Below are 288,358 nucleotides of genomic sequence, written 5' to 3' on the forward strand. Positions count from 1 at the left end.
AAATATCCTTTTTTCACTTGGAAAATTATTCAGGAATCCCAACTGATTCAAATGTTCAAAGGCTGGGTGTTCAGTTAGCTTCAGCTTGTAATTGTTGCAAATATAGATCAGTGGAAAATACATACCATGATGTTCAGTTAGCATCAACATCATTATTCAGCTCAGTCAAAGACTCCTACACTGGCTTCATAGAAGTAGGGAATCTGGATCTAACTCTCTCAAATTAGGTTCCACAGCTCTGCTAATTATCTGGGAGGTTTGGAAGGAAAGATGTAGGAGATAAACGGAAAATATTTCACGCCCTACTTCCTCCATCATAATTATTATTAACTTTTGGCTGAAAAATCTGATTTGGTCCCCTCCCTTGAAACCCCTTCTGTGCTAGACATCTCCATTCTTGAAGTTCTGAATGTGCCAGTTATCTATCCTAAGTTGAAGAGGCACCGTTGGGTGCTATGAATGACAAAATCAAAATAAACGTAGGTGGTGCTTCCTGTGGCAATCCAGGTGAAAGTGCGGGTGGAGGAGTTTTTTAGGAACCACAAGGGCTCCTTTATTTTTGGATTTTCACGTTATTATGGAAATGGTTTTAACATGGAGGCAAAGCTACAAGCGATCTTGCATGGAGTAAATTATGCTAAATCCATGGATTACCTTACCCTTGATATTGAGAGTGACTAAAACAAATTGCCATGCCAATGCAATTGTCTGTGGAATTTGATGCGAATCATTGATGCCATCAGTACTGAATGTCTGAATTTTCAAATTACCTTCACTCACACACTGAGAAAGGGGAACATAGTGGCTGATGCCCTAGCTTATCTCGATTGTGAGAATAAGGTCAACCAAATTTTTCACTCAAGGCACATTAGTCTTGCTGTTTTTGATGATTCTCCTTTGCTCCAAGACTTAGGAATAGCTAGTTTTTTTTGTTCGGCATTAGGTAGATGGAATTATAAGCTGCCTATATGCATTGTATAGCTTTTTAGAGGGGTAAGGTTTTTATGTCCCCCTCAATAGGGTTATTTTCACATTTAATAGAATTTACTGCGTCCCCCTTCACCAGGAGTAAAGTTTGGGGTTAAAAAAAAAAGGAAAGATCAAAGTAGGTATTTTGGTAATTTAATGCATTCTATCATTGACTTAATGACCAGGGGTATTTGTCAAAAAGTAAAAGTTCAAGGGGTCTTTGTCGAAAGTTCAGAGAGTAATGGTTACTACCCCCTAGTACAGGGGGAGTCTTTACAATTTCCCTTTTTTAAAAGGCGAAGAAGAAAACAACCAAGGAGGAAAATTGATTGGTTAAGAAAACTCTTAACAATGTTTTTCCCCAAGATTCCCCTTAGCAAATGTAGAGGAGGTCTATCAGGGAATGGTTTGACGCGACCCCACCCACGTGACCTTTATGAGCTAGCCAATCTACCGATTGGTTGCCTTCTCTCCACACATGGGAGTACTTCACTTCTAAATCACAAGCTAGGCGTCTACAATCTTCTAGAAGTAATTCACACGTCCAAAAAGGGTCTCCATTTCCTAGTAAGCAAAAAAGCACAAGTTTTGAATCACCTCGAGCGATGACCTTCCTCCTCTCTGAATTTCTACTTGATGAGTCATCCTAGCTACCATAAATTCTACCATGTTGATTTTTGATCCACCAATTGAATTGGAGAAGATACTATGGATTTTTCCTTGAGAATCCCTTGCTATACACCCAGTGGCGCAATTTCCATTACCTAGTTTCGAGTCATCAAATTTCACTTCCACCCACCCATCATCAAGTGGTTCCCATCTAACCAACAAATAGTTCTTTTCCTTGTTTTTCTTTTTTCACATATCTACTCATTCACCTCTAAGAGCCTGTTTGGTTCGCAGGATGAGGGTTTAGAATCGAAATTGGATTGATCCATTCTAATTCTAGCTATTTGGTTGGATGAAGTCAAAATCCCATTCTCATTCATGCAAGATTCCAACTCCATCTATTTGGTTGGGTGAAATCGGAATCCCATTCCCATCCCTACAATAATGACATTCCCCCATTTGAATGGCCATTCCCTTCCCCTCCCTTGTGAATGAGATCCCATTTTAGTTGATTCCAGTTCTGACTCTAATTCCCATTTCAACCAAAGAGGCTATGGGAATAGACGATTCAAATTTTAATGCCGAAAGACTTTGATTCCGATTCTAACTACAAATCAAACAAATCGTAAGTATTCCTTGAACATCTTACCTTCCCTTTAGAGTATACTACTAGGGTTTCCATTCTTATTTGCGAACACTTTTTTTTCATTCATTTGTTTCTAGATACTCCAAAGCAAAGCAAGAAGATAATTCTTCCCCATCCTAAGTTTGGGGAGTTCTCTAGATCTTTCATTTTCCTTATAAACCACTATATGTTTTCTGTGTCAACTATAGGACCAAAAACGTGGTCCTTTATATTACCCCACACCTGATTTTCTAGAATACATGGGATGAAAATATGGCTTCATCTTCTAATTCCCCACAATGGGTGTAAACTAGATCTATTTGAATTATGTTAACAATCAAGGCATCTTTTTGTTGGGAGTTTATTTTTAATTAATATCTAAAGAAAAAATTTGGGTGATGTTTGGCATCAACGTCGTTTTCTGATAAAACAATGCCACATCAATGCTACATAAAAAAAATAGTGCTTCAAAAAATGACCTCTTATTTGGCATCGTTTTCTAGAAAAAAATGTTACTCCAAACCACGCCTTGGAAAGAAGGAAAATGTAGTATGAAGAAACTCCAAATTCAATGTTTTCTCATAAAATAGTTTGTTGCTGCCAGGAGTGCAATGGTGTGGCATCAATGTAGCATCATCTTGGGCGTTGGATAATGTAGACCAATGCTGAAAACGGTTATACAGCACCAGTGCCAAACAAAACCAGTTTTGTTTTCCTTGAAAACAACCTATGTGGCATTATCGATGCCAAACAAAAAAAGGAGCCATTTTCTGAGAAAATGGTGCAACGGACCCTCATGCATACAACACCATTTTCTCATAAAACATCTATGGAGCAACGGCATCGATGCCAAACACCTACTTGATTTTTCAAGGGTAGTGAAATATCTTATTTTGCTCCACATTTTTTTATAAAGGGAGTGTTTTTCCTTTAGGGGAACAAATTGTACAGTGATGTAACTAAGAACATTCCATTAGGATTCCCACCCCACTTTATTTAATTTGTCCAATGATTGTAGTAAGAGGGGCTGAATTAGGCAGAGCTCTAAAAATTCTGATTATCTATGAATTCAATTCAAATTTTTACACTTTTAATAGTCAAGCTCAAGGCCCTTTACCTTAAATTGAACCTAAGCCTTCTAATAGTTAGTTGTAGTGGAAGTCTAAGGCTTGGTCAATTAAGTTCAGTAGTTTATCAAGATAAAACACTTGAAACAATCAAATTGTTGAACTAATAAAAACATGCAACAACAAAGGCAAATGAGCAAATATAGTAACATGAGTGATGGAGGATGATTTGTCCCAACCCCATGGCCTAAGAACATGCGCGCATGACCTGTCTTGGTGAACAGTTCAGCCTGACATCATGATCTCAACTCGACGGGAAGGAAACGCCAAGTTGAAGACTGACAAGTCGCCGAGGACTAACACCTTGGTGAGTTAGTCTCCCGCCTAGCTCGGAGAGCCCGGGCTCCCCCCTAAGGAACCCCAAGCTCCCCCCCTGGGAGGGAGCACCTCGGTGCTTCGAGGCAGGGACCGATCTGCCTTGAAGCAGCCTGATATGTGGCAGCTCAGCAAGCTGCATGAAGGAGGGCAAGAGGATCTCCTGCCCGACCACCGTACCCGACAAGTCTGGGGACAGCAGCCATGTCCCTCATACGGCAGCATCATGCCTGTCACATTTAGAAGGTGTCTTACACCTGACAGGCACGTACCCAGTAGTGACAGCACCGTGCGTGCCACCTCAGCCCTGCCAATAACGGTTGCGGCAGGTTGGTAGTGGCGGTTATACCTGCCCTATCAGAGGCCAATGGGCCAGAGGTAACAAATTTATGCTATAAGGAGCTTAGTATCAAGGAGAACAAGTATGATGATTATCTTCTTCTATTACACGCGCTATCTACATTCTTAGCCTTTGCCTTCTCCTTGCTTCTCCTACAGAGTACTAACTTAAGCATCGGAGTGTTCCTGCCAGGTTAGCCCACGGGGATTCTTCTATTTCTTCATCTCAGGTACCTTTTGGGAGCCACGTGAGTGCCAACTAGGAGTGACTGGAATGCGCTACATCAATGAGCTTCGGGGATTATTAGTCAACAATTAAGCACAATAATTGCAGGCTGCTATCTTGGTTAGTGGTTCTACAGTTAATAAAGAATAAGAACAATAAATGTAATTGATTGTTGATGTGGCGTAATCCGGCTGCTCCCTGCTAGATGCTGATGTGGCTGCCAGCAACGGCGAGGACTAGGTTCCTAGAAAAGAAGATTTAGAGATCCCGGAGTGGCTCACCCAGCGCGGATACTCCGATGGCTAAGTTAGAACACAGTGATAGTAGAGAAATTGAAGATGATAATAGTGAGAGAGGTAGAGAGCAAAGATTACACACAATCAATAGATAATAGAATGTACCTTCGCCCCGGGTGAGAGCGGGGTTTTTATACACTAGCTCAGGTGGGTAGGTGGAACGGTCACTAAACCCCTGTTACGATGGGACCTGTCGCATGTTAGGTGGTTGAAGCGCCGCCAAATGGTAATACTGTAACTTCCCGTTAGAACGGGGAGTTGGTGAATGATGGCTTTGTCGAAGCCTTCAAAATTAGTACTAGTCCTACAATAAGATATTTGCAATAAAAGTGGTACTAGGTCAAATACCACAGGGAGCTAACAATAATCTCTTAGCCGAATGGATAATTGAGTGGGAAAATTTAATAACTAAAATTAAAAGAATAAAAAAAGCAATAGCAAACTAAACAAACAGGAGAAAATCAATCTTACCGAATTCTGGTTCAAGGGTTCGGGTTGAATCGATTGGCTATCGATCCTAAGTACATTTCAGCATTCTTGCAATTCAAGCATTTAACCTTAGATTTATTAGGATAGCCATAATAAATCTTGTGTTTTCCTAATTCAGTTGACCAAACCCAACATTCGATTCAACAATTATCACCACTCAATTGGGTATGATAGCGTTCCATGTTAAACAATGATAGCATTAAGATTTGTGAAAACAGTTAAACCAAAATAACAATAATTGAGATTCCTTTTAGGTTGAACCATGTTAAAACATTGGTCAAAGGCTATCACGAACAATTGACCCAAAAAGATATTAACCTAATTGCTACTTGTACCATTATTCGTGACAATTACGGATCACCGAAATCATGGATAGCAGTAGAAAAATCAATGAACACTTGATTTGCAAAACCTCCATGCTCTACTTCTCCATGGACGAACTACTCTCTTGAGTTTCTTGAGTTGCTTAATGATCTCTTGGATCTTGGAGTGAGTGATGCTAGAGCTGGTCCGCCCCCCTCGTTATATAGCCAAAGGAGATGGCTGTTTTCCAACTCCTTCTAGGAGATCATCTTATCTTATGGGAGTCCTGATCTTCTTTGAACTAATCCTATCATATCTCTTATCTAATGATCTAATCTCAATCTTCTTATCTCTCTAGGATTACATTCAAGACTTTAGATTTGATAAGACTCTCTCCTTGGAGATTACATTCGAAATTGGGACTCTTGACTCTTGATTTTGAGTTGGGCTGCTTTGATAACTTGGGTTGTTTCAATGTACTTCTGCGAGTTGGGATTTAATTGTGAAATGGTCCTGGCTGCAAACTTTCGTACTCGATGCGGGCCGAATCTGTCAAAACCCAAAACATAAAAGTTGTGGGCATTCCTTTCATCTTTCTAATGCTTCTTGAATTGTCTAATTCGGAGTCCGAAATTGAGAGTTAGCCCAGATTACTGACTGTCATCGAAACTATGCAAAATCACCCGATTTGCCATGTTTTCTTCCAAGTGCCTTCTTTATTGCCCTGAATCAAAATACAAGAGTAATGAGTCCATTTAAGTGCTAAAGTAATATAAAAAGATGAAAATTAGGGGGCAAAAATAGGGTTCTTTTCAGTCTCATCAGTGAACTAATGTTACCGTTATAAGTACGGTCCCGCAGGGTTCAGGGATGGGGGTGTATTTCCCAAGGTTGCCATGTGAAGATCTGTACGGTAGGTGAGCTACTTGTAGGATACCGGGCTGCTCGGTAGTGAGCTAATTGGTAGTGAGCTTCTCGAGCTCGCGTTTTGGTCTGCCCTTGTCGTAAATGCTGAAGTGCCCTCTGGCCAAGGTGATCCCAATGAAATCTTGTGCGATGTGCTCGTCCCGAATTGACTTCAGTTTGGGGTACTAACGTACCCGAGCTTGCTTTGTACGGAGCTGACTTATGCTGAGTTTTCACTTGTGTTGAGTCACGTCCATGTGCCGATCTGGTTACGTCGAGTTGTCGCTTACACAGAGTCAAGTCCACGTGTCTTCCTACCAGGAGGTCGGGCCAAATCCTCCTTCATCAATTGTGGAAACAAAAGTATAGTTGAAAGTAAATAGGCCCAAATATAAATGGAAGTTACACTTGGTGGTGTGTGCCTTAGTAGTTGGAGAAGGGACCAACCACTAGCAAGTAGCAAATAAATGGACCTACTACATAGATAGTTGAGATATGGACCATCTATCAAATCAACAAAGCTAACTACAAAAAAGTAATGTTGTTGAAATATAAATGAACAATAAACGTAAATAACAATTGTAATATATGTAAGGCAATTAGTATTGCCAGTGCAATTAGTAGAAATTAAATCAAGTTAGAGCTTAAACTACACTAGTTATCCTTGCATCTTGCAGATGTAAAATAAAAGAAACAAATTAAGGGCAGATTTGCAAAGATCTCAAGGGTTAAAGTATTGTAGTATTGATGAAGTCGCCACAAAGAAAAACAGACTATAAACTTCAAAAGAAAAGAAACAAAATACAAGAGGCACACAAGATTTTTATAGAGGTTTGGCCAACCTTGATGGATTGTTTAAAAGTTTGATTAAACATGGCTGAACTTGTTATAGTTGCTGGTAGAAGTTTGAAAAATTTTATCTTAACTCAAGAACCAGTTTCTCGGTATTTTGAAATTTGAAATTTTCAGATCGATCTTACACTAAACTTGGACTAGATTTGAAACCATATATTTTAATAGATCATACTTGATATCAGTTCCACATAATGCAACTCCTAAAATGGTGATTCATGCCCAATATCAGACCCAAATCTTCCTCCAACTAAAAATGGCACAACTGTATGTGTGAAGCCAATTTAGCAACACCGTTTCAACAAAACCGAACCCCCACTTGCTTGGAACGATGCAACTATGTGAACCTAGTATCCTTTGATTTTTTTTTTCTTTAAAAACATAATAGCGGACTGATGTAAATTAGTCCCCACCATAGTTGGTTTGAACTAGCATTTTTTTTTGTACAAAGGGAGAAGAGAAAGAGAGCAAGAGAGTAGAGAGAAAAGGATAGATCGCCCCCTCCCTTTTACCCCCTTATATGTAAAACTCTCCTAATCTTATTAGGAACTTATCCAAATCAGATTTGGATCAAGACTTATCCAAATTAGATTAGTACATTAACAAAGAGGTTGATCCTATCACTATGATCACCCACTCAAGTAATTTCCTAAATTACTCCAACATGCCAAGTTATTTTGGCCATTGATGGATCTCGCTAGTTAACATATCAAAATTAGTTCAATCCAAAACCTAGTGTAGTATCATAATTAAGTATGGGGTTATGCACAACTTTCCAATTTTGCCCATTTGTCTCTAATGTCTAGGTTATAACTAAAAATTGATCCAAGTTCAATGCTTGTTCTAAACATTCATTAACTGTGCTTGGGGTCTACCCTAACAGTTGATACAAGTTATTCCACCAATTCAACAACACATTAATATCAACCTTGTTAGGATAAACTCTCCAAGGGTATCTAATGGTTGATAATATTCCAAACTAACACAAGTCTTATAAGTGTTCAGTTTAAGAGTAATTCACAAAAACATACCAATCAAAACATAAAACAATAATATAGTTATATTATTCATATACAAATGTTAGCAAATGCTATTCTTTAAAAACTAAATCACACAAACCATTTAAAGCACAAATGTTAGCAAATGCTATACTTATATCATTCATGTCATAAGTCATACCAATTGAAAAGATTATCATTTGAATAATAATATAAAATATTAAGCTCAAATGAGAAGCAAATCACATATCATATGTCAAATATAAATTGAACCAATCAGACATTCTTCTAGGGTCCATTTTACCTATTCTATCAAAGAGGGAGTGCTTTGACTTTCTCGACCATTCATATGCTTTAGGGGTTTAAGTTTTGAAGTTCCCCCTTTCATAGATGCCTTTTTTAAACCATGGCATCATTCCCTCTTTCTCTTTCTCTCTCTCTCCCCTTTTCATCAAAACACATAGGTATAATACCATGATGAGAGGATACACATCAGATTAGTTAGAAAGTGCCCAAGTCATATTTGCCAATTGATTTTGGAAATATGTTTTCGTAGCTCAACTCTAACAAGCATCTCTTGGCTTGTTTGTGAATTAACTTCCTTTTTTTGCCCTTGATCTCATGGGATGAATTCCCTATTTTTCTCATAGATAGTAATCAATAATATTTGGGTAACTTCAAATACAAAGAGAGGTAATCAAAAAGCATAGATTCATAATTATTCATATGTAAGCAAGTCTATTAAATCTAGTTTGTTTGACCAAAACAAGCTTCCTTTGCTTGTTCATCTTGGGATATATAACGTTTAACTTTACTCCTCTTATGCCCTTGATGTGTTATTGGACAACTCATGACTCTCTCCATTTCTTTCATAAAGAAGTTTCACATAATATTTTTAAGTACAATGAGAAAACTATGCTAGTTGGATTACATTTGTAACTAACTACAACTAAATAAGTGAGAGTCAAGGTTCAAAGTATTTGAAACACAAAGTGTATTTGAAAAAACAATTTTAAGAGATGTATTGGGGCACATGTGGATATGGACGAAAAATAAAGATATGCATAAACTTGATAAGAAACTCAAATAAATCCTAAAAATATATTAATAACAATAATTACACATTTTATTTAATTATAAATAAGTTGTTTAAATGTGAAAACCATAATTTAATGGATTATATAAAGTGGGAGTTATCAAGACACAATTAGTTACCATTGAAAATGATTGAATAACTAAAATGCGAAAAAGCAAAAGTTTGTATTGCTAAAGAGAAAAGCATATAACCATAGTAAACAAATGGGTGTGGCCTAATGGTGAACTTAAGATCGTCAAAACCAAATGGAAAAACTTGTTGTTGCTAAAGTTTGTATTTTTTATACTACTAAAATGAAGTTAATGAGAGAGGATTATTAATTAACGAAATTAATGAGATAAAATTCAAATTCAAATTTAAAATTATAACTTAAATTATAGGAGTAATTAACTAATTTATGAGAGAGAAATTAGACTTAAATATGGGAGTAGTTAGCGGAATTAATGAGAGAATTTGGCCTTGTATGAATCAACAAAATTAATAAGAGAGAAGGCGCCCAAAACAAATTAATTGTATTGTATTAATGCCTATATCAGTCTATATAGACCTAAAACAGCTCGATATGGGCTTGCATCTGTTCGATAAAAACAAAAAGAAATACAACAGATGGTTTCTACATGTTATCAAGCTTGTGTTGGAACAATATGTATCAGTCAATGCAACCCAATACATTGCGAAATTTTAAATCTTGGTGAGAGCCAAGAATACTTTCACAACTAAAGACTTTTCTAATCTTTTTGGATACTTACATGGGGGACATACATGGTCAATAATTAGCGTAATGAGAACTTCCTAGATTTGTCGGATTCTCTAGTGGATGATTTTAATTGTAGAGAAGTCCTTTTTGCTTTCTCCCCTTAGGTTTTCTTGAGAATGCAAAAGAGTTAGGCTACATATATAATATAACATTATAGAAAATATTATATATAATATTTTTATTTTATATATAATAATAACTAATTTTTATAATTCTTAATTTTTAAATATCAAATAAAAGTAAATTTTTATATATAATTTTTTATTTTTAGAATACATTTTTTCTCAAATCGAGCTCAAGCTTACGAGTTTTATACTCGAGTCAAGCTCGAGCTCAAGGTTCCAACTCGAACTGAGCTCAAGCTCAAGCTCGAGCCTTGTACTACCTTGGCAAGCTAAGCTCGAGCCTCATACTATTCGGCTCGGATCGAATCCACCCCTAGACAAGGTTGCACAATAATTTCAGACCTTTTTTATTCAATCTTGTAGGCATAGGTAAGCATTCAAAGAATGTGCACCCTTGGTCCCACTTGGGTTTAGAAAACTCTCTTTTACTTATCTTTTCTCTTTCTGATAAAATGTTGAATTGTGAGAATGTACTTGCTCCCCTAATAGTGGTTGAACCGCTACTAAGATATGTTCCCTCCATTTATCAAAGGTTTCCCCATAATGTAGCATTAATTTTTATGTCCAATGAAAATAGCAAGCATCACTCCACCATGAAGAATTTTACTAGAAAAGCCTTTCCTCGGGTTGTACATCCAGTTAATCTTATTGGCTTTATCCTTTAGCATAGAATGAACCTAAAGATCTCTTAGACTTCCCATATTTACCACCCATTGTATACAACCACTACATCTCTCTCAGTCTCTCTCTCTCTCTCCTGTCACTTTTAAAATTCAAATATCCCACTCTATAACTTAGTGAGGAATCCATCCATTTAATACCATTCATGCCTTTTGAATTGGTGGTTATAATTTCCTATTCTTCTCATACCTCTTGACATCTACCATACCTAAACCACTTCATTTTAAATCATAATTGATTATCATGACATCTATTTTCTTTACTATCCATTATGTTGTCTTTTCTAGATTTTTTAATGATCTTGGGCACAATATAGGTGTAGGTTTGTGGGATTTGGCACTAAGGTGGTCTAGCTCCAAAGGTTTGAGGAGAACGACAATTTAAAGCATGGGAAGGAAGAAAGGGGGAAAGGAGTTGTTAGGACCCTTGGAAGGGGTACCTACATACCCTCTAGTAAGGGGTCAAAACCACTATAGTTCACTAGTTCTAAAATTCCAACGAGAGAGAGAGAGAGAGGTTTGAAGGAGGTTTTTGCAAGTTAAGGGATGAATATAGGCTCACCCTAATGAGAAAGGCTAAAAATGTTCAAATCTCCTTCGCAAGACCTCTATTTATAAGTTCCCAAGTAGGGCTTCCCTTTTCGGAAAGTTCCTTTTTGGGTTTGTTATGTAGTTGACCAATTTGTGATACTTAGATTAATTTAGCTAAGAACCAATTGGTATGCAACTTATCCATCAAATCAACAAGCTACCAATTTTATATATTTCCTTTTAGAACCACATAGAAAAATATTTATGAGAATACACAATATTTTGAACACATCCAAAAGTGGAACTCATTAAATCACTTCAAATTTAGCACAAGATACACTCTATGTAGGAGTAGGACCAATAAAAGCACCGTGTCTAACTACATCTTAAACACAATATATGTGTGTGTGTGTGTGTGCATGTGTTCAAAACAAAAAAGTCCTAAGATTTTGTTTAATATAAGATAAATCTAAACTTTGAGCCTAATACAAATGGAACAACAAAAAGAGGAATAATAACCAATGGATAATGTATAGTAGAGAGAGAGAGAGACCTGACCCACAAGACAACCAACAAAATCTTTGATATTAACGCATGCACTAAACGTATCAATTCATAAGCATTTTACATTTCTATTGAGTCTTGATGTTAACGCATGCACTGAACATCTCAAATCTATGGAACCAATATTAGGTTTCCCATGCATGATCCACAATAGTCTTTAAATAGCTAAAAATAAAAGGGTAAAATATAAATTAGTTCTCAAGCCCCAAAGTCATGGGCATAAGGGAAAATTGACTGCTTATTATATTATCTCTCAAGCCCCACTTCTTGCATAATAAGCTATTGTCACAAAAAAAAAACTCATTAATTTTTATTTTTTACCACTTTACTTTTTCATTGCACTTCATTTTCCAAGAAAACTACTTTTGTGAAACTTAAAAAAAGAGGAATCAATTCATAATTTCATAAAAGTTGCATTTTGGGTTCAAGCTTATCAATACCATGAGATTGGATATCAAGTTGTAAGTACAACAATATGTCAAGAAAATGATGTTAGAACAGTCTTACCTAAAATTTGGGATTGGATTTTTTGTGATTCCCAATTTTGTATTGTAGGAAGCTTCTATGGCACCAATTGTTGTGCAGCTAGCCTAATCCGAGAGGAGTGAATTAGGTATAAACTATTTCATCCAAACCTAGGTCTACATCCTCTTCTTAGGCAACCTCCTAGAATTTCACTAAAACTGACTTAGCTTCAGGGTGTTAGTGAAACCTAACAACCAATAAGGCTTCTAGGTGCTCACAAGACATTGGATAGATTTCTAGTATCAACTACATCTACAATGGTGTTCCCTTCTTGAACACCTCAAGTACAAAAGATATAACAATATAATCTCAAATACAACAGAAGTGCTTCTTTAATATATAGAAAATAATAGATATGAAACAAACTATATCACAACAAGAGAATGCACATACTAATATAGGCTCAACTCTTGAAGAGATTCACAAATCTCAATGATAAATAAATAAGCCAATAAGACTATTCAATCTTTCTTATTGACCATATGTACTTTGATGATAATAAACTCATTGAGAGTATTAATGGTGTAATTAAGAATGCAAGAAATCCTTAGTAAGCTTCTCTATCTTGAAAGTGTATTAAAGCTATAATGCTACCAAAGATGAAGTGGAAGCTTTTCTGAGTTGGTTGCATGTGCTTCAAAGATCTCTACACCATCATCATCTCTCTTAGTTAAGGAAGCTCTAAGCAATTCAAGCATCAAGGCTACTGAAGAAATACTCTACAAGTTGTTCTCAACTTGTATTTATATTTTTAGGATCATGATGTAATCAATTATATAATGCACTCATTATATACTCTACAAGACTTAACTTAGTATAATTGACCTTAGAAACCATAAACTTGAATGGCTTTGATTCCTAGGCTTTCTTGAGCTTAAACAAGATATTACAATTAGGAAAATACATGTTAAAGTCAATGGAAATGTTTTCAAACTTTTAGTCCAATGTTTTTAAGTGTTGGATTATCTCTTAGACAATATTAAGTTGATCGAGACATAATCAACTACCCCAAACAACATAGTTAACTAGTTGCTATAACCAAAGTATGAAATGCCAGACTACCTAGGGGTGTATAATTTATTGGTTCGGTTTGGTTTAGTTAGAATCAAGGACCAAATTGACTATTTTGGGTTGACTATATTCTCCAACCGAATTGAACCAAACTAAAGTTTAGAATCAAATGGACCCTTACCAATTCAGTTCGCTTTGGTTTGGTTTTCAAATGGGCCTTGATTCCACATAAATGGTAAACATTCAACAATTAATGAATAATTAATAATGAATGTGTTATTAATTAAAAGTTAGGATGACCCCAAAGCCCAATGGTTTTAATTAATTAACTAGTATTAATTAAAAGTTAGAATAAGCCCAAAGCCTAATGCTAATGTGGAATTGCCAAATTGGTCATTGGGAAAGGTGAACATTTAATATTTAATATACTTAATTAAATAAAGCACTAATTTGATTTTTTATTTGATTCAATTGAAAATCTCAACAAAACCAAACTAAAACCAATAACCTATTAAAAAATAATAACTAAACTGAATCAGTACCCCGAATTAACTGGCCAAACTAGCTTATTCAGCTTGTTTCAGTTTAGTTTTCGATTTATCATCCAAATTTGAACATCCCTATTAAGACTACCCCAAAAAGTATAGTCAACTAATTGTGATGGTCGAGGCATAGAATATGCCCTATTTGAGAAAATTTGTCGATTACCAAAAAAAAAAAAATGATAGTCAAGTAATCCAAAAAGACTAAGTTTAAGTAATACCAATTGACTAACATGGAGAAACCAATTAAAGAGGAGAGAAAAAAGATTTCTCCTTTAGTCAAGTAGCCAAATAACAAAAATAGCAATCATCTATTCCAAAAAAATTTGACCGTTTAAAGGCTTTAGTAGCTACTAAAATTTATGGAAAACCTTTTAACATATTGAAGGAAATTTCACTCATTACTAAAGAAGGAAAAAATCCTTCCAATGGATACAAAACAATTAATTGCTCTCAAATCCTCTATAAATAGAGGAGTTTTACTTAATCCAAAAAAAAGGAAAAGAATGAGGAAGAGATTGAATCAAAGCATATGAAAAATATCTTATGCAATCCTTGTATATATTGTATATAGTTGTTTTTTCGGAGAGAAAACATAGGCTAGAGTAATTTTTGTCGAATAAATCTATGAGTTTCAATAGTATTGAGCTCAATAAAGTTGAGGAATTTTCAAGCTTGTACAATCTCACCCATGTATCGAGAGTTTCTTCAAGCATTTGTTGAGAACTCTAACAACTAAGTTAATTTGAGCTTGTATTGTAATATCTACTTGTTGAAAAGTTTATCTTGCTTGTAAGCCTACTCTTTAAGTTAAAGAAAGTAATATCATTGAGTAGGTAGCTAGGTGTTCAACTTGTTGAACTCCATTAAGGTCTTACTGGCACCTTTGTTAAGCCCAACTACAAGGTCTTGTAGGCACCTGAAAGCCCTGTTGGTTCAAGTTAGGTTGGCACCCATGAATTTTAATGAGTTTCAGGTATTAAAGGCACCCATGAAGTCCTACTCGTTATACTGGCTAGGATGGTGTGTGGGAAGTCCATTTGGTTAGTGGAAAAGTCTTGTGTGCCTTATGTGTTTGTTTATTTTCTTTAAAGTCTAGTTTAATTTCTTTGTTTGCCAACCTCATCTCATAATCACAATAACTTGAGTTCTTGAGATCCTGTAGTCATTTGTTTTTCTTCTTATAGATTTGCAAGATATAAGATCATTTAGTGCAATTAATGAGTTACTAACATCACTAACCCTACTAACTACACTAACTTTACATTAACTACTTTGCATTTAATTCTTTACACTTGTTACTTTTAATTCACATTTATTATTCAACTGCATTACTTTCGATATTAACATGCCATTGAGATTCTAGTAGTAGAAAACAACTATGTTAATCTTAAGTTGATTATATACTGTTAGACAGTCTTGTATGCCCTTAGCTTCAATCAGATTTGATGTATTTTTATTATTTAGTGGAAATAAATTAAAGTGCATGTTTGATTCATGTTGTTTGGTATAATTCTGTGTAAGACCCTAAAACTGGACACTTATAGAAACTTGTGTTAGTTTTAAATGTTCACAGCCATTGGATAAGTCTGGGGAGATTTATCCTGCCAAGGCTGATACTGATGTACCACCAAGTGTTGGGATGACTTGTTTCAGCCATCAGGGTAAGACCCAAGGCACATGCAGTATGGGATTGCTTGAACCCTTGAACCGGACCAGATTTCCAGTATTGCCCTAGACCTTGGAGACAGATGGGCAAAACTGGAAAGTTACACCTGACCCCTAGACTCGATTATGACACATCACTAGGTGTTGGATCGGGCTGTCTTTGATGTTCAATCAGTGAGATCCTTAGTGGGGGTCAAAACCTGGACATGTTGGGGCAGTCTGAGAATTCTCTGATGGAAACCAAACTGCCGGCAGTTGATTTCAATCGTTGGAATTTTGTTTTGCAAAATTAATATATATATATATATATATATATATATATATATATATATATGTACGGTTTCAAAAGATTTGTAAAGGGAGAGGTCTTCTCTTGTCGGGCAGTGCTTGATCATTAAGGGCTGAGAGGTTAAGTGTAAGACCATTTAGGATAATACCTGATGGGCTAATTTTGTACCTACCCACAGTCCCTGGGTTTTTATAAGATGACTTGGCACAGGGACCACTTAATGTAAGTGTTAGGCCCATAGGGTCCATGTGATGGGTTCAAGGGGGTCACTGAGTCTTTCAGTGAATTCGGCTGGGCCGAACCCATGTTGCTGGTGTGTACATCAATGCTTGGGTCCCACGCCATACAAAGAAGCCCAACTGAGTAGCAGATTGGAAATTGGTTAAACACTAAACACTTAATGGGCCAAAAGCCCATTTTGAACTGGGCTGATATGATCACCTGTTCATGGGGCGAATCTGAGATTAATGTTAGTAAAATGATTGTGTCTTTAACCTTATCCACTCTAAGAGACCAAATTCAAATTAGATTTGAATCTGGTAATCTGCAAATAGAATTAAGATTAATCCCTATCCAAATACTGATTTGGATTGGGATAACTCCCAAAATATTGGAAGGTTTCTTAATCAAGAAGAAAGAGGAGAAAATCCTAGCAGAAATATCAGATTTCGAACTAGGGGGTTTGAGTGAGGAAGAAACACATCCTGCAATTTGAGATCAGATCTCTCACAGACTCCAAAGAGAAGAGGCAGTTTTGCCCTCTTCGTCCTTGGACTTCTCCTCCTTCAGCCGCCGCCACTCCCTGTTGGAAGATATGATCTTTGCAGCAACAGGAAGTCAAGAAATCAGTTTTTGACAACAATCTTGCAAGAAAGACAAAAGGATTTGGTGTTCAAGTTTTTAAGAGGGTTCTTGTGAAGAATCTAGTGTGTAGGACGCACCCTGCTGGTTCCGTTCCATCCACAGCTGTGTCATCTTCAGCAGGAGCGGATCTTGGTTTCTTCTTTGGGCGTGAACACCAACTTTGGGAGATATTGTTTCTCTGGATCAGGTATAATCCATCATGTTTCCTTTTGGTTCAGATCTGGTTTGATTATGGTTCAAGTACAATCATTGAATAATATATTCTAAATTTAGGGAATATGATTCCCCACTGGAAGAAGATAGAAAAATTTTTGAAATTCGCCCACCAATTCCACACCCTTCATGGCATCCATTTGATGGATCCTACCATTCTTTCATATATTTGGATAATTGGTCTTAATCTTAGCTAGCATTTTGTATCTAGTCTTTCTTTCTACTACCTTTAGTGGTTGGTCCTCTCTCTCCAATTGTTGTTCAAGAACACTTGCCTATTTACTTTCAATTACTTTTAATTTCTATAGTTACTTGCATTATGAGTTTATATTTATTTGTTTAGCTATAGAACCACTAACCAAATAGCAAGTTGCAAATTTAAATTGTTACATTTATTAAATCATATTGTTAGTTTGTAGTTACAGGTTTCTTGTTCGGTAGTTGTGTTAATGAGAGAGTAACATCTTGATTAATTGTGTGGTTAAGTGCCTAGGGGGACTTTGTAAAATGATCTATAATGTGTTAAATGAATTTTTCTTAGCATGAGTGCCCAAGGGGATATTGTGAAACTTTCCTTTTGTGAATGAAAATTATGACAAGTGAAATCTAGGTAATCGGAAACCTTCCTTTTGTGATAGTGATGAATGATTGATAATTTCCCTTTTGTGCTTGAAAATACGTAATGCATATCTTAATCCCCCACTTGAGAGTGCTTATTGGACAGGTATTTTAAAACTTACGTGGCCAAAATTGAATAAGCACTTATTAAAAACATGCTTAAATTAAAAAAGTAGGGATTTTCTACCAATAGAATGCTCCCAAACAATTGTGCATTATCTCCTTTGTCATTGCAAGGTGCCAACCAGCTAGTTGGTGAGGTTTCTTGATAGTTGTAGTGGAGACTTGGGATAAAATCCTGCATGCACCTAGGTTGAGGGATGGGCTACCCCTATTGTGTAGCCCTTCATCAAAAGATATATAAAAATATATTTTTTGTCGTTCATGAAGAGATGTTCCCAATGGGGTAGGAATCTGCTATCGGCCAATAATATGCTCCCAATTATGTCCCAACAAATCATTACAATTGCACATTAGGAACATCCCAATGTATTTGCCAATTGGGACATTTTGGCAATGTATTGTTGGTAGCAAATCCGATCTCCTTCCAACGTGTGACTGTAATGACTTATTAGGATGGTGTTGGTAGCATATCTGAAGTCAAATTCAAACGGGCTTATTTTATGGAATAAGCATTTATTCAACCTTTCTCACAAATGCAATGCTCAATGGACTTTGTGGTTCTAACCTAAAAAAGTGTCTAATCAAATAAGTGCTTTAGGCTACGTTTGTAAACGTTGTAAATGTCCCCCAAATATACATGCACGCAACCCGCCATGCGCTCGCACACACAAGTGCAACTTGTGCAGTCAGCCACACACATCCATTTGCACCATGGCGCACCATAGGGGGAACCATATGCAGTTGTCCATGCACATCCACTCACAGCATGGCACGCCATAGGGGCACCATGTGCAGTCGGCCATGCGATGTAATCCAAATGGTGATTTCACCATAAGTCAGCCTATTTGCTAAAGTGCTCATCTACATTAGGTCAAAATGATTCCTTTAATTGGATTTCAAGGGTATGGAACCTAAAATGTCCCCCAAAGCTAAAAACTTTTGTTTATTCGATGTTAAACAATGAACTTCCTACAAAATCTCAATTAAGGAAAGGGGATGTAATATTGATGGATCTTGTAACTTTTATGGTGAAGAGGAAGATGTTTGTCATATTTTCAAAGACTGCCCTCATACAAAAAAAATTTGGTTGATAATCAATACCACCTTAGAGGGTCCAATGATAAATGACCACTCTCTTATTGATTGGTGGACAAGGTTAGGGAATAGAAGGGGAGATAATCTGCAATTAGTGAGAGAAAAATTTGCCTTTATTTTGTGGCTTGTTTGGAGGAATAGGAACCTAAAGATGTTCAATAATGTAATAGTACCTCCACAAATTCTTTTGGAAAAGGCGCTTAGTATGTTTTTGGAACATTTGAAGGGTCGAAGAACCCAGTGGTGGAGCTTAATGAGAAGACTTGGAAACCTATTATGTGGAAATATCCAAAATTTGGCATCGTTAAAATCAATTTTGACACGTCTTGCAATAGTGTTTGGTTGAAAACATAGCTCATGATCATATGGGTTGAGTTCTTGACTTATAAGCTTGGCTATTGCACTATTAACCAGGTGGGATACTTGGACAGCCCATATTATGACTTTAAATTTTAGGAATCAACTAATCATCATTGAGGGCAATTCGAAGTTGGTCATATCATGTCTCAAGTACAAGATGAGGACTCCATAGAAGCTAAGGAATGTAATTTCCAGTTGCGTTCAAGTGTGAGATTTGTTTGAGAGGGGATAGCATACTATCATGTGCTTCGAGAGGCAAATTTGGCAACTGACTGGCTTGCCTATGAGGTTCAAGCTTCTTCTTTGACTTTTTTTAATTTTAAATTCTTTGTCTCATCCTCCTTCCTTCCTTATTTGATTTGTTGACTTTTGGACACTACTCCCCATTTTGTGTAGTGCTCGTATATGCTTTATATCAAAAAAGGAAAAAAAAATGTAAATGCATATACACACACTACAAATCATGATACAATTAGATCAGGTGCGTGTAAAGTGGGACTGGGTTTTCACTATTTTTTTACACTCTTCTCGTTTGGCAACTAATGATGCGAAACATGGATGCTTCTCTAAATGGAAGAAGGGCATGGATTTACTTTGTTAAAATCGAAATAGTTTTTTACCCCAAGATCAAAGTAAACTTTGACAAGTTTGCAAGTTTACTTTGATCTCAAGGCTAAGTTTGGAAGGAGTACAAATGCAAATATATATAGTGCAAAACTTTATATTTTATATTATTTTCTATGTATTTGCATTTGTACTATTTCTAAACCGAGTCTAACACGGGAAATGATACAAATGGAGTATAAATCCTGGTTTAGGATAAATTTGTACTCTGGTTCATTTTTGTCTGTGTTTGACAATATTACATTTATGTATTAACAAATGACAGAACATAAATTTTCTAATATATATTTATATAAAGAAGTAAATTTGCATTCAAATGGGCTTTTGATAAAAAAAAACATGATTTATTGGAAATTGTGTTTGCATTGCTAAAACCTAAAAGTCTATTTGATAAAAAAGATAAATTTGTGGGTGCAAAACTATGTTAACTTTACAATTTATATACACCATTTTGCACTCTACGTATTTGCATAATTTTCAAACGCAGCCTAAGAGTATTTTTACATCCTTTCCAAGCGCATGTAAATCAGGACCGGGGTGCACCGAACCGGCATTTACACCGTACGCAGTCTTAACTCAGATGGTGAATAAAATGCCTTCACTCTGATGCTAAAAATGTCTCACTCCCCATTCGTTCGGACAACGGGGGAACCCAAGGAGAGAGAATGACGGAAGGTGAACTGAGGTGGAACCCATCTTCCCCTTCTATTTTCTGACTTGAAGGCCTTGCATTCGACGAAACCGGAATCCAGTTCACGTCACTTGCAAGCTGAAGCGATTCACCCGCTAGCAGAAACCAGTTCGTTGTTCCATCGATCTAGTCGGTTCATCTTCAGCATATTCCAGTGATTATTCAGGAAATCGTCCAAATCGAGGAACGGTTAAATCTTCAGCAGCATCGATTCCATCGTTCGAACGCTACAAGCGGTAGACCTCCTATCTCATCCCAATGGTTGGTCTGCTCGTGTCTTACCTCGTATGTATTTACCTCGTGATAATTCATCTGTCTTTTTCAATGATATTTTAAATTGCATTTCAGTCTGTTTTGATTCAGAGCAGTTTCGAGTTTGTTTTCCTTTGTCTTAGTTCTTTGCGTTTTAATGTGTTGAGTGTTTAGTTCTTGGGCGCCGAAAGGTGGTTCACACCCTGCCTTAACCGAGAAGTGGGAGCTCACTCTTCCTTCTGGCTTTGCCTAGTAACAGTGTGAAGGTTCTGATCAAAAGGGGCGGGAGTGTATTCTCTCACCCTTTTGCTCAGATCCCTGCACCAGAATGGAGATGAAGGAAGGGGCGGAGTTCCCTCAACCGTGGTTTACTCAATCTCTAACTACTGGCAGACATTAGCTTCTCCGTGACCGCTGTGGCTCTTCTTTTATCTGGGTTAAGGAAGGGAAATGGATACCTATGCTGACCCCTTTCCTTTGTTTTGATCAGTAACAGAAAACTAACCCCTTTACTTTCTCTCCCTCAACTTACCCAGACCTGCCTTCGTACACCTTTGTAGTCACCATGATTCAAAAATGGTTTTCAAATTCAAAATCTGTGAGGCCTATCGCTCCCAATTTGCAGCATATGATGGGTGGCGACTCCAACTATCCAGCCATGAAGTGAAGGGAAACAAAACTCATCATTGGAGTCACCATTATGTGCATCATCGTGGGTGTTATGATGGGCAAGCAATCAGCTTGCAACAGGTGTGTATGAAACAAACTCAACGTATCCTTCCATGAAGTTTCTGTTTGTAAGCCTGTGGGATGTGCCATTGAAAGGTGCCAAGGCAAAGCTAGGTGTTGCCCGTCTAGGCGATGGATGAAGTCTGCAGTGGTTTGAGTTGATTAAGGAAGGTGGAAAAGATGGACGGGAGGTTGAGAGTCCTTCAAGCGGGTTTAGTTGGTAGGTTCGCAGGGAGAGTTGGATGCAGAGAGGGTTGAACTGTCGAAGCCTGGGTGGTACTGGAGTGGGGAAAAGAAAGGGTGGTGGGTGTGAGAAGACTTAATGGTGGACTTTTTCTGTTCATGTTTCACAAGAAAGAAGAAGCGGATTGGGTTTTAGAGCAGAAAAGACAAAGTCGAGAGAGGTTGACCTTCGTTCGGGGCAGTGGTTCCTGACGGCAAGGTTAATCTGTGATTTGGGGAAAAGAAGTGTAGTTTGGTTAGGGGTGGTGGGCATTCCCTTGCATGTGGAATCTTCTTACTTTTCAGGAGATTGGGAAGTGCCTTGGGAAATTCATTGCTTTTGACAACTAAAACAGAACATGGGATAAATTGGATGTGGTGAGAACCCTGGTGGAGGTGAAAGATGTTCCTCAGATTCCAAAATCCAAGAAGGCTGAGGCTTCAGTTTGTAGGGGAATGGTATGACCTCATAGTAGTTGTGGAAGGGGAAGATAGGACAATTTTGAAGTCCAGCGCGACTGTTGTAAGCATCCAAGGCAAGGAGGCCAATTGGCAGACCTAAGAGTAGTGAGCAAGTTCTAAAAGTTGTAGCAGAAGAGGTCGAGAAAATGAAACTTCGTCTAGAGGAGGAAGGTGAAGGGGTGACTTCTTAGAAGGGAGAAGAAGTAATTTTGGAAGGATGGGTGGGGGTAAAAGAGTCTAGAGAGACACATGGAGGGTGATTTAGGGAGTGGAAAAGCCCAAAAGTTGAGTATTGGGCCACTGATGAGAGAAGGGGAACAACCTTCTATAGGTAAGGGGCAATAGAGAGATTCGTGTGGCACCACTTTAATACTAGAAGTATAAGTGAGATTAAAAGGGGCAACTGGAAGAAGTTTGAGATTTTAAAGGGGAGGGGTAAAGTAGGAAAGGAGAAGAAAAAAGAAAGAGGGTGAGGATTATGGCTACTTGAATTGGGTTGGGGAAGGAGAACATATTAGAGGTCAATTGGGTTTGGATTATCACAAGATTAGAAGATGGAAAAAAGACAACAATGGTGAAAAGGTGGGGGAGAAGAAGAAAGGGTGGTTGTGATCAGTGAAAAGAGTTATGTGTTGTTTAGGAGGATAAGGACAATGGAGTTCGCAAAGCTGATTCTGGGTCTAGTGAAGGCAAGCTTCAACAGCAGGAGGTGGCCATTCTAACCATAGGAACAGTTCAAGTAGAGGAGCAATTGCTGTCCTCCATATGCCTTTGGGTTTCTGGGAATGTGCCTATTGATGCTCTAGCAAGGGAGATTGTTGAGAAAGAAGCAGCGGTACTAGTGAGTGCTGATCTTGTAGATGCAAAAACAGAGATGAGGGGTTGGTTGGTCTTGATGAGGTAAGTTGTGTTCCTAATTCTCCTTTGTTTGTCTTGGCTGAGAATAGGAAGGAGTTAGAGGGGTAGAAGCTAGGGGGAGTTTGTGGTAACTGGTAAGGGGCTGATCATTTAGACGCAACAGCGGAGATAAGGCATCAGTTGGTCTTGATGAGGTAAGTTGTGTTCCTAATTCTCCTTTGTCTTGGCTGAGCATAGGAAGGAGTTAGAGGGGTGGAATCTAGGGGGAATTTGTGGTAAGGAGGATGGGGCTCGAGTAAAAAGGAAGAATATGGGGGATAGTGAAGGGGTTGGTAGGGTGGGCAGGGTCTATATTAGGAAAAGGAGATTTGTAATTGTAAGTGAAAAAGAAAATGATGAAGGGGTGACGAGTGAGGAGGGGGAGAGGTCAGAGAAACTATGAGTAGAGAAAGGGTTGAGGAGGAAGCGAATGGAAGGATAGAGTCTATAGAAGGTGGGAACCCTGATAGGAGAAGGGTCGATATTAACAGTTTAGTGGAGAGGGAATGGGCATTGAGTAAGACACTTGGTCTCTTCGTCTAGGGCAGAGAAGGTTTTGCAAGGAAAGCATTGAAACACTTTGAAAAAAATAGAAGAGAAGAAAGAGAACAAAAGAATTTGGTGGAAGGGGGTGAAGTTTGGGATGAAGGGGGGATCCAAGAAAGCCTTTTGAAGGGGTGGCATGTTGAAGAGGTGGGAATGAGGTGCGTGAAAAGAGAAGGGGGTGAAAGATGGAAGTTTTTCGATGGAATGTTTGAGGTTTGAGGGAAGAAAGGAGAAGGGTGGCAGTAAGGAATTTGATCAGAAATTATTAGGCAGAGGTGGTATTGTTGCAAGAGACAAATACAGAGTATTTTGATTTGGGAGCAAAAAAACGAAACTTGGAGTTTGAAGATGGGAGTGGTTGGGACATCCTAAAGAGAAGACAAAGTTGATGGGGGGTGGGGGGGGAGGAGGATTTGTAGCCCAGTTAAATATTCTTGTAGGGTGGATGATGGCTGTGGAGAAGGGCTTCAGAGTTATTGGAAAATGGTGTTGTGAGGTGACGGTGGAAGCCAAGTCTTTCAAGCTGGAAGAGGAATGGACCAAAGGAAGGTGTGTTCTGAAAATCAGAGAGAACAATAAGGCGACTATACTGGTACCAGAGGAGGTTGATGTATGGTTGAAAGGCTTCGTGGATGGTGCTATCAACTCATGTAAGGAGGAAGGTTGGAAAAATACTATAACAGTTTCAGGAAAGACTTTTGTAATTGAAGTGAGGAGGAACACTAAGGGGTGGTTCATTACTATGACTGAGCTTTTTGGCATAAGTGGAAAACAAATGGTATGTCTGCTGGAAGGTAAGAGGCAGAAGGGGTGGTTGGTCTTTGTGGAGGAGTTGCAGTCATTTCTTGTGGCTGTGGAAAGGAAGAAGACGGAAGGTGAGAAGGCAGTTGGTCAGAATTCAAAAGACCATGGCCAAAAGGTCCAGGAGAAGGTGGGTGTGATTGGAACAAGTGGGAGTACAGAGGTGAAAGGTCCTACAGTTCTTGGTGTGGTGGTTGCCTGTTCCTCTGTTCATCGGAGAATATTGGTGGGTGATGGAATGGATAAATGGAGAAAATGAATCGTGTTAATGGCTGATAGGAGTGTGAAGGACTGACAGAAGGTACTGACTGCAGTAGCTAAGGAAATAGACTTGAAGGATGAAGCTGGTTTATTTCCATTTGCAGAAACGAAGGCGGTTCTAGATGTAGGTGACTAGGAGCTAAGCTTCAACACGGTGGTTGTGGATGGAAGCCTCATTCAGATTCAGAACCGGAGTCCTATCTGTAACGAAGTGGAGGTGAAAGATGGATGCACACGGCTGAAATTGTTAGGCCTCCCCTTCAATTTGTGGAGGGACTCTGTTTTTGAGCAGATTATTTGAAGCCTTGGTGGGGTGTTGATGGCAGCTAACAAAAGAAATCTGGGGGTAGTTGAGCTGCAAGTCACCGGAATGAAGCATGAGAACTTACCAAGATTCTTCGAAGTTTGCTCAGATGGAGCATGGTACAGGGTGTGGGTGGCGTCTGAAGTCGAATAGGCGTGGTGGGGAAGAATTCCAAAGGTTGAAGATGAAGACGAGTTGGCAGGGTGGTGGACACGTGGAGGAAGGAGAGTGGGCAAAGAAGAAAAGTTTCTGGGGAAAGCCAAAATAGAATTAAATCAGTCGGCTTGGGCAGACCAGGCGTCAAGTCAGCCATTATGAGAAATTAATTCAAATCTTTTTGAAAAGAGTAAATTTGGGGCGGACGATTTAACCTTTGCTGATGTGTCATTTAAAACAAATGAACCAAGCCATAAATACCGAATGGCTTGGTCCGAACTGGTGGGGGTTAAGGAAGGTTCAAATGCTAAATCGAGTTCCAGGTTAAGTGACCCACGTGATAACTTAAAATGTCATGTGGGTCGGGGTAAGAGGGCGAAAGTAGGGCCGACAATGGCTCGTCCCTTCGGTCTATCATCGTCTACAAGGGGGGAGGTCTGTTGGGGACAAGACGCAACGACAGAAAAATGGTGGATAGGGTGACTCGAAGTGGTTGCACCGTCAAGATCGGGCAACTCCAACCTTCTTGAGGCGCTCTGCAAAGAGACCAAACCCTATATTTGAAAGAGAGAGATGTGAAGAAGAGATTAGGGTGGACGAATGATGGGTTCAATGTAGGGAGAATAGTGAAGACTTGGATGATATCTCAGTCGTTGGTACTGGTATTGGTAGTGTGAAGGATGATGGAGGTTACGATGAAGGTGATATGGACTTAGTGAGCATTGCGGGCTTATTTCAGGGGGATACAGAAGAGGAGAGGAGAAGCATTCTAGACGGCCAAGAAGGCTCGATGGGTGATGAGAGGAGTCCTGGGATTTATGAAGCAAGTGGGGCTGCTGAACATTACCAAAATAACCTATCTCAAAGGCTTCAGATTGTGCAAGGCGCAAATAGAGTGGCAAATCAGGGGAACTTGAAGCAGAGCAGGAATACATCAACAAGGGGTAAATAACAGGGAGAGGGGACAGATTGCCGGATTAGCTAAAGGATAGAAATGCTTCCCAACCAACTTAGGGGGACAGATAATTGCCAACTCTCGGAATTAGTAAGGGAGGTTGAGAACTTTTGCCTGGATTCAACTCCACCCCTCCAGACAAACCCAAGTAATCGAGTTAAATTCAGTTTTTGCTACTGATGAGTTTTCTATGCCCTTTGTTCTAGATTCCAATCCCATTCCAAGTTCTGCAGCCCTAGTTTGTGAAGCCAGCAAAGGAGGTGGGTGCCCTAAGATTGTGGAGAGGTTGATGAAGGACCAAAAGGGGGAGTTGATAGGGAGATATAGGAATGAGAAGGTGTGGGAAATTATTGAAGGAGTATTTAGTGAGGTGGAACAAAATGTGTTGTGGAGGGAGGGTATGATTAAGATTAGAGGGGAGGGGTCAATTGAGAGGAGAATAGGAAAGGAGAGGAGAAAAGAAGGGGAAATGGCAGAAAAAATATTTGTGGAGGGAGACAAGAGAGAGGATTTTATAGCAGAATTTGTGGGGAAACTGGGATGTAGAATGGAGAACTTGAATGTCTTGAAAGGTGGCTTACAAAAGAAAAAGGAGGAGATCAAAGTGAAGAAAAGGAAACTGAGTGAAGTTGAGAGGTTGAAAGGGGATGCAGAAGGTGATAAGAAGTTCGGGGTGAAAAGAGATAGAAGGAAAGGGGGGAAGTAGTGGGTGGGTGAAGAAGGGAATTAAGAAAGAGATGAGAATGAAGATACTTAGCTGGAATGTGAGGGGTATAGGAAGTGCAAGGAAACGATCAACAATTAAAGAGGTGTTAAAATGATTTGATCCAGGCATTGTATTGATACAAGAGTCTAAAAGAATGGAGTTTGACGGTAGATGGGCAAAGAGTATATGGAAAGCTAAGGGGATTAACTGGGTGGTTGCCCCATCATGAGGAGCCTTAGGGGGGCTGGTAACAATGTGGAAGAAGGATGTGGTTGAAGGTGTAGAGGAACTAATTGGGAAATATTCAGTTTCATTGAAGTTCAAGCAGCAAGAGGATGGTTATGTGTGGGTACTAACTAATGTTTTTGGACTAAATGATTATAGAGAGAGGAAGGAATTGTGGTAGGAATTGGCTGATATCAGAGGACTTTGGGATGGGATTTGGTGTGTGTGTGGGGACTTCAATGTGATTAGATTTACGGAGGAAACTGATATTATTATTCAGAGGGTGATAACCAGTATGAGGAAGTTTAATCGATTTGTGGATGCCTTTGAACTTAAAGAGATACCTTTAGCCCACAAGACTTTCACTTGGTCCAATCTACAGTCGAGTCCTATCGGTTCTAAGTTGGATAAGTTCCTATTTTCATTGGATTGGGAAGACCATTGAGGGAACCTAGCCTCTAGAACCCTTCCTAGATTGACCTCGGATCATTGGCCAATTGTGAGGAGCGGAGGACCTGCCCCTTTTAGGTTTGAGAATATGTGGTTGCTCCATCCTGGGTTTACTACAAGAGTTAAGGAGTGGTGGAATGAGTGTAACCTAGCTGTGGATTGGGAAGGCATGAGATTTCATAAGAAACTCCAATTTCTGAAAGCCAAAGTTCAAGAAGTGGAATCAATTGGAATTCGGGAGGTTAGAAGAAAGGAAGAGCACCTTGATGGATCAAATTGAGCTCCTTGATTTGAAAGAAGAAAGGGGAGAATTTGGAGAGGTAGATAAGGAACAAAGAAGAGGTTTGAGAAGGTAGTTAGAGGATTGTCTACATAAGGAGGAAATAAATTGGAGGCAAAAATCTTGGTGCAGATGGCTGCAAGAGGGAGATAGAAATACCATATTTTTTCATTCTGTGGCAAATGGGAGGGGAAGGAAAAACTTCATCTCAAGACTGGAAGTGGAGGGTGTTGCTCTAACACAACAAGATGAAATAGCAGGGGCATTTGTTGAACACTCTAAGTCCATATTAAGAAGGCCATTAATTAAGGGAGGACAATAGGCAGAGATTGGAAAGAAGGTTTGAGTTGGAGGAGATAAAAGAGGTTGTGTTTTCTATGGATAAAACAAAAGCTCCAGGCCCAAATGGTTTTACAATGGCTTTCTATCAAGATTGTTGGGATATCGTGAAAGGTGATATTTTGCTAGTGTTTGAGGAATTTTATAGAAGAGGTGTGGTTAACCCGGGTCTGAACTCTACTTTCTTAGCATTGGTTCCAAAAAAGAAAGATTCATTCCACCCAAAGGACTTTAGGCCAATCAGTCTGGTATATAGCTTGTATAAGATCATAGCAAAGGTTTTGTCTCTGAGAATGAAGGAAGTACTACCAACAATAATCTCTCCAAATCAAGGAGCTTTTGTGAGTGGAAGACAAATTACTGATCAAATCCTGATTGCTAATGAAAGTGTGGAGAATTTTAGGAAGAACAGGAAGAAGGGAGTGGTTTGTATGCTGAATTTAGAAAAGGCTTATGACTTGGTGGAATGGTCGTTTTTTTTTATAGATAATGATAATGAAAATTTTGTTAAATAAAGAACTAAGTATTCATCATACAATTCCCCACAAAGAGGCGCGAGGTGCAGCCTCCAAACTACATCATGAAGCTTACAATTGAGCCCAAAAGAGCTGATTCCTATGTACTCCTTGTTTAGCTAGAAGGTCTGTGAGCCCATTTGCCGATCTTCTTTCCCATTGAACTGTGACTGAAATATTTGAAGTCAGCCACTTAAATCTTCTCAAAGCCTCCCTGTACGGCCATGCTTCCACCTCTGGTTCTTTTAGCCATCTAATAACCAGTTTGGAGTCACCTTCAATCATTAAATGCTCCACTGCCAACTCTCTTACATATTCTGCTCCTTGTAACACAGCTTGAAGTTCTGCATTTACAGAGTCTCCCCACCCTATAGGACCAGAAAATAGAGCTACAATCTGACCCTCATCATTTCTGAAGACTCCCCCTATTCCAGATGGCCCCGAGTTGCCCAAACTACTGCCATCAAAATTTAGTTTAATGACGCCTGCATCGAGAGGCTTCCAATCCACCGCCGGCTTGCTTTTGATTGCAGAAAATTTAGCTAGTTGTTCCCAATTTCTCCTTATGTCATCAAAAGTGTAGGTGGAAAACAGATCCAAGGATTTTACCCAACTTATGACCCTACATAAGATACTTTCTAATACACATGTTTGATCCCTCTCCTTGTCGTTAAAGATTCTAGCATTTCGTTTCTCCCACACAGTCCACACCAAAGCAGTTCTAACACACTTCTACCAAACACTTCCTCTTCTCTTTGGCCACCTGAAAGTTGTAGGATCAAAAAGATTGCAAATCTGCACCGGTTTTGTCAACCTGCACCCAAAAAGATCAAAAAGCTTTTCCCAAAGGTCTACAACAAAAGGGCAAGTGATTGGTATATGGTTGCAACTTTCCTTTTTAGCTTTGCATAGGGTGCACCGGTTAGGAGAGGTACAAAGTCTAGGTCTTCTCTTTTGCAAAACTTCCAAAGTGTTGATTTTCCCGAGGGAAGATTTCCCAACAAAGGGCTCCAACTTTAGGAGGAACAGCTTTGAACCAAACTTCCTTATTATGAAAAGGTTGAGGCAATGGAGAGGAGCACAAGGAAGCAAAGAAGGAGGCACAACAGGAGTCTACAGAAGGAGGGTTCAAGCAAACAGAATCAATAGTTTTGAGGAGCAAAGTAGCCTGGTCAAGCTCATAATCTCTCAAACCTCTTCTAAAACCAGATTCTAGTTTATGCCAGAAGAAAAGGATGATGATACAAACCATTGAGTTGGCTCTTTTTTAAAACACGAGAAGGAATACAAGGAGGGAAAGAGGTCCTTGAGGGCACAATCACCAATCCAAACATTCTCACAGGACAAAACCCTATCTCCAGTACTAACATCATATCTGATCAGGTTCAGGAAAACGGGAAGAATACTATGAATAGCCTTCCATAGGGATTTTAGTGTAGCACGCCGAGATACACCAGCATCCCATCCATTGTTTACAACATCATGCACACTCCTTACCACTTTATGCCAAAGTCTCTCCCTTTCTAGAGGCCACCTCCATAGCCATTTACCTAATAATGCTGTATTTTTCTTCCTTAGATTGCCTAATCTCAATCCCCCCTGCTCCTTCCTCCTACACACTATTTCCCACCTAACCACATGATCCTTGCTTCCTTCCCCTGACTCCCACAAGAAATCCCTTGTGACTTTCTCTACCTTCAAAATCACCTTTTGTGGCATTCTAAAGACAGATAGAAGGTAAGTTTGCAAGTTCGCAAGAATATCTCTAATTAAAGTGATCCGACTCCCAAGGGACGTAGTTTCTCTTCCAAACTGCCAACTTCTTTGTGCATTTTTCTATGATCGAATTCCAAAATCTTCCTTCTCTTGGATTATCTCCTAGAGGCATACCCAAGTACTTCAAGGGCCAGGTAGATGTAAAGCAACCTAAGGACTCTGCTACCTCACTCAATTCCTCCATCTCCAAATTTACCCCCACTACACAACTCTTTTCAAAATTGACCTCCATCTTTGACACACACTCAAACAACTTAATGACTCCTTTCAAGTTTCTAGCCTTTGAGGGATCTCCAGACTCACAAAAATTGATTGTGTCATACGCAAATTGCAAGTGTGACACCACAATACCCTCTCTTCCTACCCTCCATCCTCTAAAACATATCCAACCCATCAGCTCTCGACATGAGCCTACTAAATACATCAGCTACCAAGGTGAAAAGGAAAGGAGAAAGAGAATCCCCTTGTCTCAATCCTTTAGAGGCTGGAAAGAAGTCTCTAACCACTCCGTTAACTAAAACTGAAAAATGGCAAGTTTTTAAACAAGCCTCAATCCAGCCACACCATTTCTCTCCAAACCCAAAATTCCTTAGGGCTTCCAACAGAAAAGACCAATCGACCATGTCATACGCTTTCTCCAAGTCCAGTTTACATACAAACCTTTCTTCCCCCTTTTCTTGAAGTCCTCCACACATTCATTTGCTATCAAGATTTGATCCATGATCTGTCTACCTTGAATAAAGGTCCCTTGTGATTGGCTTATTAAAGTTGGCAGGGCTGATTTTAACCTTAACGACAACACTTTGGCCAAAATTTTATAAATGCTAGTCACTAGACTAATGGGTCTAAAGTCTTTCGGTTGAACAACCTCTCCTTTTTTAGGGATCAAAGCCAGGAAGGTGGAGTTGATCCCTGGACTTATAAAGCGAGTCTCCGCAAGCTCCTTAAATACTGCCAATAGATCTAACTTGATGATATCCCAACAATCCGGAAAGAAAGCCATAGTGAGATTGTCAGGTCTAGGAGCTTTAGATCTATCCATTGAAAACATGACTCCCTTTATTTCTTCCAATTCAAACTCCTTTTCCAACTTATTTGCCACCTTTGAGTCCAAACTAGGCCACTCTAACCAATCGACTCTAAGCCTTACATCCCCCTGTCTTCTGTAAACTGCCTTGAAATGATTTGTGAAAACATTAGCAATCTCCTCTTGATCATCCACTACTTCGCCATTAATCTCTAACTTTTCCACGAAGTTTTTTCTCCTTCTTCCATTAGCGATTGCGTGGAAAAATTTAGTATTACCATCCCCTTCCTTAATCCATTGATGCCTTGATTTTTGTCTCCAACACATCTCTTTCCTTAGCACTATCTCTTCCAATTCCTTTTTCAGATTCCATCTTAAGGTCCTTTCTTCTTCTGAGAGAGAGTTGTGTCCTTTTTCATCCAAAAGTTCAATATGGGAAATAACACTTAATTTCTTCTCCTCCACTCTCCCGAAATGCTCCCTATTCCACTCTTTAATTTTACATTTTAGCCTTTGAATTTTCCTGTGAAATTTGACACCCTTCCCAAGGGTACCCACCACTTCTTCACTCCACCACTCTTTGGCCTTTTGGGTAAAGTCTGGATATGGTAATCACATATTTTCAAATCAGAAAGGTTTAGGCCCACTCAGGAAATTCCTAGTTCCAATGCTTATTGGCCAATAGTCTGAAATGAGTCTTGGCAAGGCCCTAGTTGACAGATCTCCACACACTTCTTACCCATTTCCTATCCCAAACTGCCACTTTTGTTTCTTGAAGCAAGACTATATCCGGGTTTTCCTTTCTAATGAAATCCTTTATTACCCTCATTTTCCTAGCACTACCCAACCCTCTGACATTCCAGCTCAGTATCTTCATTGGGTTACTTAAATTTCCACCCTAAACACCACCATCCCTTACTTGGTTCCTTTCCTTCTTTCCCCCCTTGTACTGAACTCTAAGTCTGCTGCCACATCTGATTTTAATCTTTCTACCTCTTAAAGCTTCCACTTTCTTGGACGATCTTTTTCCTTCTTCCCCTTCTTTTTGGAATACGCTATGACACTCACTACTTCTTTCGGTTTCAGTCTATCTCTTTAGTCACTTGATTCATTGGTTGCTTCTCCATTCCCTTATGCTCATTCCTTTCCTTCCCTTTTTTCTGGCTAGCCTCCTGTAGATTCAAGTCTTTCTCAATGTATCCAACTTCTGCATCCCTCCTAGTCAGCTCCTCAAAGGAATCACAGACTAAATCCCAGATTTTATCACCTTGTGCCTTCCATTCAGCTTCCATACTCCCTACATTAAACCCTTCTTCCTTATCCCTAACCGGAACCTGCTGGATTGTGGCAGACAATGGAAGGGTCTGGATGAAATTTGTTGCACTCATAGAAGGCTCATTTATATTCTTAAAATCAAATACTAACATACCTGGAGAGGATGGTTTTGTTGAAGGACTTCCAAAGAAAGTTTTTGTCTTGGGACTAAGCCTACAAGAACCGGTTTTCGGAGGTTCATTGTTAGACTGAAGTTGAATGGGCGGCTGAACTTGAGAAATCAGTGCCTCCTTTACTGGTTGGTCGTTCTTGATGAAAGTTATGCCCAAATTTGGGTTTGGGCCTAGATGGTGTAAATGGATCATGGGGTGTGTTCGGAACTATCATTATTTTGTGGTAGTGAATGGGACAATGGTGGGTTTCTTTCCAGCTGTAAGGGGAACAAGACTGGGGGACCTCTATCTCCCTTCCTATTCACTCTGGTCACTGATGTCCTAGGGAGATTGATTCATAGAGCAGATTCTAGGGACCTGTTAAGAGGCTGGAGACTTGGGAGGGAGGAAATCCCCCTCACCCACTTACAGTTTGCAGATGACACAATTCTGTTCTGTGAAGGTGGGAATCTGAGGTACATTAGGAACATAAAGTTGGTGATACGACTTTTTGAACAAATGTCCAACCTAAAGGTGAATTTTGAGAAAAGTTGTGTAGTGGGTGTGAATTTGGAGTAGGGTGAGATCAGGGAAAGTGCAGAAATGTTGGGTTGTGAAGTTTCAGGATGGCCATTGAATTACCTAGGGATGCCTTTGGGTGATAACCCAAAGAAAGAGAGTTTCTGGAACCCGGTGGTGGAAAGATTTGAAAAGAGACTTGCCTCTTGGAGGAAGAATTACCTTTCCCTTGGAGGGAGGATTACACTGATTAAGGCTACTTTATCTAACTTACCTATTTATTTCCTTTCGGTATTCAAAATCCCAGCAAAGGTATCTAACAGAATGGAGAAGATGATGAGAGATTTCCTATGGGAGCTAGGGGAGGATAAAAGGGACCATAGGGTGAGTTGGGAGGTGGTGATCAGAAGCAAAAATCTGGTGGATTGGGGCTTGGGAACATTAGTAAAAGGAATTTGGCTCTTTTGTGGAAATGGCTGTGGAGACTCCCAATAGAAAATGAGAGACTATGGGCTAAAGTAGTGGTAAGCATACATGGGCTGGAGCAAAATGGATGGGATGTTGGGATCCGAGCTAGGACCACAAGTGTATCACCTTGGAAAGCCATTACGATCTGCTTCGGACTTTCTTCCCTCTCATTAGGTATGATTTGAACTCAGGTAACGCCATAAAATTCTGGGAACAAATTTGGGTGGGGAATGCCCCTCTTAAGGACTTGTTTCCTTCTTTGTATGCCCTTTCTAAATTAAAAAATGAGACAGTTCCTTCTTTCATTACCCCTTCATCTTCATCTTTTTGGTTTGAGTGGAATTTGGGTTTGAGAAGGTCAGAAGGGCTGTTAGAGATACAGACTTGGATAATATCTTGATCCTTCTTGGTATCCTTGATAATGTTTTCTTGGACCCTATTAAGCTGGACTCTAGAATATGGACCCCCACCTCCACTGGCTCATATTCTTGTGCCTCTTTTTACAAAGTATTAAGTCAACCCCTTAGTCCTTTTTCCCCTCACTTCCTGGTTTATGAGGTTTGGTGCAGACTAATTCTCCCTAGAGTTGGTAGTTTTTGCTGGGAAGCTTTTCTGGAAAGAACCAATACTGGTGATATGCTCCAAAAGAAGAGACCCAAGACATGTTTATCCCCTCACTGGTGTGTTCTCTGTAAAGTGGATGGGGAGTTAAGATCAGCTGGGTGAAAAGATCAACCAACTCTTTTGCTGATGGGCTAGCTAAGCAAGGAGTGGAGAGGGAGTCGATATTTTGGGCACAAGTGTAATTTTTTCCTTTTTCTGTTCTTGGGAGCTCAAGCTCCAGTTGGAAGATAAGAAAGTTTATCTTCCTCGTAATTATTTTTGTGATTAATTAATAAATGTGGTTATTGATAAAAAAAAGATGGGACTGGTTGTAAAGAGGGAGAGAGAGGAACAGAAATGTGTTTTGAAGACAAGCGTTGGAAGTAGGGGTGATCATGGGCTTTGCTGAGTTTAGTACCAATGATAAGGGCTTTAAGCTAGGCTTGAGCCTGACTTGGTCCGCACCTTGGGCCTAGACTGCAAACCCAAGCCCGGCCCTAAATGGGCTTGGGCCAGGCTTATAGACAATAAAAATATAATAATTTTAAATTTTAAATTTTAAATTAAATAACAATACACAAGCCAAAGTTAAATTGGGCTTGACTAGTCTTTAGGCCTGTGGCACAAAAGATAAGGCATGGGCCTCATTGAATTGCTAGGCTTGATTTGGCTTGGCTTACCTATCCTTTTATAGATGAAGGTAAGGCCTTCATTCCCATTCTTGAGCAATGTGGGGCTTGAAACAACACTAAATAGTTGGTATCCTTTTATAGATGAAGGTAAGGCCTTCATTCCCATTCTTGAGCAATGTGGGGCTTGAAACAACACTAAATAGTTGGTGCAACTATTGAGTGTTTTCCAAGTCCCATATTGCTTGGGGATTGAGAATTCTTATAAAATAGTTGCTTGGGCCTTCATCTATTATAAGGCCTTGCTTAGGAGGAGAATTCTTATACTTGAATTGAATCAAGTGCTGACATGTGTCAATTGATAAATATTTATTTATATGTTAAAATAAAACTCAAAACTTTTATATTATATATATAATAATACATTTAATATGAAATAAAATATACATTTTTTGATAAGAAACGGTAACTTTCATTAATGATATTAAAAAGAGAGTACAGTTGTCACCACCCAAAGGATGGGTGGAAAATCAGAACAAAATTCTTACCAACAAGCCCAAAATAAAGTCTCCCTAATAACACCTTGCTTAGCTAATGTTTCAGCCCTGCCATTTGCTGACCTTCTTACCCAATTAAATTGCACCCCAAGCTCCCTTGCTAAGCTAATTATCTCTTAGAGGCTGTCTAAGTGACCATACTCCCAAGTTTCTAGATTACATCCACCCTATTACCAGCTTGGAGTCTCCTTCCTCTTCTAAGTGCTGTATACCCCATTGTTTCGCCAATTTCAGTCCTTGAAGTAAGGCCATGACTTCTGCCCTCAAAAAATCTCCCACCCCAATTGAGCATGAGCAAGGCCATGACATCTACCCCCAACTCTCAACAGGCCTGGATTACCTAAGGAGCTTCCATCAAAGTTTAATTTCGCTTTGAACTGAGATGGCAGTGACCAAACCTCTTGAATTACAAGGGAAAAGGAAGAGGATACAACTATAGAGCTCCAATTTCTAACTAAGTCAGTTGAGGAGAAGTCCTTGAAAAGTTTCTGCACTTTCAACTAATGAAGAATCTTGATGGTAATGACCTCTACAAGTGCTTCTTTGGGTTTTTCTTCTCCATGGAAAATCCTATTGTTTATTTCTTCCCAAATTGAAAGGACAACTGCTCTTGTTATTCTCCACATTACCCTACCTCTTTTCTTTGGTTGCCAGAAGAAGCTAGAGTCAAAGAGATTCAACACACACGAGGGGTGATTCCATCTACAACCAAAAAGAGAAGATAACCAATCCCACAAATAAGAAGCAAAAGGACAAGAAGTCAAAAGATGAGTCACTGTCTCACTATTTCTTAAGCAAAGGCATCATACATGTAGGAAAAGGCACCAATTTGGCCTTTTTCTTTGAAGTACATTGATGGTGTTGATCTTTTCGAGAGCCACTTTCCAACAAAAAGCCTTAATCTTTTGTGGAATAGGTGCACACCACACTTCTTTAGCAGGAAAGGAGATATGCACAATAGAAGGCTGAATTAGGGCATTGAAAAGAGAGGAGCAAGAGAAAACCCTTGAAGAGGATTCTGTCCAAGTTCTACTGTCTGGGCAAGAATGATCTAGGAAAACTGCATTCAACACAGAGAACAATTCATCTGCACAAGCCAATTCTGAATCCCTCAATCATCTTCTCAAACCCAAGTCCCAGGTCCCCTCAGATACACAAAAAGAGGAAATGACTTTGAATTTATTTAGGGAAAGAGAAAACATTATCGGGAATCTGTCTTTAAGGGGGGTGTTCCCAAACCAAAGATCCTCCCAAAACAGAATTTTATTACTTGAGCACAGATCAAATCTGATGAAAGGGCGAAAGTAAGGCAAGACTCCAGCAATGGCTTTCCAAGGGGAGGAGTGAGTAGCCCTAGGGCCGACACCAGCATCCCATCTATTAGCTGCCATCTTGTGAATACTTTCCACCACCAAGTGCCACAAATTGTTCTGCTCTAGGGGAAACCTCCACAACCACTTTCCTAACAATGCTACATTTCTTAATCTAATATTGCTAATGCCTAGGCCCCCCGAAATCATTTTTCCTAGAAACTACTTCCCACTTCACTAGATGGTCCTTTTATGAGTCTCCCGGTTCCCAAAAAAATCTCTCATGATCTTCTCTTAGTGGCAACTTTGACAAGTAACTTGAAGGTAGACAAAAAATACACCAGAAAGTTGGTCAAAGTGGGACTTGATTAAAGTGATTCTACCCCCTAGTGAGATAATTTCTCTTCCACCTTGGTAGCTTCTTAGTAAACCTTTCTAAAACTGGGTTCCAAAAACTTTTAGTTCTAGGATTTCCCCCTAGGGGCAAACCTAAATATAACATAGGCCAACCACTAACCTCGCAGCCCAAAGACCTAGCCACCAATTGCACCTCATCTTCTCGTAAATTTACTCCTGCTACACAACTCTTATTCCAATTGTGTATATATAACATATAAAATATAATACATATATTTTAATCTATAAAATATTATATATATATATATATATATATATATATATATATAATACAGATATCCTGGGCTGGGCCTGCACACAGAAACTTGGGCCCGGAAATTTATGGGCCGAGCCGAGATGGGTTTCTGGGCTGGGCCAAGAATGATCACCCGTAGTTGGAAGTTGAAAAGTTTGTGGCAGTCAATGACAAGTTGTTACTGATTGGGTTTTTATTCCTCCTGAAACTGCACAGGTCTGCTGTTCAGATTTAGGAGTTAATTTTAGGGTTCTTGAAATGCAAATGTTGATTTATCCTTCCTTGGTGTTGTCTTAACACCTGAGCAGATTATGATTTTCTTTTTACTATAAAAAAAGAAGTGAAGCATCAAATTCTGATATTCTCTATTACATAATTCAATTTTGATTTTAGGTAATCAGAATCTCAATTTCTTTGTCAGAATTGTATTTACATTCTCAACAATTCCCCCTTTTCACTTTTCTCCTTAAAGTAATTCTCACTATTTGTTGTTTTTTGGCATAATTCTTTTGCTTTCTTCATATGCTGTGATGTAGGTTACTTTTATTTGAACATTTGAGTATATAAAGAAGAAAACTGCTTCTTAGCAAATGAAGATTCAAGGAGACATAAGTGTTTATCATCTTATCAACAAGCTCCAGGGTGGGCATCAGATATTCTATCATGTGAAGGGGTGGTTGTCACTTTCTCAGTTTCGCATTTCTGTGGCTGGTATTTTGGGTGTGGCTGGTTTATTTTTGGTTATTCGAGATGGTAAGTTGGGAAACTTCCGTAGCTTGCCATGGTTGTCTGAGGGAAAAGATGGTTCGGAGAAGTTGTATTTTGTAGCTGGATTACAAAATCTTGGCAACAATTGCTTTCTAAATGTAGTGTTACAGGTAAAATCCATCCAAAGAATTGGTTTATCTTATTTAATCCTTACATTGGGTTTTATCATTGTTCATGGTGTCAAAAGATGTCTTTCTTTTTTGCACAGGCTCTTGCTAGTTGTTCTTGCTTTCTTCCTTTTCTCCAGAAAATAATTGAGGAAGAAGATTTGTTGGCTAAGAACATGCCCCTTACTGTTGCTTTGGTTGCTTTATTAGAAGGTACCATTAGTTGTTGTGAATTAAGTGAATATTTGAAATTGTAAAACTTATGTTGATTGAAGTTTTTTTTGTACCTACGTTTTACTAAAGCAATGTCAATATAAGAATTAAATTCTGAGTATACCATATTCAGTTATGCCCCTTTCTGTAGTGGAATGGTGGAATGGGGTTTTTTCGGTACCTATATACAAACTTCAATTTGTCTAGCAGCCAAATACAATTGCCTAACAAAGGATAATCTAAATAGGAGGGGCATGGGCCCTTTATATGGTGAGATGCCTGAAGAGTCTAGTTACCTCTTCCTACTTTGTAACTGCATGGGAAAGATATGGCATCTTTGTCAGCAAGTGATTTCCTTTAAATGGTGCATGCTGGGTTCTGTTTTCCAGTTTCTTTCCCAATGGCAAGCAATGGGAATGACAAAGAAGGGCAGGTCATTTGGGCAACTATGAATTTAGCTTGAGAGGGACTGTCACATTTTTGAATCTAAGATGCACTCCGAAAAAGCTGTCGTAAATCAAGCTTTTCATTTCCTTCATTCTTGGCTCTTCACCTCTTCCCAACTTTTCTTATTATTCTCGAAGATTCTTCTATTTCTTTCCTTCCAAACTTCCCAACACACTGCAAATGGAATGCAGCTCCACATCAGCTTGACCTTAGGACCACCCTGAACTCTTGGCCAAAGTCCAAAAGGGGGTTTAGATTCTTCTCTTGTTTTCTAACCCTTTTTTTGGAGATTTTTCTCATGAAGTCTAATATACAAAATCTCATCATGCATGGAGGTTTTGTATAGAATTTCTTTATATATCATACAATCATACTTTACCTTTCTGAGAAAAAACACATATAATATAATTTGGATAAGGCTTTGTTAAGTTAAGTTGAGCATATTGCTATCTTATTCTAATTGTTTTTTCTATTTAGGGGTGCCTCTGTAAGTTGTGGATGGTTTATATAATGGGACTTGATATTATTCACCTGTATGATGGCTGTTTCTTGGTCATTTAAGATGTGGTGGCTTCTTTGACACATTATTTCATCAAATGATAAAAACAAAATACAAGGCAATATTATTTAATTAAGTTCTCCAGAGTTATTCTTGAACATAGGGAGCTGCTAAAGAAAGGCCAAGATGGAAAATTGGTATTAAGGAATCAATCCAGTTTTGGTTTGATAACTAGATAGGTAATGAGCCTCTAAACCAAGTGGTTAACATTCAATTGATAGTCAAGAATGCAAACTTAGTGAATTTATATCGAAGGAGAGTCTAGGATGAAACAAAGAGGAACTTCTAGAAAAAACCCTAGCTCCCTTATGGGAAAAGATTGTCATCCCCATCCCATCTACTCCAAAAGAGAATGAATTAATTTGGAACCCCGATTTGAAAGGAAAGTATACTACCAAATCAGCCTACACCCTAATGACTGGATTTTTAGAAAGGGAGTGGAGAAGCAATTTCCTAGAAAATTGGAAACTAATATGTCCCCCAACACTTAGTGTCTTAATGTATTTGCTTTTTAATAAAAGATTGTTGGATAGAACAAGACTTAGAAGATGGGACAAAGATTGGATGTAGACTGCCCTTTTTGTGGAAATGAAGAGGATACTAATAATTTGTTCCTTCATTGTCGAGAGGTTTAACACATATGGATGTAGACTGTTGTATGTATTTTTGGCTCTCACAAGATTGCCAAGGACTTGAAAGCAACGACCAACTTACTCAACAGATAAAGGAACTAAACCAAAACCCGAATGGAAGAGATGTTGTTAGACAGTGTATGCTCTTAGCTCCAATCGAATTGATGTACAGATGCATTTATTGTAAATTAATAAAAGTACATTATTGTTTCATGTTGATATTGATATGTTTCTGTATAGTTACCCCTTAAATTGGACACTTATGAGACTCGTGTTAGTTTAAAATTTTCAATAGTTGGATACACTTGGGGAGTTTATCCTGCCAAGGCTGACATTGATGTGCTACTAAAGAAGTTGGGGCAGCTTGTCTCAGTTGCTAGGGTTAGACTTGAAGCTTATGCAATGTGTGTTTAGATGAAACAATGAACTTTGACCATTTTTCAGTTATGCCTTGGATCTTGGAGATTGATGGGCAAAACTGGAAAGTTACACATAACTGCTAAACTTGATTATGGTATTGCACTAGGTATTGGATTTGACTGTCTTTGATATGCCAATCAGTGAGATTCATTAAGCGTCAAAACCTGGGTATGATGGGGCATTTTGAGAATTCATTTGAGCGGGTGATCATAGTGATAGGATTGGCTTCTTTGTCGTACAAAGTGAATGATAGGGCTTACACTCTCTCTGGTGGAAACTTAAACTGCTGGTAGTGGATTTCAATTGTGTTTAAGATTTGGTTTTGCAAAACATATTTATATGATATATTATTAATGTTTTATGAAAAATGTTAGCAAAATGTTTTTATTCCTAGGATCCCTTTGAGTAGAGAGTGCGACATTGCACCTTGTAGCCAGGGGAGAGGTATTTCTTCGTCGGGAAGTGTTGTGATCATTATGGGTCGAGAGGTTAAGTGTAAGAGACCATTACATGGCTGATTACCTGATGAGCTTTATCTTAAATCCATTATCCTTGGATCTTCATAGGATGGCTGAACTCAAGGTTCATGTAAGTGTAAATGTTGGGTCCATATTGAGCCCATATTGATGTGCTCAGGGGTTCATTACATTTAGCAATGAATTTGGCCAGGCCTTTTTCGTAGAGGTTGAGCCGAACCCATGTGGACTTATGTGAGGTCATTGTGGGATCCCACACCATACAAATCAGGCCTAAGTTGGCCATGCAACACCCTTGGGTCGTGAGCCTTATAGTTGATGGGCCTAAGGCCCATAATTAATATGCTTAATTAAGTTGGCACATGACAATTCAATGGGGCGAATTTGGGTATGGAGCACCTAATCTTATAAGAAGATAAGGTATGTATCTAATTAGAGTTCAGATCTAATTTAGATCTGGATTATCTCCTAATCTAGCTCTATAAGAGATTATAAGAGAGGAGGGGGTGGACTAGTCTAGGACAACTTCATATTTTGTAGTTTCTAGTTCTCTCTACATCCTTGTCTCCTAGTTTTTCCCAATTCAACACTTCAACATCAGCTATCTGGGACTAATATAGATAAGTTTTGCTTTTGATTTTTGCAAGAAAAATTCAGGGGATATCAGGCTCATCATTGGATCATCCTCATTTTGATTTAAGCAGTTGGATCTCATTTTTCCAGAATTGTGTTTTTGAATCGGCTTTAGGAATACACTGCGCCATCTTCAGTGGAGTCTGGTTGTAGGACTGATTTGGGCGTGAACTTCCACCTTGGGATAAGCGTTTGTGGTATCCATACAGGTTTACACCTCCTTCTTTATTTGGTTTCAAATCTGGTCTAGTTCAGTGCAAGATTGATCTTGAAAGATGAAGTTTTTCAAAACATAAGGTATTCGATTCTTAGAAGGATTAGGAAATTTTTGAAATTTCGCCCAACCATCTAACATGGTTCGGCCATCCATATGATGGATCCTAACCCTTCCAACAGGTATATGCCCCCGAAATTACCTTCCTATTGAACTGTGATGTGTTTCTGGAATTGTGGCCAGAACTAATTACTAAATCCTTTGAGTTGGTGACCTCTAGATTTTCTGGATTCAACTATAATGGTGCATGATCTAGAGCTCCTAGCTAGATGACAGCTCGGACGTTGGTTGCTTGGCTGACGAGTTGAGTTGCAAGGAGAGAAAGCACAGAGAACTCAGGGTGGTTAACCTGACGTGGTCACTCCGATGCTTTAAGTCAATATCGTACTTTGGTTGCGAGCTGAAAGATTGAATGCAAGTAGGCTAGTGAGCAAGTAGACCTATTCATGGGTCGGGTGGCCCGACGGGCCGGCCCGGCCCGACCCCCGGACGGGCTTGAACATGCTTATAGGCTTGCGGGATTAAATTCAGGCCAAAAAGCCTGGCCCACAATAAATTCGAACCGGGCTCGGGTTTTGTCAAAATAGCCCGGCCCAGCCCGACCTAATATTAAACTTAAAATTAGTTATGTGATTATGTCCATTTGAATAAATTTTTTGATTTAAGAATGTAAAATTGTGTTTTAAAATATAAAAGAAAGGGAAAAATACCATCTTGTAGGCCCATTCATTTAAATAGAAAAAAAATACTATTTGAATTTTTAATTCTAATTTGAATAGGGAAAATTGTTTTTTTCTTTTTCAATTGGGTCGGGCTTCGGGCTCGGGCTCGGGCTCGGGCCTAGTATATTTTCATTAGTGAAAAGTGAAAGACCGGCCCGAGCCCGGCCCGGCTCGGCCCATGAACAGGTCTATGAGCAAGTAATCACATGTAACTGATTCTTGGGGGTTGATGCCCTTATATAGTTGGGCTGTCGTGGGTCTCGCGAAATGCTCCCAGAATCCTCATCCCGCGACGTAGGTCCGATCGAAGAGTTGATGCCCTTATAAACGGCGTGGTGTCTGCACGTACCCGGTACGCCGTTTGGGGTATTCCCTAGTTGAGCCAAACAGGTCATGAAGGTCTGACCGAAGAGTTGCCCTTCGAACCGCCTGGAAGTTGTGCCAAATCCACCTGGTCTCGCCATGAACTCCTTGCATCGGATCAGGACCCCTGGCACGGGGAGTGGGGGGCAATTGATGAGGGGTGATTTGGCCTAACCTAACAAGTAAAAGACACGTGGATGCGGCTTGCCAGCCAGACGACAAATCAGCATGTGGTGCCACGTCAACAGATCGGGGGACCTCGGCTGCTTGGTCACTTCGGATCCGGAGCACCTTGGTACCCACGTACACCAAGGTGCCACATAACCGAACCTAGAAGCTTGCCAGTTGTGAACTTCTTGGGATCACGCCGTGTAACTGTAGGCCTTATCTTCACCCCGCTCGAATCGGAGGGAAACGGTAAGCCTTATTAACTAATACGTTACTCTCCTTCCAAAGCAGAATGGATCCCTACGTCGCGGGTCGAGGATTTTGGGAGCGTCTCGCGAGACCCACGGCAGCCCAGCTATATAAGGGCATCAACCCCCAAGACACAGGTACACGCGATTACTTGCTTACTAGCCTACTTGCATTCAAGCTTTCAGCTCGCAACCAGAGTACTTGCTCATTAGCCACCCCGGGTTCTTTGATCCTTTGTCTTGCAGCTTAGTCCAGCTTGCTGCTTGACTAGTGTCCCGGTAATCTTCCAGCTAGGAGCTTCGACATCACGCACTATCAAGCTACAACAAGCAATTTTTTGGGTCTCGTGATGATTATGTGCTGTTGGTGAGTAGCAGTTTCCACGATGAAGGCCTTTTTATGTTGTTTAATTTAGTTGCAGGAAATGAAGACAACTTCCCAACAGTCTGCAGTTGTGTTTCTAACCCAAGAAGTGGTTGTTTCATCTGCCACTGCATTATGTTCTTTAGTTTGAATTAGCGGCTGGTTCAGGTTATAAGGTTGGGTTACTGGTGTGGAACAGAAAAATAGGGAAGAGATTAAGAGAATAAAGAGAGAACTTGAGGAGAATGAGAGGTTAAGGAGTAGAGAAGAGAAGAGAAGAGAAGAGAAGGGAAAGAAAGAGAAAGACAATGAAGGGGATGGGGGCAGTGCTGACTGTAACATGTCTGGCTGCAACAGCAGGAAAGAGAAAAGTAAGAAAGAGAGAAGGAAGGAAGAATAAGGTGAAGGAAAAGAAGGGAGAGTTAGAGAAAAAAGAGGCGGTGGGAGAAAAGAGAGGGGAACAACGATAGAGGAAAAGAAATTGGGGTGAGACAGCTTCTGTTAAGGTTCTGTTGCTGAAAACAGAATTTGGGGAAGAAGGAACAAGGAGAAAGAAAGAGAAGAGAAGGAAAGAAGAAAAGAGACTGAGAGAGAGAGAGAGAGAGAGAGAGAGAGAGAGAGAGAGAGAGAGAGAGATGGTGAATGTTGTAAGGTTGGGTTGCAGATTGGAGATAAGAGAGAAAGGAGGAGAAGAAGGTAGACCGAGGAGGAGGCTAACGACTGACCTTTGTTCAGTTGGTGGATAGAGACAAAGATAGGAGCCAGTTGAGCTGCAGCTACTTTGGTACAATGATTGAATTGGGCAGAGGCGTGGGACTTAGCCTTGGCTCTGTTACCAAATTGATGCAGCACCACGGCACCACCTATTAGAAGAAAAGAGGAAGACGAGAAGCAGCAGAGAGAGAAGACCAGTCAAAGAAGAGAAGAATTTGAAAATTTTTATTTCTCAAAACATAATGTTAGGCTTTATAAGAAATTTAAAATTGAGAATTACAAGTAAACTCGTACTAAATATAAAAATAACAAATAACCCCTTACTAAAATGAAATATTGCAAATGAATCCAACAAAAAAACTTTATAAATGAACCCAAATCCTACATTAAGGAAAATAAATCCTAAACTAATGTCACCTGTGCCTAATGTAAGTGCAAAACATGTGGGGCACATCAATCTCAATGTGGTCTCTATCATGAACCTTACTGATCAAAAAAATAAAAAAAGACTCCATCATGAACCTTTTGTTCTCCCAAGGCAACCTGGGGTGTTTGCAAAGCTTCAAGTGAGAAATTGGAGAAAGGATTTCTAATTGTCCTTTTCTCCCTTCTTACTTTTTTCTCTTTCATTTTATGTGCATAAAGGGTCTGTACCTGGCTTATCTAATCTAGCAAACTCCCTTTTACTTATCTTCTCTTGTGGGTTAAATGTTGAATTGTGAGAGTGTACTACTTGCCCCCCTGATAGTGGTTGAATTACTACTATGATGTAATTGATTTCCCCAATTTCTCAGGGTTTTCCCATTGCATAGCCTCTAAATTTTTACACCCAATGAAAAAGCAATGGGCATCACTTGACCTTGAAGCATATTACTGGAAAAGCCTTTTCTCAGTTTGTGCATCTGGTTAATCTTTATTGGCTTCATGTTCTAGCATAGAGCTGCATCAAAAGATCTCTTGGACTTCCTATCTTTACCACTACTTATTACTCCCTTGACATCCTGCGGTAAAAATTGCTTTCTCCTGTCACTTTACCTTCGAAATTGAAAGTTCTCACTCCGTAGTTCTTGTGAGGAATCCATCCCCCTAATACTATGTAAGCCCTTTCAATTGGTGGTTATAATTTCCTATTCTCCTCATGCCTCTTGACATCCTCCATACTTGAACCATTGGAGCATAATTGTTTTTAATGACATCTGTCTTCTTTAGTGTCCTTTATGTTGTCTTTGCTAGACTGTTTGAGGATTTTGGGCATAATATAGGTCAATCCTTGTTGCAACCTATTGATAAAAGAATCGTTTCAATCTCTCAAGTCAGGAAGGCTGTGCTGAAATAATTTAGTTGTTGGTGTTAGGGTCTGTTTGGCTAGTTAAAGTGTTTTTATTTCTATTTTTTCAATTCTGTTATGTCTGTTATTGTACTCACTTATAGCAGGGGCACAAGGGTCTTTTCCCTTCTTATTTCTGCCACCCTATATATATATTATAATAAAGCTGGCGCCGCCAGCACTGTTACATTGCAAATCCCTTCTCTTCTCTTCTCCCTTCTCTCTTCTTCTTTCTTCTCTTCTCTTCCTCATATTTCTGGCTGGCCATACTGTCAAGAGGCTGATTTAGAGCAGGAGATCCTCCTTTGTTAAATCTATCAAATGGTGGGACCTGGGCTATTGCACCCATGACACATGGGGAGCTCAATCTTGGGTTAGGCTTCTTACATTTCACCATATATTGGTGGTGCCTTTTGGTACATTATTTTCTTTATAGATGATGAATTTCTTAAATTGTTATGCATGTTCCCTCAGAAACCTTATTTTTGAATTCTTATTGTATTTAATAAGATGAGATTCTTCCTTGGTGGATTGTTGCTGATTTAATAATGCTTGTCTAATTGTTTACTAGTTTTTTCAACAGATTTGACAGCATAGGAGTCACCCAATTAACAGAAGTCATATTTTCTGCAGAGTTGTGTATTGTCCGGGATGGAAGAATGGTATTGAGTCCACGGAGAGTGATGTTTGCCATGAACCAATATATTCCTAATTTTAATTTAACAAGTCAGCAGGTGTGTTCATCTGGTAATTTAGCATCTCTTATGACAATTCTTTTTTCAACACTATATCAATGTCTTAATCTGCCATTCAATTTCAAATGTAGGATGCAGCAGAGGCATTCCTTCATCTCTTATCCTCTTTAAGGGAGGAATTCTTAGAAGGCTATGTTCCACATTACAGTTCACTAGCAGATGTCTTGGCTTTTCCTCTTGATAGAATTTCTGTGATAATGACAGGGGAAGACCAGAATGAAAAGAAAAGGTGGCAACAATGCTACCTCGGACCATTTGATGGAATTCTTGGCAGTATTTTAACTTGTAAAAGTTGTTCGTTTCAGGTAGACTGTCTACTTAGCTTGCAAATTGTCTTGTGGCAAAAAGTCTAAAGTGCTTGTTGAGTTTAGGGGTGCCTTAGCTAAAGTGAAGGGGCAATTATAGTTGAACACTTGGAGTTCTTAATAAAGAAAAAATGGCCTGATAATTCAATGCTAACTGCTGAATTCATCACATTCTTTTTAATAATCTAGAAGGAAGAATGGCAGATGAACTTAAAAAGTACTGATTTGATGGTTACTATTCGAGTGGGATTCAAAGAATAATGTTCTATCCAATTTTATTTACACCATCTTTACCTATATTCTTCCTATGATATTCTAAATTTCTTTTCTTGTTTGCATTCTAGATGTGCATCATTTATCCCTTTTCATGTATTTGCAGCTCTCGATGGATTTTGAGTTTTTCCACAGCTTGAATCTCTTGCCAGTACTGGCTGGTAGTGCAACCATTGTATGTCCACTGGAGGTTTCACCATTTTAAGGATTTCTGTATGTTTTAATCCCCTGCTCGTTTTTCTGTTGTTATCTTGAAAGTTTGTGCATAATGAGTTTGTTATTGTGTCTTGCCTTTTGCAATTATTCTCAGATGGCTGGATGTAGTGTTGAGGATTGCCTGAAGCAGTTCACCATTGCCGAGCTCATAGAAAACTATCATTGCAACCGCTGTTGGCATATTTCTGCACAGAAATATTTATCTTCAACAGCTGGAAATGAGGTATTTATACCTTATGTTATGGAATGTGCACTTTGCATTAAGAGATATCTAAGGTGCCAATTTATTTTAAATAAGTAAACCTCTACTTTCCCTAAATTTCTTAAATTAAAAGTGGCAATTGCTTGCTTCTTTCATTGGAATTCTCTTCCACCACTATACTGTTATAATGCAATGATTGCCCCTATCTAAAATGTTGCAACACAGCCATCAGTTCTCCCCTTGCTAAGACTCCATATCCAACCTGACTAGAGAATAAAGCAAATACTATGGATGATGATGGTGAATGAAGTCTCTTTGTTATTTCTATTATTTTAACAGATTGAAATGAAAGGCTCAAAATATGTTCAGGTGAAGATATCATGGATGGAGAGTCAATTAGTTTGTCTGCCCGAAGGAAGAAAAGGTGCAATCTAGAAGGAGATTAGTAGTATCTTGCAGGAGTTCTTGAACTTGCAGAAGGAAGAGAATTCTCCAGAGAAATCTACAGAAGAAGCAGTGAGTTATGCTCTGGAGAAGGAAGTGGGTGTAGGTCTGATAGTGAATGGTATGGGTGTTGGGAAGATAACTTCGTGTGGATAAGGAAGAAAGGGAAAAGAAATTAGTAGCTGTTGTGAAGAAGAAACCAGGGGACTGCAGGAGAATAGCAGAAGACCTAATTAAAATATTTGAAATTGAAGGGTCCAGTATTGATTACTCCTTTTGAAGATTGCAAAGCTTTGATTGATGTGCTGGAGGATAAAGTGGAAGTAAGGGCACTTAACTTTCAGTCAGCAGAGGAAATGCTTACAATCATGAAGTGGTCCCCTGTGTCAAACACGAAGGGCTTGGAGGTGATGGATGGGATCACTAATAGGATTGCTGGTTTGCCTTTCCATTTGTGGGCCCCACTTTGACAAGTGGGGCCCACTATTGCTGGTTGTGCACTTGGATATTTAAATAATGGGCCCCACTGTTATATGCAGTTTAAATAGTGAACATGGCCCACTTTAAACTTAAATGTTCCAGTTATGGTGGGTGGGACCCACTGAATCAGAATTACTGTTATAACAGTAGATCTACTTGAATTTGGTGGGTAGGATCCACCGATTGCGACACTGTAATTTGCTGTTGCAAGTAGGGGGTGCTCACAGTCAGGTTAATCAAACCGTGGGGCTTTTTCTTGGACCGAACTGGTACTACCGGTTTTTAGAAAATCGGTAACCGAAACCGAACCGAAACCAGTCAGTTAAGTGGTTGACCGGTTCGGTTAACCGTCAGCAGAGGAAATGCTTACAATCATGAAGTGGTCCCCTGTGTGAAACACGAAGGGCTTGGAGGTGATGGATGGGATCACTAATAGGATTGCTGGTTTGCCTTTCCATTTGTGGAAGAAAAAGGTTTTTGAGTCCATTGTTTCTTTGTGTAAGGCCTGGCTTGATGGTGTTTCCATATTAGACCTTCGATCAATAGCCATCAGACTGAGTGGAGTTAAACCAGAAGAAATCTCAAGGAGGATTGAAGTCTTTGCTAATAATTGCTTCTACTCAGCCTGACTTCTATCATTGTTTTGATCATAATTCACAAAAAAAAAGGAACTTGAGTAGAATTAGGATTTCCCTGTTCTGGGTGTATAAGTATGCACTATGTCTGCTAAAACCCCTTAATTATATTCCTTAGAGGAAATACCCTTTGATTTTGATTTTATGTGAAAGAGCTACTTTGTAAGGATTAAACCCAATAACAAGTATAAGCAGTTCCATCAACTTGGACTCTTGGTGGGTTATACCCATGAGTGGGCCCCATAATTGGAAGATAGGTCATGGGACCCATACACCATTGGGTACTTGTGCATTTTAAACACACATCTTAACAGTGAGTCCCGTTAATCGATAAAAAGTGGGATCCACTATACTGATTTGGTAGTGGGTATGGCCCACTTTAATGTCTTAACAGTGGGCCCCACAAATAAATGGGACCCACTATACTAATCTGATAGTGAACGTGACCCAATTTGATATTTTAAATTTAATTATTTTAACGATGGGTCCCACTGATGGGTGGGACTCACTATGATGACTTGCTGGTGGGTGTGGCCCACCTTAATGTTTTAAAGTTGAATATTTTAATAGTGGGCCTCGCTGATGGGTGGGGCCACTATGATGACTTGATAGTGGGTGTAGCCCACTTTGACATTTTATACTTGAATATTTTAATAGTGGGCCCGTTGACAGGTGGGACCCACTAGGCTGATTTGATAGTGGGTGTGGTCCACTTTAATGTTTTATACTAAATATTTTAATAGTGGGCCCTGCTGAAAGGTGGGACCCACTAGGTTGATTTGGTAGTAGGCGTGACCCACTTTGATGTTTTATACTGAATGTTTTAACAGTGGGCCCATTGACAGGTGGGACCCACTAGGTTGATTTGATAGAGGGTGTGGCCCATTTTAATGTTTTATATTAAATATTTAACAGTGGGCCCCGCTGAAAGGTGGGACCCACTAGGTTGATTTGGTAGTAGGCGTGACTTTGATGTTTTATACTAAATATTTTAACAGTGGGCCCACTGACAGGTGGGACCCACTGACAGGTGGGACCCACTAGGTTGATTTGATAGAGGGCGTGGTCCACTTTAATGTTTTATATTGAATATGTTAACATTGGGCCCCACTGACAGGTGGGACCCACTAGGTTGATTTGGTAGTGGTGTAGCACACTTTAATGTTTTAAACTTGAATATTTTTATAGTGGACCCCACTGACAAGTGGGGCCCACTATTTGCTGGTTGTGCACTTGGATATTTAAATAGTTTGCCCCACTGTTATATGCAGTTTAAATAGTGAACATGGCCCACTTTAAACTTAAATGTTCCAGTTATGGTGGGTGGGACCCACTGAATCAGAATTACTGTTATAACAGTAGATCTACTTGAATTTGGTGGGTAGGATCCACCGATTGCGACACTGTAATTTGCTGTTGCAAGTAGGGGGTGCTCACAGTCAGGTTAATCAAACCGTGGGGCTTTTTCTTGGACCGAACTGGTACTACCGGTTTTTAGAAAATCGGTAACCGAAACCGAACCGAAACCAGTCAGTTAAGCGGTTGACCGGTTCGGTTAACCGTCAGTTCGGTTCGTTGGTTTTTCAATTTTTTAATTTTAATAATATATATTATAAAAAAAATATATATAAATATATATATATATATAATATTATATTTTAATTAATAAATAATATGTCATATATTATAAATATATATTTATAGAATGCATATTTATTAATTTATAATATATAAAAAATATAAAAATATATATAAAATATATATAATATACATAAATATATATAAAATGTATAGAAATATATGTATAGCGGTCGGTTCGGTTAACTGTTGGTTTTCTATATCGGTTAACTAAAACCAAATCGTTACCTTCGGTTTTTTAAAAACACCAAACCGAAACCGAACTAATCGGTTTGGTTTCGGTCGGTTTTTCGGTTTTTTTTGCTCACCCCTAGTTGCAAGATAAGATGGGGAACCACCAACTCATGACAATTCACGGCTGTCAATGGTGGAGTCAAATTTTATATTTCTTAATGACTAAGGTGGATATGATCCACCAAATGAGTTTTAACTTGTACTGTGATTTGGTGTTGCAAGGTAAGATGAGGACCCACCAACTCATGACAGTTCACAGCTGTCAATGGTGGAGTCAAATTATATATTTCTTTATGACTGAGGTAGATAGGATCCACCGAATGAATTTTTAACTTATATTGTGATTTGGTGTTGCAAAGTAAGATGGGGACCCACCAACTCATGGCAGTTCACAACTGTCAATGGTGGGGTCAAATTATATATTTCTTTATGACTGAAGTGGATAGGACCCGGCGAATGAATTTTTAACTTATATTGTAATTTGTTTACAGGTGGCAAGCCAACATCTCTGTCCCATTTTCAGGTGTATTGATAGTGCACTGGTTAGCCTACTGAAAGTTCTTTGGGGTGGATAGAATCCACCGATCATCTCCCCAGTATTAATTAATTTTTTTTGTGTGGTGGATAGGATCCACTGGATGCATAAGAAAACAGTTGATATAAGACTTGGAGTTTAATAGGACTCTAGAGAGAGAGAGAGAGAGAGAAAGAGAGAGATAAGATAAGATAAAGATTAAAACTGGAAAGTATTGGAAGGGAGAGAGGAAGAGATCAGAAGGAAAGGAAGAAAATATTACCTGTCTTTATCCTCCTCTTCTTCAATCAAAATCATAGCTCCTATTTTATCTCCTTTCTCTTCTCTCCTTTCTTTCTTCTCTCCTTGTCCTCTTATCTTCTGGCCCTTTTTTTTGCATTTTCTTCTCCTCTCTCCCTTATATAGAGGACACAATTATGGGTAGAGAGGTTAGAGCAACCTCCCCACTCTTCATACGTGGGGTGGTTGCTTAACTCCCCCCATAACCAGAATAAATTAAATTTTAATTTATGTGAAGTGGGCCGGCTGTCAAATCTGGCCCCTCAAGCCTTATATTTTTTTTTACGTCATATATATTATAATTTTTAATCCTAAACAATCATCAATTGAAGGTAGCATGTGGAAGGAGTCCGGAAGGGACGAGGAAGAGAGGGTAGAGGAAGAATACCTAGGTGGAGATCATCAATTGGCTAAATTCAAATTGGCTGAGACTTACACATTTTTGGAAGGTCTGAAAAAGAAGGATGTAAAAAGGTATGCTAGTAGGGGAAAGTCTTGAGCTTGTAAGACAAGGCAAAGGAGGTGGGAGTAAGACCTATGCCAAAGTTCTGACAAATGGAGTAAATACAAAGGCAGTTGCTCAAGAGATACCTGGGTCGGTGGATACCGTGACTAATGTTGGGCCAAATGTTGAGCCATCCAAGCCAATGAGGGATGAATTGGGGATAACACATGGTGCAGGGGATTATTTTAGAAAAACTGTCATAGTTGGGCTGGTGTTATTAAAGGCCGAAACCGATTTACAGCCTTTCCATGCCTTGTTCAACCTTATGCACATGAGTTGAGGTAAGTGATGGCGTACTAAGAAGTCTTTTTATCAACAACGAAGTGGTTCGAAGAAGGAAAAAATAGGCGGACATTAAAAGTCAGAGAAGAAAAAAGAGCCACCCTTCATGTAGTTGAGGGGGTGACTGGATGGCTGAAGGGTTTATGGATGGGGTCACACTCTCAACTAAAAAACAAGGTTGGAAGAGTTCAGTGGGAGCAGATGGTAAAAGATTTGAAGTTGAGATGAGGAGAAATGTGAAGGGTTGGTTTGTTGTGGTCATTGAAATATTTGGTGACAACAGAAAACAGATGCTATGCATTCCAGAGGGTAGAAAGAGAACAGGGTGGAGATTCTTTGCGGATTTACTACAGGAGTTTCTGTTGAAAGTGGTAGAGAGACGAACTCCAAAACATTGCAATGGATGAGAGGTTTGCAACAAGGAGAATGGCAACGAGAATTCAAAGGAAGAAAAATAAAGAAAAGGGAGAGACAGAGGCTTTAATGTGTAGCGAGACTGTAAAACAAAAGGTGCTTTTAGATGGGGAAAAAGGAGTTTGGGAAAAGAAAGTAATCATAAAAACAGACAAAAAAGTTAAAGATTGGGGGAGAATCCTGGAGGCAATCATGAAGAAATTGAACTTAAAAGTTTCTGTGGATATTAAGCCTCTTGATTGATAAAAAAAATATTAAGCGTTTTGATTATTTGAAGCCCGTGCTATTTGGAGTCGATGAAGAAGTCAAGCTCCCTTTCCCAAATTGGTGGAGTTTTCAGTTGGCAGGATTAGGGTGGAGTGCTGGCATATGTCTTGTAATCAGAATCCGATCCCTGAAGGAATTCTTAGGCTTCAGCTTGTGAGACTCCCTTTTAATCTCTGGAATGAGGAATTTCTTTAAAAGATGATCCAAAGTTATGGGTGGAAATCTGATAGCATTTTTTTTGATAAATGCGGAAATCTGATAGCATTTAATCTCCATGACCTTCATGCTGTGAGAATCAAAATCGTGGGGTTGAAACCTGAAAAGTCCCTAGATGCCTGGTTCTGCTTGCTGGAGGTCTCTGGCTCAAGGTTTGGGTCCTGTTGGAAGCTGAAGAGTCACTGTGGGTGAAGATTACCAAGGAAGAAGACTATGGTACTTTTGAGGGTTGGGTGGCACGTGGTATGAAAATGTAAGGCCAAAGGTCAAGGGCTGTTGGCCAAACGTTGGAGGTTAATGAAGAGGTTTCGCATGGGTTATCTGGGGAGCCAAAGTTTCTTCAAAGTGGTGAACTAGGAACAAGTGAAAAGTGTTTAATGGAGGTTGATAAGTGTGGGGACAGATCATCTAAGACGTCGGGTTCAACAGATAAATCAAAATTGAGCCAGAGATTGCCCAAACTGGATCGAGTTACAGAGGTGGGACTGGCTTTAAGACTTGGACGGGTAAATGAAGGATGGCCAGGTGACCTCTTAAATCATCACGTGACTCAAGTAGAGAGATTAGTTCTACCTTTGTTCAACATGATTGATTGACTGAAGCATTCGGCTCGTCCAAAAAGACTTTCAGTCGGAGCTCAAGATCTCAGCGCTGGTGGGCACAGTGGAAGACAGGAAAACAAAGCTAGGAAATCTGGTAAAGGAAAGCTTCTAGGGCTCAAAACACCAGGTTTTAAAGAAGTGGAACTGTAGGTAAGAGCACCTTGACGGAGTTTAGAGATAGAAAGGGAGAAAGATGAATATGAGTGATTGCAAAGTTTGATAAAAGTGGCAAGAAGAAGATTATTGGCAGTCAAGAAGTGAGTTTCAACAACTGCACGCCTTCTTTGGCGATTGGAGGTTCCAGAGACGAAGTGCAAGAAAGTAGTATGGATGGGACTTGTGCCTCCTCTAAGCCCGAGGTTTCAGCTACAGTCAGTTGTGGCAGTGAAAAATCAGGGTTTTTGACTTGACAAGGATGTTTTAGTTGGTTCAGAGAGACTGGAGAGGGGGGGGGGGGAGACGGAAAAAGGAGTAGCTGTGACGATGTTGAGGTTGCGAGTAAAGATGAGATTGTAGGCAAGGAAGCTTCAGGTGTTAGGAAAGCTACTGGTGAACAGGTTGACAACTACACAGGGAATGCTTTGCATTTTGAAGAGGTGAGGATTTGAAGGTTGGATGTTGACTTGGGCTGAAAGAGCAATATTGAAGAGAAAGAAGGGGAATAGACTATCGGGACAGTCAGTAGGAAATCATGTAGCTCTAGATATCATAATATTGTGCATGTCACAAAGATTTTCTCTAGGCTAAAACTTGGCTTGACGGGGGTAGGACCTATAAAAAATTACAACTGGGTCTATAGGAGGAAAAGATTGAGAGGAAACGGGACACCTGTCTCTGATCGTAGGGGGACATTGATGTAAGTTCAGCCTTTGATTTCCCTTCCAGAGAAAGAACAACAGGAAAACAAATTAAGTGGTGCGGATTCCGAGTCTGATATGAACTGGTTGCAGCAAAATAATGATGAAAATAACGAGGATTTAGAAACTCTCGAATCCAGTTGGGTTTTGAGCAAGCCCATTCCTCCTTGGGTTGGGTTTTTTTGTTGGGAAATTTTCCTGGAAAGAATAAATACAAATGATCTACTTCAGAAAAAGAGACCCAATTCTTGTTTACTTCCTAATAGATGTTCTCTCTGTAAAGATGATGGGGAATCCGGTTACCACCTTTTGGTCTCTTGTAAGGTTATTAAAACTGTTTGGGAGTGGGTACTCTCTTGATTTGGGTGTACTTGGAACCCTCCTTAGAGTGTCCAAGGTTTGTTCTCCCCTTCGTTTTTCAGATGGCCTAAGAAGCGAGGGAAGATGATGTAGAGGAGCATTAGGGCAGCTGTGTGTTGGTCACTATGGGAGGAAAGAAACTCTCGAATATTTTCAGAAAAGGAAAGATCCCTGGAAGAACTATTAGACCTAATACTTTTAAGGGCTTCCCACTGGCTAAAAACTATGTAACTGTTCTCAGACTTTCCTATAGCTGACCTGTTAAGAAACTGGAAAGAGATAGCAACCTCTACTCTGTGTAAGAGGACTCTTAGTCCCTTGTGGTCCCCTCCTCCCTTCGGATTTATAAAAGTGAATTTTGATGGCAGTAGCATAAGGTATCTAGGGCCCTCTGGGATTGGGGGAGTTTTCAGGAATGAGGAAGGGATTGTATTGCTCTGTTCTCAGGCCCTATTGGAGAAGGAGACTCTATTCTGGCTTAGATCCTTGCAGCTTTGGAAGGGGTTCAAAGAGCAAGGGAACTAAATATCAGTCGGCTGATTTTGGAAGGTGATTAGCTGGTTGAAGAAAGAGGACAGTGGCTTGTGGAGTTGCAATAATGAAAAGAAAAAATTCTTATGGCTTTGTAGGGGCATTGAGATACAATACAGCTGGGTCAAAAGGACTGCTAATTCTTTTGCAGATGGGTTGGCCAAGTAAGGGGTGAATAGGGAGGCTATTTTTTGGGCTACTTTTTAATCTTCTTTCATTGTAATTTACTGATGGGGAGATAAGACTCTTTATCTCCCCCTTATTGTACCTAAAGCTTCATAAATCTTAATAAAGTTTCTGTTATTGATAAAAAAATAAAAAAATAACGAGGATTCAGGTGGAGTGAATATCCAGAAAATAGTGGAAAGAGAGGCTACCATTGGTAAAAGCCTGGGTCTGTTCTTTTGGGGTGGTGAGGAGTTTGCTGGAAGGGCTTTTGAGGAATTCGAAAGAAAAAGAAAGGAAGAGAAGTTGAATAAAGCTTGTCAGGAAGGAGCAAAGTCATGGAATGAGGAATTTTCAACCCAGGTAGATTCACTCACAGATGAAGACTAAAGTTTTGGTTGGGCTGCAACCTCAAGGAGGGGTTTTTGATTCAGGTCAGATGTTGGGTTGAGGGCCTTTGTATTCTTGGTATTTTCATGGGGTGGGGTGCTTTACTTTGATCTTTGCTTAGAATGGGTGGGGTAACCTCATGTTTATAAATGTGAGGTTAGCAGGTTTGTTTGGGGGCCTTGAGGCTGTTATTCTTCTCCTGGTGATGCCTTATCACCTTTATGATGCATTTCTTTTCTTTTCTCTTTAATAATTTTTTTTTTATTTATCCTTCAAAAAGAAAGTTATTAAAGGCCCCTATGGGTGGGCCAATAGGTGGGCCTATTTCAGTTAAAGGGCCTAAGGTTGGGAGTGCTATTAACCAAACTGGGCTGGCCTTAACTGAACCAGTTATATCAAAGGGTCCTGCGAATGGGCTTGTGAGTGGGCCCAAATCTGATAAAGGTTCAAAGGTGGGGAGGTGTTATGGGCAAGGTGGGCTGGATCAAAATGAGAGACCACGTGAGAGTTTAAGCGGTCATGTGACAAAGGGAAGGGTAAAAATGATAGACCGTCCTTTAGTTCTATCATCTTCCAAATCTAGTAATGTCTCAAAAAAGGCTGGTTCAAATGGGTCAACAGCAGTGAACTTTCTTTGGAGACTAAGGTTTTGCTCTTACTCTATAACACCTAAGCACACTAATCCAAAGTTTGATTGATAGAGGGAAGATGAAGAGATCTTCGATTCCGATTGGGTAAATTGCGAAGAAGAAAAGGATGAAGATGAGGTGTTATCTAGGGATTCCATTCTAGGTAGCGTGAAGAGTAGATCATAGTTTTTCTTCCTAGCTTAGGCAGATCGGAACAGAGCTTCTTTTTGGAGAAGATTTGTTTTCCAAAGTTGAGAAATCTTTGGATCTTGGTAGGAGTGGGGAAATGGAAGGGCACCCCACGAACAAGGTAAAGGCTTCAATTAAGGTTGGAGGAGAACCTATCTTGGGTCTAGAGCAAGGTATCTGTTGTCTGAGATTAACTGCTTCCAATTTAAATGGCAAAGAAACAGACTATCCCTGTTCCCCTGTTAATGTGACACAAGTTGACTTGGAAGAGATTGCCCCTAGCAAAAGCCCTCTCCCTTACAAGTTGGGTGGGATTGGAAATCTCTTGGTTCTTGGTACCTCTAGTTTGGTGGGTCAAACTTTTGTTTTTCATCAGTTTATTGTACTAATCTGCCCCTCCCTAGTTGTTGCTCTTGTCCAGCCTACACCTTGTCCAGTACAAATGCTGCCTGTCCCAGTGAACTGGAAGTAGCAGAAGTGATAGGGGATGCAAAAGACTAACAACTCTCTGTGGAGGAAGGGGAAAGGATTTGGGGATTAATAATCCAGACCTTCTGGAATTTTGATAGAGGAGGAATTAGGTGCCAACCTTGAAGAGGAAGAGGAGGGCAATACTCCAATTCCTGATGCGTGGGTAAAGGAGAAGGAGCGCAATGAGGAAACTTCAAATGCTAAAAAATCAATTAGGAAGAGTCGGAGGAAGGGCCAGAAGAAAGAGAGAGTTACAAGCAAAGACAAAAGTAAGAATAAGCTCGTAGGAGAGACACCCAAGAGGAGAAAGAAGTTGAGTGAGGTGAAGAAGCTTAGATGTGAAGTGAATTATGAGAAAGGTTTCTTGGGGAGGAAGGGAAGCAATTGCTGGTCCAAGACCTTTCAAATTTGAAAACATGTGGTTATGCCATCCAGATTTTCAAGGATGGGCAAAGGAAAAATGGGAGGGCTTTCAGGTAGAGGGATTGATGGGCTTCAAATTGGCCAAAAAATTTCAGCTACTAAAAGAAGAGATCAAGAAGTGAATGATTCAGTGTTTGGCAGGTTAGCAATAAGGAAGAAAGAGATTATGGATAAACTGGGGAGGTTGGACAGGTTGGGGGAAGACAGGCTTTTATTGAGGGAGGAGAGGGTGGAAAGAGAAAGGTTGGAATCGGAGTTGAAAAGCAGAGAAGAGGAGAGCTGGAGAAAAGTCCTGAATGATTTGGCTAAAAGCAGGGGATAAAAATACAACCTTCTTTCACACCTATGCCAATGCAAGGAGGAGATATTTCGTCTCAAGAATTCAGGTGGAAGGGGAATTGATAGAACCTTGGGTAGAAATTCAGGAGAAGGTGTTGTCTTTTACGAGGCACTGTACACATCTTGATTTAGGAGAGGGTTGACACTTGGAGAGCTAGTACCAAAAAAAATTTGCGAAATTCAGCAAACTGGATTGAGAGGGAGTTTGGTTTGTAGGAAATTAAAGAAGCTCTAAAAGGCATCATGGGGACAAAGCCCCGGGCCTGGATGGATTTAATTTTACTTTCATCAATGGTGGTTGGGATTGGCTTGAGAAAGACTTTGAGAATATGTTCAAGGAGTTCCATAGAGAGAAAAATTTGGAGAAGATGGTGAATGCTACCTTCATTTCCCTAATTCCTAAGAAGGAAGGAGCAGTATAGTTGAAGGACTTTAGGCCTATAAGCTTAATCAGCATCCCGTACAAGTTGTTGGATAAGGTTCTATCCGAGAGACTGAGATATGTGTTGCATGAGGTGGTTGGGGAATGTCAAATGGCTTTCGTAGAAGGGAGGCAAATGCTAGATGGGGTCCTAGTAGCTAGTGAATGCATTGATTCCCATCTAAGGAGTGGAAGACCATGTCTGATTTGTAAGATTGATTTTGAGAAGGCCTATGACCATGTGGAGTGGGGTTTCCTAGAAGAAATACAAAGTTTGATGGGGTTCGGGGAGAAGTGGAGGGCTTGGATGTTTGCATGCATTGATTCCCATCTCATCAGATTTCTTTCAGGCTTCCGGGGGGTTGAGGCAAGGAGACACTGCGTCTTCTTTGCTGTTTGTTATGGTGATGGAGATTTTGAACCTAATACTAGAAGGAAGCGGACAAGTGAGGGCTTTAAGGAAGCGGACAAGTGAGGTGAACCTTGCATTACTCATCTGCAGTATGCAGATGATACTCAGGTGGAACAGATGCTGAATTTGAGGTCAGTCTTGGAAAGTTTTGAGTTGCTATCAGGGCTGAAGATAAACCTATCTAAAAGCACAGTAATAGCAGTTGGAGAGATTAGGAGGGAAGTGTTGATGGAGTGTGCTTATGTCATGGAATGCAGAATTGGTGAGCTCCCTTTTACATATTTGGGAATGCTGATTGGTGGTGCAGTGAAGTCAGTGAATTTATGGAAACCACTCCTGGAAAGAATTGAAAGGAGGTTAGATGGGTGGAAAGCTACGTATTTATCTCTTGGGGGGAGAGTGACACTAATTCGAACTGTTCTATCAAGTCTTCCAACCTATTACCTATCTCTGCTGAAAATTCCACCTAAAGTGGCTGGAAGGATTGAGAAGTTCCAAAGGGATTTTCTTTGGGAGGGGGTGGGTGGGGGGACGAGGGGGCAAGAAATGTCATTTGGTGAGCTGGGACAAGGTGTGTAGACCGAAGGAGAGGGGAGGGCTGGGGATAAGTAGAGTGAAATTTTTAATAGGGCCCTACTGGGGAAATGGCTTTGGAGGTTTAGCTTAGGGAGAGAGGAGAACTCATTGTGGAGGAGGGTTGTGGTTGGGAAATATGGAGTGGTAAGATTCGGCTTGGAATCAAAGGAGGTGAGGGCTTCCTTTGGGGTGAGTGTGTGGAAGGGGATCATGACCTTTAAAGAGGAATTCATAGACATAACTAGCTTTGTAGTAGGGGTGGATCTAAAGTCAGGTTTTGGGAGGATGATTGGTGTGGGGTGGGTAAGCTTTGCGAGTTACGTCCAAGGCTGTATAGGTTAGCAAAGGCTGAAATTGCTAGCAGTGACTGTTATGAAAGAAGGGGAGACCAGTTGATTTGGACTCCGAAATTCAGGAGGCCTCTGCTGAATAGGGAAGATGAAGAGTGCATCTCTCTCTTAGAGAAACTAGAGGGTGTAAAACCTGCAATTCAGATGAGAGATGATCTCTGGTGGAAAGAGTGCAAGAATGGTAAATTCAGTCAAGTCATGTTATATTGGCTCTCAGCAGGTCTAACTCAGTTTCAAGTCATATTAAGGGTGTAGAGAACACTGATGTGGACCCCACTGCTGTGGTCCCCACTGTGTTTGTATGGCATCATAGCATATGTTTTGTTAGTTATGTCAGTGTTAATTGGTAGTTATTGGTAGTTATTTCAGTTTGTTGTTACAGCTTGTTATTTCAGCTTTATTATTAGTTTATTTGCCATGTAAGCAATAAGGGCAATTCAGCCCTTTTACAATTAGTCAACATATATAAATATTAGGAGTGGGTCGGCAGATCAATTGATCAACCCTCTCTCTCTTTTCTAAATCCCTTCGTGTGCTTCTTCTTTTCTTCTGAAATGTCTCATTTTTCTTTCGAATTCAAGACTGATTTAGTCTTGATCGACTAATTTGTATTAGAGCAAGGATTAGGGCTTCTCATGTGAGTCTGATCTAGCCAACCACATGAGAGTTGCCTAGGGCTGGAAGATTAAGAGGATCCTTTTTCGGCTGATTCTTGGAGGTTATCAGAGACTGTAGCAGCTGTCCAAAGAGTGGATTGTGTTCTTGATAATCAGGAAGAATCAGAGAAAGATAAAGAGTCCAAGATCAATTTCTTTATCAAGACTGAAGGTGGCAATCAGAATTTCTATTCAAAACCTAAAACTGGTTGCAGAGAAGGAGGTCTTATGTTAGTTTAATTAGATTGACTACATGACAATTTCCTGGGTTTAGAAGTTTTTCAACAAAGGAGGATCGACTGATTCTTGAAGGCTACTGGTAGTGTGTGGCTAGTACTAAAAAGATTGTAGAAGGCTGGGAGAGTTCCAATAGTCAGGAAGAATTAGAAAAGGCTTCGGATCCCCAAGATTAGGGTTCTGCATCAGACAGAAGGTAGCGGCTGGAGATTTTCTTTCATAAAGCAAGTTTTTTTTTTTTTTTTCTTGAGAATAACCTTGAAAGAATCATCTTGGTCTATTTTGAGAGGTGCGGCTGGAAAGCCTTTTTTTTTTTTTTTTCTTTCTAGGGTTTTGAGAGAAAACCCTAAAATTCAGAACTGTTGTTGGTTTTAGATCAGATTTTGAACTAGTTTCATATATAATTCTGTTTTTCTTTATTCTTTGGAAGACCTAGGCCGGCTGTTATCATTTATTTAGGTGTTGTTTTCTATTACAGTAGCTTCAAAAGTTTTTTCATTGTTAATTCTTGACCAAGAATGGAGTTCAAGAATCAGGGGGAAGGTGTTTTTGGGACTAGCAATTCTGGTAACATGTCTAAGAATGCCTTCCAGATTACAATTGTGAAGTTTGATGGATCCAACTACTTAGAATGGGCTCAATCGACCATGATGGCCATTGGGGGTTGAGGAAAACTCAGCTACTTGTTGGGAAATGTGAAAGAACCAACTAAGGAGGACCAAACATATACCAAATGGGTTCAGGAGAACTATTTGGTTATGACATGGCTGTGCAACTCTATGCAGCCACATATCAGCCGTAACTATTTGTGGGCAAAAACAACCAAGGAAATCTGGGATGTCATGAAAGAGACTTACTTCCAACCCCTCAATGTTGCTAGGGCCTATGAATTGAAGTGTGAGGTTAATAACCTTAAGCAAGGAGAGAAACCAGTCTCGGTTTACTTCTCTACTTAATTGATCACCTAGAAACACTTGAGTGTCCATTGCTGATGGTTCCCTTGTTCCCATTTCTGGCAAGGGAGACATCAAGTTGTCTAATACCATTTCCTTATCTTCAGTTCTGCATGTTTCTAAGTTTGATACTAACTTGCTTTCAGTCAGTAGTATTACAAAACATCAGAATTGTTCAGTAACTTTTTTCCCTGACCGTTGTATTTATCAGGACTTGAAGACAAGGAAGGTGATTGGGACTGGTCGTGAGACGAATGGGATCTATCTGCTTGGAGAGAGTTCTCATTGGGAAGATCGTGAAGATAGAAAGACTTTTGTTTCTCAGTCTGTTAGTCAGGTTATGCTTTGGCATAATCGGTTAGGTCATTTATCCTTTCAGTCTTCGAAGAGTTTGTTTCCAAATATGTTTGAGTCTGTTCAGATGTCAGATTTGAGATGTGAGAGTTGTGAGCTTGCAAAGCATTGTAGAACATCTTATTCCTTGAGTAATAAAAGAAGTAGTAATTCTTTTGATGTTGTGCACATCGATGTTTGGGGCCCGTATCACATCCCTTCTATGGGGGGATACAGATATTTGTTGTTGTTTGTTGATGACTATACCCGTTTTTCTTGGGTTTATCTTATGCGTTCTCGAGATGAGGTTCCTGCTCTGACCTATATCTTTCATCAGATGATTTTAACCCAGTTTGGGGTCAAAATCAAAATCTTTAGATTTGATAATGCAAAAGAATACTTTACCAAGCCATTAGCCTCTTATCTGTTTGATCATGGGATTATTCACCTGAGTACTTGTCCTTATACACCACAGCAGAATGGGGTTGTTGAGAGGAAGAATAGGCACATATTGGAGGTGGCTAGAAGCATTATGTTTAACTCCAATGTGCCTATCTTTTTCTGGGGCGATGCTATTTTTACAACAGTGTATCTCATTAATTGAGTTCCTTCACGGGTTCTTGACATGAAGCCTTCCTTTGTCCTTCTATAGCCCGATAAAGAATTGTTTACTGTTCCCCTTAAAACCTTTGGTTGCACTTGATTCGTTTAGATTCTTGGACCTCATTGTTCCAAATTTGATCCTAAGGCCTCCAAATGCATTTTTCTCAGTTATGCACAAACTCAAAAGGGTTATTGTTGCTATGAACCTACTTCTAGGAGGAGATTTGTCTCGATGGATGTTACTTTCTTTGAGGAGGTACCCTATTACCCTAGGGTTTCTCCTTAGGGGGAGAGTAGTGAGAGTGGGGTTAACTCATCAGAAGTTCTTTTACCTATTCCATTGAGTGATGAGGTATGTAATGGGGAGGGTTGTCAGAGGTGTCAGGATTTGAGAGTCTATCACATGCGGTGGAGGTAGGTTGATTTCGGTCATCAATAGTCTAGGCCAGCCCCAGTTCCTTCTGCGGATCCAGATCCAGGTACCACAGTCCCTTTATCAGATCCAAGTCCCCCTGAGATACCTTCCACAGTTGCTACTTTACCTCCTTTGGATGACCTTGACCTCCCCATTGCACTCTGTAAAGGTAAATGACGTTGCACCACATCCACAACTCACTGCATTTTCCAGTTTCTGTCTTATGATCGCCTGTCCCCCTCTTATAGGTCCTTTCTCACATCCATTGCTGATATTCCTATTCCCAGAACAGTGCAGGAAGCCTTGTCAGTTCTTGAGTGGAAAGATGCAATGAAGGTTGAAATGGATGCCCTTCTGAGGAATAATATTTGGGAGCTAGTTGACCAGCCTAAAGGAAAGAAACCGGTTGGATGTAGATGGGTATTTACTGTAAAACATAATGCTGATGGTGAAAGAAGGGTAGGATCCATCTAATGGACGCCATAAAGGTTGCGGAATGGGTGGGCGAATTTCAAAAATTTCCTACCTTCTCTCAACTGGGAATCATATTCCCTGAATTTAGAATACAATAATCAAGGATCCTACTTGAACCATAATCAAACCAGATCTGTACCAAAAGATAAATGGGAGGATATACCTGATCCGGAGAAGCAGTATCTCCCAAAGTTGGTGTTCACGCCCAAAGAATGCTCCAAGATCCGTTCCTGCTGAAGATGACACAGCTGTGAATGGAACAGAACCAGCAGGGTGCGTCCTACACACTGGATCCTTCACAAGAATCCTCTGGAAGTACTAAACACTGAATCCTTTTCAGTCTTTCTTGCAAGACTGATGTCAAGAACATATTTCTTGACTTTCTTTTCTGCAAAGATCTAATCTTGCAATGGCAGATGGCGGCGGCAGGAGGAGATCTCCAAAACAAAAGGCTGAACTGTTTTCTATTTTTCTGGAAAGTATGAATCAGATCAGATCTTAATTCGCAGGAGGTATCCTATACCTCTTCAAGGTGGTTCGAAATTTCCTCCTTTCTTCTTGATTAAGAAACCTCCTTTTTAGGAGTTATCCCAATCCAAATCAGTATTTGGATAGGGGATAATCTTAATCCTTTTGCAGATAGAGTTAGCTTACTCCTGATCTTATCAGGAGGTTACCAGATTCAAATCTAATTTGAATTTGGTCTCTAAGAGTGGATAAGGCTAAAGGCCCAATCCTTTTACTAACTTTAATCTCAAATTCGCCCCATGGATGGGTGATTATATCAGCCCACCTCGAAATGGGCTTTTGGCCCATTAAGTGTTCAGTGTCTAATTACTTTCCAATCTGCTGCCCAGTTGGGCTTCTTTGTATGGCGTGGGACCCAAGCATTGATCTACACACCAGCCACATGGGTTCGGCCCAGCCTTTAATACAAGGCCCAGCCGAATTCACTGAAAAACTCAATGAACCCCTTGAGTCCATCATATGGACCCTATGGGCCCAACACTTATATTAAGTGGTCCCTGGGCCAAGCCATCTTATAAAAACCCAGGGACTGTGGGCAAGTGCAAGATTAGCCCATCAGGTATTATCCTCAATGGTCTTACACTTAACCTCTCAGCCCTTAATGATCAAGCATTGCCCGACAAGAGAGGACCTCTCCCTCGGCTGCAAGGAACAGTGCCGCACTCTCCTCTCACATGGATCCCGGGAATTAAAACCATTTGCAAACAATTCGAAACCGTACATATATATATAAATATATTAATTTTGCAAAACAAAATTCCAACGATTGAAATCAACTGCCGGCAATTTGGTTTCCATCAGAGAGAGTGCATTCCCGATCATTACCCTTTGTCCGACAAAGTGGCTGATTCTGTCACTATGATCACCCACTCAGATGAATTCTCAAACTGCCCCAACATACCCAGGTTTTGATCCCCGCTAAGGATCTCATTGAATGGCATATCAAAGGCAGCCTGATCCAACACCTAGTGAAATGTCATAATCGAGTCTAGGGGTCAGGTGTAACTTTCCAGTTTTGCCCATCTATCTCCAAGGTCCAGGGCAATACTGGAAATCTGGTCCGGTTCAAGGATTCAAGTAATCCCATACTGCATGTGCCTCGGGTCTTACCCTGATGGCTGAGACAGGCCATCCCAACACTTGGTGGCACACCAGTATCAGCCTTGGCAGGATAAATCTCCCCAGACTTATCCAACGGCTGTGAACATTTAAAACTAACATGAGTCTCTATAAATGTCCAGTTTTAGGGTTTTACACAGAATTAAACCAAACAACATGAATCAAACATGCACTTTATTTATTTTTACTAAATAACAAAAGTACATCAAATCAGATTGAAGCTAAGGGCATACAAAACTGTCTAACAGATGGTTCCATTGAAAGGTATAAGGCTTGGTTAGTTGCAAAGGGATTTACTCGGACTTATGGTATAGACTACTTGGAGACTTTTGTTTTAATAGCAAAGGTGACCATTATTCGAGTTCTGCTATCCCTTGCAGCCAGTTATTCTTGGCCCTTGTTCCAGATGGATGTTAAAAATTCCCTCCTCAATGGAGACTTACAGGAAGAAGTCTACATGCAGCTACCTCCTGGATTTTATGATGCAGAGACAGGTAAGAAGGTTTGCCGGTTGAATAAAGCCTTGTATGGACTAAAGCAGTCCCCCAGAGCTTGGTTTGATAGATTCAGACAAGCCCTTGAAAAATTCGGCTATGTACAGGTTCAGTCAGACCATATATTGTTCATTAAAAGAGTGGACTCTTCCTTGACTTTGCTTGCTGTATATGTGGATGATATTGTAGTGACGGGGAATGATAACAGTGAGATTGAGTCTCTTAAACAACTCCTTCATCAAGAGTTTGAGGTGAAAAATCTGGGAGAGCTACAATACTTATTGGGTATTGAGGTTGCTAAATCTAAACATGGGATTTTTATTTCTCAAAAGAAGTATGTTCTAGATCTATTAGAAGAAACTGGAAAGTTGGGTGTTAAGCTTGCAGATACACCTATTGAACAGAATCACAAGATCAGTGCAGAGGGTGGAGAGCCTCTTGAAGACAAAGCTATGTTCCAACAGTTGGTTGGAAAACTCCTCTATCTTTGTCTCACATGACCGGACATCAGTTATACAGTCAGGGTTGTCAGTCAATTTATGAACTCTCCTAGAACTACTCACCTCCTTGCAGTTGAGAGAATATTAGCATACTTGAAGATATGTCCAGGTAGAGGTATATTATTCAAGAATAATGATCACGTGAAGATAGAGGTCTATACAGATGCTGATTGGGCTGGGAGTGTTGATGACAGAAGGTCTACCTCTGGATATTGTGCCTTTGTAGGAGGTAACCTTGTCTCCTGGAGGAGTAAGAAACAAAAGTGTTGTTTCTCGTTCTAGTGCTGAAGCTGAATATAGATTTATGGATAATGGTGGGGCTGAAATCCTATGGCTGAAGTCATTATTTGAGGAGTTGGGTATTGCTTATGAGAAGCCCTTAATGTTGTATTGTGATAATCAGGCTGCTACTAATATAGCTCATAATCCGATATAGCATGACAGAACTAAGCATATCGAAGTCAACCGACATTTTGTCAGAGAAAGGGTTTCGTCTCAAGAAGTGTGTCTCCCGTATATCAGCTCCAGCATGTAGCTCGTAGATCTTCTCACCAAGGCTGTTCCAAGGAAGAAATTAGAGGCAGACCTATGCAAGTTGGGAATGACAAATATCTATTCCCAACTTGAGGGGGAGTGTAGAGAACACTGATGTGGACCCCACTGCTGTGGTCCCCACTGTGTTCATATGGCAGCATAGCATATGTTTTGTTAGTTATGTCGGTGTTAGCTGCTAGTTATTGGTAGTTATTTCAGTTTATTGTTACAGCTTGTTATTTAAGCTTTATTATTAGTTTATTTGCCATGTAAGCAATAAGGGCAATTCAGCCCTTTTACAATTAGTCAACATATATAAATATTAAGAGTGGGTCAGCAGATCAATTGATCAACCCTCTCTCTCTTTTCTAAATCCCTTCGTGCGCTTCTTCTTTTCTCCCTCTTTTCTTCTGAAATCTCTCCTTTTTCTTTTGAATTCAAGACTGATTGTAGTCTTGATCAACTACTAAGGGCATCTGGGGAAACCCAATTCCTCCAAGAGTTGAGGCTCTGGCTTGGTTGGTAGCAATGGATAGCATCTTGACAGCTGATAACTTGAAATCCAGAAGTTTTAATATGGCTAGCAGATGCTGTCTTTGCGAGGAGCAGGAAGAGAATGCTATTCACTTATTCATATCTTCCTGTGGAAAGTGTTTACATCTATGTTGGGGTCTTCGGTTTTCATCCAAATTCAACAGCAGAGATTTTCTCTACCTGGCCCAGGCTGAGGAGTAAATAGGTGAAGATGTTATGGAGCTGTATCCCATTTGCAGTTTGCTGGAACATCTGGAAGGAGAGGAGCAGAAGGACTTTCAAAGACAAAGCTTGCAGCATGGAGAAGATGGTTGCGGCTGTGGGCAGATCAGTGATAGAATGGGTGCTGATTCTTCCAGAATTCGATCAGTTAGAAAAGGAGGGTTTTGCAAATAGGTTAGGAGAGGTCCTGGGTTATCAGAAATGTAATGTGGAGCTTGTTATTTAATCTAAAAGTTGGTTTTGCACTTGGGTGATGACTTATCACCCTCATTTGTAACTTCTTTTCTCTTCAATAAAAAAATTTTTATTTACTTATAAAAAAAAAAGATCTAAGGAAGCACTTGTTGAGGGCATTACCATCAAGTTTATACATTGGCTGAAAGCTTTGGAACTTTTCAAGGACTTTTCTTTTACTGATTTCGTTAGAGGGTGGAGTGCTATAGTTGGTTCCTCATCCTCTTCTACTACAGTTCAGTAGAGTTGGTCCCCACTGCCTTACTTTAGAGTGAAACTGAACCTTGATGGAAGCTCTCTAGGTAACCCTGGCCCCTCAGGAATTAGGGGTGTCTTCAGAAATGTGGAGGGTAGAGTGCTGGGCCGCTGGCCCTTTACTCAGGTCCTTTAGGGGTGGGAGACTGGTAGAAGTATTTGCTTTACTCCAAGGTCTCAGACTGGCAAAGCAATGGAGAATGCAATAGGTAGAAGTGGAGGGAGATTCCAAGCTGGTAATAGGTTGGATGCAAGCAAGAAGTTTCGGCATGTGGCCTTTTAGACAACAACTAATAGAAATGTTGAGCTTCACAAGGGAGCTTGAGGTGCAGTTTAGATGGGCAAGAACAGCAAATGGAATGGCTGATGGTCTAGCTAAACAAGGAGTAAATAGGCAGGATTTGTTTTGGGCCTGCTTGTAAGACTGACTTTGTTTAAGGGCTTTCTATCTGGCCTATGGATGGTGATAGTTGTAATTATCAATAAAAGTTCCTGTTTCCTATAAAAAAATTGCTTGCTTCTTGATTTCTTCTGGATGGATTATCTCATTCCATTCAATAACATCATAGTTGATTAGGTCCTATATTTTGTATTGCTCTTTTGCCATATTACATTCTGTTATCATTAAATTTAATGATTTTACAATTGATCATAGTTTTCAAGGTGCCAAGGCAAGGCTAGGTGACAGGGGGGCGCCTTGTCACCTAGTCGTCTAGCGGGCACCTAGGTGACGGATTTTTTAAGTAAAAGACATATCTTAGGGTAGTTCCCTAGGTACCATAACCATATATTTTTTTTATCAATAACAGAATTTCATTAGAAAAATTAAGAATTACAAAATAGGGAGAGGTAAACTATCTTAACTCTCCCCACAAACAAAAGCACTGTTACAGTTGAGCCCAAAACAACTGGTTCCTCCCCACCCCTTGTTTTGCTAAAACATCAGCAAAACCGTTTGCTGCCCTTTTAACCCAACTGAACTGCACTTCCAAATCTTGAATCAACCCAACTGAACTGCACTTCCAAATCTTGAATCATCCACTTGAATCTCTGTTTTTTGTTATTGAAGATCCAATTATCCAAGAGTGTTTATCTTCCTTTTGAAACCATTCCAAAACCAGCTTTGAATCTCCTACAATCAGCTTTCTGTCGTTCAGATCTTTTGCCTTTTGCAGTCCTTCCATAACCGCCATAACCTCAGCCCTTAGGGAGTCACCTATTCCAATCGGGCCTGAATATAGACCAATAATCTTGCCTTCACTGTCCCTAAACACCCCTCCAATACCAGATGGGCCTAGATTCCCAGCACTACTCCCATCAAAGTTCAACTTGATGTAGTCAAACATTGGAGGAGACCAAACAGACTTTTTATTAGAAATTTAGAATTGTGGCAATCAGAACTAGCCAATTCCTTCCATTCATTCATGATAACCTGTTGAGAAATCAACACAAATCTTCATAGATTTTACCCAATGAACCACTCTCACCATAATGATTTCAATGATAGCTTCTCTACTTCTTTCCTTGTCTAGGAAATAATCTTTCATTTCTTTCTTCCCATAAAGTCCAGCTCACAGCCACCCTTACAAATCTCCATATTACTCGTCCCCTTTTCTTTGGCCATCTCAAGAAAGTAGAAGCAAATAAGCTTTGCACATTAGTTGGAGGAGACCACCTGCACCCAAACAACGAAAAAAACCATTCCCAAATAAAGGTTGCAAAAGGGTAGGAAATTAATAAATGAAAGTAAGTTTCTCCATTAGCCTTATACAAAACACACCAGTGTGGGGATAAACACCAATTAATCATTTTCCTTTGGAGCAAGTTGCAAGTATTATTTCTTTCCAAAAAGACTTCCCAACAAAAACCTCCAATTCTTGGAGGAATGAGATTACCCCAAACCTCCTTAACCAGGAGAGATATCCCCAAAGGGTCGAAAGATTGGATCAGGGCCTTAAGGACTTAAGGAAAGGAGCACAGGAAAATACACCAGAGAAGGATAGGGTCCAAATATGACTATCAGGTTTTGAGGAATCCAAATAAATCCCGTAAGGATATGAATCAAGTTCAAAACATCATCAATTTCTGAATCTCTCACACCCCTGCTCAACCCCAAATCCTAATCTATACCATTCTTTGAGTTAGAATGAACCAGAAAAGAGGACACAGGTTTATCTTTATATCTTGACAGGGAAAAAACAGAAGGGAATTTTTCTTTCAAAGAGATGTTACCCACCCACACCTGTTCCCAAAATTTTACAAGGTTACAAGAATAGATGGGGGGATAGCATGGATAGCCTTCCAAGGAGGGGCTCTAGTAGCCCCGGTCAGTAATCCAACATCCCAACTGTCAGTTGCAAGCCCATGGATACCAATCACTATCTTAGCCCAAAGCTTGTCCTTACCCATAGGAAGCCTCCATAGCCATATTCCTCTCTTGTAAATTGCCTATACCCAACCCGCCAAACTTCTTGCTTCTACTCACCATTTCCCAGTTAACTTTATGGTCCTTTTTCTCCTCCCCTAATTCCAATAAGAAGTCTCTCATCAACTTTTCCATTTTTTTGCTCACATTCACTGGCATCTTAAAGATAGACATGAAATGCAAAGGCAGATTGGCTAGAATAAATCTTATTAGAATGATCCTTCCCCCTAGAGACAAATAACTTTTCTTCCAAGAACAAGTTTCTTAATAAACCTTTCAACTATTGGGCCCTGGAAACTGCTCTTTTTTGAATTGTCCCCCAAAGGAAGTCCTAAATACTTCAACAACCACTGTGCCACTTCACATCCCATGATATTTGCATACTCCATCTCCCCTTCTTCCATACTAACTCCCACAATACAACTCTTGTTGAAATTCACCTTGAGATTGGAGATTAGCTTAAAGAGTTGTACTGTCAACTTTAGATTTCTAACCCAGTTCTGATTACCACCTTCACAAAACAACAAAGTATCGTTTGCAAATTGCAAATGAGTAATTGGAACACTGCCCCGACCAACCTTTCCAACCCCTCTACAACTCAAGTGAGTTTGCTCTAGCAATAAGCATTTCGAGGACCTCAACAATTAGAGTGAAAAGAAAGGAAATAGGGGTTCACCTTGTCTAATCCCTCTTAAGGCTGGGAAAAAATCCACCATAGTTCCATTCACCGACAAGGAGTGATGATAGGTCTTAACACATCCTCTTATCCATCTACACCATCTCTCCCCAAATCCAAAATTCCTCAAACTTCCACCAAGAATGACCAATCCACCATATCATAAGCTTTTCCCAAGTCCAACTTACAAACAAATCCTTTTTTCCCAACTCTTTTGTAATCCTCCACACATTCATTTGCAATTAGGACCTTCACTATAATTTTATAAAGATTAGTCACCTAGCTAATGGGTCTAAACTCATGAGGATGAGCTGCATCACTTTTCTTTGGCACTAAAGCAGTGAAGGTCAAATTAAGGCTTGGGTTAATTACTCCTCTTTCATATAATTCCTCAAACACTGCTAACATATATTCTTCCAGAATGTCCCAACAATCTTAGTAGAATGCCATTGTGAATCCATCAGGTCCTGGGGCTTTGCATCTATCCATGGAAAAGGCAGCCTCCCTTATTTCCCCCTAATCAAATCTGCTTTCCAACCAGTTCTTCATTTCCCCTGGGATCTTCAACCAATCAAGGCTCTCAATAAAACTCTTTCATGCAAAGGTATTTTGTGGATCGGTCTAAAATATTCTTTAAACGCCCCTGTTATCTCATCCTAATGAGTTAAGGGCACTCCATTAACTACTAATCTGGAGCTCTTCCTTCCAACAGCCAAAGCATGGAAAAATTTTGTATTGGTATCCCCCTCCTTAATCCATTTGTGTCTTGACTCTGTCTCCAACTTATATCCTCTTTGTGTAGAACATCTTCTAATTTCTTCCTTAAGGACCACCCTGTTTCTCTATCTCTTTCCTCAAAGGCACCCCTCACCTCCTTTTTATCTAATTCCTTAATTTGGTGGATCAAAGATTGCTTCCATTCTTCAATCCTCCCAAACTCTAAAGTATCCACTCCTTGATTCTGGATTTTAATTCTTGCAACTTCTTGTGAAATCTCATCCCTTTCCATTCAGCTCTTGGGCTGCTCTCCCCCCACCACCCTCTGATCTTTTGAATAAAGCTTGGACGACAACCACATGTTCTCAAACCTAAAGGGAGCTGGTCCTTTTCCAACAAGATCCTCCTTGCAAATGGAGATAGGCCAATGGTCCGAGGTAAGCCTGGGCAAAATACTTCAAATAAAGTATCTAGGGAGAGAGAATGAGACTTAATAGCTTAGTGTGAGGAAATTTAATGAAGTGGAAAATAATAATACTTTAAATTACATTTTTTGCCTGCTTAGTTAAAGAGGGATTAAATTAATAATTAGGGGTGTTTTAGTCAAGATCCACAAAGCCCATTTATTTAATGTGCCTTAAATATAAGTTCTTAAAAGTTATTCATAATTTTCATAAGAAAAGTACAACCTTCATATTAAAGTATAGGAAATCAACATGTTCATAAGAAGAAAAAGAAGAAAGAAAAGAAAATTCAAAAAATATAGGGGCTGATTTCAGGGTTCGATACAGCATTTAGCTATGACTGTGTTGATTAAAACAAATAAGAAAATAATAAAATGAGATTAGTATATAAACACACAAAATGAATATTTTAGTTTAATGATGTCTATTATAACTATAATCTCAAAAATCAAGAATATAAAAGTATTTTATAATACAGTGTACAAAACAGCTTGGTGATTGGGCAAGGTGAGCCTCCAAGGGCACCTTGTTGCCTAGGCATTGCCTTGACAACTATGCAATTGATTCCCCTCATAAATTTTGTATTACAAATTTTCCATTTAAATAACTAGCATATTGAAGATTTGTTATAACCTTTTTCTGGTTTTCCTCAGTTTGGTAAAAGGTACTCCATTTTTCTCCTTCCATTAGCTAGTTATTTGTAACAAGATTTTGTTATTAACAATGGAATATAAGAAACTAGTGGAGATGTACAGTAGAGGAGTATCTTTATACAATGAGTCCCCTTTGCAACAAAATCTCCACTCACCTGCATGATGAGCCTCAAATTCTTGAAGGGTGATAAGTTGCCTTATCTCGAAAAAAAAAAAAACAAAAAGAAAAAAGAAAATTCTACTTGGTATCCTGAGCTCCCAGCAAAGTAATCAATACTAGGAATTTCACCAACCACAAACACTTATTGAAAAAATTGTTCTCAGTTCTGAAATTTCTCCAAATTAAAGTCAAGGATAGTGCTCTGTGAATGGGTCAGGTATGGTCTGAGCCAGGGCAGACCTGATTCTGACCTTGATAAATAAATGTCCAGAACCAGTTCAAAACCAAACCCTATAGGTTCTGTAATAACAGACTTAGTTATTAATCGGGACTATTATGTCTGACATAAGATCCAATTATACAGCTGTACTTTTAACTGTAATTTGGCAACACACCTACTTATTTGTTAAATTGATACATTTGAACATCACAATGCGATAATATTATGAGTATATCACAGGAAAATAGGTATTAGAATGGGGGTATCATTGTAATATACACATGCATAATTATATATACAATTTATATATAGTTGTTTTGGGTTTTAATGAGTTCCGAACACCGAAAACTGTTATTGACCCAATTATAATTGGGACATGTAATGCATACCCAGACACTAAACAAAATGGAATGGGAAAACATTATTCATGTCCCATATAGTTGGAACAAAGCTTAGATAATGATGATGAATGTAGACCCATGTCTATAATTGGGTTAGTTTGGTTTGGTTCTGTTGGGTCTGCCCAACCCATTTGACTGTCCTAGTCAAAGATGCCTTTAGTAAGATAGCTGCTCATGATGAACATCAGAGAAAAAGAACAGATCACAAATCACTCTTTCTATTTCATGACATCCTTCTTTTGTGAGTATTGGGGGGTGGTGGTAACTGCCACCTTTTGTTGGACCTTCTAAAAGAATGCCTAGCTTAGTGGTAGAGAGGGCAAATTTCAAACTGACTTCTTAGTGATTTCCTATAAGGTTTTGATAGAAACAGATTTATTCTTATGTGCTTTACCTGCTATTTTTCTCAGGAAAAAATTGAAAAACTTAGATGCTGTGTAGAACAAGATTCTTGTGGCTGTAGAAATATCTTTGGTAAGGAAGCATTATCATGGTCAGATATATTTTCACGCACTCTCAAACAATCAAGTATTGCTCGTTGCCCAAAGGTATGGAGTTTAAAACTTTTTCTTACATGTAAAGTTATACAATACCATTACCAACCAGACCGTGAGAATTCTTACAGGCATGCAAACCCATGAACCTTTTCTGGGGTAATTTGTGCCTCTCAAATATTTTACAAATTTGTAATAGCTCAGGTGGTTATGATCGTCCAGTCATATCAACTTTTGTTCCAGTTGGGTTATTAGTGGACTATTGGTCTTACTCTTTGTATGTGTGCCAATGTGAGTGCAGGTTTAGCTTTAATTACTGTTCTCAACCCAGAAACTGATGAAGAGAGAGAGAGAGAGAGAGAGAGAGAGAGGTTTGAGTGCCAAAAGAGAATCATCTTGGCGGCACCTTCGTGTTATTATTTATAGTGGCACAACACAAACAATAAAAATTAAAGGGAAAATACAACTATACCCCTGTGGCATTAAACTATAAAAAAAGAGAATCTATCAGCATTGAAAAAGCTAAACAGCAGCAAATTAAAGCTAACAACAGTCCCCCTCAAACAGTGGAGTTCCTTGGTAAGAACATTTGCAAGTTGATCCTTGGTGTTGGCATAGGGTTAGTTGCAATATTAATGGCTGCCTCTATATGGTGTTGACATAGAGTTGCTTGGTAAGAACATTTGCAAGAACATTTCTCAAGCTTCTCTCTTCTAAAATGCTTGTCTACTTCTATTTGCTTTGTTCTATCATGAAGGACAAGGTTAGTTGCAATGTTAATGGCTGCCTTATTGTCACTGTATAGAGACATAGGGTTGTCAACACTAAGCCTGAACACTCCCAATAGATTCTTTATCCAAAGTAATTCAGCAACTCCATGTGCCATGGCCCTGTATTCGACTTCAGCACTTGACCTTGCAACTACGCTTTACTTCTTACTCCTCCATGTTACCATATTTCCACCCACAAAGGTTCAATACCCACTGGTGGACTTCCTATCATCTACTGCACTTACCCAATCAGCATCTGTATACACCTCCACCTTCAAGTGATCGTGCTTCTTAAACAACAACCCAATTCTTGGCTACTTCTCCAAGTATCTAGAACCTTCTCAGCAGCTTCCATGTGCGACACTTTGGGTGAATGCATGAACCAACTCAAAACTCCTACAACATAGGCAATATTAGGGTGTGTTATAGACAAGTACAACAATCTCCCTATTAACTATTGGAACTATTTCACATCCTTCAGTGGTTCACAATTACAATCACCCATCTTGTGATTGATATCAATGGGGGGTATCAGCTAACTTGGCACCTAACTTGCCAGTATCCTATAAGAGGTCTAGGATTTATTTCCTTTGAGAAACGAAGATGCCCTTTTGTGAACGGGCAACCTCACTTCCAAGGAAATACCGTAGGGGTCTTAGATCCCTCACTTCAAATTGGGTAACCAAAATCTCTTTCAACTTCTGTATATCAAAACTTCAATTTCCCATTACAATGATATCATCCACATAAACTATCAACACTACCATCTTCTCTTGACAAAGTGTGATCAAATTGACATTGCTTGAACCCTACTTGCTGAACCGACCTCACTCCCTCAACCATGTACACTTCCTCTTCCAGATCTCCATTCAAGAATACATTTTTGATATCAAGTTGGTGTAATTCCCAATCCAAGTTAGCAGCCAATGGAAGAAGGACCTGAATGAAGTTCATCTTTGCTACCATAGTTGTCAAGGTGACGCCTAGGAAACAAGGCGCCCTTAGAGTCTCACCTCACCTAATTGCCAAGTAGTTTTATATATTGAGTTATAAAATACTTTCATACTCATTTCGTGTGCTTATATACTAATTTCTTTTTATTATTTTCTTATTTGTTAGGGTTTAATCAACACAAACATTGTTAACTGCTATATTGAACCTTGAAATACTTCAAAGCCTGAACCAATAAGTAACGAAGTACTTAAAATTTTGTCTAATCAACACATTTTATTCTTCCACATCTTCTTCTTCTTGCACCTTTTCTTTTCTTCTTTTACTATAACAAAGATAGGTGGTTCCACCCGTATATTCTACTGTTCCATCTGTCTTGTGCTTCACTAAAAATTCTGTTCCATTTGTCTAATCAACTTAACTTATTGGTTCAGGCTTTGAAGTATTTTGTCTTGTGCTTATGCAGTTATTGGTTCAGGCTTTGAACCAATAAAATGTTCCATCTGTCTTGTGCTTATGCAGTTAACAACACATTTTAACTTAAAATTTTGTCTAATCAATAACATATACTCGAGTGTACCCTTTTGCCACCAACATTGCCTTATGCCTTTCTACTGTTCCATCTGTCTTGTGCTTCACTAAAAACACCCATTTACATTCTACTGGATCTTTCCCTTCCAGAAGACCCACTAACTCCCAAGTGTTATTTTTATGGAGGGCATTGATCTCCTTCATCCATTTAGAAAATGTCAAAGCCTCTGCAACACTTTTGGGTGCAGGGATATTGTCAACAACAGACAAAAAGGCACAATAAGAGGGGGAAAGGTGCTCATAAGATATATAATGGTAATGGGGAGTTTTGTGGTGCATGACTTGACACCCTTCCTATGAGCAATAGGAATGTCGAGGTCATTCACATAATCAACAATAGAAATAGTAACAGATGAATCAACTGGAATGTAAGTATCTGGCTGAGATGGACTTTCCTCTTGGGAGTCTGGCGGTATCAATTGTGCAGTATCTAGGAGCTCCACATCCTTAAAACATTGCTGATCTTTGCGATGCTTACGTAGGAAGACACGAAAAGGTACAAGATCCAGAATGGAAGGATGGTGGGCTTGATGAACCTGTTTCTCCACACCACTCTCCCCTTGAGGAGAAACATGGTAGAAAGGTTCGAACTCAGAAAGAGCCATCCATAGAAACGAGGTACTTGTGGGTGACCGAATCAAAGCAATGGTAACCTTTCTGAGTAGAGGGATACCCAAGGAAGATGCGTGAAATGGGCGTAGGGTCTAGCTTACCACAAGGAGACAAATCTTGAACAAATGACCAACTCCTAAATACTTGCATACGGATAGAGAACAATGAAGATTAAGGAAAGAAAGAAAATTTTGATGGGGAGAACAATTGGGAAAATTAGGGAGTGGTGGGGGCAATTTAGTCCTTCAATTAATTGGGTGGGTATGAGATTTCACAAGAAGCTTCAATACCTAAAAGCATATTAAAGAGTGGAACCTTTTGGAGTTTGGAAGATTGGAGAAAAGAAAGCAAATTTTGATGGAGCAGATTGAGGATTTGGATTCGAAGGAAGAAAGGGGACCTTTCAGAGAGGCAGACAGAGAGAATAGATGGAGTTTGAGGAAGCAACTGGAGGATCTTTTACATAAAGAGGAAATAAGCTAGAAACAAAAATCTAGTTGTAAATGGTTGAAGGAGGGAGATAGAAAGACTAGATTCTTCTATTCTGTGGCAAATGGTAGGAGAAAAAAGAATTTCATCTCGAAATTGGAAATTGATGGAACAGTCAAATCCAACCCGGCGGAGATAGTAGAGGCCTTTGTAAATCATTTCAAATCTATATTTAGAAGGCCTTTAAACGAGAGGGTTTGGTTGGAGGGATTGGAGTGGCCGAATTTGGGAGAAGAGAACAGGGAGTGGATAGAAAGACTATTCTTGGGAGATTGGTTCATAGAGCTGATTCAAGGAATTTACTAAGAGGACGGAGAGTAGGAAGGGAGGAAGTTCCACTTACACACTTGAAATTTATAGTTGATATAATTCTGTTTTGTGAAGGTGGGGACATAAATTGGATTAGGAACTTAAAATTGGCAATACAACTCTTCGAGCAAATGTCTAATCTCAAGGTGAACTTTGACAAAGAGTTGTATTGCGGGGGTAAACATGGAGGAGAGGGAAATAAGAGTTTATGCAAGTGTGTTAGGGTGTGCAATTTCAGATTGGCCATTAAATTACTTAGGCCTCCCCCTAGGAGATAATCCCAAGAAAGAAAGTTTTTGGAACTCGGTGGTGGAAAAATTTGAGAGAAGACTTGCTTCTTGGAGGAAGAATTATTTATCCTTGGGGGGGAGGATCACTTTGATTAGGTCTACCTTAGCTAACTTACCTATTTACTTCCTATTGATGTTTAAGATTCCAACCTAAGTCTCAAACGTGTTGGAGAAATTAATGAGGGATTTCTTGTGGGAGCTAGCAGAGGAGAGAAGAATCATAGGGTGGGTTGGGAAGTGGTAACTAGAAGTAAAAGCCTAGGAGGTCTTGGAATAGGGAATATTAGGAAAAGAAACATGGCCTTGCTAGGGAAGTGGTTGTGGAGATTTCCTTTGGAAAGGGACAAATTGTGGATGAAGATAGTGGCTAGCATTCATGGGCTAGAGGACAATGGCTGGGATCCTGAAATTCTGGCAAGAGCTACAACTGCATCTCTGTGGAAAGCCATCCATTGTATACTTCTAGCATTCTCTCCTTGGATTAGGTATGGCTTGAACTCAGGTAACCTAATAAAATTTTGGGAACAAACTTGGGTTGGGGATTCCCCTTTGATGGAACAGTTCCCCTCTTTGTTTGCTCTGTCAGACCTAAAGAATAAACCTATTTCTTCCTTCTTAGTTCCTTTAGACTCAACTTTTGGCTTTGGGTGGAACCTAGGCCTGAGAAGGGCCATTAGGGATATGGATTTGGACTGCATTTTGACTTTGTTAAACATCCTTGATAATGTTTTCCTGGACCCCACTAAGGAAGATATTAGAATTTGAACCCCCTCCTCCTCGGGTGCCTTCTCTTGTGCCTCTTCTTTTGAAACCTTAACTGATCCTCCTACTCCTCTTGGGTTGTCCTTCCCTGTTAAAGAGGCTTGGAGTAAGCCCATTCCTGCTCAGGTTGGTAGGTTTTGCTGGGAAACTTTCTTGGAAAGAATCAACACAAGTGACCTACTTCAAAGAAAGAAACCTAATTCTTGTTTATCCCCAAATCGGTGTTATCTCTGCAAGGTTGATGGGGAAACTGGCTACCACCTTATGGTTACTTGCCTATTTGCTAAATCTTTTTGGGAGTGGGCTTTCTCCCTTTTTGGGTGTAATTGGAACCTCCCTTTGAATGTGCAAAGTCTATTCTCTTCGTCCTTTTTCAGTTGGCCTAAGAAAAGCGGAAGGATTATGTGGAGATGCATCAGGGCAACAGTTTTTTGGTCCTTATGGGAAGAAAGGAACTCTCGTATATTTTCAAACTGTTAGCGTAGGGGTATTTCTGTCTTTATACCTTGATTGATGTTGCTGATCTGTAATGTTGTGTTGAAATATGTGCTCTTAACTTAAGTAAGGGCACATAGGTCTTTTTAGTTATGTTTTAATATTAATATAAATTCTTACTGGCCGAATGGGAGATGTCATGTTGACTCTTTCAGTTCGAACAAGAATTCTCTCTTCTCTCTTTCTCTCTTTCTCTATCACTCTTTCTTCTTCTACATAACTGAACTCAGTCAGGCCGAACTCTAAGGCAAACTTGAATTCTAACATGGTATCAGAGTAGGTTAAATCTGCCTAGATTTATGCTTGCCTAGGGTTCATTCTCTGCGCACCCTATCTAGGGTTTTCCTCTTTTTTTTTTTCTATGTTCGATTGGAGATAAGGGAAAGGGCTGAAAAGGAGTGATTGGTTGCTGTGATTTCTGAGATCGCCCTCTCCTAGTCGAGGAGGAATAGAGGGCCGAACTGTGCGTGGCTGTTGTGTGTGGACTGCTCTCCTGCTCGCATGGGTGTTACTTCAGCGATAAGGTAAGAGATTTCAGTTCTTGATATCAGTTATGGATTAAATAGGTGTGTTTCAGATCATTTGCTAGTGTTTCGTCCAGTAAGTGCTAGGGTTTATGCTGGTTTCTTTGTGCATGTTGAAGGAAGAGATGATCATATAGTGGTGAGATTTCAGGTAGTTGTAGGAGCAGGGTTTGTGGCGTAAAGAGCACACATTCTCGCAACAATTAGTGCTGCAATCAGTGTGACAGGTGTGACCTAGTGGTGTGTAGTGTGTAGATCTCAGTGATAATAGAATTCAGCAAGTGTGCAGAATTGGTGATAACATAATGGGAGACAGTAATGATTATAAACCTAGTGTGATGGTGCCTACAGACTACCTGAATGTTCAGATGACCTCCATTAAGTTAAATGGAGAGAATTATGTGCCTTGGGGTAAATCCGTTGAAGTCTTTCTAAAGGCAAAGAAGAAGGTAAAACATATCAGAGAGGAGAAACCCTCCTCTGACTCTCACGAGTATGAAGATTGGGAACAAGAGGACGCTCAGATCATCACATGGTTGTGGAACAGTATGGAACCCAGGATTAGTGTGAACTTCATGTTCCTTGATACTGCCAAAGACGTGTGGGACCATGCGAAAAAATTGTATTCGGGACAGGACAATACAACCAAAGTTTATCAGCTTTATCAAGAGTACTTTAATCTGCAACAGGGCAATCAGAGTCTTGAGGAGTACTATGCCAACATGAGGAACATACGTAATGAGTTGAAATCATCCTCTCACTTCTGATGTCAAGATTCAGCAACAACAGAGAGAGCAACTTGATGTGACTAGATTTTTGGTGGGACTAAAGTCTGAATATGAACCAGTACGGGCTCAGATATTAGGGGGATCAGCTCTCCCGTCCCTAGAAGAGGTATTTGCTCAACTTCGGAGGATTTCTATCGGATCTACTGAGAACTCTAATATCTCAGATAGATCGGCCTTTGCTGCATCGAGAGGCCATTGTGGTAGAGGTGGAGCTCGGGGAGCTCAGTCTGGCCGTGGTGTTGGTAGTGGTTCTGCATATGGCCGAAGTGGCAATGGTGGGTCTACTTATAATCATGGTGGTGGTCATACTGGGAGCAGAGATTCAGGGGGAGCCCATGGTAGAAGACGTAGCTCAGGCCCGAGGAAGTGCACTCATTATGGTATGGATGGACATACCATCAACTATTGTTATGATTTAGATGGTCCCCCTCATCCTGGGCCAATCATGCCGCGACCGATGACTCAAGTTCCAGCTTTAAACAGGAGAATCATTCATCTGACCAATTGCCTCCTACATCCACAGATGGTCTCATGAAGGAGATGGTGAGTGTTCCCCGTGATGAATATGAGAGGTTTATTCAATCACAGCAGAACACGACAACTTTTGCTCACTCAGGTATGGCTTGTCTGGCATCTACACCCAATCCCTGGATCATTGACTCTGGAGCCTCCGATCACATGACAGGAACTCCAGGTGTGTTTTCCTCCTTATCTCATTGCTCAACATCACAATCTGTCACCCCTGCTAATGGTTCCACATCCTCAATTTGTGGTGTTGGTAATGTTGACCTAGATCCTGTATCCCTCTCATCAGTTCTGTATGTTCCTAAATTGCCTTTTAACCTTATGTCTGTTAGTAAGCTAACCAAATCACTTAACTACTCCATTACCTTTTATCCTTCTATGTGTGTCTTTCAGGATCTCAAGACGGGGATGAAGATTGGTGGAGGGCATGAAGCAGGTGGACTGTATTATCTTGACGGTGGTGGTGGTAGAACTTCAACAGCTCTCCAGTCATCTCTTTCTCCTCTCCAGTGGCACTACCGGTTTGGTCATTCGTCGCTCAAAGTCTTGAAGTCCTTGGTTCCATCCTTGAATCAGCTTTCTGTTTTGGATTGTGAGTCGTGTCAGTTTGGGAAACACCATCGTGTTCCCTTTAGTTCTAGGGTTGATAACCGTGTGTCGAGTCCTTTTTCTTTAGTTCATTCAGATGTTTGGGGTCGTTATAAAGTAATGTCATATAATGAATACAGATATTTTGTCATTTTTGTGGATGATTTTTCAAGGATGACGTGGCTCTATTTAATGAAAGAAAGAAGTGAATTGTTTACCATTTTCCAAAAATTTTATGCTGAAATTCGCAACCAATTTGGTACCCATATCAAAGTTTTTCGTTCTGATAATGGTCGCAAATATTTATCCTCATCATTTCAGGAATACCTGGACCAACACGGCATTATACATCAGACCTCGCGTACCTACACCCCACAACAAAACGGGGTGGCTGAGAGAAAGAATCACCATCTCCTTGAAACAGCAAGATCCCTAATCCATCACATGCATGTTCCCAAACCTTTTTGGAGTGATGCAATGCTTACCTCTTGTTTTCTGATTAATCGGATGCCCACATTCATCCTTGATGGTCAGTCTCCGTTTCAAGTCTTGTTTCCCTCTTTGTCTCCGTTCCCTCTTACGCCGAGAGTTTTTGGGTGTGTCTATTTTGTCCATCATTTGGGTCCTGGGAACGACAAGTTTGATGCCCGTTCTCTCAAGTGCATCTTCCTTGGCTATTCTCGGACCCAGAAAGGGTATAGGTGTTACCATCCTAGTTCTCGACGGTCCTTTGTGTGTGCTGATGTCAGTTTCTTTGAGTCTACTCCGTTCTTTTTGGGGTCTGGTGATGCTTCTTCCTTCTCATCACCTCCTCCCCTTCCACTTCCCGTTGTCGATCCTCAGTTTGTTCCAGTTGTGACCAAATCCTTGCCTCCGGTGCCACCACCTATTGAACACCCACCTATCCGTCATGTGTATACACATCGCCCACGTGCACCGGCTACTACTACGACCACATCTCCATCGACGGATCCGGCACCAGAACCCCACTTGGCATCTGAGATTGATCTACCCATTGCTTTGCGGAAAGGTAAATGTACTTGCACCCTTCATCCCATTTCTAATTATGTTTTTCTTACTCACCTTTCCGCTTCCCATCGCCAGTTTGTTACCTTGTTATCATCAGTTATTGCTCCTAAAGATGTCCAGGAAGCCCTTGCCTCTCCAGGATGGTGCCGTGCCATGGAAGAACTCTCAGCCCTTCACCATAATCATACTTGGGACTTCGCTGCTCTTTCTCCTGGGAAGCAAACTGTTGGTTGTAAGTGGGTTTATACGGTTAAGTACCTGCCTGATGGTAGTGTTGAACGCCTGAAAGCGCGATTAGTTGCAAAAGGGTACTCCCAAACCTATGGCATTGACTACACAGAGACCTTCTCACCAGTTGCTACGATAGGGTCAGTTCGTGTTGTGATCTCTCTTGCAGCCATGTATGAGTGGCCACTATATCAGCTTGATATCAAGAATGTCTTTTTGCATGGTGACTTATTCGAGGAGGTCTACATGGAGCAACCTCCAGGTTTGTTGCTCAGGGGGAGGATGGTAAGGTGTGCAGACTAAGGAAGGCTATATATGGGCTTAAACAATCTCCTCGAGCATGGTTTGGTAGGTTTAGTGAGGTGGTAAAGAAGTTTGGCATGAAACAGTGCAAGGTTGACCATTCTGTATTTAGTCATGACTCTCTGGGAGGAAAAATACTGTTGGTGGTTTATGTAGATGATATTGTTATTACTGGGAATGATAACATTGGTATTGATAGGCTGAAGACTTATCTGCAGGATCACTTTCAGACAAAGGATCTGGGTAAACTAAAATACTTCTTGGGGATAGAGGTAGCGAGATCCAAGTATGGGATTAACCTGTGCCAGAGGAAGTATGTGCTTGATTTGCTGGAAGAAACAGGCTTGTTGGGTGCCAAACCAGCTGAAACACCCATGGACACAAATACCAAGCTAAGCAGTGATATGGGTGAAGTGTTTGAAGACCCTGGCAGATACCGACGACTTGTGGGCAAACTGAACTACCTAACCATTACCAGACCAGACATCTCATTTGCAGTTAGTGTGGTAAGCCAGTTCAAACAAAAATCTCTGACTCCTCACTGGAATGCGGTTCTGAGAATTGTGAAGTATCTAAAAGGGGCCCCGGGTCGCGGTCTGATATACAAGAGTGGGGGAAAACTTGAAATAGAAGGGTATTCTGATGTTGATTGGGCCAGTTCTATGTCTGATAGGCGGTCTACTACAGGCTATTGCACGTTTCTGGGAGGTAACCTAGTGACATGGAAAAGTAAGAAGCATACGGTTGTGGCAAGAAGCAGTGCAGAGGCAGAATATAGGGCTATGGCGCATACCGCTTGTGAATTAGTGTGGCTAAGAACCTTCTACAGGAAGTAGGGTACAACATAAACACTCCAATGAAGCTCTATTGTGATAATCAGGCTGCAGTTCATATCTCCTCGAATCCAGTGTTTCATGAAAGAACCAAGCATACTGAGGTTGACTGTCACTTTGTGAGGGAGAATGTGCTGAATGGAGAGCTAGACACTACACATGTTAATACAGGAAATCAGTGGGCTGACTTATTTACAAAAGGCTTGAGTCGGGGAAGAGTAGACTACATATGTAACAAGTTGGGAGTATATGATATATATTCACCAGCTTGAGGGGAGGTGATAGCGTAGGGGTATTTCTGTCTTTATACCTTGATTGATGTTGCTGATCTGTAATGTTGTGTTGAAATATGTGCTCTTAACTTAAGTAAGGGCACATAGGTCTTTTCAGTTATGTTTTAATATTAATATAAATTCTTACTGGCCGAATGGGAGATGTCATGTTGACTCTTTCAGTTCGAACCAGAATTCTCTCTTCTCTCTTTCTCTCTTTCTCTCTTTCTCTCTTTCTCTATCACTCTTTCTTCTTCTACATAACTGAACTCAGTCAGGCCGAACTCTAAGGCAGACCTGAATTCTAACACAAACAAAGAAAGAATAGCTGAGAGCCTAACAGATTTGGTACAACTAAGGGTGGTTCACCAGATGAATTCATTGGACCTTTTTACAAACTTTTCCATGATTGACTAACTTAGAAATTGGAAAGAGGTAGCAAACTATGCTCAAGTTAAGAGGATTTCTAGCCCCATTTGGACTTCCCCACCCTCTGGATTCATAAAACTGAACTTTGATGAGAGTAGTTTTGGAAATGCAGGGCCATCTAGGATTGGGGGTGTCTTTAGGAATGAGGAAGGGAACTCCCTTAGGGCTGAGATCTTTGCAGTTTTGGAAGGAATCTGATGAGTTACCGCTCATCTCGGAAGCCCCTTCGAGGGTGGCTTAACCTCCTGAAACAGAAGATGAAGGGAAATAAGAGAAGGAAAGGTAGGAAGAGGATGGACTTAGAGAGAGAAAACGAAGGGATATTCATTCACACCATTTATTATATGATTATGGCCTTATATAGCTAGCCTACAGGTGTAATCATAGAGGGAATATCCTCTGATTGCAGGGTAACTAACTCTGGAAGATATCATGGAGGGAATATCCTCTGGCTACAGAGTAACCAACTCTGATTGTAACTAACTTTGGGGCTCTATCGCGTGTCCTTTCTGTCTCCTCTTGAACTGCTGATGGGTGGTGGTTTGCTCCACTCCCATAGTTGGGTTCGGGGGGAGTGTTTGGGTCCCAACAATTCCTACCTCCTTAGCATTGACCTTGCCCTCAAGGTTTAGGTTTGGAAACCTCTTGTTCAGCCTTAGATAAGGTTCCCAAGTGGCGTCTTCTGGAGGCAGCCTGACCCATTCTATCTTGGCTTCTGGCACAACCTGCCCACCTCGTCGAACCCAACGAAAATCCACAATTTTGATAGGCTTCGTGTAAATGTCCCTTCCTCAATGAATTGGGGTAAGTTGGATGAGATAGGAGTATGATTTCCCACAACTTTCTTCAGAAGTGAGATGTGAAACACCGGATGAAGCTTTGAGGTAGCAGGGAGGTCCAATCTGTAAGCAACAAGGCCCACTCTCTCTAGCACCTTATAGGGCCCATAATATCTGGGAGCTAGTTTGTGCCAAGCCCGTCTTACCATTGAGACCTGGCTGTAAGGTTGGAGCTTAAGGTAGACAAAATCACCCACCTGAAACTCTAATGGGCAGTAGTGAGAGTCATAGCGGACCTTCATTCGTTGTTGGGCTTTTGTCAAATTGGTCTTAAGCAGTTTAAGGATCTCATCTCTTGCCAGTAGGTGGGTCTCTACTTCTGCCACCTTGGACGACCCATATTCATAAGGTAATATGGGAGGGGGTTCTCTGCCATATAGAGCCTTGAAGGGTGTCATTCCTGCAGCCGACTGATAAGTCGAGTTGTACTAGTATTCTGCCCACGGGAGCCAGTGGGCCCAGTGTCTAGGCTTCTCCCCTATGAAGCATCTAAGGTAGGCTTCTAAGCATCGATTAAGAACTTCAGTCTATCCATCAATCTGCAGGTGATAACTTGTGGATGGGTGCAGTTGGGTTCCTTGCAATCGGAAGTATTCCTTCTAGAATGAACTCAGGAAGGCAAGGTCACGATCCGAGACTATGGATCTTGGTGTTTCATGCAGTTTTGCGACGTCCCGTATGAAGATGTCAGTCACCATTGCTGCGGTGTAAGGGTGAGGCAATGCAGAGAAATGGATGTACTTGGTGAGACGGTCAACCACTACCATGATAACTTCCTTCCCTGCAAAATGGGGAAGTTTTGTGATGAAGTCCATGGAGAGGTCTTCCCACACTTGCTCTGGAATCTTGAGGGGTTGTAGAAGGCCCGCGGGAGACTGTGAGGAGTATTTCTGCTATTGGCAGGTTTGGCATTCGGATACATAGTGCAACACATCCTTGCGCATTCCTACCTAATGGTAGTGGCTACTGAGCCTCTTTAGGGTCTGTAGCATCCCTGAATGTCCCCCCAACGCGGAATCATGAAACAACCTTAGCAATTCAATTTTGTGGATGGAATTTGGAGCAACCACAAACCTGCCCCTAAAGAAAATATCAGGTCCTACAATTTGGTAACCCGCAACCTGGGAAGGGTCACGTCTCCACTTATCCTTAATGTCCTGTAGCAGTTCAATTTTGTGGATGGAATTTGGAGCAACCACAAACCTGCCCCTAAAGAAAAGATCAGGTCCTACAATTTGGTAACCCGCAACCTGGGAAGGGTCACGTCTCCACTTATCCTTAATATCCTGTAGCTGTGGATCAGACCTGGCTTCTTGCTGTATAGCTTCAAACAAGGGAAAACTGGGTTGAGAGCAGGTCAGTTGGGCTTAGCTCTTCTACCCGTGATGAGGCATCAACTACTCTGTTTGCGGGCCCAGGCTTATACTCTGTGTGGTAGTCAAATCCCATCAGTTTGCCAAGCCATTTTTGCTGCTCTGGGGTGTGCACCCTTTCTTCTGCTATGTACTTCAAACCTTGTTGGTATGTCCTTATAATAAATTGGCGTCCCAATAGGCATGTACGCCATTTTTGTACTGCCATTACCACAACCATCATTTCCTTGACATAAGTGGACTGGTTTTGGTGAGCTGCTGAGAGAGCCTTGCTGAAATAAGCAATGGGCTGCCCTTTCTGCATCAGGATGGCCCCTACCCCTACACTCGATGCATCACACTCTATTTCAAAGGGCTGAGAGAAGTCCGGAAGAGTGAGGACTGGAGGACTAGAAACTGCTATCTTCAAGTCTTCAAAGGCCTGTTGGGCATCATCAACCCAACTGAAAGAATCCTTCTTTAACAGACGCGTTAGAGGGGTGGCCATAAACCCATACCCTTGAACAAAGCGCTTGTAATAACCGGTAAGCCCAAGAAAACCCCTGAGAGCCTTTACAGTAGTGGGCTTGGGCCACTTTTGGATGGCATCTATCTTTTTTGGGTCTGCATGACCTGTCTTGTTGCAACCACATCCCCTAAGTACTGAATCTTTTTTTGTCCAAAGGAACACTTTGTCATTTTGGCATGTAACTGGTGCTCCCTTAGAGTTGTGAGGGTAAGTTTCAGATGTTCCATATGGGTGACCCAATCCCTGCTGTAAACCAAAATGTCATCGAAAAACACCAAAATAAATCGCCTTAGGAATGGCCTGAAGATGTCATTCATGAGGGCCTGAAAGGTGGAGGGGGCGTTGGTGAGTCCAAACGGCATAACCAGAAACTCATAATGGCCATCGTGGGTTCTAAAGGTTGTCTTATGGATGTTAGCCTGGTGAACCCGGATCTAATGATACCCGGACTGCAGATCTAGTTTGGAGAACACTTGTGCTTCTCCTAACTCGTCCAACAATTCATCAATGAGGGGTATCGGAAACTTGTCCTTCACTGTAATCTGATTCAGGGCCCGGTAATTTACGCAAAAACGCCAACTACCATCCTTCTTAACTAGGAGTATAGGGGAAGAGAAAGGGCTGGTGCTGGTCTGTATGTGCCCTTTGTCCAATAGCTCTCTTACTGCCTTCTCAATTTCCAGCTTCTGGAAATAAGGGTATCTATATGGCCTCACATTGGTCAGTTTGGAATCTAGTAAGAGGGGTATCTGATGGTCATGGGCCCGGGGTGGAGGTAATTGGTTTGGTTCCTTGAATATGTCACCAAACCGATCGAGTATCGATCGTAAGGCCTCATGTTGGGCTTCCGAGGGTTGGTTACAGCCTTGATTGTTTCAAATTGGGACTGTGGGCCGAATGCCTAAGTGCATAAATAAGGGCTGTCCAGCATCCTTGGAAGCCCGTATCATGGAAGCTAAAGTATCACCTTGGGGACTAGGGGGCCGCACCCCTTGTAAATGACAAGTCTGACCATCCTGGTAAAAATCCATTGTCATTTTGGCCCAATCACAAAGTGCAGGACCTAGGCCACGTAACCAATGAATTCCCAAAATAATATCAGCCCCCGAGAATTCCAATTGGTGGAGATCCACCATGAAATTATGGCCTTGTATGCGGATCTTTTCCTTCTTACATACACCATCACATAACATTTGACTCCCATTAGCCACATGGATCGAAAAAAGAGGAGTGGGTTGTATAGTCATACCTAGTTGCTTTGCCAAACGGCAAGTGATGAAATTCAGGGTAGAGCCACTGTCAATCAAGATCATCACAGACCGGCCAACCAATCTTCCTTCTACTCGCATGGACTGAAGAGGGTTGAGGCCCATGAGAGCATGTAAGGACATCTCGGCTCCGATAGGTTCTGGTTCGTCTGATATCAGTTCACAGTCTTCTATGTGCTCTGGTTCTGTCCCTTCCGGCTCTTCCTCTGTCTGAAGCAGAAACACTCGCTGGACTCGACACCTATGGCTTGGCCCAAACTTGTCATCACAGTTGTAACAGAGGCCCTTCTCGCATCGGGCTTGCATCTCAGCCCATGAGAGGCGTTTGAAGGGCATAGTGGGCTTGGAAAAAATGGGCTTCTGAGAATTCCCAACTTGTTCCATGGGTTGCTGATTGGCCTGTTGGGTAACCCTCACATTTGGGTAGGACAGCTTGCTGGCTCTGCGCAGGTTGTCAATTTTCTCTTCTTGCAGGCGAGCCAAACCCACCGCAGCCATGACTGTCGCCGGACGGAGAGCCCTCACCTCCAGGCGGATATCCTCTCTGAAGCCTCCCACAAAACACCCCACTAAGGCCTTCTCCGGCCATCCATGTACCCTGGTCGCCATTCTCTCGAACTCGAGCCGGTAGTCTGCTACCGTCCCAATCTGCTTTAACCGAGTGAGAAGTTCGTTATAATCCACGAATGCCGTCGGCCCAAAACGGATGCACAGAGCTTCAGTGAACTCCGCCCAAGATACCTGGGGATGGTTTTGACGATACCACTAGAGCCATAGAATCACGTCTCCTTCTAGGTGAATGGCAGCGATGGGGACGCACTGGTGTGCAGGGGTTTCATGGTACTCGAAAAATCTTTCTGCTCTGAAGATCCAAGCAATGGGATCTCCACCGGAATAGTTGGGAAAGTTGATCTTAGTGACTTTTCTGGTGGGGTAACACCTAGTTCTTTGGCTGCTGGAAGCAGAGGCTTCCGCCTCTGCTGGGTGACTAGTCTCGCCGGATTGTTGCTGAGAGGCGATGTTGGAGACGACCACTTTGAGTTCCCTGAGTTAGTTCAGCACCTGGTGGAACCCAATCTGAAGCTGGTCGACTCTATCATCCATGGTAGAGGAATGTGTCTGCGGCATAGTTGGCCTGTGATCTAGATAGCCTGGCTCTGATACCAACTTGATGAGTTACCGCTCACCTAGGAAGCCCTTTTGAGGGTGGCTTAACCTCCTGAAACAGAAGATGAAGGGAAAGAAGAGAAGGGAAGGTAGGAAGAGGATGGACTCAGAGAGAGAAAACGAAGGGATATTCATTCACACCTTCTATTATATGATTATGGCCTTATATAGCTGGCCTACAGGTGTAATCGTAGAGGGAATATCCTCTGATTGCAGGGTAACTAACTCTGGAAGATATCATGGAGGGAATATCCTCTGGCTACAAAGTAACCAACTCTGAGTGTAACTAACTCTAGGGCTCTGTCGCGTGTCCTTTCTGTCTCCTTGTGAACTGCTGATGGGTGGTGGTCTGCTCCACTCCCATAGTTGGGTTCGGGGGGAGCGTTTGAGTCCCAACAGAATCCAAAGAGCAAGACAATTGAACATCAGAAGATTGGTCCTTGAAGGTGATTCGGAGGTGGTGGTTAGATGGCTAAAGGAAGACAACCCATATGGAGCTATAGCAATGAAAGGAAAGTGTTCAAATGGTTTGCTAGGGACGTTGACGTGAAGTACAGCTGAGTGAAAAGAAATGCCAACTCATTTGCCGATGGGTTAGCTAAGCAAGGGGTGAATAGGGTGTCTTTATTTTGGGCTAATTTCTAATTTATCTCTTTTTTGTAATTTGTTGATGGAGAGTTAAGTCATTTTACCTCCCCTCTATCTTGTAATTGCTTCTATCTATTTTAATAAAGCTGATTGTTATTGATAAAAAATAATGGAGATTAAGGAAACAAGAGTTGGGGGGCTTTATAATCTAATGATCTAGAGGGCATATTGGTTGATCACATACGTAACAGTAAGAACAACATCCATCCAAAACCACTTTGGTTATACATTCATCTACAACATCATCCCACAAGCTACTTCAAGAAGATGTCCATTTTTCCTTTCTGCAACATTATTTTGTTGTGGTGTTTTAGCACATGAACTACGGTGGATAGATCCATGGGATGCAAAGAAATCATTGAAGTCACCATGGAAGTATTCCTTGGCATTATCCGACTAAAATATTTGCACCTCTACATGGAACTGAGTGAACTCCATTTGCTGAAGTCCTTTACAACTTTATGAACTTCATCTCTAGTGTGCATGGGAAATATCCAAGTGTAGCAAGTATAATCATCAATCAAGCTTATAAAATATTTGCAACCACCCTCATATGTTATAGTGGTAGGTCCCCAAATATCAGAATACACAATGTAAAAAGGGAAATCTGATCTTTTATTTCTTGAAGGAAAAGATTGTTTACATTGTTTGCTTAGCTGACACATTTGACATTGGAAATTAGATTCTGGACAAGGTGAATAAAAACAGAAATAAAAACCTCAGTAACTCAAAGGATACATTTTTTTTTATCAATAACAGTAACTTTCCATTAATAATAAACAGAATTAACTACAAGGGGAGATAAACTTTCTTAACTCCCTGGGTTGGGCAAGAGCCCCCATAAAAGCAAAAAATGAAATTACAACTTTGCCCAAAATAAAGAATCCTGAGCCACCCCTTCACTAAGCTGTACTTCACTTCCATCTCCTTTGTTAGCCACGTGTAGTTTTTCTTTTCATTGCTGAAGTTCCACAACCTCGCCTTATCCTCTTGTAGCCATCCTACTATCACCTGCGAGTCACCGTCAACTACAAGTTTCCTTATATTCAACTCCTTTGCCTTTCTTATTCCCTCCAGAACCGAAAAACTCTGAGCCCTGAGGAAGTCACCTACCCCTATAGGGCCTGGAAACATAGCTGAAATAACCCCTTTCTCATCCCTGAAGACTCCCCCAATACCAGATTGTCCTGGGTTCCCTCTACTGCTGCCATCAAAGTTCAATTTTACAAAACCATTAGGGGGAGGGGTCCAAGAAGTACTAGTCCCTGTTCTAATCTGAGCAGCATTAGCAATCTCCTTCCAGTTTCTCATCAAGTCATCCAGAGTAAAGTCAGTAAAAAGATCTGAAGTCTTTAACCACTGTGCTGCCCTTAAGTGAATCACCTCTATTATAGTTCCAATGGTCCTCTCCTTATCTGAGAAGATCCTTGAATTCCTTTCTTCCCACAATGTCCAACACACAACAGCCCTTATGCATCTCCACATGACCCTTTCTATTCTCAAATGCCACCTAAAGAAGGATGAAGAAAACAGAGGTTGCACAGACAAGGGGGTTCCATCTCCTCCCAAAAAGAGAGTAAACCCATTCCCATATTGTTTTGGCAAAAAAGCAAGCAACTAAAAGGTGATAACCAATCTCCCCATCAGCTTTGGGTCTTTTTCTTTGAAGCAAACCAATAGTGTTGAATCTTTCCAGTAAGGCTTCTCAACAAAAACTCCCAACCCTTGGGGAAATAGGCTTACACCAGACCTCTTTCACAGGGGAGGAAGAGCCAATGGAACCGAAAGGCTGAGTTAAGCTTTGGAGAAAGGAGGCACAAGAAAAATAGCCCAAAGAGGAAGGAATCCATATTCTAGCATCCTCCCTAGAAGGTCCAAGAAAACATTTTCAAGGATACCCAATAAGGTTATGGTACAATCCAAATCTGTATCCCTTGGAGCCCTTCTCAGGCCTAAATTCCACTCAAACCCATAACTAGAGGTAGAGGGGACAATGAAGGAGGAAATGGGCTCATTTTTTAGATCAGATAGGGCATAGAAAGAGGGGAATTGGTCCTTTAGAGGGATATCCCCCACCTAAGTTTGTTCCCAAAACTTTACAAGATTGCCTGAATTTAGACCATACCTGATTAGAGGGGAGAAAAGTAGAAGCAGGTCATGAGTGACTTTCCATGGTGAAGTGCTTGTGGTCCTTGTCAGAATTCCAGGATCCTAGCCATTGTCTTCGAGCCCATGAATGCTAGCCACTATCCTTGCCCATAGCTTCTCCTTCTCTAAGGCTATGTTTGGTTTGAAGGAAAAGGTAGGGAAATGAAGGAAAAGGTAGAGAAATCCATGCAAGCTTTGTAAAAGTTTCCCTACCTTTATTTTCCTTTCCCTACTTTTTCCTTCAAACCAAACACAGCCTAAAGGGAACCTCCATACCACTTTCCCAGCAAAGCCATATTCCTTAACCTAATAATCCCTATCCCAAGACCTCCTGACTTCTTGCTTCTAGTTACCACCTCCCAACTCAGTCTTTCATCCCTTCTCTCCTCTCCTGGTTCCTAGAGAAAGTCTCTCATCAACTTTTCCAACCTATTGGACGCCTCTACTGAAACCTTGAACACAGACAGAAGTAAACTGGCAAATTGGCTTGGGTAGCCCTAATAAGGGTGATCCTACCCCCAAGAGATAAATAATTCTTTTTCCAAGAGGCAAATCTTTTCTCAAATCTTTCCACCACTGGATTCCAAAAGCTGCTTTTCTTAGGACTATCTCCTAGGGGTAAGCCTAGGTAATTAAGGGGCCACCTCGAGACAGAGCAACCGAGCAAATCTGCACACTCCCTAACCTCCCTTTCCTCCAAGTTCACACCCACTATGCAACTCTTCTCAAAATTCACCTTAAGGTTGGACATCCTTTCAAAGAGTTGTATCACCAATTTCAAATTTCTAATCCATCTTGAGTCCCCTCCCTCACAAAAAAGGATTGTATCATCTGCAAATTGTAGATGGATAAGTGGAACCCCTTCCCTTTCCAATCTCCATCCTCTTATCAATTCCCTCGAGTCTGCTTTCTGTATCAATCTTTCTAGCACATCTACCACCAGGGTAAACAGGAAGGGGGGAGAGAGGGTCTTCTTATCTTATTCCCCTTAAAGATGGAAAGAAGTCCACCACTATCCCATTTACTAACATAGAGTGGTGGTAATTCCTAGGACATCCCATGACCCACTTGCACCGTTTTCCCCCGAACCCAAAATTTACCATCACTTCCTTTAGAAAAGCCCAACCAAGTCATAGGCCTTTTCTAAGTCCAACTTACAAACCACTCCCTTCTTCCTACCCTTCTTAAAATTCTCCACACTTTCATTTGCAATGAGAATCTAATCGGTTATTTGTCTCCCCTTCACAAAGGCTCCTTGGTTTGGTGCAATAATGGTAGGCAGTACTAGCTTTAGTCTTAGAGACAACACCTTTGCAGTTATCTTATACAAACTATTAACCAAGCTGATAGGTTTGAAATCTTTTGGGTGTAAGCCATCCTTCTTCTTTGGGATCAGAGCAATGAAAGTGGAGTTCAACCCAGGATTAATCACTCCTTCCTATAAAACTCGTCAAACACTAGCATTAAATCGTTTTCCAATATTTCCCAGCAATCTCGATAGAATGCCATTGTGAATCCATCTAGGCCCGGAGCTTTTGTTCTCTCCATGGAGAAAACAACTTCCTTTACCTCCTCCACTTTGAACCTCCTTTCCAGCTTTTCTCTGTTCTCAACCCCAATACTTTGTCAATCCAAACCTTCTAGCCAAACCCTCTTACCGGAAGGTCTCCTAAAGATGGACTTAAAGTGATCTATAGATGCCCCAGCTATCTCCTCTGGGTGAGTCAGGATTGAGCCCTCAACTTCCAACCTAGAAATAGAATTCTTCCTCCTCCCATTTGCTACCGCATGAAAAAAGCTTGTATTTCTGTCTCCCCCCTTCAACCATTTACAACGAGATTTCTGTCTTCAACTAATCTCCTCCTTAAGCACACAATCCGCTAGCTTCCTCCTTAGTCTCCCTCATTGTTCCTTGTCTTCTTCTCCAAAATCTCCTCTTTCTTCTTTCAAATCTAGGGCCTCCATCTGATCCATCAATGTACTCTTTCTTTCCTCAATTCTGCCAAACTCCAGTAGATTCCATTCTTTTATCTTTGCTTTCAAGAGCTGGAGCTTTTTGTGAAACCTCATACCTTCCCATTCCGCTGAAGGGCATAGTTGTCAAGGCGACGCCTAAGCGGGTGCCTAGGCGACAAGGCGCCCTTGGAGGTTCGCCTTGCCCAATCGCCTACCAGTTTTGTATACTGTTATAAAATACTTTTAAATTGTTACTTTTTTGAGATTGTAATTATAAAATAGACATTATTAAACAAAAATATTCATAAAATATTCATTTTTTTGTGCTTTATAAACTAATTTCTTTTTATTATTATTTTTATTTGTTAGGGTTCCTCAAAGACTTCAGAATTTGAATCAATAAGGGAAAAACTTAAAGTTTTGTCTAATCAACATATTTCTTCCTCCACATCTTCTTCTCCTCCTTCTTCTTCTTCTTCTTCTTCTTCTTCTTCCGTCTTTTCTTTTCTTTTTTTTCTATAACAAAAATAGGGGTTCAGTCCCCATATTTTTTGAATTTTTTTTCTTTCTTCTTTTTCTTCTCATAACTATGTTGATTTTCTAGACATAAACATGAAGTTTATAATTTTCTTATGAAAATTATGGATTGTTATTAAGGAAAGATGGTTATGGAACCTAGGGAACTACCTAGGATATGTATCACTTAAAAAAATCCATTGCCTAGGCACCCACCTAGGGCCTAGGTGACTAGGCGACAAGGTGCCCCCCTGTTGCCTAGCCTTGCCTTGGCGCCTTGAAAACTATGCTGAAGGGTGACACTGTTCCCACCATTCTCTCTCGGGTGATGTAGCCACATATTTTCAAATCTGAACATGTAGGCCCATATCTCCCCCTTTCCTCCTTGTAGATCACAATGGGATAATGATCAGAAGTAAGCCTTGGGAGTGTTCTAGAGGATAAATTGCCCCAATGTATTTCCCAGTCTGTGTAGAAAAGAAACTGATCCAATTTGGAGCAAAGTGGGTTGGACTGAAGATTAGACCAGGTGAAAGTCTTATGGGATAAAGGAATCTCCTTAAGTTCAAAGGCATCCACAAATAGGTTGAAATTCCTCATACTACTAGTAACACTTTGATTGGGATTGTTAGTCTCCTCTGTAAATCTAACTACATTGAAGTCCCCTCTCACACACTATGGTCCATTCCACAAGCCCCTAACATCACGTGGGTCAGGTCTATAATCTCCTTAGCTTTACCCCGGTCCACGTGATCACTTAAGTTATCACGTGGGTCGGGTTTCTTCCTATCCTGGCCCACTGCTGAGCTGCCCCTGACCCCGACCGATTTGGACACCACAGCCCGGCCTAACACACCCAAGCCACAACCTTTCTTGGCCACGTCAGCATAAGAAAGCCCACCCCCTTTACCTTTTAATTCAAACCGTTTTAAATTAATTTCATTAATTAGATTTCTTGTCGCTTGGTCTTCCCCTGCTGAAAGTTCAGCTTCCTTCTTTATTTCTCTTTGCATGTCAGTATTCTCCCCCTTTCCTTCATCTCCATGTGTCCTCCCTGCCCCGTCAGCTTTGTCTTCTACCTCCAAACCTCCTCCCCATAGTGATGCTTTGGCTCCTGAAGCCAGCCACACCCGATACCATATCCCTTCTGCCCAAACCTGAACAAAGCAAGGCAAACAATCTGGTTTGGCTCCGGAAATACGAATCTCAAGGGCATGCAAGCTTTGTGGATTAACCTCCAACAGAACTCCCCCAGCATTTGTGCGGTGCTTCCAATAGTTGTTTCACACCAGAGATTGAAAGGGAGCCCTAAGAGTTTAATTAAGACACTTCACTGAGCTCAATCTTGTTGCAGAGCCCTAAGAGTTCTGAATCTGGACCAAACCACCATCCACAGAGACTGTGTTAAAGCTTAACTCCATCTCTCCAACATCCAGAACAGCTTTCTTCTCTGCAAATGGCAGTAAGGTTTCATCCGCATCGACACCCATCTTCTGAGCAACTGCGTCCAGGATTGTAGTCCAATCCTTTACCTCCATCAGAATCATTCTTTTACTCCAGTCTCCATGCTCAGCATCAACCACCAGCCTGTAAAGTTCTGTCGAACTAGCATACACCTTCCCAGGCCGAGGCAAGCTTTGTTTCTTAGTACTCCTTACTGCTTCATTCTCACTAAAGTCCTTCTGGGTCTCTTAGCTCTGTTTTTCTTTGCCGTTGTTGCTTATCCCCCCTTCTTTGTTCTCCCTCCTCTCAACAGTTGTAAGGAATAGCTGAAGCTTGTCGGCAAAGGCCAGCCATCCCTTTCCCTTCTTCCCTTCCGGCATGCACACCATTTGCCTTCTGTTGTTACCAGAGAGTTCTGTGATAGTGATATACCAACCTTTCCTGTTTCTTCTCAGCTCCACTGTAAAGTTCTTCCCAGAGTAGGCAATAGAGTTCTTCCAGCCTTCCTCCCCAACAGAGTGTGAAACCCCATCGACAAATCCTTTCACCCATAAAGTTACCTCCTCCGGCAAGAGTACTGTCACCTTACTCCCCTGATTTTTAGGACTGTCTTCCCTCCAGACCATCCCTGCTCGAATCTGAAACTCTTGGCTTCTACATCCAACTGAGACCTCCATCTTCCTACTGTTCTAAACTCAAAGGACACATTACCCAGACGATTACGCCACAAAAAATCTTGACTCTTATTCGACGAACTCAACTAACTACTTGAGTCTGATGTTGATGCCACAAAACCAACTTTGTTCTCAAGGATGTAAAGGCCATCCACCATGCTTCCTCTACCAATTTTATTCAATTTCATCCTTGTTACATGGGTGGAGAGTCCAAGGCATGTCCAAAGGGAAGCAAGTGTGGTCTGTTATTCCCTCTGCAGTCATGTAGGCGATCTGGTTAGGAAGGAAAATTAGGATCTTTGAGCAGAAAGTAATTTACTTTCATAGTGGAAGAGCTGAGGGACCGGTTGTCTATATCTGATGTTTTTAAAGATGCTTTCTGTTCTGGTTCTTTTTTGAGGGTGAACTTCTTTGGGGGGCTTTAGTTCAGTTTTTGTACAGAACCTTATGCTGTTGGTAATCAATACAATACTTTAACTTTTCAGAAAAAAAAAAGGCCAAGACCTGTTGCTGAGAGACCAACTTCTTATAAGCCTGTATCATCATCTTGTTTCCAATCAACTGCCTGGTAATGATCCAACTCCTTCCAAACAGATGTGAGGGCTGAATATAAGCTGCCAAACTGTGATCTCCTTGTTTACAAGTGGAGGATTCAGCCAGAACCAATAGATCTTGGCATAATGCCTTTGTTCAGAGCAAATAGATTTCTCCTGTTCCCTTATCTCACTAGCAGTGTCAGCCCACATAAAAATTTTCTGCCCCTCAGGTTCCATTGCTACAAGTAGCCAAGACATGACCATACTATTCTCCTGATCCCAGCTGTCATGTTCCACAGTACCAGTCTTAGGCTCCTTCACCTACCCATTAATGCATCCAGCTTTCTCCCTAGCTGTAACATAGAGTTTGATACCCTTGGACCACTCCAAGTAATTCAGTCCATTCAATGGGGTGATTAGCATAGGGAAATTCATACTATCAGCACCCACACTGCTTGTTCCTAGGGTAGATGTAACTTGGGATTTGGGAAGAGGCTGATCCATCAGTTGCCATTAGAACAAACACGAATTCGGATTCAGTCCTCACAAAACCTTCTCACACCGTACTCTCAGCCTTTCCCATCTGTGTATTGGGAATACCTCCCCATGAATAAAAATATACTAGTATAGAGATATTCCCAATGTACAGCTGGGAAAGGATGTGAGGACAGTTTTTTGAGGATTGAATTTGATCTCAACAAACACCTAAACCACAAGGATACAGCTGTAGCTGTTCTCCCCTTAATAAAAAACAGTCAAACTGCCAAAACTGCAAGACAAAACGTTGACAGATCACGTACAGCAACTAAACTTCCCCAGAAAAGTCTCCAAGCACCCTCAACACAAACCACATGCAACAATAGAGGACCTCCCCTATTTACTCAAGAAGGGATTGCACAAATATTCTCCTTGGTATTACGACCAAGGGAGAAAAAAATAAAAAAAGAAAAAAAGGTACCGATCTGACCAGTCCGAACAGGATTTCTTCTTACAATTCAAAAAAAGAAAATCTGGACAAGGAAAATGAGAGAAACTGCGATCTGTATGCTACTATCTTCCACGAATATGCTCTGATACCATGTTCTCAACCCAGAAACTGAAGAGAATAGAGAGAGAGAGAGATTTGAGTGCCAAAAGAGAATCTTCCTGGTGGCGCCTTATTATTTATAATGGGACAACACAAACAATAAAAAGTAAAGGGGAAAATACAACTATACCCCTGTGGCATTAAACTATAAAGAAAGAGTAAAGCTAGCAGCAATAAAACTAAAGTTAGAAGCAATAAAAAAGCTAACAACAATTACATTAATTATCTTTTATTCAATTAAACACAATACTTTTAATCACTTGGGGGGGTGGTTCCAAAATCATTCATATTGGCAAACACTCCCCTAATTTATAAGCGTTTTAATCACTCTCTTTGCCTTATGAGTGAATTAGTGTGCCTGTGAAGAAATGGTTTATAATCCACAAATGACCATAAATATGAGCATCTTCTTGCAGATTCTGTGCATTCATCTACAGCGTGCTTCGATAAATGAATTTGGAGAACTGGTAAAGCTTAAGGTATGACCAACTGTGCTACTAGTTATCCTCTCAACATTGAGTTTTATGTTTTAACATAACAAACCATTGGTTTCCATTAAAAACTGAATCCGTATGGAGTTAGAAAGATCCGTATTTACAAGATTTTGATGTTTAGGCATATGTTATTTCTAAATATATGCCATCTGTGTATATTCATTTCACCAGTATGTGTTTCTGTGTATATTCTGATGGAGATATGTGCTTTAAGTATGCTAAAATTGTTGCTAGATATGTCATATGTATGTTATGCCACTAAAAAGAGCAAGGATTGATGATTGTAGGGCCATATATCTTTTCCAATGATCTTGGATCTTTTCCCATTCACAAAGGATGCAGTGGGAGTGGGACTAGAAAACATGGAGAAAGCCATGCAAAGAATGCAAGTGAAGCATCAAATGCTAATGCCTCATCTCAGTCACTTCTACATGCAATTTGATCGACAAATATTGCAGAAAATGTGTGGACTGGCAGGGGATGGCATTTCTTCAGAAGCATTGGTTGGAGATGAAGTGAGATACTCTACTTATAAACCATCGTTTAATTCCTTCTCTCAAGCTTCTGAAGAACCTGGTCCAGCTCACCATGAATTATGCCCAAATCCTGAGCTTGGAAGCATGCATTTTGAGTCTATTAATAAGGTTGGTGCTATGCTTGCTGATATCTGGATGGTTTGATGTACGGATTTTTTTTTTTGGGGGGGGGATCAATAATAGAATCATATTCATTAATTTAAAGAGAATAAAGTGCACATTAGAGAAAGGGAGAAACTCTCTTAACTCCTAAAAAAAGCAAATTACAAACAAGCCCAAAATAGACGATTTCTTCCCACCCCTTGTTTTGCTAAAGAATCTGCAAAGGTATTAGCATCTCTTTTCACCCATTGTAATCTCCATTCCTTGTAGTAGTCAACTGATTTTTCTCTTCTCATGTATATATCCCCACCATCCCACATCCCCTTTTGCAACCAACTAATCACCAATTTAGAGTCTCCTTCAATTGAAAACTTGCAAATATTCAATTCCTTTGCCTTTCGAATTCCTTCCATACAGTCGATATTTCAGCTGTCAAGGAATCATCCACCCCTATTGGACCAGAGAATGGAGTAACAGTTTTTCCTTCTTCATTTCTGAATACTCCAATACCTGAGGAACCTGGATTACCTTCATTACTACCATCAAAATTTAGCTTTATAAAGCCTCTTGTAGGTGGGGATCAATGTTGCCTGCAGATCACCTTGAAAGGAGTAGAATCAGCAACTTCCTTCTGCTTCCTCATCAACTCACCAGCCAGAATGCCCTTGAACAACTTCAAGGTCTTCACCCAATGAACCACTCTGATAAATATGGCTTCAATTTGGAAAACATTCTTTGGTTTCTTTCTTCCCATGGTATCCAACAAACAGCCGCCCTTGTACATCTCCATAAGATTCTACCCCTCTTCTTCGCCTATCTAATAAAAGTAAAGGAGAATAGGCTTTGAACAGAAGGCGGGAATTTGTTTGTTTGTTTGTTTGTTTGTTTTCCCTCTAGATGGGTTCATTTGATGTTGATTTAAGTTTTTGTTGAGTTTTTTATGCGATTGTTGATTCTTTTCGTTCTTCTCACTTTCTCAGTCTTATAATAGATGGTTTTTCCATTTAACTTAACCCGTGTACAGTTGGATCTCACAAATTCTTTTATAAATTCAGGTTAATAACAATTGTCGCTTGGCACCTTCAAAGGATTACATATACCGTCTTGTTTCTGTTGTGGAGCACTTTGGCAGAGCTGGAAGTGGGCATTATACAGTCTATAGAAGAGTGAGTGCTGACTTAGATAGTGAGAATTGTGATGGAAGTTCTAAGCCCGCATTTGTGAACTGGTTTTGTATCTCTGATTCAGAGCTGTTAAGTGTTTCAGAAAAAGATGTTCTTGCTGCTGAGGCAAGCTTGCTTTTTTATGAGAGAATTGTAATGCCAAGATAAGTATCTTCTATGATTCAAGGAATTTTATGAATTGTGTTAAGAACTTTTTCCCTTAACTTTCTGTTTCTCATTTAGATAGCCTATGGTATCTAATGCATTATTTTTCAGTCGTGAATTGGTCTGCTTTTTGTTTCAGTTGTTAATCAGATTAGTTTTCATTATTATCACTATTACTATAGTCAGTATTGTTGTAATAGTTGTTACTGTGATTAGTATTATTGCTATTTTCGCCAGTGTTGCATAGACTCTCCTAAATGGATTATGGATCTGCTCATCTGCATCAGATTCCAACAGATTTTTGAGGGATACTTTTACATGACATTTTTTTTTTCTCCTAGCGTATGACAAAATGAACAGCCAATGTGCAGGATTTGTGGGAATAGCGGAATGTGAAATTTTGAATAGCTCAAAAAATTTGGAGGTCTCTTAAGCATTTTTATTCGCTGCGCATCTGTACAGAAAAATGACACTGAAAGTATATTAGAGGAAAATGTGGGGTCCTCAGAAACATTTGATCCTTGTATATAATATGATGTCTGTTCTGTAATCAACGTTGTAAGATTCTGACCGGACACAAAATTGGAAAAGGCTGCCTGGTTGAGGGTTAAACGGTCTGACCATGACTTAAAATAATATAATTAATATATTTTGTGAAAACCTGGAGAGTCAAAATCCAGTGGAACCATTGAAAACGGCTGGGTTTTGACCAATTTGATTGGTTTTCTAGAAACCTGGAAAATTATGGTATTAAAAAACGGGATTGGCCTCCAATTCCTGGGTCTGGCAGTAAGTTTCTCACCACTGCTGAAACCTCCTCTGAAGTTTGATAGTAAGGAAAAAAAATAGGGAAAGCTAAGGAAACCTTAACAAATCTTGTATAGTCTTCCCTGCCTTTTCCTTCCTTTCCCTATTTTTTTCTTCAAACAAACATAGCCTTAAAGTTACATTTTTACATTTGAACAATTGATATGAAGAGCAAACTTGGAAAATATATCAAGTTTGGAAAAGAGATTGGAAGGGTTTGAGATAAGGAATGATATGAAGAGAAAATTTGGGAAATAAACATTTTGGACATTTTCGTGCCTCAAAGTTTGGGGGAGGTGATTGCAATTAACAAACTTGAAGGGAGGTTTTTAGCAACACTTAGAAAATTCAGGGGATGATTCAGCAACTTACCCTTTCAATTATAATGGACAACATAATGTGTCAAGAGTGGGAGATTGACTATTAGATATGCAAGAGGATGTTGGAGGGCCTAGGTTTAATTGATGGAATCCTGAAATATTTTTCCTTTATACAGAGGTTATGGACTTGTGGTGGCTTGATCTTATAAGGGCAACCTTTGATGTCCATGTAAGGAGGCCGCTACTATGTCTTTTCTATATTATTCATGTAGATATGCAAATTGTTTGGCCCAAGTTATGGGCTTAATTTACATAATAGCCTTATAAGTTAATATGGGCCTCTATGGGCTTAGGGTCCATAAGTTTACATAAACATGACCATGGCCCAATGATCCAAGTGTATCAATTCCAATTAGGCATATGTCTTATTGTAATAGGATGATCCCTTTGACAAAATTACTAATTCCACATAATAGAGCATGTTTAGGAGTTAATTCTAACTCAACACTCCACATATATGGGATTAGCTAACAAAGTGAGCTGAGGTGACAACCCTAATCCTAGACTATAAATGATTTTATTTAGGGAGAAAGAATCTCACTTTTGCAATTAAACACATTTGAAAAGTTCTCATTCACTCACACCAACACTTTGAGAATTGCAAGCAATCATACTAAGGAAGCATTTTTCACAGTCGATAAAACGTCAATTCTGAAGTAAAGAAATCTACATCAACTCTTCAAAAGCACTAAAATCAAGGAAATCAACATCAACACTTAAGGAAGCACAAAAAACATGCAAATGGCCCTTGTCTTCACCAAATTCGACCATTAAATATAGGTTGTTGGCATCATTGAGCTGACTCAAAGAGAGTTCACTCCCATTGTATTTTCTTTATTACAAATTCATTTTGTAATTTGTTTCCATATTGTGTATTAATTAAATACACAAAATTTCTATCGACAAATTTTTGGCACACCTAGTGGAATGCTCTCTTCCTTTCATCTTTTGAGTTGACAATTATAATAGTTCTCCACTGGCTACCAAGAAGACTCTAACTTCCTTCTACAAATTCCCTGGAATGTTTAGTTCAACATACAATCAACCCATCATACACGCAAGGGCAAAATGTAAAAGGGTTTAACTATCTTATCTAGTAGATTTTCCAACTAGGAAAAGCATTAAAGTGGTTATTCTATAGAAGCAAGGCTCTTTCAACCTTTCACACTCTAAATTAGAGGAAAATGAGGACTTGGTCCTAGATGATTATCCAATAATGTGTCAAGAATGGAATCTCACTCATCCCTATCGTACAACCACTTCTATTCAGTCTCTAGTTGTGTTGTACTGGTGATGATGGAAAAAGCCACGACGATGGAAGAGCAACTCTAAAAGATGGCTGAGGTCATTAGCAACTTCAAGCACTCCAATGCTAAGAAAGATGTCTAGATTGCCTTTCTAATGAACAAATTGGAGATGCAAAGTCATCAGACAAAATCCATCCAAGGACATTCTCACCCTCCTAGATTCATTCCTCCTATAACTCTTAACCTCTAAAACCAATGGAAGCAATAACAATAGGAATAAAATCATGCCACCTGTTTAAATGTGAAACAACTCTAGTACATGATTGTTGACACCATAAGGGCTTAGTATGGAGGAGTTCTAGACCTCTCTAGTGTATGTTAAATCATACACTTGTCACATTGATGGAATATGCATGCCAATTAGCTACCAATCTCCCAAGTTCTAGCAATTTGATGGAAATGGCAATTGAAAAAGACCACTAATCTGGTTCAATTAGTACATTGACCTCTAGCCTGGTTCCATTGATAGTTAGGACCAACTTGAGTGAGAATTCCTCACCTACTTTTATTGCTGACAACGAACTGTTAAACTTTCAAAACTTTCTACTACAAGGTAAAGGAATGGCAAACCCATCATCAACTACATCGGAGCATTGAAAAACCTCACCTTTCAATGTAAGGAACACATAAGTTAAGCTTTTGGCACAGAAATGTGTGTCCAAGGGATGCATTGGGGGTTACTCTATAGCCTTAAAGGAAATTGCCTACCCCATTCGAAGAACAGGCTACTTAAGATCATGAATTGGAAATCAAATAACCAAGCATAGGAATCCTTAACTAAGTGATTCTCATGAGGAGGGGGAAACTAAGAAGGAATCCAAGAACACTAAGAGCTCTTCATCCTCCAAGGAAAGGGAAGTCATGACTATCACTACAACACCAGTCAAAATCTCTAGCGAGAAAAAGAAGACGTTGATTAAAGTAAAATCTTCTACAAACCAGGTTCAAGAGAGATCTAGGCCAACTCTAAAAGAACTAGAAGAGGAGTATTCATTCCTCGACTTTGATGTTCTAGAGATGCTCAATCAGTTAATTCAAGCAAAGTTGATTGAGATTCCACCGTCCAAGTGAATTAAAGAGCAATGACGTATGATTGGATAAGTAGTCATCTAACCAAAAAGTGTTTTGTCTTGGAAGATAAGATATTTCATCTTGCATAACAAAGGAAGAAGGGGTCACTACAACCATTTTGAGTCTTTTGGTTGAGTGCCACTACAACCATTTATAGGTTCTTCATTTGTTTAGGGTACAACGAACATCCTGACCCAAGGAACTCTGTACATGTAAAAAGGCAAGTCAAGACCATAACATAACCTAAAGGCTTTTCTCAAGACATGGAGACTGGGGGCAATTTATCTCGACCCCTAACGATGTCTTATCCAATAGTGTCCCTCCCAATTTCGCATTAATCTGGAAGTGACAACAGTGTATGCTTACCATGATATTCCAAGATCTAGGAATTTTTACACCCTTACTCTCTATGAGTTGATGACAAATGACTTAGGGGTCGTTTGGCAAGTATTTTTGGGAAGATCTTCTAGTAATTCTGACAGTCAAAAGATGCATTAAGCTTTTGCATGAAGATCTGAGTAGCCCGAAGGTAATTTGGCTATTGCGTGCCTTTCCATGCCTTTTCGCACGAGAATAAAGTGACAAAGATGCGAAAAACTCCATTTGGAGCTTCCCAAAATGGGCTTTTCGCATCTTTTCGGCACATCGACTTTTGACGGCTATATCTGTTATGAACCAAATAGAAAAAGACCATAGGACAGTTTGCCCGACTTGTAAACAACCAAAAGACCACATGGAAAGGCATGCCAAACGGGGCCTTAGACTATTGGGAATATTCATCTATCTCAAAAGATGAGATTTAAGATGGGTGGTCCACCTTTACTAGCAAAAAACCAAAAGAGAATGTATGGCACCAACCTGAAGGGGTAATTTTGAATGGGGACAAGACTATCTCCATGTACTCTAATGACTTTGAAACTTCTCCTCAAGACAAGGAATGATAGATTGTTGTTTCTCATCATGAGCACAAGACTCCTCATCTCACCATCCCATTACCAATTAGACCAAAGTGGACTATCAAGAGACGAGTACAAAATGATTCCAACAAGAAGAAGAAAGTGATAAAGAAGAAAACATTTCAAGTACCACTAGCTAGCAAGGACGAAATTATCTAGCAGCCTTGTCCAACTCTAATAACCATCAAGGAGTTCATGCTTAAAGATTTTTTTTCCATAGGAGAGTGTGACATTGTACATGGTGACTATTGGTGAAGAGGAGACATCACCACTAGTAGAGGAAACCTCTTCTGAAGAGGATAGGGACATGATGAGGCTTCTTCAAGATCACCTTACAAATGATGTGAAAGTCACAAAGCAGTTGAAGAAAATTCCATCCCACTTAAGCCTCATTCAAGCACTTTAACTACCACAAAAGGCTTATCTTACAATGGTGAAAAACCTAATTTTCCCCAACAAGTATACAAGGAAGGAACTAGAAAAGGGTGTCTATGTGGATTGTTTGGAAACAATTACCTTCATAAACAGGGATATACAATTTGAGTCTCAACCACACAATATACCTTTGTATGTTGCTAGTTATGTTTTTGAGTAGAAGGTACCACACATCCTCATTGATTGTGGATCTGTCGTTAACATCATACCTATCTCTATAATGAAACAACTTAGAATTTTTTTTATCAGTAACAAAATGATTTATTAAATAATAAGATTTGTGAAACTTTAAGTACAAGAAATGGGAGGTAAACTTTCTTAACTTCCCCACAACAAAGGAACAAGTAAGAAAGTTAAATGAAACAACTTAGAATTGATAAAAATGAGTTATTGAGGAGAAAGTTTACAATCCAAGGGTTCAATCAAAAGGGACAATGTACTATGGACAAGGTGCACCTTAAGATGGAAATCGGGGACTTGACATTCTCAACTTTTTTCCATGTTATTGATGCCAAGATACCCTACCAACCACTGTTGCGATACCCTTGGCTACATGAGATTGATGTGGTTCTTTTGATATGGCACCAATGCTTTAAGTACTATTGTAATGAAACACAAAGGAAGGTGATCATCGAATGAGAACCTTCTAGCAAAGTAAACACATTTTGTTGATGCTAAGTTCTACACTGATAAAGAGGTCATACTAAAATCTCTTCCAAATTTTGGTGCCAAAGGATACAATGAAGGTTTAAAAGGAAAAAGAGGACACAGTGCATAAAGGAGAAAATTCAACTTCAAACAAAGACAACAAGAAACTCCTACAAAACTAGCCTTCATCTATTATAGTGTAATTAGCTCCATCTTTGACATCCTCTCCTGATGATAAACTAATCAATGTGCTTCGTTATACATCAAAGTCAAGATAAAGGGAATGACAACTTCCTTTTAAGGTGGTGGCTACATAAAGTAGTGCACCAATATCAAAGGGTGAAATTTAAATTCTCGAGAAGGAGCTCGTGCTTCTAGTCTCCTCAACATCTAAGCCTTCAGTCTTTAAACCACCACTAAAAGGCTTTGACAAAGCCTCATTAACTAGTAAAGTAGAGCAATAGCTAGAATGGTGGTTTAACTATAATGTTGAAAAGTTCTTCAAGAAAGTAGGATATGGAGAATGTGAGAATTGCCAACTAGGGGACCTTGAACTGTTCCTTGTAAGTGGGCAAGCTTACAATCTAACAAAGATGTAGAGAGTTTTTCAAAGTGAAGGCTCCCACATACCTCCACATAAGTTGGCTTAAGAGTGTTGAATGGAGGTAAGCCATGTGTAAAGAATTTTATGCTTGAATTAAGAATGGTATATGGGTGCTTATACCACCTAAGCCTCACATGAATATTATTAGCTCAAAATGGGTTTGTTGCATCAAGCAAAATGTTGATGGTTCCATTCAATGTTTCAAAGCCCAATTAATTGTATACGACTTTGATCAATAACAAGGTATTGATGTTGGTGATACTGTAGCCTAGTTGAACCAACTACTATTAGAATTGTGTTGAGTGTTGTTCTCTCAAAAGGCTGGTCAATCAAACAATGGAGTGTCTCCGATTCTTTTCTCGATAGTGATCTCAATGGTGAAGCCTATATGAAACAACCATCCAGCTTTGTTGATCCTTAGTTTCCCACTTATGTTTGTAAGTTGTAGAAGGCTCTTTATGGGTTAAAATAGGAACCCAGAGCATAGTTCTCCAAATTAAGTAATCACCTACTTTTATTGGGATTTGTTGCATCAAATTCAGAATTTTCCTTGTTCATCTATAATTATGATGGTCTTCTCATTTTTCTTTTAGTTTATGTTGATGACATTCTGGTTACAACTAACAAGTTGGATACCGTTGATTCTTTATTACATCAGTTATTTCATCATTTTGTTGTTGAGGACCTCGGTGACATCATGTATTCTTAGGTATTGAAACTCACAATACTGCCCATGCTCTTCAGCTTTCATAAAAGAAGTATATCTTGGATCTTCTTCTCAAGTCTGGTCTTGATGGTTCTAAGCTAAACTCTACTCTTCTTGCAAATTTTCAGATCTCCAAGACTAATAGTGCTCTCTTAGATGATCCTTCAGTAAACAAAAGTGTGGTTGGCTCTCTCCAATATGCTACTATTACCCAGCTTGACATTACCTTTGTAACAAGGTATGCCAATTTCTACAAGCCCCAACCAATCTTCATTGGAATTCTGTAAAGAGATATTATGGTATCTTAAAGGCACTATTAACTTTGTCTTTAAATTTTCTCCTAGTTCATCCTTTTGTATCAATGGCTATTTTAATGCTAACTGGATTGGCTGCCCAGATGACAAGCACTTCATTAGTGGATTTTCCCTCATCTTAAGAATTTGATCTCCTAGTGAGCATGTAAACAACCTACTATTACTCAATCTAGAATTGAAGCTGAATTTTGATCCCTTGCTAATCTCACAACTGAAATTATTTGGCTTCAATCCTTATTGTGAGAACTGGTGTTTCTCTCTCATCCCCATTCACTCTTTGGTGTGACAATGTCAATGCAATATACATAGCTGCAAATCTAGCTTATCATTCCCCCACAAAGCATACTGAAGTGGATTTTCATTTTATTAGAGATTAGGTAACTAAAGGAGAATTGGTTGTTCATCATCTTTCTTCACAATCAGTTGGTTGATATTCTAACTAAAGGTTTTACATGTGTTTGTTTTCAATTATTGAGTGACAAACTCAAAGTCCTCTCTAGGTCATTGTGTTTGAGGGGGCGTGTACTTGCAGCATAAGTCAACTAGGAAAAGGTCTTGTAATCATAATAGAACTCTGATATATATATATACACATACACACTTGCCAAACAGACTTGAGTGATTCCTTTTATTTAAAGGGTTTTTAGGTTGATCCATGTATAGTTCTTCAAGTTCCTTATTGAGGAAAGCAGACTTTACATCCATTTGATATATCTCCAAATCAAAAAAGCATCTAAAGCCATGATTATTCAAAATGAATATTTTCTAGAAACTAGAGAAAACATTTTTAGTTTTGGTAATAAACACCCTATCCTAATTGAGTCTATTTTGAAATCTATTTACAACCAATTGTCGTTGCTCCTTTAGGCACTTTACAAGGTCCAAGCGATGATTCTTAACCATAGAATTCATCTCATCCAACATGACACTACAAGAAAATAGAATTCTAGCGGCAGTTTTCCACCGGCTGTTTGGCGACTGCCGCTAGAAAAATGGATTTGTAGCGGCAGTCGATTAAAACTGCCGCTAGAATCCAAACGACTGCCGCTAGAAAGATGGATTTGTAGCGGCAGTCGATTAAAACTGCCACTAGAGTCCAAACGACTGCCGCTACAATTGACGCCTCTCCCGCCCCTCTCTCTCTATCTCTCTCTCTCTCGGTCTGAATCATCCCTCTCTCGCTGTCTCTCACTCAGTCTCTCTCCTTTTCTCTCTCTCTTAGTCTGAATCATTCCTCTCGCGCTCTCTCTCGCTCTCCCTCGCTCTCAGGCATCCCTCTCTCTCGTTCGTTCGTCTCTCTATTTCTCTCCCTCAGTCGTCTCTCTCTTTCTCCCGCTCTCTCTCTCGCTAAGTTCTCTCTCTCTCTCTCTCGCACTCGTGCTCTCTCTATCTCCATCTCTCTCACACACGATTGGACATCAGCGATTCTCTCTGTCTCTCACGGTCTCTTTCTCAGATACATCCGCAGCATTTGATTCACAGGTAATTCCTATATATGTTGTATTTTTTCTCTATTTGTTAGGGTTTCTTCATTATTTCCACCACTTATGCTCTGTATTCTTTGATAAATGCTAATTTAGTCTAAGTACTGAGGAACTCTAAAGGACAGCTTCAATTTGCCAAGGAGGTACTAAACTTCTCTCTTGCCGTCTCATTCGCATTTCTCTATTTTTTTTTTTTTGTTCATCTATTTTGATTGAAAATTATACTAGCTGTTATTTTGTTCCTAGTCAGCCAACTACATGTGCGATGGCAATAATTTGGTAAACCTAGCTTGGTGGTAATAATTTGGTCAACCTTGTTATTGTTATTGTTATTCAATGTATACAAAGTGGCTTGCGACTAACAGAGACTGCCTTATCAACATAATTCTTGTTTCGTAGTTGCTGTTGGAACCCTGTTTTCTGAATTAATTCTTGACAAATTTTCAATTAAACTACGTATGCTGAAAGACAAAACCCTTATTACTGTAGTATTTTTTAATATTTTGGGAATTTGTGACACCAATCGATTCAGCGAAGTTACCGGTACAAGAATAGTCTTGTACATGGGGTTGGTACCATGTCCATGGACGATTTGTGATACCCAAATCTTCTAAACAAATATGTAAGCAAAATCCTTGCTGTTTTCTTTTCTGAAGAAAAGAGGGGGATGACAATATATAGAAGCCAGTGGAACCACCGCTATATAAATGTGCCTCCAGATCACACAACAAAGATTTTTGGAACCATCCATTGCAACTTTGTTCATGATTAAAAAATGAGGGAAAGAAGTCTTTCTGAAATTTCTAACAAGAACAGGTAAAGAATTACTCCAAATATTGATTGCTCTATGAAACCCGCGGTAATGATGTTCCACACAAAAGGAATGGTCCTACATACAGAAGAAAACAATGAATTCACATGGCCATACTCACACACAAAAGTGAAAACTACTAGACTTTAAAGTAGATACTATCATAGGATCGGTGGTGGCTGCTGCCATGGCAGCACCCCCAACTTCAATTCCTTTGGGATCAATGGGTAAATGGTTTGATCCACTTTGGAGGGATTACGAGAATGCATTGAAAGGGTAGAAAGAGGTTATTAACTCAATGCAGGCAGGCACTTATATTGCTATCAAGGACTTAGATAGCATTCGGGTTCTTGGTGACCGGCTGGAAACAGAGATGGACTCTCTAATGCAAAATGCTGATTTTGCTCTTCGAGAAGAGGATGCTGTGAAGTTTGGAATAGAGGAGATCAAGAAGAAATTGGGGATTTTTGTCAAGAGCATTGAGAATCTGGGTGAGCATTCTGACAAGTGCAGCAGGGATATAAGAAGGGTAAGAACAGTAGTCCTGCAGAGGATTATTAAGAATTCCAGCTACTGATGCAGCTTTTTGGTATGCTCTACTCATTTCAAGCTAAATACATGTTAAGTTCTGGATCTTGGATCTATTGAACTGAGTACCTTACCTTATGAAGAATAATTGGAAAAAAGAATTAGTTAACTTTCAGGTCTAAACTTGGATGGTTTCCAACTTTCATCTCTTCATGTCTAAATGTATTTATTGTTTAAACATTAATATTGTTCTTTGATTCACAAAATTGTGGATGGTGAGTGTTACATTCTTTTACAACCATGTTTATTACTGTTTTTGGTTTGATTCAAGCCTAGAGAATTTATTTGACTGCCATGCAGATGTGAGGTACCTAGCTATAGATCAATAAATGATTAAATACCTAGAATATGTTATTCCTTCTGTTTATCAACATATCTTTGAAGTTGGAGAAATTTATTGGAAGAAAGCATCCAACCCAATTTCTTAAGTAGTAATTCTCTATGGTTTGTATGACAACAAAAAGATTATGAAATGCACAAAATCCATTAAGTGGGATTCTTACTATCATACAACTGCCTAGGCATCTATTCTACATAGCTGAACTCTTAAGTTTGATGAAAAATAGCAAGGAGATCGAAACAGTATGGGCAATTTATTTATGGAAGAAAAGTAGTGATGATAATGACAACAGTTATAGTAATAATAAGACAAGATAGTCATTCAAATGGTTTCAGCAGCTATCCCTTCTACTTATCTCCAAATGAATTGGAATGAGAAAAAGAGCTTTAAGACAAGGTTGTATTGATTGTACTATAGGATCATTTGTAGTATGTTCATGATTTGTGATTGCCTAAGTATATCCTAGACCATTGACGGTAGAAAGGTACCCAGTTCCAACTTGATGGTGACGTTGAGTAGGAGCATAAATGGTCTCTCCAATGTTCAAATAAATGTTGAAGTTAGATACTTAAATTCAGGACTGATGTTAGATCATTTAACATCTTAGATTCAAGGTATTTTTCAATAAACCACATACTACCCAGGAGGCCAATGATCTAGTAGTCGAGATGGTTGCATGGAAAGCCCTCCATTTAGAAGGCACGGAATCAAACCAGCGGATACACAGGCTCTCTGTGCTATGACCAGTGGGCCTCAAGTGCACCCTGCTCTGCTCCACCCCCAATTTCCTCTTCACCAAAATAAATACTACTTAGGAGGAAAAATTATCCCTAATAAATGCAGGTAACTTATAGTCATGGATAATTGTTTGATTGAATTCATTTAATCCAAGACAATGCCTGATGAGATGATTTCAGTTTCCAAGCTCCTTGACATATAAGTTCACAGAATTCATAAATGAAATGTACCAAAGTCAATTATTTTTTTCCTTTATAAGTGAGGGTGACAAGTCCAATACAGTGGCTTTTACAACTATCAGAAGCATTGGAGAAAAGAAACTTATAGCAAGAAGTTCAGATACATGTGTTTATTCAACACAATGACACAAAAGTTGAACAAACGTAAATAATCATGAGAAGAATAATTCAAAATCTGTATTTAGCATGTTACATGGAAAAGACTTATAGTTTACAATACCTCCCAGTATTATAGCCATTTTACTGTTCTTTACATTGTATGTCACAGTTTAGTGATTTAATATGTTAAATTTTACAAGGGTCAATCTTTCTCAAAGAAGAAAGAAAATCAACGAGGATACACCAAGCAGATGAACACAGAAAAATGCAGTCAAGAAGCAATATTCCTTCCAAAGAAGTGGCCAATAGAGCCACATACACCATGAATTGATAGACACCAGAGTTTGTAAGAACAAAGGCCTGAGAAAGATGGCATTGCAATACATAACAGTGATGTCTAATAGGACTCATGAGTCATTAAGCATTACCTCATCCTCCAGAAAAAAAAATGCCAATAGACCAGGAAATTGTATGGTTGAAATCACTGTTTTTTTTAATCAATAACACTTTCATTAAATCATCAATGGAAGATTTACAAGAGGAAGACAAACACACTTATCTTCCAAGAGCAGCAAAGAACCTCAAGAGAAGGAAAAAAAAAAAAAGAAAGAGAAAATACTATAGTTACAGCTTAGCCCAAAACAGTGAATCCCTTTCTGCCCCTTGTTTAGCTAAACTGTCAGCTAGGGAATTAGCTGATCTTTATGGTTGAAATCACTGTGGCCTTGGCCTTGGTACTTCTAGTGGAAGCTGTAGACCTGTAGTCAAAGAAGGTCTGATCCAGCTGTTGTTTCTGCAATTATTAATGAATATCTATCTAAAGAGATCAGAGAAGAAACCAAGTGCCAAAAACATTGCTTGGGGGGGGGGGAGAGAGAGAGAGAGAGAGAGAGAGAGAGAGAGAGAGAGAGAGATTATAAGCAAACTCACAACTGAATTATTCATAGTTGGACCTTTGACTGGTATTGCTTTCTTTCTGTGGTTTTTCTTCCTCTGATCAGTGGAATTCTGTAATACAGGCTTTGTAGTATGTACTGACTTAGGATCTTGAACAGTACTTTGTTGGAGCAGAACCTGCTTCTTTGTGATGATCAACTCAATTTCAGGTTTTATCAACTTTGCAGAGGTTGATTTGGCCTGGTTTTGACCAGTATTTTCTAAACATTACTGAATTTGTCAAAAAAAAAAGTTTAATATTAACAACCCAGTAAACAAATGACTGATCATATGGTTCAATGGCTTGACCAGTTGGGTCACCAGGCTGTTGACTTAACATCACTGGAAGCTCTTCACAGGCCTCACTAGTCACTACCTGGGAGCTAATTCTGTATTTGTCACATCATTCATAGACCTTGGTATTGAATATTAGCCACTTGCTCTGCAACCAACAAATTGCCAGCAGTCACATCATTCAAATGGTTTCACACTTTTTTATTGATGTCTATATCATACATCTTATATTTTGTTTCTTTTTGTTTTACAACCTTTATCTTTTTGTCTTTATGAGTTGTGAAAAAGTTCTTTACATCGTGCAGCTTTGGGATGGGTTCACACTTTTTATATTGATATCATTCTTGTTCATTTGTTATTTTGTATTCTTTCTCATATTATTAATCCAATGCCTTTGATTGTTACCATTAAAAATTTTATGTTTCTTACCTAGATTTTATAAGTATTTGAGATGTTTTACTTTCATGTTATAGACATGGCAAAGGTTGATCAATCTATATGCTTGTTGTAACATGATTTGTTTATTAGTTTCAAAGAGTTCATGTAACACAGATGAGGGGGTCTATAACCAGAGGCTTCGGAATTTGTCTCTTACTCTTGATAAGGTGCTTACCTTTCTATTTTTACTTAAGAGGGAGGTTCTCTCTCTCTCTCTCTCTCTCTCTCTCTCTCTCTCTCTCTCTCTCTCTCTCTCTCCCCCCCCCTCCCCCACCCCACCCCAATGTTTGTCTTTCATTGTGATCTGAATTTTATTGATATGATTAAGTTATTAAATTCTGGGATCAATTTGGCCTTCTTCTGAATGTAATTCATGTTAATAGGTAAGGTATGTAATGAGAAGTGTATTTGGTGACCCAAATAAAGCTCCACCCCCACTGGAGAAGCTTAGTCCTGAAGCAGTAGTTTCAGTCTTATGGAAAGGGGAAGGATCACTTGTTGAAGAGTTAGTCCAGTGCATGGCTCCTCATATGGAAGAGGGCTTGCTGAATGACTTAAAAGAGAAGATTCGAGAGCATGACCCTTCTGGATCTGTACATTTCCGGAGAGAACTGCAGAAATCTTTATTATGGTAAGCAGTGTGGTTTACTGTCTCTTATAGCTGATGTTTATAATGATTTATGATTGTCACTCATTACCCCCCAGCCCCCTTCTTTTACAAGTTTGAGGGATGAAGTTTGAAGTCTTCCATGTACATACAAGTGTCGGCATGATGCAGCTGCTGATTTGATCCACCTTTATGCTTATACAAAATATTTTTTTAGAGTTCAGGTTAGTTGAAATTTTGTAGCAGTGTTCTCCTGTATTTGATTAATATGGAGGTGATTTTCTTTGCTTTGACTAAAAAGAGTTCTTCACATGCATGCATACAGGACTGTAACTTCTCCTGTATACATTAGTCCTCTAGACTTGGGCCCCAAGTATACTGATAAGTTGGGGTCAGGTTTCCAGGAGTATTGCAAAACATATGGTGAAAATTATTGTTTGGGGCAGTTGATTTATTGGCATAACCAAACTAATGCTGATCCAGATTGCAGCCTAGGGAGGGTGAGAAGGGGTTGTTTGTTGTTGCTTGATATTGCCTCCTTCTATGCCAAGGTTCAGAAGCCATCGCATCGTCAACGTGTCTATGGCCCAAGAACCCTCAAATTTATGCTTGCAAGATTTGTTTTTTTATCAATAACACTTTCATTAATTCATCAGTATAAAATTTACAAGTGGAAGACAAACACACTTATCTTCCAAGAGTCACAAAGAGCTTCAAGAAAGGAAAAAAGAAAAAGACAAAGACACTAACGTTACAGCTTAGCCCAAAACAAAGAATCCCTTTTTGCCCCTTGTTTAGCTAAATCATCAGCTAGGGAATTAACTGATCTTTTAATCCAACATGTAACTTCCATCTCCCGCACCAGCCACTTGAATTTTCTCTTCTCATTATTATAATTCCATAAATCATTTTGATCTTTAGTCAGCCACTCTATCACCACCTTTGGATCCCCTTCAATTATGAGTTTCTTGATGTTCAATTCCTTAGCTTTCCGGACTCCTTCCATAACTACACAGATCTCAGCTCTAAAAGAGTCACCCACTCCAATTGGGCCTGAGAACATAGCAGACATGACCCCATTTTCATCCCTAAAAACACCCTCGATCCCCAATTGTCCCGGGTTTCCTACTACATCCCCCACTACATCCATCAAAGTTTAATTTCAAGAATCCACTAGGTGGAGGGGACCAAACCACACTCATTATTAACTTGGTCTGCGTGCAGTTTGCAATTTCACCTCACTTCCTCAACATGTCATCCACAATGTAACTTGTGAATATTTCCAAAGATTTCAGCCACTATACCGCCCTAATATGTATGATAGCCCTCAGATCTGTTGTTCCTCTCTGAGTTCCTGAGAATATTCTGGAGTTTCTTTCTTCCCACAGTGTCCAACATACTGTAGCCTTTAGTCCTCTCCACATTGTCCTTCCCCTTTTTAACCGCCACCTGAAAAAGGAAGGGGATAAAAGGCCCTGCATGTTTGATGGGGAATTCTAGCTACATCCAAATAAGGAGAAAGCCCAATCCCAAAATGACATCGCGAAGTGGCAAGACACCATTAGGTGAAAACCAGTCTCCCCATATGCTTTACACAGAACACACCATTGAGGTGACAAACAAGTATTGGGTCTCTTCTTTTGGAGTAGATCACCAGTGTTGATTCTTTCCAGATAGGCTTTCCAACAAAAACTACCAACCCTAGGAGGTATAGTTCTGCACCAAACCTCACCAACAGGGAAAGGGGAAAAGGTAGGACTGGTGGACTGACTTAAGACTTTGAAGAACGATGCACAAGAGAAAATGCCATTGGGGGAAGGTGTCCAAATTCTAGAATCCGCCCTAGTGGGGTCTAGGACAACGTTATCAAGAAGTGCAATAAGGCTCGAAATACTGTCGAAGTCTGAGTCCCTCAAATTCCTTCTTAGACACAAGTTCCACCCAATCCCAGAAGTGGAAGAGGACGGGGTGGTGAAAGACGAAATCAGCTCATTTTCCAAATCAAAAAGAGCATACAAAGACAGAAATTGATCCTTTAGAGGGGTGCTCCCCACCCAAGTTTGTTTCCAAAATTTTATGGAGTTACCGGAATTCAAGTCATACCTGATATTAGGGAAGAAAACTGGTAGCATGTCATGAATGGTTTTCCAAGGATAATTGCTTGTGGTCCTAGCTCTGATTCCAGCGTCCCATCATTGTGCTCCAGCCCATGTATACTTGCCACTATTCTAGCCCATAGCTTCTCCTTCTCCATAGGAAACCTCCACAACCACTTCCCCAACAGAGTCATATTCCTTCTCCTAATACTCTCAAGCCCCAAACCATCACACGACTTACTCCTACACACTATTTCCCGGCTAACTCTATGATCCCTCTTCTCCTCTCCCGGCTCCCACAGGAAATCTCTCATTGTCTTCTCTAAACTGTTAGCAATCTTCATTGGGATTTTAAACACCGACATGAAAAATATGGGTAAGTTAGCAAGCGTGGCCTTAATTAGTGTAATTCTCCCATCAAGAGAGAGGTTGTTCTTTTTCTAGGATACTAGTCTTTTTTCAAACCTTTCCATCACCGGGTTCCAAAAACTCTCTCTTGGGATTATCAACTAATGGTAATCCTAAATAGTTCAGAGGCCACCCCGAAACTTCACACCCCAACACTTCAGCACTCTCTCTGATCTCTCCCTCCTCCAAATTCAGCCCCACTACATTTGCTCAAACAGTTGTATCACCGACTTTAAGTTCCTGATGAACCTCACATTACCGCCTTCACAAAACAGAATCGTGTCATCAGCAAATTGTAAGTGAGTGAGGGGGGTTTCCACCCTCCCAACCCTTCATCCCTTAATGAGCCCCCTAGAATCAGCTCTGTGAATCACTTTCCCCAAAACCTCCGCGGTTAAAATGAACAAGAAAGGAGAAAGGGGGTCTCCTTGTCTTATACCCCTACTGGCTAAAAAGAAATCTACCATTGTCTCATTCACTAGCACTGAATAATGACAATTCCGGACGCAGCCCATGATCCACTTACACCATCTAGCCCCAAACCCGAATTTAGTTAAAACTTTCCTCAAGAAATCCTAATCCACCAAGTCATAAGCCTTTTCCAAGTCCAACTTACAGACCACTCCCTTCTTCTTATCCCTCTTAAAGTTCTCCACACTCTCATTAGCAATTAAAATCTGATCTGTAATTTGTCTTCCACTCACAAAAGCTCCTTGATAGTGTGCAATGATATCTGGTAGTACCTTCTTCAGCCTCAAAGACAACACTTTTGCAATGATCTTATACAAGCTATTAACCAAGCTTATTGGCCTAAAATCTTTTGGGTGGGATGCATCTTTCTTTTTTGGAATTAAGGCTATAAATGTAGAGTTCACACCCGTATTGACAATTCCTTTCCTGTAAAACTCCTCAAAAACCCGCAAGAGATCATCTTTCAAGATATCCCAACAATCTTGATAAAAAGCCATTGTGAACTCATCCGACCCTGGAGCTTTTGTTCTATCCATAGAAAACACATCCTCCTTGATCTCTTCTAGTTTAAAGCTTCTTTCCAACCTTCTCCTATTTTCCACCCCTACATCTGGCCAATCCAAACCTTCTACCCACACCCTTCTACTCACAGGCCTTCTTAGAATAGACTTGAAGTGCTCCACACAGGCTCTGGCAATCTCCTCTTGTTGTAGTAACTCAACTCCATCTATTACCAAATTGGAAATAAAGTTCTTCTTTATCCTGCCATCTGCTAAAGAGTGGAAATACCTAGTGTTTCTATCTCCCTCTTGCAACCATTTACACCAAGATTTTTTCCTCCAGCTAATTTCCTCCTTATGCAAGCAGTCCTCTAACTGTCTTCTCAATTCTTTCCTAAGATCATTGTCTTCCTCACCAAATTCTCCCCTTTTCTCTTTAAAGTCAAGGCTTTCAATCTTCTTCATCAAGTCTCCCTTTCTTTCTTCTATCCTCCCGAACTCCATCAAATTCTACTCCTTGATTCTTGCTTTCAAGAATTATAGTTTCTTATTGAATCTCATCCCCTTCCACTCCACCAGCGGGTTACACTCATGCCACCACTCCCTCACTTTGTTAGGAAACTTTGGATGAAGTAACCATATATTTTCAAATCTAAAGGGGGTAGGACCTCCACACCTTCTTTCCTCCTTACATAACACTATGGGCCAGTGATCCGAGGTCACCCTTTGGAGAGCTCTAGAAGCCAAGGTTCCCCAAAGTCTTCTCAATCCAAAGAGAACAGGAATCTATCTAGCTTAGAGAAAATGGGTCTAGATTGGAGATTTGACCATGTAAATTCCTTATGTGCTAGGAGGATCTCTTTAAGCTCAAAGGCATCCACAAAACTGTTAAACTTCCTCATACTTTTTGTCACCCTCTAGTTAACCTTATTGGACTCCTCCGAGAATCTAATCACATTGAAATCCCCACCCTTGCACCAAGGCCCATCCCACAATCCTCTGACATCACCTAGTTCCTCCCACAACTCCTTTCTCACTCTGTAGTCATTTGGTCCGTACACATTTGTGAGCACCCACATATAATCATCCTCTTGCTGCTTAAACTTCATGGAAACCGAGTACTTTCCGATCAACTCCTCTAGACCTTCAACCACATCCTTCTTCCACATTGTTACAATCCCCCCGGAAGTACCCCACGATGGAGCCGCCACCCAGCTAATCCCCCTGGCTTTCCATACACTCCTTGCCCACTTATCATTAAACTCCATTCTCTTAAACTCTTGCAACAGCACAATGTCTGGGTCATACTGTCTTATTACCTCTTTTATTGTCGCTTTCTTCTTTGCACTCCCAATTCCCCTCACATTCCAACTAAGAATCTTCATTTTGCTTCTTTTTTTTTTTTAAACCCCTTGCCACCTTGCCACTACTTTCCCTTTTTCCTCATATCTCCTTTTACCTCGAGCTTCTTGTCTCCTTCTACATCTCTCTTTAATCTCTCTACTTCACTCAACCTCCTCTTCTTTGTTATGATCTGCTTCTTCCTCTTCTGTAAACTTTCTTTCAACTCATTCAATTCTTCCAGCCTACAACCCAACTTCTCTACAAATTCTGCTATCGTGTCTTCTCTCACCAATTCCTCCACCCCTACCCTTCCTACAGAATTCCCTTTATCGCTGTCCACCTGCCCTTCCTTCCTCTCCTCTAGTCCCACCTCTGTTCTTTCCTCTCCAACCTTCCTCCCTTTCATGTTACCTCCCTCCTTCCCTGCTCTCTCCCTGTAATCCTCTCCATCTCTACCCTCATTCTTTTCCCTCCTCTCCACTAACCCCTTCTCTCTTCCTTCCTCCCCTTCCCTCCTCCATATCAGCTTCCCTTTCACTTCCTTAAACACTCTTTCAATGATTTCCGACACTTTTCCACTCCAATACCTTTCTTTCCTCATCTTCCCACATTCCTTCCTTCCCCTCTCCCCCTCCTCAGAGAGCCCACCTACTAGCTCGGCTGCATATTCATGGGCTACAGGACATGGAACAAAAACGGAATCAAGAACCAAAGACATAGGAAACACATTAGTAGCACAACCCAAAATCACATGGTTACCTGGGGCTGATGGACAAGCTAGAAAAGGACTACTCCCGGCCTCCCTCTCTTGTTCCGGAGGTTGGTAAACATTTATCTCCCCGCGTTGGTTGGGAAGTACTTCTGTCCTTTGGTCAACCTGGTGATCTTTCCACTCTACCCTTGGTTCACCCCTAGATGGCGTGTTCCTGCTCTGCTTCCGGTTCTCCTGGTTTGCCCCTTCTGATAAACCTTGCACACTCTGTGGTCTTGGGAATGAAATAATTCGATTGTAGTCTTCACCCTGAAATAAGCTTACAATATTCCACCCATCCATGTCACCTCCATCACAACTACCTTCATTGTTTACACTGCCCACGCTAGTACCATCAACAGAAAGGTCCTCCGATTCATCATCACCTTCACTGCACTGTACCTATCCTTTAATCTTCTCTTTCTTCTCTTTAATTCTTCCCCTAGTGAAACTTGGCTTCGGCCTCTTTGAGGAGCCTTGCAAGGGGTTAAGCTTCTTCAGACTTTGTCGGGAAACACACTGTAAAGCCCACTTCTTCTCTGGTTTCTGGCACTGCGCACATTCCCCCCTTTGTCTCGTGACTAGGGACGGTGATAGACCGTTAACATTGTCTATCTTAGTCGAAGCTCCAGTCACGTGTTTCATTAAAGGCTCACGTGCCTTTTTAACAAACTGGGTCGGACCCGCTGACCTGTTTGGGCCTTTAATAAAAATCATGCAAAAGATCCTGATGGAAAGATCCCTCATAAATTCCATGTATAAGAACTTACATTTGTGGTATGTGGATAATGATAAAATAACACTTATCCGTTGAGCTACAAACTTGGGTCCCTATTCTTGAGTCTTCTGTTTTTGGGGGGAAAGCTGAAAACTTTATTCACATGAAGAAGGGTCAAATAGATCTACCACTGGGAATACCTATAATGTCAGGCAATATCTGTAGTACTTTGGAAGGGCTCATCCGGGAAGCCCAAAGTAAACAAAAAAGATTCATTTACATCATTGAAAAGCTTAAATAAAAGATTGTTAGCCTTATTGGATTCCCTTGATATGTATTCAATTATTCATATATAGTTCAAAACATTATTGTCTCTACTAGATTCTGGTCTTTGAGTTTGAGCCAGCCAGATTTCTTGGAGACTCGATGCTTTTTCCATTTATTCTAAAGGCTGGCGGATAAATAATTGACTCTTAATTTTTGTACAGGAACTTACGTTCTTATAATTACTTCTCATAAGGAAGTTGGCAGCTATCTTGGTTTTTCCATTTTCCGGGTGATGTCTATGAGGTTTCTATCGTGCATTTGTAGCTTTCAACTGCTCAAGAAGTAGGGGTTTCTTTTGCCAATTTCCCTGGAACTAGAATCTACAAGTTTTCCTTGTAAAGATTGAATTGCATTTGTTTGGGCTTCATATGCTGAAAATGTGCATATATGATTTTGAAATTCTAGAAGGCTGCTGCAAGGGGACCATTGAAAGTAACATATAAAAAATACTTGCATCCTGATCAAAGTAGTGTTGCAGCAATAGAAGCAATTGACAGGCTTCCTCCGTGACATCAAGTACTATGGGAGCTCAGATTATGACACAATGCGGTACAATGAGGACATGAAATTCAGGAAGATGGCATTAGGCAGGCAGGAGTACATTAGACTTTCTTTCCCTCATAAGAATATATGGATCTTGAGTTTATAAGAAGAGAGAAAATGCGAAGAAAAGATTCACTCGCAGATCAAATCCGGGCTGCCAAAAGCAAAAATGTGTAGCAGTCACAAACTCTTTGGTTCAGACCCTACTGAATTTTTGTACAAACCAAGAAATTATCAAATTGAAAATAACATGTATTTGTGATTCAAATTGTTTGAATGGAGAATGGCTTTTTAAATTTTATTGTAATTGATGTTTTTTCATCTTTTGTATTTTATTTCAGTTTAAATGAATATATAGAGAAAACAGGTAATTTGAAGAAAATTAAATATAAATAGGTCATTTGGAAAAAAAATACTTTTAGCTGCAGTCACGACTGCCACTAAATAAGCCCGTGGCTGTTGCTAAAAACAACCTTTAGCGGCAGTCGGATGAGCATTAGCGGCAGCCGCGACTGCTGCTAAAAGTTGTTTTTAGCGGCAGCTTAATGTTTGTTTATACCGGCAGCCGCAAAAACTGCCACTAGAACGTCTAGCGACAGTTCTTTTAGCAGCAGTTTGCCGGCTTCCTGTAAAGACTATAGCGGCAGTTTTGATGACCTTTAGCTGCCGCTAAAAGTCTTTTTTTTTGTAGTGTGACATCATACCGAAGTGTAGAGTTTTCTTCACACTTGGCTTATGAAAATGAACTTTAATCAATTTTAATAACAATCTCATAGATTCTTGAAGGTACACAACATAATCAACAAGAATTGTAGTTTTCTAATATGCCATCTTGTGGATTTTAATCAATTGGTTCAATGATGACTTGATCTTCAAGGGGTGGCTTGTTTTGAGGTTCTTGTTCTAACATTATGGCATCTTGTGAATTATCTACAAATAACTCTTCTACATATGCAAGTGTAGTGAATAGAACCTACACTTCATCAAAAATTAGATTTCGTGACTATTCACTCTCACTAATGTCATCACCTTAATGAATTTTGCATTTATTGCTTTAAAAATACTCGATATATGGGAAGGACAACAGAACTTGTAACTCTTGCACCAAGCACCATTACATAGTGAATGAAATGCCCACTAGTTGTTTTGAAGTCAAACTTTTTTCTCTTGCGGGTTGTATATCCTAACTTAAACTAGACAACTTCATATGTATACATGTCCTAAACTGTGTTCCATAACTCAAAGGATGTTTTAAAAACTGCCTTAGTTGGAACCTTGTTAAGGATGTGCATCATAGTTTTCAAGGCTTCACTCCAAAGAGATAGTGGTAGACAAGAATTGCTAATTGTGTTTATTATCATTCCATTAACAGTAGTCTTCTATGCCATGTTGATCTAACAATTGTGGCATTGTGTATTGCACAGTTATATCTTGTCCTTCAAGGAATTTGTCAAATGGACTAGGTTTTTGTTCTGAACCCATGTACCTCCCATAAAATTCTCTACACCTATTTTAATACATTTCTCTATTCATCTCTTTACTTCTGCTTTATAGGTTTTAAAAGCATCCAATGCTTCATCCCTTTCAAATAGCAGATGGAGATACATTATCGTGTATGATTATTTAAAAATGAGATGTAGTACCTTTGACCATTCAAGTATGGAGTGGAAAAAGGGTTCAAAAATATTAATGTGTATTTCCTTGTTTATTTCTATATTCCTACTTTAAGAATTTAAATTTAGAACACTCAAGGATGAAATCCCAAATGTGCTTTGCTATATGAGTCCTTATGATCATTAAACTTAAACAGTTTGCATGCTCCTGACTTCTCATATAATTCATTTTCTTGACTGTAATTTGTCTACTAGAATTTAAGGCTGTGTTTGGTTTGAAGGAAAAAGTAGGAAAACCTTTACAAACCAAACAAAGCCTAAAGGGACGCTTCATTATTTGTCATTTGTCTACACGGAACACAATGCCCTTCATTCAGCCCACCCTAATGCTAACACAACTTCCTCTTTCCATTTTGGTATGTTATTGTCATTCAAATTGGAATGCAAATGGATGCACCAATAGTAGTATTAAATGCTATGAATTGAAACATTACCATAATAATATAGAGATTAGAATATGTACCAATGTTAATAATTCTAGATGCAAGTTGTAGTGTCATTGTAACTTTCCTGTGGCCCAAGGTTGCAACACATTATTATTTTGCTCAATAACTTTTGGGGCCATTTACTAGACCACCCCTTATAATTTCACAGATTTACTTAAATCTATCCTATAATTTGCATTTTACTAAAACACCCATTATATTTTGCAGCCTATTTACCTAGTTGATCTTTCATTAAGAACTCTTTATTTTGTCATCTGAATATAGTAACACGATCACTTAAATTAAGTGGAAAATGTTTAAAGGTATGGGCCCATGATTGTTTATTACCCCTAAACTTAGTGGAAAATGTTCAAGGGTATGGATCTACGGTTGCTTATTCTAAAAGTACCCCTAACACTTATTTGCATAGAAAACAAAATTGACCAAATAGAGAAAATATAGTGGTTTTCAATGTTTTACCAGGTGCAAAAATGATATTTTTGTTTTTTGTTTATTTTGATCAAATTTATTTGAATGGCTGTTAGGGTTAAACTGTCATTTTCCACTTTCATCTAATGGAAGGCCAATTAAGTAAATAGATTATAAAATAAAGAGGATGTTTTAGTAAAATACAAACTATAGGATAGGTTTTAGTAAATTCATGAAACTATCATGGGTGTTTTAGTAAATGACCCTAACTTTCATAATGAGACCAATAAATTCATGATATTAATTAAAAGAAAATTTTATATTCGTGGGCATTTAGAAACATATCCAATTTAATAACAAGTTCACAGTCACATCCCGATTGAGCTATGAAATATGATATACTCACTAGGCCAGGTTATCACACTCCATAACTAAATCATAACCTTAAATTTCATTTACGAAAATTATGTTGTCATGCCTTAAGATGTTGTGGATACTCAACAATGAATCAGACAGTACATGATTCAAACTGCAAAACAATTCTGATTCAAAATATTAATGAATGAGATTCTAAATCAAGGGTCCAAGCAACAACTTAGGGTCCATTTATGCCCAGCAGAATGGGCCCAACAAAGTCTTTAATAAAAGTAAATGGGTCAAAACAACATTGTGTAACAATATATGCAAATCAAAAAACATACAAAATGGGTTGATTACTAATTGGACCCAACAATAGATATGGAATGGAAAAAATAAATTGTATATATAGAGTTGGGCCCACCAAAAAGCTAAATATGCACATAACAAAAGAAAATTCATCAAATATGCTAAAACCTTTAAAACAATAATATGGAAAACTTGTAATAAAATTTTTGTCAAAATATGCTAAAACCTTTAAAACAATGCCCCCAAATCAATTCAGAATTTCATGAAATACTGTCAAAAGACTATAGGAAAAAACTGAATAGACCATTCCAATTCCAACAGATTTTGATTCCAATTCCACCAGCAAACCAAATGGACCCTAAGATTTTGAATTCAAAAATAAATAAATATTTTTATTTGCATAAGTAATGAATACATTGTTATTTACTGTAAATTGTTTTTGAGAATGTTATTTATTGTAAATTAAATCAATAATAAATATCTTAGAGAAATATATAATCTTAATTAAAATATATGGGATCCACTAGAATCTTTAAGATACATAATAGGCAATTCATAAATTTTAATTACTATGATAACTAGTCTGTTTTTTTTTACTTTATTGTTTTTATAAATTAACAAAAAAAAATCGAAAGAAACAACTTTCCAACATAAATTGTTGGTGGAATGGATTTGATTTTGATAGATGATTCTTAAATCCATCTTATGCTTTGATATCAGGGCAAGCAGTCCGAATCCAGCTACCCACAGCTCTAGCCTAGAGCTGTAACATTGAAGTCAAATACCTAGGTTTTTCTTGAAAAACTAAAAACATTCAATCCAATTATGCGCTAGACCATTTGAACAGAGGTTGGCAAAAGGCTAATGTACCCTTGGGCTGTTTTTGTTTTGAAACAAAAGAGTGGAAACGGAAAGATAATTTTCTAATTCTATGCTGCCCGAAAAAGTGATTGCTTAACAATTTCTTTTCTGGTACAAGATTGGTGAACACTTGGAACATAAGAACAAAGTTCCTGATCAGATCATAATACAAGGATAGACCATAATAACCAACAAAAAGACTCAAGATTAAAAGCATAGATAGATATGATAAGCTAACACCCCCCCAAAAAAAATAAAAAAATAAAAAGGCAGCTGGTGATTCAAGCATCGATTGTGACAAAGAATCCGAGACATTCTGTCAGTTCTAAACAATAATAATAGGTTTGTAATAACGATAGAATGGTATCATACGAACCCTGAATAGAATGAATATCAATTGTTTTAAGCCTCTAAAGCGTGATGTGATACGTAACAATTAACCAAACATCTCTCGCCAATTCAATTGATTACCAAACACAACACGTTGCAACCTCAAGACATGCTCAAGGCCCCAAATTCACTAACAGCCAAGACAACATAGTTGGCCCTTGGCTAGGTTTGAAAGACCACCTAAGACTACTAGAAATAGTGGAACGACCTCCAACACTACCGAATAGCTTAAATGCTGAACTAACAACCCATCTAATGAGCAACTTTTGGTTTAATACCTGTAAAATCAGAATGCTTAGACAAACAAACTAGTACTAGGGAAATGGGAAATATGTATTAGGATTTAGGAGAATGCCAAGAAAAGTACTGATTACTGAAAGCACCTATAACGATATTAAATCTAGTTGCTGTTGACACTTAACAAACATCAACATGCTTCCCAAGAATATTGGACCCAAACATGAAAGAAAACTAGGTCTCAAAACTGAAATCCCAACGACTTACGACCCACTGGTCAATTCATTAATTCTATTAGTCATTTGACTTGCTTCCACTTTGATATCATCCCCCAAACTTTTGGACGTATTCTTGTCTTGTTTGATCATTGATGTTCCTAAATGTTTTGAGTCCTACATTTTAGACTCTTGCCCTCTTGTTGCTGCAAGCTGGGCACTTATATTGCTTGATATGTTCAGCCCTTGCAGGAGTGATCTTCACACATTTTCCATGAAACCATCTCTCGCACACGTCACAGCAGATCCAGAATTCATCATTGGCATAGTTGTCCCCACAGGCTCCACAGAGTGTAGCCCCTTGTTCATCCTCCTCTTCTTCACCGCTTTCGTCCTCATCTTTTGGGGGTGGAGGCATCTTCGAAACTTTTGACTGTGATTCAGATAGCCGGGGTTGCTGGAAAAACAGCCAAATATAAGAAAAGTGAGACACCTTATATACAGGCAGCTGAAATTTAACATCTTAAAAAAAAACAGGACGGAAATTGATCCTACCATCTTCCCAACAGATTTATTTTTGCTACTGCTGTTGGGGGTGGCAGCCAATTTTTCTCTTGGTTGCTTCTTGGCAACCCCGGTCACGACTTCAAATATCGTTGGCAGGTCATTCATCATTTGGAAGAGCCTCTTCCTGAAATTGCAATTATAGTCAAAAGAGTCTTACCTGGAATATAAAAGAATTTTGATATGGTCTATAATCCAAAACATTAAAAAAGCAAAAGATATACAGTCACAAGGTTTGAGTGAGTTTTCTGAATTTTTATAAATCAAAATGAGCAAATTGAAGCTACAAATAATCTTTTCTAAACTTTTATCCCCAAATCACTTCTGGAGCTCCTAAGTGTAAATTGTGTTGCTTTAACTAGGCTACAATTAGGCCATTGTTTTGGGAGAAAAAGACCGAAGGGAGCATTATTATCTCCATTAAAGAGCAAGCATTGGTGATCTGTTCTGACATCAATTCAAACTTCTCAGATTCGATTCTAAAGCCTTGAATGTGTTCACATATCAGTTTTACAGATATGAGAAATTTCCAATAGTTTAAAAACACAATCTCATTGGGATCTTGGGTATAATTGGTTAAAGCTTGGTGGTCAAGATTCTTTGTAATCAATTTACAGAGAATTGAGCAAAGAAGGATACATCATAGAAAAGGAAAATAAAATGCCGGGTTAGGTCGATATGCCAGCCTAAACAGGAGTCCTTATTGTGTACATATCCTATTGTTAATCACCAAAAAAAAAATGTAGAATAAGGCTAGGCTATCAATTAAGAATGTGCCAGCATTAATTTACAATTTAAGGGGATTAGGTAGGACCCTACATTTTCATGCCAATGAAAACCACTATCAATGTAGTAAAAATTCCTACCGAGTAGTTTTCCATTCTTTGAGTTTAAGGGGATTGGGAGATTTTGGAATGATTTAGAGCTTCTGGAAATATGTCTAATTGGAAGATTCTTAGATTTGATCCAAAAGTAGAGTTCGTTGCAGAATGGATTCCCCAAGAATGGTATTTAGGTGTCATATTGAGGTGGAAACAATTTGAGGGGACCATTTGTTCTGCCTACAGATCAAAGAGGATGCTTTGATCTGTCTACAATTGGGAATGATCCCATCAACACTCTGGAGTTTCAGACTGATTTGAGGTTGAAGCAATAGCCCACTCTCTGTATGTGTAGGGGGGTAAGGCGGAATACATCTGCCCCTTGGGAACCTCATGCACTGGGTTTCCCTTATTGAGGTGGAACCAACTTGAGGGGACTACTTGTTCTGCCTACAGAGCAAAGAGGATGCTTTATCTGTCAACAATTGGGAATGGTCGAATCAACACTCCCTGGAGTTTCAGACTGATTGATGGTCTACATTGGCTAACTGCATTAGAAATGATAAGTTCACAAGAATGGCTTTGATTATCATTGTATGTATTCCCCTTCATACATGGTGTATCCAAATTTTCTAGTAATAAAAGATGCATGTGGCTGCTTCATAGAAGTTGACACAAGAAATATCAATTGAAAATTCAATAGGCATGCAAGGATACTTGTAGAGATATCTAACATGATTTTAATTCCACTTGATGACAATTTGTTGCTTGCAGGGGAGAAATATGAACTAAGAATGCTGCTTGAATGCAAAGATCTTGTGGTGGAACAATCCAACAAAAATAATGACGGAAAAGATGAACAGGTAAGATAGTTGGAAGTTGAAGATGATCAGTTGGCTACCAATCAGAGCATTATGGGTATCTGAAGTTTAAAAGTACAATGCATGGAAGTTGTTTCTCCCAAGGATTCTGTTAGCTATAATAGAGGAGTTAAGAAAAAAAGGTTATCAGTGGCTCTAGCAAGAAGAGGTCCTAAAAAAATGGACTAGAATAGGGCAGAGGAATTGTTGATGCTTCTCCAGGAGGGTAATGGGTATCATTATGGGCAAGAAATGAACTCATTCTATAATATGGTCGAGGGGAAGGACATTTATTAGGCAAGAGGGCATTGCTTCAAAGATATGTCTTAGTGGAGTTGGCCATAAAAAGGAAGATATCCAAGGGGCTCAACTGGATTTGGGTTATTATGCAATACCCACAAGTCCAATCTTCTTCTTGTCATTGCAGGATAGAAGGGATGACCAGCTACTAAAGGTAACAGTCAATATTAAGGGATCAATAAAACCAGAAAATCATCTCAAGATCAGAAAGACTCATCTCAAGCCACTGATGAAGTAAAGGTAGTACGAGACACAGAGTCAAAGAATGAATCCTATACTAAGGGTAGGGAAAGAACTTTAGTCCCTTCCCTTGCTTCTAATTCTAATGGTTTTTCTCTTTGTTTGGGTGCAAATGAAGCACTCCAAATATAGCTTAGCTTATTATCTTCCTCAATATTCACTTTGCCAAAGAAAAGAGGAAGAATCATGTGGAGGTGCACAAGAGCAGCAACTATTTGGGCAAAATATGGGAAAAGAGAAATGCAAGAATATTCAAGATGGAAGAGAAAAGGAAGGAGGCAATAATTGAGCATATCACAGCTAGGCAGGATTGGATTCAAGAACTAAAATATTGATACAATATGCCAAATACGGGGTGTATCGTATTAGTATTGGTGTACCTAGATATGCTTAGACACTGATTCACGAGTTTTTGAAATATTTAAAATGTCTCAGACCTCTTCCCCAACCCCCTACTATTATAAATTAAAAAAAAAACAAAAAGACCAATACCCCATGTTTGGCGTCAGGCACATCGATATTTTAATCCTTCATAGGATTAAAGCATTGGACAACTTTTCACCTTTCTCAACAGATGATATTATTAATGGAGGAAGGTGGCAAGAACCTCGTTAAAAAAAATAGAAAAAAAAAATTTGACTCATAGGGAATGGACATCACCAAAGAAGATTTCATAAAACTAAATTTTAATGGGAGCAGCCTTGCGAATCCAAGGTCTCAAGAGTGGGTGGTGTCTGTAGAGATGAAGAAGGTCATGCAATTGCAACTATATAAGGCTGGCTACATGAATCCTGTTTTGTCATAATTCCAGTCTATGTAATGTCATATCCGTTAAATTATTGGCACTTGTATCAGAAGGGGGTGAAGAGATGAGGGACTCAAATTAGGAAGCACAAGAGAATTGAACTAGAAGCACAAGGAGTCCAAATCCTTGTGTATATTCTATGGGTGACATCCTCCTCAATCTCTCCAGTCCTAACTGTACCCTTGTTTGCACTCCTACAGTTATTAAATTTACATTGCGTATATTCTGTTTTTGTCCTACTTATTTTGAAACTTTTTGTTTCTAATGCACTTGTCCATAAACCTACTCTTGCATTCAATTCTTCACTAATTACATCAATTAATACTATGATATCAGCAAACATTAGGCACCATGGGACCAAGTGCAAAACCTTGGCAAAGACCCATTATAACTGTAAATCTGATGTCTCTCCCACAGGAGTCATAACAATGATTTTTGCACCATCATAAATATTGTTAAGTAAATCCAAATGCTTATTTGGGTCCCTTTTCTTTCCAAATCCCACCATGTTACCTCATTAGAGATATCATATGCCATCTCTAGACCAATGAATACCATATGAAGATTTCTCTTCTCCCTAAACTTTTCTATCAACTGTCTTAATAGGAAGATGGCTTTCCTGGCTGATATAACCCAAATTAGGGACTATCATGTTGTAACCTTCCCAAACTTCATGGCATATGAATCTCAAGCAACAATAAAGCAAACTTGCAATGGCCTTCCATGGGAAGCCCACGTTATTCTTGTAGCTAAACCAGCATCCAAGACATTTGCATGAATACCATAGATGTTACCAATTACTTTGTGCCCAAGTTTGTTATTGGCAAAGGTAACCTCCAAAGCCATTTGCCCATGAGAATCATCTTCATTTTCATCAAATTACCGACACCCAAACCAATACTTTTCTGTGTTCACACACTATAGCCCAACTTATTAAGTAACCCTTTTTGTTCTTTCCTAGTTCACACAGGACATCACTTATTGTTTTATACAACCCATGGGCAACCAATGCTGGAATTTTGAAAACTAAAAGGGAATAGACCGGGAAGTTAGCTAATGTGGATCTTATCAAAGTAGTTCTTCAACCCAAAGATATATAGGATCTATTGCAGCTTATAAGCTTATTTTTTTTAACCTATATATGACAAGGTCCCAAAAGCCTTTCAACCACCTATCTATGACAAGGTCCCAAAAGCCTTTCAACCTAGGGTTTATAATAATAGTAGACATTATTAAACTAAATTGCTCATTGTGTGGTTTTATATATTAAACTAAGTCACTTGATCGATTGAAGACTCCAAAATTCAAAACCTAAACCAACAAAGCAACAAAGAATTCGGAAGATTTTATCCTATCAACACATAAGATCAACCAAGGCATGTCTTCTTCTTTTTCTAGGTCAAAAATAGGGGCTTTACCATTTCTCCTTTTTTATTTTCTAAGTTTTTGCACCATCATAATATCCTTAATTATGTCCACCCATCAAAAAATATATTTTCTGAGCTATGTTTTCTTTCTTCTTTTTCTTCTCATGAATTTTCTGATTTTCTATGTTTTGATAGCCCATCAAATATATTTGCAAATGAATTAGCACACCCCTTAACGCATTGCAATCTCACTTCCATACCCTGAGTCAGCCACTTGAAGAGTCTTTGTTCATTAAGATAAGGCCACATACCCTCATCCTCCATCCCTAACCAACCTATCACCACTTTTGAGCCTCCTTCGATGATCAATCTGTTAATTCTTAATTCCTTAGCCCTTTTGCACCCTCCACCACAGCCATAACTTGGCCTGGAGTGAGCCCCCAATTCCAATCAGACTTGAAAACCTAAACATGGTGGATTCCAAGAAAGATGAGAGACATTTCTACCAGGGGATGATTCTCACATTTCCTTCCAAGCATTCAACAAAACCACTGTAGGAAAATTGTCAAATAGGTCCACTGATTTTATCCAGCTAACCACCCTAGCAATAATCACCTCAATAATTACCACTCTATTTCTCTCCTTTGCTGCAAAAGTTCCTTGGTTTCTTCCTCCCAAACTGTACAGAAAACTGCAGCTCTTAAGCATCTCCACAGATTATTCTTTCCTTCTTCTTAGTCCAAATTCTTCACAGCTAATGGTTTCTCCCCGTTTCAAATTCTTCACATCACTTCTCAACTTGTAAACCCTGGCCACATTTAATTTTTGGGAATAGGTTTCATCAACATTATCCCAAATTTCCTTTGCTGAATTCATCCACAAATAGTGTTGACTAATCTGTGGTTGCATTGACTTCACAAGCCCTCCAATAACAGTATAATTTTCTTGCATCCACTTTTCATATGATGGATCATCTTCCAGAGGAGCCCTTTTGCTCCCGGAGATAAAACCCCATTTGCCTCTACTACAAATATGAAATTTTACTGATTATGACCAAGCCAGATAATTAGTTCCATCCAGCTTGACTGTGGCCACAGCCAGTAGAGAGTCCATAGAGGCTTCTGGAACCTGTCTGGATTCAGCAACATGCTTGTTTTCAAAAACTAAGGAGTTTATCTTCTTAAATACTTCAAAAAATGACTTCAAATAACTTCGAATAACAACAAATGAAGACAGAACAAAAAGTGTGTTGTGAGCCAACCTCTATGCAACCGTACCAGTAACTTGCGTCACACCCAAAAGCTAGGAGAAACAGAGAAAACTCAGCCGCTCCTTGTAGACTTCACAGAACACCAATCCACTTGATTTGATCTTCAAGAAGAAGAATGAGAAAGCCTTCAGTCACTGAGCGCCTAGGTCAAACTCCCTGTAGAGCTCGCAATTAGATTTCTCCAGAAAATTAGGGTTTTGGACAACACACTTGAATCTGTCAAGAGGACGACAAAACCAGTCCCCTTCTCTCCAAAAACCACTAACAACTAGGCTGAAATAGGTTTCTTTAACTATTCATACGATTCAATTCTCCATACACACTATGTATGGGAAAAAAAGGTGAAAAGAGGGAAAAGCGAGCCTACTCTGATACCAAGAAGAAAAACAACCTTTTGAGAAGAAATGATTGTTTAGAAAGTTGCAAAAATTCAAAAGAAAATAGCAAAATCAGAGTTCAAGATGAGAGAACAAGAAGAAGGTAGCGGCAACTTGGGTTCAGAGAGAGAGTTTCAAACATAATCTCTTCTCTTACTCCATTAATTCTATTTCATTAAGTTAAACTTTAATAATTTACAGAGAACCCCCTAGTTGGGAAAAAAATTAAAAAGACATAACATAAGAAAGAATAAAGCCTAGATTAAGGCCCATTACAGCAAAGAACATAAAAGATAAAAAAGGATAAACAGCCTATGGGCCATTCGGCCCATCTTCTCTACAAACCCCAAGAAATCTGAATGCTAAGTGTAACTAAAGAATTGGGAAACGAGTAGCAGGGTTAGCCTAAACTTTTATGAGGTATTTGGCACTCTCCACTTCATACATCTCACCCATTCTTTATCAAAATTAACAAAGATCCTAACAATTTAATCAAAAAACAGAAACATTATGTACTTGCAGAAAAGAGAAACTTGGTGCAACAGCAAGAAACAGCTCAGGGTTGATACAGTAAATTATTTTATTGAAGAAAAGAACAGTGAAATAAATTCAAGAATCAAGATTACTCCCTCAAATGCATGTATCATAAACAAGTTTTTTTTCAAAAAAGAATGTTCAGAAGAAAGAATAAAGATAAAATAAAAGGGTATCAAGTTAAATAGGATGATGAGCTAGCACCCCAACACACAGCATTGAAACTAATTCAAAAAGTAGACCATTTTCCATTCAATAGCTCCCCAAAACCTTGCCCAAAGTCTGACCATTTGCTTCAGAAAAATCCAGTAAAATCAGTACCCATTCCATGATCACGTTGCCAATGTCAGCACATAATGTTTCAAATGTTTCTTGACTTATCATTTTTTATGAGTAACAGCAAATAATTTATTAATTAGAAAAAGATGTAAAGGTACATCAAGAAAGGAGAACCCAAGAAACATTTTGCTAATTCATCAGCCAGTCCATTGGCAGCCCTTGGAGACCAAATTACACGTGTCTGCAGGTCCTCCATTAATTTTTTCAGCTCTCAGAAAGCATATCTATAGCTTCAAGTCAAGCCACCTTCTAATCATCCTTCAACCATGCTATGACTGTTCTTGAGCCTCCTTCCACTTCCACCTCCTTCAAATTCAAGGCTTTTGGCCTCCTCAGACCTGTTAATGCTGCCCAAGTCTATGCTGGGATTTTTTTTTTTGAAGAATCAATAAAAAAATTCATTAAAGAAAAGGTTACATCCTAACACCCTTGGTTGCCAAAACATTAAACTGAAAAGGCTTCTACATTACAAGGGAATTCCAGAAATTTTCCAATAAATCAGCTTTGGAGATCAAAATCTGGGAGACCAAGAACCCACTCTGATATCAGATTGGACACTGTAGCAACCATGTATTCTATATTGTTTGACCTGTTCTCGAAAACCCTTCTGTTTCTCTCCCTCCAAAAAGATCAACATACCGCAAAAGGAACACAACTCCAAATAATCCTGGCTTTCTTACTTCCTCTAATCTTTGGCCACAATGAGCATATTTCTGCTGGAGCTGATGGAAGGAAACCACACACCCAAATAGAAAAGAGAAGAAACTCCATATGAAGATTTCTATGCTGCATGAGAAGAACAAATGGAAGACTGTTTCTTCCTCCTGATTGCACAAATAGCATCAACTGGCCAGGTGAAATCCCCTCGACTTCAGGCATAGACTTGGGCAAAATAGGAAAGGAGAAGGGGTACGCTGAAATCCCTTCCTGATTGCATTCCCAACTCTCAACAGACCTGAGGAGTTCTAAAAGGAAAAGGGGTACACTGGAAGAAAAGGTTAGGGGTTTTAACAGGAAGGGGTCAAATAGGAAAGGAGAAGTAGGGGTAGTGGCTATTCGAAGTTTGAACTAGGTGGGTAAGGAGAACAGATCAAAGGTTGACAGGTTTTGGGTTATCACAAGGTTGGAAGATGGAAATAAGTCAACAGTGGTGAAAAGGGGGGAAGAAGAAAGGGCGGTTGTGTTCAGTCAAAGGAGATAGGTGTGGGTCAGGAGGTTAGGAACACTGGAATTTGAGATTCTGTTTTCAGGCCAAGTGAAGACAAGCTTCAACGGCAGGAAGGGGCTGTACCAATTGCAGTAGCAGTTCAAGGCTTCAAGCAGAAGAACCATAGCTGACCTCACATTGCCTTCGGGTTAATGAAAGTGATCCTAATGAGGTTCTAGCAAGGGAGATAGCTGGGAAAGAAGCACCAGTGAATGCTGATCATTCAGACATAATAGTGGAGGGGTCATTTGGTGTTGATGAAGTAAGTTGTGTTCCTAACTCTCCTGCATCTCTCTTGGCTGAGGTTAGGCAGGAATCAGACAGGTGGAAACTAGGGGGAAGTGGTGATAAAGAGGATGGGGTTCAAGAAAAAAGGAAGTTTCTGGAGGATAGTGAAGGGAGGAGAGAAAAAAAGGAGATCAACAATTGTAGGTGAAAAAGAAAACGATAAAGGGGGCATGAAGTTAGGAGGGGGAGAGGTTGGAGAACATGATAGTAGGGGAAGGGTTGGGAAGGAAGCGAATGAAAGGATGGAGCCTACAGAAGGACTTTCAACAAGAGTCTGGTGGAAAGGGAAGTCGCAGTGGGTAAGACACTTGGGCGGTTTTTCTGGGGCGGAGAGGGTTTTGCAAGAAAGGTGTTTGAACAATTCAAAAAAAGTAGGAGCACGTAAAGAGAACAGAAGAAACTGGTGGAGGGGTGAAGCTTGAGACGAAGGGGAGGTCCAGGGAGAAGCCTTTGAAGGGGAGGATTGAGGGGGCAGCACGTGGAACAGTGGAAGAGGAGGATGTGAGGGGTGCAGGAGTTCCATTTGCTATTAGCTGGACAATCTGGAAAGAGAGGAATAGATGACTGCTTTAAGGCAAGCATTGGATGGTGGAAAAGATTGTTGCAGCCTCTGGAGAGTGTAGAAGAATGGGTATTTGCCTCCCTGCATTTGCTTTAGTCTGCCGGTCAGGTTTAGGGTTGATCTTTGGGATGTTTTTGAATTACGAAATTGTAATTCCGGTTGTCTCTTTTGTCTTATCTCTCTTCGGTGTTGTCTTAACACCTGAGCAGCTTGCAATACCTTTTTACTTTTTAATGAATCTTTTTCTTTTTACTGTCAAAAAAATATTTCCACTTTCATCCCTGATTTCTCCATCTATGCCTGAAGGCCCAAGATTACACAGGCTGCTGCACCCATCAAAGTTTTAGATGTCTCAAAGGTGGAGGAACCCAACTAGCCACAAGTTTCACTGTCTAAGGAGCAGAACTAGTCACTAGATTCCAGTTTCTAAGGACATCATCTGTTGTGAAATCAGAGAAGATTATCAGTCTTAAGCCAGTGCACCACTTTAATAGAGATGATGTCAATCAGTTCTTCAACAGATCTTTCCTTCTCCCTGAAGAAGCAATTATTCCTCCCACACACCCCACAAGATTGCTGCCCTTGTACACCTCCACAGTACCTTTCCCCTTTTCTTTGGCAGGGAGAAAAACGAGTTGAGGAATAAAATTTTCAGTTCCCAAGGTGGGTCCCACATTCCCAAAAGGAGAGATAAATTCCAGAGAGCAGACACAAAATTGTAGGAGATTAGTAGGTGATAAGAGCTTTCACCATGTGCTTTATACAGAAGACAAACATGGGGCAAAAGCATCCACCAAAGCTTCCTTTTTTGTTAATTCTCCATTGTTCTAATTTTGTCATGGTATACCTCCCAACAAAAGGCTCTAATTTCGGGTGGAGGTTGGGCATTTCCAAATGGCATTTGCACGGCAAGTTATAGAGGAAAGGGGGTCCCTATAAAGCTCATGGAGGAAGGAGTTACAAGAAAAGGACCCAGAGGTTGTTAAAGTCCAAATCCTCTCATAAGTTTTGCTTGGATTAAGATGGATTTCTTCTAGCATGTTAAGTAAAGCAATGACATCTGACGTTTCATAATCCCTTAAACCCCTTCTGAACCCAGGTCCCAATGCAGCCCATTATTGGAGACAGAAACGCAATGGTAAACCAAGCAATCTTTATTGGAGACAAGAAAAATTAATGAGGGAAATAAGGTCATTAAAGGATGCTCCCCACCAAAGGTCCTTCCAGAAAGAAGTTTTACACCCTGAATGTACATCATACCTTGTAAACATCAAGAAAATGGAAGAGATTGATGAAATTAACCATCTTAAAAGAATTTTCTATTCCTCTCCTTCCATAGCCACCAGCATATAGCAAAATTAATGCAACTCCAAAACATTCTAGCCTTTTTCCTTCCACCAACTTTCAACCACATCGAGAAAATCTCATCTGGGTAACTGGGTTGTTAGGCTGAGAAACCTGAACCCCAAAGAAAATATGCCACCTTGTACATGATGAAGAAGTGCCTCTCATCATCCTCATTTTTTGTAACACAAATTACAGATGCTGGCCCTTTTCTTTTCTTCTATTTTTTTTTTGACAAGTAACATTAAGAATTCATTCACATACCATAATACCCAAAAGGCTGGGCAGCAGGGTACACAAGGAGAAAAATAGTAAGATACAATGACACCCAAGGGGGGAAATAATACAGGAACAAAATCAGATGCTATACAAATCCATTCCCAATTTCCAAGCCCTGGAACTTTCCCTAGTAACCCAGATGCTGTCCACTTTGAAACCTCTATTTTTCAAGTGATTTGAAATTAATATGTCACCCAACCCACCAATCATGCAAATGCTTCCTCCATTGGAGAAATTAGGAATAGGATTCCCCCAAATACCTTTGATGTCAGAACTTTCAACCTGATTTTTTATGCTTCCTTTATAATAGGAATTAACTGAGAAGCAACAATTGCTCCAATCTTTCCACCATCTCAGTCATCTCCCAAAGTGAAACCAACTCAGCCTCAAGCTTACTTAACAGCATGACAAATTCTTTCCTATCTAGGAGAGGTTGTCTAAATATCAGGCACCAAACCACCTGCCCTCCTGTCATTTTGTAATATTGAGTTGTAGGAATATTTTGTGGCCACAGCCTATAAAACCTTGGGCAGAGAGTTCATTAATTAATTCCCTACACTCCCATAATCTTCTCAAACTCACTCTTGATCCCTTCCCAACTTGAATTTTGAAAACCATGAAAGACCGCTGAAACAATAGAATGCCCTTTCACACAGACAACTCATAAGTAGATGACACCACTTTCAAATCCTATTCACATGTAACCACCCCCACATTTACTTGACACAACCCTTCTCCAAAGAGCCTCCCTCTCCATATCCTTCCCAAACCTTCATAGACACTTCCCCAATACTGCCTTACCAAACACCCTTACTGTTCAAAACCCCAAGCCGGTATCTTAAAGTGCATGGAGCAAGAAAAGCACAAGAGCCTATTAGTGGCTGAGGCACAGCAAGAAATGTGCAAGGGCTGTTATGAAGGCTGAAGCAACAAGCAAGGCACAAAAGTTTGAAAAAGAAAATCATAAAAAAAGTCAAAATGGAAAAAAAAAAACCAGCTATACATTAAAAAACATGAAAATTTGAATCTTAAAAGAAATAAAATGTTTTAAAAAGCCTATTGGCACAATTAAATTGATAGACAGAACATGAAAACCATATTCTAAGTGAAATGTGGAAGTGAAAGCAAATATGTGGATTGTACCAAAGTTCTTTGAGCATTTAACAATTCATGTAAAACTTTCAATCTATTTATTTACCTCCTAGGTGCATCACTTCAAGTAGCTGCTGTGATGTTAAACGTCTTGCATTACAATCCTAGTAGATTGGCCCTCCAACTCCATAAAAGCCACTTGAGGTAAGCCCAAACAAGTCCATGCTGAGGATTGGGCCCCTCAACCTTAATCTTTAACCCATATATATAAATATACTAGTTTTGTCACTTTAGTCATAAAGCATTCCATATTAGGATTAGGGATCAAATATTAGTTGCACTATTGTTGCCCCTTTAGGGGAAACTTTGCCATTTAAGATCCTATTTACAAGAACTAAGGCTTTTGAGTATTTGAAAGGTCTTTTTTTTGTTTTTTAAAAGTTAATAGAGCAATGCTAGTTTGCCAATAATAATTATCAAAAAAAAATGCTAGTGTGCCAATAACAGTAAAAGGTAGCTAAGTAGTTGATAAGCCATTGCAAAAGTGTAAAACACAAAAGAATCCAAAAAAAAGACTACTTTAAAAAGGTAAACACCTGGATTGATGCACAAGACACACCAAGCATGTTCCTTTTGAAAAGGCTGCACCTGGGTTCAGGTGAGGTACATGCCTTTTAAAACTGAAACTACCCAACTTCTTTGGCCTACAAATCCATCCCCATTTAACTAAGTGATATTTCCTCCCATTTCCATCTCCAGCACATTAAAATTTAAAAATTCCTTTAAATCACCTCAACCATTTCTGCCAAAGTTACTGCAGTTGTTAATAGAAAGGTACATTAGGCAAAATACTTCTAATTAATTTATCATGCATCAAGTGATAGCTATCTAGTTTTCCACCCTGTCGATCTATCATCAATTCTATTCAAAACAGGTTCGCCACATTGATGTTGGCAATGCTTTCACTCTTATTGGCAAACCCAAATAAGTTAAAGGAAACTATTCAATTCAACATTCTAAAGTGGCAAAACATTTTTTAGCAGATCATTCCCAATCTATTCAACTCTGAGCATCACACCCTTGGACAGATTGGCTTCAAACCTGACAACTCAAATCTCCTCAATATTGCCCTAAGGTTCAGCACTTGCACCTCCACCAATGCCTCAAAAAAAACAAGTATACCATATACTGAAAGATGTGAAACCAAAGGTCAATTTCAGCCCACACAGAAACAACTTATCATGGCCATTTCAACCCCTCAAATTCAGCATAGCACTCAACACTACCACCACTGATACAAATAATAAAGAGAAAATGAACCCCCTTGCCTCAAACCTCAAGAAGACTGAAAGAAACCTGTAGATGTTCCATTAATAAGTACTAAAAAGGGAAACTGAAGATATGCGAACAGAGGCTCTCACTCTCTCAGAGAAATGGTGAACAAGGTGGTTGACAAATGCTTCTTGGAGGGCTTTAAAGTGGTGACGAGAGAGGTGACGTTGCTTGAATATGCAGATGACACTTTATTTTTCGCAAAGGCAAGAAGAGCACATGAAGAGCATTCATATGATTCTTACACTTCTTCAATCTGTTTTCTCCTTTATTTTATTTGTTCCAGGATTAATCTCAGGTTGTATTACATGGTATCAGATTGAAGACCAAGGATTGATCTTGATCTGTTTGTTTCTTCTCTTCTGTGCAACAAAGAGGAAGTTCAGAGTTGCTGCAGGTGGGAACTGAAGGAATATATGCATAGGGACAGTGTTGGGGTAAGTTTTATTCTGGGTTAAGTCCCTTTACTTGGCAGTTCGAAGAGGGCTAGGTTTTATGGTGGTTCGAACAGAGGCTCTCACTCTCTCAGAGAAATGGTGAACAAGGTGGTTGACAAATGCTTCTTGGAGGGCTTTAAAGTGGTGAGGAGAGGGGTGATGTTGCTTGAATATGCAGATAACACTTTATTTTTCACAAAGGCAACAAGAGCACATGAAGAGCATTCATATGATTCTTACACTTCTTTAATCTGTTTTCTCCTTTATTTTATTTGTTCCAGGATTAATCTCAGGTTGTATTACATGGTATCAGAGCACCATTGAAGACCAAGGATTGATCTTGATCTGTTTGTTTCTTCTCTTCTGTGCATCAAAGAGGAAGTTCAGAGTTGCTGCAGGTGGGAACTGAAGGAATATATGCATAGGGACAGTGTTGGGGTAAGTTTTATTCTGGGTTAAGTCCCTTTACTTGGCAGTTCGAAGAGGGCTAGGTTTTATGGTGGTTCGAAGGACAGATGATTTAAGTGAAGTTGAGTGGTGAAAACTGTACTGTGGGCAAAACCAGTTGAAGCATTTCTCGCCAGGAAAGGTAAGGTAAAATATATTGGGAAATCAAAACCTGAAATTGACTCTAACAATTATAATGAATGGGAGCAAGAGAATGCTCAGATTATGACATGGTTATAGGACAACATGGAGGCACAAATTAGTGCCAATCACATGTTCCTAGGTACAGCCAATGAAATTTGGGAATATGTGAGACAATTTATCAATAACTAGGTACAGCCAATCTCATGTGACAAGAATTTTCCATCTGTACAAAGGTTATATTCTTCTTCAACAAGGTGATAAAGGTGTTAAAGAGTATTTTTTCCACCCTTCATAACCTTTTTATTTTATCAATAACTCTGAAAAGATTTCATTAATTAGAAAAATTTAGGATACAACAAGAAGTTGTGAAAGAAATCAGCTTTAGTAAGCTGACCCGAGACAGAATTTTCCACCCTTCATAACCTAAAGAATGAGATGAATGTATATCAGCCTCTATCTACTGATTTGAAGGTATTTTTATCTGGCATGAATTCTCAATATGAGCCTATTCATACTCAAATATTAGGAAGTAGTGATCTCCCTTCTCTTTCTAATCTCTTCTCGTGTTAGGGGAGTCTCCACCATACATAATGAGATTCCATCAACTGGAAGGTCTGCCTTGGCTGTGACAAAAGGAGCTAGCAAGGGAGGACATGGCAGAGGTGATAATGCAAGAGGTGTAGGTTGTGGACCTAGAGGCGGATATGGTGAAAGTTTCCAAAATACTGATTTGGGTCATTGCGGTGGTAGAGATGCTGGAAGTTTTCGTGGTAAAGGTGGTTATGGACATGGAATCCCACATGAACGCACTTAATGTGAACTTGATACTATTAATTTTTGCTATGATTTGCATAAACCAATCCACATGGACAAATCGGTTGGTAAGGGTCAATCTAGTAGTCATGTGACTCAAACAGATGATCAAGGTATTGGAATTTGGAAATGAAAAGGGGATGGTTTCTATTACTTGAGAAGAGTGAGAAACTTCATTAATCGTCTTCTTCCAGAACACTACTGCCCTTGCGAAATCAGGTACAGCTTATCTTTCTACTCATTCGAAGTCCAATTATTGGGTTATAGACTCTGGAGTCTGGAGTTTCAAATCACATGACTGGATCAACAGTCATGTTTGTTTCTTTTTCTCCTCCAACATCACAGATTGTCCTTGGCCAATGGTACCACATCCTTGATTTAAGATACTGACAATGTTAGTTCAGATCTTAATGTATCTTCAATTTTATATGTTCCTATGTCCCCATTCAGCCTTACGTCTATAAGTAAATTGACCAAGACTTGTAATTGCTCTATCTCATTTTGTCATGTCTGTTGTGTTTTTCAAGATCTCAAGATGGGAATGATAATTGGTGGAGAGCATGAAGCAAGAGGACTATAATATTTTGATAGTGGTGGTTCATAGAAAGCTCAACAAAATGAATTAGAAAATCAACTATCCTAGCCTCAAATGGCATAAACTAGCTTTTAGTTTCAAAAACAATACTATAAAAGAAAAGCATGTGGGAGCAGCTGCTCCCACACAAGAAAGTACACCTAAATACCACTTAGCAAGCATGTCTCTTACACTCTCAACCACCTTACAAACATAAAAGGTTTTTGTGGGTGTTTGGCATTGCGGTGCTTTAAGTCTTTACGTTTGTACCTGAACCATACCAATATACATTTAAAAAATAGGAAAGCAAAGTGTTTTTGGCACATAAAACAGTATACAATTGCTTATTGTAGTTTAAACACATAAGCCACCGGGCACTACATAAGACAACCGAGGAAATGCACTCCCCAACCCAACATAAAGAGCAGTAAATACATTTGAACTCAAATCTGCCCAACCAAACATGATTTTGGTACTATATAGTCAAAACACCTACATGGCACTTACATGGACTCCAAACGAAAACACAACACCACCATCCGAAACACCCCCTTTGTTAGTCAAAATAAAGTGAATCCATCTCAACTTCAAAGTTGTACCACTAGTATTTCTTTGTCCTGGATTAGTATCATGCCATGAGATTATGTTTCATATTGTACCAAGTTTCAATGCTTTGGTAAATAAAGATATTCACAAGAACCATTGCCCATGCCTTAAATATACAATAACAATTAAATGCCAGGAGAACATAATCATCATCAAAGGATAAATGTTTAAATATAACAATCGAAAAAGGATTAATGTTCAAATAATTTACTGCAATTTAGGTACTAAGCAAAAACAGCCTGTCTCCATCTATTCTTTACAATAACTAGAAGCCTCCTCTCAAATCCCAGAGGATCGTTGTGGATATTTACGTGATTTGGAGGTACAAGCCCCTTCAAGGTTGGGATCCCTGGCATTGTAGGCACAGTATAGACTGATTTTGAGGTTCTCTATTTTGGGAGCCAAATTAATTAAAAATTATTCTTTAACTGTTTTTTATCATATTCCCTCTTATCTATGTATTGTTTCTATAGCTGGTCCTTTTTTTCCTTTCCTAAAATATTTCCATCATCTATCAGCATAGGCATGCATCACCCAGGAAATAGACAGGGGAGAAAGATATATCAATTGCCAAAATATGAAAATGATAGCATATTGAAAGCTAACACTTGCTTATTACAATGGTTGACAATAGACCTGACTAATGACTAGAACCATCAAGCCTTGATCTTCTTTAGAATTACAATTTACAAGGTTAGAGATCTAATCACAATACTACATAACAAAACATAGAAATTCAAAAGCAAAGTACAAATGAGATGTATAAAGGAAAATAGCATAAAATTATCAATATGACTCAAACAACAAACCGTACCTATCATTCTTGTCAAATCCAAAGCGTGCTCCAAAATAGAATGCAACAGCAAGCAACCATGCATCACTGTGAACTGCAACTAGGGATAACCAATCCTTCTCTTGCATCCCATCCCTAGCAAAATTTATCCCCAATGCTGGCTCAGGAAGTTCAGGGGGTACCTCCTCAGCAGGAAGGTTAACTTCCCAAGTTTCATTTGGAAATCCATACAGACACAAATTCTCCTTCTCTGCGAGCAAACCACAAATATCTTCAGCCATAATTTGCATCCATGTGACACAACACCAACTAACCAGAAAAGGACTCATTTTTACCAACATAAAAACTTATCTATAGTAAGCCAAACTACAATGTATAATAACCACTTGAATGTAATAAATAACAAATGGGGAAGTTATATCCCGAAGTCAATTCCTCCCTTTCCATTCCCATAATATCATCAAGTTGAGGATGAGGTCCCAACTCTGGCCTAAAAGTTATCAAAAATAACAAGAGCATCTTGACATGGTACATTTTGTAAAAGCAAAAGCACCTTCACATGGTCCATTTTGTGAGAAAATCAATTCATGTTTGGGCTAATGCAATGCACATGCCATTGAACCAGTAATATACTAAAACAGAGAATCTCTAAAGGATAGTAAAACATTGAAAACTAATGAAAACTTTAGAACTTTGGATTCTTAGAACCAGCATGAAAGACAGGTATATAGAAGAGGAAACTAGTTATAAAATGTTACATCTTAAAAATGGTTAATCCATCACAGAATATTTTAGTCAACTCACTTCAATAAACATTTAGGGCCAACCACAAAAAAAAAAAAAAAAAAACTATAATGTCAAATCAACATAAAAGCATTGTTATCAATGTAGTGAGGTGATTGCTGGCTATTTTGGCCTCTCTATGGAAAAGAGATATGTTCTAAATTTAAGATATTGATTTAAGTTAATATAGACTACATCTATGCAAGAAAAAGAATGACATTGAACATTTAGTTTACAGTCTTTGTTGAAAACATAAAAAGTTAGGGCTATCCTAAAAGAGGGAATTACAGCCTTTGCTTTTCAAAGAAAGAGTGCAGCCTTGACTATTTCGTGTCCCCTTTGTTTGTGGCAACTCCGTACCAGCAAATCACTCATTGGAAGGAAACTCGAAAAAATTCCTCCATTGCCTGCTTTTGTTTTGTGCCTTTTTTTCTCTTTCATATACCATCACCCAATCATGCCCATTGTGAACAATTAAAGCAATGGATATAACAAAATACAAACATATTCTATATTGTTTCAAATAATTAGAAATACAAAAAAAAAAACTATAAAGTAGCCTTCTGATTGACTAGGATGACTAGTCATTAATCAACTAGTCAACCTAGTCACCACTTAGTCGCCCTAGGCAACCGCATCATTTGTACCAACCAACTAGTTAGTAATGCAATCGACTTGACCCTCTACTGACATGTTAGTTTATTAGGGTTGATGACTAGTTGACACATTCATAACATTAAATAAAAAGTAAGGATAAGAAGCAATGCAATTGACATAATTACAAATCATATAGCAAGAGATTAGGTCCACATGGAAGCTATGGCATCCAACACAGACCCTTGGCATTAAATTTTTAACCCTCTAGTCAGGGTCATCTGGGAAGGCTGAGTTGAAGATTCAGCTAAGCTGGTCCAGCTGCTTTGAAGCGCTCCAGATAAGCTACTCAAAGAGGCTGAAGCAGACAGCCCTTCAAATGACTGACTGACAATTTGAGCTCTCAAGATTTTTCACCAAGCATAACTTATAGGCTGTCCATGTGGCGTCCACCTCAAAAAATCCAGAAGCCACTGCACTTCAGCCCTCCCAAATTGGCACTCATATGGCAAGCTTCATCCAAATGGACCATTGCCACAGGGAGACAGACAGCACTCTTTCTAGAAACTCTCTAAATCACTAAAAGTTCAATGGCATGTTGGACCAGAGAGCAAGCCCATTATACAATGGGCTGTAAAGCTGATATGATATGGGCACAGAAAATGTGACTAACATGTGATCTATGGTCTGCACTGGCCACATCATACCTCCATATGAAACTACTCTTAACCTTTATTAAAAAAGATTGACATAAAGATACAAATGTAGAAAAACAAAGGTGGAGAAGATAATTTGGAACGTCAAAGTAATGTCATATATACCAAAACGGAAAAGCAAACATGTGTACAGATAGAACAAATCCATCAATAATGTTAACTAGAAATATCCCATAACTCCCATATTTTAAACTCCATAGACCGCATCAAACTCACAATACACTGATTCATTACCTAGGTCCATCCACTTTGCTTTATATGCAATATATCCAAACCAAGCAGAAGATTCCAACCTTCAAATCTAAACCAAAAACCTCAGTGACTAAAAATATAAAGTTGGAAGGTGTACATTCAACCCTATAGGACACATTTACAACACAAAAAAAAAGTATCAACTATTTCCCAAAGAAATGAGGATATCGTTGACAAATAGCAACAGAAACAACAATAACAGGAAGCATAAAAAAAAAAAAAAAAAAAAAAAAAAAATCCAGAGTTTCTGACAAATGCTGATTTCAGAATCAGAACTGAAGCACTCTTTCAGAAGATAAAAAAGAAGGGCAAGTATCTTTCAGGTGAACTAGTAAAAAGCTGCATATAAAAATGGGATGAAATTTTAGAAAACAAACAATAAAATGTGGGGAAAAAATAAAGAAAAATAACAGGAGTGCGGGGGGCATTGCCAAGGAAAAGAACACAATGTCCAAGAGTTCAGCCATCAGACATCTCATCCAATCTGATAAAAACCACACAGAGTTAGAAGCCAAACGACAAATTACTTAAACAAAAAAAGGGGTAGAAAATTCAACAGAATTTGAACACAATAAAGCTAAGAAAATGTAAGCTATTCACTTCATTACCAAATTAAATAAACGATATCATCGCCGTAACCAATATTCAAAGTAAAAAACCTAGTCAGTTTGGAGATCAAGAAAAAAAGCTCACCAGGATCACATTGCTGATAGAACTTGTCCACTTCTGTAACAACGAATGGAACACAACAAAATCATCAAACCCAGAATCGAAGAACAAAATTAAAACAAAAATAAATAAAATAAAACTCTGCAACAACCCAAAAAGTTCAAACGAAGATAAGAGGTTCTTTTTTCAAGACTAAGGAAAAGAGAGAGCGGGGGAGGGTTTAAGACTATTTCGAAAGTGGAAACCAACCAGTAGTAAGAGCCTTGATCATCCCAGCGCGTCTGCCTCTGAAATCCCTGTAAACCTCTTCAACTGTTCGAGGAGCAGGAGGCCCCGCATTACCTTCCATTTCCCAAAAAACCCACAGGAAAAAAAAAAGAAAAAACAAAAAAGTAATAAAATCTGAACCAGAAAATAAAAATGAATACAAAGCTATATAATATATAGGAAAGAAAAGAAACAGAGGAACAAAGATCTCGAAGCTCCAATGGCGGTGAGAAAGAGACCCAGAGGATGGCGAAGCAGACAAACAGAGGGAAAATTAGGGTTTTGCTCGGGTCGCTCTAGAAAGAGGATAGAAGAAAGGAAAGGTGGACTAGGGCTTTTTCTCCATTCATCTTGGAATTCTGGGTTTTTGAAAGAATGACTGAATTTTGCTCAGCTTCTTCTTCCTTCCTTCCCCCCTCTTCAATTGAAATTATGAGAATCAGACGACGAGAAGGAGCGGAACCGGAAACAAAGAGTAATAATAATAAATAAATAAATAATAAGCATTTAAAGGCTGTAGGGGAAGCTCAGAATGACTTGGGCTCCTTCCCCTTTCCCATTTGGTTACTTACTTGATATATATCTCTTTTATTTATATTTATCTTATTTATTTTTATTTAATTATTTATTTACACTATTTATATTTATATAACAGAAATAGATAATAGATTTCTGTAATTAACAAAATAAAATAAAATATTAAAATGTGATGATCTTAATCTCAACAGTGTATGTTGTCATGGAAATAAAAGGGAAAAAAGGTTTTGTCTATGCTCAGTTGGATTCAAGGCTTCACATTGAATAAGAATGGGAGGAGCAATTGAGCAGCTGTGGTTACAATTTACAAACAATGGGAAGTGGTGGGATCAACGCTTTATTGGGTTGTTGCTATGCTCTGTGTCCTCGAGTGAATGTTGTGACATTAAAAAGAATTCTTGGACCATTGACCGATATCACATCTCCTCCCCGCAATACATCTCTGCTGTGCATTGGGAACATCTCCCGATGATGATCATCATCATCATCAGGACTGATACTATCATCCGGAGATGTTCCCAATACACGGTGAAGATGTGCTGTGGGGCATTATGGGGCGGAGGTGTGAACTCCTATTGTAAAAAGTGTTTATGTTTACTAGAAGAGAATTGCAAAATCACTCACATAAAAATTAAAATTATAGGTATTACTTTTACTCTAAAGGCTCAGTTTGGAAGGAGTATAAATGCATTTGCACTCTACATATTTGCATTTGTACTCCTTCCAAACTGAGCCAAAATGTAAAATATACTACTGGCCATAGAATTGGGGATACCATTATACATTTAGCCCATGGTTAGGAGTCTTTATTTATCAAATAAATAAGTGATTATTGGATAACTCCTTATCCTATTCAGCGCTCATAAGTGTTTGGTAAAAAAGCACTTATTTCAAATAGGGATAATATAGGTATTTTAAAAATGGGATTTTTTAATATTAAATCCATGAACTGTGCTTGTTGGGCGTGGAGACTGAGTCCCAAATAGGATTTATTTATAAAATAAGAGCAATTTCAATTCTAAGGATCCCTCAAGCAAATAAACCAAGATGGAGGTTAGAGCCCAAAGGAGTAGGGTTGTCAATCGACCAGTTTGGATTGGACCCAATCTGATCCAAACCTCATCAAATTGGATTTGGATGATCCATTGTAATTATTGGATTGGGTAAATCCAAAATAAATTGGCCAATATTCTTATTGGACCTAAACCAAATTTCTAATAATCCAATCATGAAGCTAAATCATTGTCCATTTTGAAACCTATCAAAACTGAAATCGGCATAAAATAACTTTTATGAAAACATTTTTATAAAAATAATTTTATGAAAAGTAAAGCACTTTTATAAAAGTACTTCTATGAAAGCACTATTACAAAAAACAGTTTTATAAAAGCAATTTTTATAAAATTACTTTTACAAAACTTTTGTAAAAGTACTTTTACACGAAAGCACTTTTATGAATTCCCTTTTACAAAAGTACTTTCAGAAAAGCACTTTATGGAAGTACTTTTATAAAAACACTTTTACAGTACTTTTATGGAAGTACTTTTACGAATGCACTTTTATAAAAGCACTTTTATAAAAGCACTTTTATAAGAGTACTTTTATAAAAGTACTTTTATGAAAGTATTTTTACAAAAGCACTTATAAAAAGCACTTTTGCGAAAGTGCTTTTACAAAAACACTTATATGAAAGTACTTTTATAAAAGCACTTATACAGAAGTAATTTTATAAAAGCACTTATATGGAAGTACTTTTATAAAAAGTATTTTTACAAAAGCACTTATATGAAGTACAAAAGCACTTTTATGGAAGTGCTTTTTGTAATTTTCAGATTCTCTTCATTTTAATATATTTTTGTAAATTTTTTATATATTTTTTTATATTTCATTCATTTTAGATTGGATCCAATCCAGTCCATTTACATTTTAATGGATGAAAGTATTTTTACAAAAGCACTTTTATAAAAAGCACTTTTGCAAAAGTGCTTTTACAAAAACACTTATATGAAAGTACTTTTATAAAAGCACTTATACAGAAGTAATTTTATAAAAGCACTTATATGGAAGTACTTTTATAAAAAGTATTTTTACAAAAGCACTTTTATGAAGTACAAAGCACTTTTATGGAAGTGCTTTTTGTAATTTTCAGATTCTCTTCATTTTAATATATTTTTGTAAATTTTTTATATATTTTTTTATATTTCATTCATTTTAGATTGGATCCAATCCGGTCCATTTACATTTTAATGGATTGGATTGGATTTGGCTTGTATTGGATTTGGACTACATTGGGTCCAGTCAATTTGTAAGTGGACTCACATTGGACTAGATTGGGTTGGACCAACTTATAAAGCTTATGTCATGACCAAGACTTAAATAATTTAAGTGTGGAAGAGGATAAGGAACTCCTTGATTCCTTCGAAAATTAAATTCTTCATGTGGTTAGCTCTTGAGGCTATGTTTGGTTTAAAGGGAAAGGAAGGGAAACGTAGGAAAATCTATACCAGGTTTGTAAAGATTTCCCTATCTTTCCCTTTCTTTTCCTACTTTTTTCCTTCAAACCAAACATAATTTGAAGGAAAATTGTCATCCAAAACCCTCCTTAATGAAAGAGGGATAGACACTAATAGAGCATTTTGTAGGAAAATGGTATGGAGCACATCTTAAAGCACTACCAACTCACGAAACAAGTGTGAAGGTTAATAGAGGAAACTACCCAATTCCCAATAGACTATGTCCAATGGTGTAGAGCTGAGGAAAACAAGTTTCAAACAATTTGGTCTGAGTAATATGAAAAAATAAGTTTCTTATGTTGGTACATATGGAAAAGTAGATGCAACAAAGTGTATCAATTTTTATGCATCTAGAATGAGTACATGATTGCTATTCAATGTGGCTAAATGATGGGCAAAGATGGAAGCGCACATGATTGCTATTCAAAGTGACTTCAACAACACTATTGCCTCCACAATAGTGATCCCCCTCCTTGGAGATGTTCCTCCACAATAGTTTCAAACATCAGAGAAAATAGATCGTTACATGTGGCAAATTCTCACACGTGGAGAGAAGGCAATCAAGCAGCAAATTGGTTGGCAAATTTAGGCCAGCTAGTTTCCTTTGAGTTCACTTTTGGGCTCCCTTGGGACCTAGACTACATTTGTTTTATGGACTTCTAGGGTAAAGCTTTGCATTGTTAGCTTCCTTTCATTTTGTATAGAAAAAATGGAAAAAGTACGGACAGGCTTAATGCAGATTTCTGAATTCCACTGCAAATCTATAAACATTCAAAATGTCCAAAACTCACACTTTGTGCACTCATACCCGCCCATGAATTGACATCAATTCCAAGCTGATACTTACCCCAAATGTACTTTGAACCTACAAATACTGACCCTGGGCTGAACTGCCATCCTCCTAAAAAAAATGATGTGGCAGAACAAGATGGACCACAAAAGAAATAAGCGCTTAAAAATAAGCTCAAAATCTGGCCCTTGTTTGGGAATACTTTAAATAGGTACTTAAATTACTTATTTTAAGTGGTGGGACCACATAATAATAAGTGGAAAATATGTATTTCTTCATGTTTGGTAAAACACCTAGAATAAGTGCTTATTTTGAAAATAATTACTTAAAAAAATAAGCTAGAATTAGGTGGATTTTTTTAAGTGCTTATTCAATAAATACTTATTTCTTTTTTTTTTTTTTTTTGGGGGGGGGGGGGACAAGACAGTCCCAATGTTTTATTCATCTTTCAGGGACTTCCCCCATCTTCAAAAGAAGATCATTGTTCACTTCCTTCTCCTCTAGGAGAGATCCAAACCAGTGGCAGCAATCAAGCACCCTTCAACAAAATCGCCACCACCACCCTATTTCTTCTTCTTCTTCTTCTTTCTTTGTTTCTTTGTTTCTTTCTTTCTCTCCCTTCTTCCCCACACCACTGCCATAGTGAACACGAAATTAGCAGGTTCAATTATGGGATAAGAATTTATTTATTTTCTTATTTGTCTTTGTATCTTTCTAAATATATGGCTATTAAATTAGGGATATAATTGTCATTTTGACAAATATAAGTACTTATTGGATAAGTGGCTCATCAAATAAGTACTTACTTAAAATAAGTGTAAGTAGTTCAAGAAAAAACCTCCCAAAAACTAATGAAATAGTATAACTACATGTGAAATAAGTACTTATTTGCCAAGCATACCCTCGGGCTTCTTGAATAAATGATTTTTTTAGGAATAAGCACTTATTCAGGCTTATTTCTCAAATGCAAATAAGTACTTATTGGTGTGATCCTAATTGGTGTGGTCCTAACATAAAATAAGTACTTATTCAAATAAGCACTCCCAAACTTAGCCTACGGAGACATACAAAAGATTGCATTTCTCTTATTGAACCCTACTATAATGGCCCCTTGGTGAGTTCATCATATAATCATTGATAGCAAAAGTCCTTTGCGAACTTTCTCTCAAGTTTTGGCTTCCTTTATTTAGGTAATAGTGCAAATCATACCATTGCTAAGAGGACATGCATTTTACTTATACCAAACACTTGGTCTCTTCCCCATACTTCTCATTACTTGTACTATTGAAAGATTTAATGCAATGAAGTTGCCTTTTAAGTTTTATCAAAAAAAAAAAAAAGAACTTAAGTAGTGTTTGGTAAAATTAAATTTTGATGTCTAAGAAAGAAAGAAAAAAAAAAGGCCTAACCTATGAGTGTGGCTCTAAACTTTGAGTACCCAAAATTTACCCCTATGACTTTAAGATTTTTTTTCTTTTCTTTTGTATGTGAGATAAAAAAGGAAAAAAATGGAAACAATATAATTTACTGGTAGCATTGGCTCCATCAAATAAAGATAAGAAAAAGAGAGAAAATTGTGTTAGAGAGAAAGAGGGGTGGTAGGATTTTAGGTAAGAGTAAAAGACATGCATTTCCATCACAGAGTGAGGTGTCTTTCCATATGAGTTGTGATTAGGGAAGGTTTCTTCACAAGAAGAGAAATATTAAGAAGCAAGATATAGACATCCCATTTTGGCCCTCCTTTTGACTCCTACAAGCACTGCCTCTCATGGGCATTTTGGTCTTTTCCTTTACTAGGGTAAGCGATGATCAGGATGGTCAAAAGCTACTTCAATTTCGGAAATTCCAAAATTGACCAAAATAACTAAGAATATACTCCTTCCAATTGTTAGCTTCACAAATTTCCTGCAACTATTCAGTTTGCTACACAACATTGAGAGTTAATCGTGTGGCATCAGGATTAACCCAACAACATGACTTTCGCCATGTGTTACTCTTCTCCAAATTCTCAAGCTCCTTGATCATTATTAATTATTAATTAGGAAATTCGAATTTTAGTGCGTCAGAAACGTGTGGAGTGTTCTAGAGTGGTTCTAAAGTAGTTACAATTGCATTAGATACACAAAAGTTCAAAATTTTGGAGCTTAAATTTGGAAATTTCAATTGAGACATGCCCAGGTTTAAACGAGGTTAAACTGTTGATACATCCAATACATACAACATGTATATCAAGTGTTTCAATACTATAAAAAACTTCTTTTTTAATTTTTTTTCTTTTAATCTCTGATGAGGGGTCGATTAAAATGTTATTTAACATTTAAAACCAACTGTTTTTGGGAAAAGCTTTGTACCAACCACCTACCAATATGATATTATACACTCAATATGGGGCGTATTGTGTTGAAATTTTGAACCTTAGGTTCAGTTTGGAAAGAGTACAAATACAAATCTATAGGGTGCAAAATCATGTATTTTGTATTATTTTGTATGTATTTGTACTATACATATTTGCATTTGTACTCCTTTCAAACTGAGCCTTGGGTTTAAATTAGCTTGAACCTTGATCAAGAACAATTTAGATTCAAAATTGAGCTCAATGAGAAAGTTTTGAGCTTCTCCACTCTATAAATAGGGGGCCTGGGGGCTTGGTTTGGCACAAGAAGGAAAAGAGAAAATATAGAAAAAAAAAACCCTCTCAATGATGGGTAGCAATTTGCTTAAATTGAGCTTTGGAGAAGGAATTTCTCCAAGTGTGGAAGTTCCAGCAAGGGTGGCCTCTTCCAACTAAGAGTCCACATCAAAGAGAAACTCCAATCAAAGTTAGAAGACCATTAAAACCTTGTGGAGGTTGTGAAGATCCCAAAGACCATCACCAATTAACCTATTGAAGAAAAAATGCTCACAATACTAGCTTTTGAATGCTCTCTTTTGTTTTTCATCTTGTAGGTAAGTTGTCCAACTACAGATTGAATGCATTGATTTGGCCTAGATTAATCTTGTTTCTTGCTATTTTGCTCCTTAGGTAGTACTGGGTCTGGGATAAGCCTCTTACAAGTTCATATCCATACAATTTTATGTGTGATTATGATCTAATGAGTAGAAAAATTCCTAAGTCTCTAGTATATTTGTTATAAACATTGGATTTCATATTTGCTCATGCATCATGGCTACATCTGAAGTCTTTTGTTCATGAATCATGTAGGACATAATGTTAATTCCTATATTATTGTCAATTGCATATCATGTAGCTTGCACTTAGGCATGTCGATTAGGACAATTAGTGTTTGGGATCTTATGAACTCTTCCTCTCCTTAAATCCTCTAAAATAGTTGAAGTTGACAGGAGTAAAAAATGAGGAATCCCCCAATCCCATGATGATCAATAAGCCTAAAAGTAGTGACTTTTGTATTGGAATGAATGAAGGAATGCAAAAAAGATCAAAATTTCGAAGCCGTGTGAGTGTGGTGACTAACTACCCAAATTCCTTATCTAGTTGGTTAGAAACTGGTTACGAAGTCAATTAAATAATTTTGGACTAACAATCATCACTCCCCCACTTCTCTCCTCCCTTCTCTATTTTTCTTAATTTTGGGTAAGAAAATTAACTAGTAACTCCTAGGCCTATAAATAGAGTGAATCAAAATCAAATTATAATATATTTGAATTTGAATTACATTGAAGACTTGGTGAATATTAAAAATTAACATACGAAATCAAATTTGACTAATTAATCAAACATTCTATTTTTTCAAATTTGACCAATTACATGTTTGTATCTGATGTTGTCCGATTTGAGGTGGTCGAACATGCAACAAATATCCTGCTAATTGGATGAAGCCATGCATCGAGGTCTGGAAGCAAAGAAGAATCAGAGGCCTAAGGATGTGATCCCCAGGAAGGCACTCCGATGCTCAAGACAATAAGGTAAATAGGTTGGTCGGGCTGAGCTGTAGAGAGACAAGCTAGTCTGAGTCGAGGAGAGCAAAGAGAACTAGAAGGCTAAAGATTTGTGTAGGTGCATAGTGCTTACTCAGTCCCTTAGAGCACAATAGATACTGAATTTGTACCACAAGGATGCTTGCGATTAACCCATAGCCGGTCCTTCTTTGTGATAAACCTGTGATGAACCTATGACACATCGGGGTCTATGATGAACCCATTCCCAGCACAGGTGCATAGCAAATGTAAATTAAACCGGTGAAGGGGTCCAACCACACTAGGCCCCACGGCAAACTCTGGACTATTATGAGGCCGCAGTTCACCGAAACTGGGACCAAATATTCATTGCATGTGAGGCTTTTTCAATCACTCGCGTGACTTGGAACCACGTAGGATTACTAAAAGACTACTCATTAGGTGATGACGTCACTAATGCCACATCAATTAAGTGAGACACGAAAGGCGGTAGCACACATGGGTTATGAGGATCTCTAGAAGAAAGGAAGGCTAATCTTCGAGAGATCCCATAAGGACATGTGGCGGAACCCTAGCAATATTCCTTAATAACTGACAATGAATCTAATATTCTCCTTCCCATTGGAGAACAAATGCTTTTGGATCTTTCCTTTTGGGACCTCGGGATCCTCCCTTTAAATAGAGATCCCTCTTACGATAAAGGACATTCATTCAGCCTTTAGTAAACCTTATCACCAAGACTCCCTGCTCAGCTGCCTCCTCATCCCTCCTATGCTCTAAAACCTCCGATTGATTCTCTATCACTAGTCTTCGTCTGTCTTTCAAAGAGACCACCCACTAGCCTAACCACTCCTTCACTTACATTAGAATCTTTGGTTACGTCTTTGATCAAAGAGAATGGCCGCCTATAGAATCAACCTCACACCCATCCCCGAAGAGCATGGCAATGTCTCAAAGAATACTAACCCGGTAACAAAGGGGCAGCTCGAAACAAAAGCACCCCACCAAGCTGATATTAAGATCATCTCGAATAAAGTATACAAATTCGAGTCCCACTTCGAGGCTCGATTTGAAAAAGAACGGGGGTGGGAGGAAACAAGGAATGCACTCCAAATCCTCCTCCAGCGGACAACCCCGACCGAACAATCCCCTTTCACTCTGGCCCCAATTAGCATTGACATCCCTACTATCTGTCGTGCCTATAAACCGGCCATTATTGTATTGGAGCAACCTGTTGGAGCTAACCCCACACAGACAGGGCAACATTCTTCTACCTAACCTCAAACCCTTCCTCAAGCCAACCTAGTTATGGAGGCTCCACTTAGCCAAGACGAGTTGAAAGAATACGTTCAAGGGCTAGTGGTGGAGAGCCGCAACTGGGCCTAGGACTTGGTTGTTTTGCAAAAGCCTTATTTTGACAAAATCATGTATAAGCCTTATCCTATCGGATATACCCCTCCTCAACAGTGGCCCTAGTACGATGGACAGAGGGGAAGCCCGCAGGAGCATATTAGCAAATTTGAAGTTGACCTGGGGTCTTTCGCCCTGGATGGTGACCTTAAAGTGCGTGAGTTCTCAAAATCTCTTACGAAGCAAGCATATACGTGGTTCGTCAACATCACCACCGGAAACATAGACTCATGGGTCGAACTAGACAAAAGGCTCATGTTCAAATGGTTCACATTGGAAAGGAAACTAATGATGGCAGATCTAAGGAACACAGAGCAATGATCGGGAGAAGACCTCTTGGCCTATGCCATGAGGTTCCAGAAGCTGACCCACGCAGTGTTTGACAAACACGCAATAGAGAAGGATTTTGTCGAACAGTGCATCCAAGGAATGCAAGATGCCTACAGGATAGGCATTGAAAATATTAAAATAGAAGCATTCAGTCAACTGTGGTGGTGCGTGGTGAGGGCAATGCTCGGAAGAACGAGGCCTACGCAGTTGATTGCAGGCCCCACAATAGCATAGGACCTAGGCCAAGGCCCTATCATCGAAGCAGCGGCCAAGGCAGAAGAAGCGATCTACCGATCCCTCCTCCCTTTCCCTGCGCTAGAGAAGAAGTTGTAACGATAATGAATAAACTAGTAGAGGACAAGGTAATTAGCCAACTGCCACCATCAGCTGGGGTGGATCCGGAAAAAGACAAACGTAGGGTCTGATGGTGCGTGCAATTATCACCAATCCCCGCACCACGACCTAATGGACTACTTTTCATTAAGGAGGTTGTTTGTGCAGAAAGTGAAGCTAAACGAGTTTGTGAAATGAAATCCCGCACAAGTAGAAACTGATCCCCTCCCAGCCCACACATAGGGGGGAAGCATCAACATGGTGGGAGCCCCAGGCCAATACCAATTGAGCATGTTGATCAAAAAATTAGAACAGAGCTTGGAGCTCCAGCTCTAATTTAGCAAATAGGGAGCAAATTTGTTAACAAGGAAGCTGACCATAAGAGCTTTGACCAAAGTATTCAAGTGACCCTTAGAACCTTATCGACCAGATCACACCAGCACAGAATTCACATAGGAAGACATGTTGGCAAAAAACCTCCACCACAATCGACCATTGTACATCATAGCAAGGGTATGGTCAATCCTAGCGGCTCTGTCAATCTCATTTCCATCTATGCCCTAAAATTGATGGACGTGCAACAGGAGACAGTGAAAGGCCTGCCCATGGTGGTGACTGATTTCAATGGAAACACATTCATAATAGAGGGATCCATTGAGCTGCAGGTATCAATCAGACCATTCTCTATCATGAAAGAATTCCAAGTCATTTCCAGGAAAACCGCATACCACACCTTGCTAGGACGACTGCTCATACATAGCTTGGCCCTCGTACCTTCAATGCATCATGGCCAAACACAAGGGACATGTAATTAGGATTCTGGCGACCAGGGTCCCCTTTGATAAGTTTGAAGCTCATCTGCAAGATGCAATCTACTACACCAAGCTGGTCGATGAAGGCGAAACAAGAGTAGCAAGAGTAGGAGTGTAGTTGCCGAGCCCTATGAACGACTCACCAACCACATCGGAAAAGAAGAAACGAACAAGATGCGTATGGGTGACTGGTGATGATAGGAAGAGCTACTACACCATTATCGCAGATTATGGGGATGATGAACCGCAAACAACCAAAAAGTCGATCCTAGAGGTATGACTTCATACTTAGCCGCAAAATATATCTTCTAATGAATGAATCGTAAGTGGAATATAATTAATGTCTGTTATTAGCACCATGTGTACTTCAAGAACAATTCTCAAGATATGCATACTTATGATTTATTTTCTCCTAAGGATATACTTCCCCACATAGAATGAATGTAGCATTTATCTTTAACAAGACTTGCCTGCGAACTATGTTTCAACCAGAACTATTTCATTGGACTACCTCCACAGAAGGACATCACGATGATTTTACCGCACAAAAACACTCCACGGACTGAACAAACACTACCAATACCAAATGTACTTCATCATAAAAAAGAAAGAGAGAGAAAGAGATATCAATACGCAGCTATCTACAGAACTAAAAAGCACTAAAATTTACTTGTGATAATAGGACCAAAAAGAGGAGACCAAAGAATACTGCGATGAAATTCAAATACCTCCTAAACACATGATAGATTTCGTCGAGACAGTGGAGGAACCTTTAGAAGAGATCAACATGGCCATAGAAGGAGAAGAAAAAAGGCCATTGTACATATCAACTAAACTAGGAGCCAAAGATAGAGAAATCTTGATTGCGCTTTTGGGAGGTAAAAGACCCCGCTCTATCGCAAAACATTAAAAGCCCATTTAAGAAAAACTAACCTGTGTGCACTCTCACAAAGTTTCAAGATGTTTTCGCCTAGTCGTACGACCAGATGCTAGGATTGGACTCGACCCTAGTAAGACACACCTTATCTATAAATCCCAAGGTTAAGCCTGTAAATCAACACTAGAGAATTTTTAAGCTGAAGGTAACCTTGAAGATCAAAGAAGTTGAGTAACTCCTGAAGGTTGGGTTTATCAATAACAGAGCACACTCCCAGTGGCTAGCAAATATAGTACCAGTAAAGAAGAAGAACAACTTAGGTTAGTACTCTGAAGTATAGCTACATGACCTTAGCGCACATATGAAAACTAACCTCTCCCAACCTCATCGCAAGTGATGTGTCAAATTTAGGGACCCGAACAAAGCCTGCCCCAAGGACGAATTCCCCTTACCAAACATAGAGGTACTAATAGACTCAACAATGGGGAATCAACTCTTCTCTTTCCTAGATGCCTATAGCAGGTACAATCAGATCTTTATGGACCTTGTAGAAACACCTCACACAGCCTTTAGGACACCCATTATGAATTTCTATTACAAGATGATGCTCTTTGGTGTCAAGAATGTCGGGGCCACTTATCAAAGAGCGATGACAAGTGGACACTTAATGAGACTGTGTTAGTTTAGAATGTTCATAGTCAGTGGGTCGGTCTAGGGAGACCTATCCCGACAAGGCTAACACTGTGGTGCCACCAAGTCGGTTGGGGTGGCCTGTCTCAACTGCCAGGGTGAGACCCTAGGCACATACATTGTAGGATTAATTGAATCTTTGAACTAGATCAGATTTCCAGTATTGTCCTAGACCTTGGAGATTGATGGACAAAACTGGAAAGTTACACCTGACCCCTAGACTCGATTATGATACTGCACTACGTGCCGGATTGGGCTATCTTTGATGTACCAACTAGTGAGATCCTTAGCAGGGGTCAAAACCTGGGTATGTTGGGACAGTTTGAGAATTCATCTGAGTGGGTGATCATAGTGACAGGATCAGCCCCTTTGTCAGACAAAGGTAATGATCGGGGATGCACTCTCACTGATGGAAACCAAGACTGCCGGCAGCCGATTTCAATCGTTGAGATTTGTTTTGCAAAATATATTTTATATGAGATATAAAAGTATATATATTATGGTTTTGAAATGATTTGCAAAAATGTTTCAATTCCCGGGATCCATATAAGCAGAGAGTGCAACATTGCTCCTTGCAACCAAGGGAGAGGTCCTCTCTTGTCGGGCAGTGTATAATCATTATGGGCTGAGAGGTTAAGTGTAAGACCATTGAGGATAATATCTGATGGGCTAATCTTGCATCTACCCACAGTCCCTGGGTGTTACAAGGTGGCTTGGCCTAGAGACCACTTAGGGTAAGTGTTGGGCCCATAGAGACCATGAGATGGTTTTCAGGGGGTGCACTATCCATAACAGTGTATTCAGCTAGGCCTTGTAACAAATGATGGGCCGAACCCATGTGGCTGATGTGTAGATCAATGTTAGGGTCCTATGCCATACAAGGAAACCCAACTAGGCAACAGTTTGGAAGGCTAAGTGAATACGTAACTTAAATGGGCCTTAAGCCCATTTCGAATTGGGCTTATTTGATTAGTCACTTAAAGGGGCAAATTCTGAGATGGATCAACTGATAGGATTGGGCTCAGACCCTATCTACTTAGAGAGTCCAAGATCTAAATAAGATTTAGATCTTGAAACCTCCTAATTAGATTAGGAGATGGCTGATCTAATCTGCAGATAAGATAAGGGTTACCCCTTATCACTTAAAGGGACTTCTAATCCAAATATGATTTGGGCTAGCAACTCCTAATGGGATTAGGAGCTGATCCCTTTGAGATTATAAAAGGAGGAGGGGGCGGCAACCTTTAGACATGCAACCAACACTCTTGTCTTCAGAGCTGAGATCACAAGAAGAGAGAATTCTGCACCCTACAAATACTCTCTTGCCACCTCCTTCCTGCAGCCGCCGCTTCCAACAGTTCGATCTCCAGTTCTTGGGAGAAATCAAGATTTGATCTTGATACCAATCTTTTGGAGAAAAGATTGGTTGGAGTTGTATTCGCAAGCCATCCAGTTGATTCTTGCGAATGGTCAAGTTTTTTGGAAGAACACTGTTGATTCTGCTCCACCCTGCACTGCGCCATTTTCAGTGGGAGTAGATTTTGGATTCTTCCTTGGGCGTGAACACCTCCATTGGGAGATACTACTTCTCCGTATCAGGTATAATCCCTCCCTACTTCTTTGGTTCAGATCTGGTTTAGTTTATGGTTCAAGAATGATCATTGAAAATATGATTTTCTAAATAGGAAATTTGATTCCCAGTTGAAGGGAGAGAAAATTTTTTCAAATTCACCCCTTATTCCGCAATCTTTGGGCATCCATGTGATGGATATCCTATCCCTTCAGTGGTATCAGAGCCATGGTTCAAATCTTGAACCATTCTGTTTCAGATCTGAACCTGCGCAAATAGGCAGAAGGCGTTCTACCCAATTTGCGTAGATATGGGTTTTGGGAAATTTGTTCCCAAAATTGATGGGAAAATAATCTGAAATTAATTTTATATAAATTTGATTATTGTTTAGAATAGTTCTTTATGATTTTCTTGATTTATGGGCTATTCGTACAAGAGGAGGTCGAATTCTTGGTTTGTGCAGGGAGAACTACAAAATTTGCAATTCTTGATTTGTTTATTACATTTGGTCTGTAAATAATATTTTTTTTATTTTAGACTCAATGTATAGGCACTCGATCTGATGTAGTTATTAATAGAAATAGGATTTCTATTTTCTTTAGTTTTGGATCGAACATGGTGGCGCAGAAAGGGAGATTTCGCAGAGAAGGAGATTTCGTAGATGGGACATTCGCTATCTGCGATTTGCAGTTTGTGAAACTACAAATTGTGATCTAACATCTGTTTTGCAGGATGGATTGTGTGAACAGCCATGTTTAACTGATTCTTGATTTTCTTTTATCAGTTCTTTAATTTCAGATTATTTTCTTGAATTAAAGATTTAATTAAAGATCAGACCCTTGACCCATTCGAACCAAGATTTGTTCAAACTGTTTGGACCAAATCTAGGGTTTAATCAAGGCTGAAAGTCAACCCTAATTTTCCCACTAATGGGCGTGAGGATTGATATTTAATTAAATGGTTAATTCGGCCCAACCTATAAAGGCCCAGTTTTAAATAGTTAAAACTGCCAAAAGCCCACTTCAAAGAATAAAGCTATATGGGCCAAAATGGATAACCCTAATTTAGCCCATATACCTAGATAATATTAATGGTTAATATTATGGATTTATAACTGGCTTCCAATGGGCCTTATAGATGATTAATTGATTGGATCAATTTATCCCTGCATAAGATGTATGGATGTGTGATGTGCTGCGTACATGGGCCATAAGTGCTTGGCCCATGCTCATTCGACAGTGGCTCTTGCGCACACTATGGCTGAATGCACATCATTGCCATGGTGTCCCTTTTGGTCATTGGATGACATTCCCCTGTGGTGGGCCCCACACCTCATCAAGAGGTTACGTGCGGAACCCTAGCCGTTTTAAGGCCCACCGAAATCTGACTTTATGAAAGTCAGTGGGAGGCACTTTGGTTTGACCTAAATCAAACTAGGGCGTAATAACAATTCCCTCCAACTAATATGAGTGCAAGTGATAGGGAGATTCATATGATGAACTCTCTAAAGGCCTTCCATCATTAGCATGAGGATGAGTCCTTCAGTAATGAGGAAACGCACCGGAAAATGGGCTATCCATTTGCTGTTGGGCTTGTCTAAGTGTTTCATAAGATGATAGGGGCATCATAAACCGATGTGGGAGGGGCTTCACCAGAAAATGGGAACTCTTTCACGGTATATTGGCATTCACGATTATGATGGGTAAGCACTCACTGGACAGAAAGGTTTACCCGAAAACGGCTCTGAACCTTGTCTGACAGAGGCCAAAGGGAAAACTCATATGATGAGTGGATATGATCTTTCACAGAAAAGTGGTGGGGTTATGCAGCTGAAATAGTTGGCTCCATGCACCCTATGTGATTTCCGACATTTCCAGAGACAACCCGTAGTCTCCGTCACTGAGAAAAGAGGGAAATCTCAAAGATGAATAAATGGAAATGAATCGTAGATTAAAATCCATATTTATGAAATGAACGCTCACATTCCCTGGCAACCCCAGGAAGGCCCTACCAACCCCAAGAGCACTCCCATTCCCTAGCAACCCTAGGTGCACTCTCATTCCCTAGCAATCCCAGGCACGCTCACATTCCCTGGCAACCCCAGGCATACCCATACTACCTAGCAACCCTAGGCTTGCACTCAGATCCCCTGGCAACCCGAGGTGCACTCACATCCCCAAGCAACCCCTAGTCAGTATCAGGTATTATTCTCATCTAACTCACAAATGTGGATGCCTTGTTGAACCTATGAATGCTACAACCTCAATGAAACAAAATTATGCACTGACTCCTCTGCCATCCCGCAAGGGGCCGCAGGTAGTCCTCTCATGAGGTAACTACATCTTTGCTTAACTCACAAATACATATGCTTCGTTTAGCTTAAAGATGCAGGAAAAACAAACTTAAGCCACCATGTACACAAACAATAATACTTTGCTAAGAGTAAGGCCCTTTCCAATAGTCTTCTCATGCAACAACCAAATTTTATCAAAAAGATGACAAAGGGCTCAAGCTCAAGCTTTATACTGTTTGCAGGACTAGCGCAAAGTGCATCGCAACTGTATCTATGTACAGGCTAAATACATATTGCTTACAACAACATGATTCCCGACAAAATTTTGTGGAACATGTGACTTTGAATGCTTCTAAGGTTGATACAACACTTGGTCTGCAATTAATGACCACAATACTAACATCTGGTACCCCAAACCCCTGCCACCATAGGGGCACTCCAGCAAAAACAGATGTGGTCCTTGCCTAATACAAGCACAAAACTCATTCCATGCAAAAGAACTTACTGCTCAAATAGAAATTCATTCCCCCAAGAGCCCCACAAACTCTCATTAAAGAGTCCAATCTCACCCTTCTCGGATGCATGCTAAGTTGTTACATTGCATCAAAGCAACCTCATCGCATCCATCGATATTTCAGGGAACAAAACAGTTTGCGTTAAATTGTTACAACCTCTCGCTATGTTTCTTAAGATAAAGAGGCTCGCACTCACAGTGAAGGTCCACAAAATATTCGATTTTGATTACTTGGGTTTCATTCAACACCTATAGACGCAATTCGCGATAAAATCCATAATCCCACCATGGCATTCATTCCCGTTAGGGCTCCAACCTGAAGGAGTGCTCAACATGTCTCGGTTAATGAGCATACAATGTATCTTGAGATAGTGTTTTCCATTAAGTACCATATCTCACAGATTCATAGATATCACCTCGACAAAGAGAAAAGTATTAATAAAGTCTTCGCTAAGAATCGCGATAATGCTTTCTTACTGCGATTATGTTAAAAATCTTTTACACATCCAAATCAGAAAAATACATACATATTGTGATTGGAGTTTCACGCATGTGATTACAGACAAAGGCAAATGATCAAAAATTGTGCAAGTAATCATTGGAAACATAAAACAATTGCAACATTAGAAGCCATTGACAACAACGTGAACATCGCATTTCAGCTCCTCGAAATCGTGGAGGTCTTTCAACTCCGGTTCATATTCGGCGAAGATTTTCTTCTGCCATGCACATTCATCTAGGAGCGACTCCAGCTTCTTTGTTGCCTTCGCGATACTAACCTCAACCATCCTCCGGCGGAGGCGTGCATCTTTCTACTAGCAAAATAAGGCAGAGTGAGACACCTTGAGCCTAGCCTTCCAGAATGCATGAGCCAACATGAAGACCTGCTCCTCAATCTGATCCATAAAAAAGCCCATGACAGAGAATGAGTGGCAGGCCTCTAACCAGCAGGCAAAGTCTGACCGTGAAAGCTCTTCCACTGGACAGTTCATCACATGGTCCATTATTGTAGCGACGGTATTCAACGTAGGTTCCACCACTTGGTTTGGTTATCGGTTCGAATGGTTTGACTGTTTGATCGGAATGGATGATCAGTTCTGACAAAAAAAATAAAAAAATTAAAATCAATGATTTTGGGAGAAAATGGAATCGGTCAGGTGACCAGTTCCCGGTTTTTTCGGTTCGATTGTCTGATCTGATTTGGTTTTGAAAACCATGAGACACGCTATACTGCTCCCCCTCGCGATGGGCCTCAACTTAGACAGGGTCTGCAGGTGCGTAATGCAGAGGAAGGATGTCATGATTGTCGCAATACTCCCTTAGCTCCCGCCGTGTCTACTCCAATTCCTCCTCACAGGTCAACTCCTCAGACGGGAAGGCAATGTCTGGTTCTACATCAACGTCCCCTCAATGACCCTCCATGCCACCATAGACCTCAACATCCACAACAGGAGTCTCTTATTTGGAAGGAGCCCTGATCCCTGTTCCCCTAGAGACCCCGGCGTCGATAGGAGAAACAATAGAGAGCTCCTCACGACGAATCGTCGGCTCTGGGTCTGCAGCCACCTGGCCCTCCTCCTGTACCACAACATCAAGAATAGCACTGCCGACCCCAGCACCCTCGGTAACCCCAAAATCATGCTCGAGGGGCTGCCATGATGTCAAATCCTCCATTAGCCTTTTGATAATAAGCACAATCGGCACAATGGAAATATCTACATGAAATGGAGCCTGCAATGATGTCAAGCAAAAACAATCAGCATCACGAACATAAAACACAACACATGCAGTGTATCAGTAAACAATAACAAACGCATATGTGCCTCCTTGCCCACAATAGGGACCTCTGCAACCTCCGTACTAGGCCGAGCCTCCTCCGTGCCCACACGCCGCAAAGTAAAAGACTGAATACCAACCAGTCACAATCACAACATGCAGTAGTGTCAATTGTAAAACAAGTGCATAGGCAAGACAATCTACTTACCAAGTCCACCCTTTCTGAGGGTGCAGTCGGAGTCGCCGTGCTTGGTGGGATATCATCAGTACCAACTGACTACAAGAAAATATAGCAAACTAAACACGACTCAGTTACATACAACAAAATCACAAACAGAATGATGAAAAATAGAGTGGGACAACATGTGACCTTCTCGAGTGGGACAACATTTTTTGATTGACCTGAAACCGTAGTCCGCGAGACAATCAACCACTGAATTAGGCTCGAAATCGTTCGACAGGGTACCCTCGCCGACCTCGGTTTCTTCACTAGCGGATGACTACTCTCCCTTGCCTTGATGGGACGCTTCCCATTGGGCTTAGTCACCGCTCTTTCCGGCATAGGCAACGGGGGAGCTATTGGGTCATCCCCCTAGTTGGTAGCGTGGCCCTCCGGAGCAGCCATGGTGTGATGGAGGCGGCGACTAGAGTAAAGTAACTATTGGAGACCTCCAAAGAGCGCACACTGATAAGAAAAATGCAGAAAAGTACAACCTTGCGCCCTCGCATAACCTGCGATAGGGAAATTAGCACACCCCGAGAATGCTAATTGAGGACGTTAGGACCAGAAGACGTCCTCCTCAGTTGACCTCAAGAATTAGGCACCTATGTCATCGTAGTCAAACTGACAGAGGACACGGTCCAGTCAATAGGCGCTTAATTAGGCCATCCCCCGCACGATCCAAGTACGTGATGATGCCGAGCCAAGTTATTAGCCGCGATATGCTTGTGACAGGGTTCTTCATTTCGATGGCGCATTGCTGGTCACCACCCTCTAGAACTGCCATACCTACGCAGAGAGGCATTGCGAGCCAAACCTGTTGTATGTACAACCTCTAGATAAAGCCATCAAGCGAGGCCAACCTAACGTCAAACTCGCTCATTTGGAAGTGCTTCTCCCTATTAACTTGGATCAAACGCTTCCCCCTACAGACCTCGAAAACCTTCTCTTCAACGCTGGGCCCCTCCATTGTGGCGACCTCCACGCAAATTACAGATAGACGACGGAGTGGCAACCTCCATCTGTGCTTTAAGTGCCGCAATCTCCCTCAGAAGTTGATCCTAGAGCTCCTTCAAATATGCCAGAATAAACTCAACATGCTGCAAATGTTGAGCAGATAGGGACCCCCTGATAGGTAACGCCAGCAACGCGGCTATGTCCTCGACAGTAACCGTGAATTCTCCAAATGCACCCACAAAAGTTTGGGTGCGGTAGCACCAATGTTCTAGAAGGTGTCTGACGTACTTAACACCCTCCCTACCAGACAAATTCTTGTAGTAGTCCACGAACCTAAGGAGCCCTGAATCCTACAACATACGACAATACATAAGGATCTCGAAGATATGATGTGTCCAAGCCGTATAATTGCTAGGAGATTTTGAACCATCGGACCCAGGCTCCTAGCACTTGTATGACACAGATTGATCATGGTAGTCACACAAACACATCAACTCTGTACCAGAGGCAACATCGAACATCCTTCCCTTTCCATGGGATACAAGCATTAGGGGCCAAAACCCCTCCCACCATCCACCATCATGGCCGCCTCCCTCTTTGATCGCATTTCCGCCATATCCACTTCTCTAACAAAGTTAGGGAAGGAACATTCAGTCCGCCTCTCTACCTTCAAACCCACCTTCTCCTCAGCCTTCCTCTCTGCCTTCTATTTACGAGGAGACATGAACAAAAAATGGAGTAGGAACAGAGGAACAACCACTAAGCGAATAAGGAAACCTAGAAAGCACAACAAGCAGACGAGAATAATCAAGGAAAGTTGGGGTCAATGGTGGTACACCACTCTTTTAAACGCAGTTCCCATGTGCTGAGAACGAGAAGCGGCGTTGGGGAAGATGAATATGCGGAGGTACACGAATTGAGTCGACGCTTGATGAGAAAGTAACGCCTACCAATTTACAAAAAGAATCTCCAAAAGGGCGTGATAAAACAACGCATTAATTTAAATACAACACCACGTCAGCAACCGCCACTTTAAATATCAGTATCGAAGCGACACCACACGCGAGTAAGCAGCCCGCATTTAGTACAGAAGGAAAATCAATAAATTGCTAATCATAATCACCACGTGACCATCACCCACCGACCTCCCTGATCTTCATTAGCAGTAGAATTTGATACACCATCAGTCGACATCAACCAACACCACGCATTGAGCACGGACTCTCGCACCACCAAACAGGGGGGCTTCGCCCATACTAAAGCACCAATGACATTATCTTTTGTTAACTCTCTTTCCATCGCTAGCGGTCAGTGGAGATTGGCACCCAAGCGGATATATAACAAAAACGCCCAAGTATCTCCAACTAACAATGGCTAGGGGGGATGAAACACACAAATGAAGCAAGGTATTGACCATCCACCGAAAGGAAATCATCAAAAGACATGTGGGTTAATGTTACACAGTTTTTGTATGCCCTTAGCTTCAATCAGAATGATGTACATTATGAGTTTATTGTAAATGAATAAAGTACATATTTGATTCATGTTCCTGTGGTGTGTTTCTGTGTAATACCCTTAAACTGGATACTTAATTAGACTCGTGTTAGATTAGAATGTTCACAGCCAGTGGGTTGGTCTGGGGAGACCTATCTTGACAAGGCTGACACTGATAAGCCACCAAGTCGGTTGGGGTGGCCTATCTTAGCCGCCAGGGTGAGACCCAAGGCACATGCAATGTAAGATTAATTGAATATTTGAACTGGACCAGATTTCCAGTATTGTCCTAGACCTTTGAGATTAATGGGCAAAACTGAAAAGTTACACCCGACCCCTAGACTCGATTATGATATTGCACTAGGTGTCGGATTGGGTTGCCTTTGATGTACCAATTAGTGAGATCATTAGTGGGGGTCAAAACCTGGGTATGTTGGAACAGTCAGAGAATTCATCTGAGTGGGTGATCATAGTGACAGGATCAACCCCTTTGTCGGACAAAGGTAATGATTAGGGATGCACTATATCTGATGGAAACCAAGACTGCCGGTAGCCGATTTCAATCGTTGAGACTTGTTTTGCAAAATATATTTTATATGAGATATAAAAGTATATATATTATAGTTTCCAAAATGTTTGCAAAATGTTTTAATTCCTGAGATCCATATAAGAAGAGAGTGCAACACTGTTCTTTGCAGCCGAGGGAGAGATCCTCTCTTGTCGGGTAGTGTTTGATCATTATGGGCTATGAGTTAAGTGTAAGACCATTAAGGGTAATACCTAATGGGCTAATCTTGCATCTATCTATAGTCGCTGGGTATTACAAGGTGGCTTGGCCCAGGGACCACTTAGGGTAAGTATTGGGCCCATAAAGTCCATGTGATGGGTTTCAGGGGTGCACTGCCTATAACAGTGTATTCGGCTAGGCCTTGTAACAAAAGTTGGGCTGAATCCATGTGGCTGATGTGTAGATCAATGTTTGGGTCCCACGCCATACAAGGAAGCCCAAATAGGTAGCAGTTAGGAAGGCTTGGTGAACACATAACCTTAATGGGCCTAAAGCCCATTTCGAACTGGGCTAATTTAATCAGTTAAATAAGGGGCGAATTCTGAGATTGGATTAGCAGATAGGATTGGGTCTTAACTCTATCCACTCAGAGAGTCTAGATCTGAATGTGATTCAGATCTGAAAACCTCCTAATGGGATTAGGAGAAGGCTGATCCAATTTGCAAATAAGATAAGGGTTTACCCTTATCACTTAAAAGGAAGTTTGATCCAAATAAGATTTGGATCAACAACTCCTAATGGGATTAGGAGCTGATCCCTTTAAGGCTATAAAAGGAGGAAGGGGTGGCAGCCTTTACAAAACACAACACAACACAACACAACACAAGTCCTTCACTTGTCTTCAGAGCTGAAATCACAGAAGAGAGAATTCAGCACATCTGAGAAAATTCTCTCTTGCCACCTCCTTCCTGCCGCCGCCTCACCTACCAGTTCGACCTCCAATTCAGTGGGAGAAATCAATATTTGATCTTGACATCAGTTCCTTCTAAAGGGACTAATAGGAAGCTGTGTTCACATGCCATCCTGCTATTTCTTACAAAGGATTAGGTTCTTGGAGAGAACACTACTGATTCTGCTCCATCCTACACTGTGTCATTTTCTGTGGGAGCAGTCTTTGGATCCTTCCTTGGGCGTGAACACCTTCGTTGGGAGATATAATTTTTCCGTATCAGGTAAAATCCTCTCCTACTACTTTTGTTTAGATCTGGTTCGATTCATGGTTCAAGATTGATCCTTGAAAAATATGATTTTTTCTAAAATAGGGAATGCGATTCCAGTTGAGGGGAGAGAAATTTTGAAATTCGCCCACCTTATTTCGCAAGATTTGGGCGTCCATACGATGGATCTCTCACTCCCTTCTGTGGTATCAGAGCTAGGTTCAAGTCTTGAAGCAAATTTGATCAAATATGAACCTACGCAAATGGGTAGAAGGTGTTCTACCCAGTTTGCGCAGATATGATGTTTTTCTGGAAAATTTGTTTCAAGTTGATGGGCGATTAATCTGAAATTGATTTTTATAAATCTGATTATTATTTAGAACCGTTCTTTATAATTTTCTTGATTTATGGGCTATTCGTACACATGGAGATCGAAATCTTGATTGGCGTAGGGAACTTGCGATTTTGCAGTTTCTTGATTATTTTATTACATTTGGTCTGTAAAATAATTTTTTTTTAATTTTTATACTGAATGTATAGACATTCAATCTAATGTAATTATTAATAGAAATTAGGTTTTCTATTTATTTTATTTTGGATCGAAGATGGCAGCGCAGAGAAGGAGATTTCGCAGATAGGAGAATCGCTATCTACGATTTGCAGTTTATGAAACTGCAACCTGTGACCTAACCTCTACTTTGCAGGATGGATTGTGCGAACAACCCTTTTTGACTGATTCTTGCCTGTTCTTTTATCAATACTTAATTTTAGATTAATTCTTGAATTAAATCTTTAATTAAAGATCAAACCTTAAACCCATTCGAACTAGATTGGTCCAAACTGGTTGGACCAAATCTAGGGTTCGATCAAGGCTGAATGTCATTTTTCGCACTAATGGGCCTGAGGATTGATAATTAATTAAATGTTTAATTCGGCCCAACTTGTAAAGGCCCAATTTTAAATAGTTAAAACTACTAAAATCCACTTCGCAGATTAAGCTATATGGCCCCAACTGATCAACCCTAATTCAGCCTATATACCTAGATAATATTAATGGTTAATATTATGGATTAAAAATGGGCTTCAAATGGGCTTTACAAATATTTAATTGATTTGATCAATTTATCCTTGCATGTGATGTATGGATGTGTGATGTGCTTCGAGCATGAACCATAAGAACTTGGTCCATGCAATTTCGACAGTGGCTCTTGCTCACCGATTGCTGAATGCACATCATTGCCATGGGGTCCCTTTTGGTCATTGGATGACCTCCCTCAATGGTGGGTCCCATCCCTCATGGAGAGGATACGTGCGGAGCCCTAGCCATTTTGGGCCCACCAAAATCTAGCTTTATGAAAGTCAGTGGGAGCCACTTTTGGTTTGACCTAGATCAAACTAGGGCGTAATTAATATTCCCTCCAACTAATATGAGTGCATGTGATAGGGAGATTCATATGATGAACTCTTTAAAGGCCTTCCATCATTAGCATGAGGATGGGTCATTCAGTAATGAGGAAATGCAACAGAAAATGGGCTATCCATTTGTTGGGCTTGTCTGAGTGTTTCATAAGATGATAGGGGCGTCATAGACCGATGTGGGAGGGGCTTCACTAGAAAATGGGAACTCTCTCACGGTACCTTGGCGTTCACGAATATGATGGGTAAGCACTCACTGGATAGAAAGGTCTATTTGAAAACGGCTCTGAACCTTGTCTGACAGAGGCCAAAGGGAAAGATCATATGATGAGTGGATATGATCATTCACTGAAAGGTGGTGGGGTTATGCAACTGAAACAGTTTGCTCCATGCACCCTATGTGATTTCCCACATTTCTAGAGACAACTCGTAGTCTCCGTCACTGAGATGGGAGGGAAATCTCAGAGATGAATAAATGGAAATGGAACGTAGAATAAAAGTCATGTCTATGTAATGAACATGAAACAAAATAGGTTGTGGATTGATGTTTGCTCTTTTATCAGAAAATGGCAAACGAACAATTTGTAAAGCTTTTTGATGACAACTAGCTGAAGGGCCCGAACTATGCCGACTGGTATAGGAACCTTATGCTGGTACTAACTTTTGAAAAGTTAGAGAAAGTGGATAAAAATCCTGCCCTAGAGCGTCCGGGTGATAGGGCTTCTGAGGCTCGAAGGAGAGACTATCAGGATTGGGAGGAGAAAAACTCCCTTGCCCAGTGTTACATCATTGCCTCCTTGGACAATCCAATACAGAGGCAATTCGATCACATCGAACTTGCCAAGGACATGTTGGATAGTCTCAAGATGATATATGAAGAGCAGAATCGTCTACTCGACAAAAGGTCTTGAATCAGTTTATGACCGTTGAAATGTCCAAAGGGCAACAAGTTCATGACCATTTTCTTCGGATGATGGGCTACATCAATGAGCTTGAAGGTCTTGGATCCGAACTGGACCTTGTGACCCAGATAGACACCATCCTTAATTCTTTGCCTCATTCCTTTAATCCGTTCATCATGAATTATAACATGAACAAGATGAATGTCAGTTTACAAGAGCTCAGCAATATGTTGCAACGAGCGGAAGAACTGATTAAAAAGGATGAGCCTGTAGCTATGCTTGTTGAAGCTAGCAAGATAGGCAAGAGAAAGATGAAGGAAAAGAAGCCTTAGAAGAAAGCCACTAAGGGTAAGAAGTAGAAGAAAGACAAAGCATCAGATGCCTGTCACTTATACAAGAAGACCGACCACTGGAAAAGGAACTGTCCTACCTACCTGGAATCCAAGAAAGGTAATTTTGAATCTTGTGTTATAGAAACCAATTTATTGGTAGTTTCTACGTCCTGATTTATTGACTCAGGGGTTTCAATTCATGCGTGTAACTCATTGCAGGGGTTCAAGGTAAGCAGAGGGATGAGTGAAGGAGAAGTTATGCTCTACTTGGGGACTTCTACAAGAGTTGCAACCATGACCATAGGAATTATGGAGTTAATTTTTAGAGAATGAACAATTGTACTGAAAGATTTCCTTTATGTACAAAATTTAAGAAGAAATTTGATTTCTGTCCCAAAACTATGTGCGGATGGTTATTCTGTCTTCTTTAGTAATACGATTACTGTTAAAAGAAACAACAGATTCATCGCATACGGGGAACTAGAGAATGGTCTCAATGTTCTACATCCTTCTCTAGAAACTAACATAACCAAAACTACGTCGGCTGAAATCCCCAAGAAAAGAGTCCATGATACAGTTAATCCTATGTGCCTGTGGCATTACTGACTTGGCCATATCGGTGTTGACCGAATCACAAGGTTGGTAAATGATGATCTTCCCACTTGTGAGCCTTGCTTATAAGGCAAGATGACGAAACAACCATTTAACGGTAAGCCTGGAAGATGTACAGGCACACTTGATCTTATATACACTGATGATTGTGGTCCCCTGAGTGTTAGGACACGCAATCAACAAGTGTATTTCATCACCTTTACAAACAATTTCTCACAATATGGTTACGTGTACCTAATGAGACATAAGTCTTAATCATTTAAAAAGTTCAAAGAGTACAGACAAGAGGTCGAGAAACAGTTAGGGAGAGAAATTAAAGCCCTTCGATTAGATCGAGGTGGTGAGCATCTCTCTGACGAATTCAATGACTACTTTGAGGAAAACGGGATAATATCACAATTGGCTCCTCCTGCTACACCACAACTTAATGATGTTTTAGAGATGAGGAATATGACCTTATTGGATATGGTCCGGTCACTTCTCATACACTCAGAGTTACCCACATCATTTTGGGGTTACACATTAGAGACTACGATTTACGTGCTGAATCGAGTTCCAACCAAATCAATTCCGAACACTCCATATGAACTTTGGACTGGAAAGAAATCAAGTGTCAAACACTTGAAGATTTGGGGTTGTAACACTTCATCTTTTTAGGGGGCCTGCTCAGTGGTTCACCTCGTAAATTGTATGCGTGTGATGACCATGTTTATAGAGACTTGTAAGATGAAGACCATGATTACCTTGAACAATGAGAAGGCAAATATGAGGGCAGAGGAGATGAAGACCCGTGCCTTGAAGAAGGAATTGGCTGAGGCTAGGGCATAGACTAATGGGGCCAAGAGGAAGGCTTTGGTAGCCAAGGGTTCTGAGTTCAATCCAATGCAAACTTGGCCCGAGCTATCAAGGAGGCAAGGTGTTAAGTGGTCAAGGAGTTTCAAGCTTTAGCTCAATACAAGTGGGAGTTGGATGACTTCAGTGTTGATTCCTTCATCCTTAGCTTTAAGAAGTGCTAGAGGAGGGTGGCGGAGATGATCTTGGATGCAGCTGAAGCGATCCTTAACTTGTAGGCCTTGGAGCAACCACAACCCCAACTAACTAAGGCTGATGGAGAGACAAGCTAGGACTAGGTGGCCGTGGTGCAACATGACTTGGACCCTCCCACTGAGTAGTGTTCCTTTTTTTGTGAACTTGATCATCATCATTTTACTCTTTTCTTGATGAGCTTGGTATGCCGAGCTCTTAGTACTTGTAAAAAGATATGCTTTCTTGAATGAATGGAAGGATGTTTCTACAAAGAATCGTCCGCCAATAAAGAATTTATTGTGCATCGTCACCTTTTTCCTTGTTCTCATATTGTGATTGGGTCTGAGATTCAGCCTTGATGATGTGTTGGTTAAGGTCTAATATTAGCCATTTAGGAGTGGTTGAAGGTTGGTCCAAGTGGCCGAAGTACTTCTGAGTTCTCGATAGTTGGCGTAGGGAGCTCGGTGGAACTTGGTCAAAGGGAGACGTGAGCTCTATGATGGGTTGGTTGTGGTCCTCAGTTGACTCTTCTTTTGCTGGCTATTCGGAAGAAGCCCAAGAGCCTTTGGCCTTTCAGGGTCGTGTTATTTCTTGTGTATGGTGTTCGTTAGCGCCCTACATGGCAGTGGCACCGTTCTCGTGTTATGTCATGACGAAGTGTCTAGCCTCGACCGCTCCCATGTTATCTTCTGAAAGCAAGTTACATGGAGAGCTTGTCTACCATTGGACTTGGTGTCAGTTACTAATAGTACATCTTCAGGTTCTTGGTGTTCCAGCTTCTCGAAATAAGTTTGTTGTTGAGGTCCTCTAACTTGTAGGAGCTCGATCCTAGGACTCTAGTGACCCTATATGGTCCTTCCTAGTTGGGACTAAGCTTGTCTACCCTAGTCTTGAGTACGATGAACCTTTAGAGGACGAGGTCTAAAGAGATCCAACTCAGTCTCTTGCTTCCTCTAAGATATCAAACTTGGCGTGGAGGTCTTCATTATTCGTTTCCTCATTATAGAGCTCAGCTCGGAGTGTGGGGGATCCAATCTCTACATGGATCATTTATTCTGCTCCGAACACTAGGCTGAATGGGGATTCTCTGGTCATCATCCTCAATGTTGTTCGGTATGCCCAGAGAATTCTTGGCAACACTTTTACCCATTTTCTTTGGCTCAATCCAACCTTGTCTTCAACCCGTGTAGCAGGGTTTGGTTTGTGACTTTGGACTGTCCATTGCTCTAGGGCTATGTACTAAAGTTTTGCGGTGGTCTATCCTATAGTATTCCTCGAATTTCTTATCAATGAACTGTGATATGTTATTTGTTAACAACACCCGCAGAATTCCAAATTGGCATATGGTGTTCCTCCAAAGGAAGCCTTGGGCGTTTTGAGCTGTAATTCGAGCCAGGGGCTCGGCCTCGACCCACTTTGTGAAGTAGTCCACGATGACAAGTAGGAACTTCTTTTTCTTGGCCACAGTAAGGAATGCATCGAGAGTGTCCATGCCCTAGTGAGCAAAAGGTGATGGACTGGAGATCGGTGTTAGAGGGACTATTGGATGATGGAGCAAGTTGGAGTGTCACTATTAGTGGTCGCATTTTTGCATGAGCCTGGCTACACCCTACTTTATGGTTGGCCAAAAGGAACCTTGCCAAAGAGATTTATAGGCCAGGGTCTGAGCTCTAGGATGGTCACTATAAATGCCTTCATGTATCTCCTTTAGGACTTGGTCAACTTCGGTTGGGGAAGACATTTTTAATATGGTAGGGTGTGTGATCTACGGTAAAATTGTCCTCTGATAATGTAGTATTAGACTACCCTATGGGTTAGTCTTTTGGATTTGGCATGGTCTTCGGAAAAGGTGCTGTCTTGGAGGCATTACATGATGGGGTTCATCCAAGATAGCTCCTACTTTACTAGAAAGATCACAAGGGCAATTTCAATAGTGCTTGGTTGAGCTAGGGCATCTATTCAATCCATGCCTCTGAGGTTGGGCTATGAGGAACTTGTGAGTTTGGATAAGGCATTTGCTTGGAAGTTCTCGACCCTCGGTATCTACTATATGGTAAGGTGTTCAAACTGGGTGATGAGCTCTTGCACTATCCTTGGGTAGTTGGCAATGGTGAGCTCTTGTGCTTTTAACTGCCTGTTGATTTGATTCACCACCAGTTGGGAGTTGCTAAAAGATTTGACTGATTTTGCTCCAGATTACTTGTAAGGTAGAGACCGACTATGGGGGCTTCATACTTTTCTTCGTTATTGGAGGCCTTGAATTCAAACTTGAGAGCATGCTCGGGAATGAGGTTGTTCAGTTCGAGGAGTATAAGACTAGCGCCACTCCTTTATTGGTTGGATGACCCATGTACGTATGATGTCCAAGTTGGGAAATCTACAACTAGATATGGAGCCAAGAATGTTCCATTGTATATGAAGGTGGTAAATGCCTAAGATTTAATTGTTAGTTGAGGAGTGTAGTCGAGGTCGAACTCCCTGAGCTCTATGCTCCACTTCACCAGCCATCCCGACATCTTTGTTTTTTGTATTATTTTCTTTAAGGGAAAATTATGAGGACTCTAATGTTGTGTGCTTGGAAGTAGGGCTTAAGCTTCTGCATCAAGGTGACTAGGGCTAGGACAACCTTTTCTATGTTTGGGTATCTTGTCTTTACATCTATGACCACCTTGCTTGTGTAGTAGATCGGTATTTGGACTTTACCCACTTCTTCGACCAGTACCAAGTTGACCACCTCGTCGCCAGCCGAGAGGTATAACAGAAGCTAGTCTCTAGAGCTTGGTTTTGTCAGCAGGTGTGATGAGCTTAGGTAATATTTTGAACTGTTGGAAGGCCTGTTCACATTCTTCGGTCCACTAAAAGTCTTTCACCTACTTTAGGGCCTTGAAGAAGGGACAACAACAGTCTACGAATTTTGACATGAACTTGTTGAGTGCAAAAATCCATCATGTGAGGTGCTGCACCTCCTTATGTGTCCATGGTGACTACATATCCTGAATAGCCTAGATTTTCTCTAGGTTGGCCTCGATTCCCCTCTACGTCACCATGAATCCAATGAACTTGCTTGGGCCGACGTTGAAAGCACAAATTTCTGGGTTTAGTTTCATCTTGTATTGCCTGAGGAGGCCGAAGACTTCCTTGAGGTTGACTAGGTGTTGTTCCTCTTTTTAGCTCTTTACCATCATACTGTCAAACATATGCCTCCACATTTCGGCTGAGCTACTATTTGAAGATGTGGTTCACCGACCTTTAATATGTGGTGTTGGCATTCTTGAGAACGAAGGGCATGGCTTTGTAGCAGTAGAGGCCTTGATTGGTGATGAAGGCAATCTTCTCTTGGTCGTCGATGTGCATTTTAATATGATTATATCCTGAGATGATGCCCAGAAAGCTTAAGAGCTCATGCCCTGCAATTGCATTGATGAGCTAATTTATCCTCGATAGGGGAAAGTTTTCCTTTGGGTAGGCTTAGTTGAGGTTAGTGAACTTGATGCAAATTCTCTACTGATGAAACCCTTGTCTAGGAGTTTTTGTATTTTTCATTAATCACTTACCACTATTCAGAGGCAAAGCTCCTCTTCTCCTGCCTTACAGGTTGGTACCGGGAGCCCTCTATGGGCTAGCCATGCGATATGTGGATCTCATCCCAAAGGTCTGGGTTGTCAGTGGCAAGATATTCTCGGGTATAAGCCTTTCCCTTACAGGCTGCCATATAACACTACCTTGTGGTGTGTTAGTTTCCTTGGGCGACGCCTATGCTGTGCATGATGGGGAAATTCATGATTAGGTGATAGGTCAAGACTAAAGCCCGTATTGCATTAAGGGTTGGTTGGCTAATGATGACACTATATGACAATCGAACCTTCACAATAAAAAAATCCACTATGATAGTGCTAATTCTTGGTCTGTTGCCTATGGTCATCGGTAGGGTGATTTTCCCCACCGATATCAATGAGTCCCTGAAGAACCCTACTAAAGGGGTGTTCATGGCCCGTAGTTGCTCCTTTCTAATTTCAATCTATTGGAATGCCTACTCAAAAATTATGTTGGCCAAACTCTCCATGTAGACAAGCACCTACTGTACTTCGAAGTTGGTGATCTCTGATGTGATCACCAAGGCATCATCATGCGGTGTCTACACTCCCTGAGGTCATCATCAATGAAGGTGATGGGAGTATCTGGCTTTGGCCTATTCAACATCCTTTCTTTGACTTGATGGAGCCTAGAATAGGCCTTTCGGGCCAAGGAACTCTCCCCACCCAGAGCCACCCCACCTAATATGATGGCGATGACTCTGGCTAAAGGGTCTCGATTAGTGGGTGCGTTAGCATGACTTTGGTCGTATCTACAACCTCCTTGTTGTTGATCACCCATGAACCCTTTGATGTGGCCTCATCGGATGGGGTCTTCCAAGTGATTCTGAAGGTCCTAATAGCTTTCTGTGTCATGGTTGTTGTCTTGGTGGAATTCCCAGTATTTGTCCTAACTTCTTTTGTTGGTCTGGGACTTCATCTTTTCCGACCATCGAATGAGGTGGTGGTCCCAGATTTGCATTAGCACCTTGGTCCATGATGCATTGAAGGGCATGAAATTCTAGTACATCAGTGGTGGAGTTCTTGACCTTCGATCTCCGTGGCAGTTCGACCTCTTGCAACTGTCATCCTTGTCTTGGTAGATTCGATCATGCCATCCTATACGTTGCACTTGGGATTCTTTAGTACTGATGTACTTCTAGGTGTGAGTCATTAACTTGGTGAGGCTAGTGGGTGGATTCTTTTATAGGGAAAAACTGAAACTAGATGCTTAGAGCAGCCCGTTCATGATGGCTAGGATGGCTACAGATTGGTCTAGGTTATGGACTTAGATGGTCTCGGTGTTAAATCTTGCCCAACACTTCCATTGTGCCTCGACTTCTCTCTATCATACTTGCATGAGGTTGGCTGAGGACTTCTAGTGCTGGCAACTTCTTATGAATGTGAACTATGCCAGGAACTACTCATCAAACTAGTCCTAGGTGGCTATAGATCATGGAGGGAGGGCGGCAATGGTGTACCACATCCGAGCCACTCCTTGGCGTGTTGAGGTGAGGTAAAGGCCTTGCACATCAAGGCTTTGTACATGCATGCAACATCATGATTGCCTTGAAGCCTTCTAGGTGATTACTGGGGTATGAGGTCCTGTCATAGTTCTCGAACTACAGAGACCTCCACCCTACTAGAGGCAGTTCGTTCATTATTTCCTTTGTGAAGACAAGCTCCTTGGTATGTTGAGCCTTTTGTGGACGATTTCCTATGGCTGGGGCACACCTTGCTCGACATGACTCCACTCTTGCTCATTTGGACACTACTACATGTTCTTGTTTTTAATGACGATGTTGGCGGGCTTTGCCTTTGGGATGACGCGTTGGTCCTTAATGGAGCTGGACTCAGTGTAAGAGGGTTGCAATTGTTGAGGGTGCACTTATAGGCCAATGCATTTTGTAACCAGAACATGGGGACAATAGGACCGTGAGTGAGCATCATGAGTGTGGGTCTGAGCTTGAGACTCGAATTTTTGAGATGGCTGTGGTTGTTTACCCTTTTGGTCTTAGGCTTTGGCGGGTCTGCTAACCGCCTTTTGGGGTGCTTGGTTTGAGGATCTACCACTTTAGGCACTTGAGGGGCATGTCCTTGTTGCCCCAGAACCTCCATCATCACAATGAGGTGGTTGACTTTCTTTTGAAGGGTGTTGAACTCGTTAGGATCCACCTAGGTAGGTGTTTTTTGGACTCCCCAAGAGGGAAACTGAGCGCCAAAGCGGTCAAAGGTGTTTTTTGGATGCATAATTGTGGCTAATGCATAAAGAGTATAGAAAGAAGGGAATAAGTTTTTTGTCTGATTCCCACAGATGACACCAATCTGATGTTGTCTAATTTTAGGTGGTTGAACACGCAACAAATATCCTGCCAACTAGATGAAGCCTAGGTGGAAGGACGAAGCCGTGCACTGAGGTTTGCAAGCAAAGAAGAATCAAAGGCCCAAGGATGTGATCCTTGGGAAGGCACTCCGATGCTCAACTCAATAAGGTAAAGAGGTTGGGCGGGTTGAGCTGTAGAGAGACAAGCTAGTTCAAACTGAGGAGAGCAAAGAAAACTAGAAGGCTTGTGATTTGAAGATCCTTTACCATGAGGGGGAGATGCCTTTAAATAGATGATTGTCTTTGTTATATCTAGACATGATCTTGATGGGGTTGAATTGATGAGGCTGCGCTGAGGTACTTGGAAGACTCCAACTTCCCCGATGGGGGTCCTTATCTTTGTTTGTGTAGAACTTCGCTCTCCCCTGGTCTCCTCATGGTATGTTCTAAGGTGTCTTGGAGATTATCCCTTCATGAGTTTCGCTAATTCGTACTGTCGTCTAGTGAGTGCTGAGTCATACCGTTAACATATAACACTTGTATTTAATATGTCATATTATATTTGTAATTAAAATATTTAATATTAATTAATTAATTATATTTAAAATCAAATTTAAATATTTATTGAATCAAATCATAGTACATTCAGATTTGATTCAATTACATCAAATCTCAAAATTAAACTCAAATTTTCAATTATTGTTTACAACACTAGAAAATCCTATTGCTCCGCATGGTGGTTACTCCCATTGCCTAGCCTAAATCCCCATACAAGTGAGAAACCCTTTGGCCCAAAGAACCTAAAAACTATCGATTGGACCCTATTCATTTTTTGATAAGTCATTTACTTGGGAAAATGTACTTACCCACCTGGGTAAGTGTTTTTTTACTTGGGTAAGTGCATTACTCTTTTGATCATAAATTTTATCAAGGTAAAATAAGCATTTAACCATTTTACCCATAAATTTCGTTATTAGAAGGGATTGTTTTGTCCAATAATGTTTTGGGAACTTTCCTTGGGTAAGTACATTGTTCTTTGGATCATAAGTTTTACACAAGTTAAACAATTGACCATTTTTACCCATAAATTTCATTATTAAATTGGGAATCTTATCCAATAATGTTTTGGCAACTTTCCCCTAGGTGGGAAAGTTACTTACCCTCTTGGGAGGTGGGTATCACTCCCATGATATGCAAGTGCAAGAAAGTTGGTTAACAACCCCCCCTCCATGGGGCCTTAAAGGTGAGACCAACAATTTGCGGCTGAAGAGGCTAGCCAATTCAGCCCCTACCATCAATTATGAAGTTGTTAGAATTGTTGGGAGGGGTGTCCCTTTGCAATTTGTCAATTTAAAAGACTCCTCCACAATGTTAAACATAAAGTTCTATTTTTTTTTTTTAATTTTTGTTTTGTTTCCTCTTAGAACCCAGATGTAATGAAATTAAGTTAAAAAATTCTCAATGTAGTTGAAGCTTACAATTATCGAGCAATAGAAGCCATATGGATTGATTAGAATGATTGTTTATTAGCTAGGAAAAGCATTAAAATGTATAGGTCTTGTTGCCTTCTTGTAATCATATTGTTATACAATTATCAAAGTTCCCTAAGAATATAACTTGTAATCTTTTTATGTGTATGGGTGCACACCCATTTGTGGTAAGAGAAAACTTATGTGAAGCAAAACCAAACGATCCTATTTACACTTGGCTTAATAAAAGATAAAAATCTTCTTGGTTAGGAGGAAACTTGATAGGATAATAACAACCTCTTTGTGGGTGAGAGTATTTCCAGATTTTTATGTTGATCACTTGATAACCTCAAGCTTTGACTACAATCCTATCTTATTGCAATTGTTTTAATAAGGAAGAAAACTGAGGTTCTAAGTAGTTTGGGCTAGAGAAGTGGCTCAAGGATCGAATAGAACCTATATGGAACTCCATTTTATACACTGCATCAATAAATGCATAAAGAGTAAGATTGAAATAGCTAAACAAGGCTAAGAGTAATAATGGTGACTTCAAGTAAAAGAAATCTATCACATTTAGAAAAGGCTAACAAAAATCCAATAAAACTAGATGCTGGTGAATTCTTGTGGATGATATACCAACTGGTGATAGTATTAAAGGCCTAGGAATCCTTTTGGTCTTAAGATGAAATTGCTACAAGAAGAGAATTGTTGAATCCATCGACTATCTTCGTGTTTTGGCAACTTGTCTTCTAAGGTATAGAACAATTTTAGTTCCCTCTCTAAGATCCCATCAGTCCCTTTCTAGTCTATCAAAAACAAGATTTTACCCTAGTTTGGCTTTGGTATGAAAGGGAAGTCCTAGTTCCATAAATTCATGCCGTATATCCCCTTGCTTATTGTGTGGGAAGTTTAGAAGGAACAATATTCTAGATGCATAGGAAATAATGCAAAGTCTGCTCAAGCTGTTCTCTATAAAGTAGTCTCTTGGTTGCAAGAGTTTAAATGGGGCAGCCACACTCATGCTTTAATCCTAAGGGAGAACTTTATTCTTAATATCAATACCTCTTCAGCATTGTGCTAGACCTCGACTTTAAACTATTAAATGGGATCCTCCTCTTAACTAGTAGATTCAAAGACAATGTAAATGGAGTTTACTATAGGAATTTGTGCCCCTACAGTGGGTGGGGGCATATTTAGAGATTAAAATGACCACTTTGTCTATGCATTCACTTTATTCTATGGTGTAAGTAGTAACATCATAGCTAAATGTCAAGCTATATTGGATGTACTTCTTCTTTTCTAAGGTATTGGGATTCAATTCCATCATAATAGAGTGACTCCCTGCTCCTTATTGATATCATTAGTCCTTCAGTGGCTTGATGACATCAGGGACCTCTTGCTTGATATAGATGTTTAGTTTGTTCACATGCTCAAAGAATGAAAATTTCTCATAGATGCCTTGGCAAAACATGTGGTCCAATACGAAAGTTCTTCTACTTACAACCATGTCTCTTGTCATCCATGACACATCTCTTCTTTTATTTTTGATGACTTGTTCCTAAACTTAGAATTGGTTAACCAAATGGCTATCTGTGGTTATCACTGATGACAATGATTATCCATGATCGAAGACCACAATCAATTTTGTTTTTGATTTGGGGTTGAGATGTGAGGGTTTGAATATGTAATTGGGTTTAGGGGCAAGGTGGGCTATGTCCTCCTCTATATTCTTTAATTTTCTATTGAGATTTATTAATACAATTTTAAGGTGGCTGCCCCTCCATTTGGAGTAAATTTTGGGGGTAAAAAAGATGTGTAATGCACTCATTGGTGAAGAGAAAAAAAACTTCATAAAGAATTTTATTAGTTGCTATTATTAAAGATCTATATTGAAAGCAAAGATCTCACTACAATTGGTGGATAGGTGGTGATCATAACACAAGATTTTTCCATAATTTCCATCATTAGACAAAGGAAAAAAATAACATTTACTACCTCAAGAATGAGAATAATTGAAGGACAATTGATGACCCTAAAATAACAAATTTGTTGTTGGAGTATTATATGAATCTTTTCTCATCTACCTCCCACGATGTAAGCATGCTAAGCGGTGATTTCATTCTTTTTGCAATTGATGGTTTGGTAAACAAAGATCTTTATTCTATCCCCTTTTGATGAAGCCAAGAAGGTGATGTTTTATTTTGGGCCTCTTAAATCCCTTGGTTATAATGAGCTCCTAGTTTTATTTTATGAAAAAAATTAAGACTTATTAAACGATGATTTAGGGGTTGTTTTATGAAAAAAATAACATTTACTACCTCAAGAATGAGAATAATTGAAGGACAATTGATGACCCTAAAATAACAAATTTGTTGTTGGAGTATTATATGAATCTTTTCTCATCTACCTCCCACGATGTAAGCATGCTAAGCGGTGATTTCATTCTTTTTGCAATTGATGGTTTGGTAAACAAAGATCTTTATTCTATCCCCTTTTGATGAAGCCAAGAAGGTGATGTTTGATTTTGGGCCTCTTAAATCCCTTGGTTATAATGAGCTCCTAGTTTTATTTTATGAAAAAAATTAAGACTTATTAAAGGATGATTTAGGGGTTGTTTGGTAAGACTTAACTACCCTCTTAGTGTTGAGTAAGTTGTAGCCTTTAAATAATGCCCTTTTTGAAAATGACAAATGTTCAATTGAAGGACTTATCCCTTGATTTGCTTAGTATTGTGGAACAAGATGAACATAAGTGTGCCTTGTTCAAGAAGAGATGAAAATTGTCAATTGGGGATCTCTAAGTCACCCACTAGAGGTAGGATAGGTTCCACCTTGAGTTCTAAAGAGAGGAAGAACATTGTACAAATGTTACATGAATATAAGGATGTTTTTGCTTGGTTCTATGATGATATGCTTGGGATCGATCCCAAAATAGTCCATCATCACTTACTATGCTACTCGAGAGTAAGGCCAATGAAATAAGTTGAGAAGGATGAAACCCAAGGTTGCTCTAAAAAGGGAGGATGAGATTGCCAAGAAATATAGGATTTTTAGTAGTAACCCAATACTCAGAATGGCTATCTAATATAGTGGTTGTCTTGAACAAAGACATGAAGGTGCAAATGTGTGTGGGTTTCAGGGACGTGAACAAGACTACCCCAAAAGATGATTTTCTACTACCACATGTAGGTGTTTTAGTGGACAATATGGATAAGAGCATGTCTTACTATATTTTATGGATAAGTTCTTTGGTTATAACCAAATCAAGATGACACTAGAAGATAGAGAGAAAACTCTGATCACATATGTGAGTTCAAGTTAAGGCTAGACCTTAAGAAGTGCACCTTTAGAGTAACATTTGGAAAGCTATTAAGATTTGTAGTAAGCCAAAGGGGAATAGAAGTCGATTGGAGAAAAGTTAAAGCTATTTTGGAGAAGAGCCCACCTTAAGGTGAAAAATAAGTAAGTGGTTTCTTAGAAAAGATGCAATACATTAATTGTTTCATAGCCTGGTTTACTGATACATGCAACCACATTTCCTAATTGCTTAAGGACACTAGTGACATATGGAAATTGTGATGTTAGGAGGCCTTTTACAAGATAAATGAGTATTTAGCTAAGGGAAAAGTACAGACAGGCCCATTGTAGAAACTTGAACCCTAGGCCAACCCATACACAAAATCTATAATAACATTCAAATTCAACTTTTGAAATTGTAGGACAGATTCCCATGCCAACTAAGCATCATACTTTTCCCTATGCTTTTCTTGTAAGATTGCAATCCAACTTGGATTCTAGTGTGTCCGGAAGTGTGTCGTTAATCACTTCGGAATACCAATTTTAATATTTGTATGTTTTTCCATTTCTTATAACAATTACAAATGTAGTAAATGGTGAGAATGGGTTGTATTTATAGGGAAGCGAGGGAAAAATTGTTACAAACTTTAATTCGGATAAAAGAACACAAAGGGAAGTTGTAGAATCACAAAACTTTAATTAATTAAATTGGAATTCATTAAAAATAAAATTTGAATACTACTGAAAGTAAAAAGAGCATAAAAATAAATAAATAAATTAAAGAAATTAAATAAAAAAGTCTGTAATCCGATTAGAGGTAGTAATCTCCGGATCTCTCCTTTGACCCTTGAACTTCTGGAGCTAGGCCTTCTGTCTTACCTAGCCGAATTCCAACTTTGTAGAAAAGAAACAAAGTAAAAATTAAATTGAATAACAGTAAATTTGTAGGAAGGAAAAATCAGACTAGAAATTAAAGAATAGAAGTTAAATATAAAACTGAATTAAAATGGTTGGGATCTGATTCCAAAGGTGGTAGTAGTGGCTTTGGTGAACTGGAAGCATGAACCCCTCTTCTTGCTTGGGCATTCTCCTCTTACTCTACCCTTGAACTTCTCAAGATTAGCCTTCTGTCTTACCTGGGGGCGGAATCTCACCACCCCTTCTCAGGAGCCCTTGGGTCCTTTTTATAGAAAATGGTGGATAAAACTGGGATTAGAGAGAAAGATGGGGGCGACAGTTGAGTTTTAAAAAAAATATGGGCACCCTAGGGTTTAGAATGAAGGGTTAGAATGGTTTTAAGGTGATTCTAAGGTTGATAAGAGAAGGAGAGGGCACCCAATATTATGTAGGGTTGAGATTTGGGTGCCCAAAATTGGATGGTGGAAATTTAGGTGCCTGGGTTGAAAGGTGAAGATTACAAGGAGTGGGTGACACCCTAGAGTGGATGGCTGAGATAGAAAATGGAATGGAGGGCTGAGATCAAGTGGAAAGGTTGAATGGTGAGAATTAGAAGTTAGGTGGCACTCCTTGCCCTGTCGATCACACCTACTAGGGGTAAAAAAGCTAAAAAGAGAGTGCCTTAGAATGAATGGTGGAGATTAGAAGAGATGTATGGTGGAGAATAAACAGCTAGGGGTGGTTAGGGTTTGGAAAGGATGAAAAGGAGTGGAAAGGCACCTTAGGGTTTACTAAGTGGGAAGTATGTTAATACAGCAGGAGGGGCACCATTCTGGGTTTAGAAGATAGGAGGCACCCTCCTATGCTCAGTTTTTTACAAAAACACCCCCTCTCTCAGCTAGCCCTTACACCAGCTTCCCAAAAATTGCATTTCAGCCATGGAACTTCCCTAGTTTTTCACAAGATTTGCACAGAGTCCCTCAGAGATCACAATATTGAATGTAACTAGGAAAATGGGACATTTTGACTATTTTAAGGCCTAAAATAGCCTTGAAATGATGCCCTTAAGGCATCAAAATACAGAGTTATAAGATTCCATGTCATATTAACATTTATTTAAATTTTTATTTTGAAATTTAACCTTGAGTTGCAAAGACTAAAATGACCTTACTAGGGCCCATGGTCATTGCTCTCTCTCGCCCTCCCTCTTCTCTTTCTTTCATTGTCTCTCACACTCTCAACTCTCTTTTCTTCGACCATTTCTTCCTGCAACTTTTCCCTTGATCTTCGACTGAACTTCTTCCTTACTTTTCCTTTGATCTTTCCCGCTCTCCCTCTCTCACTCTCCTTTTTCGTTCAACCATTCTCAACTCTCTTCCTGCACAACTTTCTTCCTCCCAGAACTCATCTCTATCCTCATTCTCCCCTACCCCCTCTCCACTCTCACTCCCTCTATCTCTCTTTCCCTCACTCTCTCTCTCTATCATTTTTCCTCTCTCCCACTCTCCCTCTCCTTCAATGGTTTTGCCCATTGCGTTGAAGACAATCCTTACTGAAGAAGCATACTAATAGGTATTTGACAATTTCTTTGTACATAGTTCATTTTGTTTTAGTTTATGAAGAAGTCTATTCAAATACACTTGTTTGTTGATTATCCTTGCATGCCCGTTGTACTAAATGGACAGTTGTTTCTAATTCACTTTCTAACATTGGTTAATCGGCATGGAATTCCCAAATTTGAGATGTGCCAAATTCCCAAATCTAACATTTTCATTACGTTGGGTATGAGTGAGGATGCATGACAATAATATGAGCTAACCTATATTGGTACCCATTTACCAGTTTAGGGAAGTAGAAGATATTTACTCTATTTCTAATTCATTTTCTAACATTGGTCTTTTAAGGTTTGAATGCCCAAATTTCCAAGCATGTAAATATTTACAAAGTTGGATATGAGATATTGGCAAGTCCATTTCAATCTCATTTTAATTTCCTTTTGTAACATGAAAATCTATTTTTATCACATATAATATTGGTTATTGTATAGTCACATTGGCCTTGAACACCCCATCTTCTATCTTGGTAAATATTTCTTGGGGCATGGGGCTGATTTCAATGATTAGTTTGGGGAAGTAGAAGATATTTACTCTATTTCTAATTCATTTTCTAACATTGGTCTTTTAAGGTTTGAATGCCCAAATTTCCAAGCATGTAAATATTTACAAAGTTGGATATGAGATACTGGCAAGTCCATTTCACTCTCATTTTAATTTCCTTTTGTAACATTAAAATCTATTTTCTATCACATATAATATTGGTTATTGTATAGTCACATTGGTCTTGAATACCCCATCTTCTATCTTGGTAAATATTTCTTGGGGTGTGGGGCTGATTTCAAGGATTAATTTACCTAAAAACCATAAATTTAGTTAAAATTTACCTAAATGGTTTTGAGGGGCTATTTGCACCTTGCTTACCTTTACATATGGTTCTCCATACCCTAAATGCCATCTTTGTTAGCATTTACTTAGTTGTTAAATCGATGAAACTTATTAAATTCTATCTTTGTAAACATTTAGCCTAGACAAGATCATGACAAATGTATTATTTGCAATTTCATCACCTTCCCACATTGGTCTTCAATGATCTAGTTGCTAAATTGGTAAAATTTTAATAAAATGGGATTAAGGAATTGATTTGAAATGCCATCCAATATGTAATTAGAAAAATTGCACAACACCCCCAAATATCTCCCTTTAAATATAATAAAAGACTTTGGTCATGATTATGCCATTTCATAGACGTAGAAATAAGTATGGCAAGGAAAAGAGAGAACTAATGAATTACTTATTAGTTATTTGTGGTTAGAATTGAAATCATGGCATTACTTGCCATGATTGCCAAACTTATAAAAATGTACGAAGATAGGTTTAAACTACACCTTTATTTGTCTTTCATATTGCATGGTGATGGTCTCTTCAACAAAAAATTAGCGGTGTCAATTAATTTCAACATAGTGGGCACATGGAATTCAGATTTCTGAATTCCAACCCATTTGATGTAGATTCGAGAAAGACTTCTAAGATAATTTTTTGAAAAATTGGGATAGATTCCCATCCCAACTAAGCATTTTCGCTATGTTTATGAGGTGTCAATCCAATGTGGATTCCATATCTTTCCCACACCATCTAAATTAATTATGGAAACTTCAGGCAAATTCCCTACATCCCTCTCTTTCTCTCTTTGCTTAAGAAAAGAAAGGGTCCATGTATCATGACCTACGCATCTTTTTCTCTTATCTTGCGGTACACACATTTATTGAATCAAGTTTTCTCTCATGTTCATTTCATTTCTCATTCATTCTTCTTTCATTCTTGAACCAAGTGAGTGCAATATCTCTATCAACAAAGAAAAGTGAGAGCATTGAAGAGTTGAAGAGGTTAAGATAATGTTTTTTGAGATAACATTAAAATATATTTTTTAATTTAAATAATCAAATATAAGTAGCCATTTAACCCAAATTACATATTAAAGAAATGACGAGAAGGATGATAAGGTTTTCCCTTTTCCAATTTATAAATTATCTATCTTAGAAATTATATTTGAAGAGAATGAAAATGCTGAAATGCAGAGTAGTGTGATCTTTTTTTTTATGCGAACTTTTTTTGATTAAATTATAGTTTAAGCATACATATTGTGATGATTAATGATTCACATCCTTACAACTATCGTCATGTTGTCCAATAGATGTTTGAGCATCATAATTAACACATTTTATAGTGTACTATGAAATATGTATAGAAGAAAAGGATGGGATAAAAGAATATGGATTGAATTATTCATAGTGATAAGATTAGATCCATGATTCATAATATTTACAAGATCACATAGTCCCTTTATTTAAATTTATAAATTCATGTCTTCATTCTAATTTATGACAAGGTTTTCATATTCTTTATTGTGTAAAATGGCAACAATTCCACACAAGGTCTTTTTATGTTATTGAACTTTTGAGGATACTATAATTGGGGTTCGTGTTGACAAATTAATAGATTTTAATGAATTTGTTGATGAAGTGTGTGGTGGTTTGAAGGTTTATGCTAATAGCGTGAACTTATATTATACAACACATTTCAACAAAACATGCTTCTTGCTAATAAATGGGCCACACAACCTTTCAAATTGGTTGGAGTTTAATAATGAGAGTGCACGTACTGTACATGATTTAGCAACATGTTCTAGATAACCAATAACTGAGCTTAACATTAACAGTTATGCCAATTTGTTACCAGTTTGGAGCATGAGATAGTTGGAGTAGGGCAAACATTTGACAATGGAGATGATTTTCAAAATGCATTAAATAAATTTTCTATTACCGGAAGATTTGCATATAAGTTTCTAAAGAATGATAGAGAATACATACAATATAGATGTGCTATCAACACTTGTGGATGGGAGATCCAAGCAAGTGCAATTAGTGGCAGACCAATATATAGGGTGTATAAATATAATCCCGTACATACACATTCAGTTGGTGATGAATCAAGTTGTTAGTTTCATATATCAAATAAATTCATAAGTGGTGTTTTGTTGGAAAAACTTTGTGATTCTCCTAAGTATCTTCTATCAAATATAATAAAGGATTTTAGTCATGATCATGCCATTTCACTGACTTATAAACAAGCATGACGGGTGAAAAAGAGAGCTAAAAAGTTGCTTAATGGTTATGCAAATGATTCGTATAAGCTTATTCATTGGTTATGCAAAAAGTTAGTTGAAACTAATCCAAGAACAATTTCTACTTTTATCACTAATGATTCAGGTAGGATTAATCAATTATTTGTTGCTTTTCACTCATCCTTACATGGCTTTTGAATGGCTTGTCGTCCAATGTTATTCATTGATGCGACCCATTTAACGGATAACTATCAAGGACAATTATTAGCTGCCACTGCATATGATGCAAATAATCAAATGTTTCTAGTTGTTTCATTTGAGTCAATTCCAGATTGGACTTGGTTTTTACAGAATTTAAAAATTGCATTGAATGATGATCAGAAACTAGTAATTGTTTTTGACTATAATAATAGCATTCGCGATGTAGTAAAAATTGTGTTTGACTCTGAATATCATGTTTTTTGTTCAAGACATTTGATGGAGAACCTTGAGGGAAACATGTGTCGTCTATGCTTATTAAAGGCTGAAAAAGAGGTAATCGAGGATTATGTGAATCAATTAATTTATACAAGAGATACCGTGAATTTTGATCTCTATGATTGGATAATGGATAGTGATCCACTACATTGGGCAAATTCTTTATTCAAGGGTAGATGATATGATAAGTTTACATTTATTCTTGCAGAGTCATTTAATACATGGGTGTTAGAGGCATGAGAAAAACCTATCATGTCCTTAGTCAATACAAATCGCTTGAAAATGACAGAATTGATATTTAAGAGGCAATGTGAAGCTAAGGGATATAAACAACCGGTGGACACTTATATAGAGGATTTTATTAAGTTTAACATATCAAAGTCCATAAATTTAGGATACACACAATGTGGGGCTGATGAATTTGAAATTCTCTATAAGGGAAAATAGGAAATGATGCACTTGACTTTTATAAGTTGTTCATGTAAGTCATGGAAAATGGTTGGATTACCATGTATGCATGCATGTCGTGTCCTATTGGGCCTAAAAATTTATAATGTTTTTGAAGATTGCTATTTGAAAGAAACTCAATAGGCAATTTACTTAGAGCACATACATGTGATGCTTAATTTAGATATGCATGATTTTAGTAATGAGTCAATTTCTTTTATGAGTAGTGGTGTTAATCATAATGTTGTGAACTTGTTACCACCAAAGCAGAAACATCAACTTGGTCGACCTAGGACTAAAAGAATTGAATCACAACCAATTGAACAAAGGGAAGTGCGTTGTAGTCGGTGTGGAGAAAGTGGTCTCTATCGACGCGCTGTAACCAATTGGTTGGATGTAATCGAGGGTATTATAAGCATAGGTACATATTTTTGTCTTGTCTTTTGGTAGTTTCCATGTCCTACACTTTTGATTTTTTTGAGTAATAGCTGTATTTTTTGTAAGTAGTGGTGTAATATTTTGCAAGTTGTGCAAAAAAATTCAGATACCTTGATAATGACTATATTTTATAGCAATAGTGGTGTAATATTTTGCAAGATGTGCAAAATGTTTGTATTTTCTATACGTAGTGGTGTACTATTTTGCAAGTTGTGTAAAAATATATTTAGATGCTTTGGACAATGTCTATCTATGTACTTGTTTATGAGGGGATTAATGTTAGATGTTTGATGTATACCTCTCAACGTAGTAATGGTTAGCATAAATAGCTTCAAGTAGTTAATAGCCATACCATATCACTTGTTGTAATAATCCTCTTGCTAATAATAGGATATTGAAAATATAACACCACCATACTTAGTATATATTTCTTTTGGGGCTTAATAGCTCAAGAAGCCACATGTGTCTTTATATGGATTGAGGAAGACCACTAATAAAGATAAATTTCAAATACAACCATTATCAATATGAGTCCCATACTCCATATACCTATCCATATTTACAACAAAAATTATCCTTATATTTCGAATGCTATGTGACCTTTTCAAGTTTCTCCTCCCACGTTCCCATTCACATTTGCTTTCCTAACAAGTTATTGGATTCAAGTTTTAGTTTTTTCCTTGTCCTATAACTGATTTCCCTTGGGTTTTAGAAATCTAATGTTTCCCTAATAAATCGTCAGTTGTAGATTTTTGGTGATGGTTTTGCTTCAATAAACAAACATCCATTGAAAAAGAAAAGCATTCAAATTAAGCTTATTCAATGAGATTTTGTTGGAACTGATACTCGTGGGTGCTAATTTCACATGGACAAATATTCAGGATTCTCCCATGTTTGTTTTTGGTTTCATCTGATTGGGATGAGCTGTTTCCCTCCTTATAGCAGATTGCTCTTCTTAGATCTATCTCTGAACATAACCCAATTCAGTTAGTCTGTGGTTCCTTTGAGAAATCAAATATCCTATCAAGATTTGAAAATGCTTGGTTTGAGGAAGATGGTTTCCTGTCTTGGTTGGACAAAATTTGGAATGATTGTGAAGTGAATGGTTGTAGCTCCAATGTTCTAGTTAAAAAGCTGGGGATAATTAAAGATTAACAAGAATTTGGAAGCTAAAGAATAGTATGTCACTAGAAATTGAAAAGAAGGAATATCTTAGTGTGATTGAAAAGGTATCAAGCCAAGGCGACTTTTGATAAGCTACTGAAATCAGATGATATACTTGGCTTAAGGTGGGGGATAAGAATAGTGGCTTCTATCATAAAATGGCCAATGCTCAAAGAGTTATGGAGATCAACAAACTAGAGTTTGAGGGTAGATTTGGTGAATCAACTATTGAAAATAAATCCTTGGAATTTTCTTTTTATAACAGTTGCAACAGGTCAAACAACTATTCACACCCACTTCAATAGGCTCTCTGATGAGCATATAGCTTATTTAGAAAGACATTTCACTGAGATGGAAGTTAAAGAAGCAATTGATACAATGGACACAAAGAAGTCCCCTGCGCCAGATGGTTTGACAAATCTTTTCCATGTCAAGTGTTGGGAGTTCATCAATCAAGAGGTGTTGAATGTGTTCCAACCTTTTCATAATAGTACTTCCTTGCAAAGAAGTGTAAATGCCACATTTATTTCCCTCATTCGCAAAATGTTTGCGGCTATTAACATCAAGGATTTTAGATCTATTAACCTTCTCAATAGTTTTTATAAAAGTTTGGCTAATGTTCTAGCTAGTGTGATATATAAAAATGAAAGCACCTTTGTTCTCAGGAGACAGATATTGGATGGTGATCTACAATTTGGACATTGAGAAAGCTTATGACCATGTGAATTGTAGATGTATAGACTTTGTTCTTGTAAAAATGAACTTTGGGCGAATATAGAGGAACTGGATGAAAGATTGTGTTACTTCCCCCAAGTTTTCTATCTTGGTCAATGGACAAGTCACAAGCTTCTTTTAGAGCTCAAGGGGTATCAATCAAGTGGATCCTCTCTCCCCCTTACTCTTTATATGTTTTACGCAGGTGCTCTTTCAATTTAGTAAGGTGAGTGTTTTTGATGGTTAGTGGGAGGGTTTTGAGATCACTCTAGGGGGAGAAGGTGCACATGCTACAATTTGCATATGATACATTGTGTTTTATTGATGCTTCTCAATATCAATTGGAAAATATGCCTCCTTTATTGGTTTGAAGTGGTTTCTATGCTAAAGGTGAATTTTGGGAAGAGTGTTCTATTTATGGTGGGCCAATTCGACTGTTTGGATGATTTAGTTGCAGTTCTCACTTGCAAAGTGGATCATCTCCTAGGGGAATACTTAGTTCTCCCTATTGGAGCCAAATGCACCTCAAGTGTAATTTAGGAGCTAGTGGTAGAAAGGATGAAAAAAAAACTAGCCTCCTGGAAAGCAAAATATCTATCCTCAGGGGGTTGAATTACTCACTTAGAAAGTACTCTTGCAAACCTACCCACCTACTTATTACCTCTCTTTCTCGTCTCTTCAAAAATACCAAAGAAGCAAGGGGTCACTTTCAAGAATTTTTCTGTGGAGAGGTTGGAATGAAGAAAGAAAAATCCACCTTGTTAAGTGGGACCGGTTTTACCTTTGTGTGGAGGTTTGGTGTTTAGAGGAATGCTTAGTGGAGGACCTTAATTTCGTCTAAGTATGGGGTGGACTGGGGTAATTGGAAATCTTTGAATCCTTTTCAGATTTGGGGATGCTCTATTTTGAAAGGGATTATGGAAGCCTTTTCGGTCTTCTCTAATGCCCAAGCTTTATACATTGGTAGGGGAGATAGGGTAAAGTTTTGGAGGGACTCCTGGTGTTTGGACATCTCCCAACCTTGGGGCCTTAGTTGTTGACTCCTATGAGGTGATTGGGGACTCAATCTCCTGGTGCCCCCTCTTCAGATGAAATCTTTTTGTTTGAGAAATGGATTGATTGTTGGACCTTCTACAACTATTAGAGGAAACCTTTTTATGCTAATTTGAAGGATGAACGAAGGTGGAGATGGAGTGGTGATGAAGTTTTTGCTATTGAATCATTGGCCTCAAAACTAAGTATAAGAACTATTTCTGATTTCCCAAATAAACATGTGTGGAATTTTGTCAGCCCATCTAAGTGCTTAAGGCAAATTTGACTAGGAGAGGGTTCACTACCTTGTCATTAACTGTGTGGCATTCTGTCATTTTTGATTTACTAAATAAACATGTGTGGAATTTTGTTAGACATTAACTATGGCTTTTGTTGGCTCATGACAGAGACAAGTGACTACCTTGTCATCCATTGTTCAAGAGTTTGGGAACACTTTTTGAAGGGGCAGGGGTATGCTGGGTCTTGTCCAGGTCTGTTAAGGACCTTTTATTCTGTTGGAAATTACCTAGGCTAAAGAAAATGGGTAATCTGCTCCAGAGAACAATTCTTTTGGTTGTTTTGGTGACTATGTATTGAAAGACTCAACAGGATCCTCTACAACAAAGTGAGAAACTCGGATGACTTAATTCAGACTGCTGTGTCTAAACTTGCTTCTTGTATGTCTATTACCTCTGAGTTTAAGTCTCAAAACCTATTCCAATTTCTTTGTGCTCAGTCTATTTGGAGTCTGTAATAGATCGTATGTCTAATCTTGCTTCCTAGCTCTATATGTATGAAGATGTCATGTCATTTTCCTTTCCCATCATCAAATTTTTTACCTTACAAGAAAAAAAATTGTAGGCTAGGCGACCTTTTGCTCTTCTCTTTCAATGTGCCCTTAATCCCGATGCCTCAATTGTTGACTCCTATGAGGTGATTGGGGACTCAATCTCCCGGTGTCCCCTCTTTAGATGAAATCTTTTTGTTTGAGAAATAGACCAGTTGTTGGACCTACTACAACTATTATGGAGGCAACCTTTTTATTCTAATTTGGGGGATGAATGGAGGTGGAGATGCAGATTTTACTGTTGAACCATTGGCCTCAAAACCGAGTATAACAACTATTTCTGATTTCTCAAATAAACATGTGTGGAATGCTGTTAGTCCATCTAAGTGCTTAATGCTAACTTGACTAGGAGAGTGGTTTAGATGTTAGACATTAACTATGGCCTTTGTGGGCTCGTGCCAGAGACAGTTGACCACCTTGTCATCCATTGTTTGATCTCTTCAAGAGTTTGGGAACACTTTCTCAAGGGGTAAGGGGTGTGCTGGGTCATGTCCAGGTCTTTTAAGGACCTTTTACTCTGCTGGAAATTACCTAGGCTGGAGAAAATGGGCAATTTGCTCCAGAGAACAATTGCTTAGGTTGTTTTAGTGACTATGTACCTAATCCAGACTGTTGTGGCGAACCGGCGACTATCATGGAAAGTTGATCTTACCCATCTATGTTTGTATCTCTTGTTGTTGTATTGCATGAATGATCAATAAATACCCCAGTTTAGCAAAGAAGGTCTCTTTATGCCTTGGGTATCTAACCCTAGACATCGACACCTAAAGCCTTGGGTACCTAACCCTAGACACCTTAAAAGCCCTAGGTAATTAGTCCTAAGAAAAAGAGAAAAGCCCTTGGTAACAAGTCCTAGGCAAAAGAGAAAAAGCCTTGGGTAACTAGTCCCAAGCAGAAGAGAAAAAAACCCTAGATAACTAGTCCCAAGTAGAAGAGGTAAAACCCTAGCTAACCAGTCCCAAGTAGAAGAAAAAGCCTTGGGTAACTAGTGCTAGGCACCCAAAGCCCTAGGTCACTAGTCCTAGGCACCCAAAGCCTTAGGTAACCACTTATAAGCACCCAAATCCCTAGGTAACCTATTGTAGGCATCCAAAAGACTTAGGTAACCAGTCTAGGCACATATAAAAACTTGATCATTCTTTCAATTCACTAATCTACAATCTAGACCTTCAATTTACTTCACGTAAACCATGCTACATATACTATTTCAACATTTTTTTTTTTAGTTTGACCCTTATTTGGTTGAAGAAGACTATGTCCACTCAACGTGATACTACTTAATTTATTCATGACAGTACTATGATATTGTGAAGGGCAACTTGCGATTAGGATGACAAAACACATCATCTCGTTCGGTTGTGAGGAATATGGACGTTGTTGCATTATATCCAAATTGCTTTAGAAATCTATCTGACCTATAGACAATTGACTTTAGCACACCAGTACTAAGATATTTTGAACCTCAGGATATCAAGAGAAGGCAACCATCTTTGCATCTTCACCATCATACTCCATAAAGAATTTGGTTTGGGCTCTCTTCTTCCTCATTCATGAGCCCAACACAATAATCCCAAATATATTATCTATGTGATACATATAGGTAGGGGTAGCCATGACCCAGGCTTCTCATGAGCTATTCAAGCTCGGCTCAGTTTAAACCGAGCTTTGAACCGAGCTCAAGCCTGATATATAGGTTTGTTAGCTAATCGAGCCGAGCTCGAGCCTAGTGAAGCTCTGCTCATGAGGCTCGCTAGCCTAGTATAATAAGTAAATAATTTTTTATTATATACATACATAATACATACGTACATACATACATACATACATATACATATACATATAAATATATAAATTCATATAATGAATAATCTTTATTATATAATAATATTTTATATATAATATTTTTATTTTTTGTGTATAATGGTAAATAATTTTTATAATTCTTATTTTTTGTACGTAAAATATAAAAAAATTATTTATATGTATATTCTTTATTTTTATATGTATAATAATAATAATAATTTATTTTTATAATTCTTAATTTTTTATGTATAAAATAAAAAAAATATTTTTATATGTATATTTTTTATTTTTTTGAAAAGAACTTGGATTGTAGTCGAACTCTAGCTGAGTCGAGCTCGAACTTGTGAGCTCTGAACCAAGACAAGCTCAAATAGTCAAGTATTCAGTTCGGCTCGAATTCACCCCTACATATAGGGGTGATATATAAAAAAAACTAATCCTAACGATGCACTTCTCAAGTGCAGCCTTATTGAACTCAAGTGTGACTTTACAGTTCATCCAACGCTTCTTGCAACTAGGTAACAAGCTCTTCTATTTCTCCCCTTCATCTTTCTATTTTGAAATGGTCAATAAAGGTTCCAATTTGCAAGGGATGACGACCACCTTGAACCTTTCACACACATAATAAAAAAAAAAAGGGTGTACATATATATGATTTTACCTTTTTTGTGCTTGGGTCCATCACTTGATACATTTGTGTTATCCATCCGGCATATAAATAATCCAAAAAGAAAGAAAGAAAAAAAAAAAAATTACTAAGGAAAGGCAGTTTGTACCTAATCCCCCCTACCCCAAAAAACAGTCACAATCGATAGCAGACTTTCCTTGACCCCATAACTTGGAATACCCAAATGATTTTACCTTATCTGCCTACCTAGACTTACTCGAATGGTTACAGGCTTATAGTTGTATTCATTCTCTCTTTAGCCCTTCAATTCACAACGTTTCAACTTTAAAATCTGTGGAGAGAGTCTATAGCCTAGAGCTTAAAAAGTAAAAAAGGTATAACATTTAATGCATTCCTTCTTTGGCTTTCAATAGGTTAGTTTAAAGACATTATTCAATAGGTAAGTTAAGATATTATTTAAATTTTTTATCTTATAGGTGGGTCGGTTCGGTTTTTTGTTGGTTTACACACTTATAAATTGAAAAAACCTGACTACTTGGTTTTTATTTTTCTTGAATTGAAACTGATCATTAACATTGGAAAACTGACCAAATCAGTTCGAGTTGGATTAATTTGGTCGGTAGTTTGATTAGTTTGACTCATTTTATGAACAACCCTACAATAAATTCAAATGTCATGTCATGTCATAATATTAACAGCCTTTTTGTTCTAAGGTAGGCAAATAACGCACTCACATCGCAATAATTCAATGGGTTTATTAAAATGACATGGCCCATTTTTTCCCACTCTTTTGGCAATCTGTGCTTATCTATAAAAATACTTCTATTAAGTCGGGGGATTAATGTAAGTACGTGGAGTTGGGCATTACTCCACCTATGATGAGAGTTCTTTGGAGAATCTCCACTAGTGTTCAGCACAAGGGAAGCACAAGGGAAGAAATCATAGGATAAGACATCATAGTAACAACTCTGATTTAGCCTTATCTTCACACAAACAATACTACACTTAGATGTTTTTCTTTGGAAGAACATCTCTAGTGTCGCATAGTGTCAAGCTTCTTAAAGGGGAGCAGTCAAACTTGTGTTCACACAGAGACTTTGGGAGATAAGAGATCTTCTACATTGGCATGTCCTAGTGGACACATAGCAAAACCCTAATCCACATGTCAATTCCGGGCCCAATATACCCGTGATTGCCTTTCCAAAATAGAGAAGATTTCCTTGCTGCACTTGAGGAAAATTCTGTAAATAGGCAACCCCACAAAAAGCCCAAACATATACATTACATGTACCTTGTGTGAGCTTTGTCCTACTAAAATCCTAGTTTCCCTCATCCTCTTGCTCTCACCCTCTCATTCTATATCGCACAGAGACCACCACCACCACCACCACCATCTATCATCCTTTAGGTAGACAGCCCTAGTGTCACATTGGAAGAAAGTTCAAAAAGGAAATTTATAGTTGAATGTATAACTTGGGTGAGTATAACTTAGCAAGATGAGATGAAAACAATTAAATAATGTTATAAGAGCAACATCAAAATGATTTTCTATCCAATGGTAAAAATAATTTTATGGCTACTAGGAAAACTCTAGCCAAAATCTATCTTCAAAGAAAATGGTTGGATGTGGGTCGTGCTTTGCAAAGTTGCATGCAGTGAATGAGCAATTGGAAAATATTGAAGAATATAAAAATAAGATACACATTCTCAAAACAAAAGAAGCTAAGATTTGGCAATTAATAAGCTCCCGTTACAACATACAACAAGAAGCTACGATAAATCAATTACAAGGTGGTGATTGATTGCTGCATAGTTTTTTTAAGCACAATGATTCTTTTTCCATGTACAATAAAGAAGCCTATCTATTGACTTACTTGCAACAAAACGACTAGAGATGTCAATTTGAGTTTTCCCCGCCGGGGCTCCACCTTACCCTAGTCAAGGCGGTTTTTATGAGCATTGATATTGATTAGGGTTGGTTTGGGGAAATCTGAAACATAGGTGACTGGGGATGGGGTGGGGATGGTATTTGTCTTGCTTGCTTTGCCCCTAACCCCAAACTATAGATGTGTTATGTGGGTCATGCTAGGTCGACATGACTCGCTTTTGTGAGCCACCTATAACATAGTGGGCCATGCCATGCTAGCATGTGGGCTTGGGTGGGTTATGTCAAGGATTAAAGTATCGGTATCGGGAATCGTATCAGACAATTGGAATACAGATACTCTTGGGAAACACATAGAAACAAACGAAAAATATGGAAACGCTTAGATACGCCAAAGAAATTCATACAAATTCCATAAATATATTGATAGTATTAAGTTTAATGTCGAAATAACTATAAATAATGTATAAATTCCTAGGAATTGTATATTTAAATGGTATATATATGAAGAAATATATTATAATTAGTATAGCATGACACATAGATATTATATAGTTTTATTTATAATGCATCAATCAAGAGTCCAAGGCACATATTAATTAATACAAATGAATACATGAAAAATGCCATTATTATTTTATTATCCATTAAAGTGCAAGGCTTAATACATATATAACTATTATATTTGAATTACTATATCAATTTCTTTTTCTATTTTACTATTTTAATTTTTAATATTAACAAAAAAGTCAACTAAAAAATTAATTCTTAAATGTTTGGTAAACAATAAATATGCTATTATAAAATTTAAATTAAAATATCAATTAATTATTTATAAAAATATATAATCTTAACTTAAAATATACCAAATCTAGTAAAATTTTGAAGATGCATGTCATATGAAAATTCATAAATTTTAATTAGTAAAATAATTTTCCATTATTAATATTTTTATTTGTAAACTTTCTAAATTTAAAAAAAAATTATATAAATGTAGATTATTGGTTTTGATATATTCAATTTATATGATATTTTCAAATATTTTGTGAACAATATTTTTATTTTTGTAAAAAAATACAATGGTATTTAATGCAAATAAAAATATTAATTAATAATTTATAAAAAATTTAAGATACATATCATGTGCAAATTTATAAGTTTTAAGTATTGAAATAATTATTCTATTTTTAATATCTTTATTTGTGTAAAATTTTGAAATTAAAATTACTTTTTATATATATGTGAATTTTATAAATTATTTATTCTGTTGGTTTATAAAATACTAATTTTTAATATTATTCATTTTAATTTGTAGTTTGAGTTGTTGAAAATATACATATGTTGTGTGTTTTGATTGCATGCAGACATTTATGTTAATAAAGTGCTATTTATTACATATGTTGACATGAAACAAGAACTAGCTTCGTGGTTAAAGAAGCACCCACATTTAACTATTGGAGGACGATGTTCAAGTCATGTCACTTACATTTTTATAGTGAGACTAAAGGGATGATATGCTTTCATATTGTGTGTATCAGTCGATATTATACAATACACACCAATATGACAGCATATCAGGCAGATACGCACAACTGGAATGATACAACTCCTCGCAATCCAATACTACACCCTATATTGGGCTATCCATATTTTAATCCTTGGGTCATGCTTAGGGGAGATCATGGGCCGGGCCCAATGTCTTTCATATATAAAACATTACATATTTATAATATTTTATATTAAATGACATAACATGCATATAAACTTTTATTTTATATATTATATAATATAAAATATTACATATAATAAAAATTATACATGTCATGTTATAATATTTATATATAAAATATATAATATAATATAAAATAACATATATACATATGTATACATTATACACAAAATGTGTAAGTTTAAATATATGCGGGCCGAGCTGGGCCCATGTCGGGTTTAAAGTATTAAGCCCAAGCCAGACCCTAAAATATATAATATAATATAAAATAACATATATACATATGTATACATTATACACAAAATGTGTAAGTTTAAATATATGCGGGCCGAGTTGGGCCCATGTCGGGTTTAAAGTATTAAGCCCAAGCCAGACCCTAAAATTTGCGGGCTTGATGTGGCACAGGTCGGGCTTAAAGTATTAAGTCCAAGCTTGACCCTAAAATTTGCGGGCTTGATGTGGACTCGGGCCCGGGCCGGGCCGGGCCGGTCCTGGACACAAAACCCAGGCCCAAGCCCAAAATTTTTGGGTCGGGCTGAAATTATCACCCCCAGTCATGCTTGCCTGGCCTGGAACCCCTCAAAAGGTGGGCTCGTGTTGCGCCGGGCCATGGGTAACATGATGTTTTTAGAAAATATGAAAAAAAATAATAATAAAGTGAAAAAAAATTAACAAGATAAAAAAGAAATTGAAAAAAAGTTTTAAAAATTTATTCCATATGAATTTTGATGTATAAAATTATTTATATCTGAAATAATAAAATAAAATTAAAAAACTTACAACAAAACTAGAATAAAATACTATAATAACATTGAAATAAAAATTTATATACACATATTTATGTATATATATTAATATATTATATGTATGAATATATACATATTATTAAATATATATAAATAATATATTAATATATGTAGGCCGTGTTGAGCCTTCATCCGATCAGCACATTGGCCGTGTTAGCATGACCCAATTTTTCGTGTCGTGTTGTGCCGCCCTACGAATCGCAAAACCCAAGCCCGACATAGCACTAGGGTTTGAGTTGGGCCTAGCATGGCCCGACCCACTTTACAGTTGTACCCCATATTGCCCCAACTAAAAGTGTGTATATACATACATACATACATACATATTCATTACATAAAATAATTGTATATATAATACATATAGTTATTATTAACATATATTGTATTATACTATATTACATTACATAATATAATATAGTTCTAGGCAGGTTCCAAAAAAAAGATAGATTTGCTTGTAGGAATGACTGGGGCAGGGGGGGGCAAATTCGAGGAAATTCATTCCTCATGAGGTTGGGGTGGGGTATTTGAGTTCAGGATTGGGGCATGCAAAGCCTAGCCTTGCTCTACCCTATTGTCATTCCAGGAAATGACGAAAGATGGAGTTTATATATGCAACTAGTCCAACATAAAAAATCCACCACACATACCACAAGATCTTGGAAAAATATAGAATAATGGAGAGTAATGAAGAAAGAAAGTCTGGAGTCAACCTATTAGGAAATTCTTGATTTTGCTTAAAAATAAGCCTCTATCCTTGGTCAAAACTCTTCAAAAGGCCCAGTGATATATCTCTAATGACTATGATAGCCACACTATCTCATCATGTGATAAGAGTGAAACATCAAATAGATAAAATTCTCTTAGCTCTTATAATTGTACGTTCAAATCAATGAATTGATTAATTTGATTTCCTCAACCTCTTATGGTTTTAGAGCTTGATGAGACTCACATCTGAAACTTAAGCCATGACAACTCAAGAATGTGAGAGTGTGATAAACAATAGCGGTGCAACCTCACTAACACTAACTGCAACTCTCACATCATCCTTCAACGTGAATCTTTTAGCTTGTTACTATATGCTTCCTTCAAAATTTGTAATAAGAATGAAATTGGGAATTTGCTAGAGATCTCGGTTGAGAGGATGTCACCTCGATTGAAGATCATGATTGATGAGGTATCACCTTGTCTATGTCACGTTGGGTCAATTCCTTAGTTGCTGTGGGGCGCCTGTGATCAGAAGAGAACATTAGAGGTCCTGAGGTGATATCTTGTGGGTGTGGATTTTGATAGTTAAGTTAGTAATGCCAAAAGTAAAGATAAGTTAAAGAGATTGGTAAGACATGATACGTGGTGAGGTGAGGTGAGATAAAGTGAGTTGTGCTGGGTTGGGAGAAAGCGTAAGAGTGTATGAGAATTGACTGGGATTAGGTGAGCTCAACCAAGCTTGGTTGGTTTGGCCAAGTTGACTGGGCTTAGGTGATCTTGGCTAGGTTGTATCATCCAAGTCAGGTGGTCTAATTATGTTGGATTAATTAGGTTATGTAGAATTAGGTGAGCTTGGTTAGTCAACTAATCCTTCTAAGGTGATGTGAGGTCAATTGGCCACTTTGCCTCCCAACCTTTTGACTAGTGGTTGGTTTTGGCTATATCAGTTGCCCTATAATGTCTAGGTCGGCTTGTTCGAAGGAAGTACCAAATCAGTTGCTTGTGTCTCCAAGCTGATAGGTTGGCTTTACCTCGTACTTGATTGAGTTAGCATAGGTTGGTTGCCACCCCATATCAGGTTTGCCACATTGACACTTCGGCTTGCCAAGGGAGTGCTAATTAGGGGTATAACTTGGGCCGGCCCAACTTGAGCCCAAACCGGCCCAACCCAAACTTTAAAATGGGTTGGGCTTGGATTTTTGGTCCTCAGGATGGGATTGGGCTGATGAAGTCGGGCTTTTTTATTTTTTTGGGTCAGGCCTGGGCCTAGCCCTTAGGTAGCTCAAACTTGGCCTGAGCCCAGCCCAACTATACACATTCATACAGACATATGTAACTCGGCCCAACCTGCCTGACTTGCATCCCTAGTGTTAATTGAGCCTTCTAATGAAGTAGCTATTATGTCGAGTTAGGAGTTACCTAAACAAGATGGTGTAGGGTTGGCTTCTCCAAGTTTATTTAGGCCCACCGTCCCAGGTTGGCCGTATATAGGTTGGATGTTTGGAGGTTAGTTCAGGTTAGTAGGTTCGCTACTTGTTGGGTGAAATAGGCTTTTTGTTCAGGTTCCCATAAACGATGCCATTTGTTGCTATAAAAAATTGCAACAAGAATGAAGTTGGGAATTGTTGGAGACCTCGACTGAGAGGATGTCACCTCGGTTGAAACCTCAGTAGATGAGGTGTTACCTCGTTTTGTCACCTTGGATCAGTACCTCGGCTCCTATGGAGCACCTAGAACCAAAAGAGAATGTTACAGGCCCTAGGGTTGATATACTTGGCTCATTGACTCTGGCAGTTAAGTCAGTAACTCCAAAAGATGAGTAAAGAGATCAGTGAGACATGATATGAGGTGAGATGAGATGAACTGAAGTGTGGGTTGGGAGAGAGTGCAGGAGTGTATGTGAGTTGTACCTTTTGCCACCTTGTCTATTTATATGTGAAGTTGCCACTAATGCTGAATTGAAGGGCTCCTTAATGCTATCCCATGTTGAACTGCATTTACTATTTGCATTGCTTAAATTGGCACCATGTGGCCAGGAGTTACCTGGGATTTAAATGAGGCATGTTGCGTGCCACTAGGGGTGGATTCGAGCCGAGCTGAGCCAAATAGTATCAGGCTTGAGTTCAGCTCGTGATTATTCTATAAGGCTTGAGTTCGGCTCAAGCCAGAACCTTGAGCTCGAGTTTGGCTCGAGTCAAAAGTTCATAAGTTCGAGTTCGGCTCGGCTAGAACTTGATTTTGAGAAAAAATATTTTATAAAAATAAAAATTATATATAAATTTTTATTTTAAATTTAAAAAATTAAGAATTATAATATTTGTATTATATATATTATTTTCTATAATTTTAGTATATATATATATATATATTCGAGCCAGCTTGCGAACCTCACGAGTTGAGCTCTAATAGGCTCAAGCTCGGTTTATTTAATAATCGAGCCACTAAATTGGGCTCGAACTCGGTTGAAACTAAGCTGAGTCGAGCTTTTCATGAGCCGAGCTCGAGCAACTCATGAAAACCTTAGTTCGTTGCCACCCTTACATGCCACATGTTGCTCCCTTGGTTGATCAGATATACATGTTGTGAGCTAGTATCAGGTCGGCCTGGCCAAGTCAAGTGAGTTTGGATAGGTTGATTAGGCTTAGGTGAGCTCTACCAGCCTAGGTCTGTTCGGCTAGGCTAATTGGGTTTAGGTGAACTTGACAGGCTTGGCTCAGCCAAGTTAGGTGGCCTAATTAGGCTGTCTTAGTTAGGTTATTTGGCCTTTGCTGAGCTTGGTCAGGTTGGTTTAGCCTTCTAAGGTGATTTGAGGTCAATTGGTGGACTTTGCTCTATAGTTGTTGCTACACAATGATTGATGACTTCTGATTGGTGGTTGGTTTTGGCTGTATCAATTTGCATCAAGCTTATAAGACCAAAGCAAGCACCCTGCGCCTAGCTCTCACTTTCTCAGCTCTATTTAGTTCAAGGAAGGAATGGCAGAACATGAATAGTCGAACAGGCACAATATAAGCAGAGCAAGCTCCACCAGGCACCACTCCGTTGCTTCATTGTCCGACGCTCCAATGACCAACACTTCCATCGGCCACCACCCACTGCTTCATCATCTGTCGTCCGACGTCCAAGTTCATCCATTTAGGTAGGCTTGACTGTTTATATACATACATAATAGAGCAATGAGCAAAGTTGGAACTGAATAGATGAATTAGATGTAATACAATAGAGCATAATCATTTTCTTGCATAAATAGCGATTATGCAAACTAAAAATAAGATAAATGCTTAACGATTTTGAAGTTGGAACCTATTTCATTTTAAACTTTTAGTATTCAACAATCAATAGAGTTAAATCTCACTTTTCTGTTAGTGGAAAAAAAACAAATAATAAATAAATTTAGTCCAAGTTAATATAAAGTATTCTTGTTCTATTTGTAGGGGATTAACAATACACAATTTATATTGTTCTATTTTGATCGAGGGAGGTTTTTTCTTTTTTCTTTTTTTAATTTTGAGTGCACAGTTATTGCATAAAACTGAAAAACCATAGTGTGTTTAATCGGTCCATCGATTAACCGATTTGATTTCGGTTTGGATTTTTATGAAACTGAAAAGAATGGTTCGGTTCAAAAAAATACCCATAATTCGGTTTAAGAAACTGAAGATAATGGTTTGGTTAAAAAAAAATACTCATGGTTTGATTAACAAGATGATTAGGGAGAGGAGCTGAACTTCCCACCAAGAATGGCAACCTTCTTCCCATGCTCCTGAAAAAGGAAGGAAGTTGGTTTTTGGAAGGCACCCAAGTTTGATACAATCAAGATAAATACAGATGGAAATTTTTTTGAGTAAAGCAGGTTTTGGTATTATAGCAAGAGATTCAACCGGCCAACCATTTGCTGCTGCTTTTGGTCAAACCCAACTTAACTCCCCAGTCCAAGCTGAAGCTATTGCTGTGCTAAATGGCTTAAAATTGGCTCTTTTTGTTGAACTAGTAATTAAGAACATGCATTGCACGGGAAAATTTTTTTCACATTAATTATTTGAATTTTAGATATATCATAATTAAGATAAAAATTGAAAATTAACAAAAGTAACAATATGATTAAAAATAAATTCAAATGCTTGTAATAAATGCGCACGCGCATTGCATGTGGAAATTTTAAATTGTAATAACAATTACTACTACTACTACTACTACTACTACTATTATTATTATTATTATTATTATTATTAAATTTTGTATTCCATTAATTTTTGCCGTGAATAAAAATAAATTTTATTTTAGCAATTATTTTTATTTATTATGATGAATATATAACATTATAAATGTTCGCAAATGCGATACAATTTTGTGTTTTATCTTTTTTAAATATTTGTTATTCAATTATGACATCATGAGTTTATTTGATAAGTTGGATCATTGACCCATTATCTAGATAAGAAGATAGCTTTACATTTGGATTTGTTTTAAATTATATATTGTCTATATTATATAAATAATTTTTACTTATTATACTTAATTTTTGTTTAACATAATTAATGTATAATATTTTATATATTCTTTTGATTACTTTTACTTTTTTTCATTTTTTAAAGATTTATTATTTAACTATCATATCATCGGTTAATTCATTTGACCCAAACCACTAACCCACAACCCAAAAAGGAATAAATTGATTTCTAGGTTTACACTAAATTTTATATTACATTTTCATCATTGATAATGAATGTATAATATTAGAGATGTACCCAATATTTATTACTGTGAATATGTCCAAATTTTTCTATCTTTTGTTATTATTTATATTTTCTATTTTTAAGAATTTTATTATTTGACTATGACATCATTTCATTTATATGTTGATTTTAATTTGGCATTCCATTTTCATCATTAATAAAATTACTTTACATTTCATATGCATTTTTATTTAGTATAATGAATATGCAATATTAGAGAGATGTCCAATTCTTTTTATTTTTTGTATTATATATTTTAATTTTTTATTATTAAATATGACATTATTTATTAACCTAATTGATCCAAAATGTTTGAATTGCTTACCCACCATTGGGAGGGAAGAAAATAGTTTTGTTTTCAAATTATTTTTCAAAATATTTATTTTTATAATATTAAAATTAATTTTATGGATTTAATGAGAGAATATACCTTAATATGAGATTTAATGAGAGAGAATAGGAAAATAGTTTTATTTCTAATTGGTTTTAAAATTTTCATTCCATTTCCTTAATTAATAAAAACATTTCTTATTTATCATACTTATTATTGTTTAATATGTTAAATATATGATGTTAAAAATGTTCCCAATTTTTTAATTTCTATATTTTTTTTTTGCATTTTATCTATTTTTGAATTTTATTATTTAATTACGAGAACATGGATTGGCCCATTTGACCCAAAATGGTCTAATTTCTCACCATTGCCTAGATGAAAACACTATTTTTTAGGTAGATTTTAAATGTATGTTTTTATGTTATTGGAATTATTAATTTATTATGTATGGATTTAATTAATAGAATTTAATGATGAGAATAAATAAAGATGCCTTAAATATATGATTCCATGAAGGTGAATGCAAATTAATACCTTAAGTGTTGGATTTAATGAGAGGAAATTGAATGCATTGAATATCTTATAATTGTCTCTTTTCAACTCATTTAATATTAATAATTGATTACCCTTTTGCCCTCATTTTTTATTTATAAATTTAAATATGGAAGGACAAATTTTATTCTAAAAAAATTACAGAAATATTAGTGAGACTATTTGTGCTTTTTAAGTAGTATAGATATAGAAAACTGCACAATTGAAAGCGATTGTAAGAACTTAAATCAAGCTGTGACTGGTGAAAACCTCTTAGTTGTTGGGGATGCTTTATTTTTTTGTTGAGGATAAGGACAGAAGTATAGACTAAGGGCAGACTTCTATTTTGTGAATTGATCGAGAAATGCAGTAGCTCACTCTCTAGTCCAGAAGGGCCTTCCAGTTGATTGGATCTTTGTGGAAAATATCCCTCAGCGGATAAGAAACTTGGTAGAAAAAGACTTTGTGGTGTAATGGCTTTTTGTTTAGTGAAATGAGAGAGAGAGAGAGTTGAGAATTCCTTCTGTCTGAAGCCTAGAAAGGTGTTAGATGAAGAGCCCATTATACGACATCATTAGACCATTACATCCTATGACAGAGGGTGGCAAAAGCAGACGAGTCCACCTTGTTCGACCAGGTGGCTGCCCATAGGCCTTAGCCAATAGATTGACGGAAATGGGCTAAGAATGTCAAGGTTCATTTTAGTTTGAGTCTTTCATAGTACACTTGTATATTTTTCTTGAAAAGATAATAAACTGGACTTTATATATATTTGCTGCCAGCCCATCACGCATGCATCCTGGTTATCTGGTCCTGTGGTCCAGTCTTTACTTGGGCCAGAGCTGGGCTTTATTTCAGGCCCAAAGACATGGGTTTTCAGTCTTGTTAGTAATAGGATTGTTATGAGCCGGAAAAGAAAGGGTCAAGAGCAAACTATAGACCGGCATTTGTGAATATTCTATTTTCACTGAAGTGTCCTACTCTATCAGCATGGAAAGGTTCCTCCATGGGAAGACGAGTGGGGGAGAAGTTTGGTCACCTAAGAACAGAAACTGATTTTCTTGCTTATGAGAAGCTTGGGAAGGAGGGAATATGCTAATATGTGGTTCTAAAAGGAAGGCTCTTCCTTCATTTTCTTCTAAACCAAACAAGGCCTTAATCTCTCACTCTCTCTCTCTCTGTTAAGAACTCAAGGCATAATAATCAAGCATATATCAGTGAAATTACCAAAAAAAAAAAAAAACTTCGAAAAGAAAGTTACAGACCACCCTATACTTAGGAGATCTTGACACTTGGCCACTTCAACTTTGTTTTGGGACAAAGACCCCCTGATTCCAGCATACACTTTACCCAGTTTGTCCACGTCATTTCCATTCATTGGGTTTAATAAATGGAATATTTCCATTTGACTGTCATTTTTAAAACCCCAAACTATTCTTATCTTACTTTCTAAGACTATTTTGCCCTTCTAACTTAGGCCCTGTTTGCTTTTCGTTAAATTACTTTCCTGGGTAAATGCAATTACCTGGGTAACTTTTTCCTCGGAAACACTTAACCAGGTAAGTTCATTTACCCATGTTCTTTTATTTCCTATGTAAATAAGGTAATGACCATTTTAGCCATAAAAAACCATTATTAAATGGGGCAATTTTGTCCCATTCAAGTGTTAGCAACTTTCCCCCTAGGTGGGAACCGAAATCCCATTGACCATGAAATTCTTGGTCAATGGGAACCGAAATCCCATTGACCAACTTCCCCCCTCTCAAAATCCAAAAAAAGAACACCCCCTCTCAAGTTTCCATCAACAAAGCTGGTAACTTATCCTCTATGTGAAAGTGCTGCTGAATGAGCTGAATGAGTGGTTCATCTTCAATACCTTGTACGAGTAGTTGATCATTATGGCTCAGTTTGGAAGGAATACAAATACAAATATGTATAGCGTAAATACATACAAAATGTAAAGTTTTGCACTGTACATGTTTTTTTGCTAAATAAAAGCATTATGTAAGGTTATGCTAAATTACGTTTAGCATATTGGGCCATTTGATGGGCTAAAACATTATTTAACACGGCAAAAAGAAACAGGCCCAATCTGCACTAATAGGCTTCTAATGTCAAAATATATACAAGGGGAAACGCCTATATTTGTATGTACCCATAGCCATAGGTAGTTCAGCATCTTCTTTGGCGAGGGTCTCATCCAACCCATTTGTTGTAAAGACGGTAACACTGTCCGTAGAATATTATATGTTAATATGTTATGTGCTTTACAGTGGAAACTTTTGTAATTTTTATTGTTGACATCTCACGGAATATTAAATGGACGATTTGGTAATTTCACCCTTCACTGCTAACCTTGTTAACTGATCACGGGCAATGTGTTGGATTCCAAAAGTATATGGGGGTCTTTGTTGCAAAACAAAGTGCAGGGGGGCCAAGCTAGCAAGAACGTGAAATAAGGACATTTTTGGAAATATTTTTCAACAAAAAACAGACAATTTTGGATAACCTAAAGGATGTCAAAAAAGAAAGATTCTAATATGCATGGTAGAGCTCTAGGAAAAAAAAAGTGAAGGTGGCGTTTGATAACACTTTTTAGACTTTTGAAATATGAAAATATTGCTTTTCAGATGTCAATTATGTTTGGATGGATTTCAAATAAATTTTCAGATTTAAACTTACAAGAGGCGGACTAGTGACTTAATGCGCTTAGATGTGTGCTTTAGACCACGTTAAAAGACAGAAATGCCCATACTCGTTATGCCCCTCATTCTCCCTTTTGGCCTTCTCTCTATGCTCCTCTCTTCTTTTTCTTATTCTCCACTCGACGGCAAACCAACGGTGCAAGCTTCTCCCTCTGCTCTTCACTCTCTCTCTCTCTTTGTCTCTTCTTCTCCTTCTTCTTCTTCTTCTTCTTCTTCTTCTTCTTCTTCTTCTTCCCCAACGTTCTCTACATGCTCTGCTTCACAAATATGCAGATCCGTCTGAAGGGAACTCGCAAATCCACATTGCGCCCATGGAGGGAACTCACAGATCCATCCCCGATGTTCTCTGTAACTCTTTTGTCTGATCTGCACTCCTAAAATTTCAGTTGGGAAGTTAAGGAATGTCAATGCTGCTCTTGGTGACATGATGGCGAAGGAACCATAGACCGATTACGACACTATCCCTTCAACGATAGCTTCAACTTCGACCTTTGCGGTCGAGTTCATATACCACACAAAGGAAAGAGGGAAATTGATATGCACTTCTTCTGTGATAAGCCGCTTGTGGTCTCTCCCCTATCTTCCTGCCACCACCGCTGCAACTCTCAACAATAGTGGTTAACACTCTCTCCCCTGTCTTCCTATATGTACTTTCCAATTTTATTCTTATTTTAATAAATTATTTTTTATTTTTTATTTGTATTAGTTATTTTAATTTTTTTATAAATTATTAAATATTTTAATAGTTTTAAGATATTAATTTGCTAATTATTAAATATTTTTTCATTGCTTCATGGATTTTATTACTATTTTCATTATTATTTTAACTTTTAATAATTTATTTTAATTTATAAACTTATATGTATTTTCAATTTTATTTTTATTTTAATAAATTATTTTTTTTAATTTTTATAATTTATTCATAATTTTCAATATTATTTTGAATTTAATAAATTATTTTTTATGAAATAGTACAAATTGAACTCAAAATTACCAAATAGTTTGTTTTAGGGGTAAAATAGTAAAATCAGGGAATTGCAGATGCTAAAGATTTAATCCAACATAAACAACCTTCTCTATTCAGAGCCTCTAAAAAGTCGCAAAGCATCTATGTCTCTTTTCAAATTTTAGACACTTAATATCTTTTTAACTTTTCAAATTTCAGATTTTAGATTTACAAATGTCATCAAAGAAGCTCTCCAAAAAGGCTAAATAGAATTCAGAAGAAAGATTTTTTTGGGCACAAAACTTGAAGAATATGTGGCTAAGGTGTGGGGACAAAAATACAAAATTTTTCACACAACTACAATCGTTAGGAGAAATAGAAATAATATTAGTGACTTCATGGGCCCAAACAATGAATGGATAAACGACTTTACTAGGGGTGGTCACGAGCCAAGCTCTTCACAAGCTACTCGAGCTCGGCTCAGCTCGGTTTCAACCTAGCTTCGAGCCAAGCTCGAGCTCAATTTATAGGCTCGTTTAATATCAAGGCGAGCTTGGGCCTAATATATCTCGGCTTGTGAGGCTCGTAGCTGATCTCAAATAACTACATATCTATAGTACTAATAAAAGAGCAAATAGCCCCATTTTTCTGGACTTTTCATTAGACATTTTTACCCCTTATCTAAGCAACATACAATGGGCATAAAAAGGGCATCTATGTCCTTTACTCTCACTCCAAAAATTGCCAACTTATAACAGTTAAGAAACTGCCCACTTATAACTGTTCAAATACTGTCCACTTATAATAGTTGAGAAACTACCCATTTGTAACTGTTCAAAAACTGTCCATGAATTGTAAATAGTTTTGTCTTAGAGATACTGTCACGTGCAAATGCACATACATGTTTACTAGTGTATATATATATATATATATATATATATATATATATATATATATATATATATATATATATACATACATACATACATATAATGATGATGATGATGATAATGATAATAATAATAATAACAATAATAATAATAAATTATAGAAAATAATATATAAAATAAAAATATTATATTTTTTTTATATATAATAATAACTAATTATTATAATTATTAATTTTTAAGTATCAAATAAAGAATTCTTTTATATATAGTTAGTTTTTTTTTAATTTTTATAAAACATATTTTCTCAAGTTGAGCTCGAGCTTACAAGTTTTTGACTTGAGTAGAGCCGAGCTCGAGCTTACGAGCTTTTGACTTGAGCCGAATTCGAGCCTTGTACTACCTTGGCGAGTCAATCTTGAGCCTTGTACTATTTGGCTTGGCTCGGCTCGAACCCACCCTTGGATGTGACTTGATTTAAAGAAGCATTAACTAAGGGGCCGCTTGGCAAGTCTTTTTGGGAAGATCTTTTGGTAGCTTGAATAGTCAAAAGATGCATTGAGCTTTTGCATAAAGATCTGAGTAGCCCGAAGCTAGTTTGGCCACCACACGTCTTTCCGTGTCTTTCCACGCGAGAATAAAGTAAGAAAGATGCAAAAAGCTCCATTTAGAGCTTCCCAAAATCATCCTAGAATGGGCTTCTTGCGTCTTTTTGATGCACTGACTTTTGGCAGTTGGATCTGTTATGAACCAAATGGAAAAAGACCACGGTGCGGTCTACCTGGCTTGTAAACAACTGAAAGATTGTGTAGAAAGACACACCAAACAAGGCCTTGGACTTTCAAAGCAAGGTACACAAAAGAAGGAACAAGTGCATTGGAGAGATTTTTGGATGTTATTAACTCTTAGATGGTTTAAATGCAGGCTTTATAAAAAAATATTGGAACATCTGGAAAAATGCGATTAAAGATTTTTGTTTCACTTGGAAAGAATGACATCAAGTTTAAATAAAACTTTTATAACTTTCATCTTGAAAATAAAAAGCTTGGAGACAATTGACCAATATAGACCTATCAGTTTATGTAATGTCATTTATAAATTAAAGGGAAAATTCCCGATTAGTACCCTATACTTTTGGGCCTAGTGTCACTTTGGTCCCTAAACTTTTAAAATGCAACAATTTAGTACTTGAACTTTCAGAGCGTGACAATCCAATACATGTCGTTAACTTACTATTAACCAACTGTTAAGTGGCATTTGAAAAAGACACAAATACCATTCAAGTGTCATCTAATTTTCTTTATCAAACATCCAAACATTGACAAAAAATTAACAGCCCCAAATTCTTGCCTCTTCTATTCAAGAAAGTTGGGGTCACCTGAATGCCCACTCAAATGTGACCCCAACTTTCTTGAATGGAAGAGGCAAGGATTTGAGACTGTTAATTTTTGGTCAACGTTTAGATGGTTGATAAACAAAATTAATTCACACTTGAAGGGCACATGTGTCTTTTACAAATGCCACTTTATGACCGGTTAACAACTAGTTAACGGAAGGTACTAGATTGTCACGTTTCAAAAGTTCAGGTACTGAATTGTCACATTTTAAAATTCAGGGACCAAAGTGGCACTAGGCCCAAAGTACATGGTTCTAATTGGGAATTTTCCCTAAATTAAATGAGAAAATACTTGTCAATGAAGGGATGGGAGATCCATCATATGGATGGCCGAACCCTGTAGGAAGGTATGACAAAATTTAAAAAATTTATCTCTCTCCCATGTGGGAATCACATTCCCTATTTTAGAAAACTGTATTTTCAAGGATCAATCTTGAACCTAAACCAGACTAGATCTGAAACCATAAGAGAGTGGAGGGTTATACCTGATACGATGTAACAATAACCTCCAATGAAGTTGTTCACACCCATGGAAAGATCCAAAGATTGCTTCCACCAAAGATGACACGATGCATGATGAAACAGAATCAGTAGGATGACTCTTCAGCTAGAACCTGATTCTTCAGCAAGAGTCTGATGGAGGGCTAGTGAGAACGACTTCTGATTACCTTTTCTACTAAAAGGTAATATCAAGAACACTTCTTGATCGCTCCCACAAGTGGAGATCGAACTGATATGGCGGCAAGAGAAGAAAAGAGCAAAAGATAGGAGCAGCCAAACTGTAGGTTCTTCTCTCTTTGTAATCTCTGAACTGGGAATTGTTTATTAGAGGTTCTTCCTGCTCCTCTATTTATAGCCTTTAGAGATAGCATCTCCTATTCCCATTAGGAGTTTCCTAATCCAAATCTTATATTTAGATCTAGACTCTTTTTAAGAGATAAGGATAATCCCTTATCTTATTTGCAGATAAAGATCAACCCTCCTAATCTAATTAGGAGTTTCCTGATCCAAATCTTTATTTGGATATGAACTCTTTGAGTGGATAGGGACAATCCCTTATCCTGTCTGTTGATCTAAATCCCAGAACTACCACTTTTTAATTAATCTCATTAAGCCAGTTTGAATTGGGCTTTAGGCCCATTAAGTCCATCTGCTCACTTACCCTCCAAACTGCTGCCCATTTGGATATCTTTGTATGGCATGGGTCCCATACATTGATCTACACATCAGCCGCATGAGTTTAGGAGATAGTGAACCCCTGAGTCCATCACCATGAGCTCTTAATGGGCCCAACATTTACACTAAATGGTCATTGGGTCAAGCCACCATATAAAAACCCAAGGACTATGAGCAGATGCAAGATTAACCCATCAGGTATTACCCTCAATGGTCTTACACTTAACATCTCAGCGTAACCCACACTGCATGTACCTCAGGTCTCACCTTGGTAGTTGAGACAAGCCACCCCAACCAACTTGGCAACACATCAGTGCCAGTCTTGGCAAGATAAATTTTTCCATATCTATCCAACGTTTGTGAAGATTCTAAACTAACACGGGTCTCATATGTGTCTAGTTTAAGGGTATTACACATAAACACACCATGATAACATGAATCAAATATGTATTTTATTCATTTACATTAAATTTCATAATGTACATCATTCTGATTGGAGCTAAGGGCATACACTATCTAACAATCAATAGATTAAAACCATTTTTAACCAAAATTGATATCTCCTTACCAGTTTGCCTTTTGTTCCGAGGAGAAAAATCTCTTACAATAGGTTAATAGTTCATGAAATCTTCCATTCTTTATGAAGAAAAGGGGGAAAACTAGACTTATTACAAAAATGACATGGAAAAAAGCTTATAACAAGCTAGAATTGGATTATTGGAAATAATGCTAAATTACTAAAAAACTTTGGCCTCCACGATAAATGATCAAATTGGGTCATGTAGTGCGTAACCATGGTTAATTATCAAGTTTTGATAAATGGATCACTTGCGGATCGTTTCAGTCCTTTTGGAATGATGGGCGTTTTTTCATTCAACATTTGTATTTTATTTGCTTGCAAAACCAAGAAAGGTAATAATTGCAACCATTTGTGACAACTAGATGCCACTAGGCACCATATCAGCATAATAGTGAAAAAATGCCTAACCGTTGGGAGAAGCTTTAAAAAATAACTTCCCTAAACAGAAGAGCATGAGAGGGGAAATGCTCAAGCGGTGCCTATGTGGCAGCGTTTATTGAAAAAGTGTCCACGCTTTCGAACACATGCAAAGTGATTTATTGTCTCCATACATGTTTTGTTTATGTTGTGAAGCAATAGAAAGCCAAGTAGAAGGGCTATCTATAGGTCCAAGGGTGAGCTCTGGAATTAAAATTTCTCAAAATGGGCCAAAAATTCCCCTTATTTGGTTTGCTGACATTTGATGATGATACAAAAGCTTTTGGGAAAAAACCCAACTTCCAAAAATCCACAATGATTTTCTTGAAGAGCTTTTCCATGAGATTACATAAATTAATAAGAAGAGTGGCAGGAATTCTTAGAGCCAACAAATTGAGAAAAATAACTTGGAGCTCTAGTGCATAATATTCCAAAGAATTAAAATTAAAAAAGACCTTTGAGGGGGTCATTGAAAAAGTGAAAACAAATTTGTAGATTTCCCACTAGTTTGATAACAATTGCAGAAATGTGGGCATGGCCCTTGAGATCCACTAGTTTCATGGAGGGTGGCTCATTGGTGATAATGCAAGAACATTGCTAGCAGAGTAGTTAGTTGGGTAGGGTCATCTGCATAGTGAGTTGATGCTTGAGGAGTTCCCTTTGGATCTTTGTTTTATTTCTTTTCTTATTTATCTGGGAGATCCCTCCCTCGTCTTGTTTAATTGCCCTTTTATCGAAAAATAAATGTGTAGGGTGATAAGTGTCACAACCCCCTAAGCAGAGGGTGGTGTCTATACTTTACCCAAAATAATACTTAAACCTCCACTATAGTTTCTAGTAGTTGCTTTAATAACCTCCCATGAACTTTGACCTCTGCAAAATCCTCCCTTGACATCTTGGGGTAAACTTTACTCATTGACCCCTCTTGTTAATCTGCAGACAATTAGGAACCTGACAAAAATTGTTGATGTCATGCTTTAGGTTTGAAAATATATCCAAATTTATAAATCATGGATAATATTAATTGCATTAAGAAAATTACAAAAGGAAGATAGAAGAGGAAGGGGGGTTTCTAGACTGGAATCTCACATCCGGTTCCATACAAAACAATCAGCCATAGGTTCTCATGGTGCATTCCCTTTGCCTTTGCTCATGGTCGGGAAGAGATGGGCTGTTTCAAGCCAAGAGAGGAATCACAATTTCAAACTATTTACACTCTTTGAACTCCACAGTTCCATCCAATTATCTTATTTTGCAACATTTTCATGAAAAACCCATTTAATAATATGGCATCTTGATCTACCTAGGAGTGTAAGAGTTGACCAAACTCTGGTTTATTGAAGTCATTTTGAGGGGGTTGGTGATGGGTAAGAGAGCAAAAGTAAAACCACATCTACTTAGAACCTGATCAAAATCTGGTTTCTTTTCTAGATAGTTTTGAAGGATCTTCACATTAACCAAAAGCAATTGCTTCTACCATTACCCCTATTGATAGTGGATTAATGGTCTACTTCTAAACCAAGTTGATTGCTTTTTGAAATCGCTTGTTGTTTTTGCTTTGAAGACATCAAAACCTACAATGAATTTGATGTTTCTTCATTTTTGTTTCCCAACTTGGAGCCAGTGATAGTGTTTGGAATCCCAAATTTAGATCAAAATTTGGTTTTTTATATGGTTTTGATGGATACAAAATCTACTATTGGCCTTAGACACAGCTGAAATGGTTTTATAATATGCCTTTAGCAAGTGAACAAGGAACTATGCTTTGGAATAAATATTGGAAATTGTTGTTACTTTGAGATTCTTGTGCCCAACGATTGCAATTCTAGTTGAATTAAGAGGGTGTTTTCTTTATTGATTGTGTTGGAGATTTGTGACAACAATCAAATATCAAGAGAAGGGGGTCTTGAAGTGGGAGTAGAGATATTGATGAGTGGGTGTTGAGTATGAAAGACAGAAGGGTCTCTTTTAGGTGTTTGAGTTCTAATTCTATAACATGATTCAGAGAATGATTTGATCTTCAATTGCATTGCTGGTTGAGCACGAATAAGGAATGGAAGTAAGGTGCTAAATGTGATATTTTGGTTTGAAAACTAGATAGCATGCATGGACAAAGTGTCAAGCTATGCAAAACCCTAACCCTAGCCCAGAGTAAGAATAGAGGGGGAAAAAGAAGAGGAAGGAGGGAGAGAAGGTAGCAATGACTATGATATATAGAAACTAGTTTGGGTGACATTGGCAATCTCGGTCTTGGTTATCTTTAATTGTAGAAGGGATAGGAAATGAGAGAGAAGATGTGGAAGAAGAAGACTAAAAGGGAGGAAGAAGATGATGCAGTGCAATTACCGAGCTTGCTGAGTTGTCAGTGTTAGGGAGTTAGTTGGAGTTTGTTAATTCTGTTACATTGTTATTTCTGTTATTTTGTCAATACTTGTTCTTGGTAGTTACAAGCGGTTAGTCTGTTAATGATGTATAGGAGCGGTTAGTCTGTTAATTATGTATAGGAGTGTATATAAAAGGACTGTGCATAGACGGAAGGGGATATACATGATCACAATTCTTTCATTACTCTCTCTCTCTATATTTCTCTATTATCTTCCTTGATCTATGCAGGTTACTCATGTGGCTTTCTTCCATAGCCATACATGTGAAGCAGATTACGGCTCTCGATAGTTTCTATCTTGAGCTGCATCATTGGTATCAGAGCCTGAACGAACCTTGGCCATGGTAGACTCAACCAAACAACAAACTTCTTTTCGTGAGGTGGAGTCTTTGATGAAGAAGATGAAGGAATCTAATGCCAAGTTGGAGCAGACCATCGCTGGGTTGCGGGATATGATCGCTGCCTTGGCTAATCAACAATTGCGGGATAGGCAAGAACAGTTAGGGGAGAATTCTGGTAGTGGATGTCCAGGAAGCAACCATACAGATGACCATTCCACTGATTCTTCCTTTTTGACTAGATTGACAAAGGTTGATTTTCCAAAGTTTAATGGAGAAAATGTGAAGGGGTGGCTATGCAAATGTGATCAAATTTTCTCTCTAGACAACACATCACTGACAGTTAAAGTTAAACTGGCTACGATCCATTTAGAGGGAAAAGCTCTCCAGTGGCATCACACTTTGATAAAATCAAGGCTAAAAATGGAGCTGATGAATTGGGAAGACTATGCTAAGGCTATTGCATATCGTTTTGGACCTGCGTTCGACGATCCTATGTCAGAGTTGATGTCTCTCAAGCATACGGGTTCTGTCATGGATTATATGGATCAGTTCAAAAATATCTTGACCAGAGTAAATTTAATTGAGGAGTATAAAGTGAGATGTTTTGTTATGGGATTGGAGTATGAGACTCAAATGCATGTAAGGATGTTCCTCCCCACAACAGTGTAGCATGCAGCGAATCTTGCGATGCTTTTCGAATCTGCGCAGAATTATAAACATTCAAAATACTCCCACAACAAAAATGACTTCTCAAAGCCATCTGCTTATGGGTAGTGACAGTTGCGCCCTGCTACTCCTTCAATGGCTCTGCCATCCAAACAGAATCTTGTGAACCCATCAGTGCCAGTACCTAGCAAGAGTCAGAACATGCCTATTCTTGATAAACCACCCAAGGTCTGTACAACAACTGAGATGGCAGTGAGAAGGGCTAGAGGATTGTGTATGTTCTGTGGTGAGCCATTTACTCTCGGCCATCAATTAAAACACAAGAAAGCATATCTATATGTGGTTGAGTTGATTGAAGAAGAGGAAGAAGACAATAATGTCGAGGAATGCAATGGAGATGAGACAATTGGCCCTTGTATTTCTGTCAATGCCATAATAAGAATTCTCACTTTCAAACTATGAGGATTACTGGTTATTATAATAAACAACCCTTACGGATTTTGATTGACAGGGGGAATACTCACAACTTTTTAGATGAACAAGTTGTGAAGAAACTAGGATGTAAGGTGGAAGCAATCAAACCTATGGCAATATCTGTAGCTAATGGAAATAAGGTCTTTGTTACAACCATTTGCAAGAAATTCTCATGGCAGATTCAGAGTACTACTTTCACTACAAATTGTATGGTATTGCCTCTAGGATTTTGTGATGTGGTATTGGGAATTCAGTGGCTGTCCACATTGGGGCCTATAGTTTGGTGAATGAAATGCTTGATAAGGGAATTATACAAGCAAGTGTCAGTCCATATGCATCGCCATTTGTATTGGTAGTGAAGAAAGATGGTATGTTGTGGCTTTGTATAGATTACAGGGAGCTCAATAGCAAAACTGTTAAAGATAAATTTTCAATTCCTCTTTTAGATGATTTGTTGGGTGAGTTGGGAGATGCAAGTATCTTTATGAAGTCGGACCTCAGATCTGGTTACCACCAATTGCGTATGCACAAGAATGATGTATATAAGACAACTTTTAAGACTCATGATGGCCATTATGAATTCTTAGTGATGCCATTTGGGCTCACTAGTGCTCCCTCTTCATTTCAAAATTTGATGAATCACATTTTCAAACCTTATCTCAGGAAGTTTGTATTAGTTTTCTTTGATGATATCATTGTCTATAGCCGAAGTTTGCAAACTCATCTTCAGCACTTGGAGTTAGTCTTCCAGAGACTTCACACTAATTCTCTTTATATCAAGAAAAGCAAGTATTCGTTTGCTGCTTTACAAGTGGAGTATCTTGGTCACTTCATTTCTGCCAAAAGTGTTTCTACAGATCCTAGCAAAGTAGTTGTTGTGCGTAATTGGCCAGCTCCCACAACACTTAAATGGTTAAGAGGGTTCTTGTTCTTGGTAGTTACAAGTGGTTAGTCAGTTAATGATGTATAGGAGTGTATATAAAAGGACTGTGCATAGACAAAAGGGGATATACACGATCACAATTCTTTCATTACTCTCTCTATATTTCTATGTTATCTTCCTTGATCTCTGTAGGTTACTCGCGTGGCTTTCTTCCATAGCCATACCTGTGAAGCAAACTACGACTCTTGATAGTTTCTATCCTGAGCTGCATCATTGATATCAGAGCCTGAATGAACCTTGACCATGGCAGACTCAACCAGACAACAAACTTCTATTCGTGAGGTGGAGGAGTCTTTGACGAAGAAGATGAAGGAATCTATTGCCAAGTTGAAGCATACCATCGCTGGGTTGCGGGATATGATCGCAACCTTGGCTAATCAACAATTATGGGATAAGCAAGAACAGTCAGGGGAGAATTCTGGTAGAGGATGTCCAAGAAGGAACCATGCAAACAGCCATTCCACTGATTCTTCCTTTTCGACTAGATTGACGAAGGTTGATTTTCCAAAGTTTAATGGAGAAAATGTGAAGGGCTGGCTATGCAAATGTGATCAATTTTTCTCTTTGGACAACACATCACCGACAGTTAAAGTTAAACTGGCTACAATCCATTTAGAGGGAAAAGCTCTCTAGTGGCATCACGCTTTGATAAAATCAAGGATAAAAACGGAGCCGATGAATTGGGAAGACTATGCTAAGGCTATTGCAGATCGTTTTGGACCTGTGTTTGACGATCCTATGTCAGAGTTGATGTCTCTCAAGCATACGGGTTCTATCATGGAATATATGGATCAATTCGAATATATCTTGACCAGAATAAATTTAATTGAGGAGTATAAAGTGAGTTGTTTTGTTATGGGATTGGAGTATGAGACTCAAATGCATGTAAGGATGTTCCTCCCCACAACAGTGCAGCACGCAGCGGATCTTGTGAAGCTTTTCGAATCTGTGCAGAATTATAAACATTCAAAATACTCCCACAACAAAAATGGCTTCTCAAAGCCATCTGCTTATGGGTTGTGACAGTTGCGCCCTGCTACTCCTTCAATGGCTCTGCCATCCAAATAGAATCTTGTGAACCCATCAGTGCCATTACCTAGCAAGAGCCAGAACATGCATGTTCTTGATAAACCACCCAAGGTCTACACAATAGCTAAGATGGCGGAGAGAAGGGCTAGAGGATTGTGTACATTCTGTGATGAGCCATTTACTCCCGGCCATCAATTAAAACATAAGAAAGCACATCTATATGTGGTTGAGTTGAATGAAGAAGAGGAAGAAGACAATAATGTTGAGGAATGTAGTGGAGATGAGACAATTGGCCCTTGTATTTCTGTCAATGCCATAACTGGGAATTCTCACTTTTGAACTATGAGGATTACTGGTTATTATAATAAACGACCCTTACAGATTTTGATTGACAGGGGGAATACTCACAACTTTTTAGATGAACAAGTTGTGAAGAAACTAGGATGTAAGGTGGAAGCAATCAAACCTATGGCAATATCTGTAGCTGATGGAAATAAGGTCTTTGGATTATAGTCATTTGCAAGAAATTCTCATGGCAGATTCATAGTACTACCTTCACTACAGATTTTATGGTAAGGCTATTGCATATCGTTTTGGACCTGCGTTCGACGATCCTATGTCAGAGTTGATGTCTCTCAAGCATACGAGTTCTGTCATGGATTATATGGATCAGTTCGAAAATATCTTGACCAGAGTAAATTTAATTGAGGAGTATAAAGTGAGATGTTTTGTTATGGGATTGGAGTATGAGACTCAAATGCATGTAAGGATGTTCCTCCCCACAACAGTGTAGCACGCAGCGAATCTTGCGATGCTTTTCGAATCTGCGCAGAATTATAAACATTCAAAATACTACCACAACAAAAATGACTTCTCAAAGCCATCTGCTTATGGGTAGTGACAGTTGTGCCCTGCTACTCCTTCAATGGCTCTGCCATCCAAATAGAATCTTGTGAACCCATCAGTGCCATTACCTAGCAAGAGTCAGAACATGCCTATTCTTGATAAACCACCCAAGGTCTGTACAGCAACTGAGATGGCAGAGAGAAGGGCTAGAGGATTGTGTATGTTCTGTGGTGAGCCATTTACTCCCGGCCATCAATTAAAACACAAGAAAACACATCTATATGTGGTTGAGTTGATTGAAGAAGAGGAAGAAGACAATAATGTTGAGGAATGCAGTGGAGATGAGACAATTGGCCCTTGTATTTCTGTCAATGCCATAACTAAGAATTCTCACTTTCAAACTATGAGGATTATTGGTTATTATAATAAACAACCCTTACGGATTTTGATTGACAGGGGGAATACTCACAACTTTTTAGATGGACAAGTTGTGAAGAAACTAGGATGTAAGGTGGAAGCAATCAAACCTATGACAGTATCTGTAGCTGATGGAAATAAGGTCTTTGATATAGCCATTTGCAAGAAATTCTCATGGCAGATTCATAGTACTACCTTCACTACAGATTGTATGGTATTGCCTCTAGGATTTTGTGATGTGGTATTGGAAATTCAGTGGCTGTCTACATTGGGCCCTATAGTCTAGGATTTTCAACAACTGAAGATGGAATATAAAGTAGAGGGCAAGAAACATGTGCTTAGAGTTGCAACTGCCAAAAACTGAAGCATGCGGATGGTAAACAATTGTCTAAGTCATTGCTACAAGGAGGCGAATTAGCACTGCTCCAATTATGTCCACCAGGAGAAAATTCTGATTTGGTAAGCTCTTCTCTATTTTCTATTTCTGCTGAATATTCTGCATTGCTTGAGGCAGTCGAACAACTGTTGAACAAGTATACTTCTTTGTTTGATGAACTTGTGGAATTACCTCCTTATAGGGAAGGGTTTGATCATTGAATACCTATGGAACCTATGGCTTTACCTGTCAATAAAAGGCCATATAGATACCCTTCATTGCAAAAAACTATTATAGAGAAACTGGTAAATGAAATGCTTGATAAGGAAATTATACAGGCAAGTGTCAGTCCATATGCATCACCGTTTGTATTGGTAGGGAAGAAAGATGGTACGTTGAGGTGTTGTATAGATTTCAGGGAGCTTAATAGAAAAACTGTTAAAGATAAGTTTCGAATTCCTCTTTTAGATGATTTGTTGGATGAGTTGGGAAGTTGGACCTCAGATCTGGTAACCACCAACTACGTATGCACAAGAATGATGTATAAAAGGCAACTTTTAAGACTCATGATTGCCATTATGAATTCTTAGTGATGCCATTTGGGCTCACTAATGCTCCCTCTTCATTTCAAAATTTGATGAATCACATTTTCAAACCTTATCTCAGGAAGTTTGTATTAGTTTTCTTTGATGATATCATTGTCTATAGCCGAAGTTTGCAAGCTCATCTTCAGCACTTGGAGTTAGTCTTCCAGAGACTTCACACTAATTCTCTTTATATCAAGAAAAGCAAGTGTTCCTCTACTGCTTCACAAGTGGAGTATCTCGGTCACTTCCTTTCTCCAAAGGTGTTTTTATAGATCCTAGCAAAGTAGTTGTTGTGCATAATTGGCCATCTCCCACAACACTTAAACAGTTAAGAGGGTTCTTGGGTTTATTAGGATACTATAGGTGTTTTGTGCAGCACTTTCGTCTTATAGCTAAGCCCTCACTGATTTACTAAAAAGAGATCAGTTTGTATGGACTATTGAAGCACAAAAGGCCTTTGATAAACTGAAAGAGGCCCTATGTTCTGCTCCTGTATTAGCCCTCCCAGACTTCAGTAAACCTTTTGTCATTGAGACGGATGCATCAGGGGTGGGAATTGGTGCTATTCTGATGCAAGATCACCAAAAGATCACCCCCCTATTGCTTACATTAGTCGCACACTAAGTCCTCCGCATCAAAGGAAATCTGTGTATGAAATAGAGCTTACGGTTGTCTTGTTTGCAATTCAGAAATGGAGCACTTATCTGTGCAATCGACATTTCATTATTAAGATAGATCAAAAGAGTATTAAATATGTTTTGGAGTTGAAAATTTCTACTCTTGCCAGTAGGATATTATGGCTAAACTAATGGGGTATGACCTTGAGATACAATATATGAAGGGCCAAGAAAACAAAGCTGTGAATGCTCTTTCTCGACTACCCAATTCTGAACTTCTTCTGATGGCTTTGGATGCCATTGATACTGATTTGTATTCCAAATTACAGTAGGCTTGGGCTAATGATCCAGTACTCCAAATACTGATTTGGGGGACATTCAGGGAGAGATGCTACATTGAAAAGGCTTAAATCACTTTTCTATTGGAAAGGAATGAATAGAGATGTGCAACAGTACATAAGAGCTTGCCAAACTTGTCAAACCTGCAAATATGATGCTTCAGCTTATCCTGGTTTCTTGCAGCCACTTCCCATACCTGCGACTATCTGGTCCTCCATTTCTTTTGGGAAGGATGTTATATTTGTTGGAGTAGATTGCCTCAGTAAAGCATCACATTTTATGGCCTTTCGGCATCCTTATACTGCCTTGCAGATAGCTCAAGTCTACCTCAATGAAGTATTCAAGCTTCATGGTCTTCCTAACTCTATTGTATCTGACTATGATCCAGTTTTCCTCTCTGATTTCTGGAATGAGATTTTCAAGTTACAAGGTGTTGGTTTGTTACGTTCTTCTGCTCATCATCCACAAATGGATGGGCAAATTGAAGTTGTTAACCATTGTCTGGAAACATACTTAAGGTGCATGTGCCATGAATATCCGACTACATGGATCAACTGGTTACCACTTGCAGAATGGTGGTATAATACCACATTCCATTCCTCTTCTCAAGCTACTCCCTATGAAATTGTTTATGGGTAGCCTCCACCACTCCACTTGCCCCCGGTGAATAGAATAATGTTGAGGTTGATCGTAGTTTGCAACAACGAGAGGCTACGCTGAAGACTCTTAAATTTCATTTGGAGAGGGCCCAAAATCGAATGCTTTAGTTGGAAAATAAAAATCACAGTGAAAGGGAGTTTCAGATTGAAGATTTGGTGTTTTTAAAGTTGCAGCCATATAGGCAAGCAACAGTTGCAGGGCAACCTTATCACAAGATTCGGCTTAAGTACTATGGTCCCTACAAAATTCTTGACAGAATTGGGGTTGTTGCTTATAAACTTGAACTTCCTGTGGGTGCTCAGATACACAACATCTTCCATGTTTCTCAATTGAAGCGTTGTTGTGTTTCTTCTCCTGTTGCTTCTGATGTTCCTCCTTTTATGGTGGATCCTACTGTTCCAAAGATACTTGAAGCTATTTTGGATAGACAACTTGTTAAACGTGGGAATGTTGCTGCTACAAAGGCGCTCATTAGATGGTGCAATCTACCACCCGAGGAAGCTACTTGGGAATTTTATTATGACCTTTGTCAGAAGTATCCCAATTTTGACCTTTGAGGACAAAGGTTCTTGAGGAGGTGGGATTTGATGCAGTGTAGTTACCAAGCTTGCTGAGTTGTCAGTGTTAGGGAGTTAGTTGGAGTTCGTTAATTCTGTTACATTGTTATTTCTGTTATTTTGTCAATACTTGTTCTTGGTAGTTACAGTCGGTTAGTCTGTTAATGATGTATAGGAGCGGTTAGTCTGTTAATGATGTATAGGAGCGGTTAGTCTATTAATGATGTATCGGAGTGTATATAAAAGGACTGTGCACAGACGGAAGGGGATATACACAATCACAATTCTTTCATTACTCTCTATATTTCTCTATTATCTTCCTTGATCTCTGCAGGTTACTCGTGTGGCTTTCTTCCATAGCCATACCTGTGAAGTAGACTACGGCTCTCGATACTTTCTATCTTGAGCTGCATCGGAAGAGAAGGAGAAGAAAAAAAGCAAGGAAGAAAAGAAAGGGAGGGGTGGTCATTGTTTCGATTTCTGGTAGCGAAGAAGAAGAAGAAGGTGTGGCAGCGATGCCTGTTCATCTCCTTCGCACATATCATCTAACGCATCGATTTTTGAGGTCATCAATATGTGAAGGGAGGTTTTTGCAGAAGTCAAATGGGAGGGAGGGGGGAGGGGGCAATTGAGGTAGTTGTTAGAAACTAGAGAGGAGGTTTAATTAGTTTAGAGAAATCTATGGTGATTAGTTTGTTCTTTCATATATCTTCGAATCGAACACTTTGGGACATTTTTTGAAGTGAACAATTTTTAAAAACAAAGGTTTTTATACTTTGTCTAAGAAATATTAATTAATGATTCTTAAAACCAAGGTTCAAACTATCGATATAGGCCGATATGCCCTACCGGCGTATCAGCCTATAATGGTATTTTTTTTAGAGGGGTCAGTTTAAGGCCTGACTATCCTTTGAACCAGTGTCTGACCCGATACAACCCCTGGAGGGGTGTATCAGGAAACCATCGGCACGATACATATAGGCTGATACATATCGATACTTTGAACCTTGCTTAAAACAAAACACACACACACACAAAAAAACCTATTCTTGGTTGTCATTTATCCCTTCCAAGATTTAAACCATTAATACATTCTTGAATCTCTGGTTTCAAATTAAATCCTTTGGCAGTCATTATGTTTTGATGTGTCATGCGAAATTTAGATAGACATTCTGATTGAATGGATATTGATTCACCTTTTTTGTTTTTGTTTATACTTTGTACTCAAAGCAATTTAATTAATATGGGTCGACATGATTCATAGCAGAAACTTAGAAGCAGAACTTGTAAAGAGTGCATAGGAAATATTTGTGTCTATGCTACATATAAAACAATACCTAGTATCAGCCTTATGGAAGTGAAAACGTGTTTTGTTTTTAGAAAAAAAATATGTTAATTATCTAGCTAGAATTAAATTGAAAATCTCTGGACATTTACTTTGAGAAAACATACATCCAATGACAGTACATGGCATTTTTGTTGCAAATTGAAAACAAAAAACAATTCATGTTGGAGAATGGCCTTGTTGCTGCAAATTGAAATAAAATTAATTAAGCGGAATCCAACAAATAGTTAGTAATTAAATCACTTGCACCACAAAAACTAAGTCTTAAAGTTTGTATGCTTGATTTCCCAAAAGAAAATGATTGTATGGTTGGCATTTAATTACTTGAAATTAGTTATATCCCTTCTCCACCAGTGAAGAGTGAAGACACTCCTTTATATATAGGAGAAAAGTTATGAAACCTGCCATTTTATGGTACGAAATAATAGGTCGGCTCCATGCATGCAGCAACTATACATGCAATTTGGACCAATATAATATATACCCATTACTCTTTTGGATCATGCATGCTTCTATTAATACAGTTATTTCCTAGTGTGACATTTTTTCCAAGTGGTAAGCTTGCTAATAAACAACCCCATTCAGCTTCTTATATATTGTAGGAAACATTTTAATGTTGCTGCGTGCAAAGATGAACCGGTTTCCATGGCAATGTCATCAAGTCAGAAGGTACGAATGTGTACTGAACACAAGCATACTAACATTATGGGACATCAAGTAATTTGGGATCTCTTTTGTTCTCAGTTCTAGCAATGAGTTAGTTCCCTCTCTCTCTCTGTGGATCGATCAACTAATCTAACCTCTCCACTGCCCACAAGCTATTCATATATATGGTGATTTGAACTACTCCTATTATCAGCATTCATTCTAGCCTGCTGTGTAGCCCCATGGAGCTAAAAATTTCGGAAAGAAAAATTGATTTCAGACATCCCATTACATGTATTGGGGTCTCTACGTTCTTTAGGACAAGGGCTGAGAGAGAGAGAGAGAGAGAGAGAGAGAGAGAGAGAGAATCCAAATGCATGCTTTCCCTTTTGGAGACACAGAATTTATTGTTGAACTATCCAAATGGACATTTATTAGGGTTAGTTACAGAGAATAGAAATACCTCATGGGCTCGAAACTGCGGAGTTGTTTTTCCATGTCCGTCCTTCGTATCAATTGCGAAGAAATCAAAGAGATTACGTCCTTATTTTGGATCAGTTAGTTTTCTGCAGCAAACAAGCAAACAAACATGTGCGGTTCCCTCTTGTCTTCAATGTGAGCGGTGGCCACTGGAATTAGATCCAACCAAACATCCTGAAGACTCACATTTCCCAATGCATTTTTTATGTAGAAATCAATCATGATATCCCCATTCAAAATGCTGATACTGCAGTACAAGAGAGAGAGAGAGAGAGAGAGAGAGAGAGAGAGAGGTTCCCTGAACCTGAAACAACAACCCTTGTCTCTCCGTCCCCTTCTGAAAGTCTGGAGTTCTTCTTAAAGGAAATAAATAATAAATCTATTGCAGATAGAACCCTAACAGGCAAACGATACGTTTTCTACCAACATCAATTAGCTTTGGAAGTTAACAAATATCAGAATAAGAGAAAATGCATAATAATATATTTATATATATATATATATATATATATATATAAGAGAAACATATATAATATAAGATATGTATCTAACTATATAATATCTATGCTGTTCCTTAGCTTGATTAATTACTTGAAAGGACTAGTATAATCTCTGTTAGCATCTGGGATGGGATTCCACTCCCAAACCTTTTCCGAGAAGGTTGGCAGCTGAGAGTTGGGTAGGATGTTGAGAGCTAGATTTTGAGGTTGTGATGGTAAAGGGAGGAATTGGGTGTGAAGATGATGATGATGATGCTGCTGGTTTGTGTAACCTCGTTGATACTCTACTAGTCTGTGGAGCTCGTCGACTGGAGTAGTAACAGGCATGGAAGCAGCACAAGTGAAGAGAGTACTGGTGCATCCTGCAGTTAGTAGGGAACCCACTTGCTTGGAATGGTGGGATAGAAGTGTCACGTCTTCTTCTTCTGGATTTGGTGCCTGTAACGAGGCTATCGAAGCTATGTCACTGTAAGCTGTAGGCTTGGATAGCCCAAGGACAGTCCCGGCGGGCTCAGTGCTGCTGCTTCCGTCTGCTTCCTGCAACTTTTCCATCTCCGACGGAGATGAATGATCTCCAAGAGCTTGGAAGCTGGCCGTTGCACGCTGCTGGACGACTGTGCCACGCTGCTTTTTGTCGGTCTGCTGGATTGCTCTCGATGAGGATGCCGCCGGTGTAGATGAAACGGAACGAGGGAGTGGAGAGTGGTCTTCTACCCCCGCTCGCTTATAGACTCTGCAAAGAGAAATTTCGGCCTGAAAACAAAAATCTATGGCTTCACTTGGTTCGCCCTTGGAAAAAACAAAGAAAAAGAAAATAAATACTGATCAAAGACAGACAGACAGACACACAGACAGATAGATGGATGGAAATAATAAATGATATATGAATTATGGAGAAGGAATTAATGGATGAAGCAAAATCCAAGAATGATAGAAAAAAGACAATGAGTAACAAAGGTGGAAGCTACAAGAAATGTCAGTGGTATTAAAAGCAAGGGTGGGTTTTTGTGTTCTCTTGATTTATAGTTTATTCATGGCATCTCTGATTCTCTTCCTAGATTTGTTTTTAATGAGGTTTAACTCACCTAACAACTACTAAAAAACACAGCCCAAATGAAACAAAATTAGGAAACCTAATTGTCAGTGGTCGATCTGCAATCATTTCTTTCTGGGACTATACAATGGCATGGCAGTAAAGTTGTACTGTGACTTGATGAAAGAAAGAAAAAAAAAGGTTTGATCAGAAAATAAGAAAATAGATAATTCATTAATTCTAGTGTCCAATGGACATGTTCAAATTATCATTTGCAAAATTGCAACACAGACCTGATGAGTCTGGCTTAGCTAGTTTCGTCTTTCTTTGTTTAGTTTCACTTTCACCAAATAAAAGAAAAAAAAAAAAAGAAAGAAGAAATTATCATCATTTTCGACAGATACGGGGACTTAATTATCAAAATATATAAAAGCCTAAATCCCCATCTTTATTTCTTTGTGTTTTTTTAATCTTGAAAATTGATGGATTAGTTGATGATCAACTGCCTCTAGATAAGTACCTTCTGGTAGCGCTCGGTTTCATTCTGGGGCAAACGATATTCATTCATGATCCAACTGGTTCTGATCCCTTTTGGAGCCTTCCCGGAGTAGAAGACCAGTGTCTTCTTTAGTCCAATTGATCTAAAGTTCTCAGTCCGGATCATCCGGTCTGCACCGGTGGCCTTCCAGTAGCCGGAGGTGGTTACACGATTGGGTCGGTCACCGTTCCGATACTTTCGGTCACGAGGGACATAAAAGAACCACTCCTTCTCCCCTATGGCTGCCAATGCTGAGAAAACAATATATTTATATAAGTATATTTCAAGAAACAATAATTAAGAATCAGAATCAAGGTCGATGAATCAGAAATAGTTGCATGTAGAGAGATATGATATGACTTTGAGAGAAGAAGAGAAGAAAGAATATATACCAGGAAGCTCCCAGGGATCGTAGCGATAGAGATCGAGAAAAGTAATGAGCTCGACATTGAAGCGCTTGCCTTCAACTTTGCGACGGAGGTAGAACTCGACGAGCTCTTCCTCGGTGGGGTGGAACCGAAATCCCGGCATCACCATGTCATGGTCGTGATCATCCTTGTCGTCTTGGCTCATGGCTGCTGCAATTGCCATATGCTAGCTAACAAGTATCTAAGGTCATCATAATAAACACCCTTTAACTTTAGCCCTTGTTTATATACAAGAGCTTTGGACGACTTTGAGAGTAGTAGTGGTGCAAGTGCCAAGTTGAGAGGAAAACAAGAAAAATGGTTAAAAAGTTAATCTCTCTCTCTCTAGTTCTCGCAGTGAAAGGAAAAGGAGGAAGATAAAAGAAGAAAGAAGAAAGGTCGGAGGGGTTGCAGTTAGGGAAAGATCTACATAGCTTTCAGGCCCTACATGGAGGAAGCCTGCATTAAGGTGCTAAAATGTGAAAGGGACATGTCGAGAAGAGGACAGGTTGGCCATAGCCCGTTAGCGGTGGCCTTGGCCCCCTCTGGCCCTCTCCTCTCTTATACCATAACTTTTGTTTCTTTCTATGCACACTTCATTTTCTTCTTTTACCCCTTCCTTGCCCACTTCTACTCTTAACCCACCACCCAAACCCAATTATTTCAATTGCCTATTTCTTCATCTCTATATCCTTCTTTCTATGAATTGAAGAAACCATTATTAGCTAGAGAAAACATATTCATGTAATCTGTTTTATAAATTTTAAAATAGATTTAAATCTCTCTCTGTCTCTCTCACAACAGTCAACAGAAACATACATATTATGCCTTCTGTATTTATATCCCTGATGTTACAAAGAAAACCCTATTTAAATTATTTGATAATTGTGGACTACCCCCATTGTGTAGTCCCATGAAGTATTTTGTCATTTCTAGACAGTGGGTTTGGGTGAAAGATACAGACGCATAATAAAATCGTATACTCTGTGTATACAAAATCTCCAAAAAATAAAAGTATTTGAACACAAGGTGACCAAGAGAGAGAGAGAGAGAGAGAGAGAGAGAGAGAGGTGGGGCTTTTGAGCTTATGGGGAGGAGCAAAATTCCTCGTAGGTATGGGATGGGGTTGGAGGAGGTGGATGACTACTGGATCTGGATGTCTATGAAAGGAGTCAAGGGAAGCCCGTGACCACTCTCCCGATGATGACAAAGAACAAGGCCATCTCTTGTTTTTATTTCTCTTGATGATATCTTTATCAGATTTTACTTTTTTTTTTTTCTCTTCTTTTATAAATGTGTATGTATTGAACTATTGACCATAACGAAGCACCGCACAATCCCCTTTCCCTTTTTGCATTTATTGGAATTACAACTTGTTGGGTCTCAAGGACCAGTCAATTTCTCTGCTAGCTTGAACTCAAATCTTCCATAAATCTCTTCTTCTCTATCTAGCCATTCACCCCCTTTAATTCCTGTGTCTCCCTTATCAACCATTCATTACTAAATTCTTCTTATCTGTTCGGTTTCGTTCAATGTAACGTTTTTAGCTTTGTTATGGAAAAGCCAATCCCTGTCTCATTATAGAACTAAAGACATCATCTCAAGGGGGATCCTTTGGAATCCTGCTGGGAAAATGAGAAATCAAAGCCCACCCAGAGACTCGTAAATCCTGTCAAGGGTGGTTACTACTCTTTCATCAGAAGAAGACTTTTCCAAATTTCTTTTCCTTTCGATATTCGACAAGTATCAGTTGAAATTTGTATTATATATGCGTAGGATGAGTATGTAAGCTAAAGGGGGAGGAAATTTCAATGACAGGGACCAGGTCCTACCCCCATCAAAATTCAAATCCACCCACTACAAATATAACGAGGATAGAGGATACTGGAAGCCTGTTTTCACGTAAATAGAGGAAGATTACCAATTATTAAACCGACCAACACTTAGTCACGCAATTTCTCATCATAAAACCAGAGTCCGTTTCTCTCATAATTACTAGTGAGGTATGTGTTTGGAAACGATGCAAATGGAGTGTATATTCCAGTTCAGGGCAAGGTTTAAAGTATTGATAGGATACACTCTATATCGGGCGTATTATATGGTATTTTTGGTCTCGCTACACTTATTTACGGGTGTTTTGAGATCCCATTTATTTCAATAAAAAAACTTAAGCGGTTAGTTTTTAGTACCGATATGCCCCTGCCAATACACAGGGGCGTATCGATACTTTGAACCTTGGTTCAGGGTAATGCATTCTAGTTCACTTTTGCCTGTGTTTGGCAACATTACATTTATGCATTGACAAATGATAGACCAATGCATATTTACATTGATAATAAGATGTAAAATTACACCAATAAAAAAGAAGTAAATTTACATTCAAGTGGGCTTTTGATAAAAAAAATAAGCACTTGTTTTATTGAAATTCATGTTTGCACCCATTACAACTAAAAGTTTGTTTGCTAAGAAGGTAAATTTGTCACTGCAAAAGTAACCCAACTTTGCAATTTATATGAACCGTTTTACACTCTACATATTTGAATTCACAATTATTTGCATCGTTTCCAAAACGCAGCCTAAAGAACTACTCCATATTGACTACTACTAGAAGCATTTGGTGATTGATACTAACATATATATATATATAGCACTACCCAATCTGTATTACACTTTATTTAGGGCATCTGTAACTATCTAAGTATATATTATACTGAATTATGGCCCCGTTTAGAATTGCATATTGCAAGTTCTTCTTTGGCTTGCTAAGGCCATGTTTGGTTGCAGTGCAATTTTACTTATATTAGTATAAATGCATGGAAGTACAAATGTAAAAAAAAAAAAATGTAAATTCTTGTTTAATTTTGTTTTAGGTTTTACTTTATTCTGCTTCATGTCTTAATTTACTTCACTTCTATTGTGGTCAAACAAAATAAGCTAAAGTTTGCACTGCCATGGTTTTGCATTGGTGCAAATTTATTTGCATTGCAACCAAACACAGCCTAAAGGGATAAGATAACACACTTCTTTATACTGTGTTGTAATGGTGTTTAGTAATTGAGCTACAGAACTACTTTTGTAGAATGCATGAAAATTGATGCTTTTGTTTTTTGTCTGTTGGCTTCTGACAAAATCGGAAAATTTTATATTTGTTGAGATCGATTATAAAATTAAGATTCCATTTAAATACATGAAATACCCTTACAATCTTCCTAATATTTGTTTTTGGTGATAAAGTAAAAATTATTTATAAAAGGAAAAGAAGAAAGAGACGAAGATACAATAGGAGGAATTTATCAAACACTATCACTATAATGAAACCCACGCATTTTGTAGGTGCTTACATGAAGTTCTCTTCTAGAAGTGCATTTGAATACTAGGGACAATCTCAAACACAACCTATGAGAAAGGTTTTAAGTTTTCCAAATTCCGAGTTATTGTAGAGACCGGACCGGATATGCTCACATATGGTGCCTCACACTGACCTCGCAGGCATATCTCACCGTACATTGGGAATATCTCTGTATTTATGTGTTATTATTTACATGAGACGTTCCTAATGCACGATGGGATATGCCTGTAAGGCACTCTGTGTGATGAGCAGATCCCAATTTGTCATTGTAGACTTTCGTCAATGATGAATTTTTTGATATTTCAGAAATTTGGATGAATTTTCAATATATATATATATATATATATATATATATATATATATATATATATATATATTTGACTTCACTGAAATACACAACGGGAGTAGCCCATCCCCATATACCCTATTTATGTTTCCTTTATTATATTGAAGTAAAGTTTTTGGCTGAAATAAACCCATCTGGTATTTTTTTTAATATTTTGTGTATGTGGCTGAGTCTAAAATCGAAAATTGTCAAATATTCATTGATATTTAAAACCACGCTCGTCTGTCAGCCTATATAAAAAAAAAGTATAATTGGAAGTTGCTTTCATTTTATTATCACTTATTTAAGATCATTAATGGCTTAGATCTTGATGCCCTTCTGGTTAAGTTTGACCAATTATAAATTACATTATATACCTGAGAGTAAATTTTGGGGTTTAAAAAAATTAGAGTATACACCTCTTCATGACATAAAGAATTTTGTTAAGAGAGATACTACATTTTGATTATAATGTTGGGAGGGCTAGGTTAATACCCCAATGAATAACATCCAATAGACAATGAACTTCAGAGAACTATTTTTGATCCCTTGCATCTGGTAGACCTGCATTTTCATGCTGAGAGTGCCTCTTAGGTTGTCTGGTAATCTTCTAGATTTTGGGATCTTTACCAAGCTTGCCCTCTTGATCTAGACTTTAGTTTTAGAGTTATTACCTCTCTTTTAGTGACACAATGGGTTCATATATAATATTTTAGTTCACAGTTGAAATTGGAATTGAAATCGGAATCAGTATTGAAATTTTCTGGAATCGGAATTGGAATGGTCCATTCTCATAGTCTATTTGATTCGGACAGGAATGAGAATAGGAATTGGAATCAGAAGGAATAAGATTTCATTCTCAAGTGAGGAGTAGGGAATGGCCATTCCCTCAAATGAGGGAATGCCATTCCATCAGGAATGGGAATGGGAATAGAATTCAAATTTCATACAACCAAACAATTGAAATCGAAATAACCCATTCCAATTCCAATTCCAGATCCCTATTCCCATAAACCAAACGGGGCCCAAGATTTTGAAAATTCTTTTGTGAAATTGCTTAAAACTGGCTCCAGTACTATGATAGGCTTGGAACTAAGAAGATTTGATTTTGAGTTAATTAGAGGGTTTGGCTATAAATAAGGGAAGTTATTAGTGATCTCCTCTTGACCACAGTTAAGTGGTATGCTCATTCTCTTTCATCATTATCATTTTATAGTTCTTTTTAGAAGAAAAGTTACTTTATTTAGGGCATACTCTACTAGACACGTGTTAAGTTCGACAAACAGTCCTTATTTACACATGGGTGGGGGGATAAATTTGAATTAATGCAATTTGATTCAAGGTCTGATCTAATCAGGAATCTGGTTTAGGTTAATGTAACTTCTTTTCGGGTGTCATAAAATTAGAGAAAACCATGTTGCAGAGGCAATTCATGTTGGAATTTTATATTTTATATTCATATTAGGCTCCATTTGGAAGAAGTACAAATATAAATTTATAGAGTATAAAACCTTATATTTTATATTATTTTTTATATATTTATATTGTATATATTTGTATTTATACTCTTTCTAAACTGAGCCTTAAATTCATTCCCCTCGTAATTTTTATTTTGGATGATTAATGATCCACTAGTTCTTTATTATATTGCATTAGAACCAAGATTGTCACGGATTAGATATTTGGATGGGGCTCTTATATGGGAGCTAACGATATGGTTCCTATAATAAAACTTAAGATGCCGACTTCACGGCTCAATTCCCATATGGATGGCAGCATAACTTAGTGGCAAAATCTTAACCACTAAAGTGGAGGCTTAGACTTGCATATAGGTATGTGTTGAACATAAATTGGTATTATTTAGATGGTTGAGAAATTGAGAAGTACTCACTATATTTGGTTTGAAGGAAAAGGTAGGAAAAGGAAGGGAATTGAAAGACAGGAAAATCAATACAAGGGTTGTAAAGGTTCATCTTTTCCTTCTTTTCCCTATATTTTTTTTCAAACCAATACAAGGGTTATAAAGGTTTTTTATTTTTCTCATCTTCACGAACCATTCCTCTATTAACCAACCAATTTGTCTCTCTATTTCCCTCGTGATGGGTATAAGAATGCGTAATCCTTGCAAGCATGCAACTTGCTAGAGCCTTGCACTCGTCAACGCATCCATGGAGCTCCAGACTTCCCTTGAAGACATCTAATGACAAGAAAGGAGTCTCCTTCTATTATGGAAGGGAAAAGATTGTGGGAAGGGATAAAAGGGCTAATTTGTGGGATTGAAGCGCTGCCCACATTTTTGCTTTTATAATAGTTGTTTTGCCTATCTTTCCAGAAACTACACATTGACCCATCTCCTATCTTCCACCTTAATCCCTTTCTTAAATCTTACTTTTCCATATTGATTTGTTTTTTTCAAGCCCACGAGCTTGATTTTGGGGTATTATGACTTAGAAAATTTTCTTCTTTCAATTATATTTTTTTCTTAGAACTTGGACCCAAAGGATATTGATTTCCTTCATAATTTTCCACTCTAGCTTCATCATATTTGTTTGTTTTGGGGCATCCATTTTCTTTATCCATGCACAGTAGATCACAATTAGTAAGAGCAAATGATTTATTACTTTGTTTTGAACTCCATAGAAAATTTCTTTGTAGTTTATCCAGCTCTTTGATTGTTTCTTTTGATAAACCAAAGTTTCTCATCTGACATTGAGCCATCTTTCTACTAATGCTTTTAGTTGAGTTATACGGCCTCCTAAAGAGAGAGCTTTGCTTTTCCACCCTTACAATCTTTTTCTTCTTTTTTTTTCTAGTAAATCTTTGAAAGTTTCCTTTGTAACTCTCTTCTTGATTAGGGGGCTCCAGGGTATTTCTCTTTATCATTTGATCTAGGGATTACAGTAATCCTAGCCAGAATCCTTTGGAATCTATTAGGCACATTTTTTGAGAACATGAAAGAGGATTTTTGGAAGTTGGGATTTCTACCCTGAAGCTCTAGCAAAATTTTTCAAAATACTCTTTATTAGATGGCATGCCTCAGTATTTGCCTTTGCAAATATATGATAATCATTTGCAAATTGCAAAATTGGAATTGTTGGTCCATATATGGAAGTTTTGAACCCCAGCAGAGCATTAAATTCTGATGCTTGACATACTATTTGTTAGGTTAGGGCTTCACTACAAAAAACAAAAAGGTAGTGGGGTAATGGATCTCCTTATCTAATGCTTCTGCTAGGTTTGGAACTGGCCAGATGTGGAGGAGCCATTTATTAAAACTTGATAACTCTCTGAGGTCACACATTTCATGATCCAATTTACCCATTTTAAATGGAATCTAAATTTTACCAGATTTGCTCTTAAATCTTCTCACTCGAGTTTGTCACAAACCTTCTCCATGTCTATTTTGAAAGCAATGTTACCAGTTTTACCTCTCTTCCTTCTCATGGAGTGATGGATTTTGTGAGCTATGAGCACATTGTCATTGATTCGTCCACTAGGAAAAAAGCTCTATTGATAGGAAGAAATTAATTTCCTAGTATTGGTTTTAGTCTATTTTTGTAATAATTTTGTAAATTACATTGCATAGACTGATCGGTTTGAATTTTTTCAGTCTTAGGGTTATCTACTTTTGGGATGAGAGCTAGAAAAGTTTTGTTCAAATTACTGTCATTTTTCCCGAGTGAAAAAAAAAGGCTTTGAAACCACATCAGGACCTAGGACTTTTGAATCCCCCAACGAGCTTAGAGCCTCTACAATTTCTTAGTCTTGAACTTACTGTATTAGCTTAGTATTCTCTTCCTCTGAAACTGTGGTATTTAAAATACTTAAAAATTGATCAAGGCCACCCATACCTTCACTTTTTAGCATGTCTTAATAGTGGTTTGTAAAAATATTTTTTATTTGGTGAAGCTTAGTAATCCAATTATTGTCTGCACACTTAATGCCCATGATTCATTTCTTATTTCTTGTTATTATAGTAGTTGTGTGAAAATACTTATTGGTGTTCCTATCTCTACAATTAAGGCAGGAGTTCTTCATTTTTTAGGCCTAGAACAAATCTTTTTTTTCTAAAATTATATTTAATCTCTTTTGCAAGGCCTCCTCTTTGTTTTGAATAATTTGATCATTAGGAACCTCCTCCCTTTCTTTTTTCTTTTTGGGATTTACTAGCTTGCTCTATTAAATTTTGCTTTTGGATAGAAATGCTCCCAAAAGTATTTTTGTTCCATTTCTTTTACTTTTTTGCCTCTAATTTGGACTTTTCATGAAATAAATGTCCTTTGGAATCTTTAATTGGTATGTTCCATGATTCCTCTATTATTTTCTTGGTTGCATGCTCTAGATTCCACATATTCTCGTATCTAAATGGTTTTGGGCCCCAGTTTACCTTGTATTCTATTTTTAAAAGTAGGGGAGTGTGATCTTGACTCAAGAAAGGAAGGTTCAAGAGGTGAGCTTGGGGAAAGTTTGTCTCCACTGGTCATTTGTTAAAACCCAACCAATCTTTTCTAGTAGGTAACCTCTTCACCATGTGAATCTCCTACCCTTAAATTCTAGCTCTAGAATATTGTAATTATCTATCATTGGATTGAAATAATTCAATTGGGTTTGATTGAAACTTCTCCCATTCTTATCTTCAGTTCTTCTATAAGCATTGAAGTCCAGGGTTCAGGGGAACTGGATTTGATTACTTATATCTATTATCCATTGCAACATTACTTATATCTAGAATATTGTACATTTGTTTTACCTTTCTATCTTCATTCTACCACATGACATTACTATAGTAGCCCACCTCTTTCCTAACTTGCTTTGAATTTGTAAACGTCCTTTAATTTTCACTCTCACCCTAAAACTGTATTTTCTTTCTAAAATTCCCTCCTCTATTTCTAAACTCTATTTAATGATTAAGCCCATGCATCTGATACGCTCAAGTTATCTAACAAGAGGGAGAAGGATCTAGAATAAGGAGAAGAGAGAGAGAGAGAGTTTGTTTGTAGAAAAGCCAATGCCAACTCCATTCATTCAGGCTATATTTATAGCCTTATGGTGCTACAAACTGGGAGTAGAAATAGGAACTACTGCCCCTTAATCTTAGGAGCTTATCAACAAAAAAACAGAATACACTTATCTAGGAACAGAAATTGAAGACTTATCTAATGCACTTATCTAGGAAACAGAATGCACTTATCTAGGAGCAGAATTGAAGACTTATCTATTCTAACAGAATTAAAACTGAATGGATAAGGCTTATCCCAACTAAGAGCTAACATGACCGGGTCTTCTGCTGCTATCCACTTTGACCGGGTCTTCGGCTGTTGCATGCATGCACGTATCATTCTCCTCCCCCCTTGAAGGACCCTTGTCCGCAAGGAAGTCGGGATAAGCTTTTCTGAAGCGCCATTCATTCTCCCAAGTTGCATCCTCAACTGGCGCCCCAATCCATTTGACCAAGACTTCAGATTTTGGGCGGTATTTGCCCTTGTGAATAATACGGCGATCCAGGATTGCTTCCGGTTGGGGTAGGATGGTCGAAGTATCCGAGATTGGAGGAAGCTGAGTGGAAGTAGGGGTGATGGGTCCCAAGTGCTTCCGCAACAAGCTGACATGAAACACATTGTGGATTTGAGAGCCGGGGGGCAAGGCTAAGCGGTAGGCTACTGGACCAATCTTCTCAATGATTGGGTACGGCCCAAAATAACGTGGGGCGAGCTTCATGGAACGTCGAAACGCCACCGAGGTCTGCTGGTAAGGCTGTAGCTTCACATACACGAAGTCACCTACTACGAACGAGACTTCTCGTCGGTGCTAGTCCGCTTGACATTTCATCCAGTTCCGGGCTACCTGGAGGTTATGTTGTAGCTCGCGTAGGATAATGTCCCGGTCACGCAAGTATTCGTCAACTGCCCCTACTCGAGCTGTACCCGGTACATAGGTCAGGAGACTAGGGGGTGGGATTCCGTAGACTGCTTTGAAGGGTGTCATTTTGGTGGAAGAGTGAGTGGAGGTGTTGTAGCTGTATTCTGCCCAAGGAACCCACTCTACCCATTTTCGCGGCTGGTCACCTGCAAAGCACCGTAGATATTGCTCCAACGTCTGGTTAACAACTTCGGTTTGCCCATCGGTTTGGGGGTGGTAACTGGAGCTCATACACAATTTCGTCCCATGCATCTGAAAAAGTGTCTGCCAGAATGAGCTGATGAATACCTTGTCACGGTCGTTAACTGTGGTGGCAGTGAATGGGTGTTTTAAGGGAATGAAGTGGGCATATTTTGTCAACCGATCCACAATTACCATGATAACCGTGTACCCATTGGAGGAAGGCAATCCTTCGATGAAGTCCATGGAGATGTCTGTCCACATTTGAGTAGGAATTGGTAATGGCTGAAGCAATCCCGTTGGTCTCATGCAATCTGTTTTGAAGCGCTGACATACGTCACAGTGTTGCAAGAACTCCTTCACCGTCCGACGCATGTGGGGCCAAAGGAAGCTGTGCTTGATGCGAGAGAGGGTCTTATGAAACCCAAAGTGTCCCCCAACAGGGGATGAGTGGCAGTCCGCCACCACCTTTGAAATCAAGGTGGAGGTGGGGCTCAAATAAATCTTGTCCCCCTTGAACCATACCCCATCCCGCTGAAGCAACTTGTGGGAGGGTCGCTTTTTCATCAATTCCCCATAAAAGGTGTCTTGTTTGACCTCTTCTTGTAGCGTCGGCCACCGGTTTGTGTGTGGTATAGAGATGGAAAGAAACTGAAATTCAACCATACGTGACAAGGAATCCGCACCTTGGTTCTCAGCCTCTTTTTTATACTCGATCTCATAGTCGTAGCCCAGCATCTTTGGCAGCCACCGCATTTGTGCCGGTGTGGTTATCCTCTGCTCGAGTAAATATTTAAGACTCTTTTGGTCGGTGCGGACTGTGAATGGTTTCCCAAGTAGATATGGGCGCCATTTCTTAACGGCTTTGACAATAGCTAACATCTCCTTCTCATAGGTGGATAATGCCAAGGTTGAACCTTTCAATGCTTCACTGAAGTAGGCCACCGGTCGGTTTTGCTGGATGAGGATGGTGCCAATCCCGGTTCCACTCGCATCGCATTCAATCACAAACCGTTGGGAGAAATCTGGTAGACGTAGGATTGGCGGTGAAGTGAGTGCCTTCTTCAATTGCTGAAAGGCCAGCTCTGCTGCCTCGTTCCATTGAAATCCCCCTTTGGTCAACAGTTGGGTTAAGGGTGCTGCAATGCTTCCGAAGTCGCGGATGAACTTCCGGTAATATCCTGCTAACCCGAGGAAGCCACAGACCCCCTTTGCTGATGTCGGTGTAGGCCATGCGAGAACAACTTGTATTTTGGCTGGATCAACGGACACACCTTGTTCTGAAATCACATGACCCAAGTACTCGACCTGCGAAACCCCAAATTGACATTTTGACATTTTTGCAAATAATTTGTTAGAGGATAATACAGTTAGAACAACTCTCAAATGAGATAGGTGGTCTTCCCATGATTTAGAATAAACCAGAATGTCGTCGAAGAAGACCAAAATAAATTTCCGGAGGTATGGGCGGAAGAGGTCGTTCATGAGGCTTTGAAAAGTTGCAGGTGCATTCGTCAAGCCGAACGGCATCACTAAGAACTCGTAATGCCCTTCATGTGTTCGGAAAGCCGTTTTAGGAACGTCTTCTTCTTGCACTCGAATCTGATGGTATCCCGACCGTAGATCTAGTTTGGAGTAAAATTTGGTGCCGTAGAGCTCATCTAATAATTCATCAATCACGGGAATGGGATACTTGTTTTTAATAGTGATTTCGTTCAGTGCTCGGTAATCCACGCAAAACCGCCAAGCTCCATCAGCCTTCTTCACTAGCAAAACCGGCAATGAGAATGGGCTATTGCTTGGTCTTATCAGCCCTGCCTGCAAAAGCTCCTTCACCATCTTCTCTATTTCGGTCTTCTGGTAATACGGGTATCGATATGGCCTCACACTCACCGGTCCTTTGTCGGGAAGCAGTGCAATCCGGTGGTCATGTGGTCGTTTAGGAGGCAGGCTTGTGGGCGGCTCAAACACATGGGAAAATTCGGTGAGAAGGTGGTCCATCTCGGGTGGAAGAAAACCTGGTTGGCCGCTGCTATGTGAAGGAACTATTTGAAAAAAAAATCCCGTACCTTGTAACCCATTGCATTCCTTGTTGGTTAAGGCTTCGATGCGGGCTCGTCCCAATCCTTGGAAGGTGCAAGAGAGTCCCTCCTTTTTGAACGTCAAGGTTAGTTGTTTGTAATCCATCTCGACGGGTCCAAGCGTCTCTAGCCATTGTACTCCCAACACCAACTGGCATGCTGCGACGGGAAGAACATAATAGTCAGCAGTAACGGGGTGTCCTTGAATGGCGAGGGTGAGAGATCGGCACTGCCCCTTACACTCGATCTTTTCACGATTGGCCACCATAACTTGAAATTTCTTGTCTCGGTTCACTGACAACCCGAGCTTGGAGACGATGGCTTGGTCAATAAAGTTGTGGGTGCTGCTGCCATCAATTAATACGATCACGTTCTTGTTTTTCAGTTTCCCAAGAACACGTATGGTTTGCGAGTGCTCAGCTCCTGCAATAGCGTGGAAGGAGATTTCAGGGATGGCTTCTTGGTTTTCCTCCTCTGATTCGACAGTCTCCGCGTCCGCCGGTTCCGGATCCTCAATCATGAACAGTTGTGGACGTGCACAACGGTGGCCAGAGGTGAACTTCTCATCACAGTAGTAACACAGCCCCTTCTCACGACGTTCTCGCGCCTCCTGGTTGGTGAGTCGCCGGAATGTTGAGGAAGGAGCACTGGAAACCTGGTTCGCGCGTGAGCTTGGTGGAGGCCCAAGTACACCGGCCATGGGGTTGGGCGACGCCTTCTGGGTTGTCATGGCTGGTGGGGATCGAATCGGTTGGCTAGCTCTCCGCTGTAAGTGATTTCGTTCCTCAATTAACCGGGCCACTCCAATCGCCTCTATCAAAGTTTGAGGCTGCTTGATCTTCACATCTAAACGAACGTCATCACGAAGTCCTGCAATGAAACAGCCAATGAAAAAGCTCTCGGGCAGGCCGTCAACTTGGTGAGAGAGCCTCTCGAAGGCTTCTTGATAAGCCGTCACAGTGGTGGTTTGCTTTAGGCGGGTTAATGCCTCTGATGGGTCCTCGTAGTCGGTGGGGCCGAACTGTTGTAACACCGCTTTGGAGAGTTCTTCCCATGTGAGCGGTCCGCGATGCTTGGTCAACCACCTGTGCCACTGTAAGGCGATGCCTTCCAAATGGAAGGAAGCTAGCTGCACCTGTTGGTCCGGAACAATATTTTGAAATTCAAAATACTGCTCCGCCTTGTAAATCCGACCGCTCGGATCATCCCCATTAAATTTTGGGAATGACAGCTTGACGTGTTGATGAGGGTGGTCATGGGTGGAGCTTGAACGGGAAGTATGGGGCTGTGAGGATTCTTCATGGGCGAAGGGGTTGGTCTCGGGAGTGGTATTGGGAGTGGTTCGTGAGGCTCGAAGGGCTTGGAGTTCAGTTAACACTGCTGGCAAGACAGTGTTCATTTGGTCGAAGCTCGACTCATGTCGTGCTAAGGTTTCATTGACCTCATTACGGAACTCCGCGTTCGTCTTTCCACGGGTGTCCATGGTCGAACCGGCTCTGATACCAATGATACGCTCAAGTTATCTAACAAGAGGGAGAAGGATCTAGAATAAGGAGAAGAGAGAGAGAGAGAGTTTGTTTGTAGAAAAGCCAATGCCAACTCCATTCATTCAGGCTATATTTATAGCCTTATGGTGCTACAAACTGGGAGTAGAAATAGGAACTACTGCCCCTTAATCTTAGGAGCTTATCAACAAAAAAACAGAATGCACTTATCTAGGAAACAGAATGCACTTATCTAGGAACAGAAATTGAAGACTTATCTAATGCACTTACCTAGGAAACAGAATGCACTTATCTAGGAGCAGAATTGAAGACTTATCTATTCTAACAGAATTAAAACTGAATGGATAAGGCTTATCCCAACTAAGAGCTAACATGACCGGGTCTTCTGCTGCTATCCACTTTGACTGGGTCTTCGGCTGCTGCATGCATGCACGTATCAACATCTTATATTATTCTTTCCTTATCTTGCCCATGCATATGCCTGGATCCTCAGAAATTAGAAGGTTTCTCCTCCAAACATGTGGCCAGACTTCCACTTAGAAAAAAAGGAGATAAAATAAATTTTAATTCAAAGGCCCTGTTCCTTTTTTGGTAAATTATTTATCTGGGTAAATGCACTTACCCAGCTAAGTCTTTTCTGGGAAATACTTACCTAGGTAAGTATTTTTATTCATGTTCTTTTATTTCCCATATAAATAAGGAAATTCCCATTTTAACTATAAAAATCTATTATTAAAAGGGGTAGGGGTATATTTGCCCCATTCAAGTGTTGATAACTTTTACCCAGGTGGTAAAGTTATTTACCCACCTAGAAGATGGTTATCCTTTATCTGGTCAAATGATACCTAGGAAAATAAACTTTGCCCCAGGGGCAGAGATAGGGGGGACCCAGGGGAGCCATGGCCCCCCTTATGGCCCAAAAGTCCCCACTATTTCATGCAAATTTCCCCTCCCTCATTCCCAAATTTCCTAGCTCCACCCTTTCTTTCCCTAGTCCCCACATAAATCTAAAAAAAGAACATGGGCTTCTTGGTCAACTTCCCCCATCAAAAAATTCAAAAAAAAAAAAAAAAATAGAACACCCCCAAAATAAAAAGTTTAACTAAATCCTTTGACTTTCCATCTCAATCCAGTTTAAATAAATAAAAGTTTAACTAAATCCAATTTAATTAATTTCCTTTAGAAATGTAGCCAGCCCTCTTCACAAAAATAAAAGAAGGGACTAAAAGCTGAGTCCATTGTAGTCTTCAAACATGTTATTACATTTTCTAATTCAAAATTTAATCTGTTCCAAAGTCAAAGAAAAACCCAGCCCAAAGGATTAAGCCAATTAAGTTAAATAGCTGAAGACCCAGTTCAACCCTGTTACGTCTGAGATAGAGATAGATAGACAGTAGATCGTGTAGAGAAGAAGCGAAGGAGGAGGATTGGACCCTAATTAAGCTCCATAAGAAACCTTTCTTTTGTCTCTATCGATCAACGACCACGCGGTATATATCTAGAGAAGGTAAGAGAGAAGGAGAGAGAAGCAAAGCCATGGCCACATAGTTGGGGGTCCACAGTTACGTAAGATGTAACCACTAAATAGGGATCTCATCTCATGCATGGAGAACCGTTTGGGCGGCCTATCCAATCCTTTGAGCTGTTTCGGGAAGAGAGAAGGAGAGAGAAATCCCAATTTAATGGCAGTAACCGACCATGGACCCACCCAGATGCATATGGAGTGATTCTGGGTTGGTCGTCCACCATTCAATCTGCCACCATACGCGTACTTTCTTCAACCACAGACCTAGGTTAGTGGCTCATCTCTCTAGTCGTCTCTCCTGTTTGTGTTCGGACTTTCGACAATATTCCTCAAATAAAATATATAGAAAATGAATGCTTCAACGAGGTGTCTCCTGAGATGAAGAATACCGGCCGGAACAGGGAGAGAGTAGGCGGGATTAGGGACCCAGCATGAAATGGGTCTCACTTTCTGAGATTTCTTACAATCAATGTAGTGCTCTTCCTAGAACGAACAAATCGGAGTTGGTAATGGATCAGATTGGTCGATTTGGATTTATCTGAAATTAAGAGCAATGCATGTGAATATATATATATATATATATATAACAAACTACTTCACCCACATCAGCATGCCTCTCCTTTCTCTAAACCCCTTCTTCTATTTCCTCAATTTTCTTTCCTTTACCCTTCTCAGCCCTTCCATTAAGCCAAGTCACCAGCCTGAGGCCTTATTAGGCCATGTCACCCTTCCTTTCAATAATTCGAATCGAATCTTAAAAATCTTCTTAAAATTTCTCTTTCTCTCTCTATTTCATATGTCCAATAAACCATCTAATTCTAACCTCTTTATCCCTCCCCCTACCTCTCTCTCTCTCTATTTCTATCTCTATCTCTCTCCACCTTTCAAATATATATATTTTATTTATATCAATCTATTAAAATATTAGTGTTTAAGTTAAAACTTTTTTTTTTTAAAAAACAGTTCAAGTTAATTAAAACTTAAATATTGAAATAAGATGAATAAAAACATCTAAAATACCAAGGAAAAATAGATAATATAATAAGACAAATAATATAAGTAAAGTAATAAATTTTAATAATCAATTAAAAATCTTATAATAATAATAAATGAACCAAAGGGCCCAAAAATCACTATGCATCAAGAAGACAAAGTTTATGGGTTTGGTTATTTAAATACCTAAAAACCGTTCGACTTGTTAGCTTCAATTATCACTTCATACTAAGTTGGACCAATTTGGTTTGATTGGTTCTACTAGTTATGCAATTTTCAAAATAAAAAGAGTAAATAAGAGAATTTTTCAGTAAAAGCAGTTTTATTAATTAGAAAATATAAAAATATTAGAAAAGTCAGGGAAGATAAAAGAAAAAAAATTATTATCAATTTTGTTCATTAATAGGAAAAACTGATAAAATAAGGGAAGTTTTCTGAAAACTCAGATAATAACAAAAAATAAAAACTTATTTTTCAATGAGTTGATAAAATAAGAAAAAAATTAACAAAACATAACAAAATATTTGTTGAGAAAATATTAAAAATGAAAAAGTAATAGAAAAATATAAATAAGGGAAAATTATAATTCAAAAACTTACTTTACATGATTAACTTATTAATTAAAATAAATTAAATTATTTAATCTTATTAACTTACTATGGAATTAGTAGAATTAATTTTATAATAAATTAAAATTTAAATAACTAATAAACTTAACATAATTAAAAAAATAAATTTTTTAACATACTTAGCAACTAAGTATTTTATTAGTTAAAATTGGTACAAATTAATAAAAATATAATTTAATTAAAATCACTAAGAATATATTTTTTTTTATTTTGTTTAATAGAATAGAAACTCTCCCTCTTGTTAATCCCTTCTAGATTTTTGAATATTTTATTTTATTAGACAATACATAACCCACCCAAAAGTAATGCTAAGATGGATAGGGTTTTTCTTAGTCCAATTAAAAATGCCTTACGACCCCAATATCACTTAACAAAACTTGTGCGTGCAGCATCACATTTAGGCTACGTCTGCTTTTCGTTAAGTTACTTATCCGAGTAAATGCATTTATCCAAGTAAGTGTTTCGTAGGAAAGACTTACCTAGATAAGCACATTTGTCCATGTTCTTTTATTTTCTATGTAAATAAGGCAATGACCATTTTAACCATAAAAACCCAATTCCATTCAAATGTTGGCAACTTTTCCCCAAGTGAAAAAATTATTAACCCACGTAGGAGATGGGTGTAAGTGATACATAAGAAAATAAACTTTCCCTACTCCCCACATGAATCTGAAAAAAGAACATCTTTCCTCCCACTCAAAATCCTAAAAAAAAAAAAATTGCCTCTTTAAAGGTTATCAAAGTGAGAAAGGGTTGTAAGTGAAAAATAAGAAGGGAGAGTGGATAGATATAAGAGGGTGAAGAGATGAGGATATTAGACCAAACGAAGAAAAAGGGTTATCAAATTCTCTATAAGGTAATAATAGATGCTTCGATAATGGCACAAATTCTTTTGACCGCCCCCAATAAAAACAATAAAACACGGACATGATCCTTGTTTGCTTTAAATTCAGACATCAGCGTGTCTTTGTTTCATTGGGCGGTCCCAAGAATTTTGATGATTGTGGGTTTTACATCTTTCCGTGATTTTAGGGGGTCGGTCGTGGCGGCCAAACCCGTGTTGCTAGCACTAGCTTAAACTCAAAGAGTCATACACTCTTACAAACGTTTCGTTCGTTTTTTACCATAGAGGGGGAGAGTGGACTATAGTTTCACATTTGTTTGTCGGTAATATGGATTCTATAGATAAATGCAATGTTATCTGGCCACCGGTTTTTGGGTTAATGGTTCGACCATCGGGTTTAAATGGATGGTTTTTTGCCAGGAATCGGATTTGGGGTAAAATGAAACTAGTTGCCTAGACGGTTTTTGGGTCAAACGGTCTGACCGTCCAGATCAATGACAGTTCATAAACCATGGATAAATGTATTTTTCATGGATACAATGGTTGATATATATAGTAGTCAGTGTGGACAATTGTCTTCCCTAAGATTTGAAAATGTTTTATATAATTATAAAAATTATGAAAAAATTTAAATGTTTTTACAATTTCCCTCACTTAAATAAAGTAATAGGGAGTCAAATAAAATTTGGTTTGGCTTCTTAAATGGAGTAATTTTTTTTAGAGATGAATAGGTAAGAAATAAAGAAAAAAATATAGAAGAATGACACCTATGTCTCTATTCCATATTGACAAGTTATGAGGTTTGGGACTTAGGATTTTAACTTGTTTACCCTTTTTTTTTGTTTTTTCTTTTGCTGTTTCACATCCTCAACAGCTCACTTTCATTCCTCTATAGCTACCTAGGTACCTCATCTCTTCAAGCCTAGAAATGACAATTTTCTTTGTCCTCATTGGGTACCCATCCTCCTTACTGAATACCCCGCTCCCACTGATCAAAGGTCCTAGATCCGCCACTGCATGGATAAATAATATGTGTCCATTACTGAATACCCTGCTCCCACTGATCCGCCACTGCATGGATAAATAATGTGTCCATTACTGAATACCCTGCTCCCACTGATCCGCCACTGCATGGATAAATAATGTGTCTATAACTGAGAATAGCTCAATTGGTACACCGGCTGGTGATTTGTCCTAATGAAGATACAGATTCAAATCCTACTGCCATGATTTTGTATAAATACAAAATAGTATGATGCTGAGTGAGATGTTCCTAATGCACGGAGATTCAGGCATTGACTAATACAAAAAAAAAAAAAATCCATCCCTTATTTGGATAAATGAAACTTCTTCGATTTAATATTGTAAATTTAAACAATTAAAAACAAGGTTTTTAAAACCAACTTGGTGACCAAACCGGTCAGGGGTCTGGTTTTCGGGTTGAACGGTCCGACCGTTTGAACCAAACGGTTGGCCTGTCCTGACAAAAAATTAAAAATTAAAAAAAATAAAAAACAGTCAAAACTGTTGAATCGTTCAAATGGTTCAACCACCTAGGTCAGCGGTTTGCTGACCAAATCAATGGTTTTTCTTTTTTTTTTTTCTTGCGAAAATCCGGTTTTAGGAAAAAAACAAAATTGGTCACCTGACTAGTTCCTAATTTTTCCGGTTCAACTGTTCGATCCGGTCCGGTTTTGAAGCTATAAACCAAGGTAGATGTAATTTACTGATTAACCCTCGTCAGGCTCAGAGCAGTAGGTGCAGTACCAATCCTAACCATGGAGAAGGAAGTGAAGGAACCATGCATTTGGGTTCGAAAGTCAATAATGGTTTGTACTTTGGGCTTGTGAGTTGGGGTGAGAGACAAATCGCAGCCCGTGACAAAATGGCCGGAAAGGTCAAGATTTAGCTTTTGAGCGTACACGCCACATCTTCAGGTACTTCATATTAATTTAAAAGGAAGATAAGAAAAAGGGAAAATCATTTTCAAATAACCAAAATATCCACTAGTTTTGTTCCTCCCATCTGCATCACTGATAGCAATTGCTTTCAGAATAATGGGGTCTATCACATGGTTGTTCAATCCTTCCTCAATGGGGGTTGGTCAGTCTTTTGAAGTAGAACGCCTGTTGGGACCCATCAATTAGTGGGTTTTGGGTTTTTTTTTAGAGTCTGTTTGGTGATGGCTGAAATGGTTGAACTGAATGACTTTTTTGCTTTGTCTGGTAGTGAATAAGTCGTCTAGATTAATAATATATAGTTGAATGGAATGTTTATTTCATTGTTATATATACCGCTTCTTAGCTTATATATGTATACAAGTATTTTAATTTTTTTTTATCCACTAAAAGACAAAGCATCGAGTCATTTATTTTATTTATTCAGTCACTCCATTTAGGCGGACTTTCACATTGCTCATTTTGGGCTTTACAAGATGGGGCCCACCTAGAAAGCCTTTTAAGTGATGTTTGGTGAAAAACTCCGAAGGCCCAAAATGACTATTTTTCAGTTGAAGCTTCTTGATTTCACTGGCTTTTCCAAGGCAATTCAGCTGAGACAATTCAACCAAGAATCGAAATGATTTATTCTCCACTTCTGTTTGGATCGGATGGGAGTCAGAATCAAAATTGGAATTGGCTGGAATGGGATTCTTGTTCTCAAGGGAGGGAAGGGAATGTAGAAATGGCAACCGGGCAGGTTTGGGGTGGGGGTCATAGTCTCCATCCCTGCCCCCAATTGTGAAATTAACCCCCATCCGTGTCCCTCATCCCCGTCGGGGATAAAATTTGTCCTCTGATTCCCGACGGGAATGGGTTCCCTGTGGGGACCCAAATCCCAAAATTTTTTTTAGATAATAGTATTTTTTTGAAAAATAAATTTACTTAAAATAAATAAAAATTTTGAATTATAAATAATGTTTTAAATATGCTCTGATATATATATATATATATATATATATATATATATAATAGTTAATATAAATAACATTATATATATAAGGGTCGGGGTAAGGCGGGGACCTCAATCCCCATCCCCGACCCCAACTCTGGTCGGGAATTCCTATTAATCCCCACCCCGTCTCCGCCCTGCCAAAATAATTCCCATTCTCAATCCCCTCAGATTCGGATTGGGAAATTCAGGTCCCGTTGGGGATAGAAAAAATTGCCAAACGGATCCCAAATTAAGCTGGAACGCTAAAAAATTTGGCCTTAATATTTAAATGGTGACTGACATCTTTGAGGATCCGAGACTTTTACTTTTCTTAGCACATATCTGAAAGGGTCACTACTTTTTTTTTTTTTTTTTTATTGGACCACTTATGAATCTCAGTTATGTAGAGTGATGATTTGCCAACTAAGAAATCGCTTAAAAGATTTGGATCATCTGGATCTGTTTGCTATTTAAGTCCACACAAGATTATTTTATATAGCAGATAAAATATTTTCTTCATAATAACCCTAAATCCTAACCATAAAGTTGTTTCATTGTTCCAATTAATTGTCCACTTTTAACTTCTTATTCAGGAATATCTTCACATCCTTCCTACATAAAACTTGGTGACAGTTTTAGCTAGAAATTAAATTTTAAAGGAAAATCATCTGAAACCTCCCCCTAACTTGTTGAGAATGTATAAAATTTCCCCCAACTTCTGGATACCTCCAAATAACTCCTGTTAGAAGGTTTTATGAAATATACCTCTATTCTTACAACTGAAGTACTCTAGTGTCAAAAATACTGAGTCCAGATCACTTGCCAATAATTTAAATATGTTCCAACACCCTACCAACATCTGACATCACACATCTTATATATGGTGGGTCTCACTTTTATGGTGGGTTCCGATTTTATAACGAGATGTAGTGTTAGATCAAGTTGGTAGGGTGCTGGAACTTGTTTTCTTAGTAGGTGATTCCAACTCAAAAATACTGTGGCCCGCTTCGCCTAATTTGAATGACAATTCATTTGACCAACCTGATCATTTCATTTGGCATTTGCGTGACAAAAATAAACTTAAGATATGCTAATTAATACTCTCTCTCTCTCTCTGTGCATATATGTATGTATGTATGTATGTATAATTATATGTGTCTATCTTAGAAAAAAGGGTCGTGTATGTATTAGAGATAATTTTCCAATCTAAATAAAGACAAATTGCATTAATTACACAGACATGGTCTGCCTTTATTTTTTGAAAACTTTTTGTTCCATCCAGATCTTTTTTTTCTTTCTTAATTTTTATAAGAATGTATTTTGATCATACATTTCTTGACTAGAGGTTGGGATTCTTCCTAGGTAGAGGTGGTCCCCTAACTTCTTCCACTTGTGTGTCCTGATTTATATATCCTTATCAGATTTCTGTTTTAGAGTTACCTTTGGACCTCATTAATTATTTGAAATAACATATTATTTTTATGTTTCAAACCTGTATAAATTAAGTGGTGATTCCTCTTATTTTCCTTCATAAACATAAAATTTCTTTGCCAAATTAATTCTTTGTATATCCCAAATGTGGCTTTGATATCAATTATGGTTTGCTGCAAAGTAATAATAATTAGGGTTTTTATTGTTCAGTCCACCCCAATAAATCTTAAATTTAACTCTACTGTATAGTTGGGATAGGTGCCAGTTCTAGGTATTGGTATTATAGGTGGAGGTATTTAAAATTTTAAATTGTTGTAAGTCTATAATAGAATTTAGCATGGGTTTTGAAACCGACCTGGAGACTGAACCGGTCAGGGGTCCAGTTACTGAACGGTTGGACTATTCTGAAAAAAGTAAAAAAAATTAGAAAAATAAAAAAAAAAGATCAAAACCGTTCGAACGGTTCAATGGTTTTCTGACCAAAATCAATGTTTTTTTTTGGAAAAATCCGATTTTGGGGAGAAATGGAACCAATCACTTGACTAGTTCCCGGTTTTTCTGGTCCAACCGCATTCAGTTCAGTCCGGTTTTGAAAACCATGGAATTTAGAATTGTGAGGGAGAGTGCAGTATAATTTTTACTAATAATTACCCTTATTCTAATTTATAGCCTGATAGTGTTATGATGTGTGACAATACAAGGTGAGTGCTTTTCTTTTCTTTTTTTTTTCATCTTTCGAGCTTGGGTTCTTACTATTATGCCTGATAGTGTTATCCAGAGTCATCATCATGGATAATATTATGCCTTATTGGCTAAAAGATGGCATGGCATGATCTAGCTGGAGTCTTTTGAAGAAAAGGGTGGTGCCTTTTATGCCAAGCACTTGTAAGTATGGTTTTCAAAACTGGACCGGACCGAAAAAACTGGGAATCGGTTAGCTGATTGGTTTCATTTTACTTCAGAACCGTTATTTTGCTAAAAATCATTGATTTGGTTGACAAATCGCTGACCCGGGTGGCCAAACCATTTGAACCGTCCAACAGTTTTGGCCATTCTTTTTATTTTTTTTTGCCAGAACGGGCCATCCATACGGTTTGAACGGTTGGACCATTCGACCCAGGAACCAGACCCCTGACCAGTTCATTGTCCGATTTGGTTTTAAAAACCTTGCTTGTAAGGATATTTACAATAAGACTCTTCTTATTACAATGCCCAACTTGATGCTCCCTAAATTTTGATAGGTGATACTGTTGGAAGCTTAAAATGTCATGGGGGTACTAAATGAGAGTCTCTAATCCCAACCCAACTTAAGAACTTTCAATGTAACCTAGATTTTGATAGGTGATACTCTTGGAAGCTTAAAATTTCATGGGGTACTAAATGGGTCTCTAATCCCAATCCAACCTAAGAACTTTCAATGTAGAAAGGGCATAATCTTTAAGCTTTGTTAAGATTGAGGGAATTCGAAGGTCATGTACTGCAATATGATGACTGCAGTTTCCTATTTTAAGAAGGTGATGACTAGGAACATGCAAGCAACAATACCCCTTATAAAGGTTGTTATAGACAAAAAAAAAATGTACAAAGAGTATGATAGAGATGGCACTTTGCTTATTTGTGATATAGGGCCACAAATAAAATTCCAATAGCAATCACACCCAAAAAGCTTTGAGAGGGGTATATTTTGGATTGGGTTAAGAGATTTAAGGAGAGTATTGTAAAGTTTCGGCATGGGGCACCCTTGTATCTTTGCAAATCTCTTGGGATAATGGTTAGTAAAATTTTAAGGTGGCCATCCTTCCATTTGGAGTAGAGTTTGGGGTTCAAAAAAATTGTCTATGTCCAAAAGGCTTCTTAGAGGGAGATTTGTATATTAGGGAATATCACAAGGAGATAGGATTTGGTGGTTAGGGTTAGATTAATAGAGTTTTTCTTTATCTTAATCTTTCTTAGTCTATATAATTAAGTTGTAATCTCTTCTTCGATATTATATGAATTATTAAGTCTTCTTTGAGATCCCACATGGTAATAGAAGAGGTCGATAGTGGTTTTTCTCAACAAGTTCATATGTTTCCATGAAGTGGTCGGTATCTTTGCAACATGCCAACTAGTTTGTTCTTTTCTTTAGCTTCATACTGTATAGTTTATTTATCTTAACTCACTAAACCTTAAACCTCATTATTTTAAACATATTTTATTCACAATCTTCCTTTTTTTTAGATTTTGTTAGGCAGTGTATTCCCTTAGCTCAAATAAGAGTGATGTAAACAAATACTTGTTATTGAATAAATTATATTCGTTATTATTTCAGTTGTATATGGTATATTTCTATGTAATACCCCTTAAGTTGGACATTTATGATATTCATGTTAGTTTAAAATGTTCTCAACCAATTGATAAATTTGGGAAGTTTATCCTTCCAAGGATGACACTCTTGCGCTGTCGCAATGGAGCAGTTTGTCTCAACATCTTTAAGTCTAAGGATCCGTTTGGTTTGTGGATAAGACTAGAATTGGAATTGGAATCACAATGCCTTGGAATCAAAATTGGAATCACCTATTGTTTACACATGTTTGGTTTAATCAGGAATAGGAATTGGATTCCTGATTAGGAGTTAGAATAAGAATCGATTGAAAATTTTCAATTTTGTATTAGTTTATATATTATTTTACTTAATATTTTATGAATATATAATTATTATTTTATTAATTCTTTGTTATTATTATTTTATTAGTATTTAATAATTAGTATCTTAGTGTTTGCCATTAATTTATGGATAATTTTGTTAATATATTATTATGCTATTATTAAATTAAAAATACTTTTATTACTATATTTTGTTACTATTTTCTTATATTTTGTTGATACTCTATTATTTTTTATTATTTTAAAATTAATATACTATTATTTAGTAAATAATATCTTTGCTGTTTATTATTAATGTACAATATTTTATTGTAGTATTACTATTTAATGTGCATTTCTACTAATATTTTATTATTACTTTAATTATTAATATACTCTTATTTGATTTGTATTATCTTATTATTACTTTCATAATGTTTTATTGTTTATTAATTTGTTAATATTTTATTGTTTTATTAATATTAGGGTTTGGGGGGATTCGTATGATAAGTTCTTTACTACTTGATAGACTCTAGAATGGGAATTCTATTCCCCCAAGAATGGGAATCAGAATCACATTCTTGCTAAAAAAAATGGTAGAAATTGGAATTGACCATTCCAATTCCGATTCTAGGCGCCTATTCCTGGAAACCATACAGACCGTAAGAATGTATGCTTCACTTCAAGTTTGAAAATGGCTGCATCTAGTCCACTACTACCGAGTCTGAAAATAAGATTTCTTATTGAAGGTTTAAAGAGAAAATGGGGTTCAAAATTTGGAAGCTAAAATATGTGGAATCATTTTGCGAGATGATGGTTTAAACAAGAAATGCATACCTTGGAGTAAGATATTTGAGGCAAGCATCCGCTACAATTCACCATTGAGACAACATTCAACTCAAGCTGATGAAAGTGCTATGACCATGAGTGTTGTCATTGACTGCCATTCCAAAACCCAAACCACCAAATTTTAATGTATACTTGTTATTTGATCGGTTTAAATATTTATTAGATTGAATTAGGTTATATTTGAATTATCTAAATTCCATTGATTATGCTGAATCTTGAATATGAAATTATGAATTCAGATTTTTGAATACCATTTATAGGTCTAATCCTCAGAAAAATCTAGAAGGCTCCACTTCTACATATAGCATATACCTTTCTAATGACATGTTGGACTATACTATTTATATACATTATAGGTTAAAGGTAATTTTTTGTGTGTGTAATATTAGTATTCAAATGATATAGAGTAGGCAAATGCATGGATCATTTGTATTTTTCTTAAACATTATATTATTTTTTAACAAATTCGTTTTCTTATCAAATGTACAGAGTATTGGGTTTATTTATTTTTAATATAAATTAAATTTGGTGAGAACTAATATTTTCTGATCTAATATATAAAACATTTTGGTTAGGAATGAGCTAGTCAAATTAATTGGTTTATTTACTTTAGTTTGCCTATGTTGGAAACTCTGGTGGTAAGAGAGGGATGGATATGAAAAAGGGAAATTGAGAGACTGATAGAGGTTGCCGAAAGAGAGTCTTAGGCGGGAAAGAAAACTCTGATGCAAGAAGGAAATTCACGTAGTTTGAATGGGTAGGAATGTGTTGTGTGTCAACACCCAATTTTTGTTTGGTCCCTTCACCTTACCTCTTTGTACCTTCCTTTTAGACCCTAAAACTTGGAAACACAACCAGATCAACTTGAGACTTTCTAAAGTCAAAATTCCCTCTTTTGACACAATCCATGGGACAAATAAAATCCTTGAAGTCAATAACAACATCCAATCAAACATGATCCACAGATGTAAGAAACTAAAAATTTGTCAAACGTTAATTTTCATGAATAAACCCCAAAGATTCATTGTTCATCATGCTAACTTCTTTTCTAATGGCCCCGATCTATATAATATTCAAACTCCGATCCCATAAAATCAAATCCATCACCTTAAGATCACTAGGATATGGTCAACTAGTAAATCCCACCACAAATATATGACGTTCAATATTGAAAATACCAAGATTCCATTTTGATAACCCAAGGGGACTAAAGCTAGAAGATCAAGATCAACAATTTCAGTCTCAGATCAGAATCATCCACTTAGCTCATCACCTTAATCCATGAGTACACGTCAAATCTTAACTCAAAATTCCCTTGTTTAATCGTCCGATCAACAAAGATTCTAATTTGATGTTTACAATTAAACTACACAAAAAGTCATATCTTAAGACCAAAATCCTCAAAATAAATCACTCATCAGGTGCCAACTTAAATTGCTACATTTTCCCCCAAAACAAGCAAGATTCTATTCTGGACCTTCTCATTGGTTAGTGAACCCTAAGCCAAAACCTTGATCTAAATCAAATATTTTAATCCAAACCTCTAATCAAAGATCTATCACTTCCTCAAATTCAGGATGTCCAAAAGTGCCTACCGACTAAACTTCACCCCAAAATTCCTTCGTTTGATTCTCTATCAAGCCATGGTTCCGTTTGATTCTCACCGCTGCATTCAAGAATCCAAAAAACCCTAGTATGCCAAATTTCATGACCAAACTCCCCCACTTAACCATTAAAAAAGTGAGATTCCATTTTGGGCCTTCTCGTTAATTGATAAACCATAAGCCAAATCCCTAATCTAAATCAAACCCTTTAATCCACACTTCTAACCAAAGATCCATCACTTCCATCAGATTTAGGATGTCTAAAAATGCTTACCTACCAAATTTCATCCCAAAATTTCCTTGTTACACCCCTTATAAAACTTAGATTCTATTTCAGTAAATTTCATTGATTTGGAATATACCATCCATAGATCTCCATCATCCAGGCTTTATTTGACTAATCAAACCTCACCACTATGTTCAAAGACCCAAGAAACCCCAACAGGTCAAATTTCATGAACCAACTTATATGTTTAACCATTAAACTAGAAAGATCCATTCTGATGTGCCAAATTTAATTCCCATATTATCTATCTTAACCTAAGGCTTCAAGAGGGTGGGGGGTTATGTTAGACGCATTCTTAACATTTCTAAACACCTAGACTAATAAAATTAAACCTAATATACTCAAAAAGCCCAAAAACCCAAAGATACCTCCACTTAAATTTATGTTTTTTGCTACTAATAACCCCAAATACGAGATAACAATAGCATGCTCAGCCCAAGAATTCATTGGATGCCCAAAACTCTTAAAAAGCAACCCAAAATCGAGATCAAAGAGGAAATGTTGACTAAGCACTTTTTTCTACAAAAATCTTTGCCCATTTTTGTGAAAAATCTCTATTGAAGCCCTGGCTCTTTGATTGGACAAAATTTGGACTTATCCCCTTTCCTTTCTCTATAAATATTAATCCAACTTGAGCACAAGAAGATGAGAGAGGAGAAGAAAAGGAGATACCCAATAAGCATTCACAACCTTTGTAAGACTTCCTTTTGTGAGAAATCCTCAAGCATTTTGAACCTCTGACTTCAAATCCGCCCCTTTGTCCTTAAACTACTGATTTTGTAACTAGAAATACCCCCATCTCAAGAACCCATCAAGGTCATACACGAGAGGTAAGCCTCTCATTCTCTTATTTTCTTATATTCGAAGTCCTTACTTTTTCCTTTAGTTCAGTTTTTGGGATGCCTGGAGTTTAAAGACCTTAGAGAACCATTATTCTCAACTTTTTTTGGACCGAGAAAAGAGGTAGAAAGGCAAGGGTCTTAGGGAAACTAGTACCTAAGGCTTTAATATTTGTTTTTGATACAAACACCGAACCAGGGTATTTATGTACCTCAGTTCACATTTGTGAGAGTTTGGTTTCCATACAAAAATGTAATGATTAAGATGTCAAAAATGTTTTCTCTAACATCTTTGTATTGTGAGAAGAGCATAATACTGTACTGATTTTTTGGATACAAACTTGTGCTCTTCTGATAAATGGAGTGTTTAACAAAAACTTTGAAAGTATTTAATGATGGGGCTCACATTTTGCATTGATTTCAAACAAACAAGAAGAATACAAAAAATGGGTTACACTTTGCATTCATGAACTAGTAAGAGAGTATTTATGCGAAGTACATATTTGTGTTTGCATCGCAACCAAACACAACCTAGGGCCCGATAACATCACCACAAAATTAGTCTTAAGAGAAGTTGGGAGCATCTTTCTCCATATTTCAGAAATTTTAGTAATCATTTTCATTGGTTCTTTACCACAAATTAAGCACAAATAACTCCTGTATTGGACTGCTATAACAGCTTAGAGAGAGGGGTGCCTAACATAATCCCTCTCCCAATCTTTTCGGATTTAGTATTTCTTAGTTTAGTGCCCTTTCCATGGAGAACGGAGTTACTATCGAGATAATAAAATCAAATTTTTTGAATTTGAACATGATGGCCCATTTTCTCTGAAAACTGGGTGGTGACTATCTTTTTGAGTCGACCATGAGCTTCCTGAAGCTCATACTTTGGATCCTCTAGTTATAAATTTTCTTAGAGATTTTCCTTCCTGAAAGGAGTTTAATTTGTTATTTAGCTACCCAGTTTGTGCCACTTGCATTTGTTGGGATCTCACCGCGTGTTCAAGTAGTTAATGTGGTGTCTAGATCTCTGCCCCTTCCTAATATGTGCACATGAGGATGTGGATTACTTCGACCCTTTTTATGAATTTAAGATAATTGTAATGATAAGTTAAGCACTATGAGGAATGTGATGAAGCTAAGGATATTGCGACGAGGGTCTAACTATGATAGTGTAATGTGATGGGAACCTGCCCTTCAAAGCTATGAAACAAATTTGAGTTATGGAGTTGTTAGATTGAAATGCGAAGTTTGTGAAACTATGATATTAGAATGCAAAGCTACAATAAAAAAAAAATTGTGAAAAGATGGGTTTCAATTGTGCTAAAGCGTTGTCTCGACCATCTCACATTGCAAGAAGTGTGATGGATAATGTACTTACAAGTTTAATATTTATATTGACTAAATTTTCTAATAAAGCAAATTGATCATTGAATTAATACAAAATTAAATAAAGATAAAATTAATAGACATTTCAATTAATTACATTTGAATTCTTTATATCTTTTGGTTACTTTATGCTTTCAAAATAAATACAAGGACAAAATTTCTAGGTTGTCTTGACTAGCATTGTATCGATGTGGAGTACATACATACACATAACAAATTATCCTTCCAAAATTTCAACCATCTTTTCTAATATATTCACACCCTTGATAGAAACATGGATTATGTTATTCACTTGTGGTTCGATATAGACATTTATATAACATATACCTAAAGTTAAGTTCATACATTTTTTCCATAGGTCTACAAAATTTGTTCAAGCATCAATAACTTTGAAGCACTTCCCCTAATAACCATGGTTACATTGTTACTTATGAAAGTTGGTTATTCTTTTAGCATTGGTAGGGGTGTAAACAAATTGAATTCAAATTGAATCAGACAATATATGAATGCAAATTCGATTAGAAAAGTCGATATCCAAATTCAACTAATTAATTATTTTAGGTAATTAATAAATATATAAAATAAATATTTTAATTACATAAAGTTCATAACATATATAAATTACTTATATGATTTAAATATTATATAAAAATGTTTAAATATTTTATGTATTATATAAAAGAATTAACTAATGAGTCAAATTTGGATATTTATCAAATCAAATTAGGTCATATCTGAATTTGATCTGATTACTTAAATTGTATGAATAGGATATTCGAATTCAATTGTGATATTGGAATTAGTCAAATTTGATTCAATTATGTTGAATCTCACATTCAAAATCAGATTTTTGAATATTGTTGACACCCCTAGCCATTGAAGTTTGTTGTGATGAACGTGCACTTCATTGAGAGATCTACTTTAATTTTATTTCGATTTTTTACTTAATTTGTTAAAATTAGGATGTCTAACATTGGAATCATCCTTCACTACAATATCAATTAGTGCTATTCTTTACCATGTCTATTAAGAGTTTTCTTCTAGTATTACATTAGTAAAAAGGATGAATAAAGCTAGGCCAGTGTTTGACTAGAACAATTGACAGTTGTTGGCATCAATTCAATTTTACGAAACATTACCACTACATAGAGTTGTTTCTTTTCATGAACTAGAATTCAATAGCTGTAAGCTCATTTACAATTAGTGGCATCATTTTAATATGTTCAACTACTTGTTGCTTTCTTTTATTCGCACTCCCTATTTTGTATACTTCTTGATTAATAATTTCATGTTTTCCCAATTTGGTGCCATACTTGAAATAGAATAAATTCTATCTTTTATTATCACATTTTCAAAGTTGATCCCTTTAACTAGTTGAGTTTTCAACTTTCAACTGAGAGCATCTTTGAACTAATACCAATAATAGATAGTTATTACAACTGAATAACTTAGTGAAAAATTCAAAAGGATCAAGATTTTATGTTTGTTAAATGTTTAAAAATTTTGAAGTTGTCTCCATAATATATGTACCATTTTGTATGAATGTCATTGTTACCCCTAACCTTTATTCAAAAACACGCATCAAAATGAGTTTTTTTTTTCCTTTTGTTAAAAATAAAAATTTTCATGAATTAAAGAGAAGAAGAGGAAGAAGTTACAATAGGGGGTCCTTTAAGAAATCATATGGAACCCTAACCCAAAAGAACTACAATCCAAGAAACAAAATAAAATTGGCCCAAAAACAACCCCAACACAAACAAAACAATCCTATAACAAATTTGTACTATCAATCAACCCAAAAATAAAATGAAATGTTGAGTACCAAACTTCTGAATGACAAAAAAAAAACAACATTGGAGCTAATACAACTAGCTAATTCCAAGTTCCTCCCCTGACTTCCTCTGTCTTTGCTCTAATTCTAATTTTCTTTGCACCTCTTTTACTAGCCCGAATCACAGTATTGATGTACAAACCAACAATTTCTTAGTTTACTACTTCTTGGGAGATGAAATTATATATAACTTTACTCTCTACTCTTCCAAACACTCTTCCCCTATATTACAAGATTTTAGATTTCCTATTCTCTGCCTTGTCCTCTTCTAACTTTTTGAAAATTTCTCTTGCATACTCTTCCCTTCTAAATAAAAGCAATAAGCTTGCATGTAATATATCTTCAATCACGTTGAAAGCCCATAATTAATGTGCATTGAAATTAAAACACCTACACCCTTCAACACATATATCCTTACCTAGCATTGGATGTAGAAAATGCCATTGCTGATTGTTGGGGTCGTATCTCACCCCACTTGAACCACTATGTGGACACTGACTTGGATGAGGACCTGCCTGCAATCTCGACCAGGTTGATGATGTAGAGAAATACTATTCATTAGGTTAATGACTATACACACACTGTGAACCTCTGAAGTAGAGGGACATGTGCCACATGTCGAGACTGGCTTTATCCCCCCATGGAAAGGAACATAGAATTTCCCTAGAACTTTTGTCAGAGGTTTTCTTAGTATAATAACATGTTTTGAAAAGTGAAGAACACAATGACACCCCTTCATAGGGGCATGATGCTCGAGGTATTACTCTCTCTACTTCCATTCTCAACATTCTCGCCCTCTAGATCTCTTGCTCTCATAAGCTCTTTAACACTACTTAGTTATGACTAGCTTGTCCTCAATAGCTTGGCCTAGCCGACCCCTTCTTCTCTCTATTGACTTGAACATTAGAGTGCTCCCCCTTAAGGAACCACCTTGGGGCCTTTAACTTGGGTTTTTTCAAGTCATAGGATCCAGCTCATCCAATCCAACTCTTATAACTCACCAAGGCTTTGATTTGTTACTTGTCCATCTAAGTTTGTCTTCAATATGCCCTTTACTTAGATCCTTAAGGACGTACAACATCTCACATGTTGGATTGGCACACTGAATAGTTTATGTCTAAGTACAAACTAATTGCCTTCCATTCTTCAAGGCACTTAAAAAGGCAAAGGATTTCTAGTGGATTGAAGAGTGTAAACAAAACTTTCAACAACTGAAGTAGTACCTATGTTTGTTGTCATTTCTGAGCAAGTCGAGCCTTGGAGATCATCTACTATTATACCTCTCAGTTTGTGACAAGGAGGTATGCTCAGTCCTCATCAAAGAAGAAGATGGTGTGTAGAGGATATCTACTACACCTGCAAAGTACTCTTGGATGCAAAAAGTACTTATTCGAATCTAGAAAATGTTGCTTTAGCCCTCATAACCTCAACATGCAAGCTTAAACCTTAATTCCAACCACACAAAATCCACATTCTCACTTATTGACTAGCCTCTTAGGTAGGTGTTTCAAGGTGCCTTATTCGATGGAGCATAAAGCCTAGTGAGTTTGACATCGAGCAAGTACCTTGGCCAAAGATCAAAGCACAAGCCTTAACCAACTTTGTAGCAGAGTGGACCTTCTCTATCTTAAAACATCTAGGAGAACTTACAATAACTTACAATGTGGACTCACCATGTTGATGGCTCTTCAAACCAACAAGGTACTAGTATTGGTCAACTTCTCCTTGGACCAGACAACACTGCCTTAGAGTATTACATCGGTTTGACCAACAATGCCTCCAATAACGAAACAGAGTATGGGGCCCTTATTGTCAGGATGACATGATTTGACTTGCTTAAAATGGTGGTGTAGAGATTGTCGATGCATTTAGAAGTTCTCAGCTCATAGTGAACTATATAAATGTTGAATACGAAGCTCGAGAGCCCATTATGGAGAGCTACTTGGAAAAAGTTCAAGAGATCATGTCTAGGATAAAACAATTTACTATTCGGTAGATACCACAACCAAAGAATATTTGAGTTGACGCCCTATCTAGGTTCCTTCAACTCTGACCTCATGGGTACAATCTGTATTGCCACTAGTTGCTTGCCGTTCCACTCCGAACCAACCTAGATAGACCCAACTTTCTACTTCCTTCAAAATGGCCACTCTTCCAGAATACCAAGCCAAAGCCAAAAATGTTACACATAGAGTAGTTTGGTATTGCATCATTTAGGGGAACTTGTACAAAAATGCCTCACACTCTGCCTTATCTGAAGTGCCTTGGCCTAGTGAAGTAGACAATGTACTATGAGAAATACATAAGGGGATCTAAGGTGACCACCTTAGAGGCAAAGTACTATCCCATAAGGCTCTTTGAAAAGAGTACTTTTGGCCGACCATGAAGTAAGACGTTGAACAACTCATACAAAAGTGTAACCATTGTAAGAGGCACTCTAGCATACCTCATTATCTTATAGTCCCCCTAACACTGATTAGCAGTCCATGGCCCTTTTTCCAATTGGGGATGGACATCCTCAGTTCATTTCCCCTACAATAAGCTAGAAGTAGTTCCTCATTGCTATTAACTATTTTACAAAGTAGGTCAAAGTTAAGCCTTTGGCATAGGTCACGACAAAAAATGCATAAAGGTTCTTATAGAGGTCCATTATTTGTTGCTTCAGCATACATCGGGTTTTGATCATAGATAATGAAGCTTTGTTCATAGATAGGAAGTTCAGAGACTATTGCAAGGAACTTGGCATAGAGCATCAGATCACAACCATGCATTACCCTTAAAACAATAATTAGACCAAGGTTACAGACTGCACCCTCTTGAATGGACTAAAAGCATGCACTATAGAAATGATGACTATAGAAGAAATTCCCTTTAACCTCACTTGTGGCACTGAACCAATGATTCCAATAGAGGTCAATTCCCTTACGGTTCAAACCAGGAATTATGATGAAGAAGGAAACATCAAAGGACATTGGGCCAACCTCGACTTCCTAGAGGAAACCTAAAATCGAGCTTAGATTAAATGATTGTCTATCAACAAAGGTCGACCAAGTATTACAATAATCAAGGGTCCATGGTAGGTAGTTCAAGGAGGGAGACCACGTATTGCAAAAAGTCATCATACTTGAGCTTGGCATTAGCAAGTTAGGGACAAAAAGAAAAGTTCCCTACAAAGTCACCAAGGTGATAGATATGAGCTCTTATCAACTAAAAGACCTTGATGGGAATGCCGTACTCACAGTTGGAACTCTACAAATGAGAATGTACTATCAATGTTTGGCGTTGAGCTTGGTGGTGGCTTGAAGCTCTGTCACACCAAGCATTGACTATGTGTACATTGACCTTATCAACCATTGTAACACTGGACATGAACACTAAAAGCCTAACCGGGGTTGGGCATGATAGGAATAGCATTGCATTCACTCATGGCACGAGGACAACTAATCTAAACTGCTAAGTGGGGCATCTACATGGCTTTGTTCAGTTGATGACCCACATAGGCTCCCCGACTTGGTGTTGTGGCTGATCAAGCTTGTTGAGGACCACGACTAGTCTGTAAATGAACCCATTCATGGACTCATTGATGAAACCTCACACAAATAAATTTCCACACTTGGGCAAACCTAAGACATTTTTAGCTCAAAACTGCTATAGCCTATACACCTTGGACTTGTTCCAAGCTCCCATGAAAATAGAAATGCCTTGGCCTCACCAAAGCCAAGTCATGAATGTGTTGTTTAAGGCCCTGGCTTAATTGACTGCCTATGAACAGATGAACCACTATGGGAGCCCATCAAAATTGAACTAGGTCATGGTACACATGAGTCAAGAACTTCAACTAAACCATTTGTCACCTAAGAATACATAAACCCAATATAAATGAAAACGAGAGGTGCATATGAATTTAGAAAAGTTATTCATTCAACTTCCAATTTTTATAAGTATTAAGCTTGAAATTCTAGGTTATACACTTAGCAAAGAAAAAAAAAAGAGAAATACATGAACAAAATAGAAAAAGGATCCATGAAGAAAGGTGGTGGTAGTAGCATCCATGAAGAGATGAGCAAAGGACAACTCAAAGAATCACTACTTGGTTGGAGGATTGACCACATCGACTTGCTTGTTCCCCTTGGTCCAACAGTCCTCATCGGCTCCGACACTAGTCTCTCTTGCTACAACCTATTGGGTGGGCTCCTTGCTATAGAAGGCATCAAGCACAGTTATGGCATCTGTCATCATGAGGAAAAGCTTTGTCAAGTGTGGTTTTGAAGTTCTCAAAGGTCTTAAACTCAGCCACGACCTCCTCCTTAGCTTGACACAACATTGCCTCAACCTCGTCCAGGTGCTTCCTTGTAGAGATAAGCTTGCATTTCAATTCATGCACCTAATTCTTCAACTTCTAGTTCTACTTATCTTTGGCCTTGATAGTGGCCTTCACTTCTTCTAGCTTGGATTTCATGACTTCCTCCATTAGCTCCATCTTTTTGATGTACTTGCACATTCTATACATCCTATTCATTGCTTGGGTGGTAGTGTAAATGCTCCACAAAACCAACTTAGTTAGCACAGGTTCGAGCTCCAATGTTGTGAGAAAAATAACAAGGAAATTACTCACCACTACGACCACATGAATCATTAAGCTCTTCATTGCCCCAGTTGCATAACCCATCATGTTGGCTCTTATTTATGGAAGTAGGGCTTCTTAAACAATTTTCTTAACCGCTCCCTCATTCTCTAAGGTATTCCTATCTCCCTACAATGAATATTCTAAATCAAATAGTAGAGGTTGTCATCTGCTTGCCTCAAGGATTGACCCTTTGATCCCCTCCTCAAAGTCACTTGCTATCGGCCCTATCTTGTTGACCTCAACTTGTTAGAGTCCAGTACCACAACCTCTTGTGTAGTCATACTTTTATTCTTTGATGGCCTTTTTGTAGGGTCCTCAATTCGCTATTGAGATGAGGGCAGTGTCAAGCCCACAACTGTTACTTTCTTCTTTATGACCAGTTTCTAAAAGTGCAACATCTTCGGCTTCTCATGTGGATCCATGGTAGTTCTTGTATAATACCAACCTAGGTTAGTACTTGGAGAGAACCTCCAAACAAAATCAACTCAATAATTTGGTGACCAATTTGACTAATTTGAGCTCAACTTAGCTTAGATTAACATAATCAAGGAGGTGTACTTCTTGATGTCCAACTTGATCTAAGATATTTATGCCAATGCCTTATTGTCCACATTGGATAGGATCATTAGGTTAGGGGACTTCACTTTGGTCATTGGTAACTGATGTATTAAGAGCCAACCATCATTTCACTTAACAAATAAGAACCCTTCTTCCAATTGTGGATTGAAGAAGGGGCCTCAAAGAGAATCTTCATATTCAAACAAACTGATAAGTAATTATACCCTTATTGGTTCTTCTTAAGATGGAATAAGATATGAAAGATTAGGAAGGTCATCAGAAGGTTGCGGATGGTGCAAAAACAAAGGATATCAACAAAGTATGTAAAGGAAGTGGGCACCAACTAGACATGCAAGACTTTGTCACTTTAGCATGGAGACCAGTTAGATAGGCACCAACTAGATGACCAAGTACATGCAAAGCTCACCTGGACAAGGCAAGTTAGCTCTCTCTCCCCTCTTTTGAAACTAAGTTCATATTTTTAGAGGGATAGAATATGCCTTTCTAATCCTTATCATATCGTCCTCCATCAATGAGCAGGGAGCACTATTGAAACACTCCAAAGTTCGAGCAAGGACTTCAACCTCCTTGGTTAACACTTCAACCTTGACCTCCTTGACCAGCCCTTTAACCTTAGTCGGAATGAAGTCCTCATCCAACTTCTCTTAGACTTCCTTGGACACCTTGTTATAAATGTCTATTTTAGCCTCAGCCTCATTGGCATCAGCCTTAGGGACCATTACTTCAGTTGCCTCTTGGTAAGATGACTCTAGACTCCACTAACTATCCAAGCTTGAGCCACTAAACCAAAAGAAGAAGACAAAGACGAAGACATGAACACTTACTGAGGATGATCTCTACACAAATGTTAGAAAGAACCAAACTAGGATGAGTACTAGATGAACTCTGATAAATGCTCTCGTTTAAATGATGAAGGAAAATGCCTCTATCCTTTGCTTATATAGAGGCAATTAGTGATCAGATCAAGATTAACCAATGGTCCAGATCAAGCCCCACACTTTGTGCACATGTGCAAGCTCGGGAAGGCAAAGCATCACAAACCCGACACTCCTTTATTTGAATTTTGAAATTTGAATTCTCTCATACGACCCACCATCATTGAGCTAGATCGAACCACATGTCAAAAGGTTCAACCAAGATTAGAATAAACCACTAAGTTCCTAAACTAAGCAAGCAAGGAGCTCGTCCAATGAGTCAACTATCGAACACCCCATTATTGTCTTTGAAACTAGATAGATGGTGTTGGGGCCATACCTCACTCTGTTTGAACCGATATGTGGACACTGATGGGTGGATGTGGACTTGATTGTAACCTCAATCAGATTAATGATGTAGAGCACTGCCATTCATTTAGGACAATGACTATTGCACACACCACAAACCTCGGATGCAAAGGGACGTGTGGCAGACGTTGGGCTTTTCTTATCCCCCCACGGCGAGGAGCACGAAATCATCCTAGAATCTTGGTGAAAGATCACCCTGGAACACACCATGTGTCCCCAAAAGTGAAGAGCACAACAACACCCTCTGCAAGTATTTAAGGGTGATGCCGCTCAAGGTATTACTCTCTCTATTTCCACTCTCAACATTCTCACTCTCTAGCTCTCCTGTTCTCCTTAGCTCATTAGCATTTCTCGGTTGTGACCAACTTGTCCTTAACAACTCAACCTAACTACTCTCTTCTTTTCTCTAATGACTTGAATTTTAGAGTGCTCCTCCCCGAGGAACCACCTTGGAGCCTTTGACATTGGCTTTTGCATGTCCTTAGATTTAGTTCGACAATTCAGCTCCTACATCTCAATAGGACCTTCTCTGCTACTTGTCCACTTCACTTCAGACAGATTCACTAATCTTCTCTCGGTTATTATGTAGCTTGTTTTTTTGGACAAAATAATGTAGGTTTTTTTTTCTAGTCATTACTTACTAGTCCATAATTTTTTTTAAGTATTCATGCAGTCTTCTATTAAGTACTATGAGAAAAAGCCTTCTATTAAGACTCTTAATTGGCATTAAAATAATAGAAATAGGATTTCTATTCTAAGAGGTATGTAAAGGGAAAAAGAAAAAAAAACATCAAGGAACTATGGTGAAAGAGTAATTCTTAGGAGGGTATTTTCTTTGGGGTTGGATAGAGAGGAAAGGAATTGTGAGTGTGTAGGAATTTAGGGATAATCTGTTAAAAATCAAATGGGATATTGCGTTAGACTTATCTCTTTTCCTTGTGACAAACATTTAAACCTCTTACGTGAATGTAAGCATGCAAAAGGTTAAACCACAAATAACTTTTATCTTCTTATGTGATTTTATATTTATATTATTTTTCTTTGTTGAGATTAAAATTAAATAATTTTATATTTTATTTTTCTTTTAATTTATTTGTTGAGTTTCTCTACAGGGTTGAGATATTGAAACCAATAAATATATTGTACAACTAGCATTTACACATCATAGGACCACCATTATCATAACGAAGTCCTAGCATGTCCATTTTTTGTTCCTAACCGGAGAGATTACATTTATGTTCAAATAACTGATGGATCTTCCCTTTAGGCTGCATTTGGTTTAAAGGAAAAGGTAGGGAAAACTTTACAAACTTTGTATAGATTTTCTTAGCTTTCCCTTCCTTTCCCTATATTTTCCTTCAAACCATTCATAGCCTTAGTTTCTTGAATTTACATTGTAAAACATGGAACCTTTAGTTTCTCACTAATTCTTTTACTCAATCAAACAACTATTTTACTATTGTGTCCTGAACATATACCCTTGGAGGATATTTGGTTTGAAGGAAAAGTAGGGAAACCTTTACAGATCTTGTATGGGTTTCCTTATTACCTTTCCCTACTTTTTCCTTCAAACCAAACACAGCCTTAATTAGTGTCATATTTAGTTTTTCTATATAGTAGATAAGAATTCCAAGATTCCAAGCCTATGACCATACCTTTTCATTAACTTATTCTCATGTGTTTTTTTAACTAGATAGAGATATTAAATATGTGTAGCATAGGATTCTTCTCCAGACCATCCATTTTTTCAATATATAACTTTTATATTTGTCTGTTTTTTATCAACTATACCATACTATAAAGTTTTGTGCTACTTGTGAAGTAAATGTAGGTGGTAAATGTTGCACTTTTGCAAATTGCAAGTTATAAATTTGTATACTCTATACAGTAGTTTCAAGGTACAATATTTACAGCCAAAAAGAAGTACAATATTTATCTTAATTCCCTGATTTTATCCATGTAGTAGAGGAACATTAATTGGAACATACATGGGATGTAACTGCAGAATTTAAGTTTTTTTTTTTTCCTTTTAAGTAAATAGAACTATTAACAGTATGAACCATGAACTTGCATACAAGGCATGTAAACAGAAAAGGAACATGTATTTGGAGGAGTGGAAGGTATATAAGAGGGTATATATAATTAAGACCCTATTTGGTTTTCTGGAATAGGGATCTGGAATTGGAATCGAAATGGATTATTCCAATTCCAACTGCTTGGATGGGCGGAATCACAATCCCATTTCCATTCCTGCTGAAATGGCATTCTCTCATTTGAGGGAATGGTCATTTCCTGCTCCTTCTTTGAGAATGAAATCTCATTCCTACTGATTTCAATTCCCATTCTCATTTCTGTCTAAACCAAACATACTATTGGAATAGACCATTCTGATTCCAACTGCAAACCAAATTTGTAATGTTCTATTAATATCTCAATAGCAACCATATACCCAACTTGAACTATCATATGTCCAATTCCAATCTGATGCCAACCCACTAGACAAGAGTTTCTCACCTTATGAGCCTTTGTTGAATTGCCACCTCATTGTATGTATAACAAAATCTTTTCATTACATAATAAAAAACAGTATTTAGGTATAAAATATTAATAGCTTACTTAAGCTTGCTCCTTCATTCTCACTCTCATGGAGGAAAGGGCCACTGGCCGGTGATATATAACCACATAATTAATCCTTGTTTTGGGTCTCTCTCTGTGAAACTATTGGGTCATGTATACATATTTGCTGCTTGAAATATGAATCGTGAATTGATGATGACGGTGGAGGAAAGTAAGCTTTATTACTATATAAGAGTGAATAGTTGAAAAAGCAGAATCCAATGGTTGAATTGAAGACAAACTCCAGCTTTGAGATGAGATTGCGACGAAGTTGGGAGGGCCCGAGCTGCCAATAGAGGTGGTGTGTTCCCAGAATGAAGACACAGTGGCCATCATCACAATTCACATATATTGGGGACAGTTACGTACTGATCAAAGGCTCCAAGGCGCCACCTACTCTCGAGTTGTCAAACACTTGGATTGGATTGGATTGGAAGGTCACGGGCTTATCAGAATACATGGTGGGGTACGTTGTTACGTAAGTGGATTCTGATCCATTTCCACACATTTGATTTTGCCATCTCACATAACATTGTACATTGATGTTTGTGTTGTTCCAACAAATCGGGTCGGTCTGGATATATATCCGAAGGGTCAAATCCATAGTCGGCCTGATTTTTAAGGAAGCTTCCATATTATTTCTCAATGAGATGTCTCAAGTGAAGCCAACTGATGATAACTCTCGATGGTTGTAGTTGACATGACACGGTAGTATATATATGTGTATTAATAACTGAACTGAGATGTGACATTTTGGAGCATACACCCTTACCATTCTTCTCTTCTCCCACTGACGTCCATCCTTACAAAATAATGATCTAAAAATTAGGTTATCACACACGGCTCCATCAATTGACAGTTTTTCATTTTAAGCAAATCTATCTGTCTTTCTTCATTTTATTGCTCCTTTAGTTGACAGTTGTTCTATTCTACTTCTACAAGCAATCACATACATTAAATCATTAATCCGGCCATAGCTAGCCTTTTCATTTTATTGGTCCTTAGTTGTCAGTTTTTTTTATGACCATTTTTTTTATTCTGTACTTGGATGGTTTACATATATGTTTTTTCTTTTTTTTTTTTTTTAATTCAAGTTCATATGTTTACCATTGTTTTTCTTTTATATTGACTGTTTGATAATTTATTGTCTATGATGAACTCCCTAAACTTTGCCAAAAAGAAAAACCCTAGTTATCTAATGTTGATGCCAAGGATGGGCCGAGGGCAATAATGTAATTATGTTTTTGTAGATAAGGACTAGTTAAGTCCGAGGGCTTCAATGTCCGACCTGTGAGCAAGAGAACACGTCAAAGGCCTCAGGTGTTATCCCACGGGTGGAGATTCCAACAATCAAGTTAGTAAATGCATAACGGGGGGTCAGACGAGGTCACTAGAGAGATAGGGAGCTTGCATAATAAGTGAAGCACCTATTTATACTTGACCTTGCCAGGAATTTGTTCGCAATGGACGGCTAGGATGCGATCTGGCCCATGCCACGTGTTGCCATCCTGGGCCTGCCATGTGTGCTTAGATCAACTAATATAATATTAAAGATGGTGAAGGAGTTTGAAATTTTGAAAAGAAGAAAGATAGGAAAACAATACTAGTAATTAATTAATAACATCATTAACATGTAATGTGTGGGGTTGAGATTAGAATTGGTATTCCTTCAGTTAAAAAGTAAAAAAAAAGAAAAAAGGAAAGAAAAAGTAGGCTGAAGAAGAAGCTTAATTGAGGAAGGATTCGTTTGGATGAACTAAATGAAGACTACTCATCTCTACCAAAAGCTGAAAGTAATAATTTAATTTGGTACACTGCCAATTAGCACCCTCTTGTGAAAAATGAAAATAAAAATACAAATTAATTAACCTCCAAAGGTAGTGAAGCTAGCTAGTCTCAAATTATGGGCTATAGGAGGAGACATAGAAGGGTACGTCTAGCTACTGCTCCATAACTTGCCAGTTCCAAGGATTAATACATTAAAGATCAATTAATGTGATCAGATGAACGAACATCACTAATTAATTTTTAAAATATATTCAGAGCATTTGATTTTATTCACCAAACAATTAATGAAGATACATATTAGCCAATTGGACAGTTGAACTGGATTATTGGACCGACTGATCCTACTTTCGGTTCACTATCAGCTTCATTCCTGCTTTTATTTATTATTTATTTCTTTCCAATTCCTTTTCTTGACATCATCAATATACATAGTAGATTGTGTAACAAATTATGGGAATTAACTAGCGGATTAAGGACCCAATGCTTGTCTAATCACATTTAATTAAGGGTAAACAACCATACACAAGTATAATTAGATGAAGATCCAGAGGAATTAATTAAGATCATGCACCCTTAATTTAAACATAATAAATTCATGAATAATGCAAATTGTTCTTGCAAATTAATTATATTTATAGTGAACCTCCGGCCAAAAGCTAAATAGGTAATGAATGAATCAATAATATATCACATGGTGAATAATGTTAATATCAAATCGAATCTCATAGGTTGGCTTCACTAGCCAACCTACGAATCATAAACTGTGGAAAGAATGTTAGTCGAATTGAACCATATATATATATATGAACCTACAGGCAACCATGGTGGGAGCTGGTGTCCAAATCCTCTACAGTTTATGGAACTGATGATGTGGCATCATGATTCGTCCAGCATTAAGAGTAGAGCTGTACCTTACTTAGACTATTAGAATTCTAGGAACTATAGATACAGTACTACTCTTTCTTGGCAAGTTCTTCTTCTGAGTTTTCTGGGGTTTTTGTTTTAATTTGTTTTCTGGGTGGTCCTTAATTTCTTTTAAAGAGTCTTAGCTTCTCCTATCTTTTAATGTTGGTATTTATAGAAGGACAGATCTTGTAGAGAGATTCTAGTATGGGCAATTAGGCAAAGGTTGGGCTTGAAAATGTAGGTTGTTTTCTCGAACTATTGCTAAGTTTCTGAGGTGCCCACTCTCAACTGAAGTGGGCTTCAGAGGTGGAGTAACAAGTAATGAGTAATGGGAATCGAATCGAAATATATATGAAGGTGGCAGCTATGGTGGGGACTGAGACGTACCCATTTGGAGCTTACTCATATATATCTAAAGACCTATTAGTATTACTGGCAGCCATCATAATTATCTGAAAGTGCACGCCTTATCTATCTAGAGTAGAGTCTATAGATGGACTAAGACGACGACTCAGCTCTAAGCCTCTAACCCTAGCCCCACGCGCACGTTTCAGCAAACTTTGAATTTGAAATGAAACCCCATCCAGAGAGAAGAAGAAAGGTCACACCAGAATATCAAAAAGGTGATCACCACCAACCAGAATGTCAAGATTTTTCTTTTTTACTCCACGAGATAGCTAGAAATTGTACATACATACAAGGATTTCTTTCTCTTTTCCTTGTTTGTTTGCTAAGTGTTTTGGCTGATTATTCAGAAGATGGTTTCAAGTTTCAACGCGGACATTGACAGTTATATTTTGTTTTTAGATATATATATATATATATATATATATATATATATATACATATATGTATAGCCATGGTCATGGGGGTTATTAGGTTTTGCATGCGACGACCTTTATTATGATGGATGCCTAGCTACAGCCATGCATCTACCTACAGCGGCATTTGGAACAACCCAGCAAGATTGTGATAGTTGGGCGCTTTGAATTTTGGCTTGGCTCTAGTCTTCTTTTTCCCTTTCTCTCTTGTTGGTTTTCTTTGCACCAGAACTACGTACATACTGGTCGTTTTGTGGGTACTGGTGGGCACTGGGTAGGCCTAGCTCCACCCTCATCGATCTCCTCTCAGCCTTGTTACCTGCTTAGGCCATGGCGTAATGAACTGAACTGAACCTCACTAACCACATTAATTGCGATCGGTGATTGGCTTCTGCAGGCTTCTTCACACTGTACCAGCGCCCACCCAGCGTCAAAGTCTAAGGGAATCCAAGAATAATAATAATAATAATAATAATAATAATAATAATAATCTCGTCGTCCCTTCTATTTATGCACCGGAGACCAGACAATTGCATTAACTCTGCGTGCGGCCAATATTGTGTGGTGGAGTTTGGACATTGATGACCATCAAATAATAAACTGGGCGCGCCTATAGCTTTTAGCTTATATATTTTTCTTACTGTTAGTGGGTTTGATGGTATAGAAGATTTTCTGAAACCATAGTGAAGGAAGCTCGTAGTTGAGAAGTTTTCAGTATTAATGTTGACATATAGCATCACAATACCACTATGAAATGGAAATGGATACTCAAAGGAGTTCTAAGATCTGGGGTTTTCCTGCATAAGGAATTAATTCTTTAGATCCATTATCATATATATAGGAAAGATGGTGATAAATAGTAATACTAAATCATGAATTTTTTTTATATTCATTTATTTATTTGTTTATTATTATTATTATTTTGCTAAGAATTTATATCTACATTTATTGAGCCAAAGAAATAATTTAAATTTATACTACCAATTACTAAATAAAGATTTATATATATAGACCCTGAAGGACATGTGCACATGGTTGGGATCATACATATTTGAGATGTGTGTAACTGTTCTTCACTGTTGAAAATTCTTGCAATACATTTATGTAGAGAAGATTTTATTTTTAACTATATATAAGGTAGTTGGTAATTCCAGCTCTTTTCAACCAAACAAAAAAAGGTAGTTGATAATACAGAAAAAAAAAATGAAAAATAACTAACTTTAGTTTATATATAGTACTAGAGCAGGGAATTCCTTGTTCAGGGAGGCAAAGAGGACTAACTGATATGACTTAATTCACTTGTAATATAGGCTAGTTATCACCTAGATTAGTGAAAATTATCCTATACTAGAGACTAAAAGAAAGAAATAAATGGAAAAACATGGGTCGGGAATAATCTATGAGAAACACTCTCATCCAATATCTAATTTTAATTAGTAGCCTGTGGCCAATTGAATTATTTAACCTAGTACATGGTATAGAATTGTTCCAAGGATCCAATTATAAGAAGTTCAAAAGTTGATCCAAAGCTAATCAATAATGCTAATTAAGCTAATATTTGAAGTTAAGTTGTATTGTAAATATTCAGTCATAATTAACCTTATGAACTCATTAGATGAATGTTGAAAATATCAATATCATGAAAAATGAAATTATACAGCCATTAGTTTAATTAGCAAGGCCAGTTTGATTAGTGGCATTCAAATAAATTTGGGTCAATATAATTACATTTTAGTCTACAAACTACAATGGATTGTTTTAAAATATATATAGCTATTGGGATCCTATATTAAGGATAATTAGGGTATAGTGGAATCATCCAAACATTCCAGAAACAATAGTGACCATTTCCAGAAAAGATATAAACCTAGTGACATAGGGCTGTGAAGGATGCCTTAGTTATCTCAGTTAACCAATGCAAACTAGTTGAGATAATTGATTAACTTTTCCCTCAATTAATCACAATGATTATGTTCCCATTTCTTTAAGATGGAAAATTGAAGGTTTCAAAATAGAATGATATATAAACATTACCAAAGAAGATATATCCCTAATTAATCTTGTGCTCCAGAGCTATGAAGGATATATGTTTTATTCGTCTCTAATAACAAATGCAAACTAGTTGAGTTATTTGTTTATTTTTTTGATCATTTAAATCCTAATGATCATGTTTTATTTATTAAACATTGAAAATTGAAGGTTACAAGAAACAACAATAAACATTATCAATGAAGATATAACCCTTAATATCAATGCAAACTAAAGGGCAGCCCAGTGCATGAGTCTAGGAAATTACAATAATGATTCTGCTCCCACTTCTTTAATATGGAAAATTGAATGTAACAAGAAAAAAGAGTGTACTTATACAAATGGAAAGATTTAATTACTTTCAACATGAACAAGCATTCTACTACACTACTCTTCCTAACTACTGAGTAAGGCTCCAAATATCAAATTGCCATTTTTTTCTTTCTATAGAATTTTAACCAGCTTTATCATGTTTTGCAATTAGGATTTTGTTTCATTCTTTCTTATCTATTCATCTTGTCTCAATACTTTCTTGAGGTATAACACTGTACACTACCCTTGTATACTGGTAAAATTAATTTTCAGATCATAATGTATTTGTGTAGTGTCGTAGGGCACTCGCTACCAGTCATAATCACACCCAACACTGCATTGTATTGAAGAACCACGCCGACGTGTTTTCTATTTATATTATTTATTTATTCATTTATTTCCTTAGTTAGATGGTTTACGTCCGAATTAGGGCACGAAATGTGTCGAGTTTGACTCAATGCCTATTGAAAACAGATTGGTTATTAGATATGGTGATCCATACCGGAACTTTTATATCGAATGAACAAATTACACATCAATATAAATATGAGCGGTCTAATTTCACGCCTTTTTCTGCATGTATGATGTTTAATTTATTGTCTTTTTCCGAAAATTAAAATGTGTCTGGAAGCTAAGAGATTTTTTAGAGAAAAATTTAAGACATAACCTCAGTGGATAAATCTTGGTATAAAAGGACTAGCCAGTGATCAATCATAAAGAATAAATATGGAAGATAAACAAAATTTTCCCATAAAATGATACTGGGATATATAGAATTTTCCATGAATTAGCACAGTATAACTACATCTATCTCTTCATAATCCTTGCTCCTGTTCATTTTAGATTTTTATTAGCCTTTTTTTTTTTTTGATAGTGAAAATCCTACTTTAGAAATGAGTTCAATTTCTGATATTATTATCATATTTAGTCAATTATTCGATCCATAATTTCTGTGCACAAGTTAATGAATATTTCTTTGACTCAGTTTATTATCATTGAACCCATATTGATCCATTAAATTAATTTGATGAAAACATCAGAAAGCTATTGTTTTTTATTGAGAATAATAATTTGCCCAATATTGTTGTGAAGTGAAGCTAAAAATTTTGGGCAAAATATGTACCACGTTTTGGTAGCTATAAAGTGTTAGAGGTTGCAATGTAGAAGGTGACGGTAACCCTAAGTAGACCCCAAATTAAATGGGATCATTAGGTGTGTAGTTAAGCTTGTAGTTTCGTACCGGAATTTGACCAGACCGGGCCCATTGCCTCATAACTAGAATTTCCAGATAGGAGTACGGTGTTTGGTTGAGATTGTATAGTTCTGTTGGTAACACTGAATTTGACAAGTCTGGGCCCATTGCGGTTGGGTCCAAGCCCATATAAATGAAGGTTTGACGGGCCAGGTACTAAGCCTGAGTTAGTTGAAACTTCCCCTTCGTACTGCCGTCTCTTAATTGCGATTGATTAATAAGACGAAGCAAACGTGGACTTGACCGTGATCAGTAATTTTTGGAGGTGGGGTGGGGGGCCACAGCCACCGTCGGATTCATTGATTACCAAACACAATTAAGGGTGCGAGTCAAACATGTTGACCCTCTGACTTGACCAGCGATTGACTGCCTGACCAATAAAAGGTAATATTAATACCCACCTTTAATAGAAGTGGGACCCACTGAATTTGACGACCCAGAGCCCAACCCTGACTGACTGAAATGTGTGTGTGTGTGTGATGAGTGTGAGAAATTTTTTTGGTTGAAGTTGAAGGACTGACTGAGTCACTGAGTTGAAAACTGAATTTCGATTTGGGTTTTTTTGCCTTTGTTTGGTTTTGTCTCTCGATTTTGTTTTGTTTTGTTCTGTTTTGATCAACATGTGATCCCTACACGTGAAAGACATACATAATGCCACAAGTTTTTGTTTTGTAGGTTGGTTGGCCCTTTTTTTTTTAATATTTTATTTTGTTTTAGTTTATTATTTATTATTTTCTTTTTTATAATATAAAATAATATTCTTTTTCTGTTTTCTTTGTCCTTAAATAAATATTTTAGTTAGGGCAGACAGAGGCAGATATCCCGTGACATACTCAACTACCAAAATCTTACACCAGTAACTGCATTGTACATGCATGAAGAGAGAAACATATCCCCCTTCTCTCTCTGTCTCTCATTGAAGACTCCACCTCTTTGATTGAGCTTTAATTAATTAATCAAAGATACCACCAAACTAGCTACCCTTTTAATTTTGTTCCTTTTATTCTTTATTAATTTATAAAGAAAAGAGGTGATTACACTACTATTGATTTCTTCTTTTTAGGTAAGAAAGGGAGAAATAGATTAAGGGTTTGTTAGGGTCAGAACAAGTTTTCCACCAATATATATATATATATAGTTTGTGATCTTAGAGAATTGGGACAATGTCATAGTGGGGCATACTAGTGTGGAGTAGACTCCAAAAAAGAAAATAATAATAATAATAAAGATAATTATAGATAGTGGGATTATTTGTTTAGAATCTAGATTAAAAGTTCAAAATTAAACAACTTGGATTATTAGTATAAAGCCTTATATAGTGGATCTAAGACATGATCAGAGATGAGGTAAGAGATGTAAAATCTGTCATTTTTTTTTTTAGTTTTTGGGAATGAGAGATATAGTTAGAACACAAACAGAATGGGTTTGAGAATTACTCTTGTTCTTTCTTATTAATTTGACCGGCACTGGCATTATATATATATTGAAGTCATTTTACAGAGGTCAAGAATGGTCCAGACCCTCTTGATAGCTTCTTCATTCTGGATGATTTAAATGTTGCTATCAAACTTTCTGGACAGGCCTCACTAATGGCACAGTCCCATTCAGGGAAGCCAAAACTAGTTTGGTATGAAATTCCTGGTGGGCTGGCTCAGTCTCTGGCTCTGGCTCTGGCTCTACAGAATGCCTGGACTTAGGGTGCATATGGTCTGGACCGATGTTAGACCTTACTTGGCCCATTTATTATCATGGAGACTTGCCCCTAAAGAGTTTTGACAAGTGTAATTCCAGTCCATTTTGTTGATGTGTATTATTTTCACTTGTTTAATTTCTTGGCCAACATCTTTTGGGAATTGGAACAGGAACCTGTGATGCTGAAATATAACCACTACGAACCTAAAAATCGTAGCAGGTTATTGGTCAAATCATGGAGACAAGGCCCAGCTTATTTGGATATCAGAACTCAATATTGGGCCAAGCCCAATTCAGGATGGCCTAATTTCATACTCTTAAGATTATGTTTGGTTTGAAGGAAAATGCAGGGAAAGATAGGTGAACATTTACAAACCCTATGTAGGTTTTCCTGCTTTTCCCCTCCTTTTCCTTCCTACAAACCAAACATAGCCTTAGGTCCAACCCGCCTCATGTCCACTCACGAGAAGTCACAAGGAGGGGTTCTCATGAAAATCCAAAAAAATAAAAATAAAAACAAAATCTGATCCAACACTGACAACCCAACCCCAAAATGCCCCACAACACATCCCCTCTGTGTATTGGGAACATCTCCTGATGATGCCATCATCGGGAGCGGCGGGGATGTACTGTGAGGCATTGTGGGGTGGAGATGTGAACTCTAAATATATAAATTTCAAAATTATGATGTGCTAAAATGGCAATGAATTGGCATCGAAAGTAAAATGAATATTGTCGATCTTATATTTATTTTCTTATGGTTGTGGTTTGTCATTTAATGGATATGAACATTAGTTTTATGTGTATTATGTGATAAAGCTGAATATTGTGTTGTTTTGTTTATATTTTTGTCTTTGTGTGGGGGAGTTGAGAAATTTTCTCTCCTATATCGATCAGTATCTTTGTATTTATTTCTCCTTTTTCTTAATGAAATTTTCGAGTTATTGATAAAATGTTGTGGCCAAATAATGCAATCAATCCAAACTTGCCACATAGCCCCCCTTGATGGAGGGGCATTTTGGGAAGCTCACCAATGACCCATGCTCTCCATCAACTAATCCAGAACCTACGTCCATGTCAGCAGATCACCCTACCAAGTAAACCTTGGCCCCACATCCTTTGTGAGCTGGAGACTAGATAAGGACACTTCATGTGCAGATTGCTCGAGTTGGTTAGGAAAATAGTCTCCTAGTGGAACTAGAATTTCCTATGAGGCATGATTCTCTCCCTTTTCCCATAAATAGTCAGACACTCTATTCATGGGCCAAGCTTGGGCTTGACTTTTGCCAAAATTTGAATCGGTCTGGTCTAAAGATTGAGTGAAAACAATATAAAGTCGGTCCTGACGGGCCACCAATGAACAAGTCTACCTACAAGTCAGTCCTGACCACCCCACCAGTTTAACCATCATTCACAAGCTTCAGGCTCTCATGCTTGCTGGGTGGGTTGGGCTAGGTTTATGGTCAACCCAGGCCTGACCCTAAAATTTGGGCTTAAGGCCCAAGTTCACACCAAGCCTGAGGTCAAGCCTGATTTTCCCAACCCGAGCTCAGTCCGCACTGTAATTTGATGCACTTGGGGCTCAGGCCCGGGTCGGGCTTGGGTTGGTCAATGAACCCACTCTAAAATTATACATGCATTTATGCACATATATGTGTAAATAGGTGAATAAGTATACAAATGTGTGTGTCTTCGTATATATACATGTGTATAATTGGGTCAGGCTTGAATTGGGTTTGAGCTACCTAAGGGTTACGATCGGGCCCGGCCTAAAAAATAAAAAGTCCAATTTCTTTGGCCTAAGACCAACCCAAGGACAAAAAACCCAAGCCCAGCCCGTGTTGATCGCCAAGTTGCACCCCTATGCTTGTCGCTCCCATAATCAATCTTTATGTTCTACTACGGAGGATTGTAGGGCCCCCAAAAGGATTAAACTCCATAGTCCCCAAAATCAAATGTTTAAAAGGTGAATATAAACACTTCGTGATTGAAAAAGAATGGAACATGTTACAAAACCTTGACCTTGACCTCTCAAAGAGCCTCCACCATTTACATCGAATATCATAGGATTCTCATAAATATGATACGCCCCAAATAATATATCATATTATATTTTTTGGTTCCCGAAATACCATTTTACTTACATGCATATACAAGTGGTAATGCCTTGAAATCAATTGTGGCATTTATAATTTTGATGAAAACTTGAGTGAATTGTGTTGAAACTTGTAACTACTAGTTTTAAGCTACAATATGAATTACGAACCAAAATAGAAGCAGATTAGCTATCGTGTTACTCGTATTTAAATGTTGGTTGTAGGTAAAAATTTCTTAGCGTTGTAAATGAATAGGGTCTTGTCTAGGTTAGGGTAGACCCACCCCCAACCTATAACAAAACGCTCAGACCCAAATTCAACTAAAGAGTCTCAGAGCCAAACCCTATTATTAATCAAGCTTATCGAGTTTAACCCAATAATAATTGACAGGCAGTTGGCTGCTAATTCTCTTGGTTGATCCACACCATTGACAACCCTACACCATGAAGCGAGACTTTTGTAAAATACCCTAAGCATGACCTTGAGACTCATACTTCAAAATGAAGCAAGAAATTATCTGCCAAAGCAATATCTAGTGTTGGTCCATGGTGAAAAGCCTTTGTTGAGTTTTGGGCTGATATTAATTGTTTTTTGTTTAGATAGCATAGTTAGGGACTTATTGGGCCTTAAGCCCATTAGTTTATTTTTTAAGTTGAGAATCTTATTTATTTCTTACAAGTAGTTGACTTACTAAGGGCATACTTGCCTTTGTACTCTCTTTTATTTGTGAAGTATATAATCTAAATGAAAGGGGTGGTCAGACCTAATTTTGTCTTCTCTTTCTTTTCTTCTTTCTTTTACAGTTTTTATATCAAAACAAGTCATCCAAACTTCTTCTACTTGGCATCAAAGCAAGTTTAAAGATTTTTTAGTTGCTCTAGCATACAATTCTAGATCGGCCGACTGCATGATGAGGTAAACGGCTAATTGAAGACTTCATGTACGCCTAATTTTTTTTATATTTTTGGGTGGATTTGCAATTCCTTGTAACTGGTCTAGGGTTTAACACCAAAATCAAAAAGAACTAAAGAAAGGGAGAGAGTCTTGATTTATTAGGACTCTTCAATTTTGACCTAGGAAGTAGTGCTATAGTTTTTTAGGGTTCCTTGAGGTTTTCTAAAGGAGGCAGTTCATGTCTCAGCTTTTTTGGAGGGAGTGGCAACCTCTTCTCTCTCTTCTCCCACTCCCATGAAAAAGGGAATCTTTGAAGGGAGGAGCTTCTAGGGTACCAAGAAGGTATTTGAGGTTTCTAAAGAAGATAAATACCTTTTTTTTTCATCTTAAATTTATTTCTTAATCTATTATGGGAGTTATGGAGAGTTGTTGAGTTGGAAACAAATTTGCAGGTAAATTGGGTTCTAGGGGAGGAGGTATTGGAGACCTCTTCGGGGCCGAGACCATTACTACAGTCAATTTAGATGGTACAAACTACTTAGAATGGTCACAATCTACAAAGATGACCATTGATGCTCGTGGGAAATTGGAGTATGTCACCGGTGAGGAAAAGAAACCTGAAACTAACCATTCCTGATGAGTATAGGAGAACCACATGGTGATGACCTGGTTGTACAATTCTATGTGATCCCATATAAGTAAGAACTTTTTATGGACTAACATAACTAAGGAGATTTGGGATGGAGTAGCAAAAACCTATTCACGGAATGAGAAAAGTTGTTAGAGACTATTAGTTGAGAAACCAGGTGATTGCTACTAGGTAGGGAGATAAGTTTGTTGCTATTTATTTTTTTGCACTCAAAATCTTATGGTAAGAGATAGACTATTTGGAGACTATGGTTTGGGAAAGTAGCAAACATGCAACAACTTATCAGAAGCTGGTAGAGAAGAATAGAGTTTTTGAGTTTCTAGTTGGGCTTAACCCTGATTATGACATTGCACGATAGCATATTCTTTCCTAGGATAGTGTAACAGTCTCTCAGGCATATGCCTGTGTCTGGAGAGGAGAATAGGAGGAATGTGATTATGAGGAACCTAGGCCTTAAGCAGTTAGCTATGGTTAGCATAATGAAGCCTAAACCGAGTGGAGACAAGGGTGGAAATGAACTAAGGAAGGAGGACAAGAAGGATTTGATCTGTGACTTCTATAAGAAACCTAAACATATTAGAAATACCTGCTAAAAGCTTAACCGACACCTTGTACAAAGCCGACTCATAAACAAGAAGGGAAATATGAATATGGCAGTGACTAGTGATTTATTAGAACCACCTACTATAGCCTCTTTAGAGTTTGTTGTAGTAATTGCAATGACGACCGAATTGGAGAGATATGGGTAGTTTTTGAATCAAAAGGATACAACCAGTTCCAACTCATTATCAGGAGGTAGTCATTCTACTTGGTTTGCATATACAGGTAGTTCACATGCCACTACAAATTATGAATCTAATACAGGTAAGAGGGACCTCTTTGGATTATGGAATAATGAACCTCATAACATATGACCAACATTTCCACCATTTTCTCCTCATTCCACCTCAACTTTCGCAAAAATAGAGTTTCTATAGCTAATGGATCACATGATCCCATAACTAGGAAAGGGTCTGTCAAGATAATTGATACCATTACCCTACATTCGGTTCTTTATGTTCTTAGATTAAGCATTAATCTTTTATCTGTTAGTAACTTGACAAAGAATTTAAATTATTCGGTGATTTTTCCCTTGGCCATTGTGTTTAGTATAATTTGAAATGAAAGAAGACAATTAGGAATTGTCGTGAGGTGAATGGAATCTATCTTCTTGATGTGCTTCCCAGTCATCATACCAATAGGAGTATTGAGTCTGAGTTAGTGGGTCAGATTATGCTTTGGCATAATCAGTTAGGACATTTGTCTTTTGTTTCCTTGCATTTTTTTTGTTTCCCAAATTGTTTAAGTCTGTCAGTTTGTCTAGTTTGGAGTGTGAGGGTTGTCAACTTGGAAAGCATTGCAAACATTCTTTGAAAGCAAGTAAGAAAAGATGTTCTCTTGCTTTTGATATTGTTTATACTGATGTGGGGGGGTTATACCATGTTTCCTCTATGGGTGGCTCTTGATATTTTCTTTTGTTTGTTGATGATTATTCTCGATACTCTCGGATTGATGAGATCTCGTGATGAGGTTTTGGTTTAACAATTCCATTAGATAGTATTGACGCAATTTGGGGTACAAGTGAAATTGTTTAGATTAGACAATGCTAGGGATTACTTTGAAAAAAGCCTATCATCATACCTATTGGAGCATGGAGTAATCCATCATAGTAGTTGCATATACACTTCACAACAGAATGGTGTAGTAGAAAGGAAGAACAGGCATATTATGGAAGCAACAAGAAGCACGATGTTGAGCTTTATTGTTCTAGTTCATTTTTGGGGTGATGTTCTTATAGTAGCTTTTTTGATTAATCGGGTGCCTTCTCATATTCTTGGATATAGCACTCCATTCAACCTTATTTTTCCTAAGGGAGAGATGTTTCATATTCTTGGGTATGCAGGAAATCAAAAGGGGAATTGTTATGATCCAGTCTCTGGGAGTTCGTATGTTATTATGGAGTGTTTTGGAGAAGGTAGCGACCAATCTATACCACTTCATGTTTTAGCCCCTTTGTCCACTCTAGTGTTTGGCCTACCTATCTCACCCACTTTGCCACCTCCACTACGTCTCGTCTCTCGGTGTTTTACACGACAATGCCTATGACAATGCAGGGAGGTTGATTCCATAGCAGAGGAACCCGCATCACTCCTTATTGGCTCATCAGATATTCCAAGTTCGACTGACATAGACCCAAGTTTTCCTCTTGTTTCCTCTAATGGTTT

The 288,358-nt window shown here is 38.5% G+C and overlaps 5 protein-coding genes across 16 annotated transcripts; 3 read left to right on the forward strand and 2 right to left on the reverse strand.

The window, feature by feature from the left end:
* Positions 1–20,302: 20,302 nt before the first annotated feature.
* On the forward strand, positions 20,303–102,099 carry UBP27 (ubiquitin-specific protease 27). Of its 6 annotated transcripts, none has more exons than XM_088942653.1 (11): positions 20,303–20,666; positions 38,035–38,376; positions 38,475–38,586; positions 46,567–46,680; positions 46,893–46,993; positions 47,373–47,441; positions 47,577–47,705; positions 74,546–74,683; positions 99,997–100,059; positions 100,362–100,718; positions 101,768–102,099. In XM_088942653.1, exons 2-11 carry the CDS (start codon positions 38,089–38,091, stop codon positions 102,041–102,043), a joined length of 1,647 nt encoding a protein of 548 aa, XP_088798779.1. In that variant the 5' UTR covers positions 20,303–20,666; positions 38,035–38,088; the 3' UTR covers positions 102,044–102,099. The 6 variants fall into 6 exon arrangements, with proteins under 6 accessions (XP_088798779.1, XP_088798774.1, XP_088798775.1 ...); XM_088942648.1 differs by having other exon boundaries at positions 20,322–20,715; positions 46,567–46,667; positions 46,760–46,993; XM_088942649.1 differs by having other exon boundaries at positions 20,340–20,666; positions 46,567–46,667; positions 46,760–46,993.
* An 8,134-nt stretch (positions 102,100–110,233) lies between these two features.
* Positions 110,234–123,333, forward strand: LOC148853030 (histone-lysine N-methyltransferase ATXR3-like). Of its 7 annotated transcripts, XR_016098713.1 has the most exons (7): positions 110,234–110,750; positions 110,849–110,895; positions 115,326–115,402; positions 115,619–115,866; positions 115,941–116,066; positions 122,619–122,739; positions 122,863–123,333. XR_016098713.1 is itself a non-coding variant. In XM_088942655.1 (3 exons), the coding sequence occupies exons 1-3, from the start codon at positions 115,310–115,312 to the stop codon at positions 122,647–122,649; spliced, it is 372 nt and encodes a 123-aa protein (XP_088798781.1). In that variant the 5' UTR covers positions 115,295–115,309; the 3' UTR covers positions 122,650–123,333. The 7 variants fall into 7 exon arrangements, 1 of the variants encoding a protein (XP_088798781.1); XR_016098715.1 differs by lacking the exon at positions 115,941–116,066; XR_016098714.1 differs by lacking the exons at positions 115,941–116,066; positions 122,863–123,333 and having other exon boundaries at positions 122,619–122,848.
* A 4,420-nt stretch (positions 123,334–127,753) lies between these two features.
* On the reverse strand, positions 127,754–149,471 carry AL6 (alfin-like 6). The gene is made up of 5 exons (XM_088942656.1): positions 148,555–149,471; positions 148,330–148,362; positions 145,313–145,541; positions 128,452–128,587; positions 127,754–128,353 (listed from the first exon to the last, which is right to left on the reverse strand). Exons 1-5 carry the CDS (start codon positions 148,652–148,654, stop codon positions 128,081–128,083), a joined length of 771 nt encoding a protein of 256 aa, XP_088798782.1. The 5' UTR covers positions 148,655–149,471; the 3' UTR covers positions 127,754–128,080.
* A 71,486-nt stretch (positions 149,472–220,957) lies between these two features.
* Positions 220,958–223,229, forward strand: LOC148853032 (uncharacterized). The gene is made up of 5 exons (XM_088945880.1): positions 220,958–221,596; positions 221,738–222,038; positions 222,158–222,304; positions 222,352–223,031; positions 223,173–223,229. The coding sequence occupies exons 1-5, from the start codon at positions 220,958–220,960 to the stop codon at positions 223,227–223,229; spliced, it is 1,824 nt and encodes a 607-aa protein (XP_088802006.1).
* A 7,616-nt stretch (positions 223,230–230,845) lies between these two features.
* Positions 230,846–234,225, reverse strand: LOV1 (NAC domain containing protein 35). The gene is made up of 3 exons (XM_088942867.1): positions 233,402–234,225; positions 232,992–233,260; positions 230,846–232,191 (listed from the first exon to the last, which is right to left on the reverse strand). Exons 1-3 carry the CDS (start codon positions 233,598–233,600, stop codon positions 231,526–231,528), a joined length of 1,134 nt encoding a protein of 377 aa, XP_088798993.1. The 5' UTR covers positions 233,601–234,225; the 3' UTR covers positions 230,846–231,525.
* Positions 234,226–288,358: the final 54,133 nt, after the last annotated feature.

This window comes from Nelumbo lutea, chromosome 5 (genome assembly GCF_056320005.1).
Source record: "Nelumbo lutea isolate HS-2025 chromosome 5, American lotus-T2T, whole genome shotgun sequence".
In the NCBI taxonomy this organism is placed as follows: Eukaryota; Viridiplantae; Streptophyta; class Magnoliopsida; order Proteales; family Nelumbonaceae; genus Nelumbo; species Nelumbo lutea.

What these genes read in the sequence shown, in the direction of transcription:
- LOC148853032 (XM_088945880.1), top strand. Translation starts at nt 220,958, where the DNA reads ATGGTAGACTCAACCAAACAACAAACTTCTTTTCGTGAGGTGGAGTCT. An exon ending in AGATGAGACAATTGGCCCTT is followed by an intron (nt 222,039 to 222,157) that starts GTATTTCTGTCA and finishes ACAACTTTTTAG; the next exon opens with ATGAACAAGTTGTGAAGAAA. An exon ending in TAAGAGGGTTCTTGTTCTTG is followed by an intron (nt 223,032 to 223,172) that starts GTAGTTACAAGT and finishes TGATCTCTGTAG; the next exon opens with GTTACTCGCGTGGCTTTCTT.
- UBP27 (XM_088942648.1), top strand. Translation starts at nt 38,089, where the DNA reads ATGAAGATTCAAGGAGACATAAGTGTTTATCATCTTATCAACAAGCTC. An exon ending in TTTGGTTGCTTTATTAGAAG is followed by an intron (nt 38,587 to 46,566) that starts GTACCATTAGTT and finishes TATTTTCTGCAG; the next exon opens with AGTTGTGTATTGTCCGGGAT. An exon ending in GTATTGCTCGTTGCCCAAAG is followed by an intron (nt 74,684 to 99,996) that starts GTATGGAGTTTA and finishes ATCTTCTTGCAG; the next exon opens with ATTCTGTGCATTCATCTACA.
- AL6 (XM_088942656.1), bottom strand. Translation starts at nt 148,654, where the DNA reads ATGGAAGGTAATGCGGGGCCTCCTGCTCCTCGAACAGTTGAAGAGGTT. An exon ending in GATCAAGGCTCTTACTACTG is followed by an intron (nt 148,363 to 148,554) that starts GTTGGTTTCCAC and finishes TCGTTGTTACAG; the next exon opens with AAGTGGACAAGTTCTATCAG. An exon ending in ATAAATCTGTTGGGAAGATG is followed by an intron (nt 128,354 to 128,451) that starts GTAGGATCAATT and finishes CTGTTTTTCCAG; the next exon opens with CAACCCCGGCTATCTGAATC.
- LOC148853030 (XM_088942655.1), top strand. Translation starts at nt 115,310, where the DNA reads ATGATTTGTTTATTAGTTTCAAAGAGTTCATGTAACACAGATGAGGGG. An exon ending in TGTCTCTTACTCTTGATAAG is followed by an intron (nt 115,403 to 115,618) that starts GTGCTTACCTTT and finishes TCATGTTAATAG; the next exon opens with GTAAGGTATGTAATGAGAAG. An exon ending in CTGCAGAAATCTTTATTATG is followed by an intron (nt 115,867 to 122,618) that starts GTAAGCAGTGTG and finishes ATTTTTGTACAG; the next exon opens with GAACTTACGTTCTTATAATT.
- LOV1 (XM_088942867.1), bottom strand. Translation starts at nt 233,600, where the DNA reads ATGGCAATTGCAGCAGCCATGAGCCAAGACGACAAGGATGATCACGAC. An exon ending in CGATCCCTGGGAGCTTCCTG is followed by an intron (nt 233,261 to 233,401) that starts GTATATATTCTT and finishes TTGTTTTCTCAG; the next exon opens with CATTGGCAGCCATAGGGGAG. An exon ending in AAACCGAGCGCTACCAGAAG is followed by an intron (nt 232,192 to 232,991) that starts GTACTTATCTAG and finishes TTTTGTTTTCAG; the next exon opens with GCCGAAATTTCTCTTTGCAG.